Source organism: Mesocricetus auratus, unplaced genomic scaffold (assembly GCF_017639785.1).
Source record: "Mesocricetus auratus isolate SY011 unplaced genomic scaffold, BCM_Maur_2.0 Super-Scaffold_100020, whole genome shotgun sequence".
In the NCBI taxonomy this organism is placed as follows: domain Eukaryota; kingdom Metazoa; phylum Chordata; class Mammalia; order Rodentia; family Cricetidae; genus Mesocricetus; species Mesocricetus auratus.
Window position 1 is genome coordinate 18,793,761 of NW_024429201.1, and position 288,358 is coordinate 19,082,118.

At 42.5% G+C, this 288,358-nt stretch overlaps 3 protein-coding genes and 2 long non-coding RNA genes across 9 annotated transcripts in view; 4 read left to right on the plus strand and 1 right to left on the minus strand.

Annotated features, from left to right (window-relative positions):
- Positions 1–5,677: 5,677 nt before the first annotated feature.
- On the plus strand, positions 5,678–99,421 carry Bdp1 (B double prime 1, subunit of RNA polymerase III transcription initiation factor IIIB). 3 transcript variants are annotated; one of them, XM_040728891.1, is made up of 39 exons: positions 5,678–6,104; positions 10,400–10,676; positions 12,116–12,225; positions 13,127–13,186; positions 17,328–17,459; positions 19,414–19,547; positions 21,104–21,198; positions 23,591–23,645; positions 29,384–29,524; positions 30,731–31,024; positions 31,298–31,439; positions 32,392–32,550; positions 34,045–34,204; positions 37,204–37,298; positions 38,842–39,058; positions 40,386–40,516; positions 49,620–50,889; positions 51,517–51,698; positions 52,304–52,526; positions 54,525–54,694; positions 55,305–55,509; positions 57,233–57,372; positions 59,223–59,424; positions 59,689–59,882; positions 60,875–61,262; positions 64,141–64,260; positions 66,700–66,736; positions 67,163–67,255; positions 68,648–68,873; positions 69,396–69,556; positions 73,797–73,938; positions 74,134–74,311; positions 75,096–75,159; positions 75,629–75,815; positions 81,185–81,386; positions 85,677–85,713; positions 87,623–87,887; positions 89,689–89,920; positions 96,644–99,421. In XM_040728891.1, the coding sequence occupies exons 1-39, from the start codon at positions 5,893–5,895 to the stop codon at positions 96,773–96,775; spliced, it is 7,464 nt and encodes a 2,487-aa protein (XP_040584825.1). In that variant the 5' UTR covers positions 5,678–5,892; the 3' UTR covers positions 96,776–99,421. The 3 variants fall into 3 exon arrangements, with proteins under 3 accessions (XP_040584825.1, XP_040584827.1, XP_040584826.1); XM_040728893.1 differs by having other exon boundaries at positions 40,428–40,516; XM_040728892.1 differs by having other exon boundaries at positions 17,331–17,459.
- A 4,064-nt stretch (positions 99,422–103,485) lies between these two features.
- Mccc2 (methylcrotonyl-CoA carboxylase subunit 2) lies at positions 103,486–176,634 on the plus strand. Its single transcript, XM_040728959.1, has 17 exons — positions 103,486–103,735; positions 118,872–118,938; positions 123,461–123,545; positions 125,429–125,530; positions 129,911–130,038; positions 131,896–132,008; positions 143,635–143,748; positions 147,089–147,153; positions 159,302–159,401; positions 159,506–159,601; positions 162,780–162,852; positions 165,728–165,804; positions 167,598–167,664; positions 170,205–170,361; positions 170,726–170,840; positions 172,831–172,916; positions 176,191–176,634. The coding sequence occupies exons 1-17, from the start codon at positions 103,607–103,609 to the stop codon at positions 176,306–176,308; spliced, it is 1,692 nt and encodes a 563-aa protein (XP_040584893.1). The 5' UTR covers positions 103,486–103,606; the 3' UTR covers positions 176,309–176,634.
- Positions 176,635–223,266: 46,632 nt separating this feature from the next.
- Cartpt (CART prepropeptide) lies at positions 223,267–225,288 on the plus strand. Of its 2 annotated transcripts, none has more exons than XM_005065611.4 (3): positions 223,267–223,728; positions 224,121–224,243; positions 225,017–225,288. In XM_005065611.4, the coding sequence occupies exons 1-3, from the start codon at positions 223,570–223,572 to the stop codon at positions 225,122–225,124; spliced, it is 390 nt and encodes a 129-aa protein (XP_005065668.1). In that variant the 5' UTR covers positions 223,267–223,569; the 3' UTR covers positions 225,125–225,288. The 2 variants fall into 2 exon arrangements, with proteins under 2 accessions (XP_005065668.1, XP_005065669.1); XM_005065612.4 differs by having other exon boundaries at positions 223,317–223,728; positions 224,160–224,243.
- A 42,285-nt stretch (positions 225,289–267,573) lies between these two features.
- On the minus strand, positions 267,574–272,561 carry LOC121133176. The gene is made up of 2 exons (XR_005869950.1): positions 272,428–272,561; positions 267,574–268,677 (listed from the first exon to the last, which is right to left on the minus strand). It is a non-coding gene; the product is annotated as an uncharacterized LOC121133176 (long non-coding RNA).
- Positions 271,105–288,358, plus strand: part of LOC121133175 — a 46,152-nt gene continuing 28,898 nt past the window's right edge. The window contains exon 1 of one of the 2 annotated variants that reach the window (XR_005869948.1): positions 271,105–271,634. This is a non-coding gene — a long non-coding RNA (uncharacterized LOC121133175). Of the gene's footprint in view, positions 271,635–272,459; positions 272,585–288,358 lie in introns of those variants that run through there. The other variant, XR_005869949.1, reaches the window with a different exon arrangement.

The window sequence follows — 288,358 nt, forward strand, 5'->3', positions numbered from 1 at the left end:
GTGGTCAGGGTCTTCACAGCAGTAGGAGCTCTAACTGAGACAACAGCTCTCAGTGTGTTACCTGTTATTTATTGTTCAACCTCAGAGAACCTTGCGCCCTCCTTACACTCCTCAAGTCATACCCTGTTGTGCTCAGAACTGCTGAGGGTCAGGTGTGTGCTTGTACTCAGTGAACCCTTTCGTGAATACCCAGGGAGGAGGAGAGGCTCTCTGGCCTGGCTGCATAGAGGTGAGAGATCATCTGTGGATCAGGATATGGTCCGGTGGTGGACGCTTGTTTAGAGTATGCACAGCCCTGGATCTGAACTCCCACACCTCAAAATTCATAGAGGAAAGGAGGAACCCAATGTGGTGGGGTGTGGGTGTAATCCTAGCACTTGCAAGACTGAGGCCAAAGGACTGCACATATGAGGCTCACTTGGGCTACATAGTGAGAGTCTCCCTCCCTCCCTCCCTCCCTCCCTCCCTCCCTCCCTCCCTCCCTCCCTCTCTCTCTCTCAAAACAAAAGCTGCAGGGTGATGGTAGTATATGCCTTTCATCCCAGGGGTTTTAAGTGTATTTGATCTTGTCCACACACAAGCTGCTCTTACAGCCACCTTCTGAGCTTACAGGGCTAGCCCAGCCTGACTCAGGATGTGTGTGTGTGTGTGTGTATGAATATATATATACATATATATAAAAACTTATTTTTACATGTATGTGTGCTTGGTGTGAATTTGTGTCTGAAATCATATTTTCTGAGTTGTGAGTTTACAAGGATGTACACTGTGCACACAGAATATGTTGAGAGTTTCTGCCAGAGGGTCAGGAGCATGCCTTTAGTTCTTGATGAGTCTGAGTTCGAGGGCAGCATGCTCTACGTACCAGGCACAGTTCCAGGGTAGTCAATGCTACACAGTGAAACCCTTATCCTGTCTTAGAAAGAGGGGAGAACACTAGAGACAACTAGAATATTGTTTAGTATCTCCATGCGTGTATACACATGAGTGTGAGAATGGAGGGCTCCCTTGGACCTGGACCAGATATCAGGGTAAATGCTGAAAGACCAGAAAGACAAAGGAGCAAGCCAGAGCCTCCTCTTACCTCACTAACTTCTCAGTCGAAAAAGTAGAGTTCCTATGTCTGCCCTGCCTTACCATTTCCTGTCTGTCTGTACCCACCTCCAGATCTCTATGGTTAACTAGTGGCTAGCTCCACTCTCTGATCTTCAGGCAAGCTTTGTTAGAGCACAAACAAAATTTGTGAACTACCTGACATGGGAACTGGGATACAAACTCTGGTTCTAATGATGGAGCAGCAAGTGCTTAACTCCTGAACAATCTCTCCAGTCTCCAAATTGTAGAATTTTAAAATGACTGATGACACTTGTGATATATATATATATATATATATATGTTTTCACGAGACAGGGTTTCTCTGTATTGTTTTCGAGGCTGTCGGTCCAGCCCAGATATATTTAATAGTAAAATTTTGGATATGGGTTGCTGGAGAGATGACAGGAGTAAAGAGCAATTGTTGTTCAGGACCCACAGTACCAGGGAATCTGATGCTATCTTCCCGTCCCGAGGCACTGGGCACACATGTATACATGCAAGCAAAGTTACTTATACATATAAATAAACACATCTATAAAAATCAAAAGAAAAATCTTTATAAATTAAGTTTTTGTTTTATGCCTTTACTATTAGGGAATTAAATCTAAACAATTTTAATTTCCTTATCTACAAAGTTGTGACAACATCTTGGATTCTTAGGTAGAACACAGGATTTATAAAAAGACCTTGCATAAGAACTTGCTGTGGAATGCTCTATGTCCCAGCAGTATCTACAAGATAACTTTGGCATGGTGCTCTTTCACAAATGTTTATTTATTTATGAAGTCTTGATGTGTAACCTTAGCTGGCCTGGAATTGGCTATTCAGAAGTTTATTCTCAAACGTATACAATTTCCCTCTCAGTTTCTTGAGTGATGGGAATTCAAGCATGTGCCATCATTTCTAGCATTTTGAAATTTTTTGAACATATATTTTAGTACTGCTGCCTGATCCCAGGACCTACCTTGCAAATGCTCAGTACTGAATTGCACTCTTAGCCTTCAGGTTTCCTGCCCTTCTGTGAGCTCGCTCTCTCTCTCTCTCTCTCTCTCTCTCTCTCTCTCTCTCTCTCTCTCTCTCTCTCTCTCTCTCGCTCTCCATCTTTCTCTCTCTGTGTGGTTTTGTGTATCCTAGACCTGTCTTGGAATTTGATATACAGCTGAGGATGACCTTGAATGTATGATCCTCTTGTCTCTGTTTCTCAAGTATTGGGCGCAAGGCACTTTCTACCACATTCAGCTCTTAAAAATCTTCATTTCAAGAGGATAGAGCTTTATGTTTTTCTGTGTCATGGGTTTGCATCACTGGACCATTACTGCATCATTACTATAGGGTAAACCTTAGGGCTGCCTATTTTTTCCTCCCATCATAAAGACCTTACTGCCAGTACCCCAGGACTTTTATTATATCACCCTTGAAATCTTTTTTTCATATTTTTTAACTTTTTACAATGTCACTCTCAGTTCCCTCTCCCTCCCCTCCTCCCACACCCTCCAGCCCTCCCAACCCCTCACTCCCACTCCATCCCCCCTCGGCTCCCCAGAGAGGGCAAGGGCTTTTATGAGGGATTTTCAGAGTCTGTCACTCACATAATCCCGGGCAGAGCCTAGGTCCTCCCCGATGTGTCCAGGCTGAGAGAGCATCCCTCCACGTGGTATGGGTTCCCAGAGTCTCTCTGTATGTCAAGAATAAATACTGCTCTACTTTCCAAGGTCCCACAGATGCCAAGGCCTCCTCTCTGCCACCCAGGTTTGGTGAGAGGGTGTCTGGATCAGTCCCATGCTGCTCTCTCAGTCACCAGTTTGGGGTCCATGTGTTCCCCCTTGTTTAGGTCAGCTGCCTCTGTGGGTTTCGCCAGCCTGACCTTGATTCTTTTGGTCATCACTCCTCTTTGCAACTGGGTTCCAGGAATTCAATTCGGTTCCCAGCTGTGGGTGTCTGCCTTTGCCTCCATCAGCCATTGGATGAGAGTTCTAGGATGGCATATAAGGTAGTCATGATTCTCACCATCATGGGAGGGCATTTAAGGTAGCCTTAGTGCCAGTTGATGTCATTCTTGTAGATCTGTGAAGATCTCACTAGTGCCAGATCTCTCCTCCAACTTATAATGGCTCCCTCTTTTATGGTGAAATCTCTTTCATTACATTTAATTAAAAAAATTATTATGTATACAGTGTTCTACTGGTATGCATGCATGCCCACCAGAAGAGGTCACCAGATCTCACTATGGATGGTGGTAAGCAACCTTGTAGTTGCTGGGAATTGAACTCAGGACCTCTGGAGTAGCCAGTGCTCTTCACCTCTGAGCCATCTCTCCAGCCCACATTTAAAATTCTTAATTATCTTGTTCATTTGTTTTGTATTTTCTTCTCTGTAACACAGAATGTCTTATTTATTGTTCTGATGCTATTTCTGGAAGCAGATTAAGAATACTTACAGCTGGGCGTTGGTGGCACATACCTTTAATCCCAGCACTTGGGAGGCAGAGGCAGGCGGATCTCTGTGAGTTGGAGACCAGTCTGGTCTACAGAGCGAGTTCCAGGACAGCCTGCAAAACAATACAAAGAAACCCTGTCTCCAAAAACAAACAAACAAAAAGAATACTCACATTAATGTGCAAAATTTATATAATAATTCTGATAGGCAATATGTTCACATTAAAGTGTACAAAATCATGTATAGTGAATGTCTTCCTATGAAGTGTTTCATAGCTTTTCTTTCAATAGGTAATCATTTGCAAGTTTTTCACATAAACATTTTAATTGTTTTACTCAATTAAAAATTTCTCAGCAGAGATGGCTCAATGGTTAAACTCATTTACTGCTCTTCTAGTGGGCCCTTTTGGATTCCCAGCAGCTGTATCAGGAGTCTGAGAAATACCTGTAACTCTGGCTTCCCTGGGCACCCACACATAGCACACCCCTCCATACTCATACTTTTTTCTTTCTAGTAGGGTTTGGTAGCACATGCATGACTGTAATTTCAGCACTCAGCATGTGGAGGCAGGAGGACCAACAATTGAAGGTCAGTCTTGGCTATAAGAGACCCTGTTTCAAAAACGTAAAACAGTTTCTATACTCTCATACTATTTTTATTTTATTGTCTTTTTGAGATAAAGTCTTGCAAGATAGTCCAGGATGGCCTGGAAGGAACTGACCTTCCCGTAAGCTTGGAGCTTGGCTACGAAAGGATCCTGGCTGTCGGGAGCCAAGGAATATCATACCACAAAGTCAATATAAGCGTAGCAGCTTAGCTCTGCTCCAGGGAAAGCTTTCTCTAGTGCAATTCCAGTGCTGGGATAGTAGGTATGCACCACCAGGCTCTGCATTCCTGTGAAAGACCCCTACCCAGGACCCCCTAGGAAAAGAAAAGCAAGGCCAGGCCGTTGCCTAATGAAAGAAACCCAGACCAGGTGTTTCACCCTCAAAACAGGATGTCTGTGATCACTATAGCAGTCATGGGACCCGGATAATAATTGCTGAAGCGTGCTGGGAACTTTCATATGACAATACTAGAAAACCTAGTCCTTGGCAACTACCCTGGCCCCCAATTGTGTCTGATCACTATAGCAATCATGGGACCCGGATAATAATTACTGAAGCGTGCTGGGAACTTTCATATGACAATACCAGGACACCTAGTCCTTGGCAACTACCCTTGCCCCCAGTTGTGTCTATGATCACCATAGTAGTCATGGGACCCGGATAATAATTGCTGAAGTATGCCTGGGTCTTTCATAAAGTAATACCAGGAAACTTAGTCCGTGGGAACTACCCCTGCCCCCAAGATGAGCCAATGAAATGCCTGTTACTTATGTAACCATTGAAACTCTATAAATATTGTACTCCCTGAAAGCCCGGGATGCTCTGCACCCGAGTTGCAGTAGCATCCGCAGGCGCCTGTGTACTCAATAAATCACCTCTTGCATTTGCAGCCAGTGGTCTGGCCCCGGTTCTTGGGCAGAGGGTTCGGTTCAGTGCCCGGCGCTTTGATGCTGAGGTTTTTCACCTGCACAATTTGATTTCTCTAGAACTCCTTAAGAGTCCATAAAAGCCGGGTGGTGGTGGCGCACGCCTTTAATCTCAGCACTTGGGAGGCAGAGGCAGGCGGATCTCTGTGAGTTCGAGGCCAGCCTGGTCTACAAAGCTACAGAGAAACCCTGTCTCGAAAAACAAAACAAAACAAAACAAAAAAACCCAAAACCAAGAAGGTCCATAAAAGATTCAGTTAAGTGGGCTGGGGGTGAAGTTCCTTGGTACCGTGCGGCATGAGTACACTGTATTGGTCCTGGGTTCAAACTCCAGCACCGCGCGTGGGGGCGGGGGGCGTTTTACAAGTTTGAGCAGGAGGATAGAGCTGTTTCCGCGCTCTTTCAGCAACTCCCGAGATCTTACAGAAGAAAGAACATCTATCTTTAAGTAAAAAAAAAAAAAAAAAAAAAAAAATCTCGGCCTCACAGGCAACCGAAGCTACAGAGCGTTTCAGTTGCTATGGTTCCCGGCGCCCGCAGTGTGACGCCAATCAGTGGCGCCGTGTGACTACGTCATGGTTTCCGGCGCCTTTTTGCGAGCCGGGACGCGGGGAGGAGAAACTTAGCTATTAGTGTGGCAGGGTCATGAAGAGGAGGCGGTGGCGGGAGAACGGAGGAGGCGGAGGGGCCGCGAACTTGCGGTAGCCAGCGCTGGGCTGGTGATTGTGGCCGCGTGGCAGGGCGAGGGCCCCAGCCCTCGGGCAGCGGCCGGGGCTCTGGGCTGAGCGCGGCGGTGGAGCCGCCGCTGCCGGTCCCCTGGCTCCGCCATGTTCCGCAGGGCACGCCTTAGCGTGAAGCCGAATGTCAGGCCTGGTGGAGGCGCCCGGGGCTCCGCCGCTCCCAATCCCCAGCGTGGACCGGAGGCTCCCAGGCCTCCCGAGCCCGCCACCGAGCCCGCTCCGAAGCCAGCGGAGCCTACAGATGTGCCTGCGGTGGATTCCGGAGGAGCGGAGCCCCAGGAAAAGGCTCCCGGGAGCAGGTGAGGTCTTGTAGAGCGAGCATGATGCCGAACTGCTGGATTTTACCACGGAGCAGTACCTCGCCTGCACCAAGCCTTTGGTGTGAGCTGATGAAACCACTCCTAACTGCACTTTAATTCCCTGATCAGAGGATGCGACTACTGATTCTGTCGCTGTTGTCGAGAAGACCATGTTTTACATGGATGAGAACCCAGGTTTCACAATTTGAAGTCAAGAATAGGCACAGTATCACTTGGAAATTTAAGTAATTCTCCTGGAGTACATTACACGGAAAGCAGTTTGGGGCTTTCATTTTGTGAACATTTATTTTAAAAGGAGAGCACCAGTGTTGCTTGAATTTTTTCTCTCCTTCCGCGCGGTAACGTGATTGAACCCAGCACCTCACGCGTGTTAGGCAAACGCACTGCCACTGAGCCACACTTGCAGCATTTGTCAAAAGGGAAGAGACTCAGGTTGCTTATTTTGGTTTGAGCGTGGACTGCTTTATAGTTACTATGTTTCGCGAATTATGACGCCTCGCCTTAGCGTCAAACACCACGTTTGGATTTAGGACTCCTACTTTAACAACTTAAAGTAGGTTGTCCTCAGGAAAATTTATTCCTCTGTTAGATGTAGTTAATGATACCTCCTTTGGGGCAGTATTGCGAGATCAGATGTGATTATATAAATTGTTTTGCACATGACATGGCAGAGTAGTACCCCCAAATTTACTAGTTGCAAAAAGATAATGAGAGTCAGGTGTAGTGTCACATGCATTTAGTCCTAGCAATAATGGAGAGGCAGAGGCAGGTGGATCTCTGTGAGTTCGAGGCCAGCCTGGCCTACATAGTGAGTTCTAGAACAATCAGGGCTACACAGTGAAGATGCTGTTTGAAAAAAACAAAACAAGGAAAGGTGATGTGACAGGTTAATATGATGACTGCAGCTTTTAAATACACAGAGGAAGAAGCCAGTAAACTACTAATCACATTGAATTACAGGGAGATGGTGGAAATTATGTTTGCATAGTAATATTTCTTCTGTTGGTCTGAGTTGGTGCTATGTGTTATTTTGATATTTCAACTGTTCACCATAATTTCCAAGTTTCTTACTTGAATTTGTTTGGAAGTTTCTACTTAGAATGAAAATACCAATATTGGGCACTTATCAAAAGGGTTTGGAGATTTATATTAACTATGTAGGAATGCATTATAATTGTTATTTTATAAATTGCCCTTAGGCCACAGTCCTAAGACATCTAGATTATGCACACACACACACATACTCTCTCACACTTGTGTTTTGTTTTGTTTATTTTTTTTTAGACAGATTTCACTATGTAGCTTTGATATGCCTGGAACAAAGAAATCCAATTGCTTCTGCCTCCTGAATAGTGGTATTAAAAGCATGTGCCACCATGCCTAGCAATTTTCTTTATTTCTTTTTTTTTAAAGACACAATTTCACGCAGCTCAGGTTGGCCTAGAACTCACCGTTCCTGAGAAGAAGCCCTTAAACATCTAGTCCTGTTTTACCTCTGAAGGCTGAGGTGACAGACTTGTGCCACTGTGCCCGGGTTTATGGGCCTGGGATGGGAGCCAGGACTTGCAGGCTGACCACGAAGTCTACCAGCTTAGCTGCATCCCAAGTCCATTGTCCTCATTGATGAAACCATTCTTTTTCTAGTTGTAGAAACCAACAGATTATGCATTTAACATATAAAGTGTTGGTGGTTGATATATGCTATATTGATTTAAAGGCTATAGTTTTTAGATAGAGAGTGCTAGAAACTGAACCCCAGAGCTTTGTGCATATTAGACAAGCAATCTACTGTAGAGAGAAGCTTTTTCCTTGACAGCTGCTTTGGTTTTTCTCCACCAGTCACCTAGGCTCTGCCGTGTTGTAGTCCCCAAATAACACACAAGACACTGTATTAATTATGAAGCTGTTGGCCTTGCTTGTTTCTTACTGGATAGCTCTGACTTAAGTATTTAACTCATCTAAGTATTTCTCTTACTGGACAGACATCTTCTCTGGCGGGCTACATGATGACTCTCTTGTTTCTCCTTCCCAGAGTCCTCCAGGACTCCTAGTCCCAACTATCTTGCTTCCTATTGGCCAACAGTGCTTTATTGACATATACACAGGACTTCCCCATCAATCTACCATTGGGTTTTATCTATCTTCAGCCTTAATAAAAGAGTTTAAATTAAAAAATCTTTTTGAGAAACTATCCCATAGGTTAAGGTAGCTTCAATTTATATATAGAACTAATAATAAAATATGATAAAAGTAATTTTTTATAGTCTTGATTTATATCCCCCTTTAAAATTTATCATCTATCCTACCTACCTACCTACCTACCTACCTACCTACCTACCTACCTATCTATCTATCAATCAGTCAAAATGTGCATTGGTGTTTTGCCTGTGTGCATGTATGTCTGTGAAGGTATCATATCCCCTGGAACTGGAGCTACAATTGTGAGGTGTCATGTGGGTGCTGGCAATTGAACCAGGGTCCTCTGGAAGAGCAGCCATTACTGTTAACCCATGAGCCATCTCTCTAGCCCCTATAATCCCCCCCTTTTTTTTGTTTGTTTGTTTTTGTTTTTCGAGACAGGGTTTCTCTGTATTGCTTTGGAACCTGTCCTGGCACTTACTTGCTCTGTAGACCAGGCTGGCCTCAAACTCACAGAGATCCACCTGCCTCTGCCTGTAAAGGCAGACGCCACCAATGCCTATACTCCCTTTTTAATGTTAAAATTTTAACGGCTACAAAGTAATAGCACTTACATATGGAGTACAATGTGTTATTTCAATATATATTTAGAACATGTCACAGTATGGTGTATCACCTTAAAAGTTTATTATTTCTTCATGTTGAGAACATTCCAGATCTTTTCTGTAACTATCTTATGACAAAAATTGTCGTCAACCGTAGTTATCCCACTATGCTGTAGTGTATTATTAGAAATAGATGTTAATGCTATTCAGCTACTTCCTGGTTTTCTTCCTTCTTTCTTCTGTTTTGCTTTTTGAGACAGTGTTTCTCTGTGTACTCCTGGCTACCCTGAAACTCTGTAGAGCAAGCTAGGCTTGAACTCAGAAATCTGCCTGCCTCTGCCACCCTAGTGATATAACTAAAGGTATATGCCACTATGCCCGGCTTTTTCTTTCTAAAAATTTTGTGTGTATGGGTGTTTTACTTTCATGTATGTCTGTCCATGCCTGGTGCCCATGGAAACTAGAAGAGGATGTCAGATCCCCTGGAACTGGAGTTACAGATAGTTGTGAACCACGTAGGGGTTCTGGGAATTGAACCCAAGCTCTCTGGAAGAGGAGCTAGTGCTTTAATCTTGAGTCATGACTCCAGCCCCATTTCTGAACAACTTATATCTAATTTATACTGTAGTCAGTGTGACTACATCTTTTTTTTTATCCTTTTTTTTTTTTTTGAGCTAGGGTCTCATGTAACCTTAGCCAGCCTCAAACTCATAATATTGCTGAGGATGCTCTTAAACTTTTCTGACCCTTCTGCCTCCACTTTCTGAGTATTGGGATTACAGACATACAGCAAAACAATAACAACAAAAAATGTCAAACCTCTCAGCTATCTAGTTACTAAAATTGGTGATTCAGCCTTGTTCTATGACTTAGTTGTTGCTTTTTTGTATTCAGCATATTATTATTATTATTATTATTATTCTTACTATTACTGTTATTGTGCTCAGCATGTTTTCTGTTGTGTTTAGGGACTAAAGTTTGAAAAACATTAACTTAAACAGCCTTCCTTAGAATTCACATACACTAAAAACTATTTTGTTAAAGATTTAGTGTGTGTGTGAGTATGAGTGAATGCCACGTGTGTTCAAGTGTTCTTGGAGGACAGAAAGTGTCAGATCTTTGGAGCTAGAGTTCCAGGTGTTTGTGAGCCACCTGATGTCGGTGCTAGAAACTGATTGTGGTCCTGTGGAAGAGTAGAAGTACACTTAACCTTTTCAGCAGTCCTGCTTTGTTTTGAGATAGTCTTACCTGGTGGGTAGCTCAAGCTGGTTGGAATTTACTATGTAACCCAGACTGGCTTCAGACTTATGTCTGCCTTCCTCAGTTTCCCTGGTGCTAGACACAGAAGTATGAGCTCCCACATTCAGCTAAGAAGTTTTAAAGTGTTTTATTGCAACTCCGTTGTAATGAACATAAATCTGAAAAGTCATTTGTGGTCTTATGTATTTGTTTTTCTGTTTAATGAGACCTTACTGTTTTAAAACTAGCATAAGACTCACGATGTCCACTCTTTCTTTTTAATTTCAATAGTGATGCAAAGGCTGGTGATGAAAATAATGTTGAAGAGTCCAGCAAATCATCCTCTGCTGTTCCACAGAGAAGAAAGCCATCGTCAAGCACGTCTAGTCTTGCGAAGCCTACTGTTAGTGTTCCTTCACAGTGTCATCCCTTATCTACAGTTAGTCACGATGCTCCACAGCCAGACCCTACTCCAGCTAAAGAGAAACAGCCATGCTCAGATAGATACCGAATATACAAAGCCCGGAAACTGAGAGAAATGTTGAAAGAAGAATTGAGGAAAGAGAAGGTAAGTGACTAAACTCAAATTTAGATGCTGCCTGCTGGATTTCTGTATTCAGGTTAGTATAACAGGCTAGCTTTAGAAGAAAAAGAAGCATGTGTTGAAATTAATGAGAGAATAATACCAGATAATGACTCATATGTAAGCATAACATCTTTTGTAATACAAAAGTATCCTTGTAAACTTACTTTTTTTTCAACTGATAGACTTTATTATTATTACTATTTATTCATTTTCAGTTTTTTTGGGGGGTTGGGGTTGAGACAAGGTTTCTCTGCATGTAGCTTTGTTTGGCTGTCCTGGAACTCAACTCTGTAGACAAGGCTGGCCTCAACTCAGAGATTCACCTGCCTCTGACTCCTGAGTGCTGGGATTAAAGGTGTGTGCAATCACCACCCACCTGCTTTCAGTTTTTGTTTTGTTTTTGGCTAGGGGGTGGGATAGGGTCTTGCCCTTTAGTTCACTGTGTAAGTCACTGTGTAGTCCAGGCCATCCTACTGACCCAGCCATCCAATTGTATCATCACATTTGTCTTGATGGTTATTTTAAAATTATTTTATTCATTTATATTTTTCAGTAGTTTTGGTGAGAGCAAAAAATATATTTTTAATGAACTTGTAGATATATACATAGTCATTAAAATAATTTCTATAAAAATGTCTAAGTGATGTGGAATATTTATTTGAATTAAAATAAGTATAATTTAATAATGTGAATTGGTAGTGTTTTAAATTGAACTATGGCAAAAAAAAAAACCATAAGGAATATATATATAGTAGAGTGTGTGTCCCTTTTAATTGATGACAGTATACAGTGGAACAATAGTAAAGCTGGTTTGGAGTTAGAAACTTAGGCTTCATCCCTTGCTAGCAGTGTGATGTTGGGCAGCTTAGTATTTTTGTATCTCTGTGAGAAACCCATATCTGCGCTCTCTTAGGTGTATCTTAACCGTCTTCAGAGTGCCTCTCTCTCTTAACTCTTAATGTAAAGCCCAGATTAAAATACCTTTAAGATAAGGGATTGTAGAGGTGATTCACTGGTAAAAGTGCTTGCTTTATGATCTCGAGTACTGGAGTTTGGATCCCAGCACCTATATAACAAGTTGGACATCCCACAGATTGCTGTAATCTCAGCTCTGAGAGGGGCTAGGATCATTGGGTCTTGCTGGCTTCCATTCTAGCTAAGATGGAAGCCCCTACCTCAAAAGAATAAGTAGAGAGTGAAAGAGGGTGACACTCTGCTCTTTTCTGGCCTCACATCCAGAATATATACTTGTATATACACACAAGTCAAATTACATTATAATAAAACCTCTAATTCTGCTTCATTTAAACAAGCTACTAAGGATATTGTATAATACAATATTTAGGTTAAATGATTTCTTAACATTAATCATAGTTACAATAGTGTGTCTGAAATTATTTATATAAAATCTCTGTATATAGAAACAATGGAAAAACAAATTTGCTACAAATGAAAGCCAGAGGCCACCAGATCGTTCGAAAATGACTATGAGAGACTTCATATACTACCTGCCAGATAGCAATCCAATGACGTAAGTAAAATTTATTTATGCTTTTATTTCATTGGGTATGTAGTGACATGGTACAGTTTCATGTTTTCCAGAATAATAAAATTTCTAACTATGAGTGTAGATAATTTTTTCCTTTGGTGCTGAGGTCTGAGCTATGCTCTTCCGATGTGCAGTTTTCACAGTTATACTCTATGACTACTCTCTGGAATGATAATGATGCCATTCCTTTATTTCCAAGATTAAAAGGGGCTCTTTAATTGTTTTAATTATTGAAATAGAGTGTAATTTCTATTTCTTATGTACTATAATGTGATATAAAGGAATGTATAGTTTTTATGCCCTATTTCATTAGTAATGATGCAATTTGAGTAACAAGTTCTTCATGAACAAAGCTTTAATTCTTTATTTAAGTTAGTCTGGGATAGAAGGCAGAAATCTTATACATCTGTTAGTTGTGTTTTTGGTGGTATAGGATGTGGAATTAGCGTATTCTTCTGTATACACTTCTATTGTGTTCACCAGATCTTTCTTGGCCTCATTGAATGAAGGAAGGGCCAGAACCCAAGTTTGAGTTTGATAACTAGCTTGCTTCATTTCCCAGGACTGAGACTGTCTCTTCACTAAGGAATTAGAGGCTAACAAATTTCTCATTTAGGGCCCAGCAGATATTGGTAGTTGATGAGCTTTTTCCTGTTTGTTTGTTTGTTTAGATTAGGGTGTGTGCTGGGAATGAACTTCATCTTCAGCCTTCACGGAGCTCATTTCCTAGGCACAAGTGAAAAAATGACTGCTGAGCATTGTTAATGAAATGTTGTCCCACATTGTATTAAAAACAGAAGCTAAGATAATTTTCTTCTTGCTATAGATAGAATTGATAAAATATCAACTTGTTAAAAAGTATTCTTTTATTTCTACTTAACAGTTCTTCAGTGGAACAAGAAAAGAAAAACGAAAAGTCTGTGGCTTCCACCCCAACAAGAGAGTGAGCACCTTATCTTGTTCTTTTTCAATCTTTTGTATTAGGTGTTTTTCTGTTATTTCTGGTGGGCCACACACAGGTGCCTCACCACTGAGTTACAATCAGCCATTGGATACACTTTTAAATGAAATTTAATGTCCTTCCTTCCTTCCTTCCTTCCTTCCTTCCTTCCTTCCTTCCTTCCTTCCTTCCTTCCTTCCTTCCTTCCCCTCCGTCCGTCTTCCTTTCTTTATTGCATGTGCTCATGCTTGGCATGCTTGTGTATGTCTGCATGTGTGTCTTGTATAGGCACGTGTGTGTTTTCCTCAGTTGCACTTGATTTATTGAGGCAAGGTCTCTTGCTGATTTTGGACTTGTCCATGTGGTCAGCTTGCCTCCAAAACCCTGTAAGAGCCGGGCGTTGATGGCGCATGCCTTTAATCCCAGCACTCGAGGCAGAGGCAGGCAGATCTCTGTGAGTTCGAGATCAGCCTGGTCTACAGAGCGAGTTCAAGGACAGCCTCCAAAGTTACAGAGAAACCCTGATTCAAAACCAAAAACCAAACCAACCCAAAACCCTGTGAGTGCTGGCTGCTAGGCCTGCCCGTCTTTTGCATGAGTTTTGAGAATGCAAACTCATTTCTCATGCTTGTGGGCAAGTATTTTATCCACCAAACACCACTAACCCCCAGCTCTCAAATGAAGTTTTCTGTTTTTCCTTAGTTATATTTGACTAGTTCCTAAAAATAGACTCATTCCTAAAAATAGTCTCAAAAAAAGAAAGAAAAATATAGAAGCTCTAGCTGGGCATGGTAACTCGTGTCTAATCTCAGCCCTTGAGAAGCTGAGGCAGGAGGATCTCAAATTCAAGGCCAGCTTGGACTACTGATATAATCCAATATTCCTGGGGAGATGTGAATAAATACCCATTTGCCCCAGATCTTGCAACATACCTGTAAGGATACCACCAAAGTCCAATTTGGTGAACCAATGAGCTTTATGGGTATTAGTTTTCAGTAATATGAGAGAGAGGTTGCTTATAGGAGCATAAGTTATTTCAAGGACAGCTGCATCACCAGGGCCCAACCCAGCTTGGGTGATGACTCATGAGAGCTGGGAACATGGCACTGTACACAGCATGGAGGCAGTTCGTCATGTTGGAGAGTGCCTTTTGGACACCACAGCACACTTGGTCTGCATCTCCTAGGCGACTTGGCTTACCTGAGTGTTTCTCAACAGTCTTTACTGCTTGTATACATTTGGGGAGGAAAGGTCAGTTTTAGGGACTTCCTGAAACCTTTGCACTTAACAAGCTTCTCTTGGGACATCCCATGTCTTAGGCTTCTCACTCACATAGGTTACATTTTGGAGGAAATTGCCACACACAACTATATAGGGAGACTGTCTCTCTACCCCCCCACAGTTGCCACACACAACTATATAGGGAGACAGTGTCTCCGAACCCTCCCCCCCACTCCCCCATTCAGAATGAAAGATCTACAGTATTTGCGTGATATATGTGTAATTGACTAATATTATGATTTACATTTATACATGTATATATATGCCTGTGTGTACCTGTGAGTGGCATAGCTTGTGGAGGTCATAGGACAGCTGAGAGTCAGTTCTCTTCCAACATTTGGGTTCCATGTATTGGAATCAGGTTGTCAGGGTTGACAACCTGTGGCTTTCTTTACCAGCTGGGCCATCTCATCTTACTGGCCTCATGAGTTTTATTAGAGATGTTTAAATTGAGAATTTTGAGACAGGGTCTCTCTATGTAGCCTTGACTAGTCTAGAACTTTCTGTGTAGGTCACACTGGGCCCTGAACTTAGCGAGATCATCCTGTGACTCTGAGTGCTAGGGCTAAAGACATGCACCACTATGCTCAGCAAATGGAGTTGTTTGTTGTAAAAAAAATAGTAGCTTTAAGTAGTAAAAAATTCAAAAAGAACAAAAGGAATATTGACAGAAAGAAGTCTTCGCTCCTTTCTGTCTTTGTGGTTGGTTCTTTCTCCTCCCCCAATAAAAACGACACTTTTTTTTTAATTACATGAATTTATTGTGTGTGTGTGTGTGTGTGTGTGTGTGTGTGTGTGTGTGTGTGTGTGTATGGGCACATGCGTGCTATGGTGAATGTGGAGGGAGGTGAGAAGATAGTTTATGGGAGTCGGTGTGTGTCCTGCAGATTGAACTCATGTTGTCAGACTTAGTGCAAGTGCCTTAACCCTCCAAGCCATCTCCTCAGCTCACCTATTTTGAAACATATCATTCCAGATTTATAATTTGTGTGTACTTCAATAAAATATTAAGCAGACATTGTATTGGAGACTAAGATTCAGATTCATCTTTTGACAAACTAAGTTATAATTAGATAGGAGCAGGAAGTTCTGGTGGGCTTTGAACCTTGGGCTGACTGAGTCCAAGAGCTGGACAGGCTGGTGCACCTTTGTGATCCCAGTAGCTGAGGCTGAGGCTGAGGCTAGCCTGGGCCACATAGTGAGGACCCAGTTCCCTAGGGCCCCCTAGCAGTATCTTCCTCTAAGGTTTCATAGCAAGATCCCACCCCAGAGACTAAGAAAATAAAGCAAAACTAAAAAAAGATAATGCTAGTATATATCTTTCAGAAAGCTAGAAAAATAGATTCTGTATGTTTTTATCACAAGCCTAATTTAAACATCATACTGTATTTTTATCAATCGAGACATCCCATGGTATCATTGCTCTGCAATTTTCATGTGTTTCTGTATGAGTTAAGAGATGAGGGAATGGAGACATGGCTCAGCGGTTAAGAGTTTCAGGGAACCTAGATTCAGTTGCTAGCACCCCATTCGGTGACTCATAGCCATCTGTAACCCCAGTTCTGGCTTCCACAGCACTAGGCACAGAGTGTAACAAGCATGCAAACAAAACACCTATACACAGCAAATAAATTAAAGTAAAAATAGCTTTCAATGAAAAAATAGACAAAAATTTTTCTTGGCTTTTAGTTCTGTTCTGCAATCCAGAGTGAAGGTTCTCTAACTCTCAAGTGACATAACACTGCTAGCCTTGTAAGACTGTTCTGAATTGAAGTTGTCTGGAAGGTAGTGGGAAGGGTTTTTGTTAATTCTGTTGTAGTGGTGGTTTATTTAATACTCTGTTAAGATAGAAAAATAACATTTATTTATTCATTTTCTTTTATTATTGGCTCCAAACCCAAGCTATACTATGTACCAATGAGTTACACATCTGATACCATTTGTTTATTTTAAATGAGTAAAGATTCCTTTTTTTTTTTTTTTTTTTTTTTTTGGTTTTTTGAGACAGGGTTTCTCTGTGGCTTTGGAGGCTGTCCTGGAACTCACTCTGTAGACCAGGCTGGCCTCGAACTCACAGAGATTCGCCTGCCTCTGCCTCCCGAGTGCTGGGATTAAAGGCGTGCGCCACCAATGCCCGGCTTAAGATTCCTTTTTTTTTTTCTTTAACATTTCCTATTAAATGCTACCAAATAGCTGGGTGGTAGTGGTGCACACTTTTAATCCCAGCACTCAGGAGGCAGAGTCAGGTGGATTTCTGAGATCAAGGCCAGCCTGACCTACAAAGTAGTCCCAGGACAACCAGGGCTACACAGTGAAGCCCTGTCTCAAAAACAAACAAATACTACCAAATAACATTTGGAAAAACTTTATAACTCCTCCCTCCTCTGTGTATCTTAACCGTGCGCCTATCAATCCATCCACATCTGTCTATTTATTTTGAGTCAGGGTCTTAATGTAAAGTCCATATTGATGGATGGTGCCATCCTCCTTAGTGCCAAGATTATATTGTGTACCACCATGCCTGGCAGGTCATGCTTTTTGTTTTTGTTTTTGTGTTTTTCCAGTTAAGTTTTAGGGAAAATCTGAAATAGCTTTTTTTTTTTTTAAAGATTTATTTATTATATACACACTGTTCTGCCTGCATGTCAGAAGAGGGCACCAGGTCTCATTATAGATGGCTGTGAGCCACCATGTGGTTGCTGGGAATTGAACTCAGGACCTCTGGAAGAGCAGCCAGTGCTCTTAACCTCTGAGCCGTCTCTCCAGCCCCTGAAATAGCTTTTTTAATAACTTGTTTTGAACTTATACTTTTCAGGAAATACTTGTGCTTTGTTGCTAATTGACTATGTTTCTTTACGTTTAGTAGGCAAGAAAATCCGAGCACTCATGATGCTGACGATAATGAGGAAGGGGAAGAGGAGACAGATGATGGGCCCCTGCTGGTTCCTCGAGTAAAAGTGGCAGAAGATGGTTCTATTATTTTAGATGAAGAAAGGTGAGTTAGGAGATGGGGTGAGAGGGAGAGAGGGAGATGATGGCAGAGAACACATGTTTGTCTAAGGAGAGGTTCCATTTCTTAATCTGTCAGTATAACTGTTTAACCCCACTTTATAGATTTACATTAGGAATGTTGTAAACAGAAAAGCAAACTAAATTAACTTATACTTTTAGCATGTTTTGCAAAAGATGGTATCACTCTATTTTCTGTCAACCTAACTTTGTTTTACTCCCCTTGCTGTTAATCTAGTCTAGCTGCTGAATCAGCTGTGTGCTATTATCCACTGAGGGTTGGTTTCTAGGATTGACCCAGTCTTGAAGTTGGTATTTAGGTTTTATCACATTATTCACTAATTTCAATTTGTTTGAGTTTTTGAGGCATGGTCTCATTGAGTAGCCCTGGCTGGCCTGGAACTCACTTTTTAGACCAGGTTGGTCTCGAACTTCACAGGGATCCATCTTTTTCTGTCTCCTGAGTGCTAGGATTAAAGTTGTATTCCACCACTCCTCACTCTAATTTTATATTTTGGTGTATGGTCCTAATGGGCAATCTCTTGGAATCTGAGTTATATGTGATTGTAAGCTGTCTGATGTGGGTGCTGGGAACTGAATTTGAATCCATTGGAAGAGCAGCAAGCACACAAACATACTGTTTTTCAATACTTTTGAAAGTTTCAAATTTTGTACAGCATGATTTGGTCATATTTCCAGATCTACTTCTTCCTTTGTGGCCTTTTTTTTTTTTTTTTCAAAACCCTTCAAGACCAGTAGGTTCTACCCAAATATTCTTGGATGTATGGTATTTCATTGGAGCATGGCTAACTTATTAGGAGATATAGTCTTAGAGAAAACTCTCTTCCTTCACCAGCAGCTGCTGATTGCTATTTGCTGCACAGGTAGGGTGGGATTTTGTGTTCAACTCCCCTCTCCAAGCTGGGATTTGCTCTAGTTTGGGCTTGCAGAGGTTTTGTGTATGCTGTAACAGTTGCTGTGAGTTCATATGTGTAGCTGTTACCTTGCTGTGTGTCCAGAAGGTGTCACTTTGTAGTCATCCCGGCTCTTACATGCTTTCCACCCTTTCTTCCAAGTGACTCTTGAGGCATGGAAGGAGTATGTGTTACATATGTTGCATTTAGGGTTGAATATTTTGTAGTCTCTTATTCTCTGCGCTTTGGCCTTGTGGGTCTCTCCTAATCATTATCTACGACAAGTAGAAGTATCTCAGATGAGGGCTGAGAGTTGTGCTGATCTTTGGGTATAACAGTAAGTCATCAGGAGCATCAAGCAATTCGTAACTGCTGACCTATCTCTCCAGCTCTAAAATGTGTATTTTATAAGGGATTAGTTAATAAAGAGAAATGAAAGGTTTCAGAAGTTTAGTTAATAAAAATGTATATGACATTTAAATTTGACTATAATAAACAAATACACTGATAAGTTTTTATATATGATGGTGATTTTACATGTCATTAATAGGTAAAGTGTTATTAGCCCAGGAGGCATGTAGAAACCAACAAAACAAAACCAGTTGTGATGGTACATGCCTACAATCTCAGCATGTGGGAAGCAGAGATAGATGAATAGGAATTCAAGGCTATCCTTAGCTACATAGCAAGTTCCAGGCTACCTTGAACTACATAAAGCCTGGTCTAAAAATCAGATAAACAGACAGGCAGACAAAAAACAAGTAAGGCAATAGAACCATTGTTTATTTTTTAGGTAGTCTAAAGTTATTTTGAAAGTGCTGTCATGAAAATAGGTTGGCATTTATTTCTGCCCCTTATGAATAATGTTTGCAGAATATTTATTTCAAATTTAAATATCATTTTTTCAAATATATATTTTCAATATTACTGCTATGATAAATTTTAGAATACAGCTAGTTAAATCTTATCTACTGTTTTTCATGCTTCTTTTTAGTGTGACTGTATTTGAAAATGTCTTTCTTTCAGTCTAACTGTAGAAGTTTTGAGAACAAAAGGCCCCTGTGTTGTTGAGGAAAATGATCCTATATTTGAGCGAGGCTCAACAACTACTTATTCCAGCTTCAGGAAAAACTATTACTCAAAACCTTGGTCAAATAAAGGTAACTAATTCTCTTTAAAAGTTGTATGCTGCTTTTTTGAAATAATGAACTGTTTTATGTTTTTGAATGACTTCTAGTAAATTAAAGTGTCATGTTGTCTTCTATCCATTTAATTTTACTGGTTCCCCTACTCCTTCCCCTACTATATGTTTGACTTTACCCTAGAAATCATTTGCCTGGATTCTTCAGCTTTTTCAGATTCTGCAAAGAAACAACATTTAAGTGAATACTTAGCAGTGTTTCTGTGTAAGCATCATACACTAGCCATTTGCACCAGGAGAGCATCCTGTTTCCAGTATTTCTAATCACTGTAATGTTCTCCTTGAAAACAGTGTCTAATCACGTTTCTACAGGCATCCCCCAGTGAAAGTGCATGCCTAGAGTGCAAGCACTGAGAAGGTTAGACAGGCGGACCATGAGTCTGAGGCCAGCCTCCGCTGGTGATGGTGTACCCCTGTAATCTCAGCACTTGGGCCAGGACAACCAGGGCTGCCCAGAGAAACGCTTGTCTTACACACACACACACTCACACACACACACACACACCCCTCCCAATAAAGAATCTTACCTAAAATAAACAGACAACAGCAACAAAACATACTTCATGGCGGAACTTACTGGATTTTAACATAAAAAAATAGTTTGTTGAAAAATTGTTAAGCATGTCAGGATATAGGGCAAAAAAAAAGGGGGGGGATTCTGTACTTCTCTGACTATTACCAATTCTATTTTTTTAAGATAAGTTCTGTCAGGCTTGTCACATTTTCCCTCATTTTCTCCCTCCCCTTCCTCAACATAGTAAAGAACACCACAGCTCCTTAGGTCCAGTGAACATTTTCCTAAATTCTTTCTTTTATTTTTTTTTCACTAGTCACTGAGTATTTTATTTCCTATAGGTGGCTAAACACAAAAGCCCCATCAATTTATATTTTTACCACTTGCTTATAAAAAGTATTATTTTCCCATGACTTTGCCAATAATAATTTTGTAAGTTTTATTAGCTTATGGAAATCTAATATTCCAAAATACTCAAGTTTGGTTTTACCTGGTTGGGTCGTCCTCTCTTTCTCCCAGCAGGTACATGTGACGATCAAGCTTTTAGGGACATTGTGAAGTAGGCGTATGGAACTTTTAGTTGTCTACTGGGCCACCTGCCTCACTTTCATAGTTGTCCCTTTTGGGTCCAGACCAAGTCAGAGGTCTTATGGGGCAGGGCACTACCAGGAAATCTGGTCCTGTCAGATGGGTTCTCAAACTGGTTCTTATCCCACCAGGCTTGAGGCAGAGTCTAGGCTTAGAACCTTGCACTATGTACACCAGGAGTCCTGGAACTCAGCAGTTCTTGTTACCATAGCCTCCTGAGTTCTGGGATTATGGCATGTACCACTACACTTATATATGGAGATTTTTTTTCCTTAAATGTATTAGGGTGTTTAAGATTCTTTGAGTTTCTTTTCAATAAAATTAAATATTGTATAGCTTACTTCTAACTAATATTCTTAGGTTATTTTGTCTGAACAGAAAATTAATTTTTACTTAATCTTTTATTTTTACAGAAACAGACATGTTTTTTTTGGCCATCAGCATGGTAGGAACTGACTTTTCTATGATTGGACAGCTTTTTCCTCACAGAGCAAGGATAGAAATTAAGGTAAAGTATACCTAAACATTTTTTGATTAGTCAGGGTCAAAAAATTAGTAAGTTTTTTTTTCTTTTAACTTAATTCATAGTGATATGTTCTCTATTATGTTGTGTGTGTGAGACATTTATTCTTGTAAAATTTCTCAAGTTTAGTGTAGTTCTATCTCCTGAAGTTTTATGACTTAAAATGTATTTGAGGACTGCTGATAAGATGCTGGAATTAAGAGTTAGTTAATGAAAAGAGACGGTAGATGTATCAGAGCACTTAGAGTAAGTGCAGCTTTATGATTGTAAAGTGTCTCGTAGATTTCTAGAGTAATATGAAAAGTGCTTAGCCCAGTGCTCGGGAGGCAGAGGCAGGTGGATCTCTGAGTTTGAGGCTAGCCTGGTCTACAGAGAGAGTTCCAGGACAGTCAGGAATATACACAGAGAAACCCTGTCTTGAAAACAGAAACAAATAAAAAATTTCTTGTGTCAGTATTGATGCTAAGCTGTGGAGTTCATATCTATATATAACACGTTACTGTTGTATTACCATTAGCATTTGTAGGATCTATAATGATAACCCTCTTTGATCTGTTTTCTTTTTTCTTCATCACTCATCTGTTTTCTTTTGAGACAGGGTTTCGTTTTGTAACCCAGGTTGGCTTCCAATTTGTGATCCTCATCACTTAGCCTCCTGATTCATCTTTCTTTAAGGACTTACTAACTCTAAAAAGTCTTTGTCATTAGCCAGATGTGGTGGTGTGTGCCTATAGTTGTAGTACTTAAGGGGTGGCAGAAGAATCATGAGTTTAAGACCAGCCTTGGCTGCATGAGACCTTGCACTAAAAGACTACAAATGAACTTAGCAAACAAGCTCTGAGGCATGTCTCAGCCGGTAAAGCCCTGGCCTTGTAAGCATGAAGGTCAGAGTTTGATTTCTGAGCACCCACACAGAATGGAAAAGGTAAAATGTGGGGCATGTCACTGCATGCCTGGAACCCCAAAACTTAAGAGGTAGAGACAGGAAGATTAGAAATTCAAGATTGTCTTTTAGTTGAATAGTCAGCATGAGGCAGCAGTTCAGTACATTGGTCCTTGTCTTAAAAAAAAATTCTATCTTATATGATATATACTATGTACAGATGAATCAGGTACCATATGTAAATGAGATAAACGGGGTTTAATTTTTTGCTTAGTTATTTCTGTATAGACTTCCCTCTGTTACACTTAAAAACACTTTGGAATAATAATAATATAAGAGGTTTAACCTTAGGAATATTTTTGGTTGGATAAAGTGAATGTTAACTTAATTGACTATACATCATTTTATCTATTTTGTGTGGTAGTCAAATATTTTTTGTTTGTTTGTTTATTGTTTTTTCTGGTTCTCTCCTTCCCCCAAGACAGGTTTGTTTTTCTGGCTTTTTAGGACAGGGTTTCTCTGGGTAGCCCTGGCTGTCCTGGCACTCATTCTGTAGTCCAGGCTGGCCTCGAAGTCAAGAGATTTGCCCACCTTTGCCTCCTGAGTGAGTGCTGGGACTAAAGTCATGTACCACCATCACCTGGCTTAGTCACAGTTGCCTGGCTTTAATTACAATCTATTTCTCATGTGTACATGTGTGTGTTTATGAATATGTGTTTATATAGGCCCACACATACCCAGGGAGTATATGCAAGTAATAGGATCACTCAGTGGGAGCTGGCTCTATCTTTCCACCTTTGTAACAGTTCTGGATGTTGAACTGAAGTTGTCAAGTTTGGCCCATGACGACTTTCTCTGTACTGTAAAGCTAGCCTTCATTGCTTATTTCTGCTGTTGATAATAAAGACAGGATGAAGATTTGTGTGACTCTTTCATCCTCATTACAAAAAAGTTTATACATTATATTTATTTGCAGTGTGTATGTCCGCACATACAGTAACCAAGGAGGCAAGAAGAGGGCATTAATTCTTTGAACTGAAGTTACAGAGGGTTGTGAGCCTTCAAGTGGCTACTAGATAATGAACCCAAGTCTTGGAAGAGCAGCCAGTGCTCTTCCCCATTGAGCCATCTATTCTAGCCATCAATCCTCAGTTTTAAGAACTAAAGCTTTGGGCTGGAGAGATGGCTCAGAGGTTAAAAGCACTGGCTGCTCTTCCAGAGGTCCTGAGCTCAATTCCCAGCAACCACATGGTGGCTCACAACCATCTACAATTAAATCTGGTGCCCTCTTCTGGCATTTAGGCAGAACACTGTGTATGTAAAAAAAAAAAAAAAAAAGAAACTAAAGCTTTAAATAACTTAGTCTATTGGCAAAAATATACCATTTAATACTGGATAGTGTGCTTTGTAGAATTTCATATTAATTGCTCACTAATTAAAAATAATCCTTGTTTAATGGCAGAACATTACTTTAGATCTTTTTGTTGTTAACAGAATAAATTTAAACGTGAAGAAAAAACAAATGGATGGAGAATAGACAAAGCATTCCGTAAGTATTAAAGAATTCCTTCACGAAAAATTATTTGTAGAGGTTGAAAAATGGCCAATGCTTTGTCTTTGGCTCTAGTGTTTTAGATTCCTTATAATGGCATAAGAATGAGTGAAAGCTTTCCCTTTTTTCTTTTTTTTAAAGATAAGGTCTTGGTGTATATTCCAGCCTAGTCTGAACTTTTGATCCTTGTACCTCAGCCTCTAAGTGCTGGTGTTATAGGTATGCACCACTGTGCCTGAGGTTTTTGTTTGTTTGTTTTTGTTGGGACAGGGTTTCTCTGTGTTTTCCTGGCTCTTCTAGGACTTACTATGTAGACCAGGCTGGCCTTGCTCACCGAGATCCATCTGCCTCCCAAGTGCTGGATTTAAAGGCATGGTCTATCCTGGCTTGTGTCTGAGATTTTTATTTAACAGAATGAGTTTGCTAATTCTGATTACAAATCTGTAATCAAAGAATTAGCCAAAATATCCAGAAGCAGGTAAGCAGAGTTTTTTTGTTTTGTTTTTGTTTTTGTTTTCGAGACAGAGTTTCTCTGTGTAACAGCCCTGGCTGTCTTGGAACCCATTTTGTAGACCAGGCTGGCCTCAAATTCACAGACATCTATCTGCCTGTGCTTCTGGATTGTGCTGGGATTCCATTCAGGTGTGCCACCATCTCCTGGCAGTAAGTCCATGAATTTATGCAATAATTGATAATGAAAAGTGGCTTTTTCAAAGTTTTATTTTGTATCTATGCGTGTGTGGATGTGCACAAGCATGTGTATCAGAGGACATCTTATAGAAGTTGGTCTTTGCCTTCCATCCTGTGCCTCTGCACTAAATTTAGGGTGTCAGGCTTGGTAGAAAGTGTTTTTATAAACTGAGTTGTCTCACTCGCCCCTGAGTGGGTTTTTATGGAAAGGGGACTACGTTGAAGAGATAGTTCATGGGAAATAGATGTCCTTAGCAGATTCCTTTTGTTGTCAGCCAGTCCTTGTGTCAATAGCATTGACTACCTGCTGTGATCTGGCTCCTCTTGAAAATGTGTTGGCGAATAAGGCAGGTGAGAAAACTGCTCAGAGAGCCCTGACTTTAAACCGGTGGGGCTTATTGAGAAGTACATATCAGGTAGAGACTGAGTTCTTGGAATGAAGAAAAAGGAGTTAGGTCTTGATACTTATATTGATCCTCAGTGAAGTTCTTTATGAATGGGTAACATTTAAATTTAGATCCGATTTAAAAGAGCGGCAGGAGCCATCTAGCTTGTAATACCGTCATTAAAATTATTATTCTTTTCTGTTTATAAGTCTATAAGAAGACTATAAGCGATCTATAAGTAACAGCAAATTTGTTTAAAATAGTTTTTTTGGTACATTAACCACCTGGAGTTTATTAAAGGGGAGGAGGGGGAGAGTGAGAGCGGAAGAAGAGAGAGAGAGAAAGTGGGGAGAGCAAGAGAGAGGGGGGTTATGAGAAGAGCAAGAGGAGAGAGCAAAGAGAGGAAAAGCTAAAATAGTTTTTTAAATGTTTTGGTGGGTACATATATTTCATGAACAAATAAGTATCAGCATTTCATAATTAATGTGTCAGTGTTCATTTAACCATTAAATTAGCTGTAGTGCCAAATTTAATTACTTCTAGATAAAACTAAAAAACAATTCTTTCTGAGATATAGGACCTTATTGTTTAGCCCTGGCTGTCTTGAAAAACTCTACATAGACCAGGCTGTCGCTGGTTTCTTTCTAGCCTGGTCCTGCTGCCACTTTAGCCCCAAATAAAACACATGAACACTACATTAATTATAAAAGTGTTAGCCGATGTCTAGGGCTTCTTATTGACTATCTCTGTCTTAATTATTAACCCATTTCTATTCTAAGTATTTTCCATGTGGTCTTATCATACTGGAGAATGCCCAGACCTGTTACTACTTTGTGGTCTACATGACGCCTCCTTTTGGTGGACCCTCTCTGCCTACTTTTCCCAGAATTCTCCTTGACCCGCCTATCTTCTTGCCTCTATTGGCCAAACAGTGCTTTATTCATCAACCAATAAGAAAAACATATGCAGAAGGATACCCACCATCACCAGGCTAGACTCAAACTCACAGAGATCCACCTGTTTCTGCCCCTCAAGTGCTAGAATTAAAGGTGTACATCACTGTGCCTGCCTAATTTTTTTTTTAAGATTTATTTTATTGCTGAGCGTTGGTGGCGCACACCCTTAATCCCATCACTCGGGAGGCAGAGGCAGGCGGATCACTGTGAGTTCGAGACCAGCCTGGTCTACCTAGTGAGTTCCAGGACAGCTTCCAAAGCCACAGGGAAACCCTGTCTCGAAAAACCAAAAAAAAAAAAAAAAAAAAACGATTTATTTTATTTTGTGTGTATGTGTCGAGTGCCTGCATGTATGTGTCTGTGCCTTGTGTGTACCTGGTGTCCACAGAGGACAGAAGAAGGTATTGCATTCCTTGGAACAGGAGTTATCAGGTGGTTGTGAGCTGCCAGGTGTTTTCTGGGAACTCAACCCATCCTTCTTCAAGGGCAGCAAGTACTTTTTAACTGCCAAGCCATTTCTTTAGTTCCAAACCTCCCCCGCCCCTTGTAGTGCTGGCTTGCCAGGAGCTCAGAATGTAGGCTAGACTGGCTTCAAATTCACAGAGACTCATCTACCTCTGCCTCCTGAGTTCTGGGATTAAAGGTGTGTACACCGCAAGGCCCAGCTCAAGTAAAATATCTGGCTTTTTTTTTCTTTTGGTTTTTCTAATCAGGGTTTCTTTGTATTATTTTGGAGCTTGTCCTGGAACTCGCTCTGTAGACCAGGCTGGCCTGGAACTCACAGAGATCCACCTGCCTCTGCCTCCCGAGTGCTGGGATTAAAGGCGTGCGCCACCAATACCTGGCCCTTTTACTTTTTGTTTTCAAGTAAAGTAAAATTTCTTAATTAAAGAAATAATCAGCCATAGGGCTGGCTAAATAATTCATATGATTTAGAGAATATCCACTGTATAGCGTGTGAATTTATTTTATGGAGTAGGCAACATGGTAGGTGAGTGGGTCTGATGTCCAGTCTTGTGTCTTCAACTCAAAGTATTTTCAGAAATGGCTCCTGGAAGAGCTAGAGTATTTTGAATAGAGGAACTTTCATATTTAAAAATTGGAGAAACTTTCCACTGGGCCTAATATAGTATCAGAAAATTTATGGATTTCATAGTTTTATTTTTCCTTCTGATTTTTGTTCTTTGTAGTAGGAAATGAAAAAATTAAAGAAAAACTCCTGTGGGTTTTTAAAATTTTCTTTCCTTTTTTTTTTTGGTTGTTAGGAGACAGGGTTTCTCTGTATTGTTTTGGAGGCTGTCGGTCCAGCCTGGCCTCGAACTCAGAGATCCGCCTGCCTCTGCCTCCTGAGTGCTGGGATTAAAGGCGTGCGCCACCACCGCCCAGCTCCTGTGGGTTTTTAAAAGATATATATATATATACATACATACATACATACATACATATATACATTCATGTGTGTGAATGTATGTATACATGTATGTTTGCCATGTGTGTATGGTGCCTTTGGAGGTCAGCAGAGGGCAGTTTATCATTTCGCATTGGAGTTATGGATGTTTGTGATTTACCATGTGAGTGCTGGGCTGAGAACTGAACCCGTGTCCTCTGCAAGAGTAAAAAGTGCACTAAGCCTCTGAGCCATCTCTCCAGCTTTCTTCATGGCTTTGTTTTTGTGTTTTTTGGAAAGGGTCCTATATTTAAGTCCTCTTGACCCACTTAAAAGATTCTTTTTGGATTGCTTGGGTGCTGGTTCATTGTTGTGGAGAATCAGAATAGATTAGTATTTTACCATGTATCTCTCTTCCTGAGTCATTTTTGTGATCTTTCTGTACATTCTCCAGAGTCTAGATGTAAAGTTTGTAGATTCATTCCTTTTTTTTTTTTTTACTGATTGCTGTCTTTATTACACAGATGACAGTGGCAGTATCTCTGGTTTCATTGGACTGTTTTATGTTTACTTTCTGTTATAGATGCTTTGAAGAATACACAGTGAAGTGGTTGTGATGAAAAGAGGGCATGTTGTAATCATAGGCATTTGGAGGATGTCTTAGTTATCTTCATTTATGTTTGGGGGCTGAAAAGGTTCTTGGGTCACCTAATGCATGTGCTCTATCACTGAATTATCTCCTGGCCCTATCTTTGCCACTTAAAATAAGTGATAGATAGTTCAAAGTGTAACTTGAATTTTAACAAAGGATAAATCCTAATAACCAGCACCCTAAGTTATGCATAGAATAGTTTTATCAACTTAGAAGACCCTTTGTTTGCTTTCCAGTCAAGCTTTGCTTTGACAGCCCAAGGACACTGCTGTTTCCATTTGAGTTACCATGGACAACATGCAATATGCAATGCTTGGTGATAAATTTCTTTTGCTTTTATTTTTGAGATTCACCTATGTTATTGGTTGTATAAATAGTTTGATCCTTTTATTAGGTTGGTGCATAAATAATTTTGGTTTTTTCATTGTTGAAATTATTTTATATTGATTACATTTTTAAATATGATTATTATGCATCATATTAATGCATATTTCTCGCATTATGATCTTGTACTAATGACTTATTACCTGTTTATACTGTGGAAATCACATTAGACGAAAAGCAAATTCAGGTAGTCTTTCAAATATTTTTAAAGATTTTATTTATATATGCCTGAATGCATATGTGTGCAGTGCCTGCAGCAGACAGAAGTGGGTATCCTGGAACTGGAGTTACACATGCTTGTGAACTAGGCTGTGGTTGCTTAGAAATGAACCCTCAAAGAGCATTGTCTTAGTTGGTTACTATTGCTGTGATGAAATACCATGATCAAAGCTACTTTGGGAGGAAAGGGTGTATTTGGCTTATGCTTCCACATTACTGTTCATAATGGAAGGAAGTCGGAACAGGAATTTGGAGGCAGGAGCTAATGCAGAGGGCATGAGGGATGCTGCTTAATAGCTTATTTTTCATGGCTGGCTCAGCCTGCTTTATTATAGAACCTAGGACCACCAGCCCAGGGATGGTAGCATCCACCATGGGCTGGATTCTCCTATATCAATCACTAATTAAGAACATAGGCTTGCCTACAGCCTGATCTTATGGAGGCATTTTCTTAGTTGAGTCTCCTTCCTTTTGGATGACTCTGCTTTGTTTTCAAGTTGATGTAAAACTAGCCAACACAAGCAGCTAGTGCTCTTAACTGCTGAGCCAGCTCTCTTGCCTCTGAAGTGGTGTTATTTTATTTTTTACTTGTTCAAAATGGGTCTTGTTGTATGTGGAGACAATTTGCAACAATAACAGTGCATTTGGTCCAGGAACTGTTAAGGAATATACTGTTGCAAAAATGGTTCAAGAAGGTTTGCAATGAAGAGGAGAGCCTTGAAGGTGAGGAAGTAGCAAACTAAGCAATTGTTGAATATGCTCCTTTTACAACTCAAATGGTGCTATAATCCGAACTCAGTGTAGATCATTCAGTGGTTATGTTGCATTTGAAGCAAATTGGAAACATGAAAAAGCGTGATTAAAAAGTTATCATGTTGAACTGTTGCCCTGATTCTGCTCACAACATTGTACCATTTCTTATTGGGTTGTGACATGCAATGAAAAGTGGATTGCCCTGTGATGTATAATAAAAAGTGGATAGTGTAAGATGTTGTACTACTTTGAAAATTAGAGAGCTCCTGCTTTAAAAAAAAATCTTAATTTTTCCCCCTTTCTTACAGAGGAAAAACGCCCTTTTGACTTCGATTTTTTTGCTCATTTGCTTCAGAAAGTTCTTGCTGAAGAAGAAAAAAGAAAACAAAAATCTACTAAATGTCAGAGTTCAAAAGAAAAGGCCTCCAAACCGCGGAAAAATGTAAAAGGTATTGATTGTGCAATTTCATCTAGTGATGAATTTACAGTATTGCTTCTTAGGCAGTGAGAGTTCACATGTTATTCAGATCGTTGATGGTTATTCAGATAGTATACAGTTAGAGGGAATTACTATCACACTGTTATTATTATTATTATCATTATTACTATTACTATAGTTGTTATTATTATTATTAGTGCTTTGCCAGTTATCCAGGGCATGTACCAGCTCCCTTAACTATTTATTTCTTTGTGTGTGTGTGTGTGTGTGTGTGTGTGTGTGTGTGAATTTGTAGTTTTTGGAGAGGCCTGATAAGAGATGGAGAGAGGCTCAGAGGTTAAGAATGCTTTGTTGGTTTTAAATTACACTGGCATTGGATCCCAACATCCATGTTGGTATGGCTTACAGCTGCCTATAACTGCAGCTCTATGACATTTGATGTAAGTGTGTGTATACACTTACATATTTCAAAGGAAAACCAATGTTTTAGTCTGGGGATGTTGTTAGTACTTGCCAGGAATGCAGAAGACTGCCTAGATTTGATCCCCACCACCACAAAGTGATACAAAAAGATCCTTGTTTCAGGCAGGAAGATCTTAAGTTAGTGTCTAATTTCAGTTATATAGTATAGTTTGAAGCAACCTGGGATGCATCAGACCTTGTCTAAAAAAGTCAGCCAAACAACCTGAAATGATACAAAAGATACAATTCTAGAACTCTTTGTCCTACTGTAAGTTCAAAGCAAATTCTCCAGAACTCCCAGGAATAACTGTCACCAAGTCCTTTCCTATGAACATACTGGTGTGTATGTAATTTTCTTTAAAATGAAAATGTAAGCTCATAAATATGTAAATATTTCTGCCAAGTGAAGTTTAACAATATACTTTGAATTCCATCTTATTAATACATACAAGCTTACTTTATTATTGTTAATTACATGTATGAATCCTTTTTTTGTTCTGGGTAGCAATGCTGGGAGTTGAACCAGTGGTTGTGTATATGCTGAGTAGGATGTGCTTTACTACCGAGCCGTACTCTAGCCCGTACCTTCATGGACTTTTATAGTATGAATGTTATAACTGACTTCTTCTTTCCCTCTTTTAGTCTATCTTCAGTTTTTGCACAAAAGTAGCATGACAGAGTATGCTTTTGGGTATTTATCATCTTCCCTTTCAATAGGTTTTCTGTAAGTTATAATAATTTCTCTTGTTTTTAGCAAAAAAGGTAACTAGTGAAGAAGTGAATGATGATCCAGAAGAGTCTGTAAATAGTAACGTTTCAGACCCAGAAAGATCTCTAAAAGATGCTCAGACAGTCGCTGAAGAGGAATCACCAACTTCGTCAGGGCAGGAGTTAGAACAGGCCACGTTAGAGCAAGACCAAAATCAAGAGAAGAGGAGGAGAAGGAGGAGGAGGAGGAACCAAGATGAAGCTGATAAACAGGAAGCAACAAATGCCTTAGGAAACGTCCACGTTGAGTCGAGTCCTCCTGTAGCAGAAATACCCAAGAGTAAGTTCCAGATACATCCTAGGAAGCTCTGTTTTACTAGAAGGGCGTGCACAGTAGTGTGAATGACAGATGCCACTGTGTGGATCGCAGCCATTCCTAGTGGTGCTAAGTGGCTGTGTGCTCAGTGCCGTGTTCTGTCTTGCCATCTTAGTTTTAGCTAAAGAGAAAAAACATAACTGTAGAAAACAAAAAGTGTTACATATAAATTCCTCATGCTTTAAGATGCTGATATCTTTGCTATTTTTTTTTGAATAACATATTTTATATCCCTAGATACACGCCCTTCTGAGGAAAATGAAGGTGAATGCAATAGGGAACAGATACCTTCCTTCCCACAGAACACAGATGACGATGTCGCAGGGTTAGCATCCAGTGAAAAGACGGAGATGAGAACTGACTCCGTTCCTTCCACATGGTATTTCCTGCCTCTTTACTGGTTTTATCTGGGAGAGGAGTTTTGAAGATTCCAACTGGATTTGCACTTCTTTTTCTGTTTGTTTTGCTTCATATATTTTCAAGCCGTTTTGTTAGACTTGTACATAGCTAGGATTGTTGTCTCTTTATTAGCTTTTAAAATATATTTCTTTTTATTATCTAATTATGTATGCATGTATGTGTCTGTGTGCGTATGTGTACATGAGTGCAGGTGCTCACAGAGGTATTGAATTCCCTTGAACTGGAGTTATAGGTGATTGTGACTGCCTGGTATAGTTGCTAAGAACTGAATGTGAGTCCTCTCCAGGAGCAGTTCGTACTCTTAACTGCTGAGCTGTTTCTCTAGCCTCTTGGTTAATTTTCTTTGTGTAAACCGTTGTATATTATCTTGCAGCTTGGTGTGCTAGTATACACCTAAAATCCCAGCACTGAGGAGGCTGAAGCAGGAATATCATAAATTTAAGGTTAGCTTGGACTACCTAGCAGATTCTACTAGTAGTTCCTGCACCCAGAACAAATAAGCACACACACAAACAAATCTTCCTGTGATAGATTCCCAGGTGCTGGGATTATAGTCATGGACTGCCATGATGTTCAAGTTTAATTTTCAGCGCCCAAATAAGAAACCAGGTGTAGTGTTAGATGTTGATAATCCCAGTGTAGGAGGCAGAGATGAGACAATTAATTCCCTTGGGCTTGCTCACCAGCCTATCTAGGATAATTGGTGGGCCCCAGGTCAGTGAAAAACCTCCATTCAAAAACACAAGGTGGACAAGTGCCTGAGTGATGAGAAGAGGTTTCACACCATGCCAAAACACACGCACGCACGCACGCACGCACGTGCACACACACATACACACAGAGTATCTTTTAGTGGTATGAAAATTTATTTCAGGTATTCGTTTCCTTTTGATACATTTTCCCTTCCTTAGTAATCAACAGGACATCATGCCACTAGCAAGTGAGTCCTCAGAATCAAGGGGTGCAGATTTGCCTGTGTCAGAAGTTGGGAGTGCTGCCTCTTGTGAAGTAAATAATGATGGAAGTACTTGTATAGAAGAAAGAAATACTGACCTAGAGAATAAACCACCGTAAGTATTTTTTTAGACATTTTATAAAATTATTAAACATTTCCTTTTTTGATTTTTGGGATTAAACCCAGGACATCACACATACTGGGCACATCTAAGACTGGAAGGCTGAGCTGTATGTAGCTCCAACTTTTTATAAGCTTTAGTTCTAAAGATAGACATTTAGTATTTTAAAAGAGGCGCGTGCATGCTCTCTCTCTCTCTCTCTCTCTCTCTCTCTCTCTCTCTCTCTCTCTCTCTCTCTCTCTCTCTCTCTCTCTCTCTCTCAGCAAACAGTTGCATTTCCATTTTTAAAACCTTCACTGAAAAACTTACTTTCAAACTGGCATAAAAGTGAAGCATAAGATCATAAGTGTTGTTTGTAAAAACAACCTATATGGCCATGAGTAGAGAACCACACAAACTAGGAATCATTCAAATGATGAAACACTATAAAGTTAGAAAAATAAAGATCCTTTTTACATAAAAGTATGGGAGGGACCACGGAAAATGTTATATATGAGTATGCATACGAAGGTCAGAGGACAATTTGTGGGAGTTGGTGCTCTCCCTCCAGGGATTGGACTCTAGGTGACAAGTGCCTTAATCCACTGAACCATCTCTTTAACCCCAAGGCTTTTATTTTATGTTATCTGATTTCTAATTTTTTTCCACTTTTTATGAAATCTTAGATTTACTCATCTAAAGTTTGTAAAATAGCTTCCTCTTGTTTTTTCTGTCTTCATTTAAATGTTTGTTCCACGTGGAATCTTGCCAGCACAGAGCATGGCATGGAGTGCACTCTGTTTGGATAGCCAGTTTTCTATCAGAAGTTTTACGTAATATTTATTTTATTTTATTTTTTTAAAGATTTATTTATTTATTACATATACACCAGATTGAATTGTAGATGGTTGTCAGCCACCATTTGGTTGCTGGGAATTGAACTCAAGACCTCTGGAAGAGCAGTCAGTTCTCTTAACCTCTGAGCCATCTCTCCAGCCCCTGTTTATTTATTTTTTTTATTTTTTAGTTTTTTGCTTTTGTATTTGAGACAGTGTCTTCCTATATAGTCTTTGCTGTCCTAGAATTTGCTGTGTATTTCAGGCTGGCCTCAAACTTAGATCCACTGTCTCTTCCTCCTGAGTGCTGGGTTTAAAGGTGTGTACCCTCAAACCTAGTATAACATTTATTTTTAAGAATTCTGTGTTACTCATTTCCACTTTTCTATTTTGAGAGACAATCTTATTATGTTCTAAAGTCATATCTGATTGGAATCACTTTCTATTTTGTTTCATTTACATATTTATTCATCTTGGCACAACTATACTGATGTTGATGTATTTTTAACATTTGTAAGTCTCTCAGCTTCCTTTGCTAGGCTAATCTTCTGGACTTTAAGAAACTCTTTGAATTCCAACTGTCTTATTTTCCAGCTTTTTAGAGTTTTATTTGAACATAACTACATGTTGGTTGCAATTCAAATAATATATTTTTTTTTTTTTTTTTTTTAAGAGAGCCTGAACAAACAGAAGCTGTTAAACCCAAAGCAAGAAGTCGATTCCAGAGACCTAAACCTAATCTGTCAAGGGCAGTTGGGAAAAAAACAGTTGCTTCACAAGATAAACAAGATGAAAGGAACAAGAATTCTCCTTCAGAAACTTCATCTGAAAAGGTGTGGTTTAAGAGATTGAATGGAAATTGAAGCTATAAAAATATTTTTTATAAAATATTTATCTTGTAATTTCAAACTATTGTTAGCTGATAGTAAAACACAAAAACTTAAAGTTAGATTTGTTTTTGTTAGTCTTTGTTTTAGGTGTTTAGGGTGTGGGCTATAACATTTGAAAAAGTATCAGTGATGATAAATTGGATGTTTTTGTTTTTCTTTTTTGTGTGCTGTTAGGGATTGAACCTAGGCCTTGCCTATGCTAAATATGCATTCCCCCAGTGACCTACATCCCCCCACGTCATGTTTTAAATTGCATAGTGTTTATACACAATACTTCTTGTATGTTTGATTTCATGTTTGTGTTGCATGCATCTGTGGGGCACATATGTGTGCACATATGTGTAGAGGTCAGCTTCGGTGTTGGTTCTCAGTAGCCTTCTACTTTGCTTCTTCAGCTAGGGTTGCTTTTGGTTTGAGGCTAGAATGGCTGACAGATGAGTTCTGGGGTTCTGTTTTGTTTTACCCTCCCAACGCTGGGATTATGGGATTATAACACCCCTCTTTTTAAATTACTCATTTATTTTATGGTGTTTTGTCTGTCTGTATGCCTGTGTGAGGATGTCAGATCCTCTGGAACTGGAGTTAGAGACAGTTTGAGCAGCCATGTGGGTGCTGGGAATTGAACCTAGGTCCTCTGAATAGCAGCCATTACTCTTAACTGCTTAGTTAAGTGCTGGCCCCCAAGCACCCTTCTTACTGATTCATCTCTCTGGCTCCAGGGTTTTGTTGTTGTTTGTTTGTTTCATTCATAAATAATTTTGTAAATAGGGTTTTGTAGTTTTTGAGTTGGGTCTTAAATCATTGTGTAGATCAGGCTGGCCTGGAACTTGAAAAGATCCATCTGCCTTTGACTCCTGGTGTTGGAATTAAGGGGATGTGCCACTATATATGACAAATAAGGCTTTCTAATAGAAATTTTTTTCTGTTAGTGTTGTGATTATTGTTCAGAGTATTCAAATATTTTTATGGTTGTTAGCATACATTGGTAAAAGAAAGTCTATGTTATGGTTTGCATTAACTAAATGATCCTAGACTAGGAAGATGGCTCAGCAGTTAAGAGCTCATGTTGCTCTTTAATAAGATCTGAATTCCATTCCTAGCCTTCACATCAGTAAGTCACAACCTTCAAATCCCTCCACCAGGGCGATCTGACTTCTGGCACTTGCACATACTCATACATAGGCACATAGATAAATAATAAATCTTTTAAATATTGGTCCTATTTATTTGTATTTATGGGAGTTATAGTCTTAAATTTGTTTTAAGTGTGTCCAAAATAACTTTTAATTGCTATTTCAGTTTTTCTTTTTTCCCCCTTCTCTTATTTGAACTGTTGTGTATGGGACTGAGAGTCTCATGAGTGCTGGTAAGTGCTCTACCACTGCCCTTTGTCTTGACTCTGGTGAAATATCTTTTTTATTATATGCTTTTTTTTTTTTTTTTTTTTTTGGCAGTTCTGTGGCTCAAACCCAGGACACCTTGCACATGACAGACAAATGCCTTTCCGCTGAGCTATGTCTTCAGTTCCTGTAGTCCTTTTGTTGTTAAAAGGAGGGTGGCATGCTTATGGCACAGCACACATGGAGGGCAGAGGACAACTTGAGTACTCGAGGTTCTCTCTACTGTGTGGTTTGGGAGATTAGACTCAGGTCATTAGGTTTGGTGGCAAGTTCCTTGACCCCACTGAGCCATCATGCTAGCCCAGATTTTTTTTTTTTTTTCTGGTTTTTCGAGACAGGGTTTCTCTGTGGCTTTGGAGGCTGTCCTGAAACTCACTTTGTAGACCAGGCTGGCCTCGAACTCACAGAGATCCGCCTGCCTCTGCCTCCCGAGTGCTGGGATTAAAGGCGTGCGCCACCAACGCCCGGCTGCTAGCCCAGATTTTATGTAGAAATTTTGGAAGTATTGATCGATTTAAGGATCAAAGCAAAAATGACTTACAATTTTATCATCTATATGCACCTAATCTTTTCACATTTTTCTTTCCAGTTGCTGTTTTCCTTCTCTTGCTGTCAGAATAACAGTCAGGGTAGAAGCTTTAGAGTGTGAGGCAAGAGCTTCCCCAGTGAACCACACATTCACTATCTCACAGTCTTTCAGGAGTTATTCATTTTTTATCCTTTGGTATTTAAAAATTTGTAAACTTCTTTTCAGTGCTATTTAAACTTCTTTAGAAAACATTTTTAAATAACACTTTGGCAATGTACTATTAACTGCATTTACTTAACTATTGCTTCATTTTTGGAAAACTTACATTAACAGTGTAGTCCATTTTACACAATATTGTGAACATTCTAGTACTTACATGGTTTAAATTACTTTTGTTAAATTAAAAAAAAATTACCTAGTGTGTGTAGGTGGGGTGGGCTGGGGTCAGGATAGCTTGCCAAGGAGTTGGTTTTCTCTTTCAATTATGTGGGTTTTAGAGATTAAAATTAGGCTGTAGGGATTAGTGGCAAGCATCTTTTCCTTTGGACCCCTCAGTTATTTTATTTTTTTCCTTTTTTTTTCTTTTTTCTTTTTCTTTTTCCTTTTCTTTCTTTCTTTCTTTCTTTCTTTTTTTTTTGAGACACAGTCTCAGAGTACACCTTTGGTTTGCCTAAAACTCTCTGGGTTTAAAATAAACCCAGAGAGATCTGCCTGTTTCTGCCTCCCTAGTGTTGGGATTAAAGGTGTATGCTACCATATCTAGCCTCTTCATTCCTTAACATACACATAAAATAATATTGTGGTCAAAGAATATGAACATTTTAAAGACTCTTCATGTTGGCAAGGGCCTTCTGTATATAGATCGTGTGCTTTATAATATTTTGATCTGTATTTAGAATTTTTAGAAAATTGCTTAGTTATAAGTATAAATATAAAAGATTACTTTGTTTTAATTTCCATTCAATGGAATATTTTATTGTAAGTAGCTTTAAGGTAAAAATTTATATTTACAGAATCACGTGGAAAAGGAGAGAATGAATATATCTGAAAATTTTGGGACAGAGAATATAGAAAGAGAGAAGAACCTAGGTGCTGAAACTGTGTCTGAGTAAGTACTTGAGAAGAAATGACCTTCAGGAGTGGTTGTAATTATTAGTTTTCTTCTTAATAAAGTCTGAATTTTCAACTGGGGTACTTCAAGTCTGTTTTCATTATAGATGACAGCAAGAACTTTTAACAGTGCTCCGTGTGCTTGATGTCATAGGTAGAAATGATAGTATGGGTAGGTCTAGGGCTGTATCTGGTTAGTGTGTGTGAAGCTCTGGGTTCATTCTGGAGCCTCAAATAAGCCTGGTGTGGTGGCATATGCTTGTGAAGACAGCACTGGAGATAAAGAGATGAAAGAGTTGGACGTTTAAGATTATCCTCTTCTCAGAGTGATTGGAGGTCAGCCTACGGTACAGGAGCCCCGTCTCAAAAGTATGTAAATAAGAAGTTTAGATTTTCCTTTTTTGAGACAGAGTTTCTCTTTGTAGCTGTCCTGGAACTTGCTCTGTAGACCAGACTGGCCTCACTCATAGAGAGCTGTCTCTTAAGTTCTGGGATTAGAGGCATTTGCCACCACCATCCAAAATAAAATTTTTTAAATGATTGCATGAATATATACTGAGTTAGCAATTTTGTGCTTCCTTCAATTTACTAATATTTTCTAATAAGTTTTGTCAAATAAATGAGTGATTAAGATATGATTGTGGATGATTCTATTTGTAGCAAGTGATTTCTAAAGAAATATTTTATTCGATAGGGACATAAGACAGGGTATCTCCAAATATGGTTGTGAGGTGTAGATTCTGGGCTCTTTAATAGCATGCTGTTCTTTAAGTGGACACCGATTCCTGGCATTATATAATGATGTCCTAAAAGAAAAATAATCATGTCACATGTTGGATAGATACAGGTTTTCATTTTTCAAGTGAGATTTTGATGCTTTTTTAAAAGACTTACAACTACTAAGCAGCTTTAATGGATACACTAATGGGAAATGAGGCACAGGATAACATTTCTCTTGATTCTCCTGAGGACTTCAGCATCACCTATTTTTTGAGGATTCACTTTTTATGATGCCTATGATAATTATGTCTGTAACCATCGACAGCACTGCTTACCAAAGAACATTTTGCTAAGCTGTTGATCAGTGTCTTTGCCAGGGTGGTCATCTATTTTATCTCATGTGTTTTCATTATTATGCATGGGATCTTACTGGGGGATATGTTTTATGTATTTATATGGATTGTCCAGAGAAGGATGGCGATTGCATATAATGTTCTTACCATCAGCTGTCACAGTGAGTTCTGCTTTGCAGTTACATTTTCAGGGGGATTTTAGTTCATCATCAGTGATGGGGAAGACACATTGGCAGAAGCATATTTGCCTGTTGGGAGCGGGATGAGGTGGTATCTGTTCATGAGGTTTTTATAACTAGACTTCCAGAATTGTTTGTTTGCAAGAGTAGGCCATAGATGTATAGTGAATATTTTTCAAGATGTTTTTGAAGATACTTGAAAAATGCTTCCTATTTAACATGATTTTCTTATTTATATAACCAAACAGCTTTGTGACTTTACTGTAATTTCATTTTTTTGTGATTATAGTTTGAGCGAAAAATCTTATATACCAGAAGATGGTCAACCAAAGGTCTCAAGACCTGCACGACTAATGAGGGGCCGAATGCAAAGACCAAGGCCAAATATACAGAAAGCTGCAGAAAGAAAAGAGATTCCTACACCACAGGAAGAAATTGGGGCCCATGTAGAGAAGAACGAAGATGAATCTGGTGTTGATAGAGAAAAAAATGAATCCTGTGTCGTGGTATGTTGATTCTGATAACATTTATTAAGCAAGTATGTAAGCCTTAATGAAAGCTTTCATTCTTTTAAAGTAAGCTTGTGTGTGTTGTTTATTACATTTGTGGCCAAAATCTCATAGTAAGGAGTTTTGTTTATGGTTAAGTCATTTTAGATATTTGAGCACTGTACATGGCTCTTGGTTTGCTCTCATCTTACCTCATATTTGGGCGTGGTTTTTCCCTGCGCATCAGATTGATCCCAGCTAGGCAAGCACTCTACCCTTGAGCCATATTCTCAGCCTCTTTTTGGAAACATATGAATTTTAACATTGGCTTAAACAAAATATTGAAAGTGTTCCTTTCAAGTATAATTCCAAAATCATACAATGAAGTGTGTGTGTGAATGAGTGAGTGAGTGAGTAAGAGAGAGGGAGAGAGAGAGAAGAAAGAGAGAGAGAAAGAGACAGACAGACAGAGACAGAGACAGAGACTGATGGACAGACAGAGAAATGTAGAAGACCAGCCTAAGGCCTCTTTCATGCTAAGAAAGCACTCTTGCTATTGAACTATATCCCATGGGTCATGGAGTTTTAGATTATTTATGTAGTCCTTAGAAGAAAGTCAAGACTTAGCGTGACTCAAGATTTGGGTTCCTTCTGCTATAATTTTATTTTTTATATTCGAGGGAGAGTCTCATGTAGCCTCAGCTGGTTTTCAGCTCATTGTATAACAGAATAAATTTGAGCTCTGACCCAAACGCTAAGATTGTAGGCATGTACTACCATGCCCATTTTTTATGTGGTGCTGTGGATTGAACCAAGGACCTTGTGTATGCTAGGCAAGCACTTTTCCTACCTGAACTACATCCCTAGTCCTGTCTATTGTTACATTCTTTACAGTTTTTAACATACTTAAACACTAAGAATTTAGAAATACTAGCACTGGGGAGGATTCTGACAAATGAGATGGAGTCAGACTGAAATAGATGAGTCTGAAACATTACTTCCTGATGGGATAGAAAAGAATAGGACTTGGGCCATGGTAAGGATGTGACTTATGGGATTTTCAATATAGCTAAAGGAAAAACATTAAAATGTGTGTTTTGGCTGTTATTTTATAATTTTGATATATTTTTTACCATTTTACTTATACTCAAATGAGAAGGGATATTTTGTAGTTGGGTTGTTCTCAAATCCCTATGTAGCCTAGGCTTGTTTGGGAATGTGGTCTTCTGCATTCACCTCTTAAGTGCCAGAACATGCTTCACCATGCCTGGCAAAGATAGATTTCTCAGTAAAAAGTTTTGTGTTTTATTTTGAAATCTAAAATATTATAAACTTTGTTATTAAGATTCCTCAACAAATGGAAAATGTGTCCCTTCATAACCTCCAGTGTGAAGAAGTCATATCACAGCCTGAAGAAAAAGGTCCTTTAGAAAATGTGCAGTCTGATGAGCCCAAGTTTCTTGATGACTGTCCAAGGTAAGCATTGTTTTATCAGTTACATAGTTTTGAAGTTTTTAACGGGACTTTAGAATTAAATAAATTGATCAAATTGATTATATTTATTTATTCTGTGTTTTAAGACAGAAATGAGGTGCGTGAATGCCATGCAGGTCAGTGGACAACCTTTGGGAGTTAGTTCTCTCCTTCCACTCTGCCTTTGTTACCTGGGAATGGAACTCAGGCCATCAGGTTTAGAAGGAAGCACTTTACCTCCTGAGCCATCTCTGTGACCCCACAGAAGCAAACTCTGTGAACGGCCTCTCTATCTGTATATCATTTATGTTATGTTTAACAGTATTTAAGGTGCTAGAGAGAAGGCCAGGTTTGGTTCTCAGCATCATACCACACAGCTCCCCACTGGATTGCAATGCCAGTTCTAAGGCATTTGATACCCTCAACCCTTGTTGGGCACCTGCATGCATGTGGTGTAGATAAACACACATACACATAAATTAAAAAAAACAAATCTTAAACAGCAACAACAGAGAAGGTACAGGCTTGGCGAGATGGCTCCCTAGGTAAAGAGGCACTTGCTGTCAAGTCTGACAACCCGCGTTTGGTCTGTGGGTCCCACATGCTGTCCTCTGACTCCATGTGCCTGTGGTGGAGCATGTGCCCCACCCAGTATCTGAGTTAATAGAAATAACCTTTTCACTTAACAATCATATCAATGAGATGTCTGGATCCCATAGAAATGCTACTTTTTGGTAATATTTGATTTTTTAGTATTAGGTCAGTTAGATGTAGACCCCATACTTTTTATAGTCAAAGTTCCTGTTTATTATTTTCCCAAACCAGATTGATAGAATTACTAGGATGCTTATAATTTGGTAATATTTGAAGCATGTAGATGCAGAGATAACAGCATGGACTTCTACGTATCTGTCTCTAACATTTATATTTAAAGTCTGGCCTATGATATATTTTCTTAGACTTGTTTTAATAGCATCTAACTTGAAAGTAAAGCTGTGTTTCTTTTACTTTAGGAATTCCTTTATTTCTTGCTTTATTTATTATTTCTTTTTTTTTTTTTTTTGGGCTTTTTTTTTTTTTTTTTTTTTTTTTTCGAGACAGGGTTTCTCTGTGGCTTTGGAGGCTGTCCTGGAACTAGCTCTTGTAGACCAGGCTGGCCTCGAACTCACAGACATCCGCCTGCCTCTGCCTCCCGAGTGCTGGGATTAAAGGCGTGCGCCACCAACGCCCGGCTTCAAAATTGTTCTTTTTTATTTTTTTAAGATTTATGTATTTCTTACATATACAGTGTTCTGTCTACACGCCAGAAGAGGGCACCAGATTGAATTGCAGATGGTTGTGAGCCACCATGTGGTTGCTGGGAATTAAACTCAGGACCTCTGGAAGACCAGCCAGTGCTCTTAACCTCTGAGCCATCTCTCCAGCCCCTTATTATTTCTTTTCTTCCCTTCAACTGTTTGACTACTATTGTGCCCTATAGAACTACCTTCCTTATTACATATTGGTGATAATAGATTTATTTGTAGCTATCTGACAAATTGGTTTTGTATTCATATTATCTAGATTTAAGCCATACTTCTTTAGTTACAGTGTCTTAGCAGAAAATTAGTTTTTTGAGTTTTAGAATTTATTTGTTTATTTGTTCTCTTTTTTGAGAGGATCTTATGGGCCTAGGGTGGCTGTGAACTCAGTATGTAAACAAGAATGACCTTGGTCTTTTTCCTTTTTTTAACCAAAAAATACTTTCTTTAATTTGTATTTAAAATATTGCATTTCACATAAAATGCAAAAATACAAAAACCAGTTGTTTTTCAAGTTATAAAATTATACCTTTTAATTATATAAAATTAATTAAAGATGATATAATTATATAAAATTAATTAAATATGTATTGAATATTTATTGTACATTTTCTCCTTTTTATTTATTCTTTGTGTCTGTCACATTATGTATCTCCATCCTGTTCAGTTCCCTTCCCTCGTATCCACCCTCTGCCCACAACCTCCCCACAAAATAAAATAAAATTTAAAAGAAGAAACAAAAGAGAGAGCAGGAAAAAATTCTAATCTTGTCGTGGAAGCTGTAGTCTGACACAGTGAGTCATGCAGTACACCCTTTTACCCATGAGTCTTTACTTGCACGGGTTCATTGCAAAGAGTCATTGGTCTGGTTCCAAGTCTCTTGTTTCTGCCACACTGTCTAAGTGCTGGGTCCTAACTGGAACCCCTCTGAGTTATCTTGATGTTGCCCTGTGTTGTGGAAATCCTGCAGCTTTGGGTCTGCAAGACTAGTTTGTTCATGTGTTCCAGCAGATCACAGATGGGGTGGATGTTGGGGTTGACCAATACGTAACCCTGGTTTCTGGACCTGGGCAGTTGCAGGTTTGGTTAGTCTACCAGTTCTCCCTTGCCCTCACCACCAGAGTGAGTTCTCCTGCATTGTCCTAGCAAGTTTACCCCTTGCAGTGATGAGCAAGGGGTAGGACTAGTCCTGCTTTGATGTCCTCAGGGTCAGATCTCCCTCATCTACACCTTTAGGGTCAGTTCCACTGTGTTGGGCAGGTAAGGTGCAGGGCCACTCTTCCTAGTGTTGCAGCTGATGGGGCAGAGCTAGCTCTCTCACTCTTAGTGACCTTAGAGCCAGCTAGGTGTTACCTGTCTCAGGTGTTGATGGGTGGGAGTGGGGAGAAAGGCCCATGCTGCCACATGACAGGTGAGTCATGGGAATGTTCCCCATGCTCACAAGATTGGAACTGGCTCACCCACACCTCTGCCAAAACGATTGGCTCTATTGTGCTGCCCAGTTGAGGTGCAGGTCCTGCTCTTCCGAGTGTCGCAGATGGTGGGGGACATGGGCAGCTCTCTTATGCTTATGACCTCAGGGCCAGCTTTCCCCAGGTCATGCTGACACATGACAGATCGCTAGTGGGGATAGCTCTCTCATGCTCACAACTTTGGGCCTGGCACACCCACACTTCCACCAATGGTGTTGTCTCTATTGTGTTGCCCACTGAAGGTGCAGGGCCTGCTCTCTCGAGTGTTGAAGCTGGTGGTGTGACAGGGACAGCTCTCCTTGGACCTCCTGCTACCACCTCCCATGCAATTGGATTATTAGGTACAAACCACCAAACCAAGCCCAGTTTCTGGGTATTTGTAACTAATATCCAACCTGACTTTAGCAACTTGCCTCTGTTTTTTTTTTTTTTTTTTTTTGGTTTTACAAGACAGGGTTTCTCTGTATTGTTTTGGAGGCTGTCGGTTCAGCCCAGCCTCGAACTCACAGAGATCCGCCTGCCTCTGCCTCCCGAGCGCTGGGATTAAAGGCGTGCACCACCAACGCCTGACGCAACTTCCCTCTGTAAAGGCAGTGTCTTTACTGATTTACCATGTGATACTTCTGGCCTTTAAACATCCATGAGCCTTGGAAACAATTCTGAGTTTCTGTGTTTTATCTAATTTTGATCTATGTATAGATACTTGGCAGTTCCCCCCTTCCCTACTCTGAGTACTCTGTCCTGTTCAAGTTGTATTAGAGAAGGGACAGCTTCTCAGAATGAAGAGCAAGCATATTTATGATTCTTAGATCAACTACTCTAACAGTCCAGGATATTTAAAATGTTGTATACTTCAACTAAATATATGTGTGTGTGTGTGTATGTGTGTGTGGGGGGGTGATTTGAGACAGTTTGATGTAGCTCAGGTTAGCTTTTCAAGCTCACGTAGCTGAGAATGATCATAAACTTCTGTTCCTCCACCATCTTCCTTCCGGTTAATGGAATTACAGGTGTGTGCACACACACTTGGCTTGTTCCTGTCAGTCAGGCTGCTTCCACGATAGATGTATTTCCAGGGGATCTGGTCATCAGGCTTGGTGGCAAGCAACTTTACTCGCTGAGCTATCTCAGGGCCCAGTATTCTTTGATGATTTCAAATATGTTTGCAATACGTCTCAATCTTTTATCTACCCCTGACTCCCTCTTCCCAGTCCCTTTGCAGCCTCCTCCCCAACTGTATATATATCTCCCTTCTGTTTTTATCCTTATGTGCTTTCCAGTTTTCTCTGTTAGTTTGCTTTTGGTAACCAGTGAATCTAGTTAGTATTGCCTGCTGGAACGTTGACTTGTCCTGTTAGCTTAATTTTGTTACCATAGCTGCAGTGAGTTCCTGAGGACAAAGGCCATGCCGTGTCCAGATGACATATTTTGCATCACTCTTTCTCATCTTTTGGCTTTTACATTCTTTCTACCCTGTCTTTCATGATGCTTCCTAAGTCTTGAGGGAGTTCATATAGGTGTCCCATTTTGGGCTTAGCACTTAACAGTCATTTATTTTGAACACTTGGATCAGGTATTTACGAATTACCTGCTGCCCACTGCAGAAAGAAACTTCTCTGACCAAAGCTGACAACAGCTTTAATAGATGTGTTATAAACAAAAGCACTCAGAAGACAGTTTTACACTGAATCCATTTAGGAAAACAACAGTAGAAGGTTCCCAACTAGGGCCAGTGATAGACTTTTGAGCACATTCTAATACCAAGCATGACTTCCCTCCTGTGGTATAGGTCTCAAATCCAATCAGAAAGTGGTTAGTTCTCACACACGGGCACATGTGAACACACACACACACACACACACACACACACACACACACACACACACACACACACACACACACACCTTTATGACTCTGTTGTGCCAGTGAGCATATCTTGCCTGGCAGGTCAGTGTTCACTGGGTAAGACCATTGATGACTTCTTTTCCCCAGTGCCTGTATAGCGTCTTCCCACACCATGAAAAGAAGCCAGCAGAGATGAGGTTTTCAGGTCAATTCCAATTTGATTTCTCTATGTCCTTCAATGAGGGTGTATTGTACCTTTAGCGGTAGGATCTTACAGTTTAGTTAGGCTGAGCAACCTAAAGCAATGGTGATAGCTGTTGTTGTTTGAAGGGTCTCTGGAGCCTTCCTGACGAAAAACTTTGTAAGGAAGTGTCCCACATCTGGCACTGAGATATTTCATTTAATAACCCATGTCCTTGTGAATTCATTGTGTGCCCATACAAAGTGCCTGTGTTAAAATTCCTTAAAATATATGTGTGTGGGGGCATGAGTGCACATGCTGCTTCTTCATGTATGTGTGCATGTGTGTAATTTGCTTACAAAGAAGTGGGTTTTTATACATTTTTAGTTTTGTTTAATCTGCACCATTCTCTCTTTTCCTCCATCTCCCAACCCAATCCTCACATAAACCTTTACTTCTCAGGGTTCCTCCCCATCTTTATAGCATACATATTCTGTCTTATCTGCTGCTTACAGAAGTGAAGAGAACCAATCATACATGACACAGTAAATTACTGATTTTGTCCTTAATGTTATTATTTATTAAAGGCCATGGTAGCTCTAAGTGCCTCAGTTAAAGATAGTTTGAAAGGCTGTCTTATTTCTAAGGGTCTGCCTTCTGTTATCAAAATCACATGGAAGTAGTCATTTCAAGCAGGAGAAATTGGTTACTAATGAAATGTGCACATTTTACTCCCCCCCCTCTCCTTTCCTTCCTTTGTTGGTGTTTTGGTTTTTTTTTTTTTTTTAACTTTGATGTAGTGGCTCTAGACAGATATTACTTATACTGTTTAGTTACTCCAAAAATTTTTTAAAGATTTTATTTATTTATTTATTATGTGTACAGCACCTCCATATATGCCTGCAGGCCAGAAGAGGGCACCAGATCTCATTACAGATAGTTGTGAGCCACCATGTGGTTGCTGGAAATTGAACTCAGGACCTCCCAAAGAGCAGCCAGTGCTCTTAACCTCTGAGCTATCTCTCCAGCCTTCCAAATTGGTTTTTTAACAGTTTTGTTGTTACTAAGTATCATTGGATGTTAATCTTAATACTTGTATTCAAGCATCTTTCCCATAGAAAAGTAAACATTGAAGTTCTTTTCCTGGGAGCAATGTTTCATTAATACCTCTTTTCAAAAATATATTACTTTTATGGACATAGTAATTATAATTATAGAATGCAGTGTTGGCATTTTAATTCATATATACAAATATATACAAATTGACATGTCTGTTACCATAGACTTGTATTAGGAATGTCTCAGTTCCTATTAACTATTTTTGAATTAGTATTCCTGAATCATAGTTATTCTTCTATGCTGTTGTTGTGTGACAGACTTTTACTGGGGAGATACAACACATTCGCATCTAATCACCTCAAATAAAGGGAGCTCATGACAGACCAAATTGTTGCACCAATGTCCAGCTTGGTGAACTGATGAGCTTTACTGGGGTTACTTCCTGGAGTGTGAGGAATTGCGTACAGGAGCAGAAATTACTCAGAGACAGCTTTATCACTAGCATAGGTGATGACTCACAAAAGCTAGGGATGTGGAGTACACCACATAGTTTGCAGGTAGCTCCGCAGGTTAGACAGTGTGCATCGATTGGATGGAGCTTTTCAAGCAGCTCTTCCGGATCTCTGCTTCTTCCGGGGGGCTGGACTTATCTGAGAGTCTTGTCTGCAGCTTGCCTTGTCTATGGGTGAGACTGATCAGTTTTTAGTATTTATCGTGTGTGTGTGTGTGTGTGTGTGTGTGTGTGTGTGTGTGTGTGTGTGCGCGCGTGCGTGCGTGCGCATGCGAGTGTGCCTTGTGAATCTGGTCAGATTCAGGAAATACAGCTGTAGTGTTTATTTTTATCCTATTCATCTGTACTCTGTCTTTTCTTCAAATACTCTTCTTGTAAGCTATTTTCTTTGTTTCTTTTTTTGCTTTTGTTGCAAACTATTTTCAATGAAACTTTAAAAAACTTATTCTGTGTGTGTGTGTGTGAGAGAGAGAGAGAGAGAGAGAAGGAGAGGGAGAGAGAGAGGAGAGAGGGAGAGGGAGAGGGAGAGAGAGAAGGAGAGGGAGAGAGAGAGGAGAGAGGGAGAGAGAGAGAAGGAGAGGGAGAGAGAGAGGAGAGAGAGAGGGAGAGGGAGAGAGAGAGAGAGAGAAGGAGAGGGAGAGAGAGAGAGAGAGGGAGAGGGAGAGAGAGAGAGAAGGAGAGGGAGAGAGAGAGAGAGAGAGGGAGAGGGAGAGAGAGAGAGAGAAGGAGAGGGAGAGAGAGAAGGAGAGGGAGAGAGAGAGGAGAGGGAGAGAGAGAGGGAGAGGGAGAGGGAGAGAGAGAGAGAGAGGGAGAGAGAAGGAGAGACAGAGGGAGAGAGAGAGAGAGAGAGAGGAGAGAGGGAGAGGGAGAGAGAGGAGAGAGGGAGAGGGAGAGAGAGAGGAGAGAGGGAGAGGGAGAGAGAGAGGAGAGAAGGAGAGAGAGAGAGAGGGAGAGAGAGAGAGACATGTGTCTGCGAGTATGGTTATTCATATGCTATGGCGTGTGTGGAAGTTAGAGAGCAGCTTTCACAAGTCTTTCTCCTTCTGTCTTGGGTTCTGGGAATCACACGCTGATCCTCAAGTTTGTAGGGCAAGCTCTTTTACCCTCTGAGCCATCTGTTGTCCCAAATCTTTTTAAAGCTAAGGGTATGCACTTGTTCAGCCCACCTGCTGAGTAAATCTAGTGTTTCATTTGATAGCTTGTACCCAAGGTTAGTGACTTTTTTCTCCTTTCCTGTTTCCCTTTTTCTACTTGTCTCTCCCTTCTCTCCTTCCTGCTCCTGACTTTTCCAGAGTCTGGTGAAGCAGCCTAGGCAGTTCTCAGGTTTGTAATCCACAGCCCATGAGCTTGATTTCAGCATACAATTCAGTGACCCTCCTCTTCTTCCCCATTCTGTCATCTGTTGTTTTGGTGTCCTGTATTGTGTCCCCCCACCCCCACCCCATGTGTTGTATTATTGGATGGCCTGGAACAGGCTGTGGAGACCGGGCTGGGTTTGAACTCACAGAGATCCACTTGCCTCCTCCAAATATTGGGCCTAAAGCTGTGCTCTACTTCTTCCTACTATTGACCTTACTTAATAGCTCCCTTTATATATTTTATTGGGTTTGCCATTTATACTGATGACTAAAATACTAAGCAAGAGTGCTGCTCTGGAGAGCAAAGTGCTTGATATAAATGGCTGATCATGTGCTAAGTAGAATTCAGAAAAACATTATGTTTTTTCTCCTTTTATCTTGAGAGCATGTGCTCTTAAACTATAGTATTAGAAACCTTATTGTAAATTGCCTTATAAAAGTATAAAGGGTAGATCTTTTCTTAGTCATAAGGCATTTTCTTACTTGAGTCGTAATTCCATCTAGCTATTGAGGTCATCAGGTCTGTCATGACTGTATGTCTAGGTAAACGATAGTAGGAATACAGATGTGAAAGTAACATATGCAGCTTGAGCTAGCATGATTGCAGAATTCTGCAGAGTTTTTCCTAGCCATTGTTTGCCTAGGATAAAGTAACAATTGCAGAGGGGTCACTATTCAAGCACAATCAGCTGGTGCTCTGACTGACCTTACTAATATTCTCACATGTGTCTAGACACACATAGATACAAATAATTGTTGTAAGATTCTATTATAATTTCAGCTAATTGGATTGTTTCTCCCTTATTTTCCCTTTCTATCTAGACAGACATTCTTGGGACTTGATTAACTTTCTTTTCTTTTTTTGATGTTGTGAGTAAACTCAGGGCCTAGTACATGTTCAGTATGTATTCTACCACTGAACTACAACCTCAGTCCCTTAAAATGCTTTTTTAAAAGAACAAAAACAGAAATCAGTGTCTCTCTGTGTAGGCCAGGCTATTGTGGAACTTTCTCTAAATAGACCAGGCTATCCTGCAACACTCTGTGTAAACTCAGAGATTAACCTGCCTCTGCCTCCTGAGTGCTGGGATTAATGGTGTGTGCTACCATTCTGGGTCTTATATATCATTAAATTTTTATTTATTTTTTCAGTTTTTGGGACAGGTTTTCTCTGTATAACCCTGGCTGTTCTGGAAATCACTCTGTAGTCACAGAAATCCTCCAGCTTCTACCTGGGTTCTGAGATAAAAGATGTGTGCCACCTTGTTTGGCAAATCTGTCATTTTTTTTTTCAAGTGTCTCTATAGGGATTTCTTAGCTGTCATCTGTTCAACTGGTAGTCTGTATTAAATGTATCTCTCTCTCTCTTTTTTTTTAAGTATTCAAGAGGGCAATAAAGCAAATCAAGTGAAACAAACTCCAGTTCTAAGGACGCGATTTCAGAGACCAAAACCAAAGCCAAATACAGGGAGAAAAAGACTGGCCTCCAGAGAAGGGGCACCAGAGGAGACTCCTGTTTCCGGAGAAATAATGGCAACTTTGGAAGACACTGTAAAACCAGACACTTCACCAAGGGAGAAGATTCCAAATGTAACTATTGCTGGTCTTACTGATACTCCTTCCACTAAGGAATTGGAATCAGATTTGGAAGACACTGGAAGAAATGACATATCTTCTAATATGAAGATGTCAGAAATGACGGATGCCACTATGGAAATGGAGATAGGTTTGGAAACAATTGGGAGAGATACTTCCCCAGGGGAGATGGGAGCAGAAATAATTGACATCCCTATGGAAACAGAGACAGGTGTAAATGAGATTTCTCCTATGGAGAAGGTGCCAGAGCTGATTGATACCACAGAGGAAATTTATACAAATCTGGAAGAAACTGCAAGAAGAGAAATCTTTCCACAGGAAAATGGCCTCAAGGAAGTCAGTCCAATTAGTGAAACAGAGACGGGCTTGCAAGAAACTGGAAAAGAGTTGCCCACAGGAGACTGGACACCAGATATGATTGATAGCACTGAAGAAAGGGAGGCACATTCAGAAGAAACTGAAGGACGAGAAATATCTGCACCAGATATGATTGATAGCACTGAAGAAAGGGAGGCACATTCAGAAGAAACTGAAGGACAAGAAATATCTGCACCAGTAAAAGAGTCAGAGGAGGCCAACACCATGGGTGAAATGGAAACACACCTGAAAGAGATTGGAGGAGAAACTTCCCAAAGAGGAAACATGGTGGTCGCTCCAGCAGAGCAGCTGGTTAGTGAGGTGGATATGTTCAGCCGCACACACAGAGAAGAGGTACGAGTGGAGCGGAGCGCCAGGGAAGGAGAGGAGCTGGACCTGCAGGGAACTGGAGAAAGAGTCACTTCTGTGATGGCCGTGGAGTCAGGAGAGACGGCTGCCAGCGAGGAGGAAACTAGCAAAGATCTGAAGCAGACAGGGGAGATTTCTGACTCTTGGGAGGCAGGTTGTGGAGAGATCATTGTTGGGGAGGAAATGGTGGCAGTCTTAGAAAAAACAGAAGTAGATGTTTCTCCAAGAGACTGTGAACCTGAGGAGCATATCTCAAGGCAGCCCGCGGCAGATGTAAATCAGAGCAGCAGTGACGACAGTAGCCCTGAGCCTTCACTGGATAGAAAAGTATGTATTTCTCTGTCTTACAGTGTTTTAAAAACATTTCTCAGCAAGGTTACCAAAATAATTTATCATTACCCTTAAGTTAAAAAATATTTAAAATCTCTAAGTGTATTCACTTAAAAATTTTAAAAGATTATTTTTTCTAATTGTGGAAAAGTTACTAATTCTAATGGCAGTTTGAAGGTACTCATCTAAGAAAAATTGGACTAAATTTGTACCAACCTTAGTATAAATTTAGGCTGAAATTATTTCTTTAGGTCATAACTACCTGCATATATTTTTATTCATCCTGACATCTTACTGCCTCCATTTTAAATTTTTTTAGTGAAAGTTTCCTGTTGTTTGTAGTTCATACTCTTAACATCAATTTTGAGGATTTCTCTGTGTGTATATGTGCGCCTGTTTGCATATGTGTGTGTGTGTAGATATTATCTGTGGTTTGGAATAGTCATAATATACAATATGAAGGGAAGGCATTCTTGAATTTTAAGTTTTAATATTTGTGATTTTTATATTTAGCAGTTAAAAACAAACTGTTTTAAAGATCACTGTTTTAGAAATAAGCTTTTGTTTAAAGTGTATGAAATTGCTTATAGAATTTGTTTATGATGATGTATTATGATTCTTTAGAATATTAGTAATAAAACATCAGTGATGTCTACATTTGTGGAAGAAAAAGAAAACGCTGACAAGGAAGTATCAAGTCACTTAAGTCATGTGGAGTCTTCTTCACCGAATTCTGGACAACATGAAACAGATCCGGGGATACGACTTCCAGATGTCCTAGAGCAGTTTTCAGATACCAACTTAAGGTACTAAGAGTGTAGGTCTATGTGCCTTTAAAGAAAAATAATGTGAGGTTCTGTTTGCAGATTATGTGAAAGCAAGTGAGCTTTGAAGCCATAACATAAATTGGATAGTGTTACAGGTTTTAAGATAGTTTATGGACAACTGGAAGAGAGGATTAGAGCCATTCTGGTAGGCAATGGTGAGGTTTATTAACAAATTTCATGTAATACATACTCATAGTCAGCATGGGTTTGACCATTGCTTTCTTCATGCAAAAATATGATAAGCTTGTACCTGGATTGTACAACTCAATGTTTTTCAGAGTTTAATGAATAGTTCCGTTTTTTTTCCCCTTAAAGAATGGAATTAGACAGATATAGATATAATGGTGCATGCCTGTAATCTTCACACTTGTGAGGTAGAGGCTGGAAGATGAAGGAAAATTGAAGGCCAGCCTGGCCTAATAGAGCAGGCTCCAAGCCAGCCTAGGTTACATAGAAAGACCCTGTCTAAAAACAAAACACAAGCAGTTAAAAGCTTACTTCCAGTCTCTAAGGTTGTCCTGTGTCCCGCTCACTTTCATACTTCAGTTCATTCTAACCGACTTTGATAATCCTTGTTCCAAAAGCAAATCTCTTCCTCAAGAACAGAAGCCACTTGAAGTTAAACCAGCTCCTTTTCTGAGAAGCCGATTCAAAAGACCAAAACCAAACTTGTCAAGAGCAGCTTTAAAGAGAGCAACCGCAGAAGCAGAGCATGGTGTACCTGGGAAGAAATCAGAAACAGACAAAATGGTGACCATCATGTTACAGCAGGACAGCGAGCAAGCTGATTCTCCCTCTTCTCAACATGTGAGTGTTGATTAAGGGGGAGGTTTTGTTTGTGGATTTTTGTTGTTCAGCTATTGGAGAGTTCATATAATTTTTTTTTTCTCGAGACAGGGTTTCTTTGTAGCTTTGGAGGCTGTCCTGGAACTCACTTTATAGACCAGGCTGGCCTCGAACTCACAGAGATCCGCCTGCCTCTGCCTCCCGAGTGCTGGGATTAAAGGTGTGTGCCACCAACGCCCGGCCTGAGTTCATATAATTTTTAATGTGGGTAGTAATGTTCTATGCTTAGTGTGCCTCATTATTTCATATAGTTAGGTTAAAATATTGGATATTTGGTAGGCAAGTGTGGGCAAATGTGTGTCATGGAAGGCATCTAAGACATTTTAGGTTCTACTTGACATTCTGGTAAAAGTCATCATAGCTAAATGATGTACCAAGTTCCTCAGGAAAAATGGGAATAATAGTGCTTTATTTCATTGTTATTAAGGTAACATGAAAAATGAAATGCTAGATATGAATTGGAGTAGATATTTATTTACTTCATTAACTTATAACAGATTAAAACTCTAAAATGAAATGCTAACATTCAAATTGGATTTTAGTTTTTGTTTTCTTCTTGTAGTCCTGGGGATTCACAGATGTTAGGAAAGCTTTCTTCCATTGAGCTGTATTCTCAGCCTTCTTAACTTAAGTTTGCCTAGGCTGACTGGCTTTGAACCCAAGCAAAAATTGAACTTGTGATCTTCCTGTTTCCCAAGAAACTAGGATTACAGATCTGCATACCAGGCCTAGCTAAGTTGAATGTATTTTAAAATACTTTTCAGAATTAAATTCATATTTTGCAGTTTAGAGCCAGTCTTTGTATATTTGTACTTTCTCTTAACTTTGCAATAGTCAAACTACTTTTCCTATTTTATTTTATGTGTGTGGGCTGTTAGCCTCAGTGTATGTCTGTGAATCTCATGTATACAGTGCCCACAGAGGCCAGAGGAGGGCCTCAGATCCTCTGGGATTGGAGTTATGGATGGTCCTGAGACTGTGGAAGAGCAGCCAGCGCACTTACAGCTAGGACATATCTCTTTCTTTTCCCTTCACTAATGTCTAATGAGTATTTACACATTTAGATGTTTGAGTATTACATGCCACAAGTGCTGTCGTCCCTTAGTATCTGATAGTTCCTCTTTACATAATATTTTAACATCTATTGGACTCAGTACAAAGAACAACATTTTTAGTGTGGTTATATACTGGAATATACAAGGCTAAACTTAGGCGTGGTATATTTAGGAGGGTAAAGCTGGAGAGCTGCTTGTCAAGGCTAGCTCAGGGTTAGGCAGCAGAGTGAGCCCTGTCTCTTCATTGTAAGGAAAATCCAGAGCCAGATGTGGTGGCACATGTCTTTAACCTCAGTGTGGGGACGCAGAAAGAGGTGGATCTCTTGAGTTCCAGGCCAGCCAGAGCTATATAGTGAGAGCCTATCGAGAGAGAGAGAGAGAGAGAGAGAGAGAGAGAGAGAGAGAGAGAGAGAGAGAGAGAGAGAGAGAGAGAGAGAGACAGACAGAGAGAGAGAGACAGAGACAGACACACACACACACAGACAGAGAGACAGAGACAGAGAGAGACAGAGACAGAGAGAGACAGAGAAACAGAGAGATTGATTCAGAAACACTGAGAGAGAAAATTCAGAAACAGTTCAGTGATGGAATATTTGCCTTGCATGCACGAGGACCTGATCATAGTGCCCACTAGTGTCCTCCCAAAATAATGAAATCAAAATTTAATTTCCTATTAAACAGTCTTATTTCTAGTAGTTATTCATCCTTTCTATGTAGAGGATTGCCCAGAAACTCGCCTTGTTTATGCACACTTATGTACTTGGTTACATGGTTTTGTAACATGTGTTTCTAAAGTAGAAACGCAGGGAAGCTGACACTGCCTCTTGTTATCTATAAAGAAGGGGTAGGTTTATTCTTACACTAATAGCTTGTGAATTCTTTGTTCTTTTTAAACTTCTTGAAGGTACCTTCCCTAATGGCATCAAGAGAAAATGATAACTCGGGTCCTGAGGAGGAGGCTGTGATACTGCCATGCATACAGACTGAAAAGGATTCTTCACCGCCCAATTCATGTGAACCTAAAGAGGATTCTCTAACACAAAACCAGGAGAATGGCTTAGTTGTTCCTATTGGGTAAACAGTGACATTTCCTTAAAAATCTAAAATTAGAGAGACTCTTCCTTGAAACATTTCTCTATTTAAAAAATGTGCTATAGAGAGTAATTGGTTTAATTCATAGGGCAGGCCATCTACCTTTGAAAATTAGATGGGATTGAACATTTTTTTTTTTTTGGGATTGAACATTTTAATGCTTTATTGTTAACTTTTTAACATTACAGAAGATAGGTAGTACACTAAAATATATACATATATGTGTGTGTGTTACAATTCCTTGCCGTATAAAAAGTTGGCAATATATGTACATCAGATAACATGGACCATTTTAACCATTTTTAGGTGTACAAACAGAGTGACATGAATCAGAAAGCATTATTTGTTTTGCATCGCTGTCACTGCCTTGTCCTCCTTCCATTTGGTCACATCTCCAGACCTGAAATAATGTGTTTCTTTTTCCTATGGCTCCCCAAATTTTTAACATGTTGTTGTGATGAGAAGATATTTTCCTTGAGTGATTTGGAAAAATATTTTCAGGAGTGTTTATTGGAGGAAATTCAAGTTACATGTTCTTATAGATGTCATCTAAAGTCAAGCTCTCACTTTTCCTCCTTATCCTTTTTTCTAGAACTCAGAAAATGAACGTGGTCACACAAGAAACAAAGCAAAGTGTCCAAATTACTCTACCAGTGAGAGGTCGACTTCAAAGACCAAGACCAAACGTACTAAAGGCCAGACAGAGACAAGTAGTAGACAGAGGTGACGCTGAAGGCGTGGCTAAGAATGAAGGCTCAGAACTGCCGAAAGATGACGTAAAAGCATCCCTGGCGATGGTGAGAGAACTGATCATTAGTGTGTACTAAAACAACAAATGGTAGTTCAGCCTTGGCTCGTCCTTTCACAGTCTTGTTGTCGAATCCAGCTTTTTGCTGTTTAGCATATTCTGAAGAGTTTTGTAACTTTCCCTTAATAGTACCATAATGAATGTCTCTAGCAAGAATCCAGTTACATCATTCATTCTGCATAGATAAAAGTGTACTGTTTTGAATGTCAATTTAACCTTTTAAAGAACCTTTCTTAATTATCCTTTTAGATAGTGTCTTATTATTTAGCTGAGACTAGCCTTTATCCTCCTGCTTCAACCTCTTGAGTACTGTAATTACAGAGATATACCATCATTCTATTCTGTTGAGCCAATTTCTTGCTTTTTCTTTTGTATTCAGTGTGTGGATGAGGCTGGCCTTGAGTTTCTGATTCACCTGCCTTTGCCTCCCAGATGCTGTGATTGTAGGAGTATACCGCTATGTCCAGCTTTATCTAGTTTCTTGTTTAGTTAATTTGTATGTGTGTGTGGGGAGTATGTTCATGTGTGAACATGTGTATGTACACATGCCAGAGCACATAAGCAAGGTCTGAGGACAGCTTGTGGGAGTCCATTCTCTTTTTACCATGTGAATTCTGAGGATTGGAGTCAGGTTGTTATGCCTGTGCTTTTATTCTCTGAGCCATTTTGCTGGCTCTTAATCAATTTTTTAAATAAGTCTTTTGGTAGTAGAAAAAAGAAATCTAAGTAGTATAATGCCCCTAAATGTCTTTGCTTTTGTGTTCTTTTCTCTGGGTATTAAGATAAAACCTAGATTAAAAGTCATTGTGATCCCCATTTGGACAACAAAATACTTGTAAAAAAAGCAGTTAATCTTTTGGTGCTGGGGATGCAACCCAGAGCTTTATGCAAGCTGAGTATGCAGTGTGCAGTGGAGCTGCACCCCCAGACATAGCTGGTGCCAGTTAATTGAAATTCTTTTATAACAGATGGCTCTCAGAGATGGTGTGTGCAGGTGATAAATGTACGTATCTTTTAGGTATATGCACATGTGTATGTAGGCATGGGTCAAATGGTAATACAGGATATTTTCCTTTATTTTTTCAGACAGGGTCTTTCCCTGTACCTGGAGCTTGTTGATGTAGCTAAGCTAGTGAGTGCCGGGGACTCTGCTGTCCACCTTTTCCCAGCAGTGCTGGCCACTTCTCTCATGTAGGTCCTGAGGATCCAAACTTAGGTCCTCGTATTTGTTGATCAGGCACTCTTATCTACTGAGTCCTCACCCCATCTCCCTCTTAGAGCTTTTAAAGTATATGTACAAATGGGACTGTAATAAATCGTTTCACTTCTTGATCTGAACTAGGCGGCCTTGTTTGGTTACCTAACATTCACACTGGATGCCCACTTCAGGCCATGATGACTTAGATAATGTAACTCATCTACAGGGTTCAGTTCCCAGCATTCCAACGAGCAGAAACAGAATGCTCATTTTATTGTTGGAATATTTTAAAGTATTTTGCTGTTAAAAAATAAATTACATGGCAGTAGGGACTGAGAAGGCACACCATTATTCCCAGGTCTTGGGAGACAGAGGCAGGCGGATCTCTGAGTTTGAGGCCAGCCTAGTATAGAGAAGAGAGTTCCAAGACAGCCAGGGTTGTTACACAAAGAAACCCTGTCCTGAAAAAACATGCATGCATACTAATCACACTAACCCACTTTTGCTTTTGCAGGTGAATTCTCACATTGAAAGTGAAGGTAAAGCTGTATCCTTCGGAGTTTCAGAGTTGAGAGTGAATGAAAGTCACAGCCATGTGGTTCCTGCAGAAAACTTAAGTATTAACAAAACCAGTATTTTAGATGAACAGATAAGGTGAGTTTGGTTTTCATGAGACAAGTATACACCTTGTCAAAGACAGTTTCTGATTGTTATCTGATTGGTGGTTTTTTTTTTTTTGTTTGTTTTTTTTACGAGACAGGGTTTCTCTGTATTGTTTTGGAGGCTGTCGGTCCAGCCTGGCCTCGAACTCACAGAGGTCCGCCTGCCTCTGCCTCCCGAGTGCTGGGATTAAAGGCGTGCGCCACCACCGCCTGGCCTGATTAGTTTTATGTAACGGCATTCTGAAGTTTGTTTTTTGTGTTTTGTGGTGCTATTAATTGAACCCAGTGCCTTTTACATGCCAAGCAATTGTTCTACTGTTGAGTGATACCCTAGACCTTTTTTATTTCATCTCAGATGAATTTTACTAAGTTACCCACCCAGTCTGGCTTTAAAGTTGCCTGTAAGCCAGGCAAGCCATGAATTTGTGATTTTTCTGTTTGAGCTTTAGTAGCTAGGATGAAGCTTGTGCCAACAGGTGTATTTAAATGCAGTTTAAATCACCTCATTCTGGGCTGGGTCAGTGGCACCTGCCATTAATCTCCACACTCAGGAGGCACACACAGTGCCCTCTGAGTTCAAGGCTGTCCAGGATGATGTACAGAAACCCTGTTTCAAAAAAACAAACCACAGAAACAATGATCTTATTCCTTATTTGTATGCCCATAATTTTGTTGCCTTTTTTGAATTTAGTAATATTTTATTCTTAAATGTTTTTGACATTTTATTGTTTTGCGACATGAGACACGTGTGCTACTGTGGGTGTATGATCAGACAACAGCTTTCAGGAGTTGGTTCTCTCCCTTCATATAGGTTCTGGCAACGGAAGCTTGTCAAGACCTAGTGGCAAGTTCCTTTACCCACTGAGCCACCATGCCATTTCCTATACTTAAATGTTTTCAGAGTCACATATAATGACAGTTTTCCTTGTAGATTGAACCTAATGAGTCTATTACTCATCTCAGTCCTGGATGATAGTTTAATTAGTTTTTCCAGATACCTTTTCTGATCATGTAATGTATTAGCCATCACCATAATCATGCTAGTACTTACTAATTTCCCTAACAGAATGCTTAGTAGGATTGGTACCTCTTTTTTCTGTACTTTGTGGATTGGTTTCTAATGCATAAGAAGTGTGTGTGTGTGTGTGTGTGTGTGTGTGTAAATTGCTTTATATCTGTGTCTTGGGGATTGAACTCAGTGTCTTGCAGTGCTAACAAGTTGTTGGCCATTTTGCTACATTCCTATATCTATATCAGTTTTTTCAGCATCCTAATTTAGGTCCTATCCATTACTAAAATACTTTCAGAAGTCCTTAGGTAGCTATTCTAGCTACCTTGGTAGCTTTGGCTTTCTTTGAATGTTTAAACCTTGTTTTTGTCTGAGATGGGTTACACTAAGAACCTTAAGCCACTGCCTGTCACTAAGACCTTTCCAGGAGCTTTCAGGAATGTGATAAGATAGACTTGCTGCCAAGCAAGACTATTGTGTGTTTGTTCATGGGTTGTAGCTCAGTTGAAGCTTTTGTTTAAAGTGCTGGTATAAAATCTGTTTAGCTACTGTGGCAAGTTTGGAGTGCTTTGTTTTTTCTCTGAAAATTTAAGTTATATGAAATCAGACTAGGACTAGTGAATGAAAGTAAAGAAAGAGTAGTAATACTATAAACTGTTTCCAGGCTATACAGAAAATGGAAGTTATAAAGCTTTTATGTTTTCTGTTTCATATATAAAATGCAATGTTTATATAATCGTTTGAACTTAGAATCGGTTAAATCCAGAATTGTTTAATGTTGTTGCATTGATGGAGACTTCTGGTCTTCAACCATAAGTTGTGTTTCATTCTAGGCCTGAAAACAAACCTCATGTGCCTAGTCCAGCACAGCTGATAAGAAGGAGATTCCAAAGGGTTAAACCAAATTTAGGAGGAGCGCACCATAAAAAAGAGCAACCAAGTGTAGAAAAAGACACAACAGAGCAGAGCACAGCCCCAGAACCAGAAGACCATGTGCTGCCGAAGGGAGACTTGGCCATCCAGCTTTCTCTAAAAGTAAGAGTGGGGAAAGTAGTGTTGTCAGTGAGTCTGCTGTGTCAGGGTTGTGAAGGAGAGCCATGGCGAAATCTCTTGCCTTTGTGCTGCACATATTTCCGTGAAAAGCCAGTGATGTTACAAGCTTGTACAGATGCGAAAATTGATCACCCGTGGCTTTGTAAGTTTAGAGGACTACGCCAGACTGCTAAACTGTGGTGATAAAGATTGTTTCCATGGTACTATTAAGGTGTTTTGTTTGTTTGCTTGTGTTTTTTCTTTAAGGAAAAGACGGAGATTCTGACACCTCTGGAGGTTTCAGAAGGAAAAGACTGTGTAGTTCCTGAAGAGTCGGGCTCTGACAGAAATGATGCTCAGCTGAGAGCTGCACCAGCAGGAGGTGCTAGGGCCGAGACTCTGGAAGACCATCCTGCATTGTCTTTGGGGCTTGAAGAACACGGGCTTAGTAAACAAATTAGGTAAAGTTTTATTTTAGAGACTCAGGCTAGGAAATAAAAACACTATTCCTTAAAGAACTTCTACCTTAGTGTACTGTTCTTTATTTACAGCCTATTGTTTAATTAAATTTGTAGCAATGTACATCTTTTTTTCCTAACAAAAGATAGTGTGCATTATCTCAGCAACTAAAATGCTAATTCTCGCTTGGCTGTAAACCATAACGAAGGGTAGTTTTGTAATTCAAGAAAGTGGGAAGGAATCTAAGTTCTTGAAAAACAGCATTATTTTCCTAATCTGTTTATCCAGTAAGATAAACCAGTATCACTTTTTGATCTCATGTTCATTATTGATTGGTTCCATGTATTTTGTCTTCCAGTTATTTCCAATTTTGTGTTTATCTCAATCACCCTATCAAGGCCAATATTAAAAACTTACTGTGCAGCATTTATAGATACATAACTAAGAATTCACTCAGAATAAGATACTAAATGGTAGTTAATTCCTTATTTTCATGGTGTGTGTGTGTGTTTTTTTTTTTTGTTTTGTTTTGTTTTGTTTTGTTTTTTCGAGACAGGGTTTCTCTGTGGCTTTGGAGGCTGTCCTGGAACTAGCTCTATAGACCAGGCTGGCCTCGAACTCACAGAGATCCGCCTGCCTCTGCCTCCCAAGTGCTGAGATTAAAGGCGTGCGCCACCAACGCCCGGCTTCATGGCGTGTGTTTTTAAAAGAATGAGTGGGGCTAGGGATATAGCTTATGAGCACATTGTGTAGGACTTTTGAGGCCTGCATTCAATTCTAGCATCATAAAAGGTGATCATCATCATCATCACCAGTGCTGGGAGTTAGGGCTTCGTGAAATGCTGGGCAAGTGCCCTGCCACTGAGCTATAGTCTTAGCCCAGGATCTTTATTTTAAAGGTTGGACCTGAGATTTTACTCTTAACAATTTGGTTTTCATTGAGAGTATCTTGGTGCATACATGACTATAACTGTTATTTTGGTTAAACATCCAGCCATCCACAACTATTGAAAGAATCAAATTATTCCAAAACTGCTCTGCATCGAAGAACGACTCCCTCTTCTGCATCTGAGTGTGAGATAGATCACAGTGGGAAAAGAGCACATAGGAAGATGAAACCAAATGTGACCAAAGGGCGTGGATCGAAACGAATTCGAGGTAAGACTGCTAAGAAGGAACCTAGAGCTTCCAAGTCTGTGTTGGTGACTCTTCGGGCTTCTCAGAAAGAGGATGAAGATGATGCTGAGGATTTTGATTCTGACTATGAGGAAGAAACCTGTCATCTTGCCCCAGAAGAATTAAACAAAGCACCAGTGTTTGTACCTGTTGGTCTCAGATCCCCTGAACCAGTGTCTGCTCAGATCGAGGAAACAATGGAAGAGGTAGTTTGTGTTTTGTTTTGTTACGTTTTTTTCAATTTTGGCGTTTTCACCTCTTCTAATGGATGCTTATTTCTTTTCTTAGTGATTGTTAAGATCCTAAGAGTCCTTTAAATATTTACTGTCAAAAGTAGTTTATTTGGGACTTAGTGACTATCTTAAGGAAATAAGCAGAAGTCGCCTGTGTGGCCATCACTCAGTTGTCATAGTCCATGCTCTTCCCAGGGACTCAGTTAACTATGATAGAAACTCTAAACTACTTGTATGTGTAAACTGCTCAATTTACCTTTTGATTAATTTGAAAAAAGTTTCAGTAGATGTTTTTCTATGAACTCTCTAATAGGCTTTCTATGTTATGGTTGGTAGAAAACATAGAATCTTCCCTTCTTCTCTTGTTTTTTCTTTTTCTCTTTTTTTTTTTTTTTTGAGGAGGGGTTCTCATGTATCTCACATTGCACTTTGGCAAACTTGCTATATAGTCAAGAATGGTCTTGAACTACTGATCCTCCTGTGTCCACCTTCCCAGTGCTGGGATTACTACAGCCACGTGCTGCTACAACTGGTTTAAGAAATGTTGAAGATAGAACCTACAGCTTCATGTCTATGAGGCAAGCAAGCACTGTACAACAGAGCCATATCCTCAGACCCCCACATCTCTCCCTTCCTCTTTCCCTCCCCCTCCCCTTCTATTCTCTCCCCTTCTCCTCCTTCCGTCTTCCTGTCCTTCATTCTTTCTATCTCGTTTTTATCATTACTCTCCATCCAAAAGAACTAACCTTGCAAAACTGGAACTCTTGTTTCTATTTAGCCTAGGGTGACCTTTAATTTCTAATCTGGAATTACAGATATGTGGTGCTGGAGATGGAACCCAGGGCTTTTGCATATTTGGCATGATCTCTACTAACTGAACCACATCCCTGTCCCTGCTTCTCTGCTCTTAGTTCTTTTTGAGATAAAATCAGAAGGAGATTTGCTAGAATACATGGTAATTCTGTATTTAAGGTTTTTTCTTTAAAGCAAAAAAAAAAATGAGTTTTCCACAGTAGCTGCATCATTTTACTTTGTCACCAGTAGTGTTCAAAGGTTCCAGTTTCTCCCTGTCTCCACCACCATCTATTTCCCCTCTCTTCACTCATTCTCACTCCTCTTGCCTTCCTTTCTCCTTTCCACTCCCTGGCCCCTCATTTTAAGTAGTCATTCTACAGCTGGAATATGCCCCAACTCCTGTTTTTTTTTTTTTTTTGTTGTTTGTTTTTTTGTTTTGTTTTTTGTGGTGGTACACACCTTTAATCCCAGAGGCAGGAGGATCTCTTCTGAGTTTGAGGTCAGCCAGGTCTATAGAGCGGGTTCCAGGACAGCCAAGGCTACACAGAGAAACCCTGTCTCAAAAAAAAAAAAAAAAAAAAAAAAAACCAAACAAAAAAGCAGCAGCCATTCTAATTTGAGCAGGAATGAAGTGGGTACTTTACTTCCTTGTTGCTGGCCTCACATTCCAACTCTTTAGCATTAAAGTTTCCTTTCTTAGCTGGTTTATTGGACAGACTATCTGAATCAATTCTGTAGAAGCAGAATCAGGTGTTTGTTAAGATAGTAGTGATGGTAGAGAAAGCAGTTGGAGGAATACTGTGCTACTTCTGTTAAGAAATGATGTAATTCTTGAATCTGTAGATATTTTTGTTAATGGAAAGGACAATCTACCTTTAATTTACTTAGGATTAATAATAACTTGTTAAATGTCTAAAGGTAAATGAGTTAGTAGAATTCTTAAAATAAACTGAATAATATTGTAAGTATACTGAATGTAAGTTTTAGTATACACTAAGAAAATACGAAAGAAAAGTTTTTTTTGGAAGGATAACCTGGTTAATACTGTATAGAGTATGATCTCCCTGCTTCCACCACCACTTGGGTGAAGGCAAATTGCTAGGGAAATTAACTTCAATAATCAGGCTCTGGGTTATGTCTCTTAATAGAGTATCTTCTTCAATGGCACACTATCTTTCCCGCTGTTCTGGCAATCAAATTTTTAGGGCCTTGTAGACATGGACTCTGGATTATACTGAGACTTTCATGCTAACAGTTTTGATAGTTGGATAGGAACAGTTTAAATTGTATTTCCTTTAGACTGAAGAGATGGCTCAGCTGTTACCAATCATGAGGACCATAGTACAGATCTCAGCTTCCATGTCCAGCAGACACCTAACTCTAGCTCAGAGGGATCCAGCACCTTCTATTGGCCTCTTCAGACTCACAGATGTGATCTGTATTGACCCCTATGCAAACTAAATAAAATACATCTTTAAAAAATTATATCCCTTTAGCCAACTGTCAAGTGAAGAGTGAGTGGGTGTCCGGATTCATGTAACTGTGGGGTGGGAAGATTGCTTCACCATGGCTAATAACGTGATCAGTGGTTTTAAGCATATTAAGTCCTCTCTACTAGAATATTTATATGCTACTGTGCAGTTAATTTTGTGTATAGTTAGCATGTTTTTTCTTAAATGAGTCTGTTGAGGACAGAACCAAGTATACCTAACATAACTTTGTATCTTTATGCTTATATGCTTGTATTTTTGAAAGCATTATGTAAATGTTAGCAAATAGATGAAATTGGGAATGGGAAGTGAAATGCCAGCTACTCAAAAGATTAGCTGTAGAGATTTTGATTAGTTTTTGTAGTAGACTCAGACCTCTCAGAAAAGTAGTGTTTTACTTTTGCTAAGTTGTTAGTCACTAGGAATTACTGTGATCTAGTTTTTAAGTTGTGTAATTGTGGAATATTTCTTCATTTTAATGTTTAATTTTGATTATTTGTGTGGAAAGTGAGATGTTTTAATGTTTGTAATTTGTCAAATTGAAATAATAATACTTCTTATGACAGCTTGAGATAACCATGGATGTTGCAGACATGGGATGTGTAACTGTTGTTGAACATCAGCTTTCAAACATGGATGCAACAACTCAGGATGTGCAACCCGAAGATTTGCATTCATCATCATTTGTAAGCATCTATATTCACGTTTTTCCTTTCATTTGTTTACTTCCTAAAGAGGACAGGATTATATCCATAACTTCATTTTTTTCCTCTCATGTAGTGAACTGTTTATGGGAGCAGTTGAAACTTGTGAATTTTCATGGATTTTACATTTGATTGTAAAACTTAGTTTTTGTTTTGTTTAGTGAATTATTGTCATAGACTTTAACCTCAAAAGTCTGAGGCATAAGTCTCTGCTAAATACATTTTACAGCAACTGCACAGAGCTAGCTACACTATTATAAATCCTATAGTAGAGATGGATTTAAAAACCAACAAAATTACGTTTGCTTTTATTTAGTCTATGTTAGTTTTAGCCTGCATGCATGTATGTGCACCACGTTTGTATTTTGAGTAGGTTTTTCTAGTGGCTCTAAGGAAGAAACCTCCCTTTCCTTTCTTTCTGCTTTTCTGGAATTTTCTAGTGCTTTGTAATTTCTTGGCATTCCAACCTTGGCTTCTGACATTCTTCCTACATGTTTGTGTCTTTTTTTGACACATTGAATTAGGGCTAATATGGCTAACTTGGAGTGTGGGGGGAAGGCAGCCTTCAGTCAGCACCAGGGTATTGGGGAAAAAAAAAGAATCTATGAACGCAGTGAGGGCTCAGGACAAAATTTTAAATATATGAGGGCTAGACTTTTTCTATCTGAGAGGAAAAAATAAGAAAACACAGATACTTTCTAATGGTAACTTTCTCTTTACTTCATCTTGAAAAAATTCCTCTCTGAAAAGACTCCCTCACTGCTCTACATTAGCTCTTCACAGCCTCCTGATTAGCAGCTTCTCTCTAACTAACTCTGCGCAGCCTCCACATCTCTAGCTCTACTCTGTCTTCCCACCGCGTTGCTCATCAGTCTACACAGCCTCTGTCTCTACACCACCGCTCTGCTCACAGTCAAACTCTGGACAATTATCTGTTACATTTTTCAGGGCCCTACCCATTCTCATAGCAAGATGAGTCACAGTTTTTCTCAGGCTAGGGATGTCACATTGACCAGCCAATGAGTAACACTTGACTATGCATGTAGCTCTTTCCCAGACAGAGCTGAAGTGTCAGCGAGTATGTGCAGAAAGTCTCAGTTGCTAGACAAGGAGTTATCTTCATGTTATCTGCCAGGCTTTTTTGCAAGTAAAAAGTGGCACTAAAGTTATTTCATACCTGACCTTGGTAGACTCCTGGGAACTTGTCTTTTAGTACTTCGCCTCCAGAGACAACCAGTTTGCTTTGAATTTGTTTTGAAGTCTAAAGTTAGCTGTGTGAGTTTGTGACTGAGAAAACTATTACTTTCCTCTGTCAGTCTGAATAATGAAAAATGTCCTAGTATTGTTTCTATTCACCACAGTTATGTAGATTAAGCAGAAATCATCTTCCTGACTATCCACAGCTATATGTGTGCTCAGTAGATGGAGTGTTTTCATGAGATACACACAAGCGGTGAGAAAACACCCGTAGCAGTTCTTAGGGAAGAAATGAAGCGGCACATGAGAGAAATTACAGATACAGGCGGCCAGTTTTCAGAGTCAGTGGTCCTGTAAGCCTTGCTCGACAGGATTATCTTCATCAGAGGATGCATCGACACACCTGAATTATCAATTGACATATGCCAGAGGCTATAAATGTTTGGCAATCTTACTGGTCAGCAGGTCCGTGGAGCTCCTCATGCTGCCTCTGGACAGCTGTCTCCTGTACATCATTTATTAAAATTGGTGATTTTTTTTGGGGGGGGTCTTTACGAGACAGGGTTTCTCTGTATTGTTTTGGAGGCTGTCGGTCCAGCCTGGCCTCGAACTCACAGAGATCCGCCTGCCTCTGCCTCCCGAGTGCTGGGATTAAAGGCGTGCGCCACCACCGCCTGGCAAAATTGGTGATATTTTAAGCCAGTCAGTATACAAAGTTTGTGTCTTCTCCCAGACTTTAGTTTTTATTGGGTAAAAACTGGTAGCAGATGAGTTCAGGCGTTATAACTGTAAGGATCTAAGATGTATATAGTAATGATGAGAGAAATCAGGAGTGAGATGTAAAAGAATTTAGCCTTTAAATTATTATTTCTGAAGTTTTATGATCAAATATAAATTAAGAAATGTTACTATTGGGGCTGGAGAGATGGCTCAGAGGTTAAGAGCACTGACTGCTCTTCCAAAGGTCCTGAGTTAAATTCCCAGCAACCACATGGTGGCTCACTACCATCTATAATGAGACCTGGTGCCCTCTTCGGGCCTGCAGACATACATGCAGGCAGAATACTATATGCTAAATAAATAAATAAATCTTTAAAAAAATGTTACTATTACAACTAAAAACACAGAAAGACCTGTAAAGTGTGATGCTTGAAACAAAAAGAACACCAGAACATTTATTTGGGGGAAACACTTAAGATGTTACTTATCTTTTCCTCTCTTTAGGAAATGGTCATAAGTGAACAGACCCAAGAAGAACCAGGTAACTGTTAAAAGAATTCATTAAAACAATTTGGTTCACTGTAGCGTGGTGATTAACAGTGGCAATAGGTAAATAGGACAGCTTGCTGAAGTATAGAGCAGTGACCTTGATAGGCAACGGGATTCTCAAAACCTAACTTTAGAAGGTGACCCTAGAGTTAATGATAGGTAAAGAAATAGTGATGGAGCTGCACAGAGTTATTAAATGTGAAGGAAGTGTTTTCAGGCATTAACAGTCAGTATTGATGATCTGACTCGAAATGTGCAGTATGTGACCCAAACAGTGTGGCACTAATATTAGGATGGTGGTGGTAAGAAAGCTATTGAAACTGTTTACTAGAAGAGGAGTATCTGAATAAAGTCTTTCTTAAGTGAAGAGACTGGTGGATTCACTTTTTCTATTTTAATGATGGCATATTTCCTCAAGGTCCCAGTGATGGAAGCACGGAAGCTGCCATAACTTTACTTGCAATGGGAGACATAGTATTGCAATCAGAGATCATCACTGAACAGGGTGATGGTAAGAATGGAAGATAGTCTCTTTAGTGGCAACAATTTTGAGATGATGCAGTTGGTTTATTAAGAATAATTTGGGGGTTAGGGCTGGATAGACGGCTCAGTGGTTAAGAACACTGGCTGTTCTTCTAGGGGACCCGGTTCAATTCCCAGCACCCATGTGGCAGCTTATAGCTGTCTGGGGATCTGACACCCTCACACAGACACACATGCAGGATAAACACCAATGCACATAAAATAAAAATAAATAAATTATTTAAAATAAAAGAATATTTTGGAGCTGGAGAGATTGGGTAAGCTATTAAAAGGCTAGGGTTATAACTAAAAAAATACAAGAATGAGTTAGGCTGGTCTTTTAGTGGTCTTTAATCCCTAGCCATTGGAATGCAGAGGCAGGCAGATCTCTGTGAGTTGCTGATAGCCTGGTCTACTTAGTGAGTTCCAGGCCAGCCAAAACTTGAGGGAGAAGGAGTGGGAGGAGAGGAGAGAGATGTGTATTCATGGAATATTTATCTAGTATATATCCAACCTGTATACCTATAACCTGTAACCATCATGAATATCATTGTATAATGGAGGTCACTGACCACTGATTACTTTATAGATATTTCTTTAGCAAAGGGGTTCCTACTTCAGATGATGATCATAATTCTGATAAATCTATGAAGGAGCAAATTGTAGATACTGAGATTTTTTAATTCTAAACTATTCTAGTAGTGGAAGGAGCCAAAGGAAATGCCAAATAAATCTTTAATATTTTTATTTTTGTGGTATGGGGTATGGAACCCGGGGCCTTGTATTTGCTAGGCAAGTACTCTTTACTGAGCTAAATCTCATGCCCCAGAAGCTGTGCTCTTTATTCATTATAATCTTTAACTACAGCTAATTGTATTACTGGTAATTGTTTTGACTGGTAATGGATGATCTGCCATTCATTTTCGTTGTTAGACTTGTAAGTTCATAAGTATGCGTTTTTCAGGGGAGTCTAATTTGTGTTCTTTCTCAGTGGCAGACTATTATATTGGAGCCTGTCACAGATTTCTAGTACATAAAATTCCATTTCAAAGACTAGTAAATGAAGATGCTCTGTCTTGAAATCTATGTAGAGTATATAGTTATTGAAAGTAACAAAAGGCTAGCATTTACTTAGAATACGTCAAAATTGTAGTAATAGGATTAATTAAGCTGAGTACAAGTCAAATATTGTGAGTCAAGTGTGAGATAATAAATTTGGATCCTAAAAGAACAAACTTTAATACTGAAATTAGATAGTTATTGAATGCTGAAAAATTAATTTTGTTTGGAGAGATGGCTTTAGAGGTTAAGATAAATTAATTTTATTAAGGTAGCTATTAATATTTTGTCATTTTTAATTTCCTATTTTTTTCTGCAATAGGAGTATGTGTATTTCCTGATGTTCATTCAAAGGATAAAAGTCATGTTCCTTTTAGCCCAGATAATGTAAATCACAAAATTGTTCATGAATATCAGGAAGTTTCTTCACCTGTCATTAGTATATTGCCTGCATCACTTGAGGATAACAAGATTGTATCGAAGGAGCAAAGTGCTGGAGAAGAAGCTGGTACGATGGAAGAAGTAATGGAGAACACTGTGTCCACCAGGTTATTTTAATATTTAATTAGCAAATACAACTAAACAGTACCGTTAATTTAGTTATTAGCGTCTAGTAATGATTGTATGTGAATTAAAAATTATAAACTGATACCAACAATGGTTTGTTGGTTTGCATATGAAATCACAGCAATATGTTTTCTGTGTCTTTGAAACTTAAGTGAAATATTTTTGTATGTATTCTGTTTTACAAACATGGTCTCCATTTTCTTCTTAAGTCTCTTGGTAAACTTAAATACTTTATAATTTTAGCATTCAGAAATGGACATTTACCAGATGTTGTCAGATGCCTATAATTTTAGCCTTCTGGAGGCTGAAGCAGGAGATAGATAGCTTGAGTTTTAGGGGAGCCTCTTGTCTTGTTGATACTCTGCCCAAACAGACAGACAGCAAGCAATTACATATAATATAGCACCTGCATTGTGGGAATATTAACTGTATTAGCACTACACATGACACCACAAAAGGACTCTTACACAACTGATAACTTTCTCTCATCCCTTTTCTTCTAGGAATACAGCGTCTACAATGACCAAACATTTGAGAATGGAGAGTCATTTTATTTTACCTGAGCCAAATTCTGAGAAGATCTTAGAAATTTGTGGGCTGGATGGTCATCAGGAAGTTGCCAGTGTTTGTGTAACCAAAGGGACAGAAATGGGAGTTCAAAGAGGTTAGTTTAATTTTTCTCTTACCAAATTGCAATGACAAAAGATACTTTAGGGACCTAGGAGATAGATGGCTCAGTGTGAGTGTACAGCTCACTTGCCACATGAGCCGTAGACCTGTGTTTGATCTCCGGAACCTGTGTACGGGTGGAAGGAGAGAACTGATTCCACAAAGTTCTCTGACCTGCACATGTTCACTGTGGAACGTGGGACTCCTCTGACAGTAAATAGTTTTAAATTTTATTTTAAAAATGTATTTGTGTAAATATTTTGTTCATATGTATTTTGAGAGGGAGGGAGAGTGAATGGGAGAACACACCTGTAATTCCAGCACTCTGGATGTTAAGACTATCTAAACAAAAAGTATTGTTTATTTTTGTTTTCTTTTTCTCTTTTTGCTGCTTACATTTTTTTTTTTTTACTTTTTTAATTAATTTACTTTTTCCATTCCAATCCCAGTCTTTTGTGGTTCCCCCTCCTCACCTCCTATGTGCTCCCTGGAGAGGGTAAGGCCTCCTCTAGGAAGTCTACTAAGTCTGTCCCATTATCTCATTGAGGCAGGACCAAGGCACCTTTCTACCCTCCACATCCGTGTCTAGGCTGAGCAAGATATTTCTCTATCTAGTATGGGCTCCACTAAGTAAGTTTGTGCATTAGTGGTAGATCCTGGACCCACTGCCAGTGACCTCATATATTGTCCCAGCTGCACCTTTGTCACCTATATTCAGGGAGTCTAGTTCAGTCTTACGCAGGTTCCCCATTTATCAGACTGGAGTCAGTGACCTCTCATTAGTTAGGGTTAGCTGATTCTGTGGGTTTCCCCATCATGGTCTTGACTCCTTTGTTCATATTATTGCTTCTCCCTCTGTGTTTATTTATTTTAAACTGCAGTTTTATTGGAACATGATTCATGTACAGTACAATTTACCTATTTAAAGTTTACAGTTCAGAGGTATTCTGTCACCAAACTGTATAATTGCCACCATCAGTAGCTACTCTCCAATCCTAAGCAACCACTAGATTTACATTTGTTTTTGTTTATTTGCATTTTCTAGACATGTCATGTGAATAGAAACATGCAATATATAGTTCAATCTGGTGTTTTCCATTAGCATAATGTCGTCAGAATTTATTTTTATGGTAGCCTGTATGAAATGCCTTTAAAAATTTGCTGCTGTGTGTATGTGGGAAGTGTGGTGAGTATGTGGAAGCTGGAAGACACCTTATGGAGTTGGTCCTCTCCTCCCACATTTGCAGGTTGCCATATTTTCTTGGTAAGAGCTTTTACCCACTAGTCCCTTGTTTCTTTTTATTGCCAAATAATACTTCATTATATTAATGTTCTATATTTTGTTTATTATCTACTGATGAGCATGTGGGATATATCTGCCTTTTTGATATAATGAATAATGCTCCTAAGAATTTTCAGGTGGACATATGTTTGCATGTCTCTTGGGTTTATGTTTACAAAGTACAATTTCTGGGTCATTCAGTAATTCTATTTTGAACCTTTCTCCTCTCATGCTTGGGGTTGAATTTAGGTTTTTACACATGGTAAGCATACACCCTATCACTGAGCTATATATATCTTCAGCCTATGTGTTTAATCTTTGCTGTACCTACTAAATTGTTTTTAAGAAGATAACGATCCTTTACTCTGATTTTTATATTTCATGTGGGAATTAAATTTTAAAAAGTAGTTACACCATTTTATGTTTTTTAAAAATTTTTTATTTTAATTTTAAATAGCTTGTTTTACATGTCAATCCCAGTTCCCTCTCCCTCTCCCTCCCCTCCTCCCGCACTCCCCATCCCCCCCAGCCTCCCACCCTATTGCCAATTCCTTCCACATAGGGGATATCTAGAGTCTGTCATTTCACTCAGGGTAGGGTCCAGGCACTCCCCTAAGAGTCCAGGCTGAGAGAGCATTCCTCTTTGTGTTATGGGCACACGATGACTGTTTGTATTCCAGGGATAGACACTGATCCACTGCTCAGGACCCCATAGGCTGCCCAGGCCTTCTCACTGACACTCACATTCGGGGGGGTCCAGATCAGTCCCATGCTGGCCTCCCCGCTGTCGGTCTGGGGTCCAAGAGCTCTCCCCTGTTCAGATCAGCTGTCTCTGCTGGTTTTGCCAGCCCATTCTTTGCCAATTTGCTCATCACTCCTCTCTCTCTGTCACTGGGTTCCTTGGGTTCAGTTCAGTGCTTAATTGTGTATGTTTGCTTCTGCTTCATTTTATGTTTTTAACCAGCAATCTATGAGAGTTTGTCTGTCTCCCCCCTCTTCCCAAGCTGTCCAGGAACTCACTGTGTAGCTCAGGCTGGCCTTGAACATGGAATCCTCCCCTTTCAGTCTCTCTACTGCAAAGAATTTTAGTTTCTGTCTCCTTTCAGGATCATGATTTTTTAAGTAGTGCTGGAGATTGAACTCAGGGACTGAAACATGGTAAACAAACACTACAGGTCCATTGCGTTCACACCTCTTCATCCGGTGCTTCATCATAAATTTAGCTAATGATACATGTCTCTTTTAAATCATTTTAAGTTTTACATATTGTGTGGGCATGCGTACCACTGTATACATGTGGAAGACAGAGGACAGGTTTTGGCTTTCTCCTTCTACCATGGATTCCATGGATTGAACTCAGGTCATCAGACTTGCACAACAACTGTTTTTTGTTGCTGTTTTAAATTTTATTTTATGTGTATGAGTGTTTTGTCTGTGTGTAATCTGTGCCTTGCATGTGTGCCTGGTTCCTGCAGAAGCCAGAAGGGTATGTCAGATCCCCTGGAACTGTAATAACAAATGGTTGTGAGCTGTTGTGTGGGAACTGGTAACCAAACTTGAATTGTCAGTGAAAGCAACGAATGTTCTTAACTACTCAACCATCTCTCAAGCTCCCTCATTTTTTTCAATGGCCTAATTGTGATGTACATGTTAACTCCTAATTTCATTTCTTTTTCTGTCTCCTTGCCAAAGTCCTGATTCCTTAGGCAAAACAGTGGAAGTTATAGTCTTCCTAGATTATTGAATTTGTGTTATAAAAACCTGGATAGCCTGGCGATGGCGGCTCATCTTTAATTCCAGCACTCAAGAGGCAGGCAGGTGGCTCTCTGTGAGTTCCAGGCCAGCCTGGACTACAAAGCTATACAGAGAAACCCTGTCTCAAAAAACCAAACCAAACCAAACAAATCCTGGGTAATTAGCATCATTCCTCCCTAGTTTTAGGTTGCTAACATTTGATTTGATTTCAGCCAGCAATGTCTGACACAGTGTATGTATGCAGGTTGTTAGTTAATTGAACCGGCCCGAGCAGTATCCAGAAGTGCATACATGGTTGGCTATTTGCCTCACCCCTCTCCACCCCTCACCTAGGCTCACATTGCTCCTTTTATTTAGCAGTGTTTCCCTTCCCCTTTGTGCTATCATTTAACTTTTTTATTGCATTTATTTTGTGTGTTTGAGCATGAATACCTGTACACATGCCATGGTACATGTGTGATACTTAAGGGATAATTTGCTGGAGTACTCTTCTTCCACAATGGAGAACCTTTCCAGAGGTTGAACTAGGTTTGTCAGGCTTGGTAGTAAGTGTTGTTATCCACTGAGCTGTCTCAACTGTCACACAAATGATCTCTCTCTAAGACATCTGGTATGGTGCAATTAGACATACCCTTTTGTGCTCACTTCTTATCCCCTTTTGGGTTTGGGTTTGCAGTTACTTTTAAAATCATGTATTATTATTGCATGTGTATGGATGCGTGTGTGTGAATGTATGTATATGCATGTGTGCCTGTCCAAATGTGTGGGTGTGTGCATGTGCATGTGCCATAGAGCATGTGTGAATATCAGATGACAACTTGTGGGAGTCAGTTCTCTCCTTCATGTGTGGAACCTGAGGATTGAATTCAGTCTTGATGGTGGGTCCTGTTAGTCTTTAGTTATACTACTTTTGATTGTGATACTATAGAGCTATTACCATAAAAGGAGATGCAGTTGATTTGGCAGCCAGGAATGAAATATGTGCAATACAGGTTTCATTAGTCATGTTTACTTTTCAAAAGGCTTGGAAAACCCCATTCTTCTGCCATGTGAATAAGCTGATATTTGAAGTAAGAAACTTGGAAGGGTCATGAATCTATCTTTTAAGAGAGTGTATGTTTCTAATATAGAGATTTACCTGTATTATTTTAAACTACATCTTAAATGTATTTTCCTTCTTTTTTGTTTGTTTTCAAAGAAACTGAAGAAAATGATTCTGAAGCAATACAATTAGAAGATCAAAGCCTTGAGCCTGCAGAGACTGGGGAGCAGCACCAATTGCCATGTGTGCATGATGTTGAAGGGGCCATTGCATCTCAAGAAGCAATCCTGAGTGCAAGGTAAAAGAGCAGGAGTGCTGACATTCATTTTGTATTGTGCCTTAGCTTCTACCACAGGTCATTTTACTGAAAAGTAATTCTATTGTAGTTAATGTTTTTAAATTTGAAAATACCACATTAAGTGATAGTACCTAGTTCTAAAAATAATTTCGTGTTTGGTTGACTGACTTAAAATAATGGACTGAAATATTTCAGAAGTGAAGATCAAGAGACGAACTTGCGAGAGGTTCAGATGTTGGGTGCTGCAGTTGCTTCGTCTGAGATTGGGACCCACACACTTGATTTAGGTCAGGGTCTTGGTGAGAGTCCTGCTGAAGAGCCCCTCAGAGAAAACTCTAAAGGCAACAGCATGCTCATGCTTCAGGCACCAGAGGTAAAGGAATATGGAGTATGATAATGGATAGTGTGGTTCTCTCTCCATCTAGAAAACAGTTTACATAGTAAACTTTCTCCTTTCCAATTCAGTAGGCCTTTTATAAATGCATGAATTCATGCATACGTAAAAATATGGTCTTACAAAGGAGTGGCAGTGAGCGCTGCATTCAGACTCAATTACCATACTGTACAGGGTTAGGACTGGATCACTACTGAGGCAAGGCTGGGTTACTCTTCTGTATGGCGTGACGTCACTTTGACCTGTTAGTGGAGATACTCTCTGATCACTTGGCTAGCATGGTGTCTGTGAGACTTCTTGGTCATAAATAAGGACGGTGTTTTCTCCTTTATGCTAGAAGTTTGTCTAGTGAGATGCAGTTCTTGTTTCCCAGTAGCTTTGGTGTCCATTGAGGAGCCTTACTTGAGTCAGTTGTTTGCATTGTTTCACTGCCGGGACCACCGTGGAGGCAAGGAGAGTAGTTTATCTCCATTGAGGTTTTACCTACTCAGGTGTCTGCTGCAATGGGAAATGGACTAAGCTCAGTTACATCCCTACCCTGACACTTCAAAAATACAACATACTTGCATCTGACAATTTAATCAGGATATTTTAAGCTTATGTAAGTCAGTCAGATGTTCATTGACACAACTAAAAACCTTTAAAACACTTAGAATTGTACATTTAAGATAAGCCTGTAAGTTGGAGACACTGTCGCTTTACCATATGCTAAATTGTCAGGCTTTCTCAAGTTTCAGTTTCTTTTCAATGTTTTTAATGGCAGATTGCACCGTCTAATACTCCTGAAGTCCAACAAGAAAATATGATCAGTCCTCAAGACGTAACAGGTATGAAAAGCTGCTTTCAGCAACTGTCATAGATAATGTGTTGTATACATTTTTTATTGAGACAGGGTCTCTCAGTGTGTAGTCCTGGAGCTTGCTAAGTAGATCAGGCTGGCCTTGAACTCACAGAGATACTCCTGCTGTCCCCCCAACCCCCCTCCAGGGCTGGCATTCAAGGTGTGGTCCACTATACCTGGCTTTTATGTAACTATGGAAAACCACAAAATAGACTTAAAAATAAACCAATGAGAATAGCAGTCAAAAAATACAAGTGTGGATTTTACCAGTATTATTCAAAATTATAAATGCTTCATGTAAAATATCCTATCTGTGCTTTTGGGGTTGGAGGATGTATTTTAGTTTTTTATTTAGTCTTGGCATTATAAGCCATGAGACTCTTTTTAGAGATGAAATAATGATTTTCTGCTTCTTCTTGGTTTAGCTTTTCATTTCTAACTTTTAACTTTGACAGTGAATCTATTTACTAATCTACAGCAAGATGGAGAAGATGAACAAGCATTCATTTTAACTTTGGTAGAAATTCCAACTAATGCAACAGAAGGATTCACTGATGCCTCCATGCAGTTAATGCCAAGCTCTCTACTGCCAGCACCGATACTGGTGACATCTGGGAACACAGTGGAAAGAGGTGACCTGAGGTAAAAAAGTTGTTTTACCAAGAGGAAAGGTACTTTGCAAATCAAGCATTAAACAGGTTAACTATACACTACCATTTCTTTTTATAAAATCACAACTGTTAAATAGCACAAATTAACGCTGTTCTTTGTGACATTTCCATGTGTGAATATGGTGGTTAGACCTTGTCTGTTCTTTGTTCTACCCTCTTACACTTTCCGTACTGCCCTTCTCTGTCATTTGCCCTAAAGTCCTGCTGCTTTTGCAGAATTTATTTGTCTCTGTTTTTTTGTCTGTTTTAAATGTCTACATATGAGAGAAAATGTGATTGTTTTTCTGTTTATGGGTTATTTCACATAGCACAGTATTCCATTTCTGTTCATTGTCTTGTAGTGGCAAATTTTAGTTTTTCTTTTAGTTGAATAGCAAACACTTTGTGTGTGTGTGTATGTGTCTGTGTGTGTACATGTATGTCTATGCCCATAACATTTCTCTGTCTGCTCATCTGTGGGTAGGCATTTAATCTGATGCTGTGGTTTCTATAACTTGGCTGCTATTAATAGTATCACAATAAACATGGGTGTTTGGGTGTTTCTTTTTGCATGCTGACTTCATTTCCTTCATATCTGCATATATGTGGATCATAAGGTAGATGATCCTTTCTTTAGATTTTTGCTAAACCTCCATCCTGTTTTCTGTAATGGCTTCACTGATGTTATATTCAGTGATGTGTAACGGTTCCTTTTTTTCCACATCATTGCCAGCATTTGGTTTTTTGCTTTTTGTTTTGTTCAATAATAACTATTCAGATTGGGATAAGATAGAATTTTGATATTGTGTTTTTTTATGTTAAACAGTTGTGTTTTTGAGAAATTGAGATCAGTTGTCCTCTTTTCTTTCTGTTTTCCTTGGTTTTTTGAGATAGTGTTTCTCTGTGGCTTTGGAGGCTATCCTGGAACGAGCTCTTGTAGACGAGGCTGGTCTCTAACTCACAGACATTCACCTACCTCTGTCCCTCACTCCCCTATCCCCACCCCCCTGGGAATAAAGGCGTACATCACCTCCTCGCCGTCAGTTGTCCATTTTTAATCTGGTTTTTAAGTTAGTGTATATTGGTTGTGCAAAGAAAGGGTTTCAATATGACACATCTAGCCATGCATGTGTATGAGTTTGCCTGTGAAGCCTGGCTTGGGTTTAGCTTTCAGTCTTCCTGCTTTGGCCTCCTGAGTACTGGGATTATAGGTGTGTAATACATACCAGACTTAAATGAAATTCTGTATATGGGCTGGCAAGATAACAGCAGGTAAAGCCACTTGTTTGCAAGCCTGATGACCTGAGTTTGATCCCCAGAACCCACATGGTAGAAGAAGAGAACTCATACAAGTTGTCCTCTTCCCCAGCACAGAAATCAGAAATCAGTTAAAAAAAAAATTGATTGTGTGTTTCTTCTTTAATCCTATTGCGATAATGTGCTGTAAATAATATCCTGCATTTGTGTAGGTTCTTTCTACTTTGTTTCTCTCGTTTCAGAAGTTTAATTCCATCTGTTCATTGATACTTTGTTTGCTGAACTACTGGAGCAACATGTTTCTCTTGTGTTTCTGTCTAGTATTTTTAAAGTTTCAAGTTTTATGTTAAGATATTTGATTCATCTGGAGTTGTTTTTTTTTTGTGTGTGTGTGCAGGGTAAGACAAAGGGTTCAAGGGTTTTTTTTTGTGTTTGGTTTTTGAGGGTTTTTATTTTGGTTTGGTTTTAGATTGATTGTATATGTTTGAATATTTTGCTTGCATGTATGTGTATGCACCTGATTCCCTTGGAGGCCAAAAGATCCCCTGGAACTGGAGTTACCAGTTAGTTGCTTGTGAACTACCATGTAGGTGCTGAGACTGAACCAAGTTCCTCTGCAAGAACATCACATGCTTTTAATCGCAGAGCTATCTCTCCAGCCCCCAGCAATTCTAGGTTTAAATCTGTATGTGAACGTATGTTTCCTACCACTGTTTATTGACACTGTCCTACAGTGTCTTATTTGGGCAACTGTGCTAAGAATTAACTGTAGGTATATGGATTTATTTTCCTTTTTTCCTGTTCTTTTGACCTGGTTGTTTTTTCACTGTCACTGCCCTGCTGCTTCTGTTACTGTAGTTCTTTAGTATGTTTGAAGACGGATATTTTGATACTCGAAGCATTGCTTCTTTTTCTCAGGATGCTTTGGCTATTCAGGTTCTTGTGCTTCTGTATGACTTTTTGTTTTGTATTTTCTAGTTCTGTAAGAATGAATGTCTTTAGGATTCTGAAGGGAATTGCATTGACTCCGTGGGTTGCTTTGATAAAGCCCTGATCAAAAGCAACTTGGAGGGAGGAAAGGATTTATTTTTTACCTTACAAATTATGGTCCATCATTGAGGGAAGTCAGAACAGGAACTGGAGACAGGAACTGAAGCAGAGGCCATGGAGGAATTCTGCCTCCTGACTTTCTTAGTTTGCTTTCTGCAGAGGCATTGGTCTAGAGCTGATACCACCCCAGTGGCCTGGGCCCTCCATCATCAATCATTAATCAAGAAAGTGCTCCTATAGGCCAGTCTTAGTGAGGTATTTTCTCCATTGAAGTACCTTTTCTCAAATGACTCTGGCTTGTGTCAATTTGACAAAAATTTAATGAAGGGAATTGCTTTAACCAGTACAGCTGATTTAGCAATTTTTACCCCCACCCCCATCTATGAACCTGGAAGGTCATTTCATCTTCTAGTGTTTTCAGTTTCTTCATTGTTTGTTATTTCAATCACTAAAGACTTTTACCTGCTGTGGGTTTTTTGTTTTGTTTTGATTTTGAGTTCTTGTGAATGGGATTCTCTCCTGGTTCTAGTCTCAGTGAGTTTATTATTTGCATATAAAGATGTTGTTGATTTTTATATAGTTTTAATATCCTGCTTTGTTTCATTTTTCATTTATTTACCTGTTCTAAGAGTCTTTGGGTGGAATATTTAGAATTTTTTTGTGTAGAATCATTTGCACAAAGGGGTAATTTGACTTCCTTTCTTTTTCCTGTCTCTTTCATCTTTTTTAATTGTTCGTAGAATTTCAAGCATTATGGTAATCAGAGAGTGGAAATCTCTATCTTGTGTCTCATTTTATATTAAATAATTTCATTCTCATTGCATTAGATATATCTGTGAATTTGTCACATAGTTTTTATTGTGTTGTAATCTCTCTCTCTCTCTCTCTCTCTCTCTCTCTCTCTCTCTCTCTCTCTCTCTCTCTCTCTCTCTCTCTCTCTCCCTCTCCCTCTCTTCCTCTCTCCCTCTCTCCCTCTCTCCCTCCCGTTTAATGAGACAGGGTTTCTCTGCATTGTTTTGGAAGCTGTCCTGGATATTTGCTCTGTAGACCAGGCTGGCCTTGAACTCACAGAGATCTGTCTGCCTTTGCCTCCTGAGTGCTGGGACTAAAAGCAAATATCCTCTTTCTATACATAATTATTGAGGGTTTTTTTTTATCATAAAGGTATATTGAATTTTATCAGAGACTTAATTCTTCATCTATTGAGGTGATTATGTCATATTTATTCTTGACTGAATTATACGCTCTTCTTATTGATTTGTATATATTAAGCCGTCCTCACTCCTTGGAATGAAGTCAACTCGATCACTTGATCATTATATATGCTTTTTTAAAAAGATACTTTGGTTTTCAGCTGAGTAAACATAGCTTAAGGAAAAGTAAGAAAGAACTCAAGAGAGTGTGAGGGGCTACAAGAGAGGAGTGCTTATGTAATTATTTCTACAAATATTTAATGAAGATTTCTGCATTGTATTTAGCAAGGATGTTGGTCCATTGATGGTGGAAGTACTTCTGTGAATGTCTCTCTTACTAGTTAATGAATAAGACACTGTTGGCCAATAGGGAAGCAAGATAGGCGGGACTAGGAGAGAAGGAGGATTCTGTGAAATGTAGTAGGAAGTCGCCATGTGATCACTGGAGGAGAGGACACATGAGTCTGGCTTTCTCAGTAAGATAAGACCGTATAGAAAATATATATATATTAGTAATGGGTTAATTCTTAAGACAGAGCTAGCCAATATCTAGGGCTTCTTATCAGCACCACTGGCTGGCTCTTCTTCCTCCTCTTCCATCTCCTCTTGCCTTTTGTTTGTTTGTTTGGTTAATTGATTTTTTTTTTAAGATAGAGTCTATTTAACCTTGCCTGTCTTGGAACTCTTTGTGTAGATCAGGCTGATCTCAACTCAATAGAGATCCACCTGCCTCTGCTTCTGCATCCTGTGCGTTAGTATTAAGGGAGTGTACCATTATACCTGGTCAAGAAATAAGAACTCCTAACTGCGGAGCCCCTTACCCTGTATTTTTCTTTGGACAGGTGTCTCACTGATTTAGTTAGCCTGACTGGCCAATGTCTTATTGCCCCTTCCCCCATCAAAAAATAAAAGCTCTGAGGTCACAGGCACACACTACTGCACCTGGCTGTTTATGTGGGCTCTGAAGAATTGAACTCAGGGCCTTGTCCTTACAGTAGCACTCTACTGACAAACCATCTTCCAAATCCCCCGATTCTAGTAATTTTTATTTTCCCTTCTAATTTCTTTAATCAAATTTTTGTGTGGGTGTATTATTAAATCTCTGTGTGTAAACCCATTTGATTTTAGTACAATTTAATATATTTGTGGGTATTTTGTCTGTCTAGTTGATCTATGTTGTTGAGAGTTGGGTAAGGAAAGACACTATTACTCTATTGGAGCCTTTCTTTTCCTTTTCCACATCAGTGTTATTTCTTTTATAACATTGAGTACTGTGGCATTCACTGATTGATGGTGGCTGTTGTGGAAATCTTATTTAGTAATTTTGTAGTAGCTTTGAGGAGACAATATGTTTTTATATTTAAGATGTCATTTAAACATATATACTTGGAGAGGTATGGTGGCATACACCTTTTATCCCATCACTAAAGAAGCATGGGCCTGCCTGGGCTGTATATAGAGTTCCAGAGCATCCAGAGCTACCTGAAATATCCAGTCTCAAAGCCACAAACAAGCAAAAACAACCAAAAACTGTATTTGCTATACAGTTTTATTTTGTTTTGTTTGTTTTTGAGATATGATCTAATATACTACTTTTCTTCCTGTGAAACTTGTAAAGTTATTTGAGAATTGAAGATTTACAGGCAAGGAAAAAACTATATATGTTCTGTAGATTTAATTCAGTATTGTTGAATTGAAGTTGTGAGCCTTTAAGTATGAATGCACTCCAAACTGTTATTTTTGTTGCTGTGACAATTATTTGCTAGCTTGTATTCCTGTACTCAGTAGACCTCTTATTGGAATAATTACTTCATTAAGTAGATTCTGATTCACTGGTTTTGCATGTATTGTTCTTATGCAGTGGGAATTTACAAGCAACTTCAGTTGTTGAAGATGCCATATGCTTATCATCTGGAAGTAGTGATTCTGAAAAGCTCCCTGCTAAATTGGACCCTATATCCAGGAAGAGAGTTCATTGTGGTCCTGATGAAAACATTCTTGTACCTCCTGCCAAAAAGTCTGCAGTTACTCCAGGAATTGATTGTCAAGAGTGTGCCTCTGAGGTGAGCTTAGATTACTAACCAACCAAGTGCCTTGGCCGTATTGCCAAGGGTCTGTTTCTTCTTTTCCATCTGCCCCTGAACTTTTGCACTTGCATATATGCGCCAATAGTTTCATGTCAGTTTGGATCTTCACTCTACCCCCACCTAGTGACTCTGGACTGTAGATTGACACCTTCAGGGCTCTAAATGAATTTCCTGATGTGTCAACAATAATAGTAATATCTTCCTCATCACGTGTTACTCTTTCCTTTGTTCTCAGGAGTACAACCATATCTTCTAAGGCCCTCTGTGTTCCATTCTGTCTAAGGTCATTCTGTGCTAGTCTCCATCTCACTGTCTAGCCTCATCGGCCCTCTTTAGTTCCTTAATGCTCTGTAAACCTGTCACGTCCTGAGCATTTAACTTGTTTCCCATCTGTGCGGAGCATTTCCGTATGAAACATCGCAGACTTAGCTCAGTTACCACTGCCTCAGGGAGTCCAGTCATTCCTCATAGATGCCGTCTGTTCACTGTTAGTTTCCTAGACCCTCTTGTTTTTGTTACGTTTCTGATATTGGTTGTAATCTGTAACTTCTCTGTGAAAAATCAGTTTAAAAATGTTCTCAAAGGAAGAGTTGAAGGCCAGCAGTTCTTGGTAGTAGACAAAGAAGGTATCACTTATTTATCTGATAGGAAAAAAATTGGTATTCCTTATTCTTTTTTAAATTTTATTTATTAATTATTATTTCACATGCATTGGTGTATGTATGTATGTATGTATGTATGTATGTATGTATGTATGCATGCATGTGTGAGATCTTCTGGAACTGGAATTATAGACATGTGAGCTTCCATGTGGGTACTGGGAATTGAACCCGGGTCCTCTGGAAGAACAGCTAGTGTTCTTAACTACTAAGCCATCTCACCAGTCCTGGTATTCCATATTTTTAATTTTTTGTGTTTATTGGTAAAAGTAAGCATCTTTTAATGTGCTCAAGACTACTTATTTCTGTGAAATGACTTTTATATTCTTTACTTAGTTTTTAAATGTATTATTGATCTTTTTATTTCTTGCCCCCCCCCCAAAAAAAAACCCAAAGAAAAAAACAGGGCTTCTCTATGTAGCCCTGTCTGTCTTGGAACTCAATCTCTAGACCAGGCTGGCCCAGGGATCTGTCTCCTCTGCCCCCTCCCCCACCCAGTGCTGGGATTAAAAGCCTGTGCCACCACACCTGTCATGACATTTTTCTTAATGGATCTGAAAGATTCTGTTTTTTAAATTTATGTAAATGTTAGTGAGATAGAAGTATTTAGGTTTTTTTTTTTTACATTTTAAACTATCTTTTTATGCAGATTTTAAAAAAAATAACTTTTTCTGCTTTACTTTGCTTTTTTATACATTGTCGCACATTGGGCTTTGAATTAGAAGGTAGAAAGCGAAGCTAAAACAGAGAGATTCTTTTGTTTATTGTCTATTGCTTATTTTTGCATTGCTGGGAACTATATCTAGGGTCTGGTTCTTCCATGATAGACAGGTTAGACAGGTGTTCTACCACTGAGTTATACCCCAGGTCTGTTGACAAATATTTTGGTGTTTTGTTTTCTAAGGCAGAGTCTAACTGTGAAACTCAGATTGATATGGAACTTGGGGTAGCCCAGGCTGTCCTCAAATCATAATTGTCTTGCCTCAGCTTTGCTGGTGATGAGAGTATAGTCATGTATTAGATCCCTGGCTATTGTATGGTTTTATCAGAAGTGACACAAAACTCGTGTGTGTGTGTGTGTGTGTGTGTGTGTGTGTGTGTGTGTGTGTGTGTGTGTGTAAGGTTCTTTATGCTGTGATTGTTTGTTTGTGATAGGGTCTCACAGACTGGACTCAACCCCCTGCTTCAGTGTGTAAAGCTGTAGTTCTCAACCTTCCTATAACCTCTTAATATACTTTCTCATGTCATGACTCCTAACCACAAAATTACTTCTTTGCTACTTAATAATTGTAATTTTACTACTGTTGTGAATCATAATGTAAATATCTGATATGTGATTCTTATGAAAGGACCATCCAACCCCTCAAAGGGGTCTCGACCCGAAGGTCTAGAATATTTAGATTATAGTTATGTGTCACAATTTGTGACCCACTGATTAAATTTGCTTTGTTATAGGGAAAAATGCTTTAATGAGTACACTGTGAGGGACCAGTGGCTTGGGCAGTACAATTAACTTTAATATTACTCACCATAACTTTAGTTTTTTAAGAAATTCTTTTTAGCCTTAGTTATTTTATTTTGTATGTATGAGTATTTTGCCTTCATATATATATAAGTGTACCATGTGTGTATCTCGTGCCACAGAGACTAGAAGATGGTATGGGATCCCCTGAAACTGGAGTTGTAGGTGGTTGTGATTCACCATGTGGAGGTTAGGAACTGAATCCAGGTCCCTTGCAAGAACAACGAATGCTCTTAACCACTGAGCTATCTCTCCCTATCCCCCTTACCAAGCTTTCTAGTGAACAATTTTTAAAATTAGAGAGTGAATGGTTTCAGTGGCTTCAGTGGTTTGTTAGCATTCTCTTAAAGACATGGTATTGTAAAACTCGATTTCAGCAAGAGGCATAGCTCAGCAGTAGAACACTTGCTTTGCATTCAATGTGCCCTGGGTTCAATCCCTAGAAGTACACGCACAGAATATCAGGTAACTGGGAAACCGATAGTTTATAAGTATTTGTTTTGTTGCTTTTTTTATTTGAGACAGGGTCTTACCATGTAGCCTTGTAGACACTGCTAATGTGGAACTCACAGAGACCCACCTGCCTCTGCCTCCTGATCACTGGGATTAAAGTGTGAGCCACTACCTTTAGTGAATTACGATAGCAAATCTAGATTGCCTGTTATTCCTTTCAAAAGTGATAACTGTGGGGGCAAGGTAAACACTCAGTAGACACAGTTCTTGAGTTAAAGCATGAGGATCTGTGTTCAGTTTCCATCACTGAAGGGAAAATGCCAGGTGTGGTTGCTGCTTATAATTCTAGTGCTAGGCAGACAAACAGTGGAGCCATAGAGTTAAGCATCTAGGCTTACTGGTAAGCAGCTGGCCGATAAGTGACTTGTCTCCAGAAAGGTGATTAATATTCCCGAGGAAGACACCAGAGGTTGTCTTCTACCTCTGCCCACACGAACTCCCTCCCCATTCATTTAAAACTGTAAAATACAAGTGAAATATGTACATTGCTATCAATATATTAAGTGTATGGACTCAAGAGTGGGCTCATCAGTTAAAAGCACCTGGGTTTGATTCCCAGCACCCACATGACCATTCACAACTATCTGTAACTCCTGTCCCAATGGCTCTGATCCTCTCTTCTGACCTCCAAGGGCATCAGACACTCATATTATGCAGACAAGATATTCATATTCATAAGAATAGTAAGATTTAAAAAAAGAAAAGAGGAAAATGTCTGCTAGCCTTATTTTCTAGTTTGTTTTATAAGCTTTGTTTTTATTTTAACAATAAAATATTGTGCATGCAAAGCTCCTCCCTGTCTTTCTCTTCTTTATTTTGAGATAAAAGATTTGGTTATGTAGCCCATGCTAGACTCAAACTGAAGATTATTTTGCCTCTGCCTTCCAGGACAGGGTTATAGATAATTGCTACCACAGTCAGCTTCTCCTTCACTGTTTTCAACCCAAAGTAGCATATGATATACTTTGTTTGTTTGAGTCCAACAGTTTGAAAGTCAGTTTGGGAAACATTATAAAACCCTGAGTCCTTTTTTCTTTTTTTTAACCTTTTCCCTAAAGAATGAATAGTTATATAAATAAATATAATTTTTCTCCTCTTGACTTTGTAAAGTTATAAAGTAGTCTTTTATCATGTTGAATCATCTTTACATTTTTGAAACAGACTACTAATTGGCCATGATGTATTAGTTTGTTGATTGGATCGTTTTAAAGGTGTTTGAGTTGAGGGTCAGAAATGTACCTCATTAAGTAGAGCAGCACTTCCTTAGCTTGTGTGAGACCTGACTTGGATACTCAGCACCATAAACATGAAAAATTGTTTCATTTGATATATTTTGAAATTTGGCAGTTGGTATCAATATTATGCCTGAGATATAAGATATTTGACAATTTTTATTTTTCCTCTGTGCTCTAGAGTAGTTTATCAACAGTGCATCTTTTTTGCAAATGTTTAATTAGTGGTATAATTCTGCCTGACTCTAGAGCTTTTACTATAGCATGATGGAAGGGATAGAATTTTAATTTGATTTAATAGATGGAGTTCTAAAACTTTTTATATGTTTTCTTGAAACAGGTATGTTCAAAGGAATTAAATGTTTTTGAGAAAGCAGGTGAGTGAGATCAATTTAAATATATTTACTAAGTACCTCTGATTATTTCTGATGCATTTTGAGCTTGAAGTAAAGCCTTACTCCTTTTTATCTAATATCTCCTGTCACTGAACCTCTCTTTTTACTCTCTACTATGCCACTGGCAGTAATTTTTAAAGAGCCATTACCATGGGTAAAAAGGTACATGATAAGCCTAAGATAACTAAATTTGAAGAGAAATAATATTGTTTAAAAATCCCTTATCTGTGCTTGTGCTTTGAAGTATTTTTCTTATGTTTCACTCCAGGTAATTCAGACTTACAGTAAGATCTTTGATACATTTTAAATTGAGCTTTATACAGGATAAGAGATAGCTAACTAGCTTCATTCTGTGTGACAGTAACCAGTTTTCTCAGCACTATTCGTTGAAAAGACTAGGCTGTCTTTTCTCCAATGTTTTAGTTCCTTTGTTGAAAATCAGGTGTCTGTAGTTATATATGTATTTCTATTTCTTTATTCCATTGCATTACATGTTTGAATTTATGTTAATGCAATTTCTATTACTACGGTTGCATGTATATTTTTACTAGTAGTATCTTTGGGAGAGGGATGGTCTGGTCTATTGTTAATGCTTTCCACTGTAACTTTATTCCCCCCTTTGGTTTTTCAAGACAGGGTTTCTCTCTGAACCCTGGAGCCTCTCCTGGCACTCAATGTGTAGGCCAGGCTAACCTTGAACTCTTGGAGATCCTCCTACCTCTGCCTCTGCCTTCCAAGTACTGGTGTTAAAGGTGGGTACCACCACCACCTGGCTTCCACTGTGGTTTTAATTTAGTTCACTTTTTGATTTCTAACATTTTTATTTGTGTTCTTCATTCTGCCTATCCCTGCTCTTCCCCTGCCTCTATTCCCATCCCTCAAAAATCTCAGTTTCCATGCTTGCTTTCATGTCTTTGTTTCTGAATCTCCTCTGGGTTCTGGATTGATTTCTGTACTTCATTTATTTACTTGTTTGTGTCTTTGAAATCAGGGATCATTTTTACTAGTAGACTTGAGTTCTTCATCATACATTTTCCCAGTGCAGGGGGAGTCATGCAACTTGCCTTTTAATGTTTCTTGTGTTTTTGGCAATTCGCACATTGGTGGGGCAGATAATTCTGGGTCTTGTTTGTTTTGTTTTTTAAGACAGGATTTCATTGTCTATTCCTGACTTTTCTTGAACTTGTGGCATTTTTTTCTGCCTTTGCCTCCCAACTGCTGGGATTCTGACATGTGTCACCACACCCAGAGATTCAATATGTAGCCCTGGCTGGCCTGGAACTCAGTGCATACAGCAGGCTGGCTGACCTCACAGATGGGCCTGCCTCTGCCTCCTAGATGCTGGCCTCGGTTCCTTGTTCTTGTTGCTTAGCCTTTCTTTTACTGCATGCTTTTCAGCTCTCCTATGATATCTTTCCTGCTTGCTAATATTCTTGCTGTTTTTTTCCTGGGGATAGAGTTTATACCTTGTTTTCCTGACTGGTCAATCCTGATGTCACATGGAGGCTGTTGTTGATCCACTACCTTGGCAACCTCCATTTCCCCAAATGATTTTTCTTTGACTTTTTTTTCTCCTTTTCTTCTCTTTTAAATATAGTGTGTCACTCTATAGGACAGGCCATCCTAGAACTCTGTGTAGCTTAGACTGTCCTCCAACTCATGCAGCAGTTGTTTTAGCCTTTTGAGTGCTGGGATTATAGATTTACACCTCCATGCCTTACTTTAACTGGTAATTCCTAATAGTCCACGCCACTGATTATAATATAGATTGTTTTTGCTGAGCTATATTTGTTTATAGAACACCATAAGGTTTTTCCTTCAGATACTCCAATTTAATTGACTGCTTTTTAATATTTCAATATGTACATTCTCTTTCTGTTTTTCTCTGAAGAGGAGTCTTGCGTGGGACAAGGCATTTTCCCTGCCTCAGAGAGTACACCCACAACCCCCAAACCTCAAAAGGAACACAATGAACCAACTTTTCAGAATGCAGGAGTGAGATCTCCTAATGAAATAAAAGATGCATGTGTGGAAAAGACCATGACTCAGTTGCCTCAGGATGAGATGGTGTCTGATAAAGAAGAGAAAACTGGTCCTGTTTCCAGTTCTGAACAAAGGGATAGCATGACATCGTCTTCAAAACCCCCTCTGACCAGGTATTGTTAGAAATTCTTTAGTGACTATTCCCCTGTCCCCGGATGAGTAGAAACCATATGTAACATGCATAAACAAAGCATAAAACCCAGTGCCTATTTGCTTTGTAAATATAGTCTCCATCAGTTATATGAAGGGAAGATGTTCAGCACATGCACAAATAATTGTAGATATGCATTCTGTATGACCAGAGCTTAGCTTTACTGAAGCTGTCTCAGACAGCAACCTTAGAACATATTACACTTCTTTTCTAGTGTGCTCAGTCATTGTTCACAGTCATTACATATTGTGTTGTATGAAGCATAAATGTGTTGATGAGATGAGACAACAGAGTTGGAAGTTGTTTTATTCAATTTCTAAATAATATGGCATTTTTATGTCTTTTAATATGGGTTTCTCTTTAGGTCCAGTATCTGCTGCTGCCACATTGTTTTCCTAATACCTTTAGGGTAATTAGTAATTGCTGGCTTGTCAACTGCATCAGAAACTTTAACTTGGTAACTTGAGGATAATTGGCACTATCCTCCACTAAGTGGAAAAGACATGCATGTCCTTAATTTCAACCTGGGCTTGATGGTGCACATCTTTAATCCCTTCACTTGGGAGACAGAGGCAGGCAGATCTCTGAGTTTGAGGCCAGTCTGGTCTACACAACAAGTTCGAGAACAGCCAGAGCTATACATCGAGACCCCTTCTTCAAACAAGCAAGCGTTAGCTTGGCAGTAGCAGCTCACTCCTTTAGGTCCAGCACCTGAGAGGCAGCAGAGGCATACAGATGTCTTGAGTTGAAGCCAGCCTGGTCTAGGGCTACATAAAGAAACCCTGTTTAAAACAACAAAAAAAAGGGCTTATTTCATCTATTATTATTTTTATTGCTATTATTATTATTGATATCTTTAAATGCAGAAAGTAAGACTCATTAATATCTTTTCTGACCTTTAGGGCTTACTGATATTTGAAAAGGGTAAGAGAGTATTACCAGGTTTAAAACAAGTTGAGAAGCAGAAGTGCGGGTAGGCTAATAAACTGCATCAGAACAAGTTCCTACAGGACATGCTTAGGCTTCAGTGGCCATGTGGTTTCTGTTGTAGCTGCCCTGTTCCATTTGCAGCACAGAAATGGCTGTGCCATGGATGCTATGTGCATCCTAAAACTTAGTCAGAGTTTGCACTGTGGATGTCATTTGACTCAGGCTGCACCTGTTTCAAATTCAGAGTTCCAGTTTGATAACATCCCCAGGTGATTTGCATGTGTTTTTAAGCTTGGACAACCTTGAATCTGTCACAGATACATGTCATAGTATAGTGTCACTAGTAAGTAGTAAAGTGTACCACTTTAGCATTAATAGAAATAAAGTTATGTCAAGAATGTGTCTTTTTTTTTTCCTTTCATTTTTTTGGTTTGTGTGTTTGTTTTTGTTTTTTGAGACAGAGTTTCTCTGTGTAGCTCTAGCTGTCTTAGAACTTGCTCTATAGACCTTGCTGGCCTTAAACTCATCTGCTTCTGCTTCCACCTCCCAAGTGCTGGGATTAAAGGTGTGTGCCACCACCACCTGATACAGGAATGTGCCTTGCTGAGTGTGGTAATATGTGCCTGTAGCATTACAGAGGCTGAGGCAGGAAGATCTTAATTACATATAGAAAGACCTTCTGTAAATCAACAACAAAACCAGGGTAGATGGGTGAGAGAGATGGGGAGAAGGGAGGGAGGAAGAGAGGGAGGGAGAGAGAGAGAGAGAAAGAGTGTCTGTGTACATATGTAGGTGTGCAGATTTGTTGAATATCTTTGCATTTTCATTTCTAGACCTGGCAGAAGACCTTTGGGATTTTTGTCTTTAATATGTCCCAAAAATAGTTTGGACTCTGATGAAGTGACTCAAACCCATAGTAAGAAACGCCTAAAACCTCATATACCTGTATCACGACGAAATTTGAAAAAATCTAATCTAGTTAATGCAAACCAGAAAGAAAATGAATCTTCTGATCCCCTCCCATCTCCAAGTAGTACTGATACTACTGGAAGTTCAGCCACTCAGGTATGTGAGAACTGTTGTATTTCATTGTGAGATATAGATCATCTCAACTAGGGAGATGTAGCAGCTTATTTTTAGTTATGTGTCAGGGATTATTTTAGTACAACTTCCATTTATCACAAAAATGCAGCTCATGTAGTATGAGGTATTAAGCTAGCCATACATGGACTACTTAATTGCCATCTCTTCAATCCAAAGACTCTGCTGATCTGTGGAAGCAAAATGAAGCACTGTTTATAGTTTTATTTGTCTTAGGAAAAGTGTTCTGGCATGCAAAATTTCAAAGCGGTGTAATTGTTTGTATGTTGTGTCTATATTCTCTGAAGCTGTCTGATGGCAAGGACTAGGATGAAGAAAGCTGTGCCCTCTACATACTTGATTGTTGCTGCTAAAATAGTGTTGTTACTAGTTCCCCTAAAGTGTTTAAAACCTGTGACTTCTACATACTGACTTATCACTGCTAAAATAGTGTTATTACTAATTCTCCTACAGTGATGGGGTTTTAACTTGGGGCTTCATGCATTCTAGGAAAATGCTTTACCAATGAGCTATTTCATGAGCATTTGCATCATTGTCAGGGTGTCTTACAGAATGCTTGTCTGTTAGCAATGTGATGGTGCCAGAGTAATGATAGCATTGCCATCGTTATATATTAATCTCAAAATAATTCTTCTCATTTTTTTGTTAAAAATGATGGGGGTGATGTTACTACGTTGTTTGAATTTTTATTTCCTTAATTACTAGTGACTTGGGTTTTTTTTGTTGTTGTTTTTTGGTTTTTGTTTTGTTTTGTTTTTACGAGACAGGGTTTCTCTGTATTGTTTTGGAGGCTGTCGGTCCAGCCTGGCCTCGAACTCACAGAGATCCGCCGGCCTCTGCCTCCCGAGTGCTGGAATTGTGACTTGGGTTTTAAAAAATATATTTACTAGAATTTTCTCAGTTGTATCATCAGTTCGTTCGTTTGTTTGTTTATTTATTTATTGCTCTCTAAGAGCCTTTGACTAGGAATTTTTCTCCAGCTGGATGAATGTGTTAGTTTATACCTATAACAAGCACAAGGGAGGCCAAAGTAGGAGGGTTGTAGGTTCAAGGCCAGCCTGGGGTAGGTTGTGACAGCAAAACATGGAAGACTTTATTAAAAGGTTTTTATATGAAAATTTTAATAATCAGTTTTGAAGATTTTACTTTGTGTATGGCTATTGACTTTGGTGTATAATGTGAGGCAAAATTCAAGGTGGCTGAGTTTTTTTGTTTTCAAAATAAAAATATGAGTATTTTCTTTGTTTTAAAATCTACATATTAAAAAAGAATTTAGTATTGGAATATTCCCTTTCCACAGCTTTGTGGTAGTGGTATTACCAGCTTTTGCTATCATATCCAGATCCCCCCTTTTATATAAATGACGTTCTATTTTCTATCTGGCCTTTGTGCAAATAAACAAACAATAAGAAATTCCAGTCCTTAGTGAAATGATAAGGAGCTTTCTCTTTCTCAAAGTTTGCTTTCTTTCAAAATTTTCATTTTGAGATCATTGTAATTTTGTTGCAGTTGCAAGGTATATACAAAAAAATTCTGTCCACCTCTTACCCAGTTTTCCTTAGTGCTCACATTTTGCGAACTGGTGTTCCAACTTTGACTTTGGCCCAGACAGGGTTTAGGATAGCTACCAAGACCCTTTGAGTTGTCCATGTTTCAGACAGGGCTGCTTCCTCCCACTCCACTCCCTCCTTAACAGTCTACTCGTTTAGTCTGCATCTCAGAAATGTTACATGAATTGAATTACACACTTAAGATTAGGTCCCCCCGCCCAGCATAGCGTCCTGAATATTCATTCAGATAGTTTTATATACAATGATTTGTTGATTTTTCTGTTAGTTTGTTTAGATGGAGTTTCTGTCCCATATGGTCCTGCAGCTGTTTGGTCCCAAATAAACACACAGAGACTTAAGATTAATTATAAACTGGTTGATAGCTGAGGCTTCTTGTTAGTTAGCTCTCTCTTAATTATTAACCCATTTCTATTACTCTGTGTGTCTCCATGTGGTCTTGGCTTACTGCTGATGCCAGGGTTTCTTGCTTCCTCTGCAGCTACATGGCATATCCCTGACTCTGCCTACTACCTTTCTGTCTCTGTTTGGATTTCATGCCTGGCTAAATACTGTCCATTAGCCAAAACAGCTTTATTCATCAATCAATAAGAGAAACATGTATTCATAGCATACAGAAGGACATCCCTCATCATCTCTTCTTTTCTGTCTAAATAAAAAGGAAGGTTTTAACTTTAACATAACAAAATTATATATAACAAAACAGTTATTAAGCAAGAAGTATAGTTAGCAATATTTAGTTGATGAACATTTGGCAGAATTTAAAGAAAATATTTTATCATCTAGCCTGTCTTTATGAGTAAAAAATTTTATATGTCATGTATCTTTTATCAAAACTAAGGAAAGCCTAGCCATAACTATGTGTCTTCAATTCCATCAAAGACCCCAAAAGGATAATATATAAACTCTAGAATTGACAGAGATATCTCGCTGTCTGGACAGTCACCCGAAGTTCCTCTGTAACTTTGGGGCATCCCCCTTCAGCCTATAGTCCCAAAATGCCTGGTACACTTCTTGATGAAGCAGGAGCCTTGAAGTACCATCCTGTCCCTTGGCAAGTTCGGCGGTCACTTTTCTTTGTAACCTGCTTGTCCAGTTTGGACAGTTTCCAAAGTAACTTGTCCTTAGACTTAAATTTTGAAGTCAAGACATTTTCACAATATATAGATTGGGTTAATCCAGCAGCGTTTATAATCAAATGCCTGTTAGCAGCTGTTGCTCCCTCCTCAGCACTCAAACAATTCAAAGACAGCACAATAACATACAGTATCCAGACTCTCTGTGTGTTTTCCATCTTCACATGGCCTTTTTTATTGCTCTATTTGTTTTATTTTATTTTGTTTTTTGTTTTTTGGGGGGATAGGGTTTCTTTGTGTATCTTTGGCTGTCCTGGAACTCACCTTGGAATCACAAAGATCAATCTGCCTCTTAAGTGCTGGGATTAAAGGCGTGCACCACCACACCCAACTGCTTTCTTTCTTTTTAAGGACTTTTATCCTTTCCCTTTTCTCTCTCAAGCCTATGTATACTTTTTTGTTGTTGTTGTTTTTTTACGAGACATGGTTTCTCTGTATTATTTTGGAGGCTGTCAGTCCAGCCTAGCCTCGAACTCACAGAGATCCGTCTGCCTCTGCCTCCCGTGTGCTGGGATTAAAGGCGTGCGCCACCACTGCCCGGCGCCTATGTATACTTTTAAACACACTGTAAACCATTTAGACATTTTTCTTCTTCTGAATCAATCTTTACTATATATCTCTAACCTTTTCTGACCACATGAATCTTTAATGTGCTAAACTGCATGGCTAGGATTACAGCTGCAGCTGGCCCTGCCACATTCCTTCCTTTCCTGAGAGTCTAGCTTCACGACAGAGGTACTGGTGGGAGCCATGCTTATTGCCACAACTCTGCTGAGTTCTAGGTCCGTGTCACCACCAAGAAGCATGCTGCTGGCTGCTCATAAACTCCATTTAAGTGTAAAAGAGCCTTGCAGTTTTTTGTCACTAGTGCTGAATCAAGAAGCCTCTCTTAAAGGAGTCACGTGCCTCTGCCTGCCTCTAGCACACAGCCCACCTGAGGAAATGCTGCTCCCAAGAACCCATGCTTGATTCTGTTCTTTTGTGTTCAGAATCTCTTTTTAAGTTTTTGTCAGGTTTTGCTCGGAAATTCTTGACAAACATTTGGGTGCGGTCAATAAGATATACATAATTCACAGCATATAGAAGGACGTCCCCCATCAAGCTTGTTTTACTTTTATTTTTATTCATTATTTTGAGATGGCATTTCATTATATAGCTTGAATTGTCTTGTTTAATTCACTGTGTAGCTCAGACTGGCCTGGTCAGAAATTGTGCTTTCTCTATTTCTGGCGCTGGTAGCTTGTTACTTTGCTGCAAAATAGTGTTCTGTGGTGTGGATGTGCCACATTGTCTTTTTGTTTGTTTTTATTTGAACTGGTGTTTTTACGACTGGCCTGGATCTCACTATGAAGACCAGACTATCCTTAAACTCAGAGTTCTGTCCGCCTGCTGGGATTAAAGACTTGTTTTAAGTTTTTTTCTATTGTAAGCAGAGGTGATGTGAACACTTGTGTATGTCTGCATATAAACATGTTTATTTTAGTGATGAATGTCAAAAAGTATCCTCATCGTTGGTTTTTTTTTTTTTTTTTTTGAGACAGAAATCTCAAGAACTAAGCTTAATCCTCTTGAGTCAGTCTTCTAAATGTGGGAGTGCAGGCTTGTGCCACCACACTCTGGTCTGCCTGTGAGGACCATGTGGTATTTCATTATTGGGTTGTACTGCTTAGTAATTCTAATTCTATATTAGGCATTTAGGTTTGCCTAGTTATGCTCCTTTTACTTGTTCCTCTGTAGACTCTGTAGTTATTAGTAGAACAGTATAGAATACTGGGTTTTACAGTGAGTTCTACAAATATTTGTTCTGTAATAGATACAGTTAGAAATGCTTGGTCAAAAGGAATGATGAATGATACTGCCTACTCTATCTGTAAGGGTTCATTCCAGTTACTGTGTTATCAGCTGTTACACTACCAATGCACCCTCTGACCCCACCCCAGCACACACTTTTTTTTTTTTTTTGGATTGAGATCAGGATCTTGTTTTGTAGCCCCAGATGGCCTTTACCTGGAATCCAAGGGTTTAAGATTATAGAAGTGTAACACCATGCCAGTTCATTCTCTATAGGCCTGCGTGTCTGTGTGAGGTATGCGAGGGTGTCAGATCTTAGAGTTACAGACAGTTGTGAGCTGCCATGTGGGTCCTGGGAATCAAACCCTGGTCCTCTGAAAAAGCAGTCAGTGCTTTTAACCACTGAGCCTTCTCTCTAGCCTTTATTAGCAATACTCTTATTGTCTGAGATTTAACTTCTATGTGAGTCATTCATATTGTTTTCTGGTATTTCACTTTTTAGAAAAACTTATCTGTAGTCAGGCATTGGTGGCGCACACCTTTAGTCCCAGCACTCGGGAGGCAGAGGCAGGCAGATCTCTGTGAGTTTAAAGCCTGCCTGGTCTACAGAGGGAGTTCCAGGACAGCCAGGGCTACACAGAGAAACCCTGTCTCAAAAAACAAAACAAACAAACAAACAAAAAAACGACAACAAAAAAGAAAAGCTAATCTATATATGAACATATATATTATAATTATATATAATACATATTTTATGCATAGTGATTTGTAGAGGTGTTAAGACTATTAAGGGAAGGGTACATTTTGTGCTGTTGGCTGCAGTGTTTTTCTATATGCCATATATGTTAATATTTTGTTTACTTTTGCTTTTATCATGCACAAATTTTTTAGTTTTATGTAGGTGAATTTGTCAGAACCTTTTTGCCTTTTGATTTTTAAATCATTTCAGGAGAAAGCCCTCTCCTCAATTTAGGTGGTGAAAATGTCTTGTTATGACTTGTTACAGTAGGTTTTGTTTTAATATTTTTACATTTGAGCCATTGCTTCATTAGAATTTTTTTGTGTATAGGTTTAACTTTCCAACACATGATTATATAGTCAGTAGTCAATATTTATTGAATACCTCGACTTTCCTCATTTTTATAAAACTTTATTATTTTTTGGAGACAGGATCTCAATATGTAGCCTTAACTGTTCTGAAACTAGTTCCTGCAGGCATACACACATATGTACAAGTTACTAAAAAAAAAAATTAAAACTGTGCAGCAGCACACACTTTTAATATCAGCACTCAGGAGGCAGAGGCAGATCTCTGAGCTTGAGGCCAGCCTGGTCTACAGAGTGAGTTCCAGAACAGCCAGGGCCACACAGAGAAACCCTGTCTTGAAAAACCAAATCAGTCAATCAGTCTTGATGCACATAAATCTGTCTGTCTGTCTGTCTGTCTGTCTGTCTGTCTGTCTGTCTTCTCTCTCTCTCTCTCTCTCTCTCTCTCTCTCTCTCTCTCTCTCTCACACGAGGAAAAAACTGTGTGTGTGGTTCATGTGCCAGTCTTAATGGTATTTTTAAATGGATTTATGAATATGCTAATCTATGACGTGATCTTCTCTTCTTACTCTAGCAATTAAATTGTTTAGGTGCATATTTAACAGTGATTTTTGTTCTGTATGTTCACATTTGTTTTCCTGAGAATCGGGATGAGGTGAAACAGTACAATATACTTAATAATGGGTATTAAAAATTTATCCTCCTTTAATTTTTTTTTCTCATGTGTATGTGTTTTCACCTGTATGTGGGCACACATATGTAGAAGACTAAGGTTGATCTCAGGCCATTGTGCCTACCTAGCATTTATGTGGGTTCTGGGTATCCATCCATAGTCATCCTTGTTCTTAGGCAGTAAATGCTCTAACCACTGAGATGTCTCCCCCTTCCCTCCTTGATTATGCTACAAATGTTACTTATTATTAAATGTTAAGCGTTCACTTTTCTCCCCTTTGTTGGCTAGGGATTGAGCCCAGGGCTGCATGCCAGATAGGCAAGCACTGCACCACTCCTCCCCAGCCCCAGCCCTCACTTGCCGTGTAAACACTGTTACATTCTAGTTTATGCTCTTCCTAGGCTTCTATCAGCCCCCACTAAAAGAAAAGTGTATAAGCACTGTGTTACATTCTAGTTTATGCTCTTCCTAGGCTTCTTCTGATCAGCCACCACTAAAAGAAAAGTGTAAAAATGGACCAAAACAGGCATCTGAAGAGGAGGCGACCACAGTCTCAGAGTTTGTCTTCAGTGACATCTTCATCGAAGTGGACGAAACAGAATAAAGCACTCTTCTGGGTTTTACTTTCTTCCCTTTTCCTTTCCATTTTTGTAGTAAGTTTGAGACTTCCAGAGTCGCTGATGTTAATAAGCAGTGTTTAGAAGAACACCACTGCCTGTTTTTATTAGGTCAATTTGAATATTTATTGAGCTTAATTTGCAACTTTTATAATCAGTGGAAAACATTTCATTCTGAAATACCAAGCAATTAAGACTTTTCTCTCTGACAGACATTTTAACTTGTTTACATTTGATTCACCCTGTGCTGAGCACCTGGACTGTGTGGATCCACATCTGTATAAATCATAGTGCTGACATTCTTGGAGCCTGATTGTATCTAACATTAGTGACCTTCTTTTTGTAAAGGTGGTTTTGTTTGTTTTGGGACTTTTTGTTTGTTTTGTTTTGAGGGTGATGAAGGTCTGTTCAATTGCCTGTAAGTATATGAAAACAAATTGTGAAACTCCACTTTGGTATGGTAAAGTTAAAACTTTTCTATTATCAGCCATTTGGCTGAAAAATGTGTATTTTTCTAATTCATGGTGATGTAGCATTAGTTGTAATTGAAGATCTAGTATTTAAGCTTGCTATTTATAAAGACAGAACATCAAAGAGATTATTTATTTTTAAATTTTTTATTTAAAAGTATATCCCGATTTAATTATTTTCACTTATCAGATTTGGCCAATGAAAACATTAACAAATAAGTTGTCTCCTTTTCTGCTTTACTTTTAAAGCTGTTTTAAAATGTCATAACCAAAAATGTTTAGGTAGTGTCTATATTTTGAATAATTTTCTCATACTTTAGTATATTGAATTTGTACTGTGCATTTTTTTCCTTTTTTATTCTATTATCTCAGGATTTTCATTGGAAGAAAAAATTTAGCATAGGAGACAGTGTAAAACAATCTTCTACTCACACAGACACACACGCTCCTTTAAAAAACAACAACAACAAAACTAGTGATAGATTTGTTTCCCCCCTACTAAATTTTGCTCACAGTATGTGGAGGCTTTTAACCCAGAACATGATTCTGATGCTAAAGTAGAAAATATGACAGGACAACTTTGTAAAACTGTGATTGTCGTCATTATGTATGGACTTAGGTGTTTTTTTAGCTTTGAGACTTTAGTCATTTATATAAGTGTCTTACTTCTCCTAACAGATTTTCCTTGTTTCAAATTAAACTCCTCAAAGAACTCATAGCTCTTTTTCCACAGGTATTTTTTAGAGCTGTAGACTGAGGGATGCTAGTGGCATCTGTGCAGTTCTTCTGGTTTGTGTGACTGGCAGAAGGGTGCTGAGTGAGGGGCAGGACTGCCTGGACTTTTACTTAGGCCCCGCACAGTAGGCTAAGTTTCCCTTTCCCCCTTGAAGACAGGGTTTCATGTCCCAGACTGGCCTTGAGCTTTGTAGATGAGGGTGTTCTGAACTTTCATCCCTAGTCTTCACTCCAGGTCTGGGGTTACAGGAGTGCACCACCATGACCATTTTTATGCTGTGCTGGAGTAGAACCCACGGCTTCCCGCATGCTAGGCAAGTCCTCTACCAACTGAGCTTTCCCAGTCCTAGACTACAGTGGTTCTTGTCTGATGGTGCTGATGTCTATATTTAGGAGTTATTTGTCATAGAAGTTGTCAAATGTGCCTAAGATTAAAGAAACTATTGAGTGTATTATGAAATGATCAGTACTTCAATTGAAAAAAATCTTTTCACATCTAGGGAAGTTTCATCTTTGTATATTGATAAAATGATGGATCACTTTTCAAGTTTCTAAATGAAAGAGGCTAGGACTCAGTAAGTCTAGAGTGATGCTAATTCACTGACATTTACTGTGAGCATATTTCTCATTCTGTGGCTTAAAGTAAAATATGTGGTTTAACCTCTGTTATAAAGAAAGATCTATAAATTAAATGGAAATTCTCAAAAGTATGCATCTATTCATGTGATTAATGTCACAAAATCATGGGGGTAATTCACATTGTTATTTCAGTGTTGTTTTTGTAAATTTAAAAATTTCATATTCTGTAAAGGTTGTTTCTTACTGTTAACTTGGGTTAGATCACCGCAACTAAACTATTATTTATCCCTGTATAATATTTATTTTTTTAACATCTGTCTCTTGTTCGCCTGTAATAAAGTGATTTTATGAAAGATGTAATTTATTGTGTAAAGAATAGAAGAGCATTTGTTGTATAAAGAATCAAGTCAAGTCAACAAATTGCCCTGCTGCTGCAGCCTCAAAGCAGGTGTTGGGAAAAGAAACATAATCAGGGTCTTAGCTTTAAGGGGGAAAGGTCTGCGATGGTGTAAAGATGTTGCCAGGAATTTGCTGTATAAATCTTCAAGGAGATGTGATTAAAGATCTGTACCTTTTCCTGAGTTTTCCTCCTGATCACTTAAATCTTAACAGGTGGCCAGTCATGGGTTAAAAGTCTATGTTGATAAATGATTAAGGCATAGATAAAAATTAACATCCACTGTTAACCACCACATTCTTCTAAATGCAAGTGACCATGTATACTGCCTTGCTTGAAGGAGTTTTTGATAAAAGAAGCAATATCTGTCATTTGTAAATTTTCTTGTTCTAAAGAAAGCAGTTCTATATTCTGTAGATAAAAATTATGTAAATAAAAGTTATTTTATATCATTTTTGTTTTGTCCTTTTCAAACAAGATATTTGTGTTCAGTTAATTAGTTTCTGTTTCCAGTTATCATCTGTACTTTATAAAAATATAGTATTGCCAGGTGTGGTGGCTCAAATCTGTAAATCCTAGAACCCATAAGCAGGGGCAGAGGAGTGTGAGTTTGACTGGGCTATATAGTGAACCCCTATCTGAGAGAGGGGGAAGAGGGGAGAGAGACAGAGAGAGGGAAGGAGAGGAGAGAGAGAGGAGAGGTGAAAAAAAGAAAATGCACATAGTATAGTAGGAAGAATTCTTGATGCTTCTTATGAAGGTTCTTTTTTTAATTTGCAAATAGGCTTTCCTGAGTATTTGAGGTTTTGTTTATTCTTTTATTTGTTCTTTGATGGATTTTTACATATAATAACTCAAGATCTTTTGCTTCTCCCTTGCTAACACACATAGTTTGTTTTCTCTGTAAGGAGAGAAATTAAAGATTTAGTGCCATGAGATTAAAAAAACAAAAAACCAGGAGTTTTGAAGTGTTTATTGACAAGTATCAGTTGTTAGTTTGGCCATTTCTTCAGATACATAAAAGTTGTACATGTCCCAGTACTCGGGAGGCAGAGGCAGGCGGATCTCTGTGAGTTCGAGGCCAGGCTGGACCGACAGCCTCCAAAACAATATAGAGAAACCCTGTCTCATAAAACCAAAAAAAAAAAGTTGTCATGGATTTTGTCCCATCATCAGAGGGAGAGAGAGAGACAGAGACAGAGACAGAGACAGAGAGACTTGTCTGTTCACTTTTAGAGATATGGTGAAATAGAAATTTTTATTTTCCTTATGATGGCATAGGCATTAACTATATCCTCTAATATCTACTTTTGTGAAAACTTGCATAGATGTGTGTGGTGCTGAGTGAGGGTTTGAGTTCAGCCTGGACATAGCAAGATCCTATCTGTGCTGACCTCCCCCCCGGCCCCGCCCCAACTCGACACAAGCCGTAGTTGTTTTGGAAGAAGCAACTTCAACTGAGAAAATACCTCCCAAAAATTGGCCTGTAGATGAGTGTGTGTGTGGGGGTATATATTTTCTTGATTAATCACTGTGTGCAGTGCCAGCCCCGGGCAGGCCGCTCTGAGTTAAGTGAAACGCAAGCTGGGCAAGTCAGGAAGGCTGTGTTTCCACTGTCTGCTTGAGTTCCTGCCTTGAGTTCTGGCTGACTTCCTTAATAACAGACTGATCAGGACAGGCAAGCAAACTACAGCAGTGTCTGAAAACAAATCCAGGATGGGAGATCGCTCAGTTCCTAGAAGCACTACTCTTGCCGAGTTTGGCTCCCAGCATCACCTCGTGTGACCAGCTTTAGGAGAACTTTTTTTTTTTTTTTGAGGCCTTTTTTTCTGGCCTCTGGGCAACTGCACTTGTGTTTTCATACTCATTTACAGTCACTGATCCATACACATAATTAAAAATAAATCTTAAAATCCCTATAGTTAATCCCAAATATTCAGTCCTTCCTACAAACATGTATCATTAAGCACACTCATCAGTTTGCATTTATGTATTTATGTACATGTAAAGAATAAGACACGAATTTGAGAGGGAGTGGAAGAGGGGTGGGAGCCCATGGGAGGGGTGCGAGGAGCAAGTGATGCATATTTTAATTAAGTAGGAAATTAAAAATATGGTTTTTGGACAGTTTTGTGTATTTCAGGCCTGGAATTTCCCTGAGCTTCTGACCCTAGTGGTTTACCTCTTGAGTGCTGGAATTACTAGAACCTTTTTGGTCTCAATGCTAGGTCAACTACTCTTTTTCTTTTGTTTGTTTGTTTTTAATGTGGCTTGTATGCTATGCAAATCTTTAGGTTGTTTTCTTCTGCACTGCAAGGCTTGGGGTGTCAGCTTAGAGCAAGGTAGAATACTTATGTCATATTTTCTGTGGCAAACCTCACTTTGATTTGACTTATATGCCCTGGTTTCCTTAGATTTTAAAAACCTTATCAATGCTGGGCTGTAGAGGGCTCTGTGGATAATAGCACTTGATGCACAGGTATGAGGACCTAAGTTTGGTTCCTGGGGGTTACAGCATGCATGCAGGGGTGACAGGACCACAGGCTTCCTAGCCACAAGCCTCTGGCTCCAAGTTCAGCTAAAGACTTGGTCTCAAAGGAATAAGGGGGCGTGACAGCAGGACACCTGACTTTCTCTGGCTTCCCTGTGTGCACCTGCACACTCGTGCACATACATCACTCACCATACACACACATACACAAAAAGTGTCACTCCTTCAATGTATCACCGTTTAATACAGTAGGCATGTTCATTGTTCATCTTCCTCCCTCTCGTGTGTGTGTGTGTGTGTGTGTGTGTGTGTGTGTGTGTGTGTGTGTGTGTGTGTGTGTTGACGCTCAGAACCTTTTGCATTCTAGGCAAGCATTATATCATTTAGCTACACCACCGGCCCAACACTATTTGTGTGACAATTGTGTCTCCAAGATTCATGTTCAAGCACTTCATTTTAGACCGTGTCTCAATCTGTTGCCTAGACTGGCTTGTAAACATCCCCAGTATCAACTCAATAGGTTGCTGAGTCCCCCAGACTCATGCTACCAACCAGGTGAAATTTTCAGTTCTAGATTATTTAGAAGCATAGTCTCTCAGCAGGTGATTGAATCACAAGGACTCTGCTCTCATGAGTGGGACTTAGATGTCCTTATGAAGGGCTTGAGGAAGGGTGTTTTTTCCCTTTCCACCCCTCTGTTTTTTTTGTGGGGCTCTAGATGATGCAACTTCAAGGCATCATTTTAGAAGACTTGGCTCTCTGGAGGCGTTATACTTGCTGAGATCCTTGTTGTGGACATCACATTCTCCAGATAAATTTCTGTGTATATAAATAATCTAGTTTGAGGTAGCTTATTTTGTTGTTGATGTTTTTGAGACAGGATCTCACTAAGTAGTCCTTGACTGCCCTCTAACTCTCAGGGATCCGCCTGCCTCTGCCTCTGGAATGCTGGGATTAAAGGCGTGGACCACTATGCCTACAAGGAGCTGGTTTAAGACCGTCTTTCCAGCAGCACAGACAGAGACACTACCTCAAAGGATACTAAATTGCACAGCTGTGACATAAACCACCACATACTTCCTTCAAATTTGCGGCAAAGGATGCAACAATACTGGTGCTTCTGCTATTTGCTGCAGGGTGTAATAAAACGTGGAGCCGTGACAGCTATTTCTCTTGTTTTGAGACTGTGCTCTTCCTCAACAGAGTGCTAAGTAGCTAGTTAGCTACTTCTGGAACCCATCCCTTTTCCCTCCAAACCCCTTCAGTTTTTAGCTAACTGGGACTCTTAGTGAGCTACCGAAACTGGCAAGTCTTATCTATCGGTTTACATAGTTTTCTATGGGCCAGGCTTCTTTCATAAAGCTGCCAATTAGTGAAGTCCATAGCCCCAAAGAGAGAGAGAGCGAGCGGCCCTGCCTGATTTCCATCTCAGTTGTGTGGTATTCCTACCCGATCTGTCACTCCGTAGTCACTTGTGCTGTTCTCTCATCAAGCGCCTTTAAGTGTGGTTCCAAATTCACTCCCAGCCCATAGCCGACCGACCCTCTCTCTAGCTTGTCCATCCTTCTGATGCTCCTGACACTTTACTTTGCTCCTCTAAGCAAGCCTGCTGTAATAGCGTGTAAGTGTTCAATAAGTGTGTGAATGAAAATAAACAAAAAACTAAGAAGGCACTTTCTTAGTGTCTTTAATCCTTAAGGGTGTGCTGAGGGTCTCTTCCTGAAGATCCCAATACTGGTGTCTCCAGTCTTTCACATTCTAAAAGCGATCAGACGTGCTGTGCAGTGGAGGGTCTAGGGGCGTGTGACAGAAGCACATCACCGCATCACCCACAGAGTCATAGCAGCCACTGTCCCAGATTGCAGTGGCTCTCTGTTCTCAGCCCAGTGCTGCTGGGCTCGCGATGGAACCCGGCCTCGCGGAGCTGCTCTTCTGTTCTTCATTGGAGGGGTCGAGAGGCGTGGCGCGCGGCACCGACCAATGGGAGGTGGCCTGCTGTGGCACGTGCGCGGGGCTGGCCCGGGAGCTGGTGGACCAGGACTGGTGTTGCAAGGACTCGGGCGGAGCGCAACTGCCCCGAGCTGCACATCTGCCGGGGGGAGAAACGACTCCTACTCGCTCTCCTAGCTCTTAGCTCCCCACCACCATGTGGGGCGTGCTGAGGTCAACTCTGCGGCCCTGTGCTCGGGCCGCTGTGTCTCGGTCGCGCGCCTATCATGGGGACTCGGTGGCCCGACTAGGCACCCAGCCTGACTCCAGCTCCTCCACCTACCAGGTAGGTTGAGCGATCGGCCCAGAGCCTCCGGGGCCGGAGGGTGGGCATGCCTGGCTGTCCTCTCTTCTTTTCTCTGCAGCTCAAGGCATCATTCCGGGACGCAAAAGGGTTCTGTGAAGTTTGCAGAAGACAGTCGTCCCGGTGAGAGTTTAGTTTTAGAACTGGCACTGGCCTTCTTTGTCACTAAAATCAGTGGCTCTTAAAACCCCATTCAGCCCTGTCTCTTGGCTGCTTGTAGATGCCTGAGCTCGGTTTGGCAACTTCGGAATCTCGAAGGTGGGGTCCTCATGTTTGCATGGCTGTCTGCGACAGCCACCTTGGCACAGTAGCGCTGGGTCGTGTTCACACGCTTTCGTTAAACAGTTATATTAACAGTAAATGCATATCCTGCCATCTTTAAGTAGCTTTTCTTGGACTTGGGAGGCTTTTTCAGGCCAAAGAAGCAACTCATAACTTGTGAAATATCAAAGCTGGAAAATGTCAGTCTGTTCCAAGGCTTCTAAGCCTACACAGATAGCGTCTAAATTGTTCGTAGGACCAGTAGTTTTTGTGTGGGAAGAAGTTAACTCAGAAACACTAAGTTGTCTGTGCAGTATTTTAAGTATTTGATGTGGATGTGTAGACAGAGCTCATTTTGCGTAGGGGATGTGAACAGTGAGAGATAGCTGTGGGACTGTGATGTAGCTGGTTTCTAACCCCCTAAAGCTGAACCATACAAAGTTGAAGTTATGGGTGGAACGGAGTTAGATTGGGAAAGATCTGGCAGGTGAAAGGTGAAAGGTGGAGGCTAGACTGAAAACCAAGCGAATGTGGATACCCTTGCCCTTTAAAATCAACATATTAGCTGGGTGTGCTGATGCCAGCTTTAATCCCACCATTTGGGAGGCAAACATGTGGATCTTTGTGAGTTTGAGTCCAGTTTGATCTGCAAAGCCAGTTCCAGGACAGCCAGAGTTACAAAGTGAGGACCCCCTACTTAAAAAAAAATAACAAAACTCTACCACCACCACCACCACAACAGAATAAAGTTAGTATATTCTAAGTGTACAAGGTGATATGTGTATACATTACTCTTTCTTGTCTCCTCTCCACTCTTCTGCTGGCCCCTTTCCTCATAGTCTTTTTACTTTCTTGTCATCTCTCTCTCATATATATAGGCGGAATCTAGATAGATAGGTATAATCTAGACTCTGCATATGAGATGTGGCATTTGTTTTCCTGACTCTGGCTGTTTTACCTAACATGATTATCTCTAGTTCCAACTATTTTTTTCCTTCCTTCCTTCCTTCCTTCCTTCCTTCCTTCCTTCCTTCCTTCCTTCCTTCCTTTCTTCTTTCCCTTCCTCCCTCCTTCCCTTTCTCCCTCCCTCCCTCTCTCTTTTTGAGACAGGGTTTCTCTGTGTATCCCTGGCTGTCCTGGAACTCACTCTGTAGACCAGGATGGCCTCAAACTCTGAGATGCGCCTGCCTCTGCTTCCTGAGTGATGGAATTAAAAGTGTGCACCACCACCACCACCCAGCTTCCACCATTTTCTTGAACACAGTTATTTTACTATTTTTAGGACTCATTTATTTTTGACAGTTTCATATACAAATACAGTGTATATTTTTGTTTGCTTTTTGAGACAAGGTTTCTCTTTGTTAACCCTGGGTGTCCTGGAACTGACTTTGTAGATGAAGCTGGAACTTGTGATCACCGACCTCTGCCTCTGGATTAAAGACATGTACTACCGTGCCCTGCTAGTAGTGTATCTTAATGTTGTCATTCCCAGCTCCCCTCCCATTCTCCCTAGACACTTCTCAGCGTACTCTGCCCTCCCATAGTCATGTCCTTTTAATTATCCCACCTCTTAAGAACTCACTGAGAGCTATTAGTGCTACTTGCTAGAATGTTGACCGATCTCATTGGCTTGACCTTGTGTGGGTCTTGTTCTGGTAGCCAGAAATGCAGTGAAGTAGGTCATGAGCACAATAGCTATGTTAGATCCAGAAGGCAGCACCCTCACCATCCTCTGACTCTTAGTCTTTCTAGTCCCTCTTATATGATGTCCCCTAAGCCCTGGGTGTAGGTGAGTGTGATGCAGATGTCTTATTGAAGGCTGAGCACTTGACAGGCACTTACTCTCAGCACTTGACAGCCTCTGTATTAACTGCTGCCCACTCCATAAAGAAGCTTCTCCCACCAAGTCTGAGAGCAGTACTAATATTTGTGTATAAACATAAATATTTAGAAGACAGTTTGACAACGTCCATTCAGCAGAACAACAGTAGTAGGTCCCTCCCCTAGAACCCATGACTTCCCAAGCCAAGGACTTCTGACTAGGTTTACACTACTGGGCATGAATTCCTTTTGTGGAATAGACACCAAACTCCAACGGCAATGAGATTGGTTATCCCTAACAGTTATGCCACTATTACACCAGTGGGCACATCTTGCTTAGGAATGTGTAGGGCCCAGCACTGAGCAAGACCATCGATTTCTTTTCTCCCCATGACCTGCACAACATTTCTGCTACCATGAAAACTACCCAGTGGGCCATTTCAGCTTGATTTTTCTGTGTCATGCAATCGAAGTGTTGAATATAGGTTCATTAAACTTAGGATATTAAAGCGTAAACTAGGCATGGCGTTACACACATAATTGTAGCAGTTTGGAGCCTGAGGTGGGAGCATCTCTTAAGAGAAAGAGTTTGACGTCAAGCAAGGCAACACAAGACCCTGTTTCAAAAATAAGGCCAGGCTAGAGAGATAGTTCAGTGGTTAACGGCACTTGCCGCTGAGCCTATTGATCTGAGTTTTTGGTATCTAGGACTCAGATGGTGGAGGGAGAGAAATGACCCCAGAAAATTGTCCTCTGACCCCCATGAGTGTGCAGTGTTTAAACATGAGGTCCCTCTCCCACTTAAGCCATGTTTAGATTTCATTTTGCAAACCATCCTTAAGCCATTTTAAGTCGAGAAGTGTAATAATTCTGTGGACATGGAAAGAGGAGGCCAGATTTAAGTAGTGGTGGGAAGAATTGAGTTTTCAGACAATGAAGGGTCAGAGTTATGTAGGAGTTAGGAATTGGTGTTGGCGTGGAAGGAGAGGAAGTAAGTCATGGAGGGTATTGGAGCTTCTCACTCCAGGAAGGGTGTTGAGGTAAATGATATGCCCTTGATACAGGCCCATGATTGAGTGTGATGGATGAGAGAGGTGGTGTTTGTTTGAGCCATCTGTGTTAGGATGCACCTTATGACAATTATCAGTCACTCAGACAGCCAATGCTAACTAACCTCTTCCTACCGTCATCTGCTGATGACTCTGGGCCAGCTGTTAGAACTTAGTAAAGGGCACAATTACAGCAGTGTAATTGAAATATCTTAATTGACCTTGTGATTCTTGAGTCAGAAAATTTTATGTCTCTCTTTTTTTGTTATGGCTACCTTTGCATAGACTGTTTTTCCTTCTTTTTTGGGGGAGGGAGGATCGAGACAGGGTTTCCCTGTGGCTTTGGAGGCTGTCCTGAAACTCAATCTGTAGACCAGGCTGACCTCGAACTCACCCGCCTCTGCCTCCTGAGTGCTGGGATTAAAGGTGTGCGACACCACCGCCAGGCCTGTTTTTCCTTCTTTTTCGCTTCTAACTTCTACATGTTCTTAGATATAAAATGAGTCATAGACAGTGTAAATTGAGTTACTTCAACATTTTGTTTTTTTTTATGTACAAGTATTTGTCTGCATGTGTTTATATGCACTGTATGTATGCATGGTGTCTGTGGAAACCAAAAAAGGGCGTTAGATCCCCTGGAACTGGAGTTGTAGGTAGTTGTGAGCAACTATGTCAGTGTTTCTCACCTTCCTGATGTTGTAACCTTGAATACAGTTCCTTGTGTTGTGGTGATCCCAACCGTAAAATCACTTCCATTGCTACTTCATAACTAATGTTGCTACTGTTATGAATCATAGTGTACATATCTGACATGCAGGATATCTGATATGTGACCCTGTGAAAGGGTCATTCGATTCCCCCCAAAGGGGCCAAGACCCACAGGTTGAGGACTATTGCTGTATGTGGGGTCTGAGAACTGAACCAATGTCCTCTGCAAGAGCACCAAGAGCTCTTGATGGCAGAGCCATCTCTCTGGCTGCCTGCCTTTTTTTTTTTTTAATGTAGAGTCTAACAATATGGCCAAGGCTGGTCTCAAACTCATTTTTCCTGCTGAAGAACATTCATTCTCCTCCTGAGTACTACGATTATAGACACCCAGCTCTGAATCATGTGTTTTACATTTTATTTATTTTTCTCTGTAACTCATTTTTGTGAGAGGTGGGATCTTGCTCCCCTGATTGATCCTGAACTCTCAGGCTCATGAGATCCTTCAGCCTTAGCCTCCTGAGCAGGAACTGCAGGGATGGGCCACCACGCCTGACCTAACGATGCATTTTGAATTGCTCAATATTTGACTTATCTGCATACAGCAACTCTAATGTTTTCTTCCTTCCTTCCTTTAAAAAATTTGTTTTCATTCTCTCATTAGATACACTTCCAGTAGATTTGAATTTAGGGACATTTCGGGTAGTATATTCTTTTCATGAGAAACAAGGATGAATTTCCATTGTTCTTTTGAGAACTATCAGAGATGATGTGAAGCTGTTGATCATGTTTCTTTAATAACACGTTCCTGCTGTCAGAGTGTTAAGAAATGGGAGCATGTATGGTGGTTTAAATAAGAATCCCCCTCCCACCAGACTCATATTCTTGATGCGTAGTCCCTAGTTACTGGAACTGTTTGGGAAGAATTAGGTGTGGCCCGAGCCAGGCACAGTGTCTTTCTCTCTCTGCCTGTGGATCAGAGTCTTTCTCTCTCTCAGATACTGCTTCAGTGTTATATCTGTCTGTTTCTCACCATTATGACCATGTACTAACCCTATGAAACTGTGAGCAAGCCCCTAAGTAAATATTTTAAAGGAAAAATTGTTTTTATTTGTGTGTGTGTATGCATGTGTGCATGTATGAGACTGTAGAAGAGTGTGCTTCCTGGCTGTAGAATTCTCTGACAGATTTATTAAACCTTCCCTCTTCTCCCTCCAACTTTTTTCATGTCCCCCCACTCCCTCTCAAATTCATGACCTTTTAAACTGTTGTTACACACACACACACACACACACACACACACACACACACACACACACCTCATGAATCTAGCATTGCTTGTGTGTGTTGGGTTTATCTCTAGACTGATCATCCCTCTATTAATTGCCTACAGGCAGCTCTGCATCTAGGGGTGGGCCAGTGAGAGTTCCCCATTCATGTTGGCATGTCACCTGCTGTTGTCATTTTGTAGGCCTTGTTTAGCGGACCCTCTTGCTGAGATTTTTGCGGGGCAGCCTCAGTGTCGTGTATAGAAGATAGTATCTTTGCGCAGATGTCCTCTCCCGTCACAGCCTTCCCCGAGTGCTGGGATTAAAGGTGTGCGCCACCACCACCTGGCGCTTTTTTCTCAAGATTTATTTATTTATTTATTATGTATACAGTGTTCTGCCTGCTTGTATCCCTGCACGTCAGGAGAGGGCACCAGATCTCGTTAGAGATGGTTGTGAGCCACCATGTGTGAATTGAACTCAGGACCTCTGGAAAAGCTGTCAGTGCTCTTAGCCTCTGAGCCATCTTTCCAGCCTCCTTTCATGGCTCTTATCTCTGTAGTTATTCTCATATTGTCCTTATGTCCCCAATTCTCTTTAAATCCGTCTTCCTGTTTTTCACTGGCTCTTGAGCCATTTTACTCGTAGTTTTAAAGTGTCTGATAAATCTGATGGTTGTATTTCCTCAGGGGCGTTTTCTGCCACATTATTTCCTGTTTTCTGGTTCCTTCGAGAACTTGTTGGTTTTGTTGCTGACAATTGAACATTTGAAAGGACAGCCGTCTTCCATCTTTTCAGCCTTCCCCGGACTCCTCAACGCTTTGGTCATGTTTTGTGGTTTGGGATGGTCCCTTGGTCTTTTCTCCACATGTGATTTACCTGAACTTGTAGGTGGCTGTTGGGCTCCCCTGGGTGCACACACTGCCTTCATTAAATGTCTTCATTTCCCCAAGAATTGTCCCAACCAGTTGGGGTCTTGGTCTCCTTTTCCTACTTCCCCTCCCCTCCCCTCAGACCCTCACTTTCAGGTATGCCAAGTAGGGACTTTACCTTGACATACAGTCTAGTCCCTTCCCTGGTGCTTTCTTGAGCTGAGCAGGTGTTTCTTTGTATCTGGTTTTGAGTTACACAAAGCGAAGGCCAGCCATTTGTGCAGTCTCTAGCCAGACTGTGACATTATAAACACAGTGTGGGTTTAAAAGATGCTATATATATCACTCAGGGGTCACTGAATCCCCTGAGACTAGAGTTACAGACTCATGTGAGTGCTGGGTATTGAACTCAGGTCTTCTGGAAGAGCAACCAGTGCTCTTAACTGCTGAACCGTATCTTCAGGTCTGTTTTTCCTGCAGGTTGGGAGCAGGAACTGAGAACTGAGGGTGCCACCTCCTTCAACCCCTCTGTTTTTGGTGCAGGGACAAAAGTGAGCAAAGGCTCCCCGCGGCTTCCTACTGTTTGAGTGGCCTTTTCCAGACCTGCCATCCCCTGTCCTCAGCCCGAGTGTTGAAAGTATAGGCATTGTGTCACTGTGCCCAGTGACATGGTTTTAAAACTACTTTTTCCTTCTCCTTTGGAGTGTGCATGTGCCAGTGGCTGAATGAGAGCCTGGGACTCTTAGCCCACTGTCTTGCTGACATCAGGTTCAAACTGCAGATTTATTTAAAATGATTATTATTATTATTTGTGTGTGTGTGTGTGTGTGTGTGTGTGTGTGATGCGTGTTTGTGCGGGTCAGAGGACAACTTTGTGGAGTAGTTCTCACCATTCATCCTTAGGTGGGCCCCAGGGATAGAACTCGGGTCACCAAGCTCACTCAGCAAGCACCTTTACCTGCCGGCCCCCATCACCCATTCTGATCTGCTGTTTTCGATGGGGTGGTTAAATAGGTAGAAGTTAGAATGATCCTGAGAATGACTTCCTTCTCTCTGGGTTATTTTCTGAGCCCTAATCTAGAGTGTGTACCCATAATTAGAGCAGAGAAGTCGCTGGTGGGGGTCAATTGAGAACCTGGTATGTCATGTGTGCTTAAACTGACATAGCATATTTCCATGGGGAACACTGGAGGGAAGTCTGCTAAAATGCTAAAAGTCACCCTGACTGTGGAGGGAAGAGGCAGTGCGCAGGACCAATAAGAATGGGCTGAGAAACACTAGCCTTTGCCACCACTTCTATTGGCCGTACATCCTAGCGGAGCAGAGGAAAGCACGTGTTGACCTCACCGAGTGAGACGGAGTGTGTGGGCATGGCTCTGCAGCAGCCACACCGCTGTGAGACTCCAGACTGGTTCTTGGACTAAGGACGTAAAGGATGGGATGTGTTCTGACCATGGTGTGACAACAAACTCTGAAAGTCAGAAGCAGCTAAAGAACGGTCAGGTCCAGAGAGCTGAGCAGCTTCAGGGCCTTTCTTCATGTTTGAGAGCATCACAAAGACCACGGGCAACTGGTTTGACTGTGTGCATAGCCTTTAGGCTTTCCCAGTCCATAAATAGCATGTGCACCTCAGAAAACCCTAGCTGTTGCCTCCTCTTTGTCCCCTCAAGGTCATCTCACTACGTATTCAGGCAGTGATGTGGCATGGGACAGTCTGGAACTTTCAGTCCTGTTAAAGTCTCTGCTTGGAAATGACACAGTGATTTTCGCCTACATCCTCTGGATGGATTCAAAGACCATCGGATGCTGTGCTAGTTACCATGACAAACAACACAGGGGAGAAAGTCTTGGTGGCATAAGCCCGGGGCTGCTGGTCCCATCACTCAGGAAAGTGGGGGCAGGAGGATCAGAAGTTCACGATCACCATTGGCTCACATTGACTACAAGATGAATTCCAGGAAAGTCTAGAATCTGTAAGACCCTGCCTCAAAACAACGAGAGGCCGGAGAGATGGCTCAGCGGTTAAGATCCCTTGCTGCTCTTGTAGAGAACCCAGGTTCCGTTCCCAGCACCCACACGGTGGTTCACAGCTAGCCTTAAGTAACATGCATGCATCTCACACAAAAGAAATAAACACATTGAAAGACCCCAGGCGGGGGACTTTCACGGGAGGGAGACCCGAACCCAAGGAACACCGAGACCACGAGCTTGGATGCAACAGCAAGAGGCTTTATTGATAATACACGGGTACCCGGGGCATCTCAGTCTCGGGAACTGAGAGCCCTGAGCTGGGGACTCAGGGGTTCTTTTATAGCAAAAAGCACAGTACAGAAGCGAGAAGCCTAGTTACGGGACCCTGATTGGGTAATTTAAATGAGGCTGGGGCTCAGAACGAGGGCAATTAAGGTTTCTCTCAGAACTCAATTCTCGGCCTTGGCCCTATCTGAAGAACAAAAGGTTTCTGTGCCTGCCCAATCTTTCTGGGCTGGCTATGCAGACCATAGACACCTGTGCCCCTATCTGGACAGAGAGGCAATTAAGGTTTCTCTCAGAACTCAATTCTCGGCCTTGGCCCTATCTGAAGAACAAAAGGTTTCTGTGCCTGCCCAATCTTTCTGGGCTGGCTATGCAGACCATAGACACCTGTGCCCCTATCTGGACAGAGATAGTAGTGACTATTCAGCTGCGAAGACCTTGAGCCGAGCTCCCTCCTGATAAAAAAATGGCTGAGCTGTGGGGGAAAGGAGTTTTCCATAAGCCTCAGCTGCCTGCGCTGGGCCGGGGTCTTTCAACATAAGTCTAAAAGAAACCAACACAATAAACAACTTCATATCTCCTGGCCTCCTCTTACAAGCAGCAACTCTGATGCAAACACACCCATAAAAGGGAGACAGTAGAGGCCTGCCAAGGGTGAGGGACAGTGTACAGAGGTTGGATAATATTCCCATGCCCTGGCCTCGGTCCCTGCTGTCTGCCTGTTTTCTCCACACAGAGCGGCTGTTTGTTCTGCCTGCTTTCACGACTCCCACGACCAAGCACTTCAGAAGACCTTGGCAAAGAACGAGTTTCCCTCACTTTTTAAATTTAGCTTTGTTTTTCCAGGCAAGTTTTCATGATGTAATCCAGGCTGGTCCTGAATTCCATATCTTGCCATAGCATCTCCAGCACCATGCGCCACTATGCCTGGCCCCTTTCCCTGTTTCTTAATGAGAGGGTGGTTTAGCTAAGGTCAAGATCTAGAGCAGGGCTTCTCAGCATCCGCAATGCTGCAGACCTTTAATACAGTTCCTCATGTTGTGGTGACCCCAATCATAAAATTATTTCGGTTGCTATTTCATAATTGTAGTTTTGTTACTGTTATGGACCTAATATAATTTTCTGACAGTCTTAAGTGACCTTTGTGAAAAGCTCATTTGACCCCCAAAGGGGTCACGACCCAGAGGTTGAGAACCTCTGACGTCAAAGCTATCCGGATGGCCTTTAGTTTAGATGGCTCTGCTGTAGATTGGGCAGCGTGTGGGTACAGAGATTGTGCCTCGGGCCTGGGGTGCGATGACAGAGGGCGCTTGGCTTCCCTGGACCTGTGTGAGCCATTCTCATCAGCTCTGCACTTTAGTGTCTGTGGTTTGCAAAAAGCGTAAGAGATCAGGGGTTACAGTACAGGTGTATGTATGTGGGGCAGGGAAGCGTGGTCAGCAAATCTCCATTTGATGGGGCAAATAATGAAAAACAACAACAAAGCCTGAACAACAACCCTGGAGGTATACCAGAGTCTCTACAGGAAGAAGAGCAAGCTCAGGGACCCTGAGAATTCATCAGTGGAAACCTCTACAAGCAGGGCATTCGAGAAAAATGATGGCGAGAGATTACAGAAACACACTGAGCAGTTGGAGCCACAGATACCTTACGGTGTGAAATCCTATTTAAATGGAGAAAGCTATTAAACCAGATCCGGCAGACAGCAAATGCCACTGTTAGTTGGATATTTGGTGAAATCCACAGACGAGTCATATGTAGATTTAGGTTTGTGGAAGTACAGGTGAAACATCAGATCTAGGATGTGCAGCAAAATACTTGAGGCCAGCTAGGTATAAAGACAGGTGTGATCCCAGCACTCAGGAAGCAGAGGCGGGAGCATCATGTGACTAAGCCTGGGCTATGGGGCAAGACCTTGAATTGGGTTTTTCCTTAAAAGTGGAGATAGTTTTTTTTTTAAATAAATACTGTGTAATAGTGTCTGTTGTCCTCGTTTTGGAGTTTTTAATAAATACTGTGTAATAGTGTCTGTTGTCCTCGTTTTGGAGTTTTTTTTTTAATAAATACTATGTAATAGTGTCTGTTGTCTTCATTTTGGAGTGCAGTAGCGACATTAAAGATGAGCTGTTTGGCTTTCCGGAAGTCAGCACAGAACTTGCTACTTATGACAGGTTTTCTTTAGGATAAATAAAATGCAGAATTTGAAAACGAAAATACAAATAAAAAAAGTAAAAGAAAGAAGCAACTTTGGCTATGTTTGGGCTCCTTTAGGCTTTTCTGTTGTGTCTGAAGGTCTCCATCAAAGTTAAGTTAGCAGCAACAGGGACAAACTACAGGTATGCCTAAACTGCCTGGGGCCCTGACAGTGTCCTATACAGACGTGCCTCTTCTGTTCCTCTGGTGTCGCTGACTAAGAGGGACTGGACAGGAGTGAGTTCCATCATCTCCCTGTCCTGGAACTTGCTCTTGTAGACCAGACTGGTCTTGAACTCACATAGATCCACCCACCTCTGCCTCCCAAGTGCTGGGGTTAAAGGCGTGTGCCACCACCACCCAGCTATGACTCAAGTTTAAAATAATTGTTATGCCATATGGGCTATAATTGTTCTACTTACTATTGTTATTGTCTTACTGTACCCAACTTAAAAGATTAAGCTTTGCCGTAGGCAGTATTTAGGGGGACATTTCAATACTGCCCATGGCCTCGGGTGTCTGAGGACTGCCTGGGACATAGCCCCTGAGGGTAAGGAGTATGATTATGGATGTGCTTAATGGAGAAATAATGCTATATAGGACAGCTGAAAAACCCTTTCTCCTTTCTTCCTATCAACTTTATAATTTTTATATATTACAATGACATGTGTCAACGTATGGGGCAGGGGAGCATGCCATGGTCCATGTGTGGCAGTCAGAGGACATCTTTGTGGAGTTGGTTCTTTCTTTCCCCCTGTACAGGTTCTGGGGATTGAACCTCGGTTGTCAGCAAGTGCTTTACGCGCTGACCACCCCACCGCCCCATGTTTTCAATTTTAAACAGACAGAGGAGTGTTCTTCAGTGTGCGTGCGTGCACCGTACCAAGATATTCAGTGTATGACCTTTATGTAGCAGTAGTGTTCCCTTTGTTGAACCTGGGGGACACATTCAACTCTAAACTTGGAAACACCCAAGACCCATCTTTTCCAGCAGTGTATGTCTTCAGGGTGCCTTTTAACCCCGACTGAAGCTGAAAAGGCACAACGGTTGACAGTTTGGGTGAAATTTCTTCCTAGAACGTCCTTAAACTCAGTGAGTGTGTGGATTCCAAAAATTGCTGTCTTGATCGTGGCAGATCGGGAAAGTGGGATTTCAAACCCTGGGTTGTTGAAAAGGATTTGCTACACTGATGACACCCTTTTACGACTCATAGGGCATCTTCTTCTCTTCAGTTAACTTTTGAAATTGACACAGAAATCATTGTTCATAGGATACCATGTGGTGTTTCAATCCATGTATATACTGCAAGGTGGTCTATCTGAGTAACATTTCTCTAACATTTATGTTGCTTGGTTTGCTTGTTTGTCACTATGTAGCCCAGGCTAGCCTCCAACTGCTATCTTTCTGCTTTTGCTTTTGGAATGCTTGGATTATAGGTGCTTACCATCAAATTTCCAGCCTAATATTTATAATTTCTTTGCGGTAAAATATGCAATACAATGTTTATCTGTCATCACAGCTGTGGCTGTGCAGCAGAGCTTGGAACTGTTTCTGTCATCTAATTATAACTGGCTATTGATACACCTTTTCCCATCCCTCTCTCCTGAGAAAGAAGCGTTAAGATGAAGTTATATATATATTTTAATATTTAGGCACTAATTAGGTGGGTTTAACCCTGAAGTGCACCTAGAAATGCTAAGAATGGTCCATGGGGACCAACAAGGGGTTCAGTATGTGAAGGTGTTTGCCACCAAGCCTGAGCATCTGATGATGGAGAGAACTGACCTCCATACTTGTGCTATGACATGTGAATATGTGTGTGTGTGTGTGACACACTCGAATAAATAAATATAAAAAATTAAATAGATGGGCCTTCCATGACCTGCACAACTGAAACAGTGTGACTTTACCTCTCTGTAGGGAAGCCACCCGTTTCCTCCCAGTGAACAGGAGTGAACAGGAGTGAACAGGAGTGAACAGGAGTGAACAGGCAGCGCAGGGTCTCACAGGGCCTCGAAGGGTCTCGCAGGGTCACGCAGGGTACATCCGACCCTGAGCTGCACTGCGGTGGATGCAGCCCGAGGTTATGATGAGAACTTTCAGGAGGGAAATGAGCCTCCATGACAGATATGGAGACTGCCTTTGGCTGCACTGCCCTGAGCCCCTGTCTGCCAATGCCAGGGCTGTCTCCAATGCAAAGCAATCCAGGACAGTTCGAGACAGTCCAGACACAGGAGCTTTTGAAAGGCCTTTACGCATCTCAGGTGACACTGCTCTAATGCCACTGTTTTGGCGACTGGTGGAACAGACATGCTCTGGGGCTTCCATTTCTTGTCAGTCAGCAGCGTCCATCTTGCTGGCGTGGGCATAAGGGCGGTCTCCTGTGCTTAATAATAGCAGAGCAGCCAGGCATTGGCGCACGCCTTTAATCCTAGCACTCAGGAGGCAGAGGCAGGTAAATCTCTGTGAATTTGAGGCCAGCCTGGTCTACAAAGTGAGTTCGAGGACAACACAGAGAAACCCTGTCTTGAAAAACTAAAAGTAATAAAAATAAATATAATAATAGCAGAGCTTTTCCTTGGATTTCCCTGCCTCTGGTTACTACCAGCAAGTACTTGACAGTCAAAAAGAGTCCTGTGGGAAAGAGGGATTTGCCCCACACTAACCTCGCAGTAGCCTCTACGAGTCAAACCTCAGAGCTGGGATTATTGTCAGCGTTTCTCCCATTTGAGTTGCAGGTTAGGATCACCCAAGGAACATCAAAGCTCTGAACACTCAGGCTAGACCTGCAGCCCCCAACAGACACTGGAGTAGGCCAGGCATCAGTCTTCATCCATCCTTCCATCCACCCACCCACCCATCCATCCATCCATCCATCCATCCATCCATCCATCCATCCATCCTTCCTTCCTTCCTTCCATCCATCCATTTTCTAGAAGCTTTCTAATAAACCATGTAGGAGGTACCATGTAGGGTGCAAGGTGTGAGCTTGGAAGGGAGGTGCTGTGCAGGGCTGTTGGGTAGAGAAAGCCCCCGGCTTGCACCCTGCCTGCTGTTAAGTTGTGAAGCCAGCTAGCATTCTAGTACTATGAAGAACTAACCAGAGATAGAAATCACATCATGGGGAACAAAACGTCTCAGTGGGACAAAATAACTAGCTGCATAGATATTGTCCTAAAGTAGTATGGCCAGTGAACAAAATTTGAAAATTCAGGAGGGTGAAGAGTGTCCCCCTTGCCTTTTTCTGCTTCTCAAGATTAATATTTTCATCTGAGCCACTCAGAAGATATCTAAGCTTGTGTGAACGGGTAGTTTTGTTCTTATCATTACCTTTAAAAATTTTTTAAATTTAATCTCTTGTGGGTTTTTTTGAAACAGGATCTCATATGACTTAGGCTGTCTTCAAACTGACTATGTAGTTGAGGATGACCTTCAAATCTGGATTCTCCTACTTCTACCCCTCAAATTGTTTTTAAAATGTAAGACATTTTCACCTACCTCTGTTTCACCTACCTCTTCTTGGTTTCTCCTTCTTCCCACCCCTACCCTTTCTCCTCCCCACCCTGCCATTGAACTTTGTTTTTAAATATCCTTATCAACAGTGGAATAGTTTTGCATTGGTTGGAATCTCAGGATAGTGAATGATGATGTTAGGAACAATGTAGGTGGTGAGCAAAACACATGACGTCTGAGCCTTAAAAAGCATGTTATCAAAGTAGAATGTGGCGGTGCACACCTGTGATTTTTGCACATGGGTGGTAGAGGCTGGAAGGTCTGGCGTTCAATGTCATTCTCAGCTACATAATGAATTTAGGCCAGCCTGGACTGTGAGACCCTGCCCTAATGACAACAAGAATAACAACACCGGCAAAGCAATTCATTGGATAGAAAAGCAACCCTGACCCAAAGGGGGTGAAAAATAGCTGGGTGATGGTGTCACATGCCTTTCATCTCTGCACTTAGGAGGCAGAAGCAGGTGGTTCTCTGAGTTCCAGGCCAGCCATGCTACACAGAGAAATCCTGTTTCAGAAAACAAACAAACAAAAAAGGGCTGGGGAGCAGTAAGTGTATACCAATTAAATTCAGCAGATGTTTAAAGAAGAAAGAGAGTAGGAGTGGTTAGAGAGATACTGAAATGAAATAAACATGATTAGGATTTAAAACGAGCCTAGACTTGGAGAGGGTGAGTCAGAGGGCCTGATGGGCATAAATAAGAGCTGAATATTTCTACAGGATGGAGTGGTCACATAGTTGGGCTGGTGGTGGCCCTGTGTGGATGTCACACAGAGATGGCATGTTGGTACTTTCCCTTTTTTTTTGCAGTGTGGGATTGTATCCAGGACTTCACATGCACTAGGCAGCTCTCTACCTCTGGCCACACTCTCAGCCTTGGATTGCGTTTTAGTATTTATGCATCTATTATTATGTATATGTGTGTGCTTGAATAAATGTACCTGCCCTGTGCTTGTAGGAGCCTACTGAGACCAGAAGAGGATGTCGGATCTCCTGGAGCTACGGGGTGGTTGTGAACTGCCCTGTGGGTGCCAGGGACTGAACCTGAGTCTTCTATAAGTGCACAGGTGCTCTAAACAGCTGAACCAGCTTCCGTGTCTGTTTCTTGATTCTCCCTTTGGGTAAAGGATAAGGACTTTATAACATTCCACTCTCCCTCTCTCTGTGCTTCTGTTTCAGGAGAACTATGAGCAGATGAAAGCTCTGGTGAGTCAACTTCATGAACGAGCCCAGTATGTAAAACTAGGTAAGCTCCGTGTCTGTCCGCCCATCCGTCTGTCTGTCTGTCCGTCTGTCTGATAGCCTAATATGGACCCAGGCTAGCCTTGAACACACGATCCTCTTGCCTCAGGCTCCCAAACACTGAGAGTATAGTCATGTGCTGCCATTGCCAGCTACAAAGTGAGACTCTTAGTCTCGCTGAAAACTGTTCTCCCTGGTGTCCTTACAGGTAGAAGCTGCTTCACCGCCTGTGCTCTGGGAGCACTGCTGCACTCTTAGGTATTGCTCTGTTTGGAAGACGGCTTTATCTGTTGGAGTAATTAGAGAAGGAAAAGTATAAAAGACGTCCCATCTATTTGTTTTCTTCAAGGCATTTTTTCAAGGTGACTGACTAGTGGCAGACAAAGAGAGAGTCCATCTACAGGTACTGCAGTAGAGAAGAAAGAACCGCAATGTTGGTCCTGGAGAAAGTTTTGAGGGATGTGCCAGATATTAGTTTTATTACTAAGACTTTGAGACAAGGCGTCTTGTAGCCCAGATCGGATTTGGACGATGACCTTGGATTCCTGGTCCTCCCTGCTTCCACCTCCCAACTGCTGAGATTACGGGTACACCCCATCATACCCAGTTTATGTATGGCTGGGGATGGAACAGGTGCCCCACTAACTCAGCTACTTCCTGCTCCCTTTAAATCTTTTAATTCTAAAAACCCCTTCAGTTTCTAGTTTATATCTAAGTTTTATACTTAAAGTCTGTGAACTGTATGTACTTTAAATACACGTTTCTATCTTCTTTTAAATTAGTAAGTTATACAGAATTAGCAAAAGGGAACTGACAATAGAAGCAAATGCAGTAGAGGCATTTAGAATGAATGTATTGCTGTCTGTCCTTTTACTGTAGCAGTGTAGTCAAAATGAGTAAAATCTGCTTCCCGAAGATGACTGTAATTCACTCTTGAAGGGCTATGGGGATGAGCAAGCTGCAGCCCTCTGGCCAAGGACAGCTACAAGCGTGGCCGTCACAAACCCATCAACTTACTTAAAGCATGAGGAGGCTTTTGATCACTCAGTTTACATATTCTCAAGTAACTTCGTAGATGATGGTGTCGTATCGCCATGGCAAAAGGTTGGGTAGCACTTTAAAAGGAATTGTCTTTAGAGAAGCAGGGTTGTGGCTCAGTGGTGGTGTGCATGCTTTAGCATAACGCTCTGAGTTCGATTCCCAGCATATTCACCTCTCTGCCCCAGAAAAGAATAAACAAAGACATACATTAGTACACTGTCTAGAAAAAAAACGCACGCACTTGCCAAAGTAAAATCCTTTTTTGTTGGAAGAGGTAAGTGACTCCATCGTTGCACCCATCATCAGCTGGTTTGATCAGTTGAGGGTTTCCTTAGGACAGATGGCTTTGAATCAAGAGGGATCCAAAGTCCTGCAGTGTGGATGGGCTGACGGTGGGAGAGAATGGATTACCCCTGTGGTGCTTTCATAATAGCCAGAACCAAGTATTTTGATTAACCCGAATTAACCGAAGGGCTGTAAGTGTTTTGATAAATTTACAAGTGCTTTGTTTTTATCCTGGGGAGTATCTTTACGGAGGTAAACATCTACAGATGGGTTTGGTGGTTGAGGCAGGGAGGTTTTGTGTGACAGCAGTGAGTGTCCCATGGTTGAAGCGACAGCAGTGAGACATCAATGTGTGCAGAAGCAGACAGCACTGACTGGACCCTGGCAGGCAGCCTTTGAAAGATGCTGGGATCTTGCTGTACAGTGATTTAATGGATTGCACACAAGTGCTTAATAAAAATGGCTTTAAGGGAAATGCCAAGTTCTTCATAACAAAGTCATAGGGTTTCACTGTGTAGTCCTAGCTGTCTTGGAACTCACTATGTAGACAAGGCTGGTCTCGAACTCACAGAGATCCACCTGCCTCTGCCTCCCAAGTGCTGGGAATAAAGGCATGCGCCACCACTGCCCAGTGAGAATGAGTTTTGCTTGTTGGTTAATTTATGTAAAAATGTAATCATACTCTATAGTCCAGACTAGTCTGGAACAATCCAATCCTACTTCAGCTTTTGAAGTATTGGGACTACAGGTATGAACTACCTCATCTAGCCAGCATAAAAATTTAAGAACCATCTTTGGAAAACTAAGGTGTTCCATTGTGTTGTTATATGGTTTCAACTTTCTATAGAGGAGCCAGGCATGGGAGAATATGCCTGTAATCCTAACATGGGAAGTAGAAGCAGGAGGATGCAGAGTTCATGGGTAGCCATGGCTCTGTAGCAAATTGGAGACCCTGTCTTGAAAACTAAAACACATGAACACGCACACAGGCATGCACAAACACACACACACACACACACACACACACACACACACACACGCACGCACGTACGCGCACACGCACCCCAGAGGTGCTTCATTCTGTGCTCATCGAGTCTGCACCAAAGAGAAATCACCTGTGGCTCCTCATGAACCCAGAATAGGACCAGCTGCTCCAGCAGCCTGAGTCGGACTCCAGAGAGAATGAGAAGAAGGGGTGCTGTCCTAAGTCACTCACCTCCCACTTTTGGCTCTTCAACTGCTGGCCTCCTAATGAGCACCTAAGTCACCTACTTTCCAAAGGTCTTTGCCCAAGCCTTGCTTTTGTTACTTTTATTTAAAAATCACATCGGCAGCCCTTTTGTTTATTTTTAAATATTGAAGGTCATTAGCATACCATAAGCTGCCTTAAAGTATGTGATTGGAAGCATTTTGACCCATATTCCAACACCAGAGTCAAGGTAGCATTGTCTGGAACTTCTGCTCTTTGTAATGCTGCCATCCCTTTTCCCCACCCCTAAACACACCTCGTTAGGGACCTGGCCAGTAGGTGGGAGGAGGTCCTACCGTCTTGCATGCATACTAACTCATTTTGAAAGAAGAAATAATTTGTGATATAATTTTCTTGGCAACCTAAAAGTAGATTTGCTCTCAAGAATTTTCTGTGTACCTCTTATGATGAAAAAAGATTCCTCTTGCAGCCAAGATCTCTGATTTGAAAACCAAGGCGGTTTTTAGAAGCTTGTTTGAAATAAGTATGAACATGATTTCTTACCTTAATCAACACAGAAATGGCGCCCTTAAATTGTTAACTACTTTATTAGACAGAGGCTTTGTTAAGATACTTTTGGGGGCAGCAGTAAAAAACGTTTTCTGGCAGCTTCTTCCACTCCTGCTGTGGCTTGAGCAGGGCCACGGATGGAGGGACATGCAGTCACCGGTTTCTTGGCCTGCAGGTTGGGTGGCGAGGCTTGGGTGCTGCTTTGGCCTCATGAAGCCTGATTGGAGTAGCTGCACTGCTCTTTGGTTAGCGTAATCTTGCCAAGATTTGGGCAATGTTGGGAGCCACAGAAGGCCATCTCTGAGTCGAGATACTACCAAAGGGACCTGCTAATTACTATGGAAGGGTTTCAGCTTCCTCGTGTGCAGGCCTAAGGACGCCTTTAGGCAAGTTTGCCCTTGTCATGCGTGGAGGGAATTTCCAAAGCTAGACTTTTACCTGGTCCAAAGACAAAATAGAGATGTTCGCATGTACAATGTGATACATGTATATGTGGTAGTATTTAGTGCACGCGGGGCAATGAGATGATATTGTAGTGTGTGAATTCTCATGAAAATAGCATGTCAGCCCCTTAAACAGTGACTAGTGAATTCAGGACACGCATGATATATACTGGATCAGGGACAGATTAGTGTATGTGTTTGTACGTGTATATATAGTGTATGTATGTGTGTATATGTAGGCGTGTGTGGTGGTGGGGAGATGGTGCACATGAATGTTGGTGTGTGGAGGCCAGAGGTTAACATCGTCTCTTTCTTTGTCACTGTCCACCTTAGTTTTTGAGACAGGGTCTCCCACTGAACCCGGAGTTCATCAGTTCAGATGATCTTGCCAGTGAGCTCCAGGATGTGCCAGCCCATTGGTGCTAGGATTAGAGGTCATGCTACTGTGCCTGGCTTTTACACAGGTGCTGGGGATCCAAACTCAGGTCCTCATGCTTGCATGGCATGACCTCATTGGCTGAGCTATCTCCCCAGACCCGAGTGTGTGTGTGTGTGTGTGTGTGTGTGTGAGTGTGAGTGTGAGTGTGTATGAGAGTGTGTTTATGCATATGCCATTAAAAATTCAGCTTATTTACTGCAGAAAATTGACATCTGGTATATCAAGTGATTAAAAAAATAATTTGCCCTTTCTCACAGGGTACACTGAACCTTTTGTATTTTTCTTTTTATTATTTATTTATTTGGTTTTTTTGAGACAGGGTTTCTTTTTGTAGCCCTGACTGTCCTGGAACTCTCTGCAGACCAGGCTAACCTGGAACTCAGAGATCCACCTGCCTTTGCATCCCACGTGCTGGGATTAAAGGCACCACTACGTGGCCCACTGAACCTTTTTTAAAGTGCCATGTTGGAGTGGAGCATTGCATGTGTTGCTAGCATTCAGTGAGAAGGAGGCCCAGCTCACGTCCATCTGTCCTAATGCAGCCATGCTTTTATTGCAGGAGGCAGTGAGAAAGCCCGGGCCCGGCACACGTCGAGAGGAAAACTGTTACCCAGAGACAGGATTGACAATCTCCTAGACCCAGGGTTGGTACTGGCGCCTGCTCCCTCTGCGTGTCCTGTTCTGTCGGACAGCCCCATCAACAAATGGTTCTAAACTGGGCTTCTTAAAAGATTCAAGAGCACCACACATTTATTGAGAGAATGGGACAAATGAAGCAGGGAATGACGCTGGCAGGCACCTCTGCCCTGCTGGGGTTCCCAAAAGGCCAGAGGGAGATAGGAAATGAGTGGTAAACATCTGGAGTTGTATGGTGTACTGGAAAGAGGCAAGTGTGGGAAGAAGAAAACATTATTGCAAAAGCTCTGCAGTGAGACGACTGTGGGTGTTTGGGCGGCGTCCAGGAAGCCAGTGTAGCTGGAGAATGGTGTGGAGGGGGGAATGGGCTCTGATTCTGGAGAACCTGTCGGCTATTGGTTCTGACTCTCAGAAAAAGAGGGAACGATAGTAGAGATTAGACAGGACTTGCTGAGTTTCTAAGTCACATGTTGTGTGATGACATTTATGGGACTCGGCCCATAGGATTACATCGCACTCTCTTAGAGTTTGTGTGCATGTAGTTTTATTTTGTCACTTTTCTTGTGAGTGACAGAGTCACCCCACAGCTTCTACTCTCTGCATCATACCACGAAGTGTGACGTGCGGCTCTTTAAAGACGCTGCTCTTCTGGCTGCTGTGCTGGGCGTGGACTTGAGCAGCAGGGGTGGCTCAGGGGGAAGACTGGAGGGCAAGGGTGTCGAGCTCTGTGTGTATCACAGCAGAGCTGACCTGGTAGATCTCCCGAAGGATGCGTCGTGGGGTACAAGGAAAAGGTGGGCATATGTGCGGGATAGTTTTTCTTTTTGGCCTTTGCGTTTTAAGATAGGGTCTCATGTAGCTGATTTCAAAATCACTGTATAGCTGAGTACCTTGAACTCCTCCCCGCCCCCCACTTTGGAAGCATTGCCGATTAAACGTAGGGCTTTACCCAACCAAGCAAGACCACTGTCCCTGAGATAACAGCCCAGCAGCGAACTTCTGACCCTCCCTCCATGTCCCTAGGGCCGGCACTGCGCCTAGGTGTGCACCACCACACTTGGTTTATGTAGTGCTGGGCATTGAACCCAGGGCTTTGTGTGTGTAAGTAAGGACTGTCCCAGCGGGACTGCGTCTCTAGCCCCCCCGACTTCTTTTCTTATGACATCTCTATTTGTATGAGAGCGTGCATGGGCGTGTCCTGGCACATGTGTGGGAGTCAGGGACCAGCTCTCAGGAAAGCACTTGGGTGCTTTCTTATATGACCCAGGGATCAAACCCAAATTGTCTACTAGATGAGCCGTCTCACAGCCCCTAGCATATATTCTTTTAGCTCATTTTTACGCAGATGTGTATCAGGCACCTGCGTTTGGAAAACAAGAAGACAGCTAATCATACCTTATCTAGCATTCTAGGCCGCTGTCACACAGTTGTATCATGAGCGCGTGTGAGGGAAAGGTGGACAGAACAGCAAAGGATAAGAGCCTGGTACCCGGGGACAGATTGCTGATGGCAACCCCAGATCTGCCATTTACTGCTTGTGTGACTTTAGATAGTGACCGGGCTTTGGCTTCCTCGTTAGCAAAGGAGGTAGTGTTTATAGAAGAGAGCCAGGCGCATGGTAAATGTCCCGTTAGTCCCTTTCTATGGTGATATACACATTTGCATAGCACTTTAACAATAAGTTCCAGGATTTTGTAGTAGCTCATTAGCTGGTTGTACCATATAAATTACCATGGCATTCTTGTCAGGTCCTATTTTAGAAATCTTGTAGATTTTATGTGTAACATGCATATTTGAAATACCACCCTGTTCAAAACAAATCTTTCCATTCTTAAGAGTAACTTTTTAAATATGGCTACTTAACTTGGACAGCATTCTTTCTTCCCTTTAGGTCTCCGTTTCTGGAGTTCTCCCAGTTTGCAGGTTACCAGTTATATGGTGACGAGGAAGTCCCCGCAGGTGGCATCATTACAGGCATTGGACGAGTGTCAGGGTGAGTGAGTGTCCACCTGTGCTTGGTTGTGGGGGGCAGGGATTGGGAGTGCAGGTGTCTGCCACTCACCCTGTATGCCAGTAGACTTCGTGTTCTTTAAGACTTGAGCGTCTCAGGATCATCTGTGGAGCTATAGAGACCACAAACCGAAGGGAGAAAAGGAAACATCAGCCAGAGTTTCTGGATCCAATTTAGGCTTCCCCCAGGTGTGGGCTATTAATTTTTTTTATTAAAAAGTTGTTTTTGTCCCACAATATATTTTGATCATATTCTTTCCCTTTGCCCTACCTCTCCTAGGTTCTCCACACCTCTCTACACATACAGCTTCATGCTTTTTTCTCTCCCTCAAAAAAAAAAAAAAGAATAGAAAAAACAGACAAACTTAAGCAAAAAACCAAAACAACAACAAAAATCACTAAAGCTAGGTGTGGTGGGGCATGTCTCTAATCCCAGCACACAGGGTAGATAGATCTCTTGAGTTTGAGACCAGCCTGGTCTACATAGTGAGTTCCAGAACAGCCGGGGCTATGTAGAGAAACCTCATCTCAAAAACAAAAAAAAAAAATAAATGAGAGAGAGAGAGAGAGAGAGAGAGAGAGAGAGAGAGAGAGAGAGAGAGAGAGAGAGAGAGAGAGAGAGAGAGAGAGAGAAGAAAATCAGTGAGACAAAAATCTGTTCGGAAGAGGAGGCCGGGAGTTGTGTGAGCCTGAGGAGGGGGGTGGCTACAAGGAAATACCTTCTTTCAGACACAACAGGACTGGTGCACTTGTGACCTCACAGACACTGTGACACCTGCACCAGACCAAATGAAGTCACGGCACCGAGAAAGGGAAGGGGCACAAAGTCCCCCCCAACCAAGAAACCATTTGCAATTGTCTTGTAGGTTTTCCAATGCTGATGTTAGAAACCGTTAGACGCTGGGAATCTGGTCTGCCCAGTGTGATGTTGAAGCTACCACATTGGTTCTTTGCCAGGGACTGTGAGCGCCTCTTGATCCCCACTACAGCTGAGTGAGAGAGCGGCTGTAACTGTCATCACCTTGTGCAGAGAAGGACACAGTCCCAGAGGGGCAAATACCTGGCCCCAAATCAAGGGACCTGGGAAGCCTGCCTTTGGTCTTTCTGGCCTCTCCTGGAGCAATTGTCATCAGCTCAGGAGGCTGGTTTGTGGCACACGTTCCTGAACCCCATGACCATGACTTCAGGAGAGGTAAACATGTAGCCATGGTAAACAGATCACCAGTCACCATGCTCGCTGCTTGACTTGACCCCTGTCTTTACCTTTTGGTCTCTTTGCTTAATGTTCACCAGTGTGCAGGCAGATTTTCCTTTTGGGAGGGGAGTCTTCTGGGACATTTAAAAATAATCTTCCAAAAAAATGAAACCTAATTCCACATTAAACCAAACTCCTCTATCATGGAAATCCACAATTAAGTAGAACATTCTTTCTCACAGTTCCAGGCGCAGTGACTGTTAACACCCAGAAACGTGCTGTCCCGCTATTCCCATACGCATCCTTCCACTGCGGTCTTCCTATGAAACAGCTGCCATCTTAGTCTGATCAGCCGTCTCGGTAGAGACCCCCCAGTCAGAGCTGAGTGAGACTGTTGGCTTTCTCTCAGAGGAGGAGGGTGGGGCCCCGGGCTGTCCTCTGAGACTCCAGCGGCTCCTCCCAGCCTGCTGATTGCTGGCAGAGGTGCTAGAGTAGAGGCCAGGGAATGCCAGCTGAAAGGTGTAACTGTGGGGAAGTGTCACCCATGCTGGCCGACGACTTCAGTATGACTTCTGTGGGGTCACCCACCACTCCTGCAAGTAGTCCCTCCCCAAGGCCATTGTAAACTCATTGGTTCCCCAGGACGTGCTTTGGTGGAATTATACTTTGCTTTAGCATTGGGACCTTTTAAGGGAGGAGTAGGTAGATGTTTTCCTCTCCTTGGCGAAACAGTGCTAGAAACAGATGCAGTCTGAGAACTATGTCTGAGGATATCAGTGCTGTTACATAAACTATACTGTATGAGTTGCTCTCCCTGGGTATCGGTATCCAGGGATCAATATCTTGAATGTAGATTTCTCCCAGACAAGCAAACGGGAGGGAAGATGATGTATGAGTTGACGGCAGCCACCCTAGTGGGGGGCGCAGGACTGGGAAAGTTCCACTCATTTTGTAAGTGTGAAGTGAATGCTGTTGTGGTCTAAGTGCCCTTACGTAGAAAGTTTGGTTGTACATTGTCAGTACTCTTCCTGTGGTAAGCACAGACGCCTGGTTTTGCTCAAGACTGCTTCGAGCGGAAAACCGACTTGGTTGCCCTTCTTTTCTGCTTACTATCGGCCTCAGAGCTCAGGCAGTTAGCACGGCTCTTCTTGGTCCTGCCTGGCTGTGCTGGCTCTCAAACCCAGAGGCAGAGGGGGCTGCAGGTGGCCGCAGCCGGCAGAGAAGGCCTGGAGTCTGTGCTGCAGCCTGCTCAGCTGCAGCAGGGACTCTAAGGGGGAAGGCCTGCCTGGTTCATGTGCTCTGGGTGTGCCGCCTGACCCATGTGGCTTAAAAACAGAAGCCGTTCCTGAAAGAAAGTTCAGTGCTAGCTCCAGATAATGAGTGCTGATGGGTACAGCAGACCGCATTACAGCATTTTTGTGAACTGAGTTTATTTCTCTTTCCGTGACGTGTGGTTATGGATGTATGCCACCCTGCCGGTTGTATGTGACACTGGAATCACGCAATATTCTCCAAACTAATCCATATTCACAGCCCTTTGTGTTATACTATTTAACATTTGGATTTATTGTGACATCAAACAACATATTTTAGATTTTGTACGTGCGCGCATATGTGTCTTTGTTTCCTATGGTTGTAATAGTAAAGAAACTGGTTTTCTTCTTGTGGTGCTGGAGTTTGAACTCCATGCTGTGTACATTCAGGGCAAGCGAGTTATATCATCAGATCTTGTTTTTTAAAGATGGGGTTTTACTCTTTAGCCCAGGCTGGCCTTGAACTCTTGTGGTGTAATTGATTCAAACTTTGGATCCTCCTGCCCCTACTTCTCAAGTGCTGGGATTACAAATACCACAACATACAGCTATTAAGTCATTTTTAAAAGTAGAAGACATACCTTAGCACTGCTGGCAGTGTATTCTCATGTTTTTCTACTTTTTAAAAGTTTATATTTTAATTAAACAAAATATGTATATGAGTGTTTTTGCCTGAATGTATGTCTGTGCATCATGTGTGTGCCTGGTGCCTCGGTCAGACAAGGGTGTTGGATTCGATGAAACTGGAGTTGCAGATGCTTGTGAACCACCATGTGGGTGATGGGAATCAAACCTGGTCCTCTTGAGGAGCCGGCGGTGTTCTTAACTGCTGAGCCGTCTCCCCAGCCTGATTTAGTTTCTTTCTTAAAAGGATACTCTTAAATTCATTTATTTTTATTTTATGCATTGGTATTTTGCCTGCATGTGTGTCTGTCTGTGTGAGGTGTCAGGTCCCCTGGAGCCAGAGTTACAGACAGTTGTAAGCTGCCATGTGGGTGCTGGGAACTGAACCCTGGTCTTCTAGAAAAGCAGTCAGTGCTCTTAACCACTGAGCCATCTCTCCAGCTGCTTAAAAGACACATTAAAGATTCACTATAATAGAGTTCCTTGCCCTAGGAAATTGGATTTTTAAAAGGCGTCATCATCTTGTTAGGACGCTTTCATTTCTAGAACCGTACAGAGGGCTGGAGAGACGGCTCAGTGTGGTTAGGAACACTGCCTGCTCTTCCAGAGGGCTGGGATTCAGTTCCCAGCACGTACATGCAGCTAACAACTGTCTGTAACCCCAGTTCCAGAGGATCCAACACTCTCCCGGCCTCAGTTGGCATTACATCTATGCGGTGTACAGATATATATGCAGGCAAAACACCCAGATCCATATAATAAAGTAAATAAAATATTTTAAAAAAAGGAACTGAAAAGAACCTTACTGAACAGTGGCTTAGGTTAGTGTCTCAATACTAATGGCTCTTTAAAAATCAAATGTGAGCCGGGCGTTGGTGGCACACACCTTTAATCCCAGAGGCGGATCTCTGTGAATTCGAGGCCAGCCTGGTCTACAAGATTGAGTTCCAGGACAGCCTCCAAAGCCACAGAGAAACCCTGTCTCGAAAAACCGAAAAAAAAAATCAAATGTGAGTGTGTAATCTTGTTTAAAGTAGTCATTTTCTATCGAATTAACAAATGAGAACCATGATTAAAGCTTGGTTTTACAGCATGAGGCCATCAACTGGAGAGAAGCATTAGTGGTGTGCACTAGAAGTTGAAGGCCGTATTGCATGCTCTAGTTATAATGAGCTTAATTGCCTTTAATTTTGCGGAAACCTCATAGTCTCTTGGCATTTCTGCCTTTCAGAGTAGAATGCATGATTGTGGCCAACGATGCCACCGTCAAAGGAGGCACCTACTACCCGGTGACTGTGAAGAAGCACGTACGGGCCCAAGAGATAGCCCTGCAGAACAGGCTTCCATGCATCTACCTGGGCAAGTCACAAGTGCACTGTGGACTGTGTTAGCTGGGAAAGCGGAAGGCTGTGTGGGTGACGTCACTACTGGATGTTTTAAAACACCGCCGGTTCCTCCGGAGCTAGAAGGGAGTATAGTGCTTGCTGAGAACTGTGGGAAGGTAGCTAAGAACGCCCATAGTGCCGCAGAGGTAAATTAGCAGCTTGCTATATGCTAGCTCTTCCCCTGGACAGCTTATTTTTCTGTTAACTATAATTAACTCGAACTATTCAAAACTAGCTAATATTTATGGACCTCTTGAGGGGTCAGGCTCAGTGTTAAATTCTTGACTATTACACACTTGAATAGACTGTAATTTAAGGTAACTTGATTTCCAGAGAGAGTCAATCTTCATTTGAGAGTAAACTACATTTGCATTAAAGGCTGTTTTGAACAGACTCTAAAAGCAAAGTAATTTAGAATTGGCAGCTTTTGGATACTGGGTTAGTCTGCCAAAAACCCTAGCCCATGTTATTCATTTGTCAACATTTAAACAGGTCATAACAGAGATTTTTTTCCTTTATCTGGGAAAGGGATTTTGCCTGATTGACTCACAGTGTGAACTTCTTTGCACACATAGAAAACAGCAAATGAAGCCAAACTGCTTGCCGGCACCTGCCAGTCACTAGGGACAGGTATACTTAGGGATATTAACAGTGTCTCTGTCTTCAGCGATGTCATAGTTAATGGCAGACAGCATGCAAAATAATAAATAATAAAAGGCAATGATTATAGGCAATAATAGTAAATGTAGAACTAGTTAATTTCTAATCCTTTCTTTCTTTTTTTTTTTTTTGAGATATGGTCTATGTAGCCTTGGCTGACTTGGAGTTCACAGAGATCCTCCAGCCTCTGCCTCACGAGTGCTAGGATTATAAAGGTATGCACTGCCACACCTGGCTCATATTTTTATTTTTGACATTTATTCTGTGCACTCAGAATAGGGATGCTGGACTAAAGGCTTTCTTTTTTTTTCTCAAAGATTTATTTATTTATTACACATACAGTGTTTTTTCCAGAAGTGGGCACCAGATTGAATTGTAGATGGTTGTGAGCCACCATGTGGTTGCTGGGAATTGAACTCAGGACCTCTGGAAGAGCAGTCAGTGCTCTTAACCTCTGAGCCATCTCTCCAGCCCTGACTAAAGGCTTTCTACATTCATAATTTCCCATCCTCCTCATAGCTATATGAAACTGCTACTGTTGTTAATTTCATAGCTACGGAAGTTAGAGGTGTTTTTAGAATGGCCAGAAAACACACCTCTGATTTTATATCATCACATAACTATGAAATAAGGAGCTCTGTTTTGAGACAAAAGTCTTCCTGTGTAACCCAAGCTGGTTTCACATGCCTGGCCATCCTGAATGATGGCAGGCACTGTTGTCCATTACTTTAATCTGTAGTAAAACTAATCTTAATACTTAGGAAGCTGAGGCAGGAGGATCACAGCATGAGTCATACAGCTTAACCACTTAAAGAAAAAAAATTGAACCCAGACAAATAAAAACAAGAGAAATAGTACAATAAAGCAGCATACGAATTACCCATTAATCCTTTAGTGGTTTCTCATATTGGTCTAGGAAGATGCGTTTTCAGTTCTACTGGAGAATTCATGGTGTCCTTGGGTCTTTGGCTGCTCTTAAAGGGACAGAGTGTCCTGGCCAGTTCATGTGGAGTTTTGATGGAAGGTTGGAAAACCTGATGTATTGGGAATAAATATTTGGTTGTGTTTTGGGGGTGGGTGGGTCCAAGACTCTGGAACACATTAGCAGGAGGATGTGATTAGCTATGGCCATTTGTAATCTGTGTTCATTTCCCTCCTTTTTCTCATGCAGTTGACTCAGGAGGGGCCAACTTACCTCGGCAAGCCAACACCTTTCCAGATCGGGACCATTTTGGCCGTATATTCTATAATCAGGCAATTATGTCTTCTAAAAATATCACACAGGTAATTTCTGATTAGTCCATATGTGTTTGGTTGTTTGTTTAAGAAAAAAGTCACTCAGATGTCATTTCTATCACAAAATGATAAATTAAAAATAAAGCAGAATTTGGTCAGGTGAGACAGCTCAAAGAAATAAATACTCTTGCCACCAAACCTGGTGACTTGAGTTCCAGTTCTGGAAATCTGCAGGTGGAAGGAAAGACAGACTCTCCTTGGGGGTTTATCTCTACCTTACTCCCTGCCACACACAAAATAAATAAGTGAATGTAATGAAATTATTAAAAAACATAATTGAATATGTAATGTAGGAAAGTTTTGTAACATTGTCTTCAGTTTGAACTTCTACTAACTGCGGGCATGTTCCAGGATTATAATGAGTGCTAATTACCTAGGGAAAACTGGTTTGAAAAGAAAGTAATGTTTTTAGGGCTGGTCTATTAGAACAGGGGAGCTTTACTGTGTGGGTAAAGAGCTACATAGAGGTACGTTCATACTAACATTGCTTATGAGAGCAAAAGATAATGAACTCATGGGCATCATTGGAAGATTCATAATGGTGCTCTGCTGTTAAGACCAATGAGCTAGAATGCCTGCATCAATAAATAAACCCCAAAGCGGTGTTGAGAAAGAGCTGTAAGATAAATGAAGAGCCAGTGCCCATGGGTGTGACAATTGGGTGCATGAAGCCTCACTGCGTCATGATTGTGTGTACGTATGCTTGGAGGATGGCACACTTAGCTATAAACAGTGTGGCCACTGCAGGAAGGGAGGAGTGAAAAGGGGTCATCAAGAGGATTGTGGGACTTAAGGTATTATCTGAAATATTCCATCTCCTTGACATTCTCAGAGTGTGTGAATATAAAGTCGTTATAAAGGGTCTTGTTAGATGTAATCACCTAAAGGACTCTGAGATGAGATGAAATGCTTCCAGACTCCCTAGATGGGCCTGAAATCAATAGTCAAGTGTCCTGTTGAGGCAGAGCAGACACAGGCATCCAGAGTGGCCACGGCCAACTGCACAAGTTGTCCTCTGACTTTAACGCACGCATGCACGCACTCGGTTGTGGATTACAGCCTTCTTAAGGGTGACCAGAGGCCAGGGTTTTCATCCTGGCTCCCTCCCCTTTAGGCCTTCCTACCCCAGAGGCCTCTCACTGTGCAGATTTTGTGTTGCCTTCTGTTTCTTTCCCCAGATTCTTCAGATTCATACTGAGTTCCCTTATTCCTCTTTCTTTTTTATTCTATCTGCCCAACCCCACTAAGAACCTGTCCTCAGTAATTGAATAAAATTTCAGGTCTTTGTTTGTGCCCTGGTGCAGGCCTTTGGCCCTCCACATCTCTGTTTCCCAACCCTCAGGGTTCTGCTGTCTCTGTAGGTTTTCTGCTAATGCCTCAGTGGGAAATAGAAATGTGTGTGTGTGTGTGTGTGTGTGTGTGTGTGTGTGTGTGGTTTCTGCACCTGGTTCCTGGTTAGGAAAAGTTTGGGTCCCCATGTTTGGTCTCTATCCTGTTCCTAAGACCCTGGTAGATAAGGACGCCAGGAACATCTTTTAACGTTTGGTCTTTGATTCCTGGTGCAAAGCTGCTAAATCCCTCGGGCTTTCCTGGGCGATTTCCTTTCTTCTAATGAGGTAACTCCTGATGGAGGTTGGCAACCAGAAAGACCGAGCCATGACCATAAGCTTGATGCCGTCAGGTCCCCTGTCCCCATCTTCTGAAGGAGAGGGCTGGGAATAAAGATGATCCCTCACACCTGCATGATGAAGCCGCCATTGAAATCCCTCCTGCAAACCCCTATGGGGCTTCCGAGATCTCCCCACTTGTTACACACATCCGAGTGCTGGGAGAGTGGCAAATCTCAACTCCATAGAGACGGCAGCTCTGCACTCAGAGCTCTTCTGGGCCCGCCTGTGTACCCTCGTCTGGCTGTTCTCTGCAGCCTTTGTTAACTAACCAGCAGAAGGAAAGTGCTAGCTTGAGTTCTATGGGCCATTCTACCAGATTGAATGCAAGGACCGGGAGTAGTGGCTTATGGTTAGGCAGCCCGAAGCTGGTGCTTCTGCCTGGGTTTAGTATTTGAAGTAGGGACAGTCTGGCAGGAGCTGGTGCTATCTCCAGATAGTGTCAAAACTGAATTGAGTAAGGGGACACCTAGCTGGTATCCAGGTGAGGACTGATTACTTGGTGTGGGAAGAATGCCCTCCCTCATCTAATGGCAGAAGTGTTCAGTGACTGTATGAGAGAGCAGGCGAAACATGGTGTTCTCGGCCCCCAGAAGGGATTAATGCAGGATTTTTGGTGTGGGTCAATTCCTTTGAGAATGGGTTTTATTTTTATATTATTAAAGTATGAGCATGGACCCCTCTGGTCTCTTGTGTCCTAGCTTGTCATATGACTGACCTTTCTTCCTGTCACATGTTTCTGCCATGATGCTACCTGCCACCTAACATACTGTAATGTAGTTAGAAAGTCCTCACCAGGGACTGGAGAGATGGCTCAGAGGTTAAGAGCAATGGCTGCTCTTCCAGAGGACCTGGGTTCAATTCCCAGTACCCACACCGCAGCTCACAACTGTCTGTAACTCCAGTTCCAGGGAATCTGACATCCTCACACAGACATACACACAGGCAAAACACCAATGCATACTAAATAAATAAATAAATAAATAAATAAATAAATAAATAGGTGCCTAATCTTTCACCCTCCAATATCAAATGGACCAAATAAATCATTTTTTAATATGTAAAATATCCTGTCTCAGGTATTGTGTTATAACAACACAGAGCAGACTAAGATATAACTCTGGTTATGTTATTTATACATTTTGACAATGATCAATAATTACCCCATTCCTATTCTATTTTCTATCCCAAGATTGCTTTTTTTTTTAACTTGCCCATTTTAAATCGATTTATCTACTTATCTCTTAAAATCTTGTCTCTGTCATTTTGGTTGTGAGCCTAGCCTTTAACGGCTGAACCATCTGTCCGGCACCCTGTATATTCTCAGAAATAAAAATAACGCTGACAGATATCTAGACCTTTCAGGTATAACACTCGAGTTTTGCTTTGAAAGAAAAAGACTTTTTCTTTTTTAGGTCAAACTGTTTATCTTTTTCATTCTTTGAATTTCCACAGTTATTCATTCTCTCTCTCTCTCTCTCTCTCTCCCCTCCCCCCTCTCTCTCTCTCTCTCTCTCTCTCTCTCTCTCTCTCTCTCTCTCTCTCTCTCTCTTTCTGGTTTTTGGAGACAGGGTTTCTCTGTGTAACAGTTCTGGCCGTCCTGGAACTCACTCCGTAGACCAGGCTGGCCTCACAGAGATCCGCCTGCTTCTGCCTCTCCAGTGCTGGCATTAAAGGCGTGTGTGCTGCCACCACCCAGCTCCACAGCTATTCTTAACTCTTCTCTCTAGGTTTCTCATACTTTATTGCTGGTTTCTTAACAATTAGAGCAGTATCAGATGAATTTTTATATCTTTACATATTTCCCTGAGGTGAGTCATGTTAATGTTTATTAAAAGATGGCTCCTGTAACTGTTAAAGCAAATCTTAACACACTGACAGGTTGCAGAAGGTACTTGCCTTCATAGTCTCTCATTTCCTTACATCATGGTGGGCTGGGGACCCCTAGCCTGGAGTTTACAGACCTCAGAGGCTGGGGTCCAACCTCTCTGAGCTCCTGCCCAAGCCTCGCTGCAGCCGTGTACACACTCAGGCTGACTCTTGCAGTCTGCTGTCTTCGTGTTGCTGGCTTCTTGTGTAGGGGTTTATAACCCTCAACAGAGGCCTCACTTCCCTGTTTCCTTTCCTTGCCAGCTGTAGTCCTCTTGCTGTAGCTTGCTCTTCGGCTTAGAAAGCCCCTTCTTTCGCCGGAGTGCCTCAGCAGCAAGATGTTTTGCTTTGACTAGAAGTTCCTTTCTGTTGAAAAGGCTTTATTTATCTAGCTGTGCACAAGTGCAGTTTCTAGGGCCGCCCACTTTGCTCCCCTTCGTGGTTCCCCTATTTGCTCTAAACTTTGAAGAATTTTCGATGATTATCAGGGGCCCCTCTCTTGTGTCTTACCTCCGTCTTCCTTCTTGGAGGAAGCCCGTGACTTTTGAAGTTGACCTCATTGACTGCCTTTGTTTCAAGCATCTATGATCATTCTGGGGGGCTTACGCAGGTGATGTTATTGTCAATAAAGATGAGTAGAAGTTGGGAGAAATGCACACTCTCTGATAAAAAGATTGAGGAATTCTGGGTATGATGGACTTTCTGCATTCTATGTGTCTTTCAAACCTGTTGGTGCGGGTGAGCATGAGTACCTGAGTTAGCAGTGTTGATCCAGCAATGCGAGTGACAAAGATCTGAACTTCTGGCCACTATTCAGCCTGGCTGTGCACCTTGTGGCTTTTATTTCTGTTGGAGGTTCTTCAGGTAAAGACAGGACCAAAATGATACAGACAGTGTCTGCTTTTCACAATTACTTTGAATAAAAAAGCGAGCAAGCTGGGTGATGAAAAGGAAACACATTTTGAGTGTTTTTTCCATTCAGCCCCAGGACTCTTCCCTTCTCTGTTGCATTTATCCTGGTCTCTGTTGCATTTATCCCAGACTCTGTTGCATCTATCCTGGTCTCTGTTGCATCTATCCTGGTCTTTGTTGCATTTATCCTGGTCTCTGTTGCATTTATCTTGGTCTCTGTTGCATTTATCCTGGTCTCTGTTGCATTTATCCCTGTCTCTGTTGCATTTATCCTGGAGTCTGTTGCATTTATCCTGGTCTCTGTTGCATTTATCCTGGTCTCTGTTGCATTTATCCTGGTCTCTGTTGCATTTATCCCTGTCTCTGTTGCATTTATTCCTGTCTCTGTTGCATTTATCCTGGAGTCTGTTGCATTTATCCCGGTCTCTGTTGCATTTATCCTGGTCTCTGTTGCATTTATCCCAGTCTCTGCTGTGTTTATCTCAGAATATGTTGAAGTGGAAATTGGTTTTCAGTTCTGCAAGGGGGGCACAGGAGGTCCAGAGTTTACACCTTTTCAGAATGAGGTATAAGACCTCCCTGGCAAGCCTCCCCCTTCCACTGAGTAGCCTGTTGGGCTTTGTTTGTAATCCATTTTGTTTTAATGAGAACCAGTCTGTTTGCCCCAGCAAGACCTGGAGGGTAATGAATTTGTCTGAATAGTTCATGTTATTGTCTGTGGTTTGCAGCAACTTATTTCTGTTACTCGACCCTTGCTTTTGGGAATGATGACAGGTGTTGTTTCTGTGGTTTACAAGTCATCCATGGCCACCCCCTCCTTCCTTCCTTCCTTCCTTCCTTCCTTCCTTCCTTCCTTCCTTCCTTCCTTCCTTCCTTCCTTCCTTCCTTCCTTCCTTTCTTTTTCTTTTTTTTCCCCTGAGACAGGGTTTCTCTGTATTGTTTTGGAGCCTGTCCTGGAACTTGCTTGGTAGACCAGGCTGGTCTTGAACTCACAGAGATCCGCCTGCCTCTGCCTCCCGAGTGCTGGGATCAAAGGCGTGCGCCACCAATGCCCGGCCCACCCCTTACTTTCTTGCTCATAAGTTATAGACTTATGCTTGGCCTCCTTCTCCTTTCATCTCTGTCACATAGCCGCCCCTCTCTAGTGGTGGAAGATTGTTGCCTCTCAGAGTTCTAGGAGTTCATCTTTGTCCTGATGAGGGTCCCCTTGATGTCTCTTCTGGCACAGTAATGAAGATGTGTCTACAAGCCAAGCTGAGTCCACACCTCATAGCATAGCCGTGTCTTTTATGGCATTTTAGTTCTTAGTGGAGAGTGGAGCAGAATTTTCTCTACAGTTCCAGATACTTTGGATCCCTGAGTGACCCTGCACGGGACTTGCACAAGGGCACACTGAGCCTGGAGCACTTGTTAGTGCCCCTGTGCTCTGGGATTCCCTAGGTCCTGTGAGCAGAGGATGGAGTGGCAGGATGCTGTCCTCCCTGTGTCCTGGTGTGGGTGACAGGCAACTCGGAGTTAGTTAATGAGATGAGACTGTGTGATGCTGACTGGCTTATTGGTGACTTGCCTGTATTGTGTTCTCTTCATCTGTATTGCTGTCATCAGCATCTGTCTGCTTGCATAGCATTAACATTTCATTTGTTTAAATACTTGTGATCAGGCAGCTAGAAAGAAGGGTCAGCCATCGGTAACCACCGGCAACACCTGTTCCAGGGGATCTGACTCCCTTCTCTGATCTTCACAGGCTCTTGCATGCATATGATGCACATCAAACTCACCCAGGCACACCCATACACATAACTAAAAATACATGAGTGGGTGGCTCACCTCTCTAATCCCAGCCTTTAATCAAAGGCAGAGGCAGGTGGGTGGGCAGTCCATGAGTTTGAGGCTAACCTGGTCTATAAATCCAATTTTAATCCAACAGGGCTGCACAGTAAGATCGCATCTCAGTAGATAAAAACCTTTTAAAAATAAATGAAAAATAATTGTGGATAGAAACGCCTTCTTTCTTATTGATGAAACATTTGAGAATTTTGATTCTTATGGGCATAGTAACTGCAGCTCTTGAAGGGTTTTTTGTGCTTTTAAAAAATTTTTTATTACAAAATGTATTTATTTACTTATTTATTTTATGTGCATGAGTGTTCTGCCTGCATGTATGTCTGTGTAACATATATGTGGCTAATGCTGTTGGAGGCCAGAAGTGGGTGTCTGACATCCCTTCTACAGTGTTTTTAAATTATGTAGCAGCATTATGAAAATACAACTTATCTATTAACTGTGAAACTTAGTTGTATTTTGTGTATCACTGAGTTGGATCAAGCTTATTATATTTTTATCTTCCCATTAGCAATCACTCTCTGTTCCTGCCCAGTCCTCCCAGCCACGGATCTCCTTTGCCTCTATGGGCTTGTCTGTTGTGAACATCTCCTGTAACTTTGTACCTGGTCTCCTTCATTTACTGTGAGGCTGGAGGACTCCACAGACCAGAGTGCCATCACGGTTGGTTTGGGTTCTGGACTTGGTAAAGGCCTTCTGCTGGTTTTGTCCTCACTTGATGGACAGAGAGATATTTGTATCTGTACAGGGACCTTGATAACATCATGGATTCCACTCTCATGATCATATAATCCCACTTACATCTCTGAGGCTTCACCTCCAAATCACACTGGGGGTTAAGGTTTTAACGTGCATTTGGGAGGGGACACAAACACTCCATAGCAGATGGTGTGATGGCACTCTGACAAAATGACCCCTCCTGCCCCCTCCCCGCCTCCTGCCTCCTCCCCGCCTCCTGCCCCCTCCCCGCCTCCTGCCCCCTCCCCGCCTCCTGCCTCCTCCCCGCCTCCTGCCCCCACCCCATCCTCATACCCAGCACTTACTCACAGCTGCTCTTCTCCCCTCTCCTTTGCTCTCCAGCTGTTTTCCTGGGCTCCACTCTGCCTGTTGGGTTTTTTTTTTTTAGGTCTTATTTTTGAAAACTGTCCTCTTTTAGAATCTTACGTCACTATGACTCTGCTCTCCGTTCCTTCAGCCTTTTCCTTCTGAGCACTGAGACAGTGTGAGCTGAACCCAGTGTTGTCGTGGAGAGTACAGGGTGCTGAGGTAAAACTGTCCTTCATTCCCTTAGAGCAGTGGTTCTCAATGTTCCTGATGCTGCAATCCTTTCCTTGTATTGTTTTGGCCCCCAACCATTTCATTGCTGCTTCATAACTGTAATTTTGCTACTGTTATGAATCGTGATGTAAATGCCTGTGTTTTCCCATGGTCTTAGACAATCCCTGTGGGTTGTTCGACCCCAAAGCGTTGCCATCCACAAGTTGAACCTTGCAAAAGGCCCAGAATGTTCCAGATCTTCATAAAGTGCAGAGATAAACACTCATGTGTACCACACAAATTTACTGCACTGGCATTTTGTCTTATTATTTTGCCCCACTTTAAAGGAATGTGTTTAAATATTAACAATCAATTTATCCATAATTCATCCATCCCTCAGACATGGTGAGCCACTAAGTCCCGTCTGCTACGATCGGTGTTGCCTTGTGTGTATAAGGGGGAAGGGGGGCTTTCGTAGCTGTAGATAGCTTGAAAGCACAATTCTGAGTGACTGTTACACCAAATGATAAGTGAAAACCACTGCTGTATTATGTTGACAATTGAATGTCGTGGACAGTTTAATAACAAACACAAAACACTTAATGAAGGGAAAAGTCTTTTTGTGATGGCCGTGCAGTTGGAAAATTGTTATCTCACAGTACTATCCTTTGGGCTTAATATCAGTGTGCTGTGAGGTCAGCAAAGCAGGGTCTCCTGTGGCTATAAGGCAAGCTGATGATATATAGGGATCAGAAACACAAACTGTTTTCATGGGGTACCTTAAAAAATCCATTATAAACTGGGCATTGGTGGCACACACCTTTAATCCCAGCACTCAGGAGGCAGAGGCAGGTGGATCTCTGTGAGTCTTAGGCCAGCCTGGTCTACAGAGTGAGTTCCAGGACAGCCAGGACTACTGTTTCATAGAGAAACCTTGCCTCAGGAAACAAACAAAACAAAACCAAGCAAAACACCCCATTTGTACTTCTTTTTCTCTGGTGATATTTTTGTTACTGCTGACAGGTATTTAGCTAAACTCTTATGTGTCCTTCTTTGTACCATACTAATCTTTGAGCAAGGATTTTCTTAAGCTTTTTCTAAAATGGAAAGCCTTTGAACACCCACGAGTAAACATTATTGTTAACTCCTTGTAAGTATCACCCAGCTTCAACATAATTCATTTCCCTCTTTATACTTTTTAGAAGTTGTATTTATTATTTGTGTGTGTGTGCGTGTGTGTGTGCGTGCGCGCGTGCGCACACATGCTCGCGTATGAAAGGCCAGCTTTCATCAGGTCAGATAACCTGGAGAGGAGGCGTGACGTTGGCGCAACTGCATATACACACAAGAGACTTTTTTTCTGAGGGCCAAAGCTTAATTCTTCATTTTATTTTTCTTTCAGTTGCTTGTTCTTACTTTCTTCTTTTTCTGTTCTGCTCTTCTACCCTGATGTTTTCCTCCTCCTCCTCCCACCCTCCCTCCCTCTTTCTTTCTTTCCAGCTATTTTCCTTCTATATCTTTCCTATTATTTTCCTTCTACTATATCTCTTATTTTTCTTTTATCCCTTTTATAAGTCCTAAGACAAAAATGTCTATGCAAGGAAAGATCACCTCACAACCAGAAGTTACATATTTTCCAAAAACAAATTAAAATCTTTTCACAGGAAGAAATCACATTGAGATCACAAGTTCCATGTTTTCCTTAGAAGACCACAAATGCTTGAACACTTTTATTCACCCCAAAGCAATGATTCTTTTATAACTGATTAATGAGGTCTTAAGCAAGCTAAGTGTATTTCACCCAGTTCCTTTTGCGATGGCAGGGAGCTGTTTTTGGTTTTAGTGTAGCAGATTGCTATTCTGCTTCCTCTCTACCAAACATTTAAACAAGTGGTCTAGTTAACCACCTATTTTTCTGTACACACAATAGGGTCATGTAATTTCACTTCACAGCTTTGTTTTTCCACGGTACATACCTGGGGCCTATGATTAATTCTGTAAGTTACATGACCAAGGAACTCAGGCCTAACCTTGGGTGTAGAGACATAATTGCTTCCTTTAATCATAAGCCTGTTTTTCCACGGGCAGAGTTCATGGGTCTGTAATACATGAAACTTCCTTGTTCTCATTTTCCATCTTCTGCAAATCTCATAGGGGAAAGTGACTTGTAGCCTAGTTTTGCCTTTGTCTACTTTTTATTGGAGCAATTGGCCAAATAACCTAAACCGTTTCCCTAATCAACTTTACTGTTTTAACCAACTTTATCTTTTAGGCTGGCCCAGAAAGTTCGGTTAAATCATAGATCTAACTAAGCATCATTGATCTTATAAAACTCATCTTCATTGTGATCTGCAAGTAAATTGTCCAGTGAGGAGTGGGATTTTTCTCGTGAAACAGTCACACTATACTAGATACAGTGGGACCCTGCCACATACAGCAGGAACCCGGCAGCGGCGAGCAGGAGGAAACACAGCAGAAGCCAGGGGGCGCTCTGGAGACAGTCCTGGGGGGGGGTGCTGGCTCTCCAGGATGTACCCATCTTAACATTTTTTATCTAGTGGGCTGTGTTCCATAAACTCCATTGCTGACTGCAGTTCCCCCTGGGGGCCACTGACACTTTTGTGTGCGTGCGTGCGTGTGCGCGCGCGCGTGTGTGTGAGTGTGTGTGTGTGCATGTGCGTGTGCATGCATATGAGATGTACATATATGGGTGTCTATGAATTCATGCTCTCACATGCGCAGGGCAGAGCAGGACATCAGGTCCTTTTCTGTTGCTTCCTTGACATTCTGCCTTGAGTCAAGACCTCTTATTTACTAACTAGGAGGCTCCCAAGGTCACCATTTCTGCTGGGCTATCTAGTCAGCAAGTTCTTGGGCTCCACTCCCCTATGCTGGGGTTATATACATCCATAGCTATGTCTGGCGTTTTTGCATGGGTTCTATGAGTTTCATGTGCTGGGAATTCAAACCCAGGTTGAGCCGCAAGCTCTTTCACCAACGGACCATTTCCCTAATCCTTCCACCTTAGTTTTTGAGGCAAAGTCTTTCATTTTCATTGAATTTACCAATTTGACGAGACTAGTGGAGCAGTGAAATCCAGGGACCTGGCTTTCTCTGCCTCCCCAACACTGGGATTCTGGGTATGTACACCATGCCCAACTTTTTTACATGGGTACTGGGGATCACTTTGCCAACTTAGTCATTTGACTGAACTTTAAAAATGCAAATATTAACATTAGTTTTATATTTAGAAGACACATTTGTGTTAGCACAAAATATTAGTAACATTCATTCAATGGATTATTTCAATATCCCCATGAGCTATTTATTTATATAAAGTGATTGTGTATAGGGTACACTACTGTCAGTTCTCCTTTGAGGAAGTTTTATAGAGGTAGGTGTGCGGTAGGTTTCTTTTCTCAGACTAGTAGTTTATCAGGCCAGCGTTCTACTGATAGGATCTTTATCTACATGTTTGAGTGTGACATAAGCCCTGCAAAGTGGTTTTGTACAAGAGGTCAAGACACTATTCTAGGAGGCAGGATAGATGGTTCAGTGGTCAAGAGCACTTGCTGCTCTTCCAGAGGACCTGAGTTCAGCTCCTAGCACCTACACCAGAGTGCTCACAAACTCATAACTCCAGCTCCAAGGGGTCAGATCAGACACGTCTTCTGGTCTCTGTGGGTACCTGCTCACACACTTTGGATGCATACAGACAGGGTTGGTGTGGGGGGGCATGAGAGGAAGGGAGGGAGAGAGAGGTAACTGGAATTGTTATGTAAAATATGATTGTTTCTAAATTAAATAAAAAAAAAACAACAAAAGAGATACTATCCTAGTCACAGGGAGAGTGTGTGCCTGGAGGCTCTGTTTTCAGGAGACGGGAGGATCGTGATTTCTAGGCTAGCCTAGGCTGCACAATAAGAACCAGCTCAGACTCTTTCTAAAGTGAAGTCCAGGGATCAGCTATTAGTAGCACCTAGGCTCTGTAGTAGGGACGTTGTGCCAATGCCTTGCTGTTTCCTGTTGGAGTCTCACCTCGTGGCTTGTCTGTGCCTCCCTTGCAGATAGCTGTGGTCATGGGCTCCTGTACAGCAGGAGGTGCATACGTGCCTGCAATGGCTGATGAAAACATCATCGTACGAAAGCAGGGTACCATCTTCTTAGGCGGACCACCCTTGGTAAGAACGTTATCTTGGTTGATTGATTATTAATTCAATGAAGTAAATATAGACACAAACCATTCTATGCTTTAAAATACAGTAAGTACAATGCATCACATACATTGATTGTCTAATAAATCTTTTTTTTTTTTTTTGGTTTTTCGAGACAGGGTTTCTCTGTTTTGGAGGCTGTCGGTCCAGCCTGGCCTCGAACTCACAGAGATCCGCCTGCCTCTGCCTCCCGAGTGTTGGGATTAAAGGCATGCGCCACCAACACCCGGCGTCTAATAAATCTTAATTGTTTGCTTCAGTGACACTAAACATATTTTTATTATCATGTAGATGTTGCCATGTCCGGCTCTAGAACTTTTTTTTTCTGCGATGTAAACCCATTAAATGTTCCCTAATGTTGCTGCCTTGGCAACCACCATTCTCTTTTTCTTTCTTTTCTTTTTTCTTTCATTTATTTATTTATCTATTTTTTGGAGACAGGGACACATTGTGTAGCCCTGGACGGCCTAGAATTCACTATGTAGATTTATGTAGATCAAGCAGTCTTTGAACTCACAGAGATCCACCTGTCTCTGCTGGTATTAAAGGTATTTGCCATGTCTAGCCCCACCATTGTCTTTTTTCACTCTAAGAATTTGACCATTCTGGGTTATGTATAATATTAATTTGAGGAATGTTGGAAAATATGCATTCCTATGCCTTCATGCACATGATGAAATTCTGGAAAAAGTAGAATAAATGTTGAGTGGAAGAAACATGGTGGGAGAAATATCTTTGGCTTCTTGAGAATTTTGAATGCCTGGCTTATTCTAGAAGGTGTTTTGAGCTGGATGTCATAGCACACAACTATACTCCTAACAGTTAGGAAGTAGAGGCAGGAGGACCAGAAGCAATAAAACATTATTCATACATAGAAAGGAATGAACTTCTTCACAATATGGACGACAAATGTGACACACATGCAAAAATGTGATTCCATGTTTGCAAATATTTAAGGGAACCAAATTCATGGAGAAAGAAAGTAGAATGGTGGCTGTCAGGATCTAGGAGGGAGGAATTGTGGAGAATGGCCACTGCTGAGTGGGAGTTTCTTCTGGGAGTGATGAAATGCTCTGGAATTAGGTGGTAGTGCTGGCTGCATGATTTTGTGATTACCAGAAAAGCCTCTGAAATCTGTTTTAAAATTGTGTGCCTCAAGGTATGTCAGTTACTAGTAAGAACTCATTTTCATGCAAAGTAAATGTTTCTCATGTGATTTCTAATAACAGTTATGGAAGATGAGGTAGATCAGAAGGAGCTGGTACTCTGACTGTGGTAACTCTCCAGTGTTATTTAGAATGCTAGTGTTTTTATCTGTTAATATTTCTCATGCTGTTTGTGATAAGTTTTAATTGGCTTATGTGGGGAAAATGTACTGAACTTTTTACCTTTGCACTGTGATGGGTACAAACTTTCACAAATAAAGGTATGAGTGACGTTTGAAGACTTCTATTGGGGGGATTCATACTGGAACAACACCTGACGTCTTAGAGGAGTTCATCCAGGTCTACTGTGGATTCAGATTGAACTTGACTCTGGCCCTGGAAGCCTGATGTTCTCCAGATCTGAACCTCTGTCAGTGGTCCATGAGAGACTGTGTTCAGGGGAAGAATCTGAAACCCATAGATATGAGAATTCAGTATTGAGGGGGTTCAGGCGCTGTTAGTTCAGGTAGCTTAGTGTGGTTGAAGCAAATGGGGGTTTGAGGGACTTTCTGTTTCATGCTTCCTTTGCCTCCCTAGCTTGCTGTTTACTAGGGTGAATACCGTTCATTGTTTCTGACTTTTGTCATCTCTGTGCCTGTCACAGCATCAAACATGTTGTGGGTGTTCAATAAATATTAACTGTTGACAGTCACCCCCACTGGAAATTAGTCAGATCCCTGAGAATAAATATAGTGTATCTGTTGTTTATCTCGCTTTATGACTTTAAATATTCAGACACGTCTTATAATTAGTTATTGTCTGGACTGAAAGCCGTTTAGCACTGCATTTTTTTAGAAAGAGAACCAGTAATTGACTTCTGAGGGTGGAATAATTGAAGGTAAAAGTTTTAATTGCCTCTCTCTGTGGAAAGATATTTTATTTAAAACAGAGGCTTTGACACAGTGAAGAGTAGCCATCTCTATGCTGTATCTTAGATTAATTCTCATTGTTTTAATAAAATCTTTTTATTTTTATCTCAAGAAACATTAGTCAACCCAGTGAAATAGGAATCGACAAACAGTTCCTACCAGATGAGGTTGGCATTTAGTTCTAAGTGATTTTTTAAAAAAATTTTCTTGTAGTTTCTTGGGCTATAATGAAGCCATTCTTGATTTTTTGTTTGATTTTCTTTCTTTTTTGTTGGCTCCATCCTGTTGGATCTTAGATTTGGGTAACTACTATAAGCAAATTTTTTCTTACCTTAAAGATAACTGGATTTTATAGCCCTGGTTATTGAGTATTTGAGGATGAATGAATCACAGCTCCACCATATATAGAGCCGATAAGAGAAATATGTACAGATTGCTGAAATACAGATTGGAAAGTAGCATGTAGATGTATAAGTGGAACTCTCTTCTTGGGCCATGGATAGGCCAGTGTCTTAGCTAGGGTTTCTATTGTTGTGAAAAGGCGCCATGACCACAGCAACTCCTATAAAGGAAAACATTTAGTTGGGGTTCATTCCATTATCCTCATGGTGGGACATGGCAGCATGCAGGCAGACACAGTGCTGGAGCTGAGAGTACTACATTTTGAAGGCAACAGGAAATGGTCTGATCATCACACTGAGTGAAGCTTGAGCAAAGGAGACCTCCAAACCCGCCCCCACAGTGACACACTTCCTCCAACAAAGCCATACCTCCTAATAGTGCCACTCCATTTGGGGGCCGTTTTCCTTCAAACCACCACCGCCAGCATTACTTGGTTAATGCCATAGGATGTCATCACCATGAGGATTCCTACAGGCCAAGTGAGAGCTCACCTGGTGGGTGAAAGAAGAAGAGATCTCAGGCAGTCAGGGGAGTACCCACAACTCCAAGGCCTTCAGGTGTGTTGGGCAGCATCATGAAGAGGAGGGTGAGCTTCCAGGATCTGTCTTTTGTATGAGAGCTGTGGGCAACCATTTGTGGGTCTGGGCTTAGATTCCCATCTGTAGATTGGGATGATATTCTTTCACTTTGCCTGGAGTGAGATGAGGAAGTACAGTGGTCTTGAGCTCTGTGGAAGGAAGAAGGTAGTGTAGTCGGGTTGGGCGATGCATTGCTGGTGCTGCATTTGGCGTCTCCGGTGGACCTGCCTCACTGTGCCCATTATCCTCGAAGGTGAAGGCAGCTACTGGCGAAGAGGTGTCCGCTGAGGATCTGGGAGGTGCCGACCTTCATTGCAGGTAAGGCAAGAGCAGTATTTCCTTTCAGGGTCTATGGTCATTTTGTTTGTTTAAGTTTTACATTCTTTTTTCCCCTTGGTGCTTATCATGCCAGATCAAACCACAGTTTGTTTGCTCCCAGTCACTGTTCTGGATTTAGTCCTCTGGAATACAGACTTATGTTTCAAGTGAGCGTGTCAACTGCAAAGAAAAAAAGAAAGAGAAAGAAAAAGACAGAAGGAAGAAAAGAAAACTTAATGTGTGTTTGTGCGCATGCATAAGTGGACACACACACACGTGTGTGGCGATGCACATGCCAGGGGGTGTGTGTGGAAGTTGAAGGAGGACGATTCGTGAGAGTCCCCTCTACCATGTGGGGTCTGGAAGTTGGTTCACTGTCCCGCGCTACCGTCTCGCCAGCAAGAACGACGCAGAACACTCGGATCCTTCTGCAGTAAAGCTTTAATGCATCTTGAGAGATAGATGATCAGCTTCTTAGAGGGAGACCCCAAGCTAAGAAACCCAGCCCCTTATATAAGCCTAGGAGCTCCGAGTGAGATGTGTAGAGCCGGGATTGGTGGTTTGCACATCACCCCAGATGACGTCACGGGAGAGGCACAGTTTAAACGGTTAACTCCAACTGACAGCGACAGTTAACTCTAACTGACAGCGACAGTTAACTCCAACTGACAGCGACAGTTAACTCCAACTGACAGCGACAGTTAACTCCAACTGACAGCGACAGTTAACTCCAACTGACAGCGACAGTTAACTCCAACTGACAGCGACAGTTAACTCCAACTGACAGTGGATGTCAGCGCCATCTTCTAACGGCAATAGCGATAGCGAGGCGGCTCCTCACATCTCCCCCTATTCATTTATTTTTGAAGCAATAGGACACCCACAACTTTGGAGTGGAGATAGAGGTCAAATCCCCATGTGCAAATTCGGAACATGTACAAAGCTCCTCTCCAGGGTCTTATCCCCAGAGGAAGTCCTGACCAGTCCGATGTCTTTTTTCTGGGGGAAGGAGATCATGACATAGAACCTTCATGCAAGATGACTTATCTCCCAGGAGAAAGTCGTTATACCGCAGACCTCTCCTGTGCAGTGCTTAGCCTTGCAACTCCTTGGGCTGCTGAAGCCTACCCACTCTATCCCGTGCAATGAGACTAGCCTCGTGGGGTGCAAGAGCTGGGAGGCCAGCGACCTATTGCTTTAACATGGTTAACCAAATGTCAGGGGATGCTCCGTGTTCTAAGGCAGCAAGTGCTTGTGCCACCACCACTTTCTCCTTTTGTTTGGGCTCTGAGCGTACACACCATCCAAAGCATCAACACTATTCCACAGCAGAGAACTAGGCTAAATGATCCTACCCCCACCCATTCCTTAAAATAAGAAAATGCAGATGAAATCCAGGGGAGAGGTCTTCCATCAGAGAAAGATCCAGATGCGTCGAATTCACTTGCAGGATCGCCATTCTCAACTCACGGAGTGTCTGCTCAAACTCAAAAGTCCAATTCTGTAATAAATGTTGAGACAGAGCTTTTGACAGGTTAGCTGCTCTTGTAAAATTCTCATATTGTACTGAAGTGACACAAAGGCCAGGCAACTTTTGTTCACATCCCAATTGGGCCATCTGCCACAATATATCCAATTGTTCCTGAACCAAATTAATCTGTTGGTTTACCAACATCAGGCCTCCTTGTATCTGAGAATTGGCAGTGGCCTGTTTATCTAGGACCATGGTCACAGTGGCCTATAGTTCATTAATGGTTTGAGTTGTCTGCACAGTGGCAGAAAGTGCAAGGGCGAGGCGGTAACCGAAGCAGTAACCGCGGCGGTGGCTATCAGGCCCACAATAATAGCAGAGATCCCAAAAATCTCGCTTTTCCCTAAACAAACTCAAATTACTTGGCGCCTCAACAGGAGCTGGAATAAATCGAGGCATGCGCATTACCAAAGCAAAAGGGTGCTTAATAGCATCCCAGCATAATGCATAAAAACAATTCTAAGCAGAACAATTTATTTCTTTCTGATTCTTACCTAAGGTATCATTACTCACAACCCAAATAAAGGGCAGCTGAATAATTAGTTCTCTTAAAAGGGGTATACTTAACATTGGAGGAGGACCAATCAGATGATCCAGAGCTCTGTCCCTCACTCAGACTGTTGCCTAATGCCCCTTTCCAATCAAAAGTAATCTGTCCCTTCTCACTATCATAGGAGAAAGATCAGTACAGCTTCCATTAATTCAAAAGGATTAGCATTAGATCTTTCTGGATCCATATGAATAAAATTATCCTTTAATGAAGAAATCACAGTAAAGCACAAGCTTCCTACTAATGACAAGGTTCTCTCATCCTGAAAACTCTGTATCTGAGGATCTAAAGGCAAAAAGGCAAGCCCCAACTCTCTATTATTTGTGAAAAATCTAGGGAACACCTGGGCATTCTGCATCACTGGCATCGGTAGGGGAAGGTAGACATGATGGCCCACCGTAACTCTCCCATCATACTAGGAACCATCATCCCGAGTAGGAGAGTCTTCATCACCCACTTGGCCTCCATCCTTCTTATTCTGGAGTTGTGAAGGAGCTCTTCGAGTGAGTCTTTCAGGGATCCACAGGGGTTTTCTTCCTCCTGTGGAAAAACACACACAGCTCCCCTGGATCTTATAAGAATAGGATCCGGGCCTTTCCAGAGATCAGTCAAGACATCTTTCCATTTTACCATTTCTTTTGGCCTATCAGGCTCTAAACTGTGGCGATCAGCCGCAGTGTGGCCTTGGGCATCACAGTTCAAGAAATTAAGGGTAAAAAGTGCCATGGATACAGCAACTCTTGGTACCGAGGGTAGAACATCCTCAATACTCCCCTTTTGTTTAATCAGATATGATTTGAGTGTACGATGGGCACGTTCCACAATGCCCTGTCCTTGAGGGTTATAAGGTAGGCCAGTTAGATGGGTAACATCCATTTGCCGACAAAACTGTCGGAATTTTTGAGAGGTATATGCTGGTCCATTGTCTGTTTTTAAAATTCTGGGTTTTCCCCAAGCACTCCAGGCCTCAAGGCAATGTTGAATCACATATGAGGCCTTTTCCCCTGTTAGGGGTGTGGCAAACATTACGCCAGAACAGGTGTCAACAGAAACATGAACATATTGAAGCCTTCCAAAAGAGGGAATATGAGTAACATCCATCTGCCACATCTGCAATGGTCTAATGCCACGTGGGTTTATTCCCATGTGGGGAGTAGGTAAGAATTCGCAGCAATTCTGGCATTGAGTAACAATTTCCCTAGCCTCTTTCCTGGATAGAGCAAAACGACGGCGCAAGGTCTCAGCCGTCACATGAAAGCGCTTATGGAATTCTTTTGCTGCTTGTGCATGGGTAGACAAGGCAGCGGCCACCAGCTTTGTAGCCTTGTCCGCTAAGTCATTCCCTAAGGACATGGGACCTGGGAGTCCAGAATGTGCTCGGACATGGGTAATGAAAACAGGAAATCTCCTATTTAACAAGGCAGCTTGTATCTTCTGAAAGATGTTAGCAACTCTGCTGGAGGATCTTATTATTCCAGCTATCTCAAGGAGATTAACTGCATTAACCACATAAGAGGAATCTGATACAATATTGAGGGGTCCTGGAAAAGCCTCAAGAACCTCCAGTACTATCAGACATTCTACAACTTGAGGTGAAGTTTCATTATATTGTTTAGATATAACCCTATCCTTGACCACATAAGCTCCCATACCAGTTTTTGATCCATCAGTGTACACCACAGTCCCATCTGGGAGTGGGTCTTTAGCTGTCACTTGTGGAAACACTATAGCCTGGTTTAGGGCAAACTGTAAAATTGGATGCTTTGGAAAATGATTATCAATTTGTCCTGAAAAGGAAGTAACTAAAACTGCCCAATCACTAGATGTGGCTGCCAAGGTCTGAACTTGTGCAGCAGTATAAGGCACAATCAAGGAATCAGGATCCCTGCCAAAATGTGTAACAGCTGCTTTTATTCCGCGAAGCGCGAGCTGTGCAACAGCATCAGGGTACCAGTCAATAATCTTAGCAGGGGAAGCATTTGGATGAATCCAAAGTAATGGTCCATGTTGCCACAGGACTGCAGTTGGCAATTGAGCTGTCTTAAAAACACACAGATTAAAAGGTAGTGACTCCTCAATTCGTTGTAATTGTGCTTCCTGTAAGGCCTCTTCCACCATCTGTAAGGCTCGGTGGGCGGCAGGGGTAAATTTTCTGGGTGAGGAGATATGAGGCTCACCCTCCAGGAGATCGAAGAGGGGTTTTAGATCAGCAGATGGAATTTTTAAAAAGGGCCTCAACCAATTTATATCTCCCAGAAGTTTCTGAAAATCATTTAATGTTTGTAAGTGGTCTTTGCGAATTTCTATTTTCTGAGGAACTATATTTTTGGGAGTAATCTTTGAGCCCAAAAAGAGGCCTGTATCTGCAATTTGAACCTTTTCTGAGGCAATCTCTAATCCCCACTGTTTTAATTCAGCCACCAGCATGGGAAAAGCCTTTTGTAAAACATCTAACTCTTTGTGACAAATAAGAATATCGTCCATATAATGGATAACGATTAAAGATGTAAATTGCTTCCTAATTGGCTCCAAAGCCTCCTGCACATATAGCTGACATATTGTTGGGCTATTGGCCATGCCTTGCGGCAGTACCTTCCACTGAAATCTCTTGTCTGGTTCCATATGATTAAGAGAAGGGATAGTGAAGGCAAACCTTGGTCTATCCCGTGGGTAAAGTGGAATAGAGAAGAAACAATCCTTAATATCTATAATAATAAGCTTCCAATCTTGAGGAAGTGCAGAAAGCAAAGGAAGGCCTCTTTGAACAGGGCCAAAAAGATGCATCTGATTGTTAATGGCCCGCAGGTCGTGGAGTAATCTCCACTTCCCAGATTTCTTCTTAATAACAAAAATTGGTGTATTCCATGGGGAGGTAGAAGGCTCTAGATGCCCCAGCCGTTCCTGTTCTTGCACTAATCTTGTGACAGCCTCTAATTTTTCAGAGGATAGAGGCCATTGAGAGACCCATAACGGCTCCTCTGTTTTCCATGGTATGGGTCGTGAAGCCTCAACGGCCCCTAAATAAAACCCAGTCCTTTTCTACCCCGATTTCCGTGTTGTGTAATGGGTTTTATTCTGCCTTGTTCTTGCCTACCCAAGCCTCTACCATTTGTATACCCCATCTTTGCCATAATGGCTGATGCCTGGGGGAGTATTCATTAGTTAGGGTCATGCCCATGGCTTGTAACACATCTCGTCCCCATAAATTTACAGGGAGTGGCAACACATAGGGGTAAAACATCCCTGTTTGCCTTCAGCATCCCGCCAGGTTAAGGCTGAGGCACTGATGGCAGGAGAGGACTGGTATCCAAGACCTTGTAGAGAATGAGATGAAACAACAGTGGGCCAAGACTTCGGCCACCAATGGAGTGAAATAATGCTTTTGTCTGCTCCCGAATCCATTATCCCTTCAAATTCTTTTCCATTAATTAACAATTTTATTGTAGGTCTCTCATTTAGGGGTATAGCCAGATAGGCTGAATCACTTCCAGAAGATCCCATAGCCCTTTTTTGTAAAGTGTAGGTTTCTCCATCCCCGAGGGAGGGCAGCAACACCAGTTGTGCAATTCTATCTCCCTGCTTTATAGAAAATACACCCCGAGGGCTAGAACAGAGAACTTGAATCTCCTCTTTATGATACGGGTCAACAATCCCAGGATATATAATGAGTCCCTGTAAAGTTAAGGAGCCACGGCCCAGAATAAGCCCAATGGTGGCAGGGGGCAAAGGTCCAGGGAATGGACTGGGACCGGTTGAACATTCATTTGGGGCATGAGTAAGAAGTCGGAGGCGGCACGCAAGTCCATTCCGGAGGTTCCTCGGAAACCTCTACTTCCTCTTGATTGCTTTTCTGAAATTGGTTCCCATATTTCTGAGGGCCCTGGGACCATGGGCCCCGTGACCCGTTTTTTGATTGGGGTACCTTGGATTCTTCAATAGGGGGCAGAAGCCTCCCTTTTACATCCCGGACTGACCTGCATTCGCTAGCCCTATGATAACCTTTACCACAACGATAGCAAAGCTTCGATTCTCTTGTTCTTTCAGGGGCTTGACAATCTTTCTTAAGGTGCCCCATTCTCCCACAATTAAAACAAGCTTTTCGATTAGATAAATCTCTATACCTGTGCGTTTGTAAAATGGCGGCAGCTAGTCCTGCATTGGTTAGGGGTCCCCCAGCTCCCTGCACACTCTGAGCCAATCTTGTAAACCTTTGCTTTTGCGAGGGCGATAGCCGCTCGACATTCCTGGGTTGCTTGTTCATAGACAAGTTGCTCAATCAGGGGCATAGCTTGTTCTGAATCACCAAAGATGCGACTGGCGGCCTCTGTCATTCTGGCCACAAAGTCTGAAAATGGCTCTTGGGGTCCTTGGACAATCTTTGTAAGGTGTCCACTGGACTCTCCCCTTTTGTGAGGGCCTTCCATGCTTTAATAGCGGCGGCCGACACCTGACCATAGACGCCCCAGATGTAGTTGGTTTGATTAAGGGCATGTTGACCCTGACCTGTCAGCATTTCAAATGTCCACTGCCTCTGATTCTCATCTTCAGCCGTGGCATTAACTCTAGCTTGTGCCTGGGCTGCATCATACCAGAGAGCCTTCCATTCCATGTATTGTCCCATGTTGGGAAGCACTGCTTTCACTGTCGTTTGCCAGTCAGTGGGAGTCATGGCAAAATTAGCAAGCCTTTCCACCTGTAATGTGGTAAAGTTAGCATTGACCCCATAATTACGAACGGATTCGGCCAATTCTTTAATTTGATTGTAATCTACGGGGGTATGTACTCTTCCGCCTTCCACATTCTCGAATACTGGAAAAGCCATTTGTATTTTTCTCCGTTCCTCTAAAGGTAAAAAGGAGTCAGTACCAGTATTCAGCCGAAGCTCATATGGCGGAGGCGCTGAGAAGCGTGAGCCCGCCGGATTTATAGGCGGTGGCCTCACATTCATTTTTGTTTTCAGTGGCCGGTGTCTATCAGGGTGATATCTTTTTCCTCATACCGTGCCACCTCCTCCTCTAGACCACCTTCTTCGCTAGAATCCAGAGTGTCAGAATCAGAATTATCTAGCTCCAAGGCTTCTAGCTCTACTGCAGGGTATAGACTAGATTCTGGCTTTTTCTTTTTCTTAGATTTGTTAAGGGGTGAATGATAACTCCTTCTTTCTCTCCCCCTTTCTTAACTTCCTGGGGAGGGCCTTTTTTCTTAGACATGTCTTTTCTTTTGCGAGCTCCCATTCTCTCACTCCGTTCAGTTTCTGACATGCTATCCTGAACTTCCTCTAAGGTTCCCTGACTTTCTATTATAGCAGGGTGACAGGCCTCATCCTCCAAGCAGTTTTTAACTAGCTTCCAAATGGCTTTGGTACCTAAGCAGAGATCTCCTTCTGCATGCTTCCTGTCTAGTTCTTTACCTAGCTTGTTCCATGAGGCCACAGTGAGGGACCCGGAACAAGCATACCATGGTGCCACTCTATCTACCTCCTTCACAAAATTTTGAAGTGTTCGTGGTGCAATTTTAAGATCTCTTTGTTTTAGCACAGTCTGTAAGGCTGTAACCACTGACTGTGACGACCCCATCGCGCTGACAGCTTATCTAAAAAACGCGCTCAACTCCGTTACCAGACTGACAGCACCAGACTGACAGCACCAGACTGACAGCACCAGACTGACAGCGCCAGATGGACAGCGCCAGATGGACAGCGCCAGACGGACAGCGCCAGATGGACAGCGCCGTTCTGTCAGCACCAGCCACGATGAAGGAGAAGGACAAACAGGACTAGCACCAAAGCCTCCACTGACCCGTCCCACGGTGATGACAAACTAAGGCCAAAGTCGAGAAAAGGGTTGTTCAGGATAAAGCATACCTCTCTGAACCTACGTCCCCGCAGTTCTGAATCCGCCCCGTCTTCCGAGGGGTCTCCCGCGGCGCCGGCGATGTTGAAGAGTTCCCGGGTTTCGACGCCAGCAAGAACGACGCAGAACACTCGGATCCTTCTGCAGTAAAGCTTTAATGCATCTTGAGAGATAGATGATCAGCTTCTTAGAGGGAGACCCCAAGCTAAGAAACCCAGCCCCTTATATAAGCCTAGGAGCTCCGAGTGAGATGTGTAGAGCCGGGATTGGTGGTTTGCACATCACCCCAGATGACGTCACGGGAGAGGCACAGTTTAAACGGTTAACTCCAACTGACAGCGACAGTTAACTCTAACTGACAGCGACAGTTAACTCCAACTGACAGCGACAGTTAACTCCAACTGACAGCGACAGTTAACTCCAACTGACAGCGACAGTTAACTCCAACTGACAGCGACAGTTAACTCCAACTGACAGCGACAGTTAACTCCAACTGACAGTGGATGTCAGCGCCATCTTCTAACGGCAATAGCGATAGCGAGGGCGGCTCCTCACAGTTCACGAGTTCATGCTCAGCAGCAAGCATCCTTATCGTCTGAGATAAGACATCATCTCCAGTGTCAGTGCAGGGGCCGTGCTAATCTCTGTATCATTCAGTTTCAGTATGCATGCTGCCAAGCCATGAAGCCTGAGAGGCGCTTTCTCATCAACTTAACAAACCTCACTTGGATGCCTGTTATATTCCAGGCCTGATTGTATTTTCCAGGTGTGACTGAGGGGCTTGATAGATTACCTGTAAAGGATGCAGGAGATGAGTTGATAAAGACGATGACAGGAAATGACTTCATCCCCCAACATTGAGTCAGTGCGGGGAGGGGGTGCATTTGAAACTGGAGCAGGACTATCAAACATCCTTATAGGCCTGAGAAGTTAGACATGTTTGAGGGCTTGCTCAGCAGGCATTTGGCTGTGAGGGGTCAGGATCTTGTCAGGTAGGATGGCATAGAGGTGGCATCTAATTCAAACTGTACAGTTCATCTTACCCTGGATGCACACAGAGATGGGTCCAGCTCTGTGTCCTAGAGGGCAGGTAGACCTCTGCCCTGTGCTGTCATGGCCCCAAAGAGCCCGGTGCCTAAGGGAGGAATCTTGGGCAAGAGAAGGATGGATTCTTCCCTATGGTACCTATTGACTGGCTTCATCTCAGTTTTTCACTCATTCCTCTCTCACTCAGCACTTGTTGAGGGTTGAATGGTTGTATTGTTATTAGTGATACAGAAAGATTCAGACCTAGTCCTTGCCCTCGAGAACTTATAATTTAATTAAGCAGGTAGGAGAAATAAATGAATTAAGCATTTACAGAGTAAGTATGCAGACAAGCGTCCAGGCTTACCTGAAGTCTAAAAGAAAAATGGTTCAAGACATCTAGGGTGGAGTCAGCATTGTTAGAACGTTTAGAGACCTGCGCTGTCTGAGTATTTTGGGAAGCTCAGCTCCAAAGCTCAGGGCAGGGCTGCAGTGATCTGCCCAGTTTCTGACTGGCACATGAGCCTGGCAGGTGATCTGCTGGGCTGGGGTGATGTTTCTGTCTGGAGAGACCTGGCTGAAGGAAGAATAAGGGTGAGTTAGGGGCATGGATTTGTGTTTTGGGCAGGAGAAAGAGAGGAAGGTAGTATTTGGGGAGCATTAATTTTTGTGAAATTTTGGCAGTTTTAAAGGGGGGAAACTGTAGGCAGTCTGTCGAGTTTCGGGGTATGGACCCTGGAATTTAGCTTCGGTTTGTCTTCCTGGTTACTCTTATGACTTTGATGAGGTGATTAACCTCTTTGAGGCCCATCTGCTCATGTGTAAGGTAAAAACTGGACCAGAACCTTCCTCATCAAGTATCTGTTAGCATTACTTCTTGATGGCTCAGCAAGCAGAAGAGCTTGCCTTGTAAGCCTAACAACTGCGGGTCTAGCTCAGGAACCATGTGGACAAAGAATGGACTTGTGAAAGTTAAAGTTGTTTTCTGGCCTCTGCTTTTGGGCCTTGGCATGAGTGCTTTTGTGTATACACACACTCATCACCCCCCACACCCCCCACAGATGATAATAATAATGATAATGATGATGATGATGATAATAATAATAATAATAATAATAATAATAATAAAAAGAAAATCCCCAAAGCCAAACAGTGTTAAAGTTGGATGTTCCTGTGATCCCAGAACTTAGGCTAAGGAGGATTGATTGCCTGTCTCAATTAAAAGGGAAACACAAGACTAGTCACAAACCTCTTTCAGTTCTTTGTCGTCGTAAGTGTACATTTATACCTGCTTAGTCATCTGAGATGTGTCTTTCCTGTTGGGGCGAGCGAGTCTCAGGCATCTTTTATAAGAAAGCCTTGCCTTTTGAGTTCAGCTGAATTAGCCTCTCCCTTCTGCTCCATCTCTATGGAGTCAGCACAGCTAGAAGCCAGGAGCTACAGCTGCCATTATGTGGGAAGCATGGTAAACTAAAGTGGTTGTAAAATGGGTTTAAGAGCTGAAAGGGCTGCTGTGTGTGCTCTGGGAGAGTAAAGCTGGTCTCTGCTCTTATTTAGGACACCAGCACAAGTCCTGAAAGTTGGACAGATTCTTAGGCAAGACATCAAGACAGTTTGTAATGGTTTACCCATACAGTGAACCAAGATGCTGTGAGATTTTTCCTGCTATATGTTTTTGTCTGACTTTACTGTTTTGAACCTTTTTTTTTTTTGAGACAGGATTTTTCTATTATGTAGCCCTGACTTGTTCAGGGGCCCCGTTGTTGTTTCTCTCTTTATCTGCCAGGCCAGCTGGCACAGGCTTCCACGGATTCCCCTGCCTCTGCCTCCCGAGTCTCTTAGTAGCAGCATGGGAATACAGATGTTCATTCTGTACATCCTACTTTTCTGTGTTTTCTGGAGATTTGAACTCAGGTCTCATGCTTGCACAACAAGTGCTTTTACACACTGAGCTACTCTTCAGCCTGCAGCTGTCTTTTGGGAAGCCTACACCCACATTTGGGTGTGTACTGGCCCTTATGATCTGCATTGTTAATCTTAAGTTAAAACCTTTTCTTTAGTTTTAACAATGATTTTATGCATATAAATGTTTTGCATACATGCCTACAATGTATGTCTGTATGCATGTTTGCTGTTCATGGAGGCCAGAAGATGGCATCAGGCGTCCTGAAACTGCACTTAGACTGTTGTGAACTACTATGTGGGTGTCGGGAACTAAACCTGGGCCCTCTGGAAGCTCCTCATCCAGTGTCTTGACGGCTGAGCTATCTCTCCAGTCCCCAGAAAAAAAGCTTTTTAAAAAAAATAAACTCCAACTGTATGAAAGAAAGAAGAAAGAAAAGAGAACATGCTCTAGTGCGTTTGTCTCTGAAACCACAAGGCACTGGCGGGGCAGTGGTGGCCCACACCTTTAATCCCAGTATTTGGGAGGCAGAGGCAGAGGCAGGTAGGTCTCTGTGAGACCAGCCTAGTGTATTGATCCAGTTCCAGAGCTGCAGAGAAACCCTGTCTTGAAAAACAAAACAAAATAAAACAAAAGACCACAAGCCACTGATTGGGACAGAACTGATCCCCAGAGCCAAGCTCATGCCTCATATAGCACACTTGAATTTAACTGGTAACTCCCACAGCCTTCACCACAGAACCACTCTGTCAGTTCCCAGTTTTAGCTGTCGTCTGAGTGTGTATGCAGGTCTTCTTGTTTACTGGAAGCGAGAGCCGACTCTCTTGTCTGACTTGAAGGAAGGCAGCTTGGCACCTCAGAGAGGAGAGACCCCTATGGGCACCTGCAGGAAGGCTCAGCTGATGACTGCTGCATCTTGTAACTACACCGTGAGAGCAAGCTGGCTGCCATTGGGCATCGCGTGTAATTCCTTTTAAGGGACACAGGATGATTCTTAGTAGACCTGTGAACAAGTGCTGGAGTCTTGCACAAGGCCAGAGTGAAGACTCCAAGGCATGAGCTCCCTGGCTGCTGTGGCTGGTCCTAGGGCAGGACACTTCATCTCTGTCCTCTTTGTAAGACGAGGGTGATGCTCTCTTGCCAGGACCGTTATGAAAACCAGGTCAGATGCCATTGGTTAGGCGTGTAAGAAGTGAAAGTCATCCTTAGATTGGGGTACTGGGGATTCAGGTATTTAATACTTCCTCCTCAAGACTTGTCTCACTAGAGTTAACCTTACTCTGCAGAAAGTCTGGGGTCACTGACCACTACGCTTTGGATGACCACCATGCCCTCCACTTAACAAGGAAGGTCGTGAGGAGTCTCAATTATCAGAAGAAATTGGATGTAAGTAGAGAACCCTCTATCTTTCCTTTCCCTATAGAGCACTTTGGCCCGTGCCACCTGAATCCTGTCCTTAAACACTGTGCATTTGTCCTAAACGTCTGTAGGTTACCATTGAGCCTTCTGAAGAGCCTTTGTTCCCCGCCGATGAATTGTACGGGATAGTCGGCGCGAACCTTAAGAGAAGTTTTGATGTCCGAGAGGTATGTGGGGAGTGGGACCCAAGCCGTGAGTCCAGCTGCCACCACTAGGGTTTGTATCCATGCAGAGGGATGAGTGTGGGTCTCGTTATGCGGCCATGGCATCCGGGAGTGCCGTCTTGGCACAGCACCTGGTGTCACTGGTCTACAGTAAATAACGAGCGGGGAAGGACTCTCAGTGACTAGTTTTCACTGTACCACAGGAAGCTTGGTTTTACTTGATGTTATACTGTGGACCGTGAGAATGATCGAGGGCAATCGCACCGTTTCCAACTGTTTTTCCTCAGTGTTCTTATTTTGCAAAATAGACAAAATGTCAGTAAGTTTTTGGGAGAGAAAAGCATGCCTTTTTAGATCAGTATGACATTAGCAAGGAGTAGACAATTATAGTTGGAGATGTTGCTATGGTGACAGGTTGTGACACAGCCTTCTGTAATCTAGAGTGACAGTTTTCAGTGTTTGCTTAGAGTGTGTAGGCTTTGATTTTCTTCAGTTCTCCACAGCTGGCAGAATAAATTTTAAATTAGGAAATCATCTTAATGAGATTCTCTGCCAGAGGCTATTTAATATCTTAAGGTACTTTACCCCTTGACTATAAGACTTTTTTATATTGATTGGGAGGGGGGTAGAAAACACAGAAAAGAAAGTTGCTTGTTCTGCCATTCAGAAAGAACAGCTAATATTTTGATATTTGGCTTGATCAGTATATACAGTTAGTTCTTCCACCAACTGTAGTTCAGAAACCCTTGAAAAGGGGTATTTTGTGTGCACTACTGACACACAGATGTTTTTCCTGTCATAAACAGCATAATTCAGCAGCCATTCTTATGGAGCAGTTATCTTTTGTCACTTGTTACAAGTAATCTAGAGATGATTCAAAGTTTACAGGAATATGTAAATAGGGTATGTGCAAATATAAGGTATTCAGTACAATGGACTTTGACATCGATGGATTTGGGTACGAAATATAGAACAAGTCCTCATGGATGAGGCATGGCTGTATACATTTATACATAGCCTAAACAATGTATTTTTTGGTATATTTATGTGTACACATATGTTCAGTTTCCCCCTGTGTATATACATTGTTCTAATTCTACTTTTTCTGATGTCAATTACATATATTATTCTTTATCCTTTCAGTAATTTTCTCTATGGCTAGCTCCCAATTCTCATAGTGGTGTCTGGCAACATGGTAGGCAGACTTTTTTTCTTTTGCTTTTTGTGTGATTGGTGAGGGTGTTGTTGCACTGTAGAGAGGTCTACAGATATTTAAGCAATACTTTGGATTTTATAGAAAAATTCACAGGTGCTTCACTTTAGAGACATGACTCAGCTACAGACTTCAGAATTTAGTTTAGCCCGACTTTCAGTTAAGTGCAGACAAAGAAATTCTTGTCACTTACAATCTGCTGAGATGGCGGAGAACCATCTTTTTAGAATAGCTACTTCTTCACTTACCCCATAGCATTTACTAAGTGCATATTCTGAGCATCAGAGGCACAGAAATGAACAGCAGACACCAGTCCCTGCCTTCGTGTGCTTCTTACAGCTTCTGCTCCTTCGCGCTGGCCATTTATCATGTTTCCATTTTCCCTATAATAAATAAACCTCACAAGGAGCACGTGGGGTTGCCGTGATGTTGGAAGCTGAGCTGCAAAGCCAGGTCTTTTGGGCTTATTCTCTCACTCAGGTGCAATGGGGACCCAACCTTTCCCGGTATAGGTTTCCCCTGCTAGAGCTGAGAATAGTATCCTATTACTTGTCTGTTCCTGAAGATTTCAATGTACTTTGTGTATAAAAGTGATATTAATTATAAAGCCAGTCCGAGGTTGTTATAGACCACGTGGCCCTGGACTGTGGGGGCTGCTGAGGAGCTCTCTTTGTTTGGAAGAGCGATGACTGTGATGTGTTAATTGATTGTCAAAAGGTTCGCTTGAAGAGGTCTGCAGCACCAAAAGTTGATTTGCTTCCATATTTAGGAAAATAATTAAAAAGTAGTCTAAGGTTAGCTCTTACTTTCTGCAGGGAGATGCTGGGATGGGTCCCTCGTTGTTCAGCTAAGGGAACATGAGCGTCATGGAGTAATACACACCGTCTCAAATGGGTCCTGGAGATGCGTGGAACAGGTGTCGTGTGTGAGAGTCATCTTTTGGTTCTAGGATTGAAGTCAGGGCCTCAAGTGTGCTGAGTGTGAGCTCTACTGAAACACTTGTGTGGCAGAGACTCATGGATAAACAATTTTATTTCTGCTCTTTTCAGATTAACAGTCTATGTAGCTAGTCCTTCCACTGGCCCATATTAAGGATCAGTGAATGTTTATTGAGGCTTAGTCATAATAACAGCTGCTTTTTAATCAGGCAGTGTGCTTTAGTTATTACTTTTAAAGTTATCCTCTCTCGTGAGTGGGGTCACAAACGGGCTTAGAGGATGCTATGGACCACTTGGAGGAGGGAGGCAGTGCTGGGGGGACCCAGGTCCTCGACCATGCTCATCAAGCGCTGTGCCCACTGAGCTGCATCCCCAGGTCTTCAAGGGTTTCGTGATTAGTTTCCTTGTAGCAGAGCTGGCACCAGAGCCCCTGTTTGTTTCAGCGTCATTTTCACAGGTTCCTTTACTACCAGTTCCTCTATACTCCCAGCTGTCAGAGCCTCTTCCTCACCTCCTCAGTGGCGCTGAGTATATGAGGGTTTTTTCCTAGTAAGTGACTTCAGTGGCGTTGAGTGTATGAGGGTTTTTTCCTAGTAAGTGACTTCAGTGGCGTTGAGTGTATGAGGGTTTTTTTCCTAGTAAGTGACTGACCCTGGGCCATCTGGCCACAGGTGGAGCCAACCAGCATTCCTCACTCCAAGTCCTTAGTTATGTGCGGGGTTTTCACTGACTCTTTGAACCCCTCCCAAGGCACTGAACCAGCCCCTGGAGCTCTGGGCCTAGCTACCAGTCCCCAGATTCTCTGCCCGCTTCCCTTGTATGCAGTATCACTGTGGAGTTCCTATTCCATCACAGTGTGAGATGTCTTGGGGCACTAACCATACATGTCAAGGGAAATTCTGAAGAGATTTTCTAGGTAGCATGAGTTTGAAAGTGACATCACCGTGAATTGCCTTCCTCATAAATAACTTTGGTGCAGAAATGCTTTCATGATGTAATTTCTCAGGAGCGTTGTCATTTTTCCTCTTAGGTCATTGCTAGAATTGTGGATGGAAGCAGATTCAATGAGTTCAAGGCCTTTTATGGAGACACGCTAGTCACAGGTACAAAAGTGAAGTTGAAAATAATGAACGTTTTCTGTTGCTTCGGAAGTAAGTCATCTCTGTCTCAAGGCTCCATGCACCTGGCATGAACTTTGTTATCCAAAAAGGCACAAATGTGTGAGTCAGCTGTCGGCAAAAGCTGCTTTATACAAATGGTTTGTACCTGAATGGTTTCCTGGACCCAAAGAGCTTAAAATGATGATGGCCAGATGCTGTGGTGTGGACTCTTATCTGACTTTTTGGCTCCGGCAGTAACTAGAATGGAGAGTATTAGTCATGCTTTTTGTTCTCTGGGGAGCAGTTATTTTCAAGTGCCTAGCCTGGTCTCTGGTGCATCTGGGGTTTTATGGAATGTGTAGTTTTACAGAAGGCTGTGGAGTGAGTTCAGTGTTCCCACAGCCTCCCTGTGGATAATTTTTGTTTTCTAAGGTTTATGTATTTTTTAAAGTGTATGAATGTTTGCCTACGTATGTTTATGTATACCATGTACATGCCTGGTGACCACGGAGGCATAAGGCATTGGATACCGGTAGAACTGGAATTCCAGGCAGTTGTGAGCCACCTGATGTGGGTGCTTGGGATTGGGTCCATGTCCTCTGCAAGAGCCGTAAGTGTTCTTAACCTCAGAGCCATCTCTCCAGCCCCTTCTTAAGGGATGCATTTGAACCCCAGTCATGTCAGGATAAACAGGTGTGTAGACAAGTTAGTTCTTCAGTCTAAAGTGTTGGGGCTGTCAGCCTTTGTAGGAAACAGATGCCAGACTCAGAGTAACCTACCAGTAGAAAGTGGCAGAACAATATTTGTGAATTTCACCAGACTGTAAAAAGCCTGAAAATACAGTAGTCTCACTGAATAAAGCTTATCAGGATAGTGAAAGAGAAGCTATGAAAGTCCAAATTGCAGCTGTATGTGGAGGCTTAGGACTAAACCTTGGCAATTTCTTCTAGTGCAATTTATGAGTAAGAGAATGGTTCATGCGGAAGGGGAGCTTATGCTTTTCTCTTTGGGTGTTTAAGTGATTAAGAGCTTCCTGTTTGATATATAGACAGGATTTGCCCACTAGCGGTGCAGGATGTAGTCCTCATTGTGTAGCAGCTTAAAACAGGCCAGGGCTGCTCGCTTCCTCCAAGATGGATGGGTTGGCCCTGTCGTCTCCTTCTATGTGTTTGCCTGGCACCTGCTGAGAGACTGTGGCACTCTTGTTCCTTGCATCAGTGACACAGCCGTCCCCCATCTCTTCTCCACTGTACTGGGATTCATGGAAGGCTGGGGTCGGGGAGGGAGGGTACAGACCAGATGGCGGACGTGTTTCTGCAAGCGCTTTAAGGTTCCTCCAGCCTCATAAGGATGCCAGGAGGTTTCTGTGACACTGCTTTCCTGTTTGTGTCAGGTGGTAAAGGCCCTTCCTCGATGGAGAGGCTGGCACAGGTGGGAGCATATGCCCCACGGAGCCCATCTATCTCAGTCTCCACCCCCACTCCCACCCCGCTCAGGACCTAGAGAGAGCTGAGCATGGAAGTGGCCTAGAGTCTGCAAGGGTAGCCTCATGTGCTGGATTCCCATCCCTTTCCATGACTAAGGATGGGCCAACTACACTAGGTGTTTGGAAGCTTATCTCTCTTCAGACGCGTCTTTTTTTTTTTTTTAAGAGTTATTTATTTATTATGCATACCATGTTCTGTCTGCATGCATCCCTGCAGGCCAGAAGAGGGCGCCAGATCTCATTACGGATGGTTGTGAACCACCATTTGGTTGCTGGGAGTTGAACTCAGGACCTCTGGAAAGAGCAGGGTCAATGCACCCAGGATGTTCATCATGTATAGGCCTCTGGCTGGGACTTTAGGCCTGAAAACACTGAGAATCCTATGTGGCCATCAAAGTGTGTTCTATCACAATAAGAAATCATGGCAAAAGAAAAACAATCCAGGAAAGGCTAGAATAAAGAACAAAAGCATATCATTCAAAATTCAGCATTTTGACCAACCCATATGTTGACACAATCTTTGGTTTTTTTGTTTGTTTGTTTTATTCTGTTTTCTCTCTCTCTCTCTCTCTCTCTCTCTCTCTCTCTCTCTCTCTCTCTCTCTCTCTCTGTGTGTGTGTGTGTGTGTGTGTGTGATATGCTTGAAGTACTGGCTTTGTGGTGCTCAGCCCAGCTGTGCACTGGATCCTAAAGGCTGAGTCCAGGTGGAGGGCTTTGGTAGAAGGTCACTTGTCCAGGAATAGCCAGTAAGTTCTTGTGCTCTAAGCACTTGACACCTGTTTCCAGTTGGACCTGGGCTTGTTGAAAAGGGGAAAGAATTTTTCTCTCATCAAGTCCATCTGGTTTGCAAAATTATTAGTCTTTTCTGAAATAACCTTAAGCTTCACAACATAACAGGCTGTGTTTTCCCTCCTTAGATGAACATATATCGTGTGTGTGTGGGGTGTGTGTGTGTGTGTGTGGGTGGGGGGGGTGGGGGGGGGTGTCCTAATGGAAGTGTTGTGGGTGAGAGAGAGATGGCACCTAGGGTCAAAGAGAAGAAAAGATCAGAGCATTCTTTTTAAAGAATTTCTTTAAAGTTTGAAATATTTCAAGGTATACTGGGGGCACTTGCATGTGTTATGGGCATACTCTGAATGAGTCATTTAATCAAACTAAGTAAACATAGATAATTCTACATTGAGCATGGGCTTTCGAGATGCATAAGCAAAACAAGAAACCCGGTACCTTTAGGAATAAGAACTATAAGGCGAACTGTTTCATGCCATAGACAACCTCCATTCACATTTTAACATTGGTCTCAAATTAAAGAATGTATAGTATGTCTCTGTTGCAAAAGAAAAAACCCTGAAAAGCGTAACTCATTTTTTTTTTTTTGCATTTTCTCTTGAGGATTTGCTCGAATATTTGGATATCCCATAGGCATCATTGGAAACAATGGAGTTTTGTTTTCTGAATCTGCAAAAAAGGCAAGTGCTGTTAAATACAGTAAGATTTTATGCTTTTGACATAGTTAATTTTGAAGGTCACATAACAAATTAAAATGTATTTTGTGAGAGCTTTATCTTGTTACCCGGATGTCTTAAAGAGTAAAACACTGTGTGTGCTTGTGCATGAGTGCTACCATTAGACAGTTGCTATGGTAGTTTACGTCAGCGTGGTGTGAGGAGCTGGGGGCAGCACTGTTAGCGTCTGTTGGGTGTTTCAGGGCAATCCCCATGCGGGGCTGGAGTTATAATTGCTTACAGGGAAGTGAGCTGAGTAGCCAGGGAATTTGCCCTGGGAGCATCTCGTTCTACAGGCCCTCTGTGCTGAGAAGTCTCCACTAGCCGTGTCGGTGGTTCTGAGATGTGACCTCTCCCGTCTGCCTCTACCTTACTTTTTGGGAATGTGCAGATAACAGATCATTGTTACTGAAGTCGCAGCCTTGAATGAGGGAATTCGCTAGTGCTCAGAGTTTAGGATTGGGTTTCACATTGGTTGTCTTGGATTCGCCTGAGCTTACAGATAAAACATTACAACTCAACAAAAAAGGTTTGTCTTTCCTATTCAGTAAACAAAGCAGTTCCCCTTACTGATGGAGGAACAGGCTTGTAAGCTCTTAGACTAATCAAGAATGTATTTGTCTTTAAAGAAATGGTTTAGCAATGAAACCAATTTTTTATGTTCTGTTATTCATATAGTTTCCTCAAATCAATTATAAAATGAAGACAACCTCAAAGAAAATAAAAATTAGCCAGGCATGTAGTTTGTTTCTATAGTCCTACACATGGGAGGTTGAAGTAGGAAGGTATTTCAAGTCCAGGCCAGCCTGAGCTGTGTGGAGAAAACCTGCCTCAAAAAATTATCCATGATCACATTACAAAGGACCTTTAAAAGGTCCTTTGATGTTTTAAAAGATATTAAATATTCCTGAAATATCAGCTTAAAGAACACATACACACACACACACACACACACACACACACACACACACACACACACGGGTTTATAGTGTATTCATTGCTGTAGTAAAAATATCAGGCCAGAACTAGACAGTCTGGTTTTGTCTGCCGTCTTGGCACAGGTAAGCCCTAGAGAAGTTACATTTGGCCCCAGTCTGGCATCTCACTTATTGAAATAGGCCCCAAAGGTCTGTGATTTCCTCATCTATAAACAGAGTCATACTGAAGCCCAGCAATTGCCTTGCAACTTTGTGCTTGCCAGGACTGTTCTAGAAGAGGTAAAGGGATTTGTGAAAGCAGAAGAAAACACAAGGGAATGGTTACATAGATAGGTAAAGAATAGTTTCTTAATATCGAGGCTGCAAGTCTTCAACACTGACCTAATCTAAAAATTGTATTTATTTGGATTGTATCAGTAAGTCTGAGGCAGAAGGCATGTCAAATGGTCACCCAAATGTGAGCGTCGGCCTTGATACCCAAGAGGGCTTTCTAAAGTGGGGACCTGGAGAGTGAGAGCAGATCTCTTTCTCTTCCATGTGCTCTCTTGCTGTTTGAGTGAGAGACTGATTTCATCCTGACACAGAAGCTCTCACAGCTTCATGCCTGGGACCTCACAGGCAGTTAGCTAAAGTGAGTGATATGCAGACCCACAGTCCCTTATGCCCTGTTGGTGACAGGGCAGCACCGAACTGCTACCAGAAACAAGAGGTCCTGCCGGCCAGACGGGGCTGTCTCTGGCTGGACGTGTGGGCCTGGTAGGATGCTTGCTAGGGTTCATTTGTTTTTATAGAGCTGGTGTTTCTGTGTTGTGTTTACAGGGAGCTCACTTCGTCCAGTTGTGCTGCCAAAGAAAGATCCCCCTGCTGTTCCTCCAGAACATCACCGGTGAGGCCAAAGTTCTGCTCATGTACACCTGGTTCAGGGCTGCGCTGTCCATCGTGGCTCGTGTGCTAATGCAGAGCGTGTTCATGAATACTGAGATTATCGTGGGTTCTGACTGAAGCGGTTTCCGTATCACAAACTTTCTAATGGCTTCCCTTGACTCCTGCTCCTGTGTACATCTCAGCCAGAGAGCAGCAGGGCGTCCCGTCTTATAGCTGCCCGAGAGGGTATCTAACTCGCTGTCTCAGTATCCTAATGATTCCAAGCACATGCTATGGGCATCGCCTTACCTTTCACCATAAAGTTAATTCTATGGGAAATAATGTCCCATATCTATTCTTTGAGTGTGGGTGTGTGTGCACATTAGAGGCCAGGGGTCAGCTTCAAATGTTATTCCTGCGGAGCTGTCCACCTTGTTTCTGAGCTACGGTGTCTACATTGGCTGACCACTGATCTCTTAGGATCCTCCTGCTCTGTCTTCCCAGCACTGGGAGTACATACAGATGTCCACCAGACCACCTGGCATTCTATGAGAGTGCTAGGGATAAAAGTCAGGTCCTTGTGCCTCGTGGTAAGCACTTTACTGACTCAGCCATCTCCCCAGTCTTGAACTAATGCCTTTTGAAAATGTATGTTTGTACGGAAGCCGGGAAGGTGGGGGGTATTGCATTTTAACCCCAAAGAGTGGCCTGACCCCGTTTTGCGCCTGAACTTCATGTTCCATAGATGATCATAAAGCTAGAGTCTGTTGATCTTGAAGGCCTCTTGCTGTAGGGTTTAGAGGTTCTTTGCTCCGTTTTGTATGTTACCATGTTGCATTGTGTTAATGTAGACACACATCTTAAGATACACTGGCTACCAAGAAACTTTCTTTCTTTGGGACAAACAGACTACTTTTTTAGACTGGGTTTTACTGTGTAGCCTTGCTTGGCCTTGAACACACTGCTAGTCTAGGTTGGCCTTGAACTTACAAAGATCTGCCTGTCTCCTCTACCTTCTGTTTTCTAGAATTAAAGACATGCACCACTACACCCAGCTTTTAATTAGTTGTTTAAATAAGGCAGCCTTACTATCCAGGGCTTTCAACTTGGAACAGGACATTATATAGTAATGGTGCAGAATTCATTCTGTGTTGTGCTCAAGTTCAATGTAGGTTAGATTGTGTGTGTGTGTGTGTGTGTGTGTGTGTGTGTTTATTGTTGTTTTGTTTTTCCAGTGCTAGGGGTAGGAACCAGGGCCTTAAACATGCTAGATAAGTGCCTATCACCTACCACACCCTCAGCCCTTGATGAACTTTGACAGGAATTAGTTCCAAATGGTGACCTGAGAATTCCCTACATGGTGACCTGCTAAGAACAGACAGAAAGTTCTCTGAAGTTTTCACCACTTTTAGGGACCTCATTTCTAATAGTGACTCATCACCAGGAAGTTAAACATGTGCTTAGACAATTTTCCCATTTTCATTTTGTTTTGCTTTGTTTGTGCTGTTTTTGGAGCAGAGGCTGAGTTTGTTTTGCAACATTGTGTGTGGGGAACCTGTGAGACATTGGTGTGTTGATGGACGTGCAATATGCCACTGACTAAATCTGGGGCTGGGGCATCTTAGCTAGGAATGAAAGTGTAAGCTATGTCAGAATGAACAGAGACAAGAGAAGGCTTAGGATGGTCTTCAAGCCACCCTGGCTTTTTTCTCCTTGTTACCGTCCTTTTTTTGGGGGGGTAAGAACTCTGAGAGTGGCAAGGTCTTTCAGGGAAGAATACAATCACACTTTTTGTTTTCTACAGCGCTAAGAGTTCAGGGAGATAGGAAGCATGACTGTTCAGGGTTTTCTGTGTTGGTGTGTTTGTTTGGTTTCTGTGTGTGTGAGTGCACGTTTGCCTGTGTGTGCGTGTCTACAGTGTAGGAAGGAGGGGGACACTGAAACCTGACTTTGTTGTTTTCAAATAAGAGAAGGATGGCCCCTGCCGTGGAATGCATGCTACAACTGCATACCACTTTCTGCCAAGCTGGGGCTTGAGAGAGCAGAGGAACCCTGTAATTACCAAGGGAAACCATTTTTTTTAAGTCTTACTGTTGAACCCCTGGCAGGAACTTGGCATCCCCATGAAACATTAATCTTTATTTCATCAAAGTTTTAAGCAGTACTGCAAAAGAAGCAGTCTCTATTTTAAACCAGGTCAGTGGCTATGGAAACCTTCCAGACTGGTTTTCCGGGTGGGTGGTACCTTTCCTGTGGCCATGCCAGTCTCTCCCTGTATGGTTTGAGATGCTCCCTGGAAGACAGATTGCTTCTGTCTGTTGCTCAAAGCTCTGTGTGTATAGAAACAAAGTGTTTTAAGGACATCTAAAAAGTGGGGAGAGGAATTTTTGTTTCAACTCATTAAAGCACAGTTGGGGTATGTAGTCCTCATGTGACTATTTTGTTAGTATAAGAAGCCTTACAGTAAAGTTAGTTTAGGCCAGGACTTGACCGAACCTTGGTGGAATTGATTTCTGCATGCGCATCTATTGTTCAAGGCTGTGTTTCTGTTCTCTCTCCTAGGATTCATGGTTGGTAGAGACTATGAAGCTGAAGGAATTGCCAAAGATGGTGCCAAGATGGTGGCTGCTGTATCCTGTGCCAAAGTGCCTAAGATAACTGTCATTATTGGCGGATCATATGGGGCTGGAAACTATGGGATGTGTGGCAGAGCATATAGGTGGGTGATCACCACAGCTTTCTTTGAAAGAAAGAAATGTGTTTCATGTGTAATTACAAATGGTCATGTTAAAACCAGGCAGTGGTGGCACATGCCTGTAATCCTAGCTCTTAGCAGGTGGAGGCAGAGGAAATCAGGAGTTCAAGGCCAGCCTTGCCACAGAGCAAATTTGAGGCCTGCTTGGTCTACTGAGGACCCTGTTACAAACAAAACAAAAATAGATTACAGTGTCTTCCAGGCTTGGGATATAAACTGACATTCAGCAGACCCTATCTTTAATCTGGAGTGGAACTCGGCTTGCAGACCTCTGCCACCGTGCCTGATTGTATGGGATGAACTTGATGATACCTTTCCTTTCTCCCAGCCCAAGATTTCTCTACATGTGGCCAAATGCCCGTATCTCGGTGATGGGAGGAGAGCAGGCAGCCACTGTGCTAGCCACCGTGGCAAGAGACCAGAAAGCCCGGGAGGGAAAGCAGGTAAGTGGCTTCCTTCTTCATGTGGTTTGACCATCACCAACAGAGCACCCAGGCCACCTGTGTGTCCGTGGGGAGGGCGATGATGCTCCGCTCCCCGGTCTTCAGCGTGCTGAGCAAGCATGGTACCACTGACCCATGCCTGCGGCCCCAGAAATTCCGGAGCACCAGACCCAAACACTCTGGCTTCTCATTCTTCTGTAGTCAGTGAGAGCTAAGGAAATCCATTTAGTCCTCCTGGGCCCAGAGCAGGCTTCTGATTTTTGTTGTAGCTTTACATTGTTGTTGAGGGTGCCCGGTGGAGATCCAGTCACCTCCTGAGAGCTGGCTAGCATTAGTATTCTGTGGAAGCCGATGAAAGCCAATCAGATGGCTGCTCTTCCGAAGGGTTCTTAGTGTCAGTCTTCAGAACTTTTGTGTGAGTGTTTGGTTCTGACTTTTAATGGCTTTGTTTTAAGCACCAGGTTTGGAAATGTAGCTATGTGTTCTTGGTGTGGCTTATGTATGCTATGGTCTCATCATAGGAAAGATAATGTAGACACCTCCTTGGTGTGTGTGTGGGCTTTGCCCTGCCAGCAGGGATTGTGTGGTCAATGGTGGGGTCTGCAGAGCTGGGATGGCACAAAGGCATTCGTGTCTCTCTCTCTCCCCTCCTCATCTTTGTGTGCCTGTGTGTGGGTACGTGCACACATTCGTGCATGAGAACGCCCGTGCACGGGAGGTCAGGATAGCCTCTGGTATCGTCCTCACCTTTCACCTCGTTTGAGACAGGGTCTCTTGGTTATTTTTCTGTTGTGTACACTAGGCTAGCTCTCTTGTGAGCTTCCAGAGAGTCTCCTGCCTCCATCTCTCATCTCCCCGTAGAAGTGCTGGGACTACAGCTTGTGCTGCATGTCTGTCCAGCAATTACATGCTACATGTCTAGCTATTACAGATGCTAGGGATTTGAACTCAGGTCCTCTGGTTTTGAGGCAAGTGCTTTTACCCACTGAACTCTCTCCCCAGCCTGCCTCTTTGTCTTGGCCTGGCAGCAGGAACTCTGTAGACTTAAGTTGGTGTTTTAAATTCACATTCCTGTCAGTTAATATTGAAACAAAGTGGTGGCTTTGCTTTGTGTGTGTGTCTAGGTGGGAGAAGCTCAAAGGGGAGCTGCTGCTGCTGGTGTAGGTGGGAGAGTAAGCCCGCCTGATGTTTTAAAGGCATGCTTGGCCTTAGCAGACAAAAGCAATCCCTTGTTAAGTAACTGGTCTTTGGTTCATTTGATGTGTAGCTATTCAAACCATGCCTTCTCATATATGCAAATGCAGTGTCAGAGGCTCTTCCTCCAGTGGCTGTTACCTCTACACTTAAGTATGTGTGTGAGAGGGGGAAAGGTTTACTTGAAGTAAGTCATGTAAGTATAGCTGCTTGTTTACATAGTTATTTCCACACTGGAGGTTGAAGCCAAGGTCTCCCTACATCCCTAGCTCTGGAATATTTCAAAGTTGAAAATCAATTCTCCTATAAAGAGTTAGTTAAAGGATTAAAGGCCGCTATGACTGGCCTTCTCCATCTTTTTGTTGTTTTTTGAGACAGTTTCTCTGGGTAGCTCTGGCTGTTCTGGAACTCTTTCTGTAGATTAGACTGACCTTGAACTTACAGAGATCCACCTGTCTCTGCCTCCCAAGTGCTAGGTTCAAAGGCTTGTGCCACCATGTTATGTCCTTCCCCGTTTTAACTGGAGACTGTTAAATGCTTTTTAGTTATATAATTTATGACTCACATCCATTATGGTACCCTGCAGGAACACCCTTGGTTTTGGCTTTGTGTTGTCCTTGACAATTAAACCTGTGTCCCAGGCAAGACCATATATGTTAAAGCATCATTTGCGATCTGTCTATAAATGTGCAAATGTTAGCTGCACCACAATTGCTGACAGAGTATGTCTTTCCCAAATTCTCTAGAGGAGTCAGTCCCAGGGACACTCGCTGACTTACTGTCTCTTTTCTTTCAGTTCTCCAGTGCTGAGGAGGCAGCTTTGAAAGAGCCCATCATTAAGAGGTTTGAAGAGGAAGGAAACCCTTACTACTCCAGTGCAAGGTGGGAGCAGGCCTTCTCTACCCATGAGGGGGACTCCTGGTATCCAGGGCAGCGGCTTTGCAGAGACCTGAACTCTTGGGATGGTTGGCCGTCATAGGAGGATAAATGTAGTGTCTGGCTGGCTTTGATGGTGCAAGCCTGGTACCCTGCCATTTGGGCATCTCTGGCAGGAGAACTAAAGTTTGAGGTCAGCCTGTGCTACACAGAAAGATGTTGTTTAAATAATGCAAGTATTGCTTGGACAAACAGTTACTTTTATGCTATCATTCATTCATGCTAAACTGCTGTCCCCTCCCAGGCTTCCTTGCGCTGATGCTCCATCTCCTTTCCCCCACACCCACCCCACTTAGGGTATCCGTAGACTTGTTTGGCCCTGTAACCAGATGTTGGCTCATGTTAGGAGCTGAGAGTAAGAGTTCTAACCCTGGGTGCTACACATCAGGAGTTGATCCTAATGTCTGCTTGAGCACATGACTTCTGTGTGGCCCTCCTGATTGGTTGCTCCCCCAGTTTGAGTATGAGGTTGACTGATCACACACTGGCACTGGTTAACAAGTGTGCTTGCTTACTCTGAAGGTGATTAGTCACAGCCAGGGTCCACATGTCAGTGCCAAGTAATTACCTCAGACACCATTGCGGCTGCTGGCTGTTTGTTTTCTGCACAGCATAATCATAATGAGGTAATCAATGCTCGCTGCCTGTCCCAGCTGGAGACCGCTAGTACATGCTTTCAGATGGTTTTTCCAATAACTGTAATGTTCAGTGTTATGAAGACTAATCTAAACCATGTCTTCCTTCTTCCCTTGGGCAGATGGAGAAAAGAATAAATACCAGTGTCTTCTAGGTTGTGCTTTGAATCATGCCCTTGACTGGTAAAGGCAGCCTGGAGAGAAGAGAGAAAGGAAATAAGAAAGTTAGAACCCATTCTAGTCCTGGGTTTCATCCACCATGGCCAGCGTAGCTATTGGCAACAGAGTACAAAGACTCTGTTTTGGTTCAGATAATAACATTTGAGATTTTTTGTTGTTGTTTGGCAACAACAGACTGGCTAAGTAAGAATGGTTATGTGTAAGGATGATCCTGAACTCCTGATCCGCCTGATCCCTCTGGAATGCTGGGATTGCAGGCCCATGTGTCACCACCACAGTTAATGCAGTGCTGGGGGTGGGGTTGAACCCAGGGCCTCTGATGGTAGATCACCACTCTACCATCTGAGCTACAGCCTGAGAACATTTTCGAAAAGCCTATCTGTCTTCATGCTAATTGTGTGTGGTGTGTATGTGTGTGTGTGTGTGTGTGTGTGTGTGTGGTTTCCCCACAGACAGATATTGTGGGGGTCATTAGTTCATTTAATTAGCAACAAAGTACTTCACAATCTTTGGTTTGAGCAACAAAGATGTACCTCACTTTGCCATAATGCAAACAGACGTTCAGTAATAGAGCCAGTAGAGGCAGACACACTATAGAAAGCCATGTAAGAGATCTAAAGTAAGTACAAAGTGTGTATGTAAGCTCACTGACAGTTCTGTACATGAGGTTTTGGCTGACATGCTCAGGGACAGTTGAAATATTCAACTTGAAGAATAGAGAATTATATATGAGCCATGAACTTGTTTTTCTAATGCCTAAAATGCATCACCTCTTGGGAAAGATCTCACCCTTTATTATTGTCATACTAACATTAATACTTGTTAATGGATTAAATTCAAGGCATTATTGTAAACATGGCTAAATATATCTTTGGAAATAAATGTTGAAAGACAGGAGGGTTTGCCTATTAATTTGTAGGTGTTTAATCATACTGTTGAAAGAGTTGCTGGAGACAGCAACCTTCTCCCAGAGGACTTTCCAACTGGTTTGGCATGTTCTTTTTTTTTTTTTTTTTTTTTGGTTTTTCGAGACAGGGTTTCTCTGTGGCTTTGGAAGCTGTCCTGGAACTCACTTTGTAGACCAGGCTGGCCTCGAACTCACAGAGATCCACCTGCCTCTGCCTCCCGAGTGCTGGGATTAAAGGCGTGCGCCACCAACGCCCGGCCGGCATGTTCTTATGCTTGGTAAATCTCAGATTAGCAGTGAATCCCTGGTTTGCCTAGGCTTGAACATGGAGGAAGCTGGCTTTCTGGGGTAGCTCCTGGTATTGGAGCCTCTGTTTCACTGCCTGTTGTCCTGGGGATCAAACCTCACATGTACGAGACCAGTGCTTCAATGCCCCGCCCCAGCCCTGTTGTTCCCTTCATGCTTATGGCTCCTGTGTAGGTCTGCTCAAGGGTTGCCCTCAGCCTTGTTCAGGCATCCGATCGAGCCTCTTCCTTGGGCACTCACTAACAAGCCCCTCCATCATTGCTTGGAGGAGTCTGTTGCTCACAGGCTCCTGAGGGCTAGCAAATCCACAGTTCTGAAAACACCATGTTGATAGGCCATTGATCCTTTGGGGTCCCTAGATGAATGTTTTATGAGCAAAGACATGATTCCTGGCTGCCAGTGTTTAATAATTGATGTGATGTCTGGACACTAGAGGCAGTTTGTGTAGAGAAGGTAGAATGACTGCTTCCTAATAACCCCCAAAAGGATGCCATTCCTCTTTTGGCAAGGGGTTTCAAATCTGCAGAAGGCTGAGGCAGGAGGATCACCACAAGTTCCAGGCAAACCTGGCCTAAAGAGTGAGATCTGTCTTTTAAAAAACTTCAAACAATCCACTAAAAAGAAAATATCAAAAAAAGTGTTATTTTTCATTCATTTTTCTTTATAAATTTGAAGGTGTCAGTGAGAACAAACTAAAATCTCTACTCAAAAGTTTCTCTTCAAAGTGGTTTAAAGTTACTTTTTCCATTGTAACAAAAGTAAAGAACGGTGTTTTAAGTTACTTATTTTATTAGTAAAATGCAGCAAGGCTTACACAGTGATTTTCGAGTTGCTAAGACTTTTGGGTAATATGCCTTTAGCGGGTAGATTGCTGGGTTGTGCTTATGGGACTCTCCATGTTAATGACAAAAGCAGATCAATGTGATCGCTACATTTCTGTGCATAGCAAAGGAACAGGAAGTCATGCTTAAAGCTGAAGCTCCGTGTGGCATCCTTGGGTGCGAGCACTGCCGCTCTTTTCTTTGTTCCACTCTGAAACATGACTTCCGGTCAGCGACTGCAGTACGCAGGCGCTAGTCAAGAGCGCCCTGTGCTGTGTGTGTGAGGGGATCCTCTCAGTGATTCTGAGCACGACAAGGCGGGCTGGCGGCTGGATGGCAGGTTCACAGTGACCATTTTCATCTTTCCACAGGCTGTGGGACGATGGGATTATTGATCCCGTGGACACCAGGCTGGTTCTGGGCCTTAGCATCAGTGCAGCCCTCAATGCGCCCATCCAGAAGACCGACTTCGGCATCTTCAGGATGTAACCCAGACGCGGAACGTGTTGCCACATGTACACATGCCACATGTATAAAAATGAACATGTGTAACTAAGCCTTAAAAACTTGAGATTTACTGGACATGTAGCTGTCACGGGAATTCTTTTTTTAACAGTACTTTGCGCTTTTTTAATTGTAAAAATCAATGAGAATGTCTGCTTGATGAGCTTTGGTTTTTTGTTTGTTTGTTTTTTAATCTTTCCTGGAAATCTTTTCCATGGCTCATTTTTTATCGCCTATGAAATGAAGAGACTAATTTGCAGCTACCCTTTGAGAACCACAAACAATTTGAAAATATAAAATTCTGTATGTTCTCGGGTTGTTGAGATGATTAATATAAAATTGCATTCCGCCGGGTGGTGGTGGTGCACGCCTTTAATCCCAGCATTCGGGAGTCCGAGGCAGGAGGATCTTTGTGAGTTCGAGGCCAGCCTGGTCTCCAGAGCGAGTTCCAGGACAGGCTCCAAAGCCACAAAGAAACCCTATCTCAAAAAACAAAACAAATAAATAAATAAAATTGCATTCCTTCTGAAGTGATTGTTTTCTCGATTATATTTGATATTTCAGCACACTTGTTTGTGTGTGTGTGTGTGTTCACATTTGTATTGTGTGTGTGTAAGTGAGTGTGTGCGTACACACGACATGTGCAGGCAGAGATCAAAGACCGACTTTAGGCATTGTTCCTCAGAAGCTATGCACACTTTTTTATAAAGATATATTTTATTTTTATTTACGTGTATGTGTTGGGGACAGGACGGGGGCGGGGGCGGTGCTGGGGGGATGGACACAGAACAGCCAGGCTGCCCTGGAGGTGCAGTTACAGGTGGTTCTGTAATGTGGGTGCCGGGAACCAAACTGAGGACCCCTGGATGAGCAGCAAGTGCTCTTCAGCCGCTGAGCCGTCTCTGAAGCACCGCCCACCTTGTTCTTTGAGATGTGTTCTGGAATTCACTGGCTCAGCGAGGCTGGCTTGCCAGGGAGCCCCTCCTGCCTCTGCCTCCCCGACACTGTAAGTGTGCCCCACCACACCTGGCTTTGTGGGGTTTGGAGGTAAAATCGGGTCCTCATCTTGTTTGGCAAACACATTACCTCCTGAGCCGTCTTCTCAGCCTTCAGCACCCTACACTCAGTTTGAAGGAACGTCTATTCCTTTTTTTCCAGCCACTGTCCTGTCTCCTGTAGGAGTCAGACTTGCCACTGTATGCACTCTGGGATGTTTTCCATCCCATTCTTCTCCCCTTACTCTGTCATTTCCAGGCTTCACTGCCAGCAGCCTTCCCCAAGGTCACCATTGACCTCCATATTGCTGATACCAGTGGGCTCTTTCTTCTGACCTCACCAGGTGATGGGATTCTGTAGCATCCTAGTTAGTTGGACACTGCCCACTAAAATGTTGTTCTTAGCTTTCATGGTGTAAACACTATTACCAACATTATCAGCTCGCTTTGTAAGGTGTTTCCCCTTGAGATGCATTCTCCCTCACTTTCATTATTTATCTTGGTTTTCATTAGCAAATGCAAGGCATTCTCATGCTAAACTATACAAATAATACAAGTATTCTTTTTTCATATGAGTCTGTCAACTTCATCTACTTTTTAAGAGTTTAAATTTAGTTCAGAACAGACAAAAGCTGGCCAACTCTAAATGTGACCATATCATACCCCATGTCAAGCTCAGGATCATTTCAGAAGAGGGGACAGAAAGACTGCTGACAAGACCACCTGAATGTTTGAACTCATAAAGACTGTGACTACATGCACAAGACCTGCAAACAATCAAACCAGTCAAATCCCAGCATGAATAGGGAGGAACTTTGTGAAGTCCCACCCACAGCTAAAAAGCTGTTGGCAATTGATGGCTGCTGGGGGAACAAGAATAAGTTCTCTTCAGGGATGCAATCCCTGACAGGCAGTGGCCCTAAATATCTTTTTGTCATTTATTTGAATACATTTTTCACCACTTCCCTTCCCTCCTCCCCTCTCCCCTTTCACCCTCCCTCATGCCCTCCACATTCCCAATTTACTCAGGAGATCTTTTACACTTTTCTAGGTGGATCCATGTGTGTCTCTCTTAGGTTCCTCTTTGTTACCTAGGTTCTCTGGCGTTGTGGCCTGTAGGCTGGTTGTCCTTTGTTTTATGTTTAATATCCACTTATGAGTGAGTACATATTATGTTTGTCTTTCTGGGTCTGGGTTACCTTACTCAGGATGGCTTTTTCTAGTTCCATCTATTTGCCTGCAAATTTCAAGATGTCATTGTTTCTTACCACTGAGTAGTACTCCATTGTGTATCCATTCTTTGGTTGAGGGACGTTTAAGTTGTTTCTGGGTTATGGCTATTATGAATAATGCTGCTATGAACATAGTTAAACAATGTCCTTGTAGTGTGAGTATGCATCCTTTGGGTATGTGCTCAACAGTGGTATTGTTGGGGCTTTAGGTAGATTGATTCCCAGTGTTCTGAGAAACCACCCAATTTTCTGAGAAACAGCTGATTTCCAAAGCAGCTGTACAAGTTTGCACTCCCACCAGCAATGAAGGACTATTCCCCTTACTCCACATTCTCTCCAGCATAAGCTGCCATCAGAGTTTTCAATCTTGGCCATTCTGATCAGTGGAAGATGGTATTTTGAAATGGTTTTGATTTGCATTTCTCTGTTAACTAAGGATGTTGAGCATTTAAGTGTCTTTTGGCCATTTGAGATTCCTCTGTGAGATTTCTCTTTTTAGATCTGTACTCCCTTTTTTATTGGATTAGACTTTTGATGTCTAGTTTCTTGAGTTCTTTGTATATTTTGGAGATCAACCCTCTGTCAGATGTGGGGTTGGTAAAGTTCTTTTCCCATTCTTTAGGCTGCCATTTTGTCTTGTTGACCATGCCCTTTGTTTTACAGAAGCTTCTCAGTTTCAGGAGGTTACATTTATTAATTGTTGATCTCAGTGTCTGTGCTGCTGGTATTACATTTAGGAAGTGGTCTCCTGTGCCAATGTGTTCAAGGCTACTTCCCACTTTCTCTTCTGTGAGTTTCATTCAGTGTGGTTGACTTTATGTTGAGGTCTTTGATCCATTTGGACTTGAGTTTTGTGCATGATGATAGATATGGATCTATTTGCATTCTTCTACATGTTGACATCCAGTTATGCCATTTGTTGAAGATGCTTTTTTTTCCACTTTATAGTTTTAGCTTCTTTGTCAATAAGGTGTTCATAGGTGCGTGGATTGATATCAGGGTCTTCAGATCAACCACATTGGTCCATCTGTCTGTTTTTATGCCAATACCAAGCTGTTTTCATTACAGTAGCTCTACAGTAGAGTTTGAAGTCAGGGATGGTGATGCCTCCAGAAGTTCCTTTATTGTACAGGATTGTTTCAGTTATATCCTGTTTTTTTTTTTTTTTGTTTTTTTCCTTATGAAGTTGAGTATCGTTCTTTCGAAATCTGTGAAGAATTTTGCTGGGATTTTGAAGGGTATTGCATTCAATCTGTAGATTGATTTTGGTAAGACTGCCATTTTTACTATGTTAATCCTACCTACCCAAGAGCATGGGAGATCTTTCCATTTTCTGATGTCTTTTTCAATTTCTTTCTTCAAAGACTTAAATTTCTTGTCATACAGGTCTTTCACTTGTTGGAGGTCCTGCTCATCACTTTTTAACCTCATCTTTCAAACTCCTCATGGGAGAATGGTTACCCCAATTTCAGTCTTCTGGTTCTTTGGACCTACTTAGTCCTTCCCACCTGTGTTCTACCAGGCTCCACCTGACTATACCATTCTACTGTATTTTTCAGCACTTAACCATTCATCATACACTCTGGATTCTTCCTGATGCCCGTGACTTTCCCAGGCTTGACTGGTGTCCCGCTGTATGCTCTTACGGAATATAATCTAGTTCCTTTCCCTCCAATTAATCATTCAGCCATAAATACACTTCCACTCTGTCCACCTGCTAGAGTGTAAGCCCCATTTACTTGTGTCTCTGATGCCTGGGACTTGAAAGGACTCAGTATTTGTTCAGCGAATGGGGGGGAAATCCTTTCTGTACCTGATGTCATTAGGTCACATATTTTTCAAATCAAGTGATCAATTCTATGACCAATTCTAGTTATCAAGTATTTCCCTGATAAAATTTCAGAAGTATTCAGGAAGTCTAATTTGTGGGAGAGAGGCATAGAAATACAAGATCACAATCTGAAATAGTTGGCATCTTTAGAACACATTAAATTAAAAAATGTGTATGTGTACGTGTATGTTTGTGTATGACTGGGTGCAAGTGTGTGCATTCTGATAGACATGTATGGTCAGAAGACAACTTTTGGGAGCTGGTTCTCTCCTTCCATCATGGGATATAGGGCTCCAACTCAGAGTATCAGTTGTGTTTTCTGTCTTTTTTTTTTTTTCTTTTGAGACAGGGTTTCTCAATGTAACAGCCATGGCTGTCCTGGAATGTACTTTGTAGACCAGGCTGGCCTTGAACTCACTGAGATCCGCCTGCCTCTGCCTTCCAAGTGCTGGGATTAAAGGTGTGAGCCACCACCACTTGGCATGGTTTGAGCTTTCACATGCTGAGCCATCTTTCTGGCCTGGGAACACAATTTTTGAAAATAGGAACACAGACCCATTTTTACCACTTTCCCTTAAATTCTTGAGGGGACTGCATCAAAAAGATTCTGTGTCATGTGTCTTTAATGGGAAGGTTGCCTTGGAATTTAGCATGCCTTGTTTCCTTGGGCATGGGTCATCTCTCCTAGATTACTCTGTTTTTGCTAACATTGCTGTCAGGAGTTACTGGTTGTCCTTTGTTTCTTATGCATCTGCACATCTCCTAACAAAGAATAATTCACTTTCCTCTCGGGTGTCAGCACCTTCAGCGTTAGGAAGAGGTGTGTGCTGCAGATAGTGCTGGAGATTTGTATCCAGCTGTCAGAAACTGCCGTGCACTCTGGTCTTCCAGACATTTCTGTCTTTAGAATCTTGCTCCTAGGAGGCCTTCTCAGATTCTAAGATGGTGAGTAAGCCATATTAAGTTTTTTCAAATCAGTTAATGAGACAAGTAAGTTGGCATCCATATCAGAAAGAGAAATGGATTTCCTGTTACTACTGCGCAATTGTCCCTTATCGCAGCTGTCAGTGACTGGAAGTTTCCTGGATGTTTAGGGGTGTTTGGCTTTGGGGTATCACTAATCCCACATCTAAATTAACTGAAGAGATGACTGGAGAAGATGCCAAATCAGCCAGTCTGGTGTGGGCAGGATTGAACAACAAAAACCTTGTCCCAAACAAGGTGGAAGATGACACCTGGGGATACCCCAGGATGTCCTCTGACCTCCACATATGTGACATGGCACACACTCAGATAAATTATAATTTAATGGGTATGATTTTTAAAAATATTTTATTTTTGCATGGTGACTTATAAATTTTGGTTAGGGTGTGAGCTGTGAGAAACATTATGAAATATAGAGTGAATTAGTCTCCAAATTTGCCTCTCAGTACTTAGAGAATAGAAAGAGTCAAGACTACTCTCCCCCACTCCCAGTTCCCAAGAAATATGTTTTCTAATTAGAATATGTCTAAATAGAGAAAACTAATCATAGCCTGGTGTCATTTATAACAGTTCTCTAAAAATGTTACAAATGAAGTCCAAGTAATATATAGTGATGACATGTGGGTTTGCACTGTTGTGACTAAAGCCTTTTCCCACAAAACACAACTAGCTCACTTTTATTTCATGGATCTAGAATCAGAATATTGACGATATAGTGGTTTTCTCCAGCTTTTACCCTTAGGTAAATGTGCATTCCCTATGCCAGCCCTGTGTCAACGGTAGAGACATAAGTCACCCAGCTCCCCCTGGCACACTTTTGAGAGTAACAGGCCCTTACTAATAGTCTCACTGGGAACCTGATCTTGGGACTGTGGGATGTGTGGTCACTCTGCCACTCGTCATCATGGATCAAGGTGCCGTGGCTTCGAATTAACTTCTCATACTTCTCACAAGCCAGTATTCAGGGGACCTGCTTTGTAATTTCAAAGGTAGATTTCAGCAGACAGGGAATTAAAAAAAATCCCCATTCTAGAGACAGAGCCAGGGAAGAGTTACCATGCTGGGATAGAGGTGACGTCAGATTTCCAGACTCAGTGGTCAGTGGTCTAGTGACTGAGGTCTCTCTTTCATAGAGAGGGCCTGAATCACAGGCTCCCACTTGTCTTAAGGTAGAGAGGGAGGTATCTCTGAGGGAGAACCAGTGCTTGGGGGGGGTGGTCTCAGAGTGAAGTTGCTGAGAGAAAGTAATGCCCCGTCACCCTGTCACAAGTCAGTTGGAGAAGGAACTCTCAGAGTGCCCTTCAGACAAGCATTCGGTGAGAAGGGAGCACAGGAGAAAAGCGGGTGGCATTTTGAGGTGCCGAGACGTAAATAGCAAGATGTGTCTGTGGGAAAAGTATTAAACACTTTTGTTTATTTATTTTTGTTTTTTGAGACAGGGTTTCTCTGTGTAGCCCTGGCTGTCCCGGAACTCACTCTGTAGACCAGGCTGGCCTCAAACCCACAGACATTCACTTTCCTCTACCTCCCGAATGCTGGGATTAAAGGCATGCGCCACCCGGTTAGTATTCAACACCTTTAAACCATACATTCCCATATCTATAGGATAATTAGAAATAACCAGTTCTAGGGGTTAGAGAGAAAAGTGGTTAGAACACTTGCTTCTGTTCCACAGGACCTGGTTGACTGGCTCACAACCACTTATGTTTCTAGCCCCGGGGGATCTGATGCCCTCCTGTGGCATCGAGGGCGCCTTCACACATTGGCAGTCAAACACAGCACAAAACAAAAACAAATAGTTTCTTCTGAAGTTGTCTATAATTTAAAATCTACCAGTGTCAAAAACTTAGGGAGACAAAAGTAAATGAAGTGGAAAACATCTCCATAACCCACTTCCCCAGAATAATTGCTGCTTCCTTGAATTCTATTTCACTCTACCTGTAAGAATTTGTTTTGCAAAAATGATGCATTTCATCTTACTCAGTGACCCGTGCCTTCCCCTGATGTGTTCTAACTATACTGATGTGTTTACAAGTAATTAATTTCTTCTGTTACAATCGACATAACATTAAATTATACAGATGCCATTGGATGTACTTCTTTCCCCGCTGTTGGACATGGAGTAGTTCTGATTTTCTAATACTGCGATACTGCAATGTGCTGCTTTTTAATTCTCTTTACCTACATGTGATTTTTTCCCCTATAATAAACCCTTAGAAGTGGATAGTTGAGTCAAGGTGCTCAGGATTACAGGACACATTGCTCAGCTTTGCTCTGTGAGCATATTTTTATTATACCAGTATGATGCCAACCAGATTGTTTGGTATGAGGTCATGTTTGTTTCGTTGCCTAACAGTTGTGTCTGAATGACCGACCATGTTGTACCAGCAAGTTAAGAACTCAGCATGAGGGCAGGGCAGTCGTGATCAGGGAAGAACACAACTGAGAGGCCTACGCTGGTCCTGCGCTGCTGCTGACAGTTGTGGGCACCGGAAGAAGGCGGCTGAGGACCAGAACGAGCTAGCCAGGAAGTTCCTTCCCTTCTTCCTTCTAGACACTCAAGTCTCCGCCCCTCAGATCCCCCATTTTCTCCACTAGTCTGTGGCACTGGGTTGAGTGGGCCTGAGTCGGGGAGCTTGGGTCAAATAGTGTAGGCGAAGAACTTTGGGATTTCACATACAGATTTACCGGAGGGTTTGGTGGGACTCATGGTGAAAACCACTGGAATTTATTTTGTTCTGATGAGCAAACTTTTACGGAGGCAGACTGTGGGCCAGGCTTTGGGGTTAAGTGCAAGTGTGGCATGGTGCCCGCTCTTTCACAGCATGTAGCTAGTGACTTCTGAAGATGTCTCATTTGCCCAGTATCTCCATCTTTTGATGAGCGCGCCCTCGTTCCTTGGGCAGTACCTTTCTCTTGTTCCGTGCAGTCTTGGTGACTGTGTCCTGGCCTCAGGTGTTGAGTCTTTGTCAGGTGGGTGTCTCCGGCAGCTTGGCTGGCACTAAAGGCAAAAATGGGAGACTGGTCTGGAATGGTTCCTGTGGTCCCAAGGTTTGTTCTAGGGCTCCCTAGACCTGCCCCGGCTACCAAGACTATGCAAGCCTGAGGCACCTTCCTTTTTCCCGGTGCTACTCACGTAGTTCACCAGCATCGGGTCTCAGTTCTTGTAACAATAAACCCCGAATGGTAGAATGTCTTGTCCGTCAAAGGTTACAGTGAATCTCTGTTTTTAAACTTGATGTAAAGTTTTCTGTCTTCATACCTGCTCCCTACCCCAAGCCTCTTGATGGACCTGCCTTCCATTCCTAAGTGCTGGGATTGTAGGCTCTAGACACCACACACCACCATGCCCAGCTCTCTGGCATCTGCATTAAAAAAACAAAAACCCTTTCAGGAAGAAACCACTGGAACTAAGTTTGGTTTTGTTTGTTTTTAAATGATGCAGACAGCAGTAGACTGTGGGTATTGTTCTTCAACACAACATTCCAAAAAGGAGGGTCAGCCATCACCAGTGAGGGCAACCAGAGTACTCAGACTGTCACCAAAGAAACTCAGTTTGCTATAGTATCTGTCACTGAAGTACAGCACTGGACAAGGATTTAGTCACCTTTAATTGGAAATGAGGTTTTAAAAATTCTGAATGTCTTCCAATGGGGATAATTTAAAGACAGCTAAGAGGCACAGGTAGAACAAGTGAATTCTTAGGTAGGCTCCAGTGGTCTTTGACAAACTTTAAGGCCACGGTGAAGGTCTTATAGGAGGTGTAAAAAGGTTACCCACAATTCCTTTGGAAATGATGTGTTGCTTTCATTGTGTGGCTATTGGGAACTATTTGGAAAACTTCTGCTTTTATTTTGGAGCTTCTGGTATTTTAGCTTTTTTTCCTGTCTTGATTTTGAACACAGCTTGTTTTTCATTCCTCTTTTCACCATAAACAACAGTTCCTGGAACTGGGCACTGAAAATGAAGTCTTCCACAAGAATTATGTCAAATCTATGCTAGAACAGACTTAACATCTATGAATAGACAATTAGAAGTGCTTGCTAGAAAGAACTCAATATGGAGTCAAGAGATCTGGGTTCTTTGCCAGGGTAGGGATCTAACCATGGGCAGCCCTCTTTCTCTTTTGAATTTATTATTATTGTTAGTAGTAGTATTGTGGGGGGGTGAGGGAGAGCATGCTCACATGGGTTACATGTGGATGTGTGGCTGTCTCTTCCTTTACTTTGGGCACATATCACACTCGGGTGATACTGACCTTCTTATATCTTTAATGGAAAGGTATGACTTTAAAGGTCTCCCATCTTGGTTTCTCATTAAAATCAGCTATGAGGGTTTAAAGCTATGCTTGAATAAGAACCTTTGTGGTGTGATGAGATATTTTAAAAATTCTTAACTGCTTTAGAATAATGGATCTCAAACTTCAGTTTACATCAGTATTGAAGGCTCTAACAGGCCAGTATGGCAAACACAGGCCAGAGCGTGGCAAACATTGCAGACGGGCTTAGTCCTTTCACCCCCTTCCTCTCCCTTGCTAAAAACTGTTACACTCCTAAAACGCCAAGGTCCAACAAGCAAAATTCATTATTTAGCTACTATGTCCGATCAGGGTTTACCAGCTCACGCTAGCGCAGACTCCCCTAAGAGTCCCACCCCTGTAGAAACGCCTCTCTTGCCTAATCCCTTGTTTCCTTGCTTGTGCTTGCTGCTGCTGCTGCCTCTGCAGCCCCGCCCCACCCCGTTTGCTCTTCTGGGGTAATTAATAAATCTTTGTACTGAGAATTAGGTGTCTGGGTGTGTCCTGATTCGGGACGGGGATGGGGGGCTCCCTTTCAAATATCATCTTGGATTGTTTTACTTTGTTTCTTTTTCTTTTCTGTCATTGTTATTTATCTATCTATCTATCTATTTATTTATTTTGATAGTGACTCACTACATAGCTTACACTGACTCAGATCTTCTGTGCTGGTCTAGAACTTACCTCAGTGTCCTGAGAACTGGGATAGCAGACCTGTGCGGCCAACTCCAGCCAGAGGCTTCTTAACATGCAGGTTGCTAGGTAACACGCCAGTTTCTCAATCCTAGGTCTGCATGTTCATTCCTGACAGGCTTCCTGATCACACTGCTTCAGCTGAGCAGAAGGTGCAGATGACTCTAATTCCCTTTGTAGTGCTTCATTTTAGGACTCCACGAGACTTTTGCCATGATAAATCATTTACATATAATTCTTGTCACATAATTGTGCATTTCTCTCCTCAAGTTTTGGGGTAGATTAAATTTATTTCAACATCTCAGCAAATGCTAATTAAAGTCAGACATTTGGCTCAGCGAGTGGAGAGTTTGCTGCATAAACCTAACTACACAAATTTGATACCTGGACCCATGGAAAGATGCAAGGGGAGAACCAACTTTGTGAAGTTGTCCTCTGGCCTTCACATGGGCTTGGTGACAGCTCCCCTGCCCTACACCATCATATATACACACAGCTAACTCATATCCCGAGCTGTATGCGAGACTCACTGAGGAACTCCCAGTGAGTTCCATGGGGCTGGAAAGATGGTGCAGCAGCTAAGAGTGCATGTTCTTCCAGAGGACCTGAATTCATTTCCCAGCATGGATCAAAATTGCTAGAACTCCAGCTCCAGGAGATCCCACGCTGTCTGGCCTCAAGTAATATCCACACACATGGCATCCCCACAGAGAGAGAGAGAGAGAGAGAGAGAGAGAGAGAGAGAGAGAGAGACAGAGACAGAGACAGAGACAGAGACAGAGAGAGAGACAGACAGACAGACAGACAGACAGACAGACAGACAGAGACAAAGACAGAGACAGAGAGAAAGCACCTCCTGGAATAAATTGGACATTTTCTCAGGTTGGGACCATTAAGTGGATAATATGCAATAATCAACACCAACACTGACTGCAAGACCCCTCCATGAATTTAAAATTGTAAATTTCAGATCATGCACGAATTAGGTGCCACTCACAGCCCCAGGAAAGGTCTGCCTTCTTTTGACTCCCTGGCCCTTTTCTGGCTCTCTGCTAAAAGTGAGAAGTTTCTGATGAGATTTTTCCACAAGTGATGGACAGAAATAAGAGCAGAGCAAAAGCAAGTGTTTTACGTAACGGGACCTAACAGCAGCAGACACACCACTTCCCTGGGATTGCTCTGAGTCATCTTTCTGCTCTGGTGCCCATGTTGCAGCCTCTCTGTGGGTTAAACAGGGGTTTAGGTCTCTATGGATTCCTGCCTGTTCATCATTTCCAGCTGACTGAGTAGATGCTTTAAAAGTGGAAGATTCATCACTCACATAGTTGGTAATCTGAGATCATTATTTTTGAGATCCTTTACTCTGGAGAAATGTATGTAATAATCCTAAATCCTGTGGCTTGAAGCACCTTCATGTTGTTCGAACATCTCAGCCATGGCTGTCCATCTCTAGATATCACCACAGGGAAACTGAGTGAAAGTATATCTGTGAAGCAGGAATTCCTTAAGCCCCTAGGAACCCATCACTCTTTGTGGGTTTCTATTTCGGACACCTCGGAAAGTGGAATCATATAGTACTCATCTTTCTGTGTCTTGCTCATTTAGTTTAGCTTAATAACATCCAGGAATGACCTTTGCTTGTTGAGTCTGTGGTGATGGGAATTCAATCTGCCTGCATTCTCCTAGGTGCTCCATCCAGAAATGTGGGTGTCTCTGTAATCCTTCCCTGCCTGTATCTGATGTTTAATTGACCAATAAATCTTACTAATCCTACCATTCAAAAAAGCTCCTTAAATCCCCTTCTTAGTCCCTGAACCTGTTTCAACTCTGCCTTTGTGATAACTTCACATCAGAGCTCTTAGCCAGTCTCCCTGATTATCTGCCATTACTCAATATTTCATTAATTCATTCACCAAATACTTAGCATGAGCATTTCTTGTCATGAACTGAGCCAGCTTCTTAGATGACAAAGTGTCCCATGTAGCCCTCTGAGCCATTTATCTAAAAAGAAGGAGTCAGATTTTATCCAAGTGTGTAGAATTCTGTGCCTTGTTTTTCCTGACCCGATTGCCTCTCAATAAAAGGTTGAAATGGAGATCAAAATTCTTGACAAATGAAGGCTCCAAACAGCATGAAAAATAAGAGTAATGAATACAGGAAAATAAAGAGCTGATGTTTATAGAACTGAAAGTCTGGTTTTGCAGTCATAGTTAATATGAAAAAGTACAAAGATTTAGGAATGTTTGATATGGCTATGCTTAACCGTGTGTCAGGATGCCCTCTGAAAGCAAGCTGCATTAGACTTCACTGATTTTAAAAGCCTGAGCGCTGGCCATAATAATCACCATTGTTTGGGCTGACCACTGTCTTCTGTACACTGGATCCTACGAAAGATATTAACTTACTAGAGGGTTGTGCAAGGCAGCAATTCTGAGGCATGATAATTGGGCCCTGGCCATACTTGGGAACATGCAAACAATATAGATTTCAAATATGGCTACATGGAGGACTGTCATCTAAGAAGTCAGTTTAATGCCTGAGAATGATGCTCATGTTGGGTATTTGGTGAATGAATTTGTGAAATAATGAGTTTTCAGGTGATTCCGATGCCTGTCTGTACATGCTAGGTTGGTTACCACTGATCTGCAAGGGGAAAGACGTCTTAGAAAATGTCAAAGAAGCAGTTCTTTGGATGGAGAGATGGCTCAGCCTTCAGAGCATTTGCTGCTGTTATAGAAGACTGAGGTTTGGCTCCCAGCACCCACATTGTGGCTCATAACTACCCATAACTTCAGTTCCAGGGGATCTGACAACCCCTTCTGACTTTCATGGGCAACATGACGTGGAACACACACATTCAAGCAAACAAAGCACTCATGCACGTAAAATAAAATAAATCTGAAAACGAGAAAGAGGACTAGGACCCCGAGACCTGAAAGTCTTCCACATGTATGTAGAGATGGCAGGAGAAGGGGAGCACTAAGAAAATAAAGAGGATCATGACCATCCCCTAACCTGCCCATCTCATCCTCCCCCATCCAGAGAGGAAGGCACATTTATCCACTTCTCTGTTTTATTCTCTGATGATTGCCACATCTGTATATGAATGCTTATATTACTATTCCACTGCTGTTCAACTTTAGGAATTATTTATTTAATTATTGTTATTTTACGTAAAATAAAATGTAGCTGTTAGTGCATTGACTCAATCAACATCATCACCTCTCTTTTCTCCCTCAATACAGTTATATTACCATAGATTAATATTATTTAAGCTACACTTGAAAAAATTTAAATTATGGGGCTGGAGAGATAACTCAGCAGTTAGGAGCAATGGCTGTTCTTCCAAAGGGCCTGAGTTCAATTCCAAGCACCCATATGGTGTCTCACAACCATCTATAATGGGATCTGATACCCTCTTCAGACACAGTACATGCAGACACAGTACTTATATGTAAAAAAATACATAAATAAATAAAACTGAAAAAATGTTTTCATTATGAAATAGGAAAATGTGTGTGTGTGCCTCTGTGTGTGTGTGTGTGTGTGTGTGTGTGTGTGTGTGTAGTGCTGAAACCGTTTAGTGTTTAGTGCTGAAACCGTTTGGTGTCAAATTTAATTTGTATGTGATGTCACATGGTTGGTTGTTAAGCACTATGAAAGCAAGTGCCCATGGGGAATAGGTAGCTACTACACTTGACCATTTTGTTGGTAATGATGGTCACAAAGAACATTATTCTGGGTGGATTCTTCTGGATTACCTTGAAGCACTCACAGAAAGAAAATCATAAGCTTAGATGTCTAAGCTCTCAGCTCTTGGCTCTAAGAATAAAGGAGCTTTTAACCCAGAGAGCTTCAAAAATAGCCTCTTCTCATAGCCTCAGTGTCAGTCCTACCAAGGAAGAAACACAAAATTTGGCCAAATTCACAATCCTCCTCATAATACTTTTCATGAGGATTAAGACATTGATTTAGGAGAAATGAGATTTTAAGTTAAGGAAATGGGGACCCAGAGGATCTGATATCCCCTGCTGACTTTTGTGGGCACCAGGTGCTGGAATGGTGCACATACATACATTTGGGCAAAGCATTCATACACATACCTGACAGGCTCGGATGGAAGTTCAGCATCGTGGATCTCTGGGTCTACAAGAGCTTCGTGGGTGGAAGCTGGCACTGTGGAATGGCTACAGGATCACAGCCGAAGAGGCAGGGTGTTGATACTTACCGTATCCTCATCCAATTGACCTTCTCAGAAGGTGGAAGAACCTTGGGAAATGACCACGAGCAGTTGCAAACTGAACTCCAACCTTTTGCAGGTGGATGACACGTGTTAGAACAAATGAATATTTTGCCGGCACTGGTTTGCCTATGGACATGAGAGCCACCCACCCCCTCCCCTCTCCCACCCCCACCCCCGGCAACTTTCCCAAATTTGCAAGCACTACTAAAAGCAACGTCCTTTTACTAGTTAGCACTAACAGTGTATCTTCAGTCTTGCTTCAGAACCACATCATCTGTCCCGTCTTGACCTTTAGACGTTTAGAAAAGTCTTGGGCATTCACACATTCCATTCACCATTACAGTAGACCACTGCCTCCATGTGCCTATTAGACCTGATGAGCAGAAAGTGGCAAGCTCTTGACCCATATCTTATTTTTATGAATATAAATGTTTTACCTGCATGTATATGTACCACTTAAGTGTCTCTGGAGGCCAGAGGAGGGCACAGAACCCAGGTCTTCTGCAAGAACGTAAGTGTTCTCAGTTTCTCAGCCATCCTTCCAGGCCAAGTTCTTGATCAGTGTCTTAACAGTTGTCTCTGAGCCGAAGGGCAGGTGACAAATCCTGTGACAGTTTAGGAGTCTGTCTCCTCAGTGAAGTTTCTTTTTTCCCCAATATTCTTACTACATTTTATTTGTGTGTGTGTGTGTGTGTGTGTGTGTGTGTGTGTCTGCACTTGTGTACATGTGTGTGCACATGCATACAGGCATGGAGGCGTGTGCCATCCTATCACAGCCAGACTATAGAAGTCAGGGGAAATTTTTTAGGAATCAATTGTCTCCTTCTACCAAGTGTGTCCCAGGGATGGAACTTGGGTTATCAGGCTTTGCAATTCTGAACCTTTACCACCGAAACATCTCACCAGTTCCCTCAGTGAAGTTTCCTGGCTTTAGTCCCGATGGCTTCGGAAGGGTACAAAAGGTGACACGTGGTTGCCTCTTTGGCTCTTGGAAGCGACACATTTGAATATGTTATCTATAATTTTACTTGCAGCCTTTCAACTTGGGACGGGAAAGAGCAAGAGGCGGGGCCGTCAGGTTTTGCACCTGCCGCACCCAGGGCTGCAGGACGGCATTGGCCTGGTCCCTGAGTGTCTGTGGACTCGCAGCCTGTGTCCCCTCTTGTTCTTCACTCTTCCTAGTCACCGAGTTTAGAGTCTGCTGTAGTGGAAGCTGTCGTGCCAGGCACCGCAGCTCTGCAGCCCACCTAAGAGGCGCTTCCTCCCCCAGGTCCCCAGCACTTTGATTCTTTGCTTGGAGGCTTTCTCCTGGGTTGAGGAAACCTAGTTCGGCACCCAAGTAGCTTGGGCGTCCAAGGAGTTGCATGTCTCTGAGGGAAAACTTAGGCAGTGAGGATGGAAGTCTCCGGTCTCCACGTGAAACAGTTTGCAGGAGAGTTCGGCATTTCCTAGTGACACGCTGGCCACAGCAGCAGCAATTGTCACTGTAATACTCTTCAGCTTGCTTTCTTCCGTCTCTGTTTGCCACACCTTGAGTACACTCTTTTGGGATCACCTCCCCCAGCTTAGAGGCCTGTCGAAAGCACTCTCTGTGGACACCGGCTCCTGCGGTGGTTTGAGTCAGATGGCTCCCCTAGACTCACATGTTTGAATGCTTGGGTCCCAGTTGGTGGAACTGTTTCGGAAGGATCCGTAGGTGTGGCCTTATTGGAGGAAGTGTGTCACTGGGGGTGGGGCGGGTCTCTGAGATGTCAAAAGACTGTGTCATTCCTAACGTGCTTCTTTGCTTCCTGTTTGTGGATCAAGATGTGAGCTCTCAGCGGCTGCTCCAGTGCCATGTCTGCCTGCCTGCTGCCACCATGGTGGTCATGGACTTCTATCCCTCTGGAACTAGAAGCCACAAATAGACTCTTCCTTCTGGAAAATGCTTTGGTGTTTTTCACAGCGATAGAAAAGAAGCTAATACGGAGTTCTTCCTGTTCCGTTTGCTCACACCGTTGTCAGTGCTCTCTGCCAGATGACTTATCTTGCACCTCATAAACAACCTCCCTCCTTACACTCCGTGTTTTGTTGATTTGTGTCTTTTGTGCTCCTTTTCGTCATTGTATTGCTGTGCAGAGTATGAAGAAACACACGTCTTAGCTTAGTCAGCCTTCCATCAAAGCCTGTCTGGTGTCTAATGTGATGTCCTACCCTTTCTCACGGCCCCACAATCGCAGAAACCTCCCATCCCTTTCCTTTCTTTAAGTCCTTGGATGTGCCCCTCCCCTATTCAGAATTTCATCCTCCTCACTGACTAACAAACTCATACTTTTTCTTCAGAATTTGCCTCAAATGTTAGCTCTTCTGTTGAATTTCCTCTAATATCCTACCCCTCTCTTCAAGCTTTTGATAATCCTCAGTTCAGTGTGTACTTCCTCTATAGGCTTACATGCCCTGCCAAGGCAAGATCTCTTATTTAACAGGGGATGGAGAGGGACAATTGATAGTCCATGTTGTAAGAGCACAGTTGCTCTCCATTTGTAGAGGTAGCCTGTACACAGTGCTGACGGTCTGTCTGTTCTAAGTTAACCTTTGATCTAGATGTAACTTCAGATGGAGTCAGGAAGGATACAAAACTCAGTAACACCGGTGTCTGTGAAAACCCCTCTATACAGACTGTGGGCTATAAGGAAAGAAGGTCTGTTATCCATGGTGTTTCCAGATTCCTAGCACCTTGCTGAAAAGAAATAAAGAAGTGCATACGAGTAGCAACACAGTGAGGGATTTTATTCAGAAGCAAAGGGAAAGTCCAGGCTGGATATAACAGGCAACAGGCTCTGGGCAAGGTGCAGCTCAGGAGAGTCTGATTACTCTGGGAGGCGGTAGAGGGCGGCTTTCCTTTTATGGGTGGAGGAGGAGCTGGTTAGTAGGGGTGGCATATGTATGGTTTTGACAGGCATGGGTTTCGTAAGCTTCTGTTTATCTTGCTTGTCGTTTCCCATGATGCAGAAGATGACAAATTGTGATTTTCCCTAATTTACCCAGAGGACAGTTTGCCTTGCTGCCCATGCATCTAAAACTAGTCAGGACTGGACTGGTGCACTACCATGGTTCTAGGATACGCTTCAGGATGTGTTTTGTCACAAAAGAGGAGTTACTAAGGGTTGGTCGATAAAGAGCTGTAGGTCAAATGATTGGCTGCTTTGTTTGGAGAGGCACAAGTGTGTAGTTCATTGCCGGCAGGAGTTCTGGGTTGCTAGAAACTTTACTAGGAAAGGAATGCATGTGTGTCTCAAGTGCAATGGGTCTCCAGATTCCTGAGCGGTCCCTGTGCTTGCCTGCCTTAATACCAGCACTTAAATCTCAGAGACAAGACAGGCCATCTGACCAGAATGATCAACTTCAGAATGATCAACAGCCTTCGTTTCTCCTCCCTGTACAATCTGCTTCCTGAAGACAAGATTTGAGACAGAGTTGGGTTTTTTTGGGGGGGGTTATTTATTATTTATCTGTTTATTTTGGTTTTTCGAGACAAGGTTTCTCTCTGTAGCTTTGGACCCTGACCTGGAACTAACTCTGTAGACCAGGCTGCCCTTGAACTCACAGAGATCCGCCTGCCTATGCCTCCTGAGTGCTAGAATTAAAGGCGTGCAACACCAATGCCTGGCTGTGAGATAGATTTTAAAGATGCTAACCCACTGTATTCTCAGATTGGTGGCTCTCTGAATAAAACAATTTTAGATTTAGTTTAGTGCTCATTGGCTTCTAAAATAACAGGTAGCAAGGACTGAATTGTGGCTTCCTAGCGCACTGTTTTTCACTGGATTTCCATACATTGATACATAACACACTCAACGAATACTTGTAAAATGAACAAATGAGTACATTCTTTAGGGATGAGAAATTTGAGTTAGGATGATACGTCAGCACCTAGAACAGACCTGGTACACAGACTGAACTCCAAGAGTGGCCCCAGGGGAGCCACCTATCTCTAACCCCACTTTGGGAAACACACTTTTCCCAGTGGACATCTGGCATAGCCAATGGGAGGCTGTGGTGACAGATATGGTGATAGGAACACAAAGAAAGATTTTATTGTTGTTGCTACAGTTTTTGACTACTTGCGTTATTATGATATCAGTGTGAACAATTCTGTAAAGGCTCGTGGGCTGAGGGCTTGATCCTCAAGGCAGCAAGATTCAGAGGCCCTTTGGAAAGTTACTACATCATAATGGCCCTGAACAAATCAATGGGTTAATCCCTGGGTAGATTTAGGATTTGATGGGCGATTGGAGGGTGATGGAAGCATAGGTTCTTGGGGGGTATAACTGTAGGAGTTGCTCGCCACCACTGTTCACTATGAGGTGAGTAACAGCTTTGCTCCATCCTCACCAGACACAATAAAGCCAAGATAACATGACCTGAAACCTGGGAAACCAGGATCCTCAAATAAATCTTTTCTCTCCTTTGCTGAAGGCTATATGGTGTGTACGTTAATAGCTGGAGTGTGAACTTTGACTTCTGTCTCTTGCTAGTTTTGTCATTTTGGACTTCTCTTGAACTCTCTTTTGCGGTTTCCTTACCTGTGATGTAAAGACCAAGTGAATATATATCCTGCATTGTTATGGATTTCAGATATGTATTATGTATAATCACTTTAAGTCTGTGAAAACCACATCTAAATCCCATGTGTCATCTATGGTCAATATACCCATCACTAGCAGATGAATGCAAGGTTTTTAGATGGTTAGGTTGCTTGCTCAAAGTCACTGAGGCCATATGCAGTGTGGGTCAGGGGTAAATGAATGACACATTTTGAGATTCAAGGACCGTTTGAGAACTCCATCTCCCAGGGATGCAGCTTCTGGCTACACCTCACTAAGCACAGGAACTCAACACAGACTCAGCTTAGTGCCTGGATCTAAGCAACAGGATGAGTGATTCAGAACGTCTGTGTGGTTTCCATCCCTGGAGCTCTGATGTGTGTCTGGCATCAACAATTGTGAGTCCCTGAAGGACTTACTATAGCCCAAGTCACAGTGGTTTCTTCTTTATTTTATTATTGTTATTAATTTTTGTCTCTGAGGACCAAATCTCTGAAAAACAGATCCCTTGGTATTGAAAATGCCAAAGCATGTATCCTTTGATTTTAACATATCAAACTGCAGTAGAAAAGAAATCTAAAATGACCTCCTCAGTGGTGATGCTATATGGATGGAAAAAGGTGGTTAGCATCAGCTTAGGATCTGTGATGCTCCCGCCAGGTCAGAGCTGGTGAGGAAGCTTGGAGTTCACATACTCCGGGCCTCTCTAGCCCCCTCAGGATTACTTGCCTATGTCCACTCCTTTTCAACTGGGTTTGGGGATTCCACATCGTCAACACAGAGGGTGAAATCAAGGTAATGGAGCAGAGTCAAAGTGTTTGAAGATTTCTTTTTTCTGGAGCAGCATCAGGTGGGGTGTGGGGTACTGTAGAAGTGGGGTGCTCCTCAGTCCTTTGTGCAGACCTGTGCTCTGGAATAGCTTTCCTTTGTCTGGAAGAACGCACGCGCGCACGCGCACGTGTGTGTGTGTGTGTGTGTGTGTGTGTGTGTGTGTGTGTGTGTGTATTCTGGCTCCATTGCTTATCTGGTTAAAGAACTTGTGTGATTTATTTATCTTGTTTTATGCATATGTATGTATGCCAAGCCCTTGGTGACCAGGAAACAGGCGTTGGATCCCCTCGATCTGAGTTACAGGTGGTGGTGAGCTACCTGATATGGGTGCTAGTAACTGAACACAGGTCCTCTACAAGAACACCCAGTACTTTTAACCCCTAAGCCACCTCTCTAGCTCAAGAACTTGCTCTAATTCTTTAAACATTTATTTGTGTATGCATGCACACAAGTGTGGGTCACAGAGCAGGATGGAAGTCCAAGGACAGCTTTTGGGAATCAGTTTTCTCCTGCAATGTGGTCCCAGGGATTGAACTCAGGTTGTCTGGCATGCTGGCAAGTACCCTTACCTGCTGGGCTATCTCTAGCCCCAGAAGAACTCTCTTTAACACTTCTTGATGGTGTAAATCAGCCAGCAACAAGTCCTCAGTCTCCCTTTTCTCTGAAAATGTCTTTATTTCACCTTATCATCCGAGAGATGGACATAAATATCTGTGTACGTGGGATAAAATAGTACCAAACTATTTTGTTTGTGCTGGGGAAACTGCCTATCTACAGACCTGGTACCAGATGTGTTCCCCTGAAATCTTGAGGGGTGTTTTCATGCACATAGGAGATCATTTCTCCAAAGGCAGACCACTGCCATTTCCCTTGGGTTGTCTCCTACAATATGGTAGCACTTTCCCTGCCTTGGGTATATACAATTTCATAGGCTATTTATAGTTTTCTTTTTATTATTGTAGTTTTATTCTTGTAATGCATGGAATGTGTTGAACTTCTTAAAGCATGGGCTGATATTGATTAATATAACTCAAAGCTTTTTGGCTATTATTTGTTTACTTTTCTGTGGTATTGGGGCTTAAGCTTGGGATCTCACAGGTTCTAGGCAAGGGCTAGACTACAGAGATACATTCCCCCCTCTAAATATTTTAAAAATCATTTTAATATAGTGTGTGTGAATGAGTGAAGAGGGAGGCACATGAATGTTATGATGAAGGATTAATGACCTAAAACAAGGAACCTCAGTAGAGAAACTCCTGACTCAGCATATTGTTAGAACACCTGCTTGACAACAACATCTGCTGAACTCACTAGGCTGAACTATAAGGTGCACACCCATTGGTAAAACTTACCTCCTCCGGAGTCCCCTTCTCTGCCGTAAATCCCAAAGCCTCCTGCACATAGGTATAGTCTCCCCTCCCACGGAGAGACTGCTGCCCCATGTTGCTCTAATTACAGATCTCTACCCATATTGATGTTGGTTTTGTCTTTTATTTTTCTTTGGCCTTGATCAATACTGATCTAACACATTGTACATGGGTGGATGTCAGGAACAAAATTTATGGAGTTGTTTCTCTCTACTTTTATGTGGGTTCTGGGGACCAAACTCAGATCTTCCAGCTTGCACAGAAAACACCTTTATCCACTGAGTCATCTCACTGGACTCTTCACATGCTTTGTCCACCCTAGCTTCTCCCTGAGACCCCAGCTGTTGTGTGCTTGTCTACTCTGCATGGCTCCTCCAGGCTCTGAGGCCACTCACGTCTGCCTGACTCTTTAGGTGTGCAAGTCTTCTTTGCTTTGCTTGGGTAGTTTAAATAGTTCAAGCCATCCTATCTTTTAAGTTCACTGGGTTTTTTGATAGTGTCATTTTTAATGAAGCTCAGTCAATTTTTCATTTCAGATATACATTTTTATAACTAGTGAGAACATGTTATTTTTCATAATAGTTTTACCTATTCTCCTTTTCATCATGTTTGTAATACTGCTTTAACAATAACATCTTGAAATTTGCAGGCAAATGGACAGAACTAGAGAATGCCATCCTGAGTAAGGTAACCCAGACCCAGAAAGACAAATATATGCATTCATAAGTGGATATTAACATAAAGTGGATCCGCCTAAGAAGGGAAAAAAGGCAAGATCTCCTGAGTAAATTGGGAGCATGGGATCCAGGGGGAAAGTGGAAGGGGAGAGGGGAGGAGGGAAGGGGAGTGGAGAAAAATGTATTGCTCAATAAAAATTTAAAAAAGATTATACCCTATAATAGTGCTTTAAAATTCTTGCCTGCAGCTGGGTGCTGTGATACCTTAAACACACTCTCTTAACATTTTTCAACTAAATAATAATATATCATTGTTAACTATGGTCACCACTATGTGGCGTGGGGGGTCCTGAGTGAATGAATGTATAAGGAGTAGATGAAGTCCTAAGTGGGTGTGTGTTGTTGACATGGACACAGCCATGTCAAGGGCCCTAATGCCTTGGACCCATTGGAATTAGCTAAAGCCTTCCTCTGGGTGAGGCTCAGAGGAATGGCAAATCCTTCCTCTGGTCCAAGGAAAGACTGACTAGTGTGTGCAAAAACTAGCAACTGCTGCTTCCTTCTACTAGATGACTGCCACTGCCACTTGCCTACAGAGACCTCCCTCTGAAATTAGTTAACTCCTTCCTGTGTTGCACATGAGAAACACTCTGAGGTTCTGGGTTGTTACATGGTGGTGTTCCAGCAGAGCAAGCATAGGCCATCTTCCTTCAACTTTTCTGTACATGTGTCTGTCCATTCTTCATTCTCTGGTTGCCCCAGTGAAGTTTCTAGAACCAAGGCATGCTGAACAAGGCAACCAGAGTATACCTTCAGAATTCTTAATTGCAAACGATGAAAGCCACATTGACTGGTTGGTTGATTCTCAGAATTGTCAAGATTTAGGAGAAACAAGGCTGAAAGATGAGGAGGATCTAAGATCATCTGGGGAGCAGGAGGCCCTGGGATGCCAGCATTGTGTGGCCGTTGCAGTCACTCACATACCGGGTGGCATGGCTGCCACCAGCAGAGTCAACTGGAGTAGTCCTGCTTCTGCCTAACTCTTGTCTAGAGTAGGGGTCCAAGATGCTCCCATTCTGTCACCTGCCTATGGCCCAAAGGCCAGATATCTTAGGGAACACATGTTTGACGTTGTTGCTTCTATGGAAGGAACTGGAGTCCTGCCTTCCATCAAGACTTCCACAGGGGTAAATTTGCCAAGCACAGGAAGAGGGTTTAGATGTTGAAATGCTATTCCAAGGGCCAGGTATTCATTGTGGGTTGACTGGCCATCTCAAAGTTGGATTGTCTTCTAGATTTATATATTTAATAAATTAAAATGAATATGTTAACTAATTAATTAATTAACTTGGGGTCCTGTAATGTTGTACAGGCTAGCCTCTAACTTCTGGGCTCAATGATCCTCCTGCCTAAACCTCCAGAATAGGACTACAGGCAGATTTCCACTGGCTTTTCTTTTCAAGTAATAGGACACTAGAGAGAACAGCTAAATCTCTTCTATTACCTCCTCCCCTCTTTCCTTAGGGAGACGCTCTCAGGAGTTAGAAATAACTTTCTCCAGTCCACTTATAGATACTCCAACACAAGGCAATTCTAGATTAATACTCAGTACCTGGGATTATCATAATCTGCACATGCATTTAAGGTGCACATCTACACCATCTTATATAAAAGCCTGCATCCCACTGTTTCCCAGATCCCTGTATTTGATGCCCATCTGTGTTGGTTAAGATCAATCACCTTTAGGATGAATTTGAATCCCAGCCACAGCATCACTCATGATTCTTGCTGTGTGACCTCGGGTAAATTCCTATCTTGATATCTTAATAGCTCTGTTAAAAGTTCCTGTCTTAATACCCTGAGTCTTCCTTTCTCTGCTGCGTTGCTGGAAGGATTTGCTGAGCTAAAGCATTTAGGGTGGCTCCTGTCATAGAAGCACTCAATAACTGCTGTGTGTTGTTATTAAAGACACCCTGGCTGATTGCCTCTAAGGCAAAGGCTGAGCTGTTTACGTCCATCAGTGATGTGAATTTCTAGGGGGTAGACTGGGAACAACACCCATCAGTGATGTATATTTCTAGGGGGTAGACTGTTAACACTGGCTTGAAAACAGAAATGTGTCCAGTTACCCTGTTGTGAGTGTGTGTTGCTGCTGGTATTGAAGTCATTACTTTTAACCGTTGTATAGTATTTTGTCATATCATATATTTCCATAGGGACAGACATTAAGGCTGTTGCCCATGCTTTTCCACTAAGAACAATTCTGCGGGTTTCATCCATATCCATGACTCTGTGTACATGTGAAGTGTGGAATTGCTGGGCTGAGATTCAATCAGGTCCATTGAATATCAAAGCACTATATCATTCTCCCATTTACAGAGTCATGTGTAGAGACAAACAATGAATTCTGAGGGTGTCGACGATCCGTGGCTAATGCATTGTCCCCAAGAGAGAACAGTCATTCACAGGGGCATTTGGGGAGGGAGGCATTAACACTCTCCCCACTCTGCAAATGAATCCACATTGAGCATTCAGCCAAAGTTGATGAATATCAAACAGGAAAGGAAAAAAAAAGATTTATAGGGATGTTGTCAACACACAGTTTTTATTCTAGTAGAAAAAGCTTTTAAAGTTATTTTTAAAAATTTATTCAATGAACACTTAATCATGAACACTTGTCCCAGCCTTCGGGAGTGGTGATTTGTGGGGCTGAGAAGTTCTGAGACAGTATTTCTTTTTTCAGTTTGACACAATGTCTTATTAGTGAGCCAAAAACAATCTCATTGTCTGTGTATCAAAGAGCTTCAGATGCTATTGGATGATGGGATGGGGTTTTAGACAAGCGATGGAGTGTTTCAAGATGCCAAGTTGCCGAAGAATTGTGGAAGAGAAACAGAAGGGACAGTCAGTGAAAGAGAAGAGACTATCGCTGGGGGTGGGGGTGGGGTGGGGCTGAGAAGGGGCAGGCTTAGCTCCCAAGAGCGAGGATATCGGTTCTCTCACGTGAGTCTGTCTCCAGGCCTGGACTCCATCTCCCTCACCTTTCTCGGCTCTCTGCGTGTGGAAGGCAGGCTCAGCACCATTTCTCCTCCAGGCAGGGCTCTGGGGACCCGAGGATAGCACCATAGTCAGTTGAATTCCTTCCTTTCTTTTCACCTCCTGAGGCTGGCAGTGGAGCGTGCGTATGGGCCGGATCCCTTTCTCCTTGACCCTTCTTTCTGCCCACTCTTGTCCCTCCAGACACTGCCATGGGGTCTGAGATCCATGGCTCTGGCACAGTTTGCCTGGTTTTTAAAAATCCCAACCCGAGTCCCCTTTCCTGCCTCTTGAGAAAAGATGCAAGAGGATATTAGCATCAGGGTGTGGGGAGGGGCTCAGCAGTGAGGTGGGCTCAGTCTGAAGAGGGAAGACCATTGTGATCGGATTGTGGAGGAAAAGGGAAAGTGGCCTGTCTGTGACCCGGCTTTAGTCATCCCTCAGTGCTAACCTTAACTCGAATCCTTAGTCTTTAAACTAGTTAGAGAGATACATAGGCATTCCAAACAAGAGGGACCTCAGGCTGCCCCCAAGCATCTCCTGGGAAGGACAGTATCTAGGGACAGTAAGATGTTAGACTCCTAACTCCCTGCTCCCATGTCAGACCCTGACTCCAGGCTTCTCAGAGTCACTCAGAACCGCCTACTCTTTAATCTTACAAGTGGGTTCTTCCCTGTGTGTGTGCAGTGACATTTGGGAAGCCATCTTCAGTGACCTCAGGGTTAGCCAGCCAGGCAGTTGAAGCAAAGGGGAACGGTAAAGAAATTTGCCTCAAAAGCACAGCTAAAAGCAAAGGAAAACGAATTGTGCTTTTAAATTTTCCATAATGCATTCAAGGAAGCCACAGCTGCCGGGCATTTTGTTCTGTGACCCAGTTACAGTGAGACCTAAGAATTTTCCTCTTTTTCCCATGGCTCTCTTGCGCATTCTGCATCCAGAATCCTCTCGCAGTCCCCACTGTGATTGAGACCATTTCTCCTACAGCGACATGCAGGAACTACATTGCGGGGTTTGCAGACACATTCCCCACAGGAACTCTTGGTTTCCATTGCTGCATGTTTTAGTTTCAAGTAACTCATGTAGGGCGAGAAAGGGGAGAAAGAAACAAGATGGTGGCAAACCAATGGGAAATACTGTAAAATATGAATTCCAAGCCGCAGGTGAAAGACACAGAGCTCATCACAAGGAATAAAAGAGATGACTTATTCATGCCCCAGTACCATGTTCTGGAGAGGTGGTGATTTCACGAACTTTGTATAGAAACAGGACAAAGCTTTCGTGAGCTGTCACTCATGCTGAGGTGGGCTTTGGTGATACAGCTGTCTTTGAATCCTTTCTGCTCCGGCAAGTAACTCCTAACCCATAGTAAGTAATTGCAATAAAACTCATCATTCACCAAGTTGGACTTTGGTGACACCTGTACCTTGGTCTTTCGTGGCCTGTCTGATGTGAATGTGTGTAGTAGTATCTTCCCAGAAAAGGTTTTGTCATACAACAAACTGACACTTGAATCTAGGGCCTGGCACATACTAGGCAACCACTCTACTGCTGAGCTATATCCCTGGCCCCCTTTCCACTTTTTATTTTGAGACAGGACCTCACTAAGCTAACCCGGGCAGTGTACGGGAACTTGCAACCCTCCTGCTCCAGCCTCCCAAAGAGCTGGGATTACAGGTTTGTGTCAACAAAACCAGCATATTTATCTATTGTTTTGATAAATGGCCTCTAAAATAAATGTTTTTTGCAAAAACCACAATTACATCATTTCTTCTGTTTTTTTTTTTTTCAGAATGGGAAGGTAGGGAGGAGAAGTCACTTAGGGTTCAGAGTCTGCTTCTACCACTGACACTGAGTAGTAGCCGCTTGGCTAGTGTGGCCTGTTTCCATAGTCTCTAAATCTCTGCAGGCCACTGTATTGTATGCTCACACTCAGAGAGAGAGAGAGAGAGAGAGAGAGAGAGAGAGAGAGAGAGAGAGAGAGAGAGCAGATAGAGGGGGAAGAGAAAGAGAGAGAAAGCGAGGGAGGCAGGGAGAGAGAGGGAGAAGGGGGAGAGAGAGAGAGACAGAGAGGGAGAAGGGGGAGAGAGAGAGAGACAAAGAGAAAGAGAGAGAGAGAGAGAGGGAGAGAGAGAGAGAGAGAGAGAGCCTGACTGAACTGTTGGGTGTCTCCAAGGCGGGTTGAAATGACTGCCTATTTCACAAAATGTCCAATAGATGCATTGTAAACTGTTCCCATTGGCTTGTAGATGGTAACACAGCAAACTGCCTTTGAATGTCCATTTTGGCCTTTCCTTAGTCTTAATAGAATTTCTATCATGACGTTAACACTTACTTGATTCCAGCATTGTATAAAAAGACTTTCATGAATCATCTGTAATTCTAACTGTCAAAGGCCTGACTCTTGACAAAATTTGCTAAATTCATTTTGCTTTTTGACATTTAAATCATTGCTGTCTACTTGGCTTTACTCTTTTGAGTTCACCTCTGGGGTCATTAAGAATCCATTACAGCTGGTGAACTGGCAGCAGGTAAGAGTGTTTGCCACACAGGGCTAGAGACCTGAGTTCAATGCCCAGAACCCACCTAAAGGTGGAAGAGGACGACTCCACAAAATTGTGCTGTGACTTCCAAAGAGAGCACAAGAGTACACACACACACACACACACACACACACACACACACACACACAAGCACACACGCACCATACATACACATACCATGCATAGAAACACATGCATACTATGCACACACACATACCATGCAATACACACACACACACACACACACACAAATAAATATAATTAGGTGCAGCAGTAAAGATTTCACAAAATTGGACACTAACATACAAATACATGAATAAAATATGATGCAGTACAGAGGTCATGAACTTGACTTCAAAAAAACAGATTGCTACCTGCAAACTCTATGACACTTAGCAATCTGAATTTTTATCTGAATGAAAAGATGAAAAGTTCAATTAAAATGGGAGTTCCAGGCTAGTCATGACTATGCAGTGAGACTGTCTCAAAATACATACAAACATACATACATACTTACAGTGGACCTGTCAACATTTCATCATGGAAAGGAGAAAGAGCTCATGAGACAGCACCCCTCCTTCAGTGACAATGGTGACTAGTTGGAGGGATGGCTGTCACTTTCTACAGTAGTGTAGCCACTGTTAAGTTGCCCAGACCCTAGTAAATAGTGCCCCCAACCATGCAAACACTAGGTTCACTGGTTGACATTCATACAAAGACATGGAAAGTAGGAAGGGACAAAGAGGTTCAGCAGAAGAAGAACACGCACGCACACACACATTCATGTGCCCCTCCTATATGTGTACAAAAGCACATGCACATAAAAAGCTACTAGAAATACTGCCAAATTAATAGCTATTAACATGTTTATATATATGAGCAGGTTAGCTGTCTTTTGTCAGCTTGATACAAGCTGGAGTCATCTGGGAAGAGGAAACCTCAATTGAGGAAATGCCGCTGTCAGATTAGCCTGTAGGCAGGTCTTGGGAGCATTTTCTTGAATGCTGACTGATATGGGAGGACCACCAGGGTGATACAGGAAAGCAAACTCATCAAGTCATAGGAAACAAGTCAATAGACAGCGCTCTTTGCGGTTCCTGCCTCTGCTCTTGCTTGAGACCCTGTCCTGGCTTCCCTCAATGGACTGTCATCCAAATGTGTGAGCCAGATAACCCTTTCCTCCACAAGGTGCTTTTGGCCATGGTGTTATCACAACAATAGAAACTAAACTAGGACAATATGTACATAATGTTCCTGATATAGCTATTTAAGTATCTATGGACAGTGCGTGACACCTTCTGGATATGTAATGAATGATAGGGCTTTGCTGTTATATTCTACCAGAAAAGAAGCCTACGTTAGGTTATATTGAAGGTATTCATCAGGGTCCACTCTGTCTGTGAAGCTTTGAAAATGAGATTTTTTTGGTAAGTACAATTCTTTGGGACTTGGTAAACACAGGATGACGAATGCTGATTACTGTGAATGGGTCAAAGTCACGTCATCAGCTGTCTTACATGGTGGGAGTCCCCTGCTGGGGGCATTTGGTGCCGTGTGAGGAGGTACAGGGAGTAGTTCAGGTGTCTGGGACTGTCATCCTCCTGCTGTTCGTCCTTGCTGCCCTCATGGGTCCTAATCTGGAGTATGGTGGCTGCTATGATACGGCTACCTGGATGTGATGGGGCTACCGGGGTGATGGAGAATGGCACATTTCAAGTTGTCCTTTCCCCTGGAGTACTCAGTCACCTGTCATAGGCAGAACTGACAGAACCATGTGACAAAAGACTCAGGCCTTACCATCCACAAGCTGTGTGACTGTGCAACCATTCTGAACCTTCATTTCTTCATCTCAAAATGTGTGAACAATTCCTTTAACTGAGAAAGACTTTCGTCTGGGCTTAATGGTGCACTTAGGAGGCAAAGGCAGGAAGGCAATAAATATAAGACCAATCTGGATGTGCCATGAGTTCAAGACCAGCCTGTTGCATATAGTGAGCCTCTGACTCACATAATAAACAGGTAAAATAATAAGGTCTGCATTGGTAGTAACTCACTCTTATCAGTATATCCAGTAGGGTTCTGCATATGCGTGTGTGTGTGTGTGTGTGTGTGTGTGTGTGTGTGTGTGTTGCTCCCAGGGCTGCACACGCATGCTATGATGAATCAGAAGCACAGAGTCTGAGCTCTTCTAGAGATGAGGTACACCTCTTCACTATATAATCGTAAAAGCCTTTTCCCATTTCTTAGTGCTGTGTATTTTAGGACTACAGTTTCCCAAAGTGGATGCCTATCTAAAGGTATAAGCTTTCTGACAGCAATGCCTGATCTGAGTTCAGGGAAATGGTCCTTGAGATGCAGTCAGGGGGTGTTAGCAAGACAGCTCAGCTCCATCTGGTTGATCCACAGTAGAAGAGGTCTCAGCCATTTCATCCTGGGGCATCAAACCAGAGGTCCTGGATCTTAGGATGACACTCTAGTTGAGTTGTATTGAAAGTTCAATGCTTATGATGTCACTCAGACAGACACTCAGTGGCCCTGTCCATAGCTCTGGTTCCTCCCAGAATCCTAGTGGCAGTGGCACTGCAATTTCTGGGGATGACTTGCTGTGGGCATAGGCAGGTGTCCTAGCTCCCTTGGGAAACAATATGGGGGATGAGGTAACAGGACAAACCCACAATTGTACCCCCCAGAAGGTGATCTTGGGCAAAGGTGTGGCACGTCCGGAACTCTAGGCGTGCACTTGCAGGGAGGTGGGATAAGAAAGGAAGGAGGGGTGGAGAGGAGGAGGCCATTTCTCCTCCCAGGACATATTAATGGGCTCTCCCGAGAGTGGAGAGAACAGGAACAGGGCTGCAGAGGAGCCTTGAGGTACTGCCGAACGGGTCAGAGATTTCTGGACCAGGACGGCTGGTTCTGTCTGGCTGTGGGGAGCACAGCCCTAGGACAAGAAAGGCCATCTGAGTCGGCCTCCCCAAAGGCGGAGCTGCTTGTCTCTTTCCGTGTACACTCTGGTACTGGCCTAGCCTGGCCAGATCCTTGCCCTCATTAAGTTTACAACCTAAGGAGGACTGTCAGCATTTAAAGTAAGTAAATGAAATCAATTATAGAAGAATAAAGACGTAGAACATAAAATATAGGTCTAAAAATAAAAATGAGTCAGCTCTGGAGGAATGAAGACTAAGGTTCTGAGTAGCTGGAGAAAGCCTTTTAGAGATGACATCAGACCAAAAGTCCTAAAGGAGCTGGGGAATAGCATGAATAAGACGAGCAGAGGCCAGCAGCCCAGTTCAAGAAATAAGCGGGGGGGGGGAGAGGAAGGGGCCAGCAAAGGCCGGTTCACCCTGTTCTTGTAGGCCATTCACGAGCTGCATCCCAAGCGCAAAGGGAGACATTGGTGGTGGTTTGAGAAGGCTGTAAAACTCAATGCATGCTTCCAGAAGATTCCCCTGACCGGACGTGGTGGTACATGCCTGTTATGTCAGCACACAGGAGGCTTGAGGCAGGAAGACTGAGACGGGGTGGGGGGGTGGGGGTGGTGGTTGGGGGCGTGGCTTGCCCGAGCCACACAGTGAGTTACAGATTACCTTGGCCTACAGCAAGACATGGTTTCACACACGCAGGTGCACACACACAAACATCCATGTGGCACTGTGGTGAAAAGTGGGATGTGAAGATGCTAGAACTTGGTGTATCTATATTTTTCAATTCAAATTACCTTTACTGCGTGCCAGCGTGCGTGCGTGCATGTGTGTGTGTGTGTGTGTGTGTGTGTGTGTGTGTGTGTTGGGCATGTGGATGCCATGATATACAAAGGTTAGAGGACAACCGGAGGGAACCAGTTCTCAGGATCAAACACAGATCATCGGGTGTTTTTGTCAGGCGCCTTTACCTGCTGAGCCATCCCATTGGCTCCTTTTAATAGTTCTGTCATGGTACCTTTCACACTGTGCTGTCCCCCATATGGCTCAGAAGAGTACCCATTACTTAACGGCAAAGTGTTTGTAATCCTCTGTCAGCCCTGAGGTAGAAGACCTTAATAAACTAGCTTCTCATTGGAGAAATAACACAAAACTCTCATGGAAAGACCTGTAGGACCTGAGGTCTTGAGTATAAGCATACTATCCCCCAGAACACTTGTTTCAAAGGAGATGTATTTGGGCATAACAGTTCTGTTTCAAAATAAACAATTGTTCCCACTCTACTCTTGGGCCAGAGGAGTAGAAGCACGTAGGAGTGACGGCACATAGACATGTTAAATGGGGTCCAGTGATCTTTCCAAGGTGGGGAATGTGATTTTAAGTGGGCAGAGTGTGCTAGAAGTAAGATGGGGTTTTGTCCTAAGCACTTAGGAGAGGGCCAGGGAGACGGCTAATTGGATAGAGCGCTTGATGGACCAGCATGAGGACTGGAGTTTGGATCCTTAGAAACCACATAAAAAGCTGGGCAGATGGAGTAGTTGCCTGTAATCCCAGCACTGAGGAGGCAGAGAACAGGGGATTCCAGAAGCAAGCTAGCTGGCTGGACCACCTGGAACTGGAAAGCCCCACATTCAGTGAGAGGCCCCGCCTCAATGCACACAGTGGAGAGCAAAGGAGAGGACAAACGGCATCAATTTGGGGCTCACAACGTGAGCTCCCACATACCTGTGAACCTGCATGTGCAACACACACACACACACACACACACACACACACACACACACAGAGAGAGAGAGAGTCTGGGAGAAAGTTCTATCATCTGGTTTCCTGGGAGACATTTCTGTATATGAAGAGGATAAAAGAAATGAATACTGTGGAGTTTCTTCCCTAGACAGCTGCATGAAGAAGGGTAGTTACAGTACTTTCATATCACAGTGTGCTGAGTGGCAGGTGGTGGTCAGTGGTTGGCGTCTGTGGGCAGGTGACTAGAACTCACAGGGCAGTAGAAATCACACAGTGCCTCACTAAAATGACCCTGACTGAGGGCGGCATCTGCTACCTGCGTTGCAAATATTCTGAAGCTGTGTGTCGGCTGTTGCGGATAGCCCAGGAATTTGTGATTATGCTAGATAGTTGAAGGAACACTCAATCTGTAAGGACTTTAAGCAAATCACCTAGAGATGATGACCCTTGTGTTTTCTGAAGTACACTCTAGTACCTTCCTTATGCTTGTCATTACACATGGTGGCAAAGTCCTTTTATGCCCATTTTATGGATGTGGAACCTATGGTTCCAGATAGGTTGGTATATCCAGTGCCATGAAGTTGGTAAGGTCCTAGCTTCAGTGGCTGTGCTCACTAATGGACCCCACACTCTCTGACTTAGTGTGTGTGTGTGTGTGTGTGTGTGTGTGTGTATGTGTGTGTGTGTGTGTGTGAGAGAGAGAGAGAGAGAGAGAGAGAGAGAGAGAGAGAGAGAGAGAGAGAGTGTGTGTGTCTGTGTGTGTGTGTGTGGTATTTATGTGTGGTGGGTGTATGAGTGTGTGAGTGCATGTGTTTGCTAGCAGAAGTCAGAGAAAGAGGGTTGGATGTTGTGTCTTCCTCTATTATTCAAAGTCTTATTGCCCTGAGACAGGATCTCTAGTTGAACAAGAACCTCCTAGTTAGGACAAGGCTGGTTGGTCATCGAGTTCATGGAATCATCCTGTCTCCATCCTGCAATGCTGAGTGCTGAGGGTATAGCATGAGCAGCCATACTCAGGGTTTTTTCTTTTACATTGGTGCTGGAGCTTGAACTCAGGTCCTCATGTTTGCATAACAAACCTTGCTTTTACCGGGCCATTCCGGTAAGAGCGAGGAGTTCAAGGCAGTAACAGGGATTATTTGGGGGGAATGGACATCTATCTCCCTCCTTTTGCTTTCCTGGGTTTCCTTTAAGGTTCTGGACCTTGTAGCATGACCCTGAGTGGTTCTAGTGATACTTCTAGAGTCAAGTAGCCTATCCCAGTCATGAGAGTGTGACTCTGCTCTCCCTGCAACCAAAGTCTCATGCAAGGTCAGTTAAAGACTCATGCAGATGAAGCTTGGCCCCAACAGCTGCCCAGGTCACTCTGGGAAGTAGTGTTGCCAGGCGCAGGGGTCAGCCTTGCAGATGTGTTCCTTCATTCCTCATTCTTGCTTGTTCTCCTGGGCAGAGAGAGTCCAGGTCATCTCAGACCCAATGTCGGGAATGCTCAGAACTGTCCTCTGCACCTTCAACATTCTAAAACTGGGAAGTTTCACATAAAAATCCAAATGTCTGTCATCTTTTGAATAGCCCAAGTTCTAGCTCTCTCTGTTTGGATTTGGTCCTCATCATCTTTGTTGGCCTTCTGGGGCCCGGAGGCATATGAGTTTGTAACCCTTAGGCTAACAGGAAGCTAACTAACCTAAATGCCCAGCCAACGTTCCCTGTGCAGGTCCCAGAAGGGTTGTGCTCATCGAGAAGGAAAAAAAAGAAAAACCCAAATAACCACCACAACAAAGCCTTCCAGCTTCCACCCAGGAAGTTTTTCAACTACCCTTCCCTGGGTCCACCCAGTGCCAAGTAGGTCAGGATTTGTAAGGATGGGGCCTGTATCACTGTTTTTTGAAAAGCATCCCAGGCAGTTTTACTCTGCAGCCAAATTAGGATCCTCCATTTCAGGGCTTCCCCTAAATAGCACTCCTGGCTTTGGACCTCCGTGTCAGACAAATGGGCTGCAGTCACTTTACATGAAACCTCCTAGTGCCCCATTCCTGGCGTTCATGGTAGCCTTTCTGCCTTTCCTGTCGGGCCGTAGAGCTGAGAAAGCGTGTCTATAGAGTTCTAGGTGGGAAGAGAGGCGATGAGAAAAGAACAGATGTCCTTGGAAATGCTCCGAGTGTCAGGACTCTTCTATGACAAACCGGCAGATTCTTAGGAAACACGCAATGATGTTTAGAAGATATTTGTTTCCTGCACATCCTTCCTTCAGAAATAAGACATAATATGAAATAAAGCAAACGTGACAGCTTCATTTGAAGTCTTTTTTATTTTTCATTCTTCGGGAAGAAGTTTCATCCGTGAATAATGGGGGAGATTAGCTTCTGTGGGTATCTAATAGCTGCTGTGGGCAAAGCCAGGACTGCTGTCTGTCCTGCATGACGGGGCACTGGGTAAAGGCCGCATCCGCAAGCGGTGCCTTCAACCAGGGCCACCCTGGCCAAGAGTGCAGATGGCAGAAAATAATATTTGCATGCAGGCATAAATCACTGTGAATGTCCACAGCTGTGCGTCCTCAGGCGTCTCTCCTCAGTCAGGCATGGGGGGGGGTGTCTCACAGGCTGAGATCTTGGCCCTTCCACCAACTGAAGCCCTGGGAGGGGCTCTCCTGCCTATCCAGGCAGTTGATCTCTGATGAGCAACCAGGCAGATCATACTCCAAATTTTAAGGTCCTCAGGTTAAAGTGGCCAGACCTGTTTAATGTTCAGAAAGCAACCTGACAAACCCTGAAAGAAAACAGCTTAGAATTCCAAGGATCACCGGGGAATAGTTTTTACAGTGCTTTTTTTTTATTCAAGATTTATTTATTTATATATTTGTCTTTTGCTCCCCCGTTTTTTCATTGTTTTACAAATAATAAGATAAAATGCAAGGCTAATGCAGATTTTAAAAATACTCAGTTTGGGGTAAAATGCTTTCTGTATGAGCATGAGGACCCAAGTTCTACCCCCCACACCCACCAGAAAAATAGGGCATGGTTACTTTTGTAATCCCAGGTCTGGAGGGTGAAAGTAGGAGGATTCTGGGGCTCACTGGCCAACTAGCTTACCAGTTGTAGAGCCCCAGGTTCTAGTAAGTGACTCCTGAGGCTCAACAGCTATGGTTGACCTCTGACCTCCATATGCCATATCATATATAAATATATATGCGTGTGTATGTATATATGTATAAATATATACACATATATGTGTGTGTATGTATATATGTATATATATTTGCATATAGAAGAGCTTACACTCAAACACATACATATACCCATACACGTAGCAGCACCCCTTCAACACAATCAGAAAACAACAACAGCAACAACTTGGTTTTCAAATGAGCTAAATCAACCATTTTTGTGTTTGCTTCAGACCTGGACCCGTTGCTCCAATGGTCTATTTTATCATCTTCAGAGTTAGCAGCTCAAGGTAAGCAGGAATTAGCTATTCATCAGAATTAGCCTACTTACGATTTGGAGGTGTGGTTTCACTGCATGACAGACACTTTTGGAAAAACCACCAGGCCATGTTCATGACTACTTACTTAAATGTGGGGGAAATGGAAGTTTCTGGCAAGCTAAGAGTGACATGACTCTGCCCATTTACACAGGTTCGGCCGTGGAACTATTTGTATTTTGCAAGGGAAGTGTATTGGAATCCCAGAAAAACTTGGCCTTGGGGACCTCTGAAGGACAACAGGTACTTCCCGGCTCTTTACTCGGTACCCTTCATGAGATGGCTGAACTATCTCCTTGAGGCATGGTGCCCAACCAGAGTGTTACAGCAGTCAGCTTATAGCAGAGTCACTTTGGGGTGGCTTTTCAGGCTTCACAGTGGGATTCCTCTCCTCCACAGGGATTCCAGTGCCCCACTCAGATTTGGGGATGGAGCATAAGCTACCTTGTAGTCTTTCCCACAAAATTTCCAACTGGCTTTGATGTTTCTACTTCAAGTGAAGAGACAGTTTCAGTGGGTGAATATAAAGGGTGTTTCACCTGGCCTCACATTTAATGCACAGTATACTGGAGACCCATAGTCCTGGATAATGTCATCTGGCAGGTCTAGATTGGAGAGGAGTGTGGCGCTGAAGAAAGAAGCCTTCATCTTGGTCTGTCTCTTTGCTGCTGACACCTCTCTGCTCTGCTCAAAGATTTCCGCCCCTCAAAGCCTGTAACACCACTTACTTTTAAAAAGTGACACACCTTTTTGATTGCACCAGCTCGAAGAGCTTGCCTCCTCTGCACTTGTAATTCACTCACTGTCTGGATGATTTATTTAATTCAATTAATGATAGATGCCCTCACTTCTGCTGCCGATGAGGGCAATTTGTCTTGTGTAGCTGTTTAATTTTTCACTTACCTGTCTAGTGGCAATAGCAGTGCTCTGGGACTTATTTTTAATTGTGTACCCAGGCAAGGTGTTTAACCTTTGTGGGTTCACAGTTTCACTTACAAAAACCCATGCTTCACTTTCGTGCTGTTGAAGTTTAGTTTCATACACGAGCCTCATTGACTTAGTGTCGTTTGCGTGTTTACTTTTTAGTTTTTTGACACAGGGTTTCACTGTGTAACAACAGCCTTAGCTGTCCTGGAACTAGCTCTGTAGACCAGGCTGGTCTCAAACTCACAGAGATTTTCCTGCCTCTGCCTCCCGAGTGCTGGGATTAAAGTCGTGCACCACCACCACCTGGATTATTGGAGTTTTTTCTTTTTCTGAGACAACCATTGTGGTAGGCAGGTCCTTTGTGGGTCTCCAGGACACCTGTGTCCTAGTAGTCACAGTCTTGTGAGTCCCGGCTAAGGTGGGCCCAGTGGCTAGAGCATGGGGAAAGTGATGAGATGGATGTTCTGTGATTAGTTTAGAAGTCTGTGACTTCTGCCTTGCTAGCACATTTGTCCCAGTGGAGAAAGCTACCCTGAGTGGACTTGAGAAGGGCCCTGGGTCAGGGGTCTCCAGGTCACTGGAGCTCAGGTTATCCGTGTCACATAGCAAGGGGTGGATCTTGCCCCAGCAGGGTCATGAGCTAACTTGCAGGGCCAGTCAGCGCTTTGTGATCACAGTCTGTGTCTCTAGGCTGGTGCCATGACAGTGGCCTCATGACAGAGTCTACAGAAGAAGATTCAGCTAGCCATGACAGATGCCAGATCCATGGGAATGTAAGACACCAAACATGTTAAGTCAATAAGTTTGTAAAGTAACTTGTCATATAGCAATAGACTATTAATGTCACCTATGAGATGGGTTAACAGACACACGTTTCCCTGTGTTAGTCAAATTAAATTATTCTGCAGCAATAAATGACCCCCAAATCTCAGTGGCTCATTTCCCCTAATTGACAATTGGTTGTAGCTTGGTATTTTCCCTTTATCACACTCCAGAACTAGACTGACAAGTTGCCCATACCTGGAACACTGCAGATATCCCTGGAAGAAAGAGGAAGAGACCAGTGCAATGCAGTCTTTGCCTTTGGAGGCATTTCCATGGAAGGACACTGTACATGTGTCCTGAACCATCTGGGATTGATGTACATCCACAACTGTGCTTTGGGTTTTGAATAAGTGTATAACAAGCAAAAGTACATAGAATAAATTGTAAATAGGAGATAAAAACAACAGATAGAGAGCAAAGCATTATCAAATCAGGCACAAGAACAGGCAGTAAACATGACTGGAGTAACCTGATTGAGAGAGCAAGCAAAGGTAACACCATCAAACCAGGAGATTCCAAGCATGCAGCAGAAATCAACTGGGGAAGTTGAGGCAGTGAGCTGGAGTTCCCAACTGAGCTCTCTCTCCATGGACAGGCTTCCCATGGCCAGACCTCAGCTTCTGGTTCCCCCCTGCAGACACTTTCATATTGTGGGATAAACAATAATAGCCTCTGTTGGAAATGGTTCCCTTTCTAGCTATTTTCAAAGACACGGTGTTGTTACTCACCTGCTGTTTTGCTGTATTTTTCCCTCAGTGTTACATAGTTGCAGGGGGATGGGCAGTCCATCCCTGGACAAGTGGTATTAGAGGATACTTTGAGAGAAACATGCTTGGGTGCAAATTGGCAGGGGTGGGGTTGGGGGAGAGGAAGGGTGGGTCCGTCCAGCTTCTTAGCAAGCTCAAATAGCACATGACAATTTACTGATACAGTGGCCACTACAATATGACCGCTTGCATTTTATTGTCCAAAGCTAATCCAGAGGAGTTCAATGGGGCCACCAAAACACAATCTCCTCCAGGGAAGCCACTAGACACCAAGCATGATGGACCACATACTCATGCTTTGGGTCAGAGGCGTAGTCATCACAGACTACTGTGATGTGCAGAGAAGGACCAGCTCACATTTCATATGGATAAGATGTGGATGTCCTGGGGGCTGGAGAGATGGCTCAGAGGATAAGAGCACTGCCTGCTTTTCCAGAGGTCCTGAGTTCAATTCCCAGCAACCACATGATGGCTCACAACCATCCTTAATGAGATTTGGTGCCCTCTTCTGGCCTGTGGGCATACAGACATATGCTGTATACATAATAAAAAATGTTAAAAAAAATGTGGATGTCCCAGAACCTAGAAGAGCTAGCTTTCCTAGAGAAGCATCCAAAATTAAGAGGGCCGGAAGCAATGGAGAAACTGAGGTTTTACCATTCCTGTAATCTTCACTGTCACCTCCCTAAAGTGGAACGGAAACAGTGCATTCTCATGTCAGCTGCATCATCACGACACATCCCCTAGTACACCTTCTGATTGGTTGAATTGCTTTCCCTAAACCCCTTAAGCTTCTTCTGTATAGAAAGAATAAGTCTGTTCATAAAGTTAAACAGGGTTTTCCAACTGTCTCACAGCAATGGATTAGTACGAGAAAAGAAGTGTTAAGGACCTCAGGTAAGCCTGCAGTTATCCAGGCTTCCATCTTCTCAGAGTCCATCTAACCCCATCTTCCTGAGGAGTAAACACAGCCTCCAAGGGCTTCCTGAAAATGTGGGAGGAGCCAAAGGAAAGCCCCCTAGTGCATTCATCCCAGAGGTCTTGCCAGCCTGGCTTTGGAGAGGCTGACTCAATGAAAAGTATGCAGATGGGAAGCCAACGCATTTGCATGCAGAGTAGAGGTCAGGAGCCTTTTAAATCAGGTAAGCCAAACCAACGTGATTGCTAAAACCTGGATGACACTAAACTGCTGCTGCACAGCAGACATACGTCAAGGCCAGATCCCATGAAATATGAAGGAGAGACTAGTCGGTAATCCCTTTTCCTATAAAATATACTTTTGCCCGCAGGCCCCGTGTGATCTTTGCATCATGCCAGATGGTATTTGGTTTCTCTTGAGGTTATAGTTTATGTCAAAAGAAATAGACTTCATTTCGATGAGCTCCAAAGGAAGCACAGGAGAGCCACGGAACTGTGTTTTGTCACTGACCTCAGATGCCTCGGAAGCCTGATATCAGCCTAGCACAGGAACGGCTTCTGTCGGGGACATCAAAACAGTCTGGGGTTTGCTGGCCAAGGATCATCTATGCTGGTTTTCTTCTCTTATTGTATCATGGAGAATGTGAGAGGAGCTGGGGCAGGTCTGGCATCTGTGAAATCCCCCGTCTCACAAACAAAAGAGTGCTAAGGGAAAGCAATGGAATAGAAGCTTGGAACAGGGCTGGAGTTCTTCCTTCTCAGGGACAGCAATTTGTGCCCTTGGGAAACTATTTCAGTCTTAAAACTGAAGTGCATTTAGTTACCACAGAAACCACTAAGCAAAGCCATCATCATCTCCAGAAACTTCGCCGTGGAAATTGACTAGCTGTTAAACAATTTTAGCCCTTCTGCCGAACAATTTTCCTGATACAAGGTCAATAAGGCTGCTTCTAAATGGTAGCGTGGTGGTGCTTCCGAGTTGCCGGTGACTCTTACTGGTGGTACCCTGCTCACTTCACTGAGCTGTCATCTCATCCTGTCTGCGGGCTGTCTTCCATCTCATAACAGCTAACTTTGCCTGACACACCTGTGTACTGGGCACTACCATGAATAGTGGTTAGATGCAGTTAGATGCCTTCTCTGACTCCAAGGGTCTCCTTGTCTAGCGAGTGAGTTAGACACACAATTGTATGATGTAACACATGAGATGCACTAATAAATGCATATGCATATATTCGTACATACATGTATAGACACATATACATTCAGATGTACATATATCATGTAACATCTCTGTTATAGGTAAGACAGGCACATGTCATGATGGAGCAGTAGATAAAGAATTTGTAAATGATGCGCCTTCACATATGCCTTCTTTTTTAAGTGTTCAAAGTGTAGCAGGTACATGTGTGACACAGGGAGGGGTGTGTAATAAGGCAGAGACATGTGGTGGCTATATTTGTGTCACAATGTTTGCATTCTGGGCGCATGTCAACACTGAATTTCTAATTCCACTTTACTTGGGTGAGGCTCATGAATAGGAGGCAAAATTGAAGGACCAGGGCCAGTGAGATGACCCAGTAGGTGAAGATGCCACCCCTTTACCACCAAATGTGAGGGCCCACATGGTGGAAGACAAGAGTCTACTCTTGCTAGTTGTCCTCTGATTCCCAAATGCTCACTGTGGGACACACACACACACACACACACACACACACACACACACATAAGATAGGTAGGTAGATGATAGATAGTTGCATACACACATGGATAAGTAGGGAGATAGATAATTTCTTTGGAGTGAAGAATCACTTCTGAACCCATTCTAACCTATCCAAGACTCCCTAGCATTTTCCTGAGACCCCTCCCAAAACAAACCCAGCAATTTTTAGAGATGGGGCATTGCTGTCCTTGCATGACCACCATGAAGGGACAACCCCTCAGCTATCGGGACACATGACCCTCATACAAGTGAAAATGCATTTATATTTTCCCCATGTCACTGAGACTTGAATTTTCTTTTGAAAAATTCTATTTTTTGAGCAGTATGACATAATCCGTTTCTCAAATTCAGTGCAAAACTGGCTGATGGACCTTCCTTATGTCCAACAGGAGCTGAACATTCTAGATGAAATCACTTGCTGTTAGTGTTAGCATTTGACAAGTGGAGCTCTGACTCACCTATGCTCCTGCCTCCTGCTCACTGGGCCTAAGTTTGATGATCTAAGTTAGGAGAGGAAAAATCGTATCCCATTGTGCAGAGGTAGTGCAGCTCCATGTAGCCGGGGGTCACAGCTTGTTAACAGGTTGCTAGATGCATTGTTCAGAGTGGGATTTGTGCTTATAGAGCACTAGAGAAAAGGTATGTGCTTAACCCAAACCAAGTGGAGTCCCGGGCTACTAACCTATTCCATAGGTTTATCTTCTTCACTTGCAGATTGTTTCCTTCCGGGTAGTGATACAGATGTTTATATAAAACATAGACAATAACAGTTCCTTTGGAAAGCTGTGAATGAAAGGTTGATAAATAGAGTTTAAACAGCAGCAACAATGAATCTGTTAGGGAAGCAAAGTAGACTGCAGAAATAGAAACAGGTGCCACCTTAGAGCTTACACAACTGTTCCAAGGAGAACAAAGTGATGCTTAACTTGGAGGAAGAGAAGCTGATTCAAGGGAAGACAAAGTCTTTGTTTGTTTGCTTGCTTTTTGGCCCAGGGTTTCTCTGTGTAGCTTTGGAGGCTGTCTGGAACTAGCTCTGTAGACCATGCTGGCCTCGAACTCCCAGAGATCTGCCTGCCTCTGCCTCCCGAGTGCTGGGATCAAAGGTGTGCTGGCAAAATCTTAAAAACAGGCATCTAGGAAGTTAATATGAGAAAGTTTTGTTGTTGCACAGAACATGGCTGGAAGAACGGGTGGAGAGAGAGTTAATTGATAACAAGGTGGTCTGATATTTAAACAGCGTGACAACCTAACAAGCCAGTGCTATCATGATCTGTATAGGAAAAGAAAATATTCAAATTTAGGAGAGAGAAATACAGGTGCTTGGGGGTGAGAGAAGCCATAATTTTGGTGTTTTGCTCTACCATGACCTCATTTTATCATTCAACTTCTGGGGACGGAGGGGGCTCTCTCATACAGTAATACTAGTTAGTCTGTAAATTTACACTAAAAAAACACCCCCAAAACCCAGATAATCTATTTTTTGCCAAGTCACATCACAGATTAATTAATTATTATTGTTATTATTAGTGAAAAAGGTTCAAAACCCTAAGAGATAGACATGAATAAGAAGTGTCTCAAGTTTGTCGGGCTGCTCTCGCTACTCAGGTGCTTGATTCCCTGCTCTCTGCTGATGAGACTTTTGTACTTGAGACTTCAGTGAGAAGACCTACAGGCCTGTTCTATCTCAGGGTAAGAGAGGCTGGCCCTGTATACCTCTCTAGACATATGCTGCTATGGTTTTTCTTTGGTGAGGTGACCTGTTTTCTTTTTCTATATTTGGGATAAGAAATAGTGATTATGGGCTGGAGAGATGGCTCAGTGGTTAAGAGCAGTGACTATTCTTCTGGAGGTCCTGAGTTCAATTCCCAGCAACCACATGGTGGCTCACAACCACCTTGAATGAGATCTGGTGCCCTCTGCTGGCATGCAGGCAGAAGACTGTACACACAATAAATAAATAAAATATTAAAAAAAAGAAATAGTGATTAATTCCAGTGATCACATTAAAATTATTTAATAGACAAAGAACTACAGGCAAACAGGGATGAGAGTGGGAAAAATATTCCTCTCCAAGAATAAGCCCCCTAAAATTCATTATTATTAAGTGGTAAACCCTAAAATCATATACCTACAAATAGTACTATATGAACTGAGCAGGTTGTATTTATATATTTAGGCACCTATAACTATAACACCTAAGAAAAAGGATAGTACTTCAAAAGGCAACCAAGGGGACTGTTTGTGGAAAGGGCTGGGGGAGGAAAGGAGAAATTATGTAAATATGTTTTAATTAAAAAGGGAAGAAATCTTTCTCTTAACTTAGTGTACAAAGATTTCCTTCTGGAAATATTTTCTTCTAGAAGTGGTTTTTCTAGGAGTGTTATAGTTTTAGTTCTTAAATTTAAGTCTACAGTCTATTTCCAGCTAGTTTTATGTATGATGTGCTGGACAAATGAGGTTAATTTATTTTATACACATCTTAATTTGCTCCAGTACAATTTAGACACTATCTGTTTCCTCTTTGGGTTACTTTGGGCTGAGAAAGGAGTTGGCTTATTATAGGAATAAAGAGGAAGTCGGTGTGGCCTGAATACAGTAAGGGAGGAAAGGAGTGTTGAGTGCAGATGCTGGAGAAGAAGTTAGGAGCCGAATCATAAACATATTAGGAACCTTGATAAGAAAATTGTGTTTTAATCTAAGAAAATTTAATTGCTTCAAGGGTTTTAAGAAGGACATTGCATGATTCAATTTACTTCTTTTAAATACAAAGGGGTTTTTTGTTTTGTTTTGATTTGGTTTGGTTTTTGGATCAGGGTTTTCCGTATAGCCCTGACTAACCTGGAACTCAATCTGTAGACTAGGCCTTGAACTCACAGAGATTCACCTGCCTTTGCTTCCTGAATGCTGGGATTAAAAGTGTGCACCACAACCACTGTCTAATCTAAAGATGTGTTTAACAAATCTGATAAACTCACTCTGATTCTTACCCATGCAATAGTTTAAAAGTTATTTATTGGTATTGTGTGTTTGCACATGCATGGTATCTATGCGGATACATGTGCCATAATGCACAATGTTGTAGAATCATTTACCTTCCTCTGTCTTTGTGTAGGTTTCAGGAATTGAATTCCGGTCACCAGGCTTTCTCAGTAAGTGCCTGTACCTGCTGGATCACTTAACCAGTACCAGTTATTACCATAATGTATATCTTTTGGTTATCAAAAGTGGGCTTTACCCCTTTAATGATGCCATTAAAAAGTAATTAGATATATGAACTGTTCTGATGGCATGATATAAAGGCTATAGAATATCTTGTTCTTTGTTCCTTCTCTAGTCAAACCAACATAAATATTTTTGGGAAGAATATTATTCAAGCTTTACTATACAGGGCTTCTTCAAAATACTCTAAAACAGTGTTCCTCAACCTATAGGTCACGACTCCACTAGGTCACAGGTGTCACATATCAGATATTTACATTATGATTCATAACAGTGGCAAATTAGAGTTAGGAAGTAGCAATGAAAATAATTTTATGGTTGGGGGTCACCACAACACAAGAAACTGTATTAAGGGGTCACAGCATTAGGAAGGTTGAGAACCGCTGATCTAAGAGGTCATTCTTCTCAAGAAGTAAAAGGCACTATGGCTTGGAAATAAATGATCCTGATAAGCCTATGAAGCAAGTCAATTTCACAAGGATGGCTCGAGATTCCTTTCCCTAACTTAAGCTACACGTGGTGTCTTGCTTATGTGAAGATGATGGCATCAACTGAGTATCATCAGGACTTGAATTTCCGAGTTGCTTTCCTAATATAAAAGTCACAATTGGGAAAGCTATTACTTGTACCTGGGGGGAAAATTTGAGAGATATTGTTGCACTGGGGGTGTTCACATCCTTGTGGAAGTGTGAGCTAAGTTGTTACTTGGAGTTGCTTTCCTTCTGAAGTGTAGACTATGATTAAGATCACTGGAGACTTTTTTTGCAGTGAGTGCCGTTGCATCTGTTTAAGGTTTAAATGGTAAAATGAGCTGCTGTTGAAAGTTCATTAAAGGCACGTGTGAAAAGCAGAGCTTGGGGGAGGCGTTAGACACATTTTCAAGTTGGATTTACACCAAGTAAAATATAAAATACATGCTATTTATCAGAAGAAATATTAGTTCTTGAATTTCACCCATGATGGGGGATGTCCTTCTTATATATGTTTGTTTCTCTTATTGATTGATGAATAAAGACTGACCAGTAGACACAGGAAGATAGGTGGGGTAGGGAGGATCCTGAGGGGAGAGGAGAGAGGCACTGTGAGGAGACACCATGTAGCTTCCAAAGGAGTAACAGGTTCGGGCATTCTCCAGTAAACCAAGACCACGTGGAAATACATAGATTTACAGAAATGGGTTAAATAATTAAGACAGAGCTAACCAATAAGAAGCCCTAGCCACCGGCCAACAATTTTATATTTAATATAGTGCCCATGTATTTATTTGGGGCAAAGCGGTTGTGGGACCAGGCAGGACAAGAAACTCCAGCTATACACCCAAATACACATTTGAGTGACAATTAAACCCTTAACAATAGAAGAAAACAGATACATACTCTGTATTAACTATTTCAGCAATCCCCATCATACAGTAATCAATAAGGTTGTAGGAGAATAAACTGAAGGATGCCTGAGACTGAGTAGCCATGGAAATTTACAAATTGAGATTTGTGTCACAAGAAACAGTGAGCCATTTAAAGATGTAGGAAGACATTTCTAGGTAAGGTAAATGAAAAGACATCCAAGTAGGAGAAAGATTGGCTTATTTGAGAGTCAAGAACAAGACCAGCGCTGGGTGGTGATAGCACGCCTTTGATCCCAGCACTCGGGAGGCAGAGGCAGGAGGATCTCTGTGAGTTCAAGGCCGGGCTGCACCGACAGCCTCCAAAACAATACAGAGAAACCCTGTCTCGTAAAACCAAAAAAGAAAAAGAAAAAAGAAAAGAACACGGCCAGCAAGAGTGGAGCAGCAGGGTTTGGGGTGGGGGGAGGGGGTTGAGGCACAGATAATGCAATAGTTCACATAGCAGGGTGGGGGATGCAGGATTTGTGGCAGGGGGTGAGGTGCAGACAATGCAATAGTTCACATAGCAGGGTGGGGGGATGCAGATTGCTACTGAGAAGCCATTAGTGTATTTTAGGACACAACATGATGACTGGTGTTGAGCTGTGGATTAGAGGAAGGCAAGAGAAGGGGACACTAAAAAACAGACCCTAGGCAGGCTGGGGCAGTTGACCAGGATTGCGGTGTGGTGGTGATGGGGACGGGGGAGAGTGGATATGTTCAGGAGCAGTTGAGGGGAAGAGGGTGTGATGGAAGAAGCCAGGTCAAGGAGCAGATGGGGTTGCTTCCAGGCAAGTGGGAAAGCCTCATTCAGCACGAGCTGCTTTTACACTCAGGGTGTGAGGCCCTTAACCTCAGAAAACCTTTGTCTTCCTAAGCCAGAGGACCTGGCTCACCACTGGCTTCTCATCTCCTGAGATCTTTCCAGGGTCAGGGAGCTGAATTTTTTTCCACACCTCTATTTCCTGGAATTCTTGGGTACCAGAGACGTTGGGAAGGAGGATTTCCATGGATGGTTAAATTTGCCCCGAGTTAAATTTGAGGCAGGGCACATGCAGTCCTTGGATGGCTTCACAGTTCTAAGCCAAGGGACCAGGAGGCTTAGTGTTTATTGTGGTGAGGGCAAGGACCAGCACACAAGAGCGACTATGAGGTACATTCTTTCAATTTCAATTTTACAAAATGAAGGTAGAGGTTCTGAGAGCTTCTTTAATTTTAGTTTTAACTGTGTGTATATGTGTAGGCATCTGTCAGGTGAGTTCTGGGAACTAAAATCATGCCTTGCAAGAGCGATACATGCTTTTAACCATTGAGCCATCTATCAGGCCCCTCAGCGAGGTTCACAGTTAGGAAGTGATTGGACTGGAACCAGAGTCGGGTTCTTTGACTCCTGCTTGGTTCCTGTGCGGAGGTTACGCTCTTCTCCAGGTTATCAACATCACTCACCCTTGGTGCAGAAGGACACAATCTCCCTTTGTCTAGTATGCTGACTGTCTCCCTCAACCCCTAGCTTGCCTAGGATTGTGCTCAGCAAGAGAGCCTGCTGGAGGCAACACATCTTTCTTGTTGTAACGCCCTGGACTGGGGATGGGAGAGGCAAGGCAGAGCCTGTGAGCAGGACTGTGGTGCATCCACCACCGCTAAGCTGAAGGAAGCAACTCTTCATTGCCCCGAAGGCATTTTCCATTTCATGGGCCCTCCCGCTCTTTATCCCTCTCACCCTTTGGCTCCCAGTTTCAGCTCTGGCCCCCCAGGGAGCGTCCCTGGCCGCGGGGCTGACAGCATTTGGGGGCACCAGGTCTTGTTCTCTGCGCTCTAGCCCATCTGCTCCCAGAGCCTCGTTCCCGGGTTCCCGGAGCCCGGCGGGCATTGACGTCAAACGGCAGCGGAGCGCTGCCTACAGACGGCTGACCCGGGCCCTCCTCCACACCCCCGTCCTTCCTCGCCCCCTCCCTCTTCCCGGCACCCGCTTCAGCCGGCTATAAGAAGCGGGAGAGCGCGGTGCCCGAGCAGCGACGAGGTCCAGCACCATGGAGAGCTCCCGCCTGCGGCTGCTACCCCTCCTGGGCGCCGCCCTGCTGCTCCTGCTACCTTTGCTGGGTGCCGGTGCCCAGGAGGATGCCGAGCTGCAGCCCCGAGCCCTGGACATCTACTCTGCCGTGGAGGACGCGTCCCACGAGAAGGAGTTGGTCAGTATTCCCCTCGCCTCGGGTTCCCCCTGGGCTGCCGCGGGGCCCTTGCTTTGCATGCGTCCCTTCTTCGTCCCAGTCCCACCGAGAGGGCAGAGCCCCGGGGTCGGGTTTAAAAAAAAAAAGCCCTGGTACTTTCTATCAGACAAGATGTTTAAGTCCACGGGTTGCATGTCGAGTGAATTCCTGGTTGTGGCTGTTCTAGGCACTGTGCGCCTTGGTGACTCTGGGAGGGGAGGTCGGGACTAGGGACTTCGCCCTCAGGGCTTCCTCTCCACCACCATCAATCCCCTCCCCCCACGTGCCCGTCCTCCGAGTCCCGCCGCCCTCCGGTTGTGTGTCTTGGGCTCCTTAAACTGGGCTGAAAGTGAGCACCTACGCTGGGCTCGCAGCCAAGGCGGCAACTTCGGGCTCCCGGCGCTGTGTTGCAGATTGAAGCGCTGCAGGAAGTCCTGAAGAAGCTCAAGAGTAAACGCATTCCGATCTACGAGAAGAAGTACGGCCAAGTTCCCATGGTAAGGCTCTGGTCACCCTTCCCATACTTTTCCAGGAGAAAAGCCTGCCATGAGCCTTACACATGACCTTTACTCTAGCAGGTGACCGAGCGGCTCAGGTGATGTCCTCTTCGCTTTTGCTTTATTTACCCTTTGCTCCCTGGTCTCTAAGAGCAAGCAAGGGAAAACAGACTTTTAGAGCCAGAAAACAGTCTGTGATCTGAGTGGGGGTATTTCCTGAAACATCTTAATTGGAGCAGCCTTAATTCCCTTAATTCCGCCTAGAGCATAATAGGATTTTTCTTTATCATTTTGTTGTTGTTTTGTTTCTTAAATGCCGTGATGAAGGGTTTTCAGGACTGGTCACGGCTGTTGGAACAGCTCTAGGTAAAATCACACACACACACACACACACACACACACACACACACACAGAGAGAGAGAGAGAGAGAGAGAGAGAGAGAGAGAGAGAGAGAGAGAGAGAGAGAGAGATGCCAAGGAGGTGAGAAAGTAGAAAACAAAAGGTTATGGAAAGTGTATTGTATATTCTTAGATGCAAGGGTCTGGGTGATTTTTTCCCTCTTTACATAAACAAGAAGTGGTAGCACAAAATGCGCTCCCTTAAATTTCTTCCTTTAAACATCCCTTTTCTGAAATTATGAGCCCGTGTCTCCGGTCTCCCTGGGGTTCGGGTCTGACTGTACTTAGAGCGGAGGTGGTGGCGGCGGTCTAGTCCTTCCTCTCAAGAGATGCTCCTTTGGGACCACAGTAACCACTGGTTGTGTTGTTGACAGTGCGATGCTGGAGAGCAGTGCGCAGTGCGGAAAGGGGCCCGGATCGGGAAGCTGTGTGACTGTCCCCGAGGAACTTCCTGCAACTCCTTCCTCTTGAAGTGCTTATGAAGGGGACAGCCTCCCCCTTCAGTTCCCACATTCCCTCTTTCCCCAAAGGAGCACTCTTTTATCCCTGGAGTCTGGCTTTAGCAACAATAAAGTTTGCATTCCCTTCCGAGGGTGGATGGGCTCTTTCCCTGCTGTTTCAAAATAAAAGAACACATTTGACGTTACTGTGTGAAGGACATTGCCTTGCATGGTGTTGGTTATGTGTGCAAAGTATTTTTTCTCGTTTTATTCATCTGACACATTCTTGTGAATCTTTCTGGGAAGAATTTTGCTTTAAAACTGTATTTTTATATGTGGTGTGTCAGAATGAAAATTAGATCTAGTTAATTTTGGTAGATGACATCACAACCTGGGAGACAAATTACCCTAAGCAACACAAATTGAAGCATGTACAAATTATATATAATAAAACGTTTTAAATAATTGCTCACAGTGCATGGCTGTTTCTACATAAGTAATTTAAGTAGGAATGATGGGATTAATCATGCTGTTGTTTTCAAAGAGAAATATTTTAAAAATAGCTGTCTATTGGGAGAGCAGCACCTCAGCTCCAATGAGTTTTGATCATTAATTAAGTGTATGCTACACCAGCCTCAATATGCTCTGTTCTCTAACTACAGTGGTGTGGTTGTGGTTGTTGTTGGTATGTGTGTGTGTGTGTGTGTGTGAGAGAGAGAGAGAGAGAGGGAGAGAGAGGACATCAGAAAGATGGGTGGAGGTAGAAGCCATTGAACTCGAGACTACAGCTCTCCTTATCCAAACCTTTAGCTAGACTCCTTATTTTCAGCCGTGACCCTTGTCAGGGACACTTGCACATCCATGTTTATTGCTGCACTATTCACAATAGCCAGGAAATAGAATCAACCTAGATGTCCACCAACAAAAGGATGAACAAAGAATGTGTGGGACAGAGCCAATGTGATCTTATGCGACCATAAAGATAAATGAAGCATTTGCAGGAAAATGGATGGAATTGGAAATCACTATGTTAAATGAAATAAGCCAGACTCAGAAAGACAAATGCCAGATTTTTTTCTACAGGGAACCTACTTTTAAAAGTGTGTGTATGAGTATGTAAACAAATAAGTCCTATCTATGTGCAAGGACCTTGCTTTAAAGGAAACAAATGACTTATTCTGAGCCAAATCCAAGTGGCTATCTTCTGGGAACATGTACTCAAGTTATCTTGGATGACATTCTCTGAAATATATACCTTTATAGCCATAGAACAAAGAATATCATAAATCAATATATCCAGCAAGTACATTTGTGGGGCTTTAGGTAGGCAGGCAATAGCAAAGTGAGGAAATGTATTGCATAGATTTAGCTGCTCTCAAATAGCCTTAGTTTTAGGGTTGGTCATGGCTAAAGGACCAATAAGCTTAGCAATATATTCCAAGGGGTTACCTAACAGTCACTAGAATGTTAAGCTGGAGGCAAAGGTTAAATATAACAGTGTACAGCAAGAGACGGTGATGTTACTTATCCATGGACTCCACACTGATTAGTAGCCTCCCCATAGTGCCAGAAGCATTTAATAGAGAGTGTTCAATAAGAAAAACAAGCAATTATTTTTCTTAAAGATAGCCCAAGATAATTTTGATTGTGTGTACAATATCTAATATTTTACAATCATGATGCTCTACTCAGTTACGGCCTGACAGCTTGGGTGTCTATGGAGGTGCGGCTTCTGAAGAGAAATTCGACACCACAATTCTTTCAAACCTTAGCCACTTTAGAAACAAAATGAAAAAAACCAGAACTTTTGTTTGGGCAACTCTTTTCTTTTTGAGGCAGGGTGTCATGTAATGCAGTCTTGTCTCAAGCCTGGTAGGTAACTGGGAATGGCCTTGAACTTCTGACTGTCCTGTCTTACCTGGGATTACAGGCACGGGCCACCACAATTTGCTTGTATGATGCTTGGAAGTCAAACCCACAGCTCCATGCATGCTAGGCAAGTGCAAACATTGTACCAACTGGCCTACATCCCGGTCCTGGCAACTCCCTTATCAGAGAGTATGCCCTGATTTTAAAATGGATCCTTTGGAGGTTGTTCATTCTAAGAAAGGGGAGTTACTGTATCAGATGCTTGAAGAGGGTGAGACTAAGTTAATATACCTACAGAATCACTTTCTGTCCAAGAAAAAAGTCACTTAGGCAGATTTTAGAGGAAGAAGGGAAAATTGGTGGGGGTAATTTCAACTCAAGAAATAAAAAAGAAAGCTAAGTGTTGTGTTTTGTAACTTTTAAACATGACTCTATGCTGTCCTGAGGAGACATCTCCAAAGTTTAAACACACACACACACACACACACACACCTCTCTCTCTCTCTCTCTCTCTCTCTCTCTCTCTCTCTCTCTCTCTCTCTCTCTCTCTCTCTCCCTCCTGTAGACCAGGCTGGCCCTTAACTCCCTAAGTACCTTGAACCCTCGAATTCTGGATGCGCCTCCTCCTGAGTGCTGAGATCACAGGCGTGCATCCCCACTGACAGTGTAAATGACTTTAAGCAGCAGCTTTATGAAAGGAGCAGTTGCTAAGAGCTCCCTAATCCAAACTCAAGAGGCATAGGCAGAATAGCAGAATTAAAGGGAAAGCTTTCTCTGGGCATCCACAGAGAGATGGAGAGCGCAGGTAGGAAGCAGTCTCCTGCACAATGGCCATCTGCTGCTTCCTTATTGTTTTTATTAGCATGCCTAATCTAATTAATCTTGCAAGTAGAAACAGTTACCAGTTTTCAAAGTACAAAACAGAAGCCAAGAGAGATTATGGATTTGATCATGCAATCCTAAATTGTGATTATTTTTTCAGTTTTGATCTCTTTGATTACCCTTTATCTTTTCCTTTTATGTAACTCTGAGTATCAACAGGTTATTGATTTCACAAAAGGACGTTGTTTAATAGAAATTAGCTCAGTGGGGGCCGATGTGTGATTCAGAAGACACATTTCCATCCCATTCCCCCTGTGACAGCCTGTTTGTGGATATAATTAAGTGTGTTTTCGTCCGGAAGCACTACAAATGATTGTTTAATAGTTTTACAGTTAGCTGCTTCTACAGAAATCTTTTCACTAAAATCCTAACTTTCTCCACTCCCTTAGGTGTCTCTATTCATGTCTCCTGATCTCTTACAGGCAGCTGTGAGACACCCATTGGGAATGCTGGGAAAGGAACTTGGGCCCTCCGCAAGAGAGGCAAGCTTTCCTAACCACTGAGCCATCTCTCCAGCCTCACCAAGTGTTTTCTGTCATAAGAGCGCACCACAGTCAGACTGGAAGCTGTCCTTGGTGAAGATGTAACAGAAACACGTTTTATCTGAAGGATGGAAATGTTTGGTATTTGTGGGTTGCACAGTGCCCTTGTTTGTCTGGGCTTAAGCAAAATTATCGAGTTGGTTTTTTAATTTGCTTTATTGTGGCTTCAGAGCAACTGTGTTGAGGTTGATTTCATCCATGTCATTACTCGGTAGGAGAATAGCATGGCCCAGCTACCAGCACCAAGGAAGCCCAGTTGTAAACTTTAGAACAGTTCTCATTGTTCCCTCTGATGGACCAACTCTCTCCCTCCTCATCTCCAGGGCTCTTTTTAGTTATTTCAGCTATTTTGTTCATATGAATTTTAGATCAGCTTGCAAAATTCTGTTAAAAGCTTTTTTAATATATTATATTAGTCAAGGTTCTCTAGAAGAAGAAACAAAGGGAAGTGAGTAAATATTCATTAAGTCAGCTTATGGAACAACAGTAAAGCCTCACAACTGGGAGGCTGAGAGCCCTGTTGCTCCATCCTAGAGGCTGGGTACCACAGTAGTCTGTCCCACAGGGGCCGTCTCTCACAGGGGGGAGACCAAAAAACCCTGTAGTTTCTCAGTCTACAAGGCTGGATATGTCAGTAGCCCCAGTCTGTCCTAGAAAATGTGGGAGGTTCCTGAGGAGCTGTTAGCTCTTAGTCCTCTGTGAAAACCTAAAACACTGGTTCTCACATTAGTAAAGGAATTAGAAGCAGAAGCAGCAGGTAGGGTAAATCAACTCAGCCACAAGAGGTGTGCACCACCCCATCCATCTTTTAGATGTCTTCTTAATAGAGGGAGAGACTTTTTAAGACTATGGCACCATGAGCAGGGCTGGCATCGGAAGTAAGTCTGTGTAGTAAGCGGTCAATGCTCAGCCGAGACTGCTGCACTCATGTCTCATAATAAGGCAGCTTTTCCCATTGACCTGGCTTTATTCACCTAAGGAGGACTGGTTTAATGCATGCAAGAACCTGAACATTTTTATATGTTTTTATTTAAATTAGAAACATGAATGCTTCACATGTCAATCCCAGCTCCCTCTCCCACCCCTCCTCCCTTGCCCCTCCACCAGCTCCCCAGCCCCCCACCCAATCCCCACATCATTCCCCCAGGAGGGTGAGGTCCTCCTTGGGGGGATCTCCAAAGTCTGTCATTTCATCCAGGGAAGGACCTAGGCCCTTTCCCATGTGTGAACCTGGACATTTTAAGTACTCAATAAGAGTTAGTCATTTTGAAAACCAGCAAGGCAGTGGTGGCAGCCAGGTGGTGGCAGCATACATTTTTAATTCCAGAACTTGGGAGGCGGAGGCAGGTGAATCTCTGTGAGTTTCAGACCAACTTAGTCTACAGAGTGAGTTTCAAGACAAGGCTACACCAAGAAACCCTATTTCAGAAAACAAAAGAAAAGTGAGGAAGGAAGGAAGGAAGGAAGGAAACCAAATGTTCTGCAGTGTTTTAAAAAGCTTTTTATTTTACATTTGTTTTCTCTGAGATGCTTCCTGTAGACACTGGGAACTAACCAGGGGCTTTCTTTACAAGAAGTAGATACACAGATGGTACATCCTGGATCAACATGCAGGAGCTTAAGCTAACTTCTCTGAAAATAATACATGTCCTGGGTCTGGTGTACAATTATTATCAGATCCTGAATTTGTTTTAGGAGTCTAACAGTTGTTTTGAATAGCTGGAAAGACACATATTTAACGAACATTTGAGTAATAAGCATTCTCCTCCTATTTCATTTCACACTATGTGATGAAAATTTCTTTCTTGTTTAGATTTTCCAGTCCCAGCTTGGTGACTATTGCTCACAAACATTGAATCAAAGCAAAAATGAGAATAAAATTATACTAGTTAGCTTTCTCATTCCTGTGACCTGACAAAAACAACTTAAGGACGTGTGCTGTGTTGTTTTTGTCAATGTGACACATGCAGGGGTCTCTGTGACCTTCATTACCCTGCAAAGAGACAGTCTACTAGAGGCAAGAAGGCAGTTCGGTTCAGCATGACTAAGTAGCCTGTGTTGATTCAAACTTCTGGAGTCTGACCCTAGTAGTTAATTTCAGGCATGTATAAGCACAGCACAATTTGGGGAAATTTTATTCTGGTGATAATGAACTCAATCCTGTGTTCATAACAAAGCATACATGAATCTCCTCGAGGAAAAAGTACACTAAATACACACCAGACCTGACTACATTGAAACTCTTTGTAAAGTCAGTAAAGATGGGTTCTATAGATTGACTGAGAAAAACAAGCTTACCATAAGGGGCTGGGGGAGGATTGGTGTCAGAAAAGTCTTTAACCACACAGATAGTGCAAAGGTCATCAGGCTAGAAAACATGGCCAGTCCCAGCCTTCTAGCAGATAACGGGTTATGCCTTCCTTCCCTTGAAGGAACAACCCCGTGTGCCTACAGTCCGGGTTCTCCTAGTGCTCATCGGTGAGCACAAAGACTCCTGTACCTCCTGCAGAAACAAACTAGAGTCACCTGGAAAGAGGAAAGAGGAACTGATTCCATCAGATTGGCCTGTGAGCACACATGTAGGGCATTTTCTTGACTGCTAATTTATGTACGAGGGCCCAGCCCACTGTGGGCTAGGCCACCACTGGATATGTGGGCCTGGGTTGTATAAGAAATCAGGCTGAGCAAGCCATGGAGAACGGGTAGGTAAACAGTATCCCTGTATGGTCTCTACTTCAGTTCCTGCCCTGACTTTTTCTTAATGATGGACTGGAAAGTGTAAGGTGAAATAAACATTTCCTCGCTAAGCTGGTTTTGGTCAGTGTTTTATCTTACTAGCAGAAAGCAGACAAAGACAGGGAAGAAAGATTAATTTTGGGTCATGTTTCAGAAGGTTCATGGCAGGAAAGGTAAGAAAATGGGAGAGGTATGTTGGGGGTGTCCAGGAGGAGTGGGGGGGAATTTGGTGGATATGATCAGAAAACATTGTATACATGCATGAAATTATTAAATGATAAATAAAAACAAAACAATAAAATGAGGGACATGGATGTGAGATGTAATAGGTGGAACCTGGGTCTAGTTTTGGGGGTGGTCAAGGATCCATCTGGGGACCAGAGTAGGTGTGTCCACATCTGTACTCTGCAGGACAGACACTCTTCCTGGGGTAAAGCCATCGAAAGTGGTGAGAAGCTTTGAGAACTAACGTTAGCATTTGTTTGTAGGCCTGCAATGGGCTTCTCTCAAACTAGACAGGGCTTCTAAGCTTGGTGTCGGGCATTCAGCCTTGACTTTGTCCTGTATTCATCCTTGTTTCTTCCAGTTTGATAGCAGAGGCATCTGCAAAACTTAAAAAGTGATAGCTAGGCTTTGGTGACCCATGCCTTTAATCCCAGCACTCGGGAGGCAGAGGCAGGCGGATCTCTGTGAATTCAAGGCCAGCTTGGTCTACAGAGTAAGTTCCAGGACAGACTCCAAAACAATACAGGGAAACCCCGTCTCTAAAAAAACAAAAATGGAAAGAATATTTGCTTTCCCAGTGTCACAAAGAGGCACTGCACTAAAAACACACGATGTAGACTCTGGTGGCACGGATTTAAGTCCTAGCTTCACTGCTGTTAAGGTAGGAACCCTTTAGTGTCACCTGCAACTTGGAGATGTAAATAATGGCCTTTAGGGTTAACAGGGAAGTAAAATATCTCTGCGTGTGACATTACACTGCCTGCGAAAGCATTAGCTTTAACATTTTAGGACAGATTACCACTTCTTTCCCCCAATATCTCCTTAAGGACAAGGCCAGAGGACACTCTGCTGGCACGGAATCTGCAGGGATAAGCACAACAGCTGGAATGCAATAGGTACCCGATAAATATTTGTTGTACGAGAAGATGCTTTCAAATGACTCCAGGCTTTTCACAGTCAGAAGAATGAAATACAGGGCTGGAGAATGCCAAGACTTTGGAGTTAAACGCGCCTGATTGAGGGCACGTGTTTCTGAGTTTCTTCGACAGATGCTTGACAAACGGCAACAGCTCCAATGATGCTTCCATGTGCTGCTGTTTGGAGAAACAGAAAAGCAAGGGATACGGAATTGTGGGGGCTGCTTCACAGGAGGGGGCTTGTCTATAGCTCACAGGAAGCATGCATTATGTTTCTAGGCAGAGTCTCACAACTCCGGAATTCAAGCTTAAAAGTGAAATGCCCCTAAAGACTTTAAAGGAACAAGATGGTCGCCAGACAGGGTAGTGTATGCCTGTAATCCAGACATTTGGAGTTCAAGGCCAGACTTGAGTATGAGGTGAGTTCAAGGTCAGCCTGGGTGACACGAGACCCTGTCTCCAAATCCTACATAAATATGTTCATAAAGAAAAGATGTGCCACAGGATGGAGGTGTCTACATTGTGCCTTTGTAGGACTGGCTAGGATGCTCTGCCAGGGCAGACGGTTTACATGGAGTGTAGGTTTTCCCACCCTACACTGTGAGAATCAGTGTCATAGGCTTTTGTCAACAATATCTTCCCAGAGAACTTTCTGATTATACCTGCTGTGTATAATCAGAGCTCAGACATGGATTATCTGGTGTCCTGGGGGAGAGTTCTATTGATTACCCAGCTCACCCCTATTTTATTCCCACACCCTTTTCTTGGAGATAAACACTGATTCTGTATTCTAGGTTGTGAAGACCCTTGCATGGGGGAACATTATTCTTGGAATTTGTCCTTTGGCTTTAATGTAGGAGTCTGCTATAGGTGACTTTGTTTGCTAAATTATGAGTGAGGGTTTAAATCTGGATATGATTGGGAACTTTGGAAAAATTAGACTCAAGGAAGGCTTAGGGTGGGCAGGACAAAATAAGCTACATTTTGGAAAATATCCCAGGTTGTACTGTTAAAGAAAAGAGCTAGCACCCGAGTGTCATTTGGTAGAGACTCGGCTGAATTAAAAGAATGTGGGTCTGGAGAGATTTTTCTTTTTAGATGATAGTTTAATTTATCTTTAAAAACTGCTTATTGAGATATAATTCATATGCTATATATCTTAGTCTATTTGTGCTGCAGCTTGAGTTCATGTCCTAAGATGGAGAAGGGACCTTAACATGAAGAAATGAACTGTCCAACCACCAGGTGAGTTTGATACAAGTGGCCAGCCCTGAATAGGTTGAGCCATCTTTATACTTCAAAAACAATCATGCTTTTCCATAATAATGAACATGTTTTGCCACCCCTAACATTAACCTTAGGACAAAACAAATATTTGAAATACGTTTTCCCCAACTTTTACATCAAAACACCTTTAAACCAAAACAACATTTATCATTTTGCTAGCTTGGCCAAATATCGGAGCCAAGTACACCGGGTCTTTACAAAGCTAAAAGTGACTCGGTGGTGGCACACACCTTTAATCCCTTGGAGGCCAAGGCAGGAGAATCACAAGTTCAAAATAGCCTGAGCTACACAGAGAGACTGTGATCAGGACATGTAGGCCAAACAAACCCTGTCCTCCGCATGTTGCTTTTGGCCCAGGTGCTTTATCATGGCAGTAGAAATTTAACTATGACACTTCAATACCTGATAAGAGGCAGGAAAGCAATTTGATCCAAAGCATTTTAATTACAAAACCTCTACATGTAACCATTGAACTCTTTTTGCACAGATTTTTTTTAAGCTATGGGGTTTGCTTAGTTAATATGGTCCTTCAAACCGCTTTGAGGACTGAAGGTGACAATGAGTCTAAGTTTTACACAGTCTTCTTGTTGGTTTTTCTACCTAGACTAACCCTTCCTCTCAGCTTCTGGATTGCAGTGTACCTCTGCTTCCTCGGAGGCTGATCCAAGCCATTAGCTTGGTCTGACAGAATTCTAATGACCTCCACACAGCTTACCACACAGCCAGGCTCAAAATCTCACCAGAGTTTTGATACTGCTACAGGTTTGGGATTTTCGCTTTGTCAATTAGATGCGGATACTTAACTGGCTTTTTGAAATGAGGAGTTAATTAGGGCTTGTGTGGCGGTCTGAAAGAAAATGGCCCCCATAGGCCCATAGGGAGTGGCACTATTAGGAGGCATGGCCTTGTTGGTGGAAGTGTCTTGCTCTCTGCCTACTGCCTGTTGATCCAGATGTAGAACTCTCAGCTACCTCTCCAACACCATGTCTGCCTCCTGCACGCTACTATGCTTCCTGAACTGTAAGCCAGCCTCCAGTTAAAGGTTTTCCTCCATAAGAGTTACTGTGGTCACGACATTAGTCAATAGAACTTTGACTAAGACGGCTTCCAAAGCAAGGATGTGAAAGGCAGAAAGGGAAAAGAATATAGGAGCCTGGCTTTCTCAAAGGGCCTTGATTGATAGAGGCTTGGGCAATGTATTTGAGAGTTTTATTAGAATGAAATTAAACAACCCACTTGCCATGACTCAGGATGCGTTTGTTTGAAAACCAGGGCCTAAGTAGTGATGATGCCACTTCAGAAAATCAATGCATCTATTTGTCATCGTATTCTACCGCCTACATGATTGATTATCTCATCATCAGAGATGAAAGATCTACAACATGGAAAGTGGAGGAAACCGTCCCTGCGACTTTCCCTGGCAGTCAGCAGCACAGCTAACGAGTTTCATGCCCTTTCTCCAAAAGGTGAACCTAACGGTAGGAGTCCCTGGGGCCTGATGAAGCCGACCGTTCCTCTGCCTCCTGATGTCATTCGGCGTTCTGCTTCATCGTGAGACCGAGAATAGTCAAACACCGCTCAATGAGACAGGTATTGATTTTCACCAGGAAGTTCTGTCATCTGCAGTAATCACAATTGCTGTTTTAATTTATTAGAACAGGAAACGTAATACATTTTCCATGAATCTTCTCCCCATTTTTGCTTTAGTGAGAAATACTCTCACCAAATAATTTCTGAGAAAATGGTCTCTGAAATGGGATTTAGTTATGAAATGCACACTGCTGCGTTTCTTGTTACTGGTTGATTTCTAAACCCCTCCTTTAGCTGTGTGGTCTTGGGCAAGCAATTTACCAGTCTATACTTCTCTTTTCACATGGGTAAGGTGATAAGAATGGCTATCCTGGATTTGAGTTCTTTCAGAAGCCTTAAACACATTTGTCCACTGAGTAATGAGAACATAAGAACACGTGTAGTATGTCAGCAGACTTCAGCTACCATCACAAGAACACAGATGAGTGCCTGAGACTGACATTGCAGGGTATAAATGGGTTACTTTTAAGGTTTACAATAAAATGGCATGGAAGTGACTGGAGATAGCAAGTTGAATTCCATATATGGTGAAGATAAAATCAGCAGGCTTGTTTAATTATTTGAGCCTTGCCTGTATTAAAGAAAACCACACACAAAAAAGAAAACCACATTTACAGAGAAAGACAAAGCACCCCAATTCTATAACCCACTGCTAACACTGTTAACATTTTGAGGTTTGCCCTAGACACTTTCTTTGTATTCGTGCTTTCCTGAATACTTAGCATATTTGGCACTGTGTCATATGCAGTATTACCATTCTTAAATAGTTATAGTAATATTAATATAATAAACACATATGTCTACTCTGACTTTTATACCTCTCTCCTGTCTCTTTAGGTAAATGCTATCTAAATTTTGTGTTCTCCAATTTCCTTGCCTTTAAAAACAAAACTTTATTGTTTCTGGTAATATATTGTTAGTTTTTGAGTTATCCAAAAAAAGTATGTTTTTTTTGTAGCCTTTTGAGAATTGGTTCACTAAAAATATCTATGCCTTTTATCATTGTTTTGACAGTAGCACACTATTTTCAGGTTTTTTTTATCTTTTCTGTGTTTACACAATACTTTATAAAAATATTCTGCTCATGGTTATGAAAGTTAGGTTTAATTGTTGCTATCACAGTAATAAATTTTGCATTTTTTTAGTTAGAAAGGCAAGTTCTAAGCCACATGTCTTAACATATTAAGCCAACAACTTAACCTCTACTCTGTCTGTCTGTCTGTCTATCATTGTCGTGTTTAGACAGGGTCTCTCTGTGTTGCTCAAGCTATCCTCAAACTTGTGATTCTCCTGTCTTGGCCTCGAGGGGCTGGGGTTAAGGCCTGTGCTCCACCTGAGCGTTAACCATCATCCCTTTGGATATTTAAATGCAATCTGAGAGCCACCGCTCTAGGGAATTTGTTTAGAAGTGATAGAAATGGGTCAAAAATATGTGAATGTTCAACTTTATGAAAGTATGACTGAGCTGAGCGGTGGTAGCGCACGCCTTTAGTCCCAGCACTTGAGAGGCAGAGGCAGGTGGATCTCTGTGAGTTCGAGGCCAGCCTGGTCTATAGAGCCAGGACAGCCTCCAAAGCTACAGAGAAAAACCCTGTCTTGAAAAACAAAACACAAACAAACAAACAAAATTCCTAGAAAGTATGACTGTAGCCACATGTAGTTATTGACTCCCTGGAATGCAGTACCAAACATCAGGAATAATTTAATTTAAACACAAAGTTAAGCCTGTGATTGATTTAAGCATTCTCAGAACATTGCTAGCACATAAATCACTTTTTGTTTTTTGGTTTTTCGAGACAGGGTTTCTACCTCTGAATTGAATTTTGCTGTATGTATAAGATACATCTATATTGTTGAAGCTTACTATGAAAAACAGAATACATGCCAGGTGGTGGTGGCCGTGGTGTTTGCCTTTAATCCCAGGACTCAGGAGGCAGAGACAGGCGGATCTCTGTGAGTTCAAGGCCAGCCTGGTCTACAGAGCGAGTTCTAGGACAGCCTCTAAAGCCACAGAGAAACCCTGTCTTGAAAAACAACACAACAACAACAAACAAACAAACAAAACAGAAAACCCCCAAGCCAAACACAAAACAGAGTGCATGATACTCAATAATTGTTTTATTAATTCCACATTGACATGACATGGTATTTTAAATACAGTAAACACTATTCAGTATGTTATTAGAATTGACTTCATTTATTTATTCTTTTATGTTGTGGCTAATAGGAAATTTAAATATTTACTTACAAGACAATTTGAAAATACTTTAAAGGAATGATTGCTTCTCAGAAAGACAAATGCTGTATGTTCCCTCTGTTATGTGGATCCCAGTTTCAAATTTTAGGCTTGTGTATTTAACTTGAGTGCCCATAGAGGCCAGGAAGCTAGAAAGAGCCACCAGGGGTAGTTGAAAAAGGGAGGCACTAAGAGATGGGTTGAAAACATATGTGACATGAAAGTGGAGATGGGAATTATTGGAGGAGGAAAAGTTTATGTTGAATGGATGTGGGGCCATTGAGAAGGTGGGGGAGAGGGCCCATAAAAACTCCTCAGATATCTGAATAATCTATTTGTATAAGTTATTGTTTTGCAAACTATTCTAAAAGCAACACCATCATTATCAATTTTGAATGATGGTACCCTGCATGAATGGAGAATGCTGATCCCAGAAGCCATAGGTTAATTAAATTAAAATCCCAGTGTCAGGTTCAGGGTACTTCCCTATGATTTCTTGGTCAGGGAGGTCCCACAGGATCCCCAAACAATAGAGCTCATTGTTTTAGCTCTTGGTTGCCCATCAGAACCAGGTGGTAAGACCCTCTTGCTGAAGAGACCCTAAGTTTCTGATTCATATTATCAACCAAGATTAGCATCCCGTGTATATTTTTTAAATTATTTTTAAGGCACTGAAAAGACTAAAAAAAAATCAGTGAAATAATGAATAAATAGAATGAATAGGAATATCACAAATAGCATCTGGCTATACTACAAATACGCTCAATCTAATGCATAACTTGAGAAATGCAGATTAAAATACAATTTCATCTACTGAATTCATAAAATTAGGAAGTCTGATAATTCCCAATGTTAGGAGAGAAATAAAAGATAGATAAGAACTCTCACATACTGATGATGGAACGGTAAATTGAGACAATTTAAAATATTGCATTATTCATTGACAATTTTGTACATATATGTATTTTGGTGATGTTTACCATTCCCCCAAGCTCTCATGTCCTCCCCCTCCCACTGAACCTCTTCTCAGATTTCCTTCCTACTTTCTTATTATTTATTTATTTTTGTGTCCCACGTGCAAGATACTGCCAGCAGGTTATTTACTGGATCATGAGAAAGATGAATGGCTACAACACTGAAGAAAGTATTCCTCCTCCTCTAACAGCCAATAATTGCCAGTGGCTCTTGGAGGAGGCATGGAGCCTCATGGTTCCCAATGAAATGTTGACAGGTGCCATCTTGTACGGCTTCTTGTGTAGAAATCATAGTTCCCTTGTGTTCATGAGCAACATGGCCATGTTATATCCAGAAAACAGCATTTCACAGCATGTCCCCATCCTCTGGCCTCATGTTTGGTACTGAGCATGTGACTGCCACTTATTCAGAGCACTGTGACCACATAGGGGTCTGCACCAACCATTGCCTGGTGCAAAAAGAAACTTCCCTGACCAAGGCTGAGAAGAGCATTGGCTTACACTCACAAATATTATCATTTAGAAGGTAGATGACAGTAGTAGGAAATAACAGTAGTAGGTTTCTACCTAGAGCCTATGACCTCCTAGTCATGGGCTTTTGACCAGTTTTACAGTACCAGGCATGAATTCCCTCCTGTAGAAAAGGTCTCACATCCAATCATGAAGTATCTGGCTACTCCCATCAGAGTCATACTGCTGTTGAATCAGTGGGCAAATGTCATTATGCAGGTCAACACTGTAGTGTTTGAGATTCATAGTTGGGTAAGACCACTGTAGCCTACAGCCAGCCGAGTTCTCAGCACTGTGAGAGCTAGTCAACAGAAAAGGAAATTTCTAGTCACTTCCAGCTTGATTTCTTTGTATCTCATGGATGAAACATCTTCTATTTTGTTGCCCATCTTTTCACCTTAAAGTGTGTCTACCAATCTTTATCTTGACCGTTAATGCTTTTCATGTCTTGTTTGGGATGCTTTTCTATGTCCTAGGGTCAGAACATGTAGTTCTGTATTTTCTTCTGGTAGTTTTCAAATTTGGCTTTTCATATCTGAGTCCTTAATCTATGTGGAGCTGAGAAACTCCAGAAGTAGAAGTCTTATTTGATTTTTTAATTCATTGCTTTTAATTGGTAGATTCCCTTCTATTGAACATTTTCCCCTTTCCTTGTGATCTGAAAAGTTGCTTTGTAATATATTCGTCATTCCACATCAATGTGATCTATGTCCATAGTTTGTCTTTTTGTCTCAACTCAACGTTAAGCTTTAAATGTGAAGCCTGTGTAGTTGGCATTATCTTTGGGCTGCCAACTGGCTCCCAAGTAAAGACTTATTATTTATTTTGAATGCTTAGCTTAGGCTAGTCCCACTATCTCTTTTAATTTAATTTAACTGGTTTCTATTCATTTTTACCTTTCTTTCATTCTGTATGTCCTTCTTTTAGGCTCTCTCTGAGTCTAGCTCACTGTTCCCTTTTGTTTCCCTGGCATCTCTTTTTTTTCTTCCCTGAGCCTAAATTCCTCCTCCTACTTACTCTCCCTGCCCAGAAGTCCAGACCATACCTCCTCCCTCACTATTGACCAATCAGCATTTTATTAGACCAATTAGGTGCCTTAGGCAGACAAGGTAAACAGCAAGACATCTTTGCATAGTTAAACAAATGCAACACATCTTTGCATAGCTGAACAAATATTATATAAGGAGTCCTCGTGTTGGATGCTGGGTCCCCTGCCTGTGGTGCTATTTTGAAGGTTCTGGAAACTGGGAGGTGGAGCCTTGCTGGAGGAAACAGGTCAATGGCGAGTGAGATTTTGAAAGTTCTTCTTGGTCCCAGTTCTTTACCCACTCTCTGCTTTGCATCTGGTATGAGGTGAACAGATTCTTCCTCCAAATAGCCGTGCTATTTCTTTCACTATATTGTGGGCCCAGACCAATGGAGTCAGGGGCTATGAATTTGAATTTCTGAAGCTGAAAGATGGAATAAGTCTTTCCTTTCAGGTATTTTGGCCTCAGCGATACAAAATCTGGCTAATGGAGTCAGAGTCTCCCAGCCTTATCATCTTCACACCAAGGCAGTCTTGGTCCTTTCTCTTGGATGTAAGTTTTAGAACTGGCATTTTTAGTGATCTGGAAAAAAAAACCTCACTGATGTTTTGGTTATTACAGGAAATATATAAATTAGTTTTGACTATAGTTGCATTTTATGACATTAAGATTTGTTTTTCTTTAAGACTTTTTGTTGTTGCTTTTGTTTTGTTTTTTTGAGATTTGTTTTAAATGACTACAGTATACTTTACTAATTATTTTAAATTTAACAGCACATTCCAGCAAGATTTCAAATATCATTTTCATATTTATTTCTGACTATATTTTGTTACCCCTGAAGATAGAATGTTTTTAAAAAGTTATAAATACTATTTTTATTGCTGCTACATATAAATACAATCCACTTTTCATGTTTACTTTTTTCATCAAATATGTTACCGAATGATCTTTTTGCTAGTATTTTTCCTGTGAGATAACTGAGTTTTCTATGCAGTTACATTACCTGAAATAGTTGCAAGTTTCTATTTTCTTTCCAACATGTGTCTTTATTTCATTTTTATTGTCTTACTATTGGGTTAGGACATCTTGCACATGCCAAACGGAAATAACAAAAATAGGTATTATTTTCTGATTCTTGCTTTTAAAAATAGTGCTTCTTTTAATACTTGCAATGAGTCCAGGAAAGAGATCCTCTCAGAGACTAAAAAGTTTTTTTTTAATTTCTAGTTTCTTAGGATGATTTGTAAATATATGTAGGACTTTGTCAAATGGTTTTCCTGTGTCTGAAATGATTTTAGACTTTAATTTAATCTATGAATGTGACTATGAGGCTGACTTCAGCTTCTAATTTAATCTATTAAGACGACTAATAATGATATCATCTTAGCATCGTTGCCCTTTATGTCCCTGGCATATGTCCACTCTAGGTTACAGAATCATCTCTATTCAATTCTATACTGTTTCCTAACATACTGGTTAGCATTTTTGGACTTGCACTGATAAATATGATTGATTTGTAATTTTATCTTCTTGTATTGTTCTTATAGAGTTTTTATTATTATTAGACCAGCCAATTTAAATTAAGGCATTTAACCACTTATACTAGTATCTGGAAAGGTTTGTCAAACAATGGGAAGGTTTATGTCTTGGGAATTTGATATGATTTTCCTATAAACTGTCTGGATTTTGTGATTTCCCTGAGATTTTTTTTTAGCCCTTGGTGAGAATTTTTAATTATTTTTTTGTTTTGTTTTTTATTTTTTTTCGAGACAGGGTTTCCCTGTGTAGCCTTCCTTGCCTGGCCTGGAGCTCACTCTGTAGACAAGGCCGGCCTCAAACTCACAGAGATCCACCTGCTTCTGCCTCCCCAGTGCTAGAATTAAAGGTGTGTGCCATCACCTCTAGGCTGAATTCTTAATTGTTTTAGTACTCATGTAAATATTCAGGGGCTGTATTTCTAGTTGACTCAGTGTTGGTAAGTTTTATTTTTTGTGAGTTCTATATTTAGCTAAATTTTAAAGTAGATTTTCATATCATAGCATTATTTTTTAAATACCTGACACATACATAAATACATGTATACATATGTGATTTTTGTATTGCTAACATCGAGTCTTAATTATTTTTACTTAAACTTTTATTTTAGATTAACTTGTCTAGAACTTGGTTAGTAATCTTTTCAAAATCTCACTTTAGCCTTGTCTATATTCCTATTGTATCTTTCTTTTCTTGAAAGAAATTGTTTTTATTTTATGTGTGCAAGTGTCTTGCCTGCATGTATGCATGTGTACTATGTGTACACCATGCACATGGAAGCCAGAGGGGGGCGTCGTATCCCCTGGAACTGGAGCTACAGTTAGTTATGAGCCACAATATGGGTGCTGGTAACCAAAGCCGGGTCCTCTGAAAGAGCAGCAATGTTCTTAACCACTGAGCCATCTCTCCAGCCTCCATGCCTATCCTTCTTTCCTGATTCACTATTTTATTTCCGTATCTCGTTGACTCTGTGATGCATACTTTCTTATTTTGACATGTCTAAAATGGGGTGTGGCTCCTAGGTGTTATCGACTGAGCAGTACTATGACATACCTGTCACCCATCTCATGCTTTTGGTTAAACAGACAAAACTCAGAGTAAATGGGGAGGAGTAATATGCAAGGTTTGTCTGATATTTTTGCATAGAATAAGAACCTTTATAGAAAAGAAATGAAGAAACAAAGTGCTGGCTACCCTGAGTCTTTATAGACTGTTTCAACATAGGGTGGTAAAATATACAGTTGTTGACAAGACAAAAGAAAAGAGGTTCATTGTAGGGATAACAAAATTGGGAGGAGGACCTGAAAACAGGGAGGAAATCAATGGGTATCTATGTCTTGTAGACATCTCTAGAGAAAGCTAAAGGGTCTATCAGCTGGCTTCTTTGTGCGGATTCATCTTGGCTCAACATCATTTCCAGGGACAAGAATGGGTTTCTGTTCTTGGACAAGGGAGGACAATTTTCTCATGGTTAAATCTATGCCCTGATTTTAGGTAGGAATGGAGCAGTCTGTTTTCATCGTGCATCTGATGTTTCTCAGGTGCTTTCAGGTCTGGGCAAGTTGATCCCCTGCAACATCAAAGCTCATTGAATAGAAAGAATTCTCCAAGATCACGTGACACGTTCTTTTAATAACTGTTGCACCCTAAGAACTGTAGCCCCACTGGCATGCTGAATTCAACCCCCAGAACTTATCTTAAAGCTAGGCATTGTGGTGTATGCTTGTACTCCCCATGCTATGGAGATGAAGACAGGTGGATCTCTGGGGCTTGCTGGCCAGCCAGCCTGGACTACTTGGTGAGCCCAGGTCAGTGAGAGACCCTGTCTCAATAAACAAGGTGGATGGCACCTGAGGGATGACACTTGGAAGTTAACTTCTGACCTTAACATTCATGCATGCACAGGGGTCTGGAGGAAAGATTAAGTCCTGTTATGACTGCAGCAGAATCTCCTTGTCCTAACTCGACATCTAAAAAACTTAAATCACAATTGAATTTTAATTATGTGCTTGTATGTGTGTCTTGGTGTGGGTTTGCGCACATAAGTGTGTTGCCCACAGAGGTCAGAAGAGGGCAGCAGATCCCCTGGAACTAGAGTTGCTGCTAGTTGTAAGCCAGTTGGGTGTGGTTGCTGGGAACTGAACTGGAGTCCTCTGCAAGAGCAGTGTGCACTCTTAGCTCCTGAGCCATCTCTCCAGCCCCCTGACACAGCATTTTATGACCGAAAACAGGTCTCTTCTTGGAATGCCAGGCATTGGCAAGTCTTTAGTGAAAGCGTTTCCACTTTTCATTCCGCCATTGCATCCGCTTTTCTGGATGCCTGCTCTGAGGGGCAGCCGTGGTGACAGGGCACACTGTGCCGTTCTGGGTCTCTGGCCACTCTGGTCTCTGAGCAAGAAAAGAGTGGCAGACACTCTTTTTTTAAGGGTCATGGCGAAGCGAGAGCCCTGCACTTCTGGCTCCTAGCATGAATGGCCACTGTGTCTGCAGGAGAAGGAGCAGGGAGGAGGAGGAGGCGGGAGAGAGTGAGCTGCTGGAGTGAGGGCCTCTGAGTTGGAAATGCAGCTCCCTATGGAGTTCCTCAGGCAGTTGCCATAGGCCACTTTCAAGAACTGTTTTATTGTGTTTCAAAGATGGTGTAATTTTATCTACTTTCCTTATACAACTTGAAGCCAGATGACAAGTCGAACAGCAAAAGTTAAAAAATGGACCCGAGATGGAATTTTCCCCGCCTTTTGGGTAGGCACAGGTCTTTACCATCCATTTGCTCCGTTCTTTGGTGGTGAGTCTCTCTGTGGATGCCTGACTCACAAATGCCACGAGGCACTGCGACAGCATTAACGGAAGAGCACCACTGTGCTTGGTAACTGCTAATAAGATGGCAATGCCTGGCTTTTATTAGCTGTCCTAAGTAAATTACTTATGACTGGAACAAAGAGAGCTCCAACGTTGTTTTGTGATGAGCCGTGATGATAACTCCCTGTGACCCCTGACCACAGAGCTGACAGGCCTGTGGGTGTCTGTATTCTCTGAGCTTCCTGCAGTGACTGACTGCTGATTCTGAGGAAACCACGTGGGCTAATGAGGACAGGATGTTCCACGCAGGACAGCAATAAAGCACTACCAGGTCTCCTCATTAGGGACACCTCAGCCTGGCCTTCCTGGGGAGGAAGTCAGTGTTCTCACCTACAAAAGAAAAGGGCGATACAGAAAAGGAACAAAGTCCCAGAGTGACCGAGGGACAAAAATCAGGATTGGGACTGCGTGTTCTCCTGGCCTTCTGGTGTGCCTTCGATGTTTGGCGGCTGTTACCTGTGGATGGTGGGTGGTGTGGTCGCTGAGTCACTTGAATTGCTTTCCCCACTAACCAGTCTCTTGGCTCAAGCAACTCAGAAAAATAATTATCACATCTTTGGTCCAGATGCCTGTTACAAAACTCATAGTGGTTTTTATCATATAATGTTTGTCATATAGTAGTTGTTTGTCATGTAATTTTGTATGGCTTTCAAGGCAGACTGCCTGGGCCATGTTACCTTTGTCTCCATGTGGCAGTGTATTCTACTTACTTGGGGGTTATGTGGGGGGGGAGCTGCAAAAAATAGATATAATTGTAGATGGAAGTTTCTATCCCACCTGGTCCTGTAGCCATTCAGTCCCAAATAAACACACAGAGGTTTATATTAATTATAAACTGTTTGGCCTTTGGCTCAGGCTTCTTAGTGACTAGCACTCTCTTAATTATTAATTACTTATTAATCTGTGTATCTCCACATGATCTAGGTTGACTGGTGATGCCCGGGCCCCTTCCTCAGAAGCTACATGGAATCTCTCCTGAGACTCGCTCTCTTCATTCCTTTTCCCAAAATCCTTCTAGTCTGGTAGCCCTGCCTATACTTCCTGCCTGGCTACATCCTGCCTGTCTGTTGGTCAAATCAGCTTTATTCATCAACCAATAAGAGAAAAATATATTCACAGCATATAGAAGGACATCCCCCATTGTAAAGTAATAGAAGATCAGTACCCAGTATCTGAAGCAGCAGTTCAGATCTGACTAGTGGAAGTACTTCCTAATATCCAGCCACAGAGGAAGGGATCTTAATACCACCACACTTAGTGATTTGAACATTTGAATTGATGGTCTGAGTAGTGCTGTCTGTTCTTGGCCAAGGGCTTTGGAGAGACGCTGAGGTGTAAGTACTTGTCTGTATGGAGTAGCATCAATAGAGGCACACATGACAGTTTATCTAAGCTGCACCCATCATTAATCCCAGGGGAAAAACTGAGGTAGTTCAGCAGTTTTGCTGAGGTTAAAGGTTATATTCTTTCTGCATATCCGGTTATCAGCATAGTTTCTGGTTTGGGAGGATGGTGACAGAGGACTTAGTCTTGAAGTTGGTTGCAAACATGGCTGGGCTAACACAGGCTGCCTGCCCTGCATGCACTGGACTTGATCTAATAGCCACCAGACCTTAGGGGATTGTCCACAAGCTTAACTATACAGGACTGTTTCATTTTCTCTGAGTTTAGTCAAAAGTCTACACACTGGACTCTTGTGGGATTTTCACAAAGAGTCCTCTTTAAAATCATTTATTTTCAACTTGCTTCAAGCTTATTGTTTATTCATTGGTGGGATCATTAGGGTCTTAGGAGTGACAGGAGATGAGCTTGGTGGGGAGGATGTGGCGGGAGGCAGATGAGAGACATTTGTTATGTCTGAGTTCCAGTAAGAAGATTCATACAGCCTGGAGACAGCTGCCATATTTATTCTGAGTCTGAATTTTCTCTGTTGACTTGTAATTGAGACAGATGGGTTGGTATGTCTGTTTTCATTATTTAAAAAGTGAGGAAATGACACCGTTTTGGTAGAGGTCTTGAGGCATACAGAAAGGCTGATTGGGCCAGTACCTAGGGGAGAAGTGTGAGTCCTGAGTTATCATTGCTGTGACTTCAAGCCTCTAGCATGCTTCCAATTCCCAAAGCAGAGGGGAAACGGGGCTCGGCAGGGACTAAACCACACAGGGGAACATTGGGATGGAGAAGGGGTACCAATCAGGGCCAATGGGCTGGAAGCATCAAACCCCAAGATGAGGGGACATTTGGACACACTGGTCTTGCCGTCAGCCTTCTGTAAGGTATTTCCATATCAGGGATTCCAAGAAAGGGCTGTGATTGAAGTTGAGTGTCTGAGGTGCAATTCAGCGGTTTGCCTAAACCAATTTATGGGGGGGGGGAGAAAAATCTCAAGGGGACATAAGCAGGATACATCTGAGAGAGACCAGACCTCAGGTCATCAGGATGTGGCCGGTGCTGGGTTCCAGATGCAGTGAGTTTACATCTGGGAACTGGGGATATGAATGACAGATATAAGTCATGTGGTGGTATGTATTGGAGACAGCAGTTTGCTGTTTCTGTGGCTCCAACACAGGCTGCAGACCTTTCCTGAGGCTGAACTGGGGAGCTTGTGTGTCCTTTCCAATTCACAGCCTTGGGGTGTGTGACTGAGCTAACAGAAGAAAGAATCCTTCCTCCCTGAATCTGCTGTCCAGTGACTTCCTTGTCTCTGGCCTTCTCTTTCCTGAGCTGGATGTCTCCTGACTATGTACGGCTCCGAAGGGAGAGGTTTCCCCAATGGAAATGTCGCAGCTTTTAAGGAAAGGTATCCTGGCAGTTGGGCCCAAGGAATACCACAAAGTCACACTACACAACAGATCTCACACAAGACATTTGCTGGGAAAGACACAAGAGGATGGCTGCCTCTGCTCGGGTGAGAAACAACGTGGAACTAGGTGGAGCTTTCCAAGGTGGGGACTGGTGAGGTTTCAAGTCCTAAGCTTGGGACAAGCCTAGAGATTGGTGGGATTTCCAGCTCAGGGACTGGTGGGTTTTGAAACCTGGAGGTGAGCTCAGGGTTTTTAACCCTACACCAATAACATCCTTATCTTTTTAAAGGACTTTTCTCTTGGCACATGTAGTGCGGTCCTACAGGTCTAATGTCTTGCTCAGACTCTCTCTGGACCTCGTTGCTTCTCCTGCCTGAGATGTGGCCACAAGTTCTGTTCTAGGTACATGTCTCATCTCCTTCTCTTACCTGGCATTTGTATCATCTCAGGCCACATAACAAAATAGCATAGAATGGGTGGTTCAAAGGTTTAAATCTAACATCAAAGTGCTAGTATGGTCAGTTTCTGGTCATGATCTCATTTTTGGCTTGTAGAATTTCACTTTATTCCTAAGTCCTCTGATAGGGAGAGACAGGGAAAGCTTGTTGGTGTCTCTTATGGGGGCACAAATCCATCATTTGGCCCTCATCCCCATGAGCTCATCTAACCCTAATCATATCTCAAAGTCCCCAACTCCAAGCGTGATCACTTTGCAGGATAGGGCTTCAACACGCGGCCCTGGGAGGGAGCCTCTGCTCTTCCCTTGGTGAGCTGGTCTGGTCTTACTTCCTTAGGAGTATCTGGAAATTTCTCTTGGTCTTCTCAAGGATACATTGTCATCATTGCATTCACAAGGATTCTCAGAGCACGCTGCTGCTGTCTGAGCACCTGTGTTATTCTTGGTTGTCAACCTGACTACATCTGGAATTAGCTAAAACCCAAGAGTCTGGGTGCACCTATGAGGGAATTTTCTTAATTAAATCATTTCAAGTGGGAAGACTCACCTTTAATCTTGGCCACGCCTTTCTGTGACAGCTTGCACAAAGGACGTGGAAGAAGGAGTTGCTTGCTCTCACTGGCAAGTCCCTCCCTTCGCTGGCATTAGAGCCTATTTCTTCAGATTTTGGTGTATCCCAAAGGCCAGCTGAGACATCCAGCCTCATGGACTGAACAATTACTGGATTCTTGGACTTTCTGCTGGCAGACAGCCATTGTTGAACTAGCTGAACCAGAGACATAAACCACTGTAATCCAATACACGAGCACACACGTATTTATTTTATCAGTTCTGTTCTTCCAGAGAGCCCTGACTAATACAATTCCAAATTGATTTAGGTTATTATTGATTCCTGATGATAAAACCAGCAGCTGCTTTTAATGATCAATTTCCTTTCTTCTTTGAACAGCTTATTTAGAGGGAGAAAAAGAAGGCATGTGGCTTTTTCTGGACAAGATAACTAATTTATCACCTGGCAATTTTCTGTGCTTTATTGGAGCTGTACAACACAGACACAGGGCAATACGCTAACCCAAACACTGGCTTGGACAAGCATTTCATTTAGATTGTGGCATCAGATTATGTTTGCATTCTGAAAACTGGCTGCACTTTGAGACCCTTAAACAAGAATAAATCTCAAAATCAACAATAAGACAAACAACTCAATAGAAAAATGGCAAAGGGCATAAATAGGCAATTCTTAGGTTATGAAATAAAAATTCTTGGTAAACATGGAAGAAGCCTGCCATCTCTAGAAATCTGGGAATTAGAAATATAAGTATATTAAGATAGGTCTGTTTTCATAGACTGGGGTACGGACAGGTGTGGTAAGAAATGTAAAAAATGGCCAGGTTAGGCACAAACCACATCCAAACACCTGTTTTCACAGAGACCTTTTATTAAGCGGGGAAGAAAAGTTAAAAAGTGGCTGCTTTCTGACTCAGGCAGCAAACAGCAGCAGATGACCTTGCAGGAGTCATTTTTAAGAGGAGGAAAAGGGTGAGTCTGTTAGAAGGGGCTAGGATGTGGTAAAGGAGATGGGGGAGAGGGAAGGGGACAAGGAAAAGGGGGCTTCTGATAGCTGGATTTCAATACTTTGGTAGCTGGATCTTGGTAGTCAGCCTCAGGAGGAGGGAGTGGCCAAATAAGGGAATAGACCATATGGCTTGCTTTAGGGATGTCATCTAACAGTTTTTAGCAAGGCAGGGGGAATGGAAGCAGGGTATGGCCTGCCAGAGCCACATGGTCCAGTGGGCAACTGTCCCTTCAATGCTTACCTTATTTCCACCTTTCCCTCCAACACCTTCTGTGTTCCCCAACACACACTCTCTCTCTCTCTCTCTCTCTCTCTCTCTCTCTCTCTCTCTCTCTCTCTCTCTCTCTCTCTCTCTCTCTCTCTCTCTCTCACACACACACACACATCGATTCCATTTAGTGTTGCTCATATGTACCAGTGTTTAGGGCTGACCACTTAGAATTTGGTAACTAATGGGTTTGTTCATGGAGAAGACTGCTTTTCCCCATCTCCGCAGCCATCAATTGCTTCTTTTAGGAGTGTGGCCTTGTGGAACTTCCTCCATGTGTGTTGGCATGCCAGCTGGTATGGTCATTCTGCAGGTACTGTGTGAGAAGACTTCCTGGGGAGAATGCAACATATACTTCTACTCACCGCAAATAAGGAGTGTTGTGGGATATTTGTATACCGTGTGGAGGTGCATTGTTGTGATTGGTGTAATAAAAAGCTGAATGGCCAGTAGATAGGCAGGAGGTACAGGCAGGATATCTGGGCAGAGAAAGGAAGAGGAGGAGAAATCTAGGCACACGGGAGACACAGAGAGGAAACAAGGGGTACAATAGAAGAGAAGTAATACCACATGATAGAATGTAGATTAGTACAAATAAATGGGGTTGATTGGATTTTAGACATGGATCAGGATAGTGCCAGTCTTCACTTCCACTGACAGAGAGTCTGGGAAACATGAGAGAGATATGCTTGGTACCCTAGAGAAGAGGAATGAGGCAAGATCTTCTGAACAGATTGGGAACATGGTGAGGGGTGGGGGGGAATGGGAGCTGGGAAGAAGAGAGGGGGAGAAGAGGAAAAGCGAGTAGGTCATGGGGGAACAGGATGGTTGAGTGGGGGAGTAGAATAGGGGGAAGAGGGAATCAAAGGTTAGAAGACAGACCAGGCACCAGTGTGACCTCTAGTGATCTAAAGGGATGACACCAACCGGCAAACCAATAGTGGAGAGACCACCTCGAATGCCCATTCCTGATAATGAACTTGATGTCTATAGCCATCCTAGAACCTTCATCCAGTGACTGATGGAAGCAGAGGCAAACACCCACAGTTAAACACTGAACTGAACCCAAGGAACCCAGTGACAGAGAGAGAGGAGTGATGAGCAAATTGGCAAAGAATGGACTGGCAAAACCAGCAGAGACAGCTGATTTGAACAGGGGAGAGCTCTTGGACCCCAGACCGACAGCTGGGGGGCCAGTATGGGACTGATCCAGACCCCCTGAATGTGAGATTCAGTGAGGAGGCCTGGGCAACCTATGGGGCCCTGGGCAGTGGATCAGTGTTTATCCCTGGCATACAAACAGACTTTGTGTGTCCATAACACAAAGAGGGATGCTCTCTCAGCCTGGACTCTTAGGGGAGTGTCTGGACCCTGCCCTGAGTGAAATGACAGACTCTAGATATCCCCTGTGTGGAAGGAAGTGGCGTTTGGATAGGAGGCTGGGGGGGGATAGTGGGGGGGGATGCGAGAGGAGGGGAGGGAGAGGGAACTGGGATTGACATGTGAAACAAGCTATTTAAAATTAAAATAATAAAAGAAAAAAAGAAAAACAAAAACAACAAAAAAGTTATAAGAGCTAGTTAGGAACAAGCCTTAAATTGTAGGCTGAGCTTTCATAATTAATAAGAAGTCTCCATGTCATTATTTGGGAGCTGACTGGTGGGACAGAAAAAGACTCATTACAAGGGAGACCATGACAAACCAAAATATGGATACTCCACAGTCTAGCTTGGTGAACCATGAGTTTTATTGAGGTTACTAACAGGGTTATGGGTGAGGGGTTATTTACAGGAGCAGAAGTGACTCAAGGACAGCCATGTCATCAAAACCTGCCCCAGCATGGGTGGCAGCTCACAAAAGCTGCTTCCAAGTGACTCTGTTGTTCTAACCTTCTTCCAGGCACTGGTCTTGTCTCAGGGTCTTCTTTGCAGCCAAGCTCATCTGAAAGTCATGGCTTTTTTGTTTTTTTGTTTGTTTGTTTTCCCCCAGCTTGTCTTGTCTGCTCTGAGAGGGAGGAGCTGAGTAAACCTTGTTAGTTTCAGGGACTTCCTAAAAAGTTTTGAATTAACCTTACTGCTTTAAGAGCTCCCCCTATAGGATGGTATGTTTCAATCTCTGAGGAAACTGTTACACAAAAACAGCTCTTGTTTATACAACCATATTTTTCATTTTTAGAAAACAATTTAGGAGTGTGTTTGGGAGGCTAAAGGGATAGCTTAGCAATCGTGAACATACACTGTGCTTGTGAAGAGACTGAGCTGGCTCCTAGCATCCACATCAGGCTTCTCACAACCACCTGAAACTCTACCTCCAGGGATCTGCTACCCTCTGCTGGTGTCTGTAGGCATGTACATTCATGAGCACACAAACTCTGTGTGGGTGTGTTTTGATCAGAACTATTTTGTAGCTACATGTTCTTGTGAACATTTTTTTTCCAGTGAAATTTGGAGCAACTCTGGGGTTATGACACTGGTGAGTTGTTCAGTTGTAAATACCATCTCTCATTAACTCTTACCCAGACATTTTCCATACAGTTTTGGGCCAAAACTACAAAATAAATCAACTTGTTTACTTTAATTATATTTAAAAAATAAATCTGCTGCAGGATTCTGGTTCTCAACTTTACTTTCAGAGACCAAACAATATTATATTTGTAGGGAAAAGGGGCCAGTTAAAGAAACACACCCTGTGCTGAGCCAAAGAAACACACTTTGGCCCTGCAACCAAAACCAAAGAAATGTACCCTGACCCTGAACCAGTGCCAAAGGAACACACTTTGGCCCTGGAATCAGAGTCAGTGAAAGAAATGCACCCTGACCCTAAAATTAGAGCCAAAAGGCTAAAAAGGACCAGTGAAAGAAACACACTTTGGCCCTGAAACCAGAGCCAAATCTGACCCTAAACCTGTGTAGAAAACTAACCAATCCCTGAGCAGATCTAGTCATCCTAAATTCAAGGATTGAAATCTGACCAATCCCCACCCTGGAAAAACTCCACCTCCTAAGAATCCCTATATAAACCCGGCATCTGTTCAGTTTCTGACTGTTCTGGCTGCCCCGGCTGTCTGCTGCCACCCTGGTAGAGGGCAGCCACTCTCCTGGATTCTTCCTCCCAATAAATCTCTTGAATGAGGTTTGGGTGAGAATTTCTTTTGCCAGAGCAGAGAAAACCTTGGGTGGAGCAGAGTTGAGCAGGGCTGTAATACTTTTCACTGGGGAAACCTTCCCTGACCAAGCGAAGTTGTTACACTCTGCTCTCTTGGGGACTGGAGTCAAACTGTAATAACTTTGTCGGGGAAACCCTCTCCTGCAGGAGCAGAGCTGATACACTAGGGAAGCCTTTCCCTGAAGCAAGGGTGTAAGCTGCTATGCTTACTATGACCTGTGGTATTCCTTGCTCCGGAGTGCCAGAATACCTTTCTATCCAAGCTGTAACTCCCAGTTTCTGTGACACAGAAGGCCAGAATACTTTTCCATGTGAGCTGTAACACTCAGTATTCTTTGGCTCCCAAGTGCCATAATCCATCCTGGTCCATCCCATCCGATCCGTCAAAATGCTTATAATATTCATAGAATAAAATTAGAATATTTATGAATTAATATTATTTAATATAGTTTAATGCCCATTTTCTGGGAAAATAGTAGGCAGTAAATATTTTGGCTTCAAAGGCCATACACATGACTCTACTTAAAACATACCAGCTAATGAATGGAGTGATATTCCAATCAAATTTCACATATGGATACTAACAATTTAATTTTGTACTATTTTCCATGTTGCAATAATCCTTCCTTTTTTTGTTTTTCCCATACATTAAAAAAAAACCCTGCAGAAGTGATTCTTTGCTCAGGGTTCCTATGAAAACAAGTGGTAGTATGGATTTGGCATGCAGACTGTAGGTGGTCAGGAACCAACAACAAACGCCATAAAGCTGAAACTTTGTGTTTGATTAGCTTTAGTATATGAACTTTAGCATAGAACATTCCTGGATGCAAGTACGTGAATATCAGCACACAGAGCATGTCTGGAAGGGTTCATGCTGAACTAAACACAGTTACCTCTAGGGACGTTTTGTGATTGGGTGTTCTGAGAAAGTGTTACACGTAATATTCTTACTATGGATGCACATATGTGCTCACATGCATACCTACAAGTCCAAAACATATATAAGCTTGTAAAGAAAGTAAATCAAATGAAGGAGATTTAAGCAATTCAGTATTGAGAAACTGGTGGCTCTGATGGTCTCCAATGGCAGCGCCCCACACAGGCCTGCACGGCTGTCCCGTGCCCTTGATGCCTGGATGCTTGCTTTTGTCCATGGCTTTCCAGGAGCCAAACACCTGTCCTGGCTTCTGGTCAGTTCTTGTCTGGAATGTGAGGCAATGATAAATACAAACCTTGATTAGTACAAAGGGCAGGAGGAACGGGAGGGAGATTTTCTAAGGAATCGGTGGGGTTGAAGCTCGGTGTGCGTGAAAATGAGTGTGGATCAGTTGTGCCACGGGTTAAACAGGAAAACCCAGAGCGGCAGTGGAGCCCTGCTACTGTGCATAGTCACCTCTTGCAGACTTGCAGGACTAGGTTATCTTGACTTCAGTGCCTCTTGCTGTTCAAGTCTGACGCATACAGGAAGAGCAGAAAACAGGCCTGGTCTTTGAGAGCAAGGAGTCTTTGACCTCATGGTGAACCTGTGGAAGACACATCCTCACTAACATGACCGGCACCCCATAACTTTGAGTGAGTCTTTTCAAGTTCCAAAGTGAAGTACTACTGCCCTCTACTGCTGTAAGACGACACTGCACGTAGTTACTGGTGGGGGAGAGGGGAGAGAGAGTGCTAGTGGAGAGGCTTATCCCTTAAAAATGAGCAATCCAGGGCAATGAGAATCTCAAAATCTAAGTAGTAGTTTTGGTGGGAGTTTTTATTTGCATGCAGATGTTTCAGGTCTGATTTATTATTTTTAATTGTCAAAAATGCATTCATGATGTTCAACCTGTTTTGATAGACATCATGGAATTGTTAAATCAAGCCAATTAATATACGTATAGCCTAGTACACTTAACTTTTTCATAGCAAGAAAGCTTAACATCCATGCTTTCAGCAATTCTCAAGTATATGTTGTATTGTTAAGAGGGCAGAGGTACCGCCATGCAGTCTTTTGAACTCATTCCTCCTAACCAGGTGAATATTATCCACTCCTCCTCCAGTGGACACTTAGGTTGACTTGCATACCTTTGCTGTGTCTCTGCAACATACTGATGTCATTCCCTCTGCATCTGCCATAGTGACGTCTCTGCAACATACTGATGTCATTCCCTCTGCATCTGCCATAGTGACGTCTCTGCAACATACTGATGTCATTCCCTCTGCATCTGCCATAGTGATGTCTCTGCAACATACGGATGTCATTCCCTCTGCATCTGCCATAGTGATGTCTCTGCAACATACTGATGTCATTCCCTCTGCATCTGCCATAGTGATGACTCTGCAACATACTGATATCATTCCCTCTGCATCTGCCATAGTGACGTCTCTGCAACATACTGATGTCATTCCCTCTGTATCTGTCATAGTGACGTCTCTGCAACATACTGATGTCATTCCCTCTGGATCTGCCATAGTGATGTCTCTGCAACATACTGATGTCATTCCCTCTGTATCTGCCCCCAGAAGTTGGATTGTTGGATCATACAGTAGGTCTATTTTTAATTTTTAGGAACCTGTTTTCCATAATGGCTGTGCTGAATTACCTTTCCTCCAACAGTGTCCAAGTAGTTTTCTTTCTCTGGGTTCCCTTTATCTCTTTGTCAACAGCCGCTTTAGTGGATTTGCAATTTTCATGATGATTAGTCAAGCTAGAGACTCTCACATCCCTGTGGGCTCTTTGTGTGTTTTCTTTTGAAAGGAAAAAGTGTCTCTTCAAGTCCTTTGCCTACTTTTTGCTGGAGTTGTTTTCGATACACACAACCTTACAACTTAAGCTGAGGCCCATTTACCTACAATGAGACAGATGCACTTGTCCTTACATGGAGAATAAATCTTGGCTGAATATTGATACTGAAGGATGTGGAACATCTTTAACGTTTTTTGAGAGTTGACCGATATTTTGATTTTAAATCATGATTTCCAAGAATTCAGCTTTTCCTTTCTTTTTTTAACCAGATGTCAGAAGTATTGCTACCCCTGTAGATGGGATGGGAGCTGGGAGAATAGAGCCAGTAATGAGGCAGACTAAACTCTCATGCAATAGCCAACTTTGTTTAGAGCTCCAGACAATTTATATTCTGAAGGTTAAGAAAGGTCACGAGAGTAAAGTCTCATGAGGTCAGTCAGTATACCGTCACAAGGGCATACCACACGTGGCAAAAGCATGTTTTCCATAAACTCATATAAAGGATGGTTTAAAATATTTAATTGAGTAGCAACAAGCAATGACGAGTAATCTGAAGTAAATTCATTCCTATCCACTACACCTGGGAGAAGCATGAAAACACGTTCCAAGAACAATTTGAGGAAACTGAGGTCACGAAACTCTTGTCTTGTTTTCTCACAGGCACTCAGAATTCTCCTCACACGACTCCATTCCCTGGACCATGTTTCAACAAAGGATGTTTAGAACTACTCAGAAATTACTAGAAATTCTGTTTTAATCCCAAGCCGGAAAATCACTTAATTACTATTTAAAATGAAATTCAAATCAACTCAAACATAGATTTTTTAAAATCAAACATTTTAACATAATACCAACCCCAAACATACTACACTATGCTCTCTGAGGAGCGACAGTAGGAAATATTGAGAGTCTTTGCTTTCTAGGATTAGGCCTTTAAGTGTCTCTAAAGACAGAAAATTTTGCATGCTCAGTTCAAACACTGATGTTCCTAGCATACAGCAGTGCTGACTCTGAGCATACATGTTTTGGGTAGTGTCATTGGCATTGCGTGGCAAGACCAAAAGCAGAGTGCTGAGTTTACATGTTGTATATGCAGACCAGTGTGGCAAAGATGCTTGATACAATATGGGGGAAACACCTTGTATTCATCATGAGTTTGTTTTTAAATTCATTGTGGTTGTTTGAACTTTCTGAAATCCTTTACTACTGCCCGTTCTTTTGAGACCTCCACACTTGTTATGTGACCCCATCAGTGTTGTGACCCGTAGTTTAATGCGTTGGAAACTAGAGAGAGCCTTGCTACATCCCTACACCACCTTGGCTCTTTCTCTTTGCACTGTGTCTTGTCCATTGGAAGCATCTTGGTGCCTGCGTGTGGTTGCCCCAGTGGAATGTCAGAAGCCTGGCAGATAGCTGCCCTTGGTCATTTGCTGGCTGGGAGTGTAAATGCTGGTGGGCGGTTAACCCTTGGAAAGATAGACCTGTGGATGAAACATAGGTGGCTTGCAAGCTGTGTTGAAGGAGCTTCTAGACTACGATTTAGAAGAGACCTGGGTAAGCATATTTTCTTGGTCTTGGAGATTCTTCTCTTGGTGGTGAGGGGTATGACCAAAAGAAGATTGGAATGGCAATCTCTTGATTTCAGGGCCTACGATGAATTGGGTGGTGCTATGGAATAGTGTGATTTTATAACACAGTGAGGCCTCTAAGAGGATTGGATCATAGGGTCAGGAGGGAGGATGCCTCACCAAGAGGTCATTGCTCAGGATGATTACCTAGGAAATAAGAAGAAACTAAGCACATTCATTGATATAGTCTACTTGTGAGGCATCCTCACAAAAGGTTCCTGAGTTGAAGTGATGCTATCAATGGGTCTTGGACCACACCCTTCACTGCCTTCGTCAGTGGATTAATTCCTTGATGAATTCACAGCACCATGGTGGATGAGGTGCAGCTGGAGAGAGCAGGTTACTGGGGTGTGTCCTGAGAGGACATACCTTGTTGCTGACAAACTGCTGTTTCATCTCTGCTTTCTGGTGGCCATGAGGTGAGCAGCCACTCCTGCTGCTGTGATGTTCTGATTCACCTCAGGCCCAAGGCAATGCATCCAGCCAAGCAAGGGCTAAAATCTCTCTAGTCATGAGCCAAAATATATCCTCTGCTTTCTCCAAGTGTTAGTCACAGATCTGCCTACCCATGAGTCTGGATAGATCTCACCACACCCGAGAATGAGCAAACATAAATGAATAGCATACTAAACATGCTCCCAATTGTGAACACTACAGAATAAGGAACAGTATCTTTGACTCTGGAAAGTTCTGTCTTTACTAGAGGAAGATTTAGGAGAAAATAATAGGAAATAGTCTAGAATCTGCAATAAAGGGATTCATTGAGACACTGAGTTGTGAAATAGGAATCGAACTCTATGAAGAGAAAACAGAGGAGTTGTGGCAAGTAAACTCAGACCAATGGTACCATAATCAGTGCACAACTGTTTGTAAATAAACACCAGTCTGGACAAGAACACATGTGAGAAACTTTTCCATCTTGGATACAGAAAAAAAGTTCAATAGAGAAGACAGAAAATGCAAGGTCTGTCATATGATTAGTCTGTGGTCCTGGGGAAGGCGTCGAATGGGATAAGAAGAACAATAAATATGATAAAACAGACAAACAAACAAACAAACACAGTGTGTAGGCTGGGGAGGCTTCAGAGAGACCCACATCCGGAAAAACCAGAAGAAAAAGTTCTGAATGATATGGCGTAAAGAACCCTGCAAATCCATCCACTTTCTAAGTCAGAGAACTGGGTAGTTTTCACTGCTCACTTAACACAAGTAAGAATCATCCGGGAAGTCTCAGTGAGGAATTGTCTAGATTAGGTTGCCCTTAGTCGTGTCTATGGTGGATTGCCTTGCTAGTTGCTTGATGCAGGAAGATCCACTCCCTGCGGATGGCATCATTTGTCAAGATGGGCCCTGAGCTGTATGAGAGTGAAGTAGGCTGCCTGAAAAACAGGCAGACAGGCAGACAGCAGGCAGACAGGCAGACAGCAGGCAGACAGGCAGACAGACAGACAGATAGGCAGGCAGGGTGGGTGGGCTGGCAGGCAAGGATACCCGTATTTATTTTCTCTGCTTTTGAGGTCCTGCTTTGAGCTTCCTCAAATAACGGACTGTGACCTGGCATTGTTTCTCCTCTAGGCTGCTCTTTAAGGATAATTTATCATAGTAACAGACATGAAGTCAGACCTGGAGCCCCTGTGCAAACTGGGGTGCTTACATCTCTCTGTCTCTGTCTCTGTCTCTGTCTCTCTGTGTGTGTATGTGTGTGTGTTTCCCCTTTTACTAAGAACACTATTTCTGTACCTGAATCATTGTAATGGAACTGTCAGCAGCAAGTCAGCAAGATATTTTATCATTTCCGGTTAGGATCGGAAACGTGACCTAAGGTTACTCTGATGGTGTCATCCTGGAATTAGATGCTTCCTGGAGTAATGAAAGGACAGAACCCAGTTGCATCTGCTCCTTCACCCTGGTCACGCTGTGAAGATGCCCATTTTTCACTTGCAAATGTTAAGAGGGATGTCTCTCTGCTTTTCCATTCTGTTGATTAACCTTTCAGATGCTAAGTTCCCTTGTATTTTTCCATAGATTCCTTGACCAGCAAGAAACTCCCAGACAAATGTAGATTTTAGGGCTGAGAAGGAAACTGGCGAGAATGAGGGAGACCAGTTCAGTCCCCTTTCACAGTGCAGGGCAGGACCCCAACAGCACAAATGTTACTATGTTCTTTCCAGTGTGCCAGAATGGGCTCATCTGAAAAGCTGAGTAGGGGGATGGCAAAATGATAGAAATAAATTAAACAGTATGTTGTCCATCACTCTGGAATAGTGAGTAGCATTGCTGCTTCTGATGGACAGCACAAGAGAGTAATCTAATTTGTAAATTATCAGGGAGGGCTAATTTGCTGTGGCCTCATATTGCTTAAGGCGTATTTCACCGGACTTCCTTCCTGTCTTTTCATTTTGATGGGTCAGGAGCATATAAGATCTAACACTTTAGCTGTCAGTCATGTCGGTACTAGGGCACATTTCACATTTCTACCTTTCTGTACTTGTGTCCTACATGCTTGTGTTCAAACACACTTAAACAACACGCCTTTCCCCATTGCCCATGGCACATGGGATGCGGAATTCTTACACTTGCTTATGGCACCAATCAAGAAGCCAAGTTGGTTATTTTTATAATGTCTATATGCTGCAAGAATCTAGATACCATTTAAAACTGAAGTAGCCACAGCATTGGAAGGGAGGAACAGAGGGAGGGAAAGAAGGAGGGAGGGAGGGAGGGAGAGAGGGAGGGAAGAGGAGGGAGGGAGAGAGAGAGAGAGAGAGAGAGAGAGAGAGAGAGAGAGAGAGAGAGAGAGAGAAGCTAGAGTAACCCAAACATTTCAAATAAACGGAGGCATCTGTTGGTATGAGAGCAATACAAATTTATTCTCAACCAAGGTAAAAGTTCAGAAATAACTCCATTTGATCCATTCAAGTCCCTTCTTACAACACCTACCCCTCACTACCACTCAAATAAACTGGTTTCAGATTACCAGAATCAGCAGAGAGTGAAAGGAATTGTGATTCTAACCTCAGCCTGACTCCTGTCTGAGCTCTGATGGAGGATCCTAGCTGGGACACCTTCTTGTCAGGGGACTTTTGTAGTCACAGGGTAGAGTGTGGCTGTTAGTGCCCCTTGGCTGCCTCCTTCTCTGAGCTTACTTCCTGTATGGAAATATGTCTGTGTATACACTGACCTCAGGATAGTCTGTGTACACACTGACCTCAGGATATGTGGGACAGAAATCTTGCTTGGTGAGCTCTTGAGATTGCTTTACAAAAATATTTATTAGTTTTACATATGTGTACATATGTGTGCCTATGTGAGTTTACATGCACTACATGCATGCAGATGCCCATGGAGGCCACGGAGCTTTGGATGCCCTGGAATTGGAGATACAGGCAGTTTTGAGCCACCTGATGTGGATGCTGGCAACCAAACCCACCCACATCCTCTGCAAGAGCAGTCAGGACTCTTAACTGCTGGGCCATCTCTCCAGCCCCTGGAATTTGTATTCTGCTTACGTGTTTGAAAACAAAGATAGGGTGATAACTTAGAACTAAGATAGAAATACATTTTCCCCAACCAGGATGTTTAATACAGCATAAAGACCTTCTTTGTTGACAAGGAAAATAGAGTTTTGTCAAATCTTTAAGTTTGGTTTGAAGAATTTTATCCCATAGGGGGAAGAGAATTGCTCTGTGCACACAATTGTTTGTGTTGATGTGCTCTTACAGTTCACTGATCTTTTAATGTGTGTATGTATGTATGTATGTGTGCAGGCATGTATGTGTGTACATTATGTGCATGCAGGGGTCCAAAGAGGTCAGAAAAGGCATCAGAGCCCCTGGAACTAGAATGATAGATAGTGTCAAGCTGATGTGTGTGTGTGTGTGTGTTGGGAACTGAACCCCGGACCTCTACAAGAGTAGTAAGAATTCTTAACTGATGAGTTAGCTTTCTATCCCTTGGCTGATCTTTTTTTTTCTTGAAACAAAAACAGACAAACAAACCAAACTCCCCAAAACTTCATTTGGTATTTTACTTCTTTCAGTATCTTGAGTACAGCTGTTGAGGAGTTGTTGTCCCTTGTCATTTCCCATTTCTTGCATTTAAATGGCAATTTGTGCATCTGCTGCCTTGGGTGGCTATTCTGGATTTGGGGAGAGGCAGCCTTCTACCTAAACATCTACTGTGGAAGGCTCAACTCCCAGTGCTGCTCATAGGAAACAATTAGCGATGGCATCAGCAACAGAAAACCGCACAAGAAACAGAAGTACACTTAAAGTCAGTCACAGAAAACAGGTACATGGTAGAACGGGATGTGGTGAAGCTACTAGAGTGGGCTGTGGGGCTAATATTATTTGGGGAAACATGGAGCTAACACGTGAGGGAGACAGAGGGAGGATCAGGGGACGGGGAGAAAAGGGAAACACAAGGTTAAACAGACTGCCCGAGAAGGGAGAAGTGAAGAATGTTATAGGTGAGGCATGGGAAAAGCAAGAAACAGAGAATAAAACGGGAAGCAAAGATAAAATACTCTGAGCTGGTGAGATGGTTCAACAGCTAAGAGCACGTGCTGCTCTTCCAGAAGACTGGAGTTCGATTCCCAGCACCCGCAATTGTGTGATCACAACCATTTGTAATCCCAGCCCCAAGGGCTCTGATGCCCTCTTCTGGCCTCCGTGGGCTCTTCGTATACATTGCATACACTCACACAGATATACACACACGTGCACATAAAATAAAACTTAAAAAATCCCAATAATGAAAAAGTTTAAAGAAAACAACAAAATCAGATAAATGTAAGATGAAGCATAACAAAGAGGTACATAAAAGTATGCACAAGAGACTCGTTAGACAAAATCGAGGTGCTATTACATGTAGAAAGAGGAAAAAGAGGAGTAACACGGGGTTAGGGATGAAAAAGCAACCTAAGGAGAAAGAAAAAACTGCCCAAGAGAGGAAAAAATATGTAAACAACACTAGAGCAACACATTAAAGAGAATAACACGCAAAAAGATGAAGAACTTTAAAACTACAAGAAAAACCCTGCTAAAATATTGGTGTGGAGACGAGAGATCACACAGATGTGTGTGTGTGTGTGTGTGAGAGAGAGAGAGAGAGAGAGACAGAGAGAGACAGAGACGAGAGAGACAGAGAGAGAGAGCAGAGAGAGAGAGAGAGAGAGAGAGAGAGAGAGAGAGAGAGAGAGAATGTGTAGGAGGATGGAAATCCGAAGCACTGGGCAGTGTCTTCCTCTATTGCTGTCTGCCTGACCTGTGACGGGCTCTCGTGGAGACGGAGATGCCCACTGATGGGCAGCCTGGCCACAGGTGAGACCAGGCACCCAGTTGCAAGGGTTTCCCACCTGTGGTGTCACGGGTTCCGATCTCAGTCCTTCCATTTGTACAGCCAGAACTTCACCCAGCTCCCCCCTAGCACTGTGCATGTGAGGTTTTAAAATTACTCTTCTCTATATGTGTCAGTGTGCGTGTGTGCCTGTGTGCGTGTGTGCCTGTGTGCGTGTGTGCCTGTGTGCGTGTGTGCCTGTGTGCATGTGTGCCTGTGCGCTCTGCGGGCTATGGCGCATGTGTAGAGGTCAAAGCGTAACTGTTTTAGCAGAGTCCGTCCTCTCCTCACACCACCATACAGGGTCCAGGGAGTGAACTCGGGCTCAGCTAGAGATTTCTTTCCCCCACGAGCTGCTGCACCAGTCCCTGTACATGTTTTCTTCCCCGGAGAATGTTCTGTGAGAATCCGAGAAGGCCACGCATTTGCTATTATTGAGTAATTATTGTGTTCAGTAGTTCCAGCTGGGCTATGGTACTGCGTATTTTTCAGGATGCCTTCTTACATGTTATGTAAAAACTAAGTATAATGCATCTTTTTCAGGATGCCTTCTTACACGTTATGTAAAAACTAAGTATAATGAGTACTTTAGGGTTTATTTTGCTCAGTGGGACTGTGAGTAGTTTTCTTCCCTTATTCTATTTCTCCTTGTTTTTCAGATTTCTAATGATGAGGACGTGCTATCTAATAATGATAAAATAAGCTTAAATTAAAAGTGACTCACACACCTCTAATTCCAGCACTCAGGACACAGAGGCAGGCAGATCTTCATGAGGTGGACACCAGCCTGGTCTACCTAGTGAGTTCCAAGCCAGAGAAGTCTACACAGTGACACCTTGGCGATGAAGGTGAATAGGTCAGGGCAGGAGTGAAGCTGGAAGGCTTCCTGGAGGAGGTGATGAAAGTTCAGGTAGATTTATTCACACTCACGCGCGCACACACACACACACACACACACACACACGCGCACGCTCACACTGAGTTCCATGTAAACAGATTTTGTGAGGGTGATTTGTATTCCTAACTGTCCAAATATTCAATTCAATACAAGAATGAGGAGCCGACTGGTTTCTTTCGCTGCCAAATTGAACTTGTAGGCTTACCAGTGCTCCCAACTTGTAGGATATCTAGGAAACATCTACGAATTGGGCTCGTCACTCCAGGATGAATCTCCAAACATCTGCCATCTTGCTGTTGTCAGTCAAAATGCCCAAGGTTTGGATTTGGCATCTCCACAGTCAATATTTTTAAAAAATTTTATATTAGAGGAATTTCAATTAAATGAGGTTTTGCTGAATGCATTTTGCAAAATTTCTAACCTGGTGGGTCTCTTTAAATTTCCACTCTGAGACAATTGAACTGCTTGTGATTTAATGACTGTGCAAACAATGACATTGGCTCAGAGCTGCCTTTGGCCTGGGAGATCTGGAATGGAGCAAAGGAGAAGATACTTCCCCAGCACTTTCCGGAACTGCTTTAGTAACGTTTGCTGCCCTGATTTCTGAGAGCCCCATGGCTCTAGAGCAGAGGATTTGCCGAATCAGCACTTCCTGTACCAGGGCCCGGTTGCAAATTGCAGCACTATCTAATAGATTAATACCATGCAAGGCGATGCCAGTCCCTGCCTTATAATTTGGGGTGATTCTCATCAGGGCTGTGAACGGTTCCATTGTGACAGCCAAAGCAACGAGGAGATTACAAGGCGCATCTCTCCCCTGGCTGCAGTCTAGAATGCAAAATTTATTTTAGGGCAACCTTAATTTCCTTATGCAGAGAGATAATTAGCTAAAATACATTTCTTCCGAATCACATTTCTTTTTTATTTCTGAAGAAACATCCCCTCCAGGGAGCTTCTAAGGCACGGACACATTTGTATAATTTATGGCTGTGGATTAAATTAAAATCCCCTCTATCAGCGTCTGCCGAGTTCCTGTGTCTGGCGGATCTGTTGTCTGGGGGTGACAGGAGCCTGTGACCTGTTTCTGCAATTGAAATAGAAAAAGAGCACAAGCTAGGAATTTTCCTATTTGCTAAAATGCACAGTGATACTTCACATTATTAAAAAAATCTATAAAGTCTCATGTTCTTATTTTCTTGCTACTCTTAAGATATATATAATCTTTTTCTTTGACCAGCCACTGAAGTCAGAATGAGACTTCAATTTCCATGGAATTCTTTTTTTAAACCTAAGAAAAATAATGTGAAGTTATTTTTCCCTCCAAATTCCCACAGTAAATATTTTGTTTGCATGAGTGAGTTGTATGTGTATGTACATGCACATGAAATTAGAAGGCAATATTATTTAGCTGAAAATAATTTTACTGCTCTCTTATTTTTTAAATTATTTTTTATGTGTATGGTCATGTTGCTTGCCTGTTTGTATGTTCACCTCTTGAGGCATCAGATACCCTAGACTGGAGTTACAGATGGGTGTAACCATCTGTGTGTGTGTGTGTGTGTGTGTGTGTGTGTGTGTGTGTGTGTGTGTACATGCACGTGCCTAGGAATTGAACCTGAGTCCTCTGGAAGAGAAGCCAGTTCTCTTTAACCACTGAACCTCCTCTCCAGCCCACATACTATCTTATTTTTTTTTCTCCTCATTGTATCATTGGAAATTTCCAGTGGTTAATCTAGTTTCAGGATGCTGACAGAACATCTCAGTACTGAAGGGGCTGCTGGGTTATTCCCATTAACTTTTCAAACTGAATGCTTCAGAGAAAGGGCTGGAGGAGACTTGGAGGTGCTCTGAATAGTGTTGACCCGAGGTACCTGTGTAGCAGTATTGTTGAAGTTTTGATTGACTTTCTTGTCAGGAAGAACTGAGCACTCCATGGAGGAAGACTCTGTGGCCCTTTGCTTAGATTTGGTTCCAGACTTACAAATTAACACCGCACTTGGTTTGAACATGGTTGTTTTCCACCAAAACTCATTTTGGGGCTCATTCCTCAATGTTGAGGTACTGGGAGGGAGGGCTTAGTGAGGGGCATTTGGGTTATGGGGCCAGGGTCCTAATGAGGGATTAATGCTGGTTTTATGTTTTTTTTTACAGGAATTTGCTCTCATTTTTTTTTTTTTGTGGTATGTGTCTGCTTGCTCTGCTTTTCTGTGGTGTACAGAACATCCTGAGGCCACGCCTGCAGATGCCAGCACTGTACTCTTGGATTTCCATAATTGTAAGTTAAAATAAACATTTTTCCTTTATCAATTACTCAGTGTGGTTGTCTGATCCCTATAAACTCTTAGGGATGGCACTATTAGGAGGTGTGGCCATGTTGAAGTAGGTGTGGCCTCATTAGGAGGAAGTGTGTTACTGTGGGGGTGGCTCTGAGATCTCCTGTGCTCAAGTTATGCCCAGTTCTGTTCACTTCCTGTTGTCTGCACAAGATTTAGAACTCTCAGTCACCTCCAGCGCCCTGTCTGCCTGCATGCTGCCCTGTCCCACCATGATGATAATGGACTGACCCTCTGAACTATAAGCCACCTAGTTAAATGTTGTCCTTTATAAGAGTTGCTGTGGTCTTCACAGCAAGAGAAACCCTGAGACACCCAGCCTCAGGCATTCTGTTGGAGAATAAGAAAATAGAGTAAGCTTTTCACCATTGGCTAGACCAACCTCCTTTGTTTTTTAGTGGAAGACGTGAGAACAAAAGGAAAAATATTGTTGTCACCACCACCCAAATGTAAAAGATGTTTAAAGGGATATGCGGATAGATCAGCTGGTTAAGGGCTTTTCATCTAAATGTGAGGACCTGAGTCTAGTTCTCAGAATCCATGTAAGAGGCCAGGATTGGCACAGCCTTCAATCCCAGCCTGGGGATTCAAGGACTGGATCCCCGGAGCTGCCTGAGCAGTTAGCCTTGCAGAATCAGTGTGCTACAGGGTCAGTGAGAGACTCTGTCTCAGAAATACATGAGGAGGAGTGACAGAAGAAGTCACCTGTTGTTGGCCTCTGTTTTCTACATACACATGAATCTGCATACACATGCATACACACATGGCCGTGTACACACACACATATTTAACATTTGGTCATATTTGCTCTATATATCTCCCCCCAGTAAAATATTATACCATAGGTAAAGGTTTCTAGACCTCAGCCCTGTCCTCCCCAGAGGCAGAATTATCACAAGTTTGGCATCAAATTCAGTTCATGCGTTTATACCTTCATGAATCTATGGAAGCATTCTGCGGACTTCGTGTCTTTGCAGTTTCACAAGGATGGCTCACACCATGTAGCTGGATCTCTTCATTAAACGTATCTGTAAGCACTTTCCGTGTAGATCCACAGGATTCATTAACATATTCAGTATTTCACGGATGTCACACCAGATTTTACCTTTGCAGTTTTGGATGAATATTAGAGCTTCTTAATTTTTCATTATCTTTTTTTTGATATTTAATACGATACTGGCCAAGGATTTTTTTTTACGATACCCTTTGTGGATTAGGAAAATGTCCTTCTCCCTCTAGTTTACTGTTTTAAGCTCTTTCCAAGTCACTCTCGCTCTTTGACCTGGATGTCCCCTTCTCACATCCAAAAGGAATACCGTCAGTTCCCTTAGGTTAGATCCAGTACTCTAACTACAATAGAGACTTTATTGCCATTCAGATTTTCCTGTTTTTGTTGCATATTTAGTATTTCAGATCCCTGGTTGACTAGTCCCCCCCCCAAACTAACCAACTAGTCCCCTACTGGGTTTTCTTGCATCAATTTGTGAAGGCCACTGTTAGGTTACTGAACATTCGGTTAAAAATGAATTTGTGAGCCTGGGGAGACAGCTCCATAGTTAAGAGCATGTGCTGCTCCTGCAGAGGACTGGGGCTCGGTTCCCAGAACCCACATCAGGCAGCTCATGTGTAACGGGAGTACCCAGGGTATCTGACCCCCTCTTTTGGTCTCTGAGAGCACCCACAGAAATGTGCACACACACACATAGGTACCCACCCCCCACACACACAGAGGCACCCACAGGCACAGAAATACATACACAAGCACACACACATATAGACACAGGCACACACACACGCACACACACATATAAACACAGGCACACACACAGACACACACACATGCACCCACAGGCACAGACATACGCACATACATACACACAGGCACAGACACACACACAGGCACATACAGTCACACATACAGGCACAGACAGAAGCACAGACAAACACAGACATATACACATAAATAACAATAAATAAAACAAATGATAATAAAACTAAAAACTAAATTTGTGCTTTAAACAAATACCTCTCTTTGATTAATAATAACTATTAATAGTTTGCTGCCTAAAATTTATACTTAATAAAAAAGGGGGGTCTGTAAGAACAAAATTTGCCACAGATTGAGATAGCTTTTATACCCCAAAGCAACATATCTTGGGATTTGTCATTCTGTTTCTAGTACAAAAGTGTGTATAGGAGTCTGTGGATGTGAATTAGTATTTACAAGCTTCCATGTCTAGGACTACAAAAATCAACGAACAGTATAAGAAAGCAAAACAGAAGCCACATGTAGATTTGGCTTCTACAGACCGATCTTATTAGGAACCCCACAAAACTAGCAATCCAGGAAGACGAGGTAAAGCAACCAAGTGAAATGTGTCTTTCCCTTTCCGTCATATTCCCCGTACTCTTTACGCTGCACAGCGCAGCTGGAGTAGGGGAAGGCTTCCCTCACTTGCTGTTTCTTGTGTGGTTCATGAGAGCGAACGGAAAACAGGGATTGTAGACAGTAAATATTTCCTGTTTCCTCCCTGGCTGGCGGCTGGAGAATCCTCTTCTCTGGCTGCTGTTTCAACAATCCCCACTGCAGGGCAGCAGCAGCCCGCCCATTCGGCATCACTAGCTCCAGTATGGCTCCCTTCCTGCTCCTATCAGCCAAGGCGCCTGTGGTTGTACCAACTCTGAATTGGAGGGCAACACGGTAGAGCCCCTCAAACATTTTAGCAGAGCATTATGTAGTCACAGTGGCATTGATGCTTCTTCCATCCTGGATGCACAGATACTTCAATTTCTCTTTATCCTCACCCAAATAGACACATTCTCTAATCTGTGTGGATAGCTGTGTATGCCCAAGTCATTAAATCCAAGCAGTTGCCAGACATTAAACAAACAGAATATCAGGAACATGGCTGCTCTGGGATGCTGGCAATGCTGTCTGGGGAACAGAAATATCCATTTACTGAGGATGCTTTCTCCTCTGCGACATCACCTTCTATGGGAGTTTACCCAGACACGTGCGGTGGCTTTGAGTCTTTCAGATTGTGCTCGTTGCTCACAGTCATGTCCGCTGATGCTCACAGATGACTAAGAGGCAGAGGATCTCCACGCTGTAGTGGTAACCCGTTCATACTGGCAATGGCTTGTGTTTTCACAAGAACCATGTTCTCTCACCAAATAAGATAAGCCATTGCACCTAGGTTCTCACAGGGAGGTCTGGAATGGAAAGCAGCAGTTACATGAATTTTATGTCAAAACACAAGTCTTCAGCTAAGTTTCTCACCCCCCACTGTTTGCTCTGCACTACCTCAGTGAGCTTCTAGGAAATCCAATTAACTTGCATTTGTTTAACTTTGGTGACACATTTTAAGTTTTAATCATTATCCTTAAGAGATCCACGAAACAAAAATGCCTGTGATCTGAAAGACCCTTGCTCAAGGACAGATAGTTTCTGAAATGCTGGAGGCTGTTGTTTATGTGAGGTAACAAGCCACATGTTTTCAGTCCCCTAAACAAGTTTGTTTGAGCGATTGCACCAGATGTGCTTGATCACACGTGGCCAGGAGACGTGTCAGAATGGACTCTTGCCCCTGATTGGATGTAGGCAGGATGTTTGCTTGTCCCTGATTGGACCTTGTGAGAAATGCCTTGAATTATGGGTTTTGTCTTAAGCCCCTGCAAAATATGACTTGAGGCCACTTACTGGGAACCCAGTTATGGACCTAGCCAGAGCCCATCCATCTGGGCAGTATTTAATTGAAGCTTGCTTCAAATTTGGCTTTAAACTGTGGTAGTGGTCTTAGTCTCGACCAATGGAATCAACAGACATCTGTCACAAGTGGTAGAGATGACAATGCCAATCAAACATGGACAAATGAGTACTGAAAGGCTCAGCACCTTTAACAGCGCCAACAGGCAACCACACTAGGGGTCTTTGGAGAGAAGCAGCTCCCTGGACTCAGGGGGCCAAAGAAGGCAGGATCTATTTCCCAGTTTGTCATGAGATGCCTGAAACTCTCTTTGGTCTCTGAACTTCTCTCCCTAGTTTTCTCTCTCCTTAAGTGTAGTAATTTCCGAAATGAAACTTACAGGTTAGAGGCATTTTTGTTTTATAGATCTCTTAAGCACAGTAATGTAAACTTAAAACATAACTTTAGCTCTCACACATGAAGCTACGGACCAAACCTTCATGCTTTCCCCCACCTTCTTTGCATTTTCCTCTAATGCCCACACCCACAGCGATCAACCACACCCACCTCCTCTGCTCTGGTAAGGTCCCGAGTCTCCTTATCTCAGAGTCTTTGAGTTGCTGTCCCTCATTCCAGGAATGTCCTTCCTTTAGGTTTTAGTTTGGGTGATTTCACTTACTCCACGCCCCTGGTTTTATATCAACTGACCAAGGGCACTCCTTAAACTACCCTTGTCACAGCCCCACTGTCATCCGATAATGCCTTGATTGGCTTTTCTTCCTCGATATCGTCTTTACCGAACGTGTGATGCATTTATCCATTCACTTCTTGTTGTCTGTCCTCCTTTCCTTCCCCACCACACTATAGCATCCAGCAGACAAGGCCAGGGCATGGCCCAACACGTACCCTTGCAACCACACTATAGCATCCAGCAGACAAGGCCAGGGCATGGCCCAACACTGTATCCCCTTTCCCACCACACTATAGCATCCAGCAGGCAAGGCCAGGGCATGGCCCAACACTGTATCCTTGCAACCATGATGTTACCTGATTCAGTCAGCACTCAAAAGCTTGTGTTAAAAGAATAGTTAAATGGCCATCCCTGCTAGCATGTACATGTAAGTCACATTACACAGACTGAGCAGGGTATATGTGTACTTGTGACAAAAATCAAAGAAAAAGAGACCATGGTCTTGAGAGAGCAGGGGGGAGGGATATGGGAAGGTTTGGAGGAAGAAAGAGATGATGTAATTGTGTTAAAATCTAAAAAAAATATAGTCAAGTTATGGAACCCACTTAGATGTCCTGCAGCAGAGGAATAAATAAAGATGTGGTATACATGCGCTCTTAATGGAAAAATTTCAGTCCCAAAGAATAAAATTATGTCATTTGTAGGAAAGTGGATACAACAAGAGATAATGTTAAGTGAATTAAGTCAGACTCAGGAAGACAAACACTGTGTGTCCTCTCTCATTTTTGTGTCCTGGATTTTATCTAGATGCATAAATCCAACTGTCTAGGAGAACAGAGGGGACTAATGAGAGGGGGAAGGGGGGGAGAAGAAGCAGAGGCAGGTCTGCTTAAAGTAGCCACGGACTTGCATAGGACGTTCTCTGAAACCCAGTTCCACATGCAAGGAAAATACAGCAACTGAAGTGTGTGTGGTTTCTTAAAAAGAGAAAAAGGGTTTCTCTTTGTCGTTTTACAGATCAGCTAGAAGGCAAGGTAAGATACAGGGAAAGCAGGCGCAGCAAGCACGTAGCTGTGGGCTTCCGATTTCCCTTCTGAGCATGAGTAACTGCTGTTGTCCGCAGCCCTCCTGCTCGCACTGGCTGTGGCTGCTGGCTCTGCTTCTCCGGTTGCGTCATGTGTAAGCTGTGTCCTGACACTAGATTGTGAGCGCCTTGAACAAGTTTGTCTGTGTATCTGCACATTTTTGATGTTCAGTGTCCAGTGCAGGAATCCAACGGATGACCTAAGAATGCCAATTGAGTTTCTTAATTTTTCTTAATCAAAATAAAAAAGTAATGTTACTGGAATAAAGAAAGAAATCTATAAACTGAGCCGGGATGCTTGATTCTGGCATTAGGAACTCTGAAGGCTCTCTGATTTATATTAAAAGAGTGTCTTCTCTCCATCCAGTCAGACGTCATTCTATAAATGCTGAGCAAGAGGCAAGGTTACCACCCTTGGCATCTTGACATCAAAAGAAATGTTTGCATTAGCAGGACCTGGCAAACCAAAGGTCCCCGAAGACCACGGACAGTTGCCAGCACCGGCTTTTAGAATCGGCTGGCTGGTTTTACTGCCAGTTAATAGCATTTATATTTGTGCTTTTGCAAATAGCCATGAGAAATCAATCGTCAGACGTGGACACTGTGAGAAACTACTAACAGGGCCCTGAAAAGCAGGCTTTCGGGTAATGACCAAAGGAGAGGACTGGAAGGAGGATTTGACTGGCTGCATCCTGTTCCGCGAGAAGGGGTAAGAAGCGCTGGCTGTTACGGATGATACGCATGTTACGGATGTTACGGATGTTACAGCAGCGCCAGGCTCTTACTTGGCACACACATTCACAGTACCTCCATTTAGAGACTATTATCTCCATTTCATTGGTCCTGCGACTATAAGGAGTGCTCTTGCCAACATTGCCGGAGGAAACCCCGAATCCCTGGCTTCTGAAAAACACTTTATAGTGATGGAGAGGAACTAGGGAGTACACATTTGAGTTCTGTCTCTTCCGTTTATTTGCTGTAAGATCAAATTTGGGGAAATTACTCACGTTCTCCCTGACACTTTTTTTTTTTGTCTCTTAAGTGAAAACACACATGCAGATTGCACGGGGCATTACCAAGATGGAGAGGAACCGCTGGCAAAGGGCTGAACACATTGTCTACCACACAGAAAAGGCTCAGGACACGGTATCTAACACAAGTTCACATATAACATCCCGCAGAGCTTGAAGGAGCTAGCCAACCAGAGGCTCTCCTGTGTTAAACTGGCTTGCACATTTCTCCTGAGGATAATGATAATCCAGGATTTCTTGGAATGTGCTTTGTTCCTTGGTTAACAAGTCTGCAGATTCATTTTTCTAGCTCTTTTGGAATCTCTGCCTGATGATGTCAAGTCACATGGCTTGAAGGTGTGTAAGGAGCTGAATGGGGCGGCCCCTTGATCTAGACCACCCAATCTTCCTAGGACTTAGAAAGTGAGGGGCCACGCGGTCAGGGGGTCCTTCCTCTCCCTAGGAAGGGCAAGATACCAAACGGATCCTTACCGTGGAATTCTGGGTCTGGGGTGAGCGTGGCCTTGCAGCTTTGCAGTGGGCAGAAGTCTGACTCTGGACACGGATTCCATTATGACTTCTTTGTTAAAGTATCTCCAGAAAGCAGAAGTCTTTGAAGGTGCTAATTTGGGCAGAAGAGGGTCCACAGGTAGGATGGGTATGTGGGTGGGAGTGGGCTGTCTGTCACAAGCTGCCTCCGGTGGCTGGTGCCTCTGCCAAGGAGATGAGCAATGAGTTCTTACGGAAACAAAGGAAGTGATGGCAGAGCAGGGGCCATCCCTGAGGGGACTGTAACAGGCCGGCATTCTTATCTAGTCTCCATCTAGATACTTCACAGGGGGTTGAAGAGCACAGCTGTTCTGACAGAATTGCAGGTTTTTCTCCTGAACTGAATTCTTATCGAGGAGAGGGAGGGTCCTTGCATGAAATGACTCTTATCCAGTTTTCAGTTCCACCAGGAGATGGCGCTAGGGCTTGGTCCTTAACAAAGCTAAAAGCACTGACATAGACAGGGTGGAGGCCTCCCCTCAGTCCTCAGAGTCTCTTTCTCCGGAATCGGGTAGAAATCCTGCCATGGCATTCCTTGGGTTAAATCATCTTCTCTTTTCATCTGGTCGAGAATTGAGTTTTCTGCTCATGCACTCTACACTTTGAGTTATTGATTCTCCATCAGGAGGTCATGTTGCTGATGACTTCCTGCTTAAGCTGACATGAAACAGAATAGAATGGAGAGGGACTTTGAATGAATAAGACTAGAAATTTCCAGCATGCCACATAAAAAAAACAAGCAAAAGAGATAATGCTATATGGGAAGCAGTAGACCTTTCAGATCATGCCTTTCAGACTCTTTCCAGTAATCTATTGTTATCAGTCTAGAAGACAACATAGCTGGTGCCAGAGGTTCTGGTATATTCTGCTAGGAAGTATTTAAACCTGAGGGATCAATTCCTGGTACGAGCAATAAAAAATACTCACCGTTTCATGAGAACTGCCTATGTGTACTTTCTTTCTCCAGCCCTGGGCTGTGCTGACACAGGAATAGGATCTTATGTTTGTTACTTGTTGTTATGACAGGATACTTGAAAAAAAAAACACAGCCTAAGGAAGGTTTATGTTGACTTACAGTTCCAGAGGGATATAGATCACCACAATGGAGAAGCCATGTTGCCAGAAGCAAGTGGTGTCTGCTTACATTGTACCCACAGTCAATAAGCTCAGAAAGATAATAGTTCGGATTCGGCCCACTCTATCCTTTCTATTCAGTCTAGAACAACAGCCTATGGAATGATATTGCTTGCATTTAGGGTGGGTCTTTCTACCTTAAGTAACTGAATATATAAAGTTCCTCTCAAGCAGGCCCATAGATTTGTTATCGACGTGACTCTAGATCCTATCAAGTTGACAGTCAAAATGAACCATGAGTCATAGTGACATGAGATCTGCACCTTGTGACCCTACTTTTTATGCCAGAAAACGGAAGTTTGGGGTCGTTAATCTGTCTAAATTGACTCAACTTGTAAGCTGGGAAGATGCCTACATGGCTGGCCACACCCCCAAAAGGCAATTATGGGACTGCTACCCCATGATAGACAGGCCTGCTGACATGATGAACAGGTGTGTTGACCATGACGGACATATACCCCGGGGACAATGCTCAGTGACCCCAGATGGAATGGGCTGTTCAGAGACATTCAGGGACAAAGGCAAAGGGCCCATGTAGTGTTTACTGGGAATTAACACTGTGGCAAGTCTGGAGTTCTGTGGTGGTTTGAGAGAGAATCGTCTCCCGTAGGCTCAGGTATTTGAACACAGTCTGAAGTTGGAGGTGGGGCTCTGCTGGAGGAAGTCTGTCCCTGAGGGCGGGCTTTGATGGTTTATAGCCACATCCCACTTCCTGTTTGTCCCTTCTGCTTCTTGTGTGTGGAAAAAAATGTGATCTGCCGACTTCCTGTTCCTTTCACCATGGTTGTTGTTTACAGTGCCATGCCTGAGTCATCATGAGAGACTTTAGCTCTCTGGACCAGTTTCTCTGTGTAGCAGTCCTGACTGTCCTGGCCCTCACTCTATAGACCAGGCTGGCCTTGAACTCACTGAGATCTCCTGCCTCTGCCTCCCAAGTGCTGGGCTTAAAGACATGCGCCACCACCTCGGGCTGTAAACCCTTTCTTGATTTGCTTTCAGTCATGGTGCTTTATCCCAGTGACAGAAAAGAATCTACCACAAACCCCTGCTGTACCGCCAGTTTTCTCCTCTCAAGCTCCTGCCTTGTGGCACTCCCCCAGAGCTCATTAGTCTGCTCTGTTTCCTTTGTTACATTTAAGATGACTTCTCAGTTGGTGTGTTGGCTAGTTCTCTTGGATATTTTCCTGTTTCTTATCATTAGAATGTAAGCTACATGAGGCCAGGGTTCTGTAAATCTGGTAAGGTTCGTCCAGACACACAGTTGATCTTAACAAATGTTCTTTAAGTGTGAGGACTACATGTGCTCAAAGCTCTGGTCAGGCTATAGCCTTGAATGTTAGAGCCTCAGATACCTAGGGCTTCAGATATCTTGAGCCATCAAAGATCTGTCTGTGGCAGGGGTTCTCAACCTTCCTAATGCTACAACCCTTTAGCACAGTTCCTCATGTTGTGGCGACCCCCAATCATACTCATTGCTACTTCATGACTATAATTTTGCTACTGTTATGAATCTTAATGTAAAGACCTGTGTTTTCTGTTGGCCTTAGGCAACCCCTGTGAAAGGATCATTTGACCCCAAAGGGGGGGCATAACCCACATGTTGAGAACCAACTGATTTAGAACAAAGACAGGTAGTCTAGTGCTTAAAGAGGCAGGCTCTGGCTAGGGGGTCATGGCACATGGCTCCAATGCCAGAACTCGAGACAGAGGCAGGCAGATCTCTGAGTTCGAAGCCAGCTTAGTCTACAGACTGAGTTCCAGGATAGCCAGGACTGCACAGAGGAACCCTGTCTCTATCCCCTTCCCCCAAAAGGTGTGGTGGAGGGGGCTCTGGGGCTTTAAGTACTGACTCTGGCTCCCACTATGTGAACTAGGTCATGTAGTCATTTCTTTCATACCAGAATTTCCTTATCAGTAGTTGGAGATGATGCTTCAGTAGCAATGGCTACTATGAAGACAGCAATACTTGCTGTGAGGACTAGATGAGTTGTGTGGCATGCTTAGCATGGAGCATGACTCACAGGGCTCCATGAATGTTTGCTAAGTAATCAAGCAGCCCCCAGAAACTTTTGACATTCAGAAAAATGAAAATGCTAGCAGGCAAAGGCTGCTTCTGGGAGGAAGGTGGATTTGGGTTAAAATGACAGGCAGTCCAAGGGACACTTGTCTTTGCTCTGGGCCCAAATACTCTGTTCAAGAAATGCTTATCTATTTTTTTGTGGTTTTTTGAGACAGGGGTTCTCTGTATTGTTTTGGAGGTTGTCCTGGAACTCACTCTGTAGACCAGGCTGGCCTCAAACTCACAGAGATCTGCCTGCCTCTGCCTCCCAAGTGCTGGGACTAAAGGCGTGCGCCACCAATGCCTGGCTGCTTATCTATTTTTTCTATCCAACAGTTAGTTGCTTATTGTGTCAGTGCCTGTAATACAGCAATAAAATGATAAACAATAATAAATTCTTGTCACTTATACATTTAAATATTCTTCCTTTCTTTTGTGAGGGAGATGTTCCTTTTTCCTATTTATTTAAAAAGTTTTTTTTGCCTTTCTGAGACAAGACCTCACTATGTAGCCAGTGCTAGGATTGCTGGAGTGCTCACCCCAACTTAGTCAGTATTCTGTTGCTGTGAAGAGACACCATGACCGCGACAACTCTTATAAAGGGAAGCAGTTAATTGGGGCTAACTTACAGTGTCAGAGGTTTAGTCTATTACTAGCATGATGGGGAGCATGGTGGGGAGCATGGTGGGGAGTATGGCAACATACAGGCAGACATGGTAGCCCAGAGTTCCGTATCTGTATCCACAGGCAGCAAGAAGAGAGAGAACCATTGGGCCTGGCTTGGCTTTTGAAACCTCAAAGCCCACCCCAAATGGCACACTTCCTCCAATAAAGCCACACCTTCTTTTCCTTTCATATAATGCCACTCCTGAAGCATTTAAATATATGAACCCATGGGGTCCATTCTTACTCAAACCACTAAATCTCCTTCCAGTGTCTTAATTCAAATGTTTTTCAGAATCTCTCTCTCTCTCTCTCTCTCTCTCTCTCTCTCTCTCTCTCTCTCTCTCTCTCTCTCTCTCTCTCTCTCACACACACACACACACACACACACACTATGGAAACAGAAGAGACTACAAGTGGGGGAAGAAAGGGTCTATAAAGGGAAAGGGAAGCAAAGGAGGTCAATGGGGAAAGACGAATCCATCATGATTTCTCTCATATGCAGAATCTAGATTTAACTCTGTGTATTTACTACATTTAAGACATGAAAGCAAAAAGGAGACAATTTTGGACAGGAAGGAAACCAGTGGGGATACAAGGAACAGTAATGGGATGATACACATATGACAATGTCATTATACAACCTATCATTTTTTGTGCTAATGATAAATTAATAAAATTTAAATTAATAAAATATTTATCGAGTATAAGCAAAGAATAGTTAATAAATGATCTTTTCCATCTTTGTCTCCAGAGTATTCTAGGAATTTACTCTATATAACAGATACTCGTATTTAACACATCAGTACTGGTTGGGCTTGACATGCAGGGTGATGCTTTCAAAAAACCCCACAGTCTCTTCTTCCTCTAGCTGTGGTCTTTGATGTCCCAGATGGGGTGCTGGGATGAATTTCAGTTGACTCTAGAGTATTTCTGATTGAGAGACGTGCAATTTCCTCACACTCTTCAGTTAGATTCAGCTAACAGGCACTGTATATCAGGCAGACATGTAGGATAGAGAGGACAATAAAAATGGCATCCTTGACAACACGTGCATGGAGAAGGAGTTTACAATTAACAGGGACATGGAGCTATAGAGCAGTGTAAGCAACAAAAGGAACAAAGACAAGGGGGCCGGGTGGAGCCAACCAGACAACAATCGGTTCCTACACCGAGGGTCATGAAACCAGCCTAAGGTCCCCAGATGCGGGGGCTCGGACAGGGTTGCAGCAACGAGTGGCAGTGCTGGCTCTGGGCGCAGCAGAAATGTCACGGGAGGTGAGATTTGGAGAAGGGCTTTGTGAATTTACGGCGTGGTGGGGGATTAATGGAAGACGCCTTTCTTCCAAAGTAACGAGAGCATCAAAGATTCTTTATCGATCTGGGGCAAATCATTCCAGTGACATGGCGAGAAGGGTTGATGGACTCCTAACTCGAGCTCCAGGTCTGATTTATGAAACCTCACTCCCCTCCAGGACTTGCCGCAGGACACAGCAGGAACCAATAACATTTAATTAAAACACATAAAACAGAGCATCAGTGACAGCACATGTCAAAATCAATAAAATGCTAATTTCTAAAGATTGTATTTACAGGAAGCCCACAGTGTCAGTGGCAAGGAATTCCACAACAAAGAGCCTTTGTGAGAGGGCGGCCTCTATTTCCAGGATCTGACTTTTGACCTGGAGATGCCCTGGTTCAGATCCCTCACTGTCCAGAAGGTGTGCAGAGAAATAGGGACAGAATTCCATAAAATAACTTGGGTAATCTAAAATTCTAGATTGACATTCTTCATTCCCCAGGGAGTCTCAGTATTTCGTTTTCATTAAATTTTTATTTATTTATTAATTATTATTATTACTAGTAGTAGTGTGTGTGTACATGCATGCATGCATGCACGCAAGAGTGTGTGTGTGTGTGTGTGTGTGTGTGTGTGTGTGTGTGTGAGCACGGTACTACAGTACATGTGGAGGTTAGAGGACCACTTTGTGGAGTCAGTTTATTTTCTCCTCCATGGGTCCTAAGGATGAGACTCAGACCGTTTGATGTCTGCAGCAAGCTCTTTGACTGGCGGAGCCACCTTCCCTCCTGCCCGGTGTCATTAGGAAGGGCATCTCAATCTCTCAGCGTAAGTTGATGGAGGGAATCTTCTCACCAGCTACACAGGTGTCTATCCCATATTACATTCTCTATTCTAAGCCTGACTACCTCCAGAAATGGTTTTTAATTGGCAAACTGTAGTGTATTTCTAAGTAGAATTGTTTCATTGTGCCTTCAGGTCCCTTCCCAAAGCAATCCCAAGCCCAGCCTCACATATTTCGCTTTCTAAGACAAATTCTCATGGCAAAAGGAGGACTCCTCACGGCCCAGATAAAATGTTGTCTCCTCAACCCAGTCACAGTTCTCTTTTAATCCACGTGAGCATAACCTAATTCTCCAAGGACTGGAATTTTCTTTCTATCCAAATGAGACCACTTGGGTTAAGTGTTGGAAATCTGAGTAGGTTGTGTGGAGTTAGGATTTTCTGAGGTTTCCTTCAGTTTGTAACACTTGGTATGGATCTCGGTCATGGCGTTCTGGAAACCTTTTTTGTTTTTTTTCTTGGTCTTCAAGAAGTTGCTTGGCACTGATACCTTTAAATCACATGGAAATGGGAGACATTTCAAGTTTTAATTACAATTGTACACTTTGATATATTTTATCAAATCACAATGGAGAGTCATGTTTGGATTGCAGAAGTGTGGGATGGAAGTGATCGTGGACATTTAGACCTGAAAGCAACTGACTTCTAATTGGCACCAGACTAGTTCTGAAAACACTAGGCTTTTCCTTCTTGAGCATTGGAAGACAGAGACTCTCTTCAGGGTAGCATGACCTGGGTTCTGTTTCTTCGGTTCTCTGCTTCCTGCCTGCTCGCTGTGAGTACTGAGCAGATGGCGTGCCTGGGAAAGCACTCTTACAACACACTGTTTTTGGAGTTGTTGAATTGATGCACATGGAAAGCCAGGGAATGCTCTACAGAAGAAGTCTAAGCCAGGAACTCTTTTACACTTTCTGGGTAGAAGGGAACTGGGTGCCAAACTCATTCAAAGGGGAGTGGTTAAGGGATTTGGCACACGCAGCTGAGCTTGCATAATAAACTTCTTAGAGATTTAGTTTGTACAAAGCATGAGTCATTTAGTCCTCAAGAAAGCCCTGCAGTAGTTAGCTACTCTGTGAACTTCACTGGCTTGAGTTTCAGCTCAGACACTGTGAGTTTGCTTAGGCTATGCAGAAATAGAGTTGGAATAAACACAATGTGACTCATAATCTGTGTGCTTGACCACGGGCTGTCCCTGCCTCTCAGCTGAGACCATACTGCCTGTCCCTTAGATTTTGTACCTCTCTGGGGAAGCTGGTTTAGCTCTGAGCAGTAATGCTACTTGTGCTGGCTAGGTTTCTATGTCAACTCAACACAAGCTAGAATCACTTTAGCAGAGGGAACCTCAATTGGGAAAATGCCCCCCACCAGACTGGCCTGTGGGCAAGCAGATGTGGTGCATTTTCTTGGTTGATGAGTGACATTGGAGGGTTCAACTCATTGTGGGCAGTGCCACCCCAGGGCTGCTGGCCCTGAGTGCTATAAAACACCAGGCTGAACAACCCACGATGAGCAAGCTAGTAAGCAATACTCCTCCATGATGGCCTACATCAGTTCCTGGAGCCGGGTTCCTGCCCTGACTACCCTGGATGATGGATTATAAGGAATAAGCTGAAGCAAACCTTTTCCTTCCTAAGTTGATTTTGTGATGGTGTTTTATCACAGCAATAGAAATCATGGCTATAAAAGCTTTTAGCCTCCAGTAATTACTGCAGAGATTTTAGTGTATAGCTGGAGACAGAATGAATTCAAGCAAATTTGCCAGGGCACAGAGAATCTGCTGGAGCTACTGCTGATAAAGGCAGGGAGAAGTAAGTGCCTATTCTCTGTTGTCTAGTGTTTGAATACTAGAACAGAATGGGTCTACCAAAACAGTGAAGGCTAGCTGCAAGTGAGCCATGGTTGAGAGGTTCCTGAGAGTGTGTTCATGCTGTGGTGTTGACTCTTAGTATGTAAATAATTATGCAATTTCCTTTCTTTTTGTCACAAAATAAGACCTATAAAGGATTCTGAGGACACAAGAGTTCCCTTGTTTAGAAATATTAGAAATATTAGAAAGGCGATCCCTCTTCTTGTTCTAACAGTTTAACTAGACTGAAGAGACTATTTGTATCCTGAAAAGAAATCATCAATGCCTGAAAGAAAGTCAACTAATGAGATTTCAGCACCAGGACAGTTGGTGGGCACCATGCTGCAGGTCAGTTTTGAGGGTGAATGCCAATTAGGAGTTACAGGGATTTAATTCTACTCAAGTTCAAGGAGAGATATTTTTTGTTGTTGGATTAAACAGGCTCTGAAAAAAGTTGATTGAAGAGAAAAACAATCATTTGGAAAATTTTTTGACTATTAAAATAATACATGTTAGTTATAGAAAAGACTTTACAAATAAATTCCATCATTATCCCACAAATACAGTTTTTTGTGTGTTAGTTATGATTTCAGCACTTGGGATTCAACAAGAACAAGGCAGATGATCAGCTGCCCTTCAGATGTTTGAAGGTAGTAATATAACGATTCTGTAAAGCATACAACTAATATGTGAGAACATGATAAGTAGTGGAAAAAAGTGTCACAAGATAAGGAGGAAAGAGAGTTGAGGCAACGTGGAAGGGGCTGATGTCTAAGTGGAAAGGGCAGAGCATAGATCTCTTCAGAAAGATGGCACCTACAGGAAGAGGCTTTTGATACAGTTGGGTAGGATATGTCAGAGTCTGACCCGCATACCGACTCCAGGGTAAGAAAACTCATCCACACCTAAGAATCAGGTGAGTTAGGGAGAGAGCACACACTGGTAAGGTCAGAGAGGCAATGACGCTGAGAGCATGCAGGATACCAGAGAACCTAACTTCACATTGTAAAATGCTTAATCTGAAATGTAGAGATTAATAAATGTAAAGATTAAATTGTTGGGGGAAAGGGGAAAAGTGGTGAGGCCAGGAAGGATTCTCTCACGGTAAAGTCAAGTGAGAGAAGATGGAGGTTTGGACCAGGTTGGCAGCAGTGTAGACAGAATGTGAGAGGTCCTAGCATCTTTGACCATCTCAGAGCTGGCAGGATTGCTGCTAGACTTGATGTGGGACATAAAGAGGAAAGAAAAACAAACAAACAAACTAACAAAAGACCCCAAGTCTTCTAGACAGAGCAACTGGGAGAATGAGTTTGCCATCAGTTGGGAGGGGGTGACACAGTGTCACTAAGGGAGGTGTGAGAGGGCCAGTTGTGGACGTGTTGACATCAAGACCTTGAGATGTCGATGTTGAGTGGGTAGTTGGATGTGTGGACTGGATTGTGGGAGTGAGGCTGAGTTGTTATTGTGGACGGGACTTGATGAGGTTACCCAAAGAATAATAAACAACACCAAACCCTACCACCTAGAGTAAGCCAAGGTTAACAGTCTGATAATTTCTTCTCCAGATTTCTCTTGTTCGTATATAATTAAATAACACATGTCTTAGTTTCTGACCCAGCAATGCTTCATAAGCCCACTACCATTCAGTGGCATCTAATACACGTTTGCCTTTCTTTCTCATGGGCTTGGCTAAAATATCTTCTCCTAGATTGTGGTTTGACTGGCTCGGCTGAAGGTCTCACTTGGTTCCACCCCACTTGTCTTTACATTCCTCTTGGGTCAGCAGCTTCCAAGGGCATATTTTTCTTGTGGTGTTGGCAGGAATGCAAGGGTGTAAGCAGACCCATATAATACCTCTCAAGGTCTGGTTTGGAACTGACAGATTGTCACTTTCGCCTGTGCTTCCTTGACTAAACAAGTCCAGGGGCCAAACCCACCATTAGTGGTTATGGGACGAGTACTCTTCCTACCTCAGTGTAATGCAAGGTCACATGGCAAGGGGACATGGAAAGCTACAGTAGGCGCCAATATAAACAATGCATCATCACACAATTCAAAACCCAGATTTTTATCTAAAGTATAGATTTGGATAATGGTATGATACTATGTACACTGTTTTACACACCAACTTACTCAAAATATATTTTTATGCATATATGTGCATATGTTTTAATGCCTGCAATGGATTCTAGTTTATGGACATACAATAATTTATTTAATGAATCTCCTATTTATGGGCATTTTGATTTTTCATGATATTTGCATTTCAACAAGTAATACTGAAATGAACATTTTATATTTATATCTTTGAACAATTTTTGTGAGTTTCAGTTCAGGATCAATCTCTGAAAGTAGAGTCAAAATATAAAAGGATCAAAGTGTAAAAGGCATAAATATTGAAATATGTTGAGTAAATATTATTTACAGGTATTGTGTGAGTTTCTCTTCCCTCCCATAGAGCATGCTGGTACCCATTTCCCATCCCTCTCTTGCAAATGCAGTGTTAGCATTTTTTTCTGTGTCAATTGATGAATAATTGACTAGTAAAGACAAATCCTTCTTTACATGTGTAAGCACCAGTTGATATTTCTTCCTTTGACAGGTGCTAGTAATGCTTGTATTTCTATCAAGGTAGTTTCTCTATTTTTTGCCCCCATTGGATTAAAAAAAAAGACTATGACCCTGGGCTGGAGAGATGGCTCAGAGGTTAAGAGCCCTGGTCGCTCTTCTAGAAGTTCAGAGTTCAATCCCCAACACCCCCATGGTGGCTCATAACCACTTACAATGGGATGTGTTGTACCTTCTGATGCCTTCCTTGTTCTGTCACGCAGGCATCTATGCAAATAGAGTGCTCATATACATAAATTTTTAAAAAAGAGTCTCTCTCTCCCCTCTTCTGGCTTTTACAGGTTATTTCTACATCATATGACTCAGAACCCCTTCCTCATGTGACATCAAACATCTATTTGCCCATCTCCTACTTCCTCCTTTGACCTGTTCTCTGCCTCCCTGTTAAATCCCCTTCGTACTCCTGTGATCAACGTGACTTGGATAATACAGCATGTTCTCCCAAACTCAGCATCTTCAAAGATCAATAAAATCATTTTTCCATAAAAGTTAATTTTCACAGAATTTGGTTGATTGGGTGATACGTTTGGCAAGCAATGATTTAACTTGCATGGGTGTCTGTGTGTGTGTGTGTGTGTGTGAGAGAGAGAGAGAGAGAGAGAGAGAGAGAGAGACATGCTGGTGCCTGAAGAGGCCAGAGCTGTTCCCTGGAACTGGAGCTGCAGGATGAGCCAGCCAGCATGGGTGCTAGGAACCGAGGCTGGGTCCTCTGGAGGGCTGGTGTGCACTTTAACTGCTGAATCATCTCTCCAGCCATCCCCCACCAATTCTTTAAGTTTTAATAGTATAATCAATTAGCTGTTATTTTTCTTTATAGTGTTGTTTGCCTCTTTCTTGCAAAGGCTTTCTTTCCTACTCCCTTTCTGCATCTAAACTTTATTTTAGGATGGTTACGTTTTTTTTTATGCAATCATTTGACTATAGCTAAGTCTGTGACTCATTTAGAATTTACTTTGGCATAAGAATGAGTCAGAGGTCCATTTATTTGTTTTCTTGCCTGTCTTAACACATCATGGAATAATCTGTATTTTCCTTAGTGATCTGAAATGCCGTCTTTATTATGTCCCAATTCCACATTTGAATTCATTTTCAGAGTCTTTATCTAGGTTTTATGTTTTACTTTTCTGCCTCTTTCTTTTTATATCATTATCAAAACATTTTTATAAGTCATAGATCCTATCTAGGAAGTCAAGCAACTGCTCATTATTCCTGTTCTAACTTTTTGGCTCCGTTTACATTTTAAAATTGTAGAATAGTGTCTACATATGGACACACAGTCTAGGGGTGCCTGCCCAGGTTTCCCTCAGCCAACAATGGATCCAGGATGGCCAGCACTTTTGAGGATCCCTCCCACAGTCCCTACCTGAGGACATCACTAGGGAGAGTCCTGAGTTAAATAATTCCTTTTCCTTTTCCTTTTCCTTTCCTTTCCTTTCCTTTCCTTTCCTTTCCTTTCCTTTCCTTCCTTTCCTTCCCTTCCCCTCCTCTCCCTTCCCTCCCCTCCCCTTTGTAGTTCTAACACATGTGCTTCCTTCAAAAACCCAATCCAAAATGTTTCAAACTGCCCCCACAGTAGTATTTTCAAAGACATCGATCTTTCTGGATTAATCTAGGATAGCTGGCATCTTGATAAGGTTGATTCTGCTTAATATTCCCTTGATCTCTCTACTGATTGGTTCTTCTATGTGCTTGCATTGACTTTTGGAACACACACAGGACACATGGGTTATTAGAGGCCTCCCTCATACTTCTGCCTGCCTCTGGTGAGATGCACACACACACACACACACACACACACACACACACACACACACACACACACACGAGTCTTATTTATGGAGCAGTGTCTGAAGCATTTATCGGGGCATTTCTTCGGCACTGTCCTCCCTCCTTCCTGCCAAGTGTCTTCCTGTTCTGTGGATCCATTAAGTTCTGTCTATGAGTCAGTGCTGGTTTTTGCCTAAGGGCATCTATTTCTGGGAAATGTAAACTGGGAGACACTATTTAAAGTTTGGCATCTAGACCTTTCTTTCTTTCTTTGTTTCTATTTTATTATATTTAAAAGATTTTTAATTCTGAGTAGCCCAAACCTAGTCAATGTCTATAACATTGCACAAATGGTTGGTATAGGAGCTACAAGTTGGCCAATCTCTTGTCCAGCCCTGGTCAGTACTTTTCATCTCTCACTCGTGTTGGTGACATTGTTTTGATGTAATCATCTTGACCCAGGGATGTTTCCATGACAAAAAAGCAAATGGTTCATCTTGTGTCATAAACAAAGACACAGCTATTGCACTTCTGTGAACACATCCTTTAGAAACATTAGCACAGGTACAAAGAGAATTTTGTACACACTCATTGTACAACTATTGTAATAGGGGAAGAGTTGAGAAACACAAGTGTTTATATAGAGCTAGCTACATAGTCTGCCCAAAATACCATGTGACTGTAAAAGAGGAGAGTGCACACACACACACACACACACACACACACACACACACACAAGCTGGGTGGTAATGGTGCACACTTTTAACCCCAGCACTTGGGAGGCAAAGGCAGGTGGATCTCTGCGAGTTCGAGGCCAGCCTGGTCTAAAAAGCAAGTTCCAGGACAGCCAAGACTACATAGAGAAACCCTGTTTTGAAAAACCAAAGTGGGGCTGAGGTTGGGATGGGGAGAGGAGAGCAAAGCAAATTACATAGTATTCGTCTATATTTTTCTTTAAAAATGATTTGTGTGTAAATGATTTGTGTGTGTGTGAGAGAGAGAGAGACAGACAGACAGAGAGGTGGGGGGGGGGTAAAATAGCAACAGCAGGAAATAGTGCGGAAAAAACAATAGCAGCTCCCTGAGTGGCGAAAGCAGTTGGAGAGGAGACTGGGATGGAATGCTCCTCACTGTAGAGTTGTTTTAGTTCAAGGGAAATTTGAACAACGAGAATGCATGGCCTATTAGTTTTTGTTTCTGGAGGAAGGGTCTTTCTATAGTCCAGGCTAGCTCAAAACTTGCTGTGTAGCTCAGGCTGGGTTCAAACTCAACAGTTCTCTTGCTTCAGCTTCCCCAGTGTAGACTGGCTATTCATTTGTTCTTTCCTTTTTTCTTTTCTTCCTCCTCCTTCCCCTCTCTCCATTTCTTTATCCCGTCCTCCCCCTCCCCCCTTCTTCTGTCCATGTGCTATCTACAACAGATGTCTTCACCCCATCTCAGATCCTTACCTGGTAACCAACATTACCCCAGCCTATATAACTTGTCTGAGCCTTACCCTGCTGTGAAAGGATGCCTGTTTGTGTGCTATTTTGGTGATTTAAAATCTGATGTAGTTATTATGAATAGGTAGTTCAAAATCACTCACACACACACACACACACAGGACCAGCTCAACAAAGATGTGAAAAATAAAACTAAGTATCTACACTAAGAAAGCTCTGAGGGTTTGGTGCAAGGATGTCTACACTCAACTGGCAAGTAGGTATTTGTTTCAATATTCTGGCTGCTTTGCTGGCCATGATCACTACTGCGTGTAGACCACTCATGTTGGTGGTTAGCTGCTGGGAGAAGCTTCCCAGCTTGGCATGGGATTTCTGGCAGTGGTGTCAGCATGGTTTCCATGCCTCCTATCAGTGTGGATGTGGTTGCTGCAATGCTGTCATCATTACCAAGGGAACAGCGGACAGAAGAACAACAGGCTTCCTAGCTGCCCCACTGATGGGGAGAGCTGGGACTCTGGCCTGCCACCACTGGCAGGCCAGAGGAGAAGATGTTTGTCCGACCTTGCAAACTTGCATGAACCTGTTAGCTGTTGTCTGGAATGACCTTCACCTTCAAAGATGTCAGGAGCTGATGAAGAACCACACTTGGCAAACAGCAGCAGTGACTTGCTTTTCCAGAAGGCATAATGCTGACTGCTGACCGGTTGCACACTGAATTATTGGCTGCATCTGTTTTGCTGTGTTGTACCCTTGCGGCCAAGGGGCATATTAAGGTGACAAAAATGAAAAGCCTCACTTCGATGTTGAATAGGGCAAGCTGATAAATGCCAGTGTCGTGGGTTACTGAGGACACAGAGTTTATTGTTCCTTTTCCTTATTTTTTGGCTAGATCGTCTCAGGGTATCCAGAGCCATAAAAAGACACTTGGGAATTGCAGAAGTAAAACAATGATGCAATTCTAGCCTCTTGGGTCCTTTGCTGAGCCAGACTAAATTTTCCCTGGGAAATGAAGTTGTCTTATGAGTAGGAAGATTAGGTCATATCGTTTGTGAGTATGTGTGCCCTACTTAGTGGCCATGGGTGGGAACCGGATGAGTGAGGATGGGCAAGAGACTGAGAGGCTGTGCCTGGAGCCAGACGAATAAGATAATACAGAAAACAGTTGCAGGGCTAGAGAGTTGACTAAGCAATTAAGAGCTCTTGTTGCTCTTGAAGAGGACCCAGATTCAATTCCCAGCACTCCCATGGCAGCTCACACCCGTCTGTAACTCCAGTTGTAGGGAATCTAACACCCCAAGGCACCAAGCACCTACATGATATACACACATGCTTGATGGCAAAATAGTCATACACATAAAAATAATAAATAAATCTAAAACATTAAAAAAGAAAGAAAATAGTTGCCAAAAAGGATGAGAGAGGATCTATGGCAAAGTTCATGTGCTTTTCTTGCTCGCTCAGAATTTGCATAGGATGTTCTGCATCGAAGGGAACACAAAAGATCAATACATGCATTCGTATTTCTGCTTTCACTGCTAATTCTTCGTGGGGATTTCCTCCTGAGGCCTTGTTTATCTCGAGGACATATATTGTCACTGGCCATCTTTGGATTTTGTAGTTAAAAACTGCAGTGTCAGGGTGTGCTTAGTGTCTGCAAGGAACCAGACAGCCTCAGAGATGTTCACTTATTTGAGAAGTCACATGGGGAACTTGTCACATCATGGCACAGTTTGGCTGCTGTGTCACTAGAGATTCCGGTGGTAGACAGTTCTGAAGAATTGGAAACTTAGCCAGTTAACTTTTTATGATTTGGTGCTACAGTGACACTCTGTGTGGATAAACACCATGCGTTTACGTTTGGATACAAAGAAATCCTTCCCCCTTAACAAAAGGCTCTTTCACAGACAGTAGAGGTGACCAAGTGACAAGCATTCAGTAGGTGTTGCTAAAGGCTTTTATTTCTGAGATCATTATTTTCACTTTCACACCAACGTTAGACAACTCAGCTTAACTTCCTGATAAGTATGATAGCAGTGTTAAATACAGTGGTCTCCCATGCAAAATCGTGGACTTTGAAGAGAACCAGTATGTCATCCATCCATGCAACGCATGCTTATTGAATTTTTTAAGAGACAGGCACACAGCATGCTGGGAATTCTGGACGCAGTGATGAGCAAGAGCAGACTGAGTCT

Excerpts from the sequence above, each read along its gene's own strand:
- Bdp1 (XM_040728891.1), top strand. The coding sequence starts at position 5,893 with ATGTTCCGCAGGGCACGCCTTAGCGTGAAGCCGAATGTCAGGCCTGGT. Across the intron at positions 29,525-30,730 it reads ACCGCGGAAAAATGTAAAAG|CAAAAAAGGTAACTAGTGAA; the intron begins GTATTGATTGTG and ends TCTTGTTTTTAG. Across the intron at positions 64,261-66,699 it reads ATTTGCATTCATCATCATTT|GAAATGGTCATAAGTGAACA; the intron begins GTAAGCATCTAT and ends TCCTCTCTTTAG.
- Mccc2 (XM_040728959.1), top strand. The coding sequence starts at position 103,607 with ATGTGGGGCGTGCTGAGGTCAACTCTGCGGCCCTGTGCTCGGGCCGCT. Across the intron at positions 143,749-147,088 it reads TCTTAGGCGGACCACCCTTG|GTGAAGGCAGCTACTGGCGA; the intron begins GTAAGAACGTTA and ends TTATCCTCGAAG. Across the intron at positions 165,805-167,597 it reads TTTCTGAATCTGCAAAAAAG|GGAGCTCACTTCGTCCAGTT; the intron begins GCAAGTGCTGTT and ends TTGTGTTTACAG.
- Cartpt (XM_005065611.4), top strand. The coding sequence starts at position 223,570 with ATGGAGAGCTCCCGCCTGCGGCTGCTACCCCTCCTGGGCGCCGCCCTG. Across the intron at positions 223,729-224,120 it reads CGTCCCACGAGAAGGAGTTG|CCAAGGCGGCAACTTCGGGC; the intron begins GTCAGTATTCCC and ends CTGGGCTCGCAG. Across the intron at positions 224,244-225,016 it reads AGTACGGCCAAGTTCCCATG|TGCGATGCTGGAGAGCAGTG; the intron begins GTAAGGCTCTGG and ends TGTTGTTGACAG.